General features: G+C 41.2%; 3 protein-coding genes and 3 long non-coding RNA genes across 17 annotated transcripts; 3 read left to right on the forward strand and 3 right to left on the reverse strand.

The window, feature by feature from the left end:
* Positions 1–2,384: 2,384 nt before the first annotated feature.
* LOC140637136 (uncharacterized) lies at positions 2,385–20,439 on the forward strand. Of its 2 annotated transcripts, none has more exons than XR_012034379.1 (2): positions 2,385–2,782; positions 19,034–20,439. It is a non-coding gene; the product is annotated as an uncharacterized lncRNA (long non-coding RNA). The 2 variants fall into 2 exon arrangements; XR_012034378.1 differs by having other exon boundaries at positions 19,039–20,439.
* MAPK13 (mitogen-activated protein kinase 13) lies at positions 19,389–27,832 on the reverse strand. Its single transcript, XM_072833276.1, has 12 exons — positions 27,631–27,832; positions 26,835–26,964; positions 25,583–25,641; positions 22,523–22,631; positions 22,312–22,341; positions 21,882–21,929; positions 21,652–21,766; positions 21,448–21,519; positions 20,581–20,660; positions 20,237–20,315; positions 19,967–20,143; positions 19,389–19,728 (listed from the first exon to the last, which is right to left on the reverse strand). The coding sequence occupies exons 1-12, from the start codon at positions 27,747–27,749 to the stop codon at positions 19,646–19,648; spliced, it is 1,101 nt and encodes a 366-aa protein (XP_072689377.1). The 5' UTR covers positions 27,750–27,832; the 3' UTR covers positions 19,389–19,645.
* Positions 27,833–27,874: 42 nt separating this feature from the next.
* Positions 27,875–40,354, forward strand: LOC140637137 (uncharacterized). 4 transcript variants are annotated; one of them, XR_012034382.1, is made up of 3 exons: positions 27,875–27,967; positions 39,257–39,341; positions 39,757–40,354. It is a non-coding gene; the product is annotated as an uncharacterized lncRNA (long non-coding RNA). The 4 variants fall into 4 exon arrangements; XR_012034383.1 differs by lacking the exon at positions 27,875–27,967 and adding an exon at positions 27,999–28,768; XR_012034380.1 differs by having other exon boundaries at positions 39,257–40,354.
* A 5,330-nt stretch (positions 40,355–45,684) lies between these two features.
* MAPK14 (mitogen-activated protein kinase 14) lies at positions 45,685–121,743 on the reverse strand. Of its 2 annotated transcripts, none has more exons than XM_072833285.1 (12): positions 121,501–121,743; positions 96,336–96,465; positions 88,845–88,903; positions 74,555–74,666; positions 73,820–73,849; positions 73,435–73,482; positions 72,212–72,326; positions 71,579–71,650; positions 55,444–55,523; positions 53,028–53,106; positions 49,550–49,723; positions 45,685–48,530 (listed from the first exon to the last, which is right to left on the reverse strand). In XM_072833285.1, the coding sequence occupies exons 1-12, from the start codon at positions 121,614–121,616 to the stop codon at positions 48,463–48,465; spliced, it is 1,083 nt and encodes a 360-aa protein (XP_072689386.1). In that variant the 5' UTR covers positions 121,617–121,743; the 3' UTR covers positions 45,685–48,462. The 2 variants fall into 2 exon arrangements, with proteins under 2 accessions (XP_072689386.1, XP_072689385.1); XM_072833284.1 differs by lacking the exon at positions 55,444–55,523 and adding an exon at positions 59,525–59,604 and having other exon boundaries at positions 121,501–121,740.
* A 515-nt stretch (positions 121,744–122,258) lies between these two features.
* Positions 122,259–206,894, forward strand: SLC26A8 (solute carrier family 26 member 8). Of its 7 annotated transcripts, none has more exons than XM_072833277.1 (20): positions 122,264–122,487; positions 131,946–132,132; positions 138,258–138,397; positions 151,444–151,560; positions 152,997–153,178; positions 158,497–158,661; positions 159,535–159,684; positions 164,912–164,994; positions 181,160–181,307; positions 182,966–183,079; positions 188,811–188,888; positions 191,591–191,686; positions 192,836–192,942; positions 193,024–193,093; positions 193,518–193,610; positions 193,751–193,882; positions 196,657–197,025; positions 200,191–200,245; positions 200,339–200,523; positions 205,424–206,894. In XM_072833277.1, the coding sequence occupies exons 1-20, from the start codon at positions 122,433–122,435 to the stop codon at positions 205,850–205,852; spliced, it is 2,955 nt and encodes a 984-aa protein (XP_072689378.1). In that variant the 5' UTR covers positions 122,264–122,432; the 3' UTR covers positions 205,853–206,894. The 7 variants fall into 7 exon arrangements, with proteins under 7 accessions (XP_072689384.1, XP_072689381.1, XP_072689382.1 ...); XM_072833278.1 differs by lacking the exon at positions 122,264–122,487 and adding an exon at positions 124,786–124,917; XM_072833283.1 differs by lacking the exon at positions 196,657–197,025 and having other exon boundaries at positions 122,259–122,487.
* On the reverse strand, positions 128,174–148,878 carry LOC140637140 (uncharacterized). The gene is made up of 3 exons (XR_012034386.1): positions 148,687–148,878; positions 148,148–148,251; positions 128,174–132,358 (listed from the first exon to the last, which is right to left on the reverse strand). It is a non-coding gene; the product is annotated as an uncharacterized lncRNA (long non-coding RNA).
* Positions 206,895–213,516: the final 6,622 nt, after the last annotated feature.

The following is a 213,516-nucleotide window of genomic DNA, read 5'->3' on the forward strand; positions in this document are numbered from 1 at the left end:
ACTTTGTATTTGCTCATTTTATAGTTCATTTGCTAACATTCTGGCCAATTATACAGCTTCATGACACTTTCCTATAGTCTGTCCCCTCTTGCTTGACACATGATTTAATGTCATTTCTAAACTCACTTAACTTTGCACTCTTTCCCCAAGATTTATGAAAAATGATATGATTATATCTGCATTAATTCCTAGGAAACAACACTGAAACGTCTCCATTCACTCCTGCCTACTCTCTCCTCTCCTGTATTCTACACTGGCTCTCCCATAATTTGAGTCAAAGTACCTTTACATTTTAACTCTTACAGCTTGGCATTTCCTCATAAAGTTAAACATAGAACTACCATATGATCCAGAATTCTACTCCTAGTTATATACCCCAACGAATTGAAAGCAGATACTCAAAACAAATCTTTGTACGCCAATGTTCATAGCAGCACTATTCACAACAATTGAAAAGTAGAAATAATTCAGATGTCCATCAATTGATAAATGGATAAACAAATTGTAGTATATCCATATGATGGAATATTATTCAGTCATAAAAAGAAATGAAGTATTGACACATGCTACAATAATAATGAATCTTAAAAGCATTATGCTAAGTAAATGAAGCCAGACACAAAAGGTCACATATTGTAAGAGACATTTATTTATCTGAAATATTTAGAATAGGTAAAGCCTTAGAAAGCTTGGGTTTGCCAGGGGCTAGAGTTAAGAAAGAATGAGGAGTGATTGTTCAGTGGGCATGAGGTTTATTTTGGGGTGGTGATTTTGGACCTTGATAGAAGTAGTGGTAGCACAGCACTGAGTATGCTAAATGTCACTGAATTATTTACTTTAAAATGGTTAATTTTATGTTATGTGAATTTTATCTAAAAAGAACCCTTCTTTGCATAGCTTACCTCTATCTCAAAGATGTTCTCTAAAATTTCAACAAAGAATATTCTTTTTCTTTTCTTTTTTTTAAAGATTTTATTCATTTATTCATGAGAGACAGAGAGAGAGAGACAGAGACATAGGCAGAGGGAGAAGCAAGCTCCCTACAGGGTCCCAGGTGTGGGACTCAATCCCAGGACCCTAGGATCACGACCTGAGCCAAAGGCAGACGCTCAACCACTGAACCACCCAGGTGCCCCAAGAACATTCTTTTTCAAGGTAATCATAGGGAAGGTCCAAAATGGAAAGGATACAAAATATTTTGCTGAGTAATAAACAAGACCTTCATGAGAACATGGACCCCATTTCTGAGTAATTCTACTGTATCCATTAAACAACAATAAGAGAGAAAACTAAGGAGTATAAATCCTGGGAAAGAAGGAAACTTTATCATTATTCATAAATGGTATAGTTATTCAACTGGAAAGCCTAAGAATAACAATTTAAAACTACTCTCAATAATAAGAGACTTTAGTCAGGTGACTAGATACAAAATTAATATTCAGGAATCAGTAGGTTAATGGAAGAAGAGTTTTATTTACAACTGTAACCAAAAAGATAAAAATTTCAGGAGTAAGTTTAACAAGAAATGGGCAACTTACTGAGCAACAGAAAATACTTGAACAAATGAAAAGTCATGCCTATCACGTCATTTGGATTTGATTTATTCAAAAATAAAAATACACAATATTTTGGTGACAATTTAAAGTTCAAGGCATTTGGCAAAGCATACCAAGGTGTGATATGATATATACTTTCCTATGTTTGGATTAGCAGTATGAGTCAGTGGATGAACTAACCATTTTGTGTAACAAAGGGGAGAGTAAGCATTGGGGAGGATTGCATTGGGAAACAGGAAATCTTCACAATAAAATGATAAGTAAGGAATGGATGAAAAAAAAATCTCTACTAGAGCTGATAAGTAAATTTGAAAAATCTGTCAATTCAAGAGATGATATTTTATTGATATTGTAGTTGCTCAATAGCATTTGACATTTAAAACCACACTCACTGTAATCCCCAACCCTGTAAGAGTTGAGACACCACAAGACCAGAGGGTTTCGGCCTCAGCTTGTCGATCACACTCAGAAGTCACAATATGCTCATGCAGGCTGAAGGTGACTAGCTTTAGGACAAGACACAGAGCAAAGAAGGCAGCACCATGCACACCATGCCTTCACAGACACTGGTGACACCAGAGGGGGATCCTAATGGCTCCGGTTGCTGCACGGCATGTGTCATAGTCATAAGGAATGACAAGAAAAAAAAAAAAAGGAATGACAAAAGCTATATGCATATGGGTCACAGTTGATCAGGGAAGCCATGGTTCTATAGTCCCTGAGCATATAGAGCCTTCTGGTCACCTAGCACCTGGAAGGAGTGTATGCAGTTCCCATTCCTTAGTGTACTGCAGCTGCTGTATTCAATTAACAGTGTGATATGAACCAACAACCAAAGACTGTGTGTCACTGGGGCGTCCTTGGATTAGCAGTCCGTACATAGCAACCCCAGCTAAACTATTGTTTCTCTTTCCTGGGTAATCACTTTGCTTGCAAATGTAAGAAGTTCCTCTCGAGGTCAAATTCATCCCTCAGCTGGAGGAAAAGATTCGCAGTCTGGCTCACCCTTTCCCTCCAGATAATTCTCAACAGACTCTGAGTTCTTTCTCCCTTGGACTCAGGTATCATGAGTGGCATGATAACACAGCCAATGCTATTTGAGACTTGAGCCTATGGTTGAAGGAAATGCCAGTCTACAAGACAGAGATGAGAAATGTCTACCAGACTCTTGAGCAATCCATCATGAAGCAAACCAAAAACAAGGAAAAAATGAAACAAAAATTAAGGTATGGTGGTTATGTTGCCTTTTATAACTTGGCTTGAGACCTAGTCTCTTGTGTCCTACTCATGTTGAGGTGTGATTGGTTTGGATTTAGCTTTTACTGCCTTACTCCCTCTGTTTTCCTTGTTATTCTTTTCAGGACTGAAGTCAAACATATTTAGATCCTGTTTCTCTTAGGAGGTTTAGAATAGACATCTTTTCCTGGACTAGCCCTTCTTCTAAACTGTAACCACACCCCTACCTACCCATTGTTCTCCTGAGGCAGGTTTTTGTCTTGTGTGTTCTTTCTCTTTAGGGTAACGTGTCTCCTCCAAAATTGATGTTTATAGCCTAGGCCTACAGCATGAACTCTGGTGTGGATTAAATTGTGTTCTTCAGAATGATATGCTGGCATCTAATCCCTGATACCCATAACTGTGGCTTTATGTGGGAAAAGTTATTTGTAGATGTAATTAGTAAGATGAGGTTATGTTGGAATAGGGTAGGCCCTAAATCTGATGACTGGTATCCTCACAAGGAGGATTTGGGGAGACACACAGGGGTAAGATGGTCATGTGAGGACAGAGGCAGAAGCCAAAGTGATGCGCCTGTAAGCCAAGGAGTGATGTGGATTCCCAGCAACCCCTAGAAGCTAGGAAGAGGCCAAGAAGGATTCTTCTTCCCCCAGAGTCTTCAGAGGGAGGATGACCCTGCTAACATCTTGATTTCAGACTTCTGGTCTCCAGAAGTGTGAGAAAACAAATTTTGATTGTTTAAACTCACTCGGTTTGTGGAAACTTGTCACAACAGCCCTTGAAAACTAACACAAACTCTTTGTCTCAGTTTGGTTAAATTAAACATGTAAGACAGGCATCCTGGGAATGGTTCGTGGGTTAACTATGTAAGAAGCATGCCTAATCAGAATGGGCAGTCATTTATAAAATCACTTACCTAACAAGTCCCTCGAACACATTTCTTCTTACTGTTTCTAAATAAAATAAAGGTATGATCATTAGAACCTTTAGGAACTTAGGTTATTCAATCATGAAGGAAAAAGGCAAATAAGAAACGAGTTAGTTTTTCCTTTCTGATATAACAGATATTATCAGTGTAAATTCTGTCACTGAAACCTTTTCTTCTAGGAGTTTTCTTGCTAAAGCTGTAAGGAAAATCAATAAAGAAGGCTGTTAATTAACAAGTGAGCACTGCATATAAATTTAGATCAAACAGGCTGGAATTACAAAGTTTGGGAAGTGTTTTCTTTTTTATCTCCTGAGGCTGGTTCTGGAAAGGAGTAAATGCTACCTCTTTATCATTTGCTTCCCCCTTCTCCCCCTTTTTTTTGACCTTGGTGGCAATGTTTTGAGGATTAAAGAGTGGAGTGATCACTCTCCAGAAGTGAAAGAACACAACTTTGTGACCAGAGACACTGGAAAACTGAAAAAATAGTGAACCTTTATTGACCCAGGGAAGAAAACTGGTCTCTGAGAAATGAGGGATTCAGCAACGGGATTGCTAAAACAGAAACAGCTAGAATGAAGGGCTCAGAGACTTCTGAATCAAAGGCAAAAGAGAATTATACCATGAAGAAGAATGAAAAGCCAAACATTTCAGATCAGACAAGCATATAACATAGGAGAAAATCTAGGTGGCCTTGGGTTTGGCAATGAAGTTTTGGCATTTTATTTATTGTTTGTTTGACATTTTATTTATTTATTTATTTGAGAGAGAGAAAGAAAGCAGGAGGGAGAGGGAGAGAGACTCCAAACTGAGCACAGAGCCCAATGTCAGGCTCCATCTCACAACCACAGGATCATGACCTGAGCCAAAACCAAGAGTCAGGTGCTCAACTGACTGAGCCACCCTAGTGCCCTGGCAATGAATTTTTAATACAGCAAAACAACACCCAAAGCATAATCCACGAAAGAAAGAACTAGTCAGTTGGGCTTCATTAATATTAAAAACTTGTGCTCTGCAAGAGATACTATTAGGGGGACGCCTGGGTGGCTCAGCAGTTAAAGTGCCTGCCTTTGGCCCAGAGTGTGATCCTGGAGTCCAGGGATCGAGTCCCACATCGGGCTCCCTGCATGGAGTCTGCTTCTCCCTCTGCCTGTGTCTCTGCCTCTCTCTCTCTGTGTCTCTCATGAATAAAGAAATAAAATCTTAAAAAAAAGAGAGAGATACTATTAGGAGAATGAAAGGGAAGTCACAGAAGAGGAGAAAATATTTGCAAAACACATATCTGACAAAAGACACACATCTATAATATACAAAGAGCTTTTAAAACTCATAGAATAATAAAACAAACAACCCAGTTGTGTGTGTGTGTGGTTTTTTTGTTTGTTTGTTTGTTTTTTTAGGATTTTATTTATTTATTCATGAGAGACACAAAGAGAGAGGCAGAGACACAGGCAGAGGGAGAAGCAAGCTCCCTTCAGAGAGCCTGATACAGGACCTGATCCCCAGACCCTAGGATCATGCCCTGAGCTGAAGGCAGATGCCCAACTGCTGAGCCACCCAGGTGTCCTGCAACCCAGTTTTTTAAATGGACAAAAATCTGAACAGACATCTCACCAAAAAAGATACCTCGTGGAAAATAAGCATATGAAAAGATGATCAACATAATGAGTCATTAGGGAATTACAAATGAAAACAACAAGATATCATTACACAACTATTGGATTGGCTAAAATCCAAAATACAAACAACACCAAATGCTGGTGAGGATGTGGAGCAACAAGAACTCTCATTTATTGCTGGTAGGAACGCAAAATGATGCAGCCACTTTGGAGAACAGTTTGGTAATTTCTTTTGAGGTTAAATAGAGGCTTACCCTACAATCCAGCAATCGTGCTTCTGAATATTTAAAGATCTGAGTTAAAAACTCATGCCCATACAAAAGCTCAGATGGATTTTTAGCAGATTGATTCTAATTGCCCCAAGCAGGAAGTAAGAAGATGTCCTTCAGTAGGTAAACAGATAAACACACTGGTGCATCCAGACAATGGAATATTATTCAGTGCCCAAAAGAATGACCTATCGAGCCACAAAAAGACATGGAGGAACTTTAAATGCATATTGCTACATGAAAAAACTAGTGTGAAAAGGCGACCAACTGTATGACTCCAACTATACAACATTCTGGAAAGGGCAAGACTACAGAAGCAGTAAAAAGATCAGTGATTACCAGAGGTGCAGCAGGAGGGCAAGAGGAATGAATAGATGGAGCACAGAGGGCAGTGCAACTCTTCTGTATAATCCTGTAATGGGGGATTATATATGGCATTAGGCATTTATCAAAATGCACAGAACTGAACAGCATGAACAACGAATCCTAATGTAAACTATGTACTTTAGTTAATAAGAGAATATCAATATTGGCTCATTGAATGTAACAAATGTGCTACAAGATGTCAATAATAATATAGAAGGGCACCTGGGTGGCTCCGACAGTTGAGCAAGGGACTCTTGATTTCGGCACCAGTTGTGATCTCAGGGTCATGAGATGGAGCCTCACATTGGGCTCCGTGCTCAGCAGAGATTCTGCTGGAGATTCTCTGTCTCCTTCTCCCTATGCCCCTCCCCTGACTCACACACTCTAAATAAATGAAATCTTTAAAAAATATCAATAGAGGAAACCGTTGAGAGGGAGAGAGCAAGTGTATGGAAGTCTCTGTACTTGAGGTTCAACTACACTATAACCCACAACTCTCTAAAATGTAGACTCTATTTTAAGGAATCATTAGCACCCATATCATGTTCTTTCACAATTGAGTTAGAAATGCATAACAAAAAGATACTTTTTAAATCTCAGAGGTTGGGGATGTAAAAACTTATTATAAATAACTTACTGACCCAAGAAGAGATCATAATGAAGATTTGAAAAAAATGTTTAAAACTAAATAGTAATTAAGTTAAGATAATTAACATGTCGAATCTTATGGGAGGCAGCTGAGAAGTAAATTATGGCCTTAAATGTATGTATTAGAAAAGGAGAAAAATTGAAAACTAATGAGCTGATCATCCAACTTAACAAGTTAGAAAAAAGAACAGTAAGATAAACCTGAAAAAAGAATGAAAGCCAAGAGCAGAAATGAATTTGTTTAAAAGAAAATACAAAATAAATATATAAATAGATCAACGAAACCAAAAGTTTCAAAAAACTAATAAATTAAAAAAGTTCTGGCAAAACTGAGAGACAGAGAATGCCAAGTGCAATATTAAGAAAGAAAAGAGAGACATAACACAAATCTGAAAATCCTTCGAGAATACTATGACAATCTTTGTACTGATATATTAAAATCTTAGATGATACATATAACTTCTTATGAAATACATAGTATAATTTCCTACAAAATTGTACTTTACCAAAACAAATTGACAAACACTATCCTTTGTTCCCTCTTCAACAACCATATTTACAGATACAGACATGCACGTGCATATGCGTGCGCACAGAACTCCAATTTAATTAAATAGCAGGTAAAGAATCTTTGATCTCAGAAAAGATCAGTCCCAACTCTGACTGCTGTCCCAAATGAAAAGCCAAAGTTTCCCAGCTTGTCCCTGTTTGGATCCACATGGTGCCCAAAGATGCTGTAGCCAACTGGAGAACATGAAGTGATAAGCTAGCAGCTAAAGATAAGGGAGTGAGGACATTGAAGGAGCCTGTGTCCTTGAATATCTTCTCCAGCCTTGGAACACCTCCTCTTCTCTCTGGTTGTGTGAAACAGGAGGATGAGAGGACTTGTTACTTAGGCCACTGTTACATTTTTGGTCACTTTCTGCCAAAAGTACCCTAATGCTTTGACACAATGTGAAACAGAAAATTTGAAGAATGGGACACCTGGGGGGCTCAGTGGTTGAGCATCTGCCTTTGGCTCAGGTCATGATCCCGGGGTCCTGGGATTGAGTCCTGCATGGACTCAATAAAATCTTTAAAAAAAAATTTTTTTTTAATAGACCTACAACCAATAAAATCAAATCAGTTATTAAATACTTATACACACACAACCAGTAGGCACAAAGGGTTTAAATGTTTCGAACATTTAAGGAACATATCATTTCATTCTAATACAAATATAGAAACTCTTCTAGGGAAGAGAGAGAGAGAGAATTCCCAAAATCATTTCATAGATTAAAATAAACTTATCATTAATCAAAGGAAACTAGTGGGAGAGAGAAAAATTGCACACCAACCTCACTGATAAACATAGCACCTGTGTGTGTGTGTATGTGTTACGACCAAGAAGGATCTACCGTGGGACTCTAAAGATAGTTTAACCTTGGAAAACCTGCTAATATATACAGCATATTAACAAATTTAAAGAGGAAATATATATATATATTTCCTCTTTAAATTTATATATATATAATAATATATATACATATTAGATTTTATTTATTTACTCATGAGAGACACAGAGAAAGGCAGAGACATAGAGGGAGAAGCAGGCTCCCCTCCCGCGGGGATCCCGGGGTCCTGGCATCCAGGCCTGCTAGGGCTCCCTGCTCATGGAGAGTCGGCTTCCCCCTCTCCCTCTTGCCTGCCACTCCCCTGGCTTGTGCTCTCTGTCAAATAAATAAAACCCGAGGGCAGCCCGTGGGGGGGCTCAGTGGTTTAGCGCTGCCTTCAGCCAAGGGTGTGATCCTGGAGACCCAGATAGAGTCCCACGGGCTCCCTGCATGGAGCCTGCTTCTGTCTCCGCTTGTGTCTCTGTCTCTCTCGCTCTCTGTGCCTCTCATGAATAAATAAATAAAAGTCTTTAAAAAAAATTTTTTTTAGATCCTTAAAAATAAATAAATAAATAAATAAATAAATAAATAAATAAATAAATAAATAAATAGCAAGCCTCTATGAATCCTTCCTTTCTTGGATTTCTCTTCCTTCCCATTCTCTAACTTGTCAAACCAGTAAGACTAGTAGATTTACACTTGAATTATGGCCATCACATGCTACATATTCTACATAATGCCTTCAGGCAAAATTTTTATAATCACAAATTTTACGCACTGCACTGCCCTTCTACCAATGATTGACTGCCCTCCACTTTCTGCCTGCTTTTCTCTCTAGTCTCTTTAAAGTATGTGTATGTGTGTGTGTGTGTTTAAAGATTTTATTTATTCATCTGAGAGAGAGAACGAAAGCACAAGCAAGGGAAGAGGCAGCAGGAGAGGGAGAAGCAGACTCCCCACTGACCCAGGAGCCTAATGTGGGATCATGACCTGAGTCAGAGGCAGATGCTTAACCAACTGAGACACCCAGGTGCCCAAAATTGTGTGTTTTTAAAATTTTTGTCCAGAGTCCAACCAGTACTGAAAAAAAAAAAAAAAACCTCCCATTTTTGTTTTAAGACACATAAGTGAAGATGTTGCCTTGTCTGAAATTCTCAGGGAAGATCAAAGATCACAGGGAAGGATCCCTGGGTGGCTCAGCCGTTTAGCGCCTGCCTTTGGCCCAGGGCGCGGTCCTGGGGTCCAGGGATCGGTCCAGCGCCCGGCTCCCGGCATGGAGCCTGCTTCTCCCTCCTCCTGTGTCTCTGCCTCCCTCTCTCTCTCTTTCTCTCTGTGTCTATCACAGATAAATAAATAAATCTTTAAAAAGAAAAGATCACAGGGAAGATCATAGCAATATGCATGTGGTATTCATTGTTGTCTTGGTGATAGTTAAAGCCATGAGAAGAGATGAGACCACTAAGAGATGAAGATAAACAGAAGAGGACCCAAGAACAGAAAGAGAGAGGTTTTTTTTATTAAGTTAACATAATCCTGTTGAAATTAACAGTAATTATAGATGCCACTTATTGAACCTGGTTCCATGGATCTCCCTGAATTCATCCAACAGGATCACAAGACAACTGAGGCCCAGAGCAAGTGGTTTGCTCGTGGTCACAGGGAAGTGAATGAAGAGAGGAACTTTAGGAAGAGATGGGAAGAGGTGAATGCTCAGGGTGGTTGAGATGAGAGAAACTAGTGGAGGAAACTACTGAAAAGGAGCACGGTTTGCACGTAGAGGAAAACCTTGAGGAGATTTTTTTCAATTCTCAGACACTCAGTTTCCACTTCTGTAAGATAGGAATAATAATTGCTTTATCATTAGTGTGAAGATTAGAGATAATGTATTTATAGTACCCAAAATAGTGCACCTAGAAAACTAGCAATAGAAGGAAAGCTATAATGCCTGTGAATGTTATTTATTGTACTTAGTCCTCTTCTCTCTCTCTCTCTCTTTTTTTTGAACATTTTATTTATTTATTTATTTATTTATTTATTTATTTATCCATGAGAGACACAGAGAGAGAGGTAGAGACACAGACAGAGGGAGAAGCAGGCTCCCTGTGGGGACCCCAGGATCACGATCTGAGCTGAAGGCAGATGCTCAACCACTGAGCCACCTAGGCCCCCCAGAATTTAGCCCTATTTTGTCATGCAAATAAAATGAAAGTCCCCTCCCTCCTCCAAATCCTTACTAGGCATAGGTGGACACAGGGATGGAAAAGATTAGGAGGAGCAATGAGAGTGAAGATGTATAAGAGAGGAAGTGCCTGCAGGATGTCCGCCATCCAAGGTGGACTTTATGGGTGACCAGTGAAAGGAAGAAGCGAAAAATGTTTTCCTTGATCCCTAGGACCTCACATGTTTGCACGCTTGCTGAGTGGGCTCTCCTCCTGGCTGCAGGCAGTATCTCCAGATCCTTTTAAGGATATGGGCTCAATCCCCATGGAAGGAAGAAAACCCATAATGAAGTCAAAAGTAAAGCTTTTGTTATCTATTCTTAATTATTTTTATTTTATTATTTATTATGTGAAGTATAAAAATATAGCAACGAGTCCACGCTGATGTAAATAAATGGAACACGTCTCTCATACAGAAGAACTCCAAATCATTTTTTTAGGTATTCTCTCGTCAAGGAAGTGAAGCATAACTGCCCCTTCTTAAGTGTGGGGTGTTCTTAGTGATTTGCTGCCAAAAGGAATATGAAAACGGGGTAAATGTAGTTTTACAGTGAAGAAATCTGGCAAACACAACTTCAGCTAGGCTCTCAAGGTTGACATCGACAGAGATAAATCATGTTGATAGTATGTATGTTGATACAACACAATAAGAATGGCATTTTGCCCCTGTGGCCTTCACCCCCAAACACATGATCCCATTAGAAGAACAGCAGACAAATCCCAACCAACAGACATTTTGCAAACCACCAGTATTCTTCCAAACTGCTCAAGTCACTGGAAACAAGAAAAATTTGAGAAATTGTCACAGCCAAAAGGAGCCTCAGGAGACATGTGGACATCCCAAATGGGATCCTGGGACAGCAAAGAACATTATGTAAAAACGAAGGAAACCTGTATGAAGTATAGACTTTAGTTAAGAATAATCTATCAATATTAGGAGTGCCTGGCTGGCTCAGTTAGAAGAGCATGTGACTGTCGATCTCGGGGTTGTAACTTTGAGCCCCATGTTGAGTGTAGAGGTTACTTAAAACATAAAAATCTTTCACAAAAAAACAAAACAAAACAAAACAAAACAAGAACAATATATCAATATTAGTTGATGAGTTTTAACAAATGCACCATACTCATGTAGGATAATAACAGGAAAACTGGATTCCAGGTATATGGGAGTTCTCTGTATTCTCTCAGCAGCTTTTTTCTGTAAATCTGAAACTATTCTGTAAGTAAAAGTTTATTTTATAATTATGTGTATACATATTTTTACAGGTAAAATACATGTATAGAGAGACAAAGCACACACACACACACACACACACACACATATGTATGGATGTATATATGTATATATCCCCCCGCCCAGCTACAGCTTGATACTGGAAATAGAGAATGTTTTTTGGAATCCTTTTATTCCTGAGTCTGAGGGAGGTGGCTGAAGTCATGTTTTCACTGTAAAAGAGCGCAGGAAACAGTGGAGGACCGGCATGGACAAAGGCACGCGGGTTCCTGGACAAGCAGAGGAGGGTGCCAGTTAGTGGGAACAAGGGAGAGGTGTCAGAGAGAGGCAGAGAGACCCATGTCTCATCTCACCTACTTTTAAAAACTCATGCCTAGCCTGAACATACTAGAAGTAGTGCAACAGTGGGCAGCACTTGCTTAAAAAAATGAAGGAAGGGAGGGAGATAGGGGGAGAACAATCGAGAAAAAGGAGTGAGGGAGAGAGAGAGAGAGAGAGAGAAAGAATTTCCTTTTTAAAAATAACTCTCACTTAAGACAACTTTCTGGAATGTTAGCAGTATTTCACAATGCAGACATCTCAGTTGGCAGCTTGATTGATTTCCTGATTTCCAGGAAAACTGAGCTGTCATCTGGTTCCGACTAGGCTATGTAGCCTCATGAATATGCAGTTCTTACGAAATGTGAGCTGGTTGCTGAAGAAAAGAAATTGAATGCTTCTTGACGTATTGCTTCAAGCCCTCCACGGTCTCAAAGATGAAGAAAACTGGTGGAAAACTTTCCTCCTTTCCACATAAACAAGAGAGCAAAGAAGTCCTGAAGATCCATTTCTGGGGGAGTTTTCACATCACAGAAGGTTCTGGACCCACCTGCTGGGTGAGGAGTCAGATGGGCACAGCGCACCTCTGTGGTTTTGTATGATACCTATGCAACCTACCTACCAATATATCTACTGCGGCTTGTAGTTCCTGGGGTCCCCAAGAGTATTGCCATCATCAACATGCATTTTTGAGCCCAGGTCAAATAGTGAAGAAGACTAACAGTTACTGTGCACCCTGTGTGCACTTAGCCCTCACGGGTCCTACACGTTAGGCTCACTCTCTTATTTTTTTAAAGATTTTTTAAAAGCTTATTTATTCATGAGAGACACAGAGAGAGAAAGGCAGAGACATAGGCAGAGGGAAAGCAGGCTCCCTGTGGGGAGCCTGATGTGGGACTCGATCCCAGGACCCCAGGATCATGACCTGAGCCAAAGGCAGATGCTCAATCACTGAACCACCCAGGTGTCCCTAGGCTCTTCTCTCATTCCACTTTAGACAAAGGAAAATGAAGCTCAGAGAAGTAAGATACCCTGCCCCCGACACCCTGTATGATGGCTAATTTTGTCTTTCAACTTGGCCAACGTATATGCTCAGTTGTTTGGTTAAATACTAGTCTAGATGATGCTCTGAAGAATTTGTAATTTTTTAAATTACATTTTCTCTTATTTACTTATTAGTTTTCTAAGTAGCCTTTACACCCAATGTGGGACTCGAACTCATGACCCCAAGGTCAAGTCTCATGCTCTCCGACTAAGCCAGCCGGGTGGCTTTGCCCCTGCTTTGAAGACTTTTTAGATGTGGTTAACATTTATTATCAGTTGGCTTGAAGTAAAGCAGATTTCCCTCTGCAATGTAGGTGGGCCTCATCCAATCAGTTGAAGGTCTTAAGAGCCAAAACGAGTTTTTTTATTCCAGACTTGCCGACACTACTCCCTCCCCATCAAGTGAACCAATCCCTGAAATGCTCCTTTCTCTTAACCCCAGGGTTTTTTGTGTGCAAAGAAAGCCCCTGTTCTCACTTCCACGCTCTGTGCCTTCCAGACCCCAGAGTCATATTAAAGCCAGGTGTCACTGGGGCCTGGTCTCTTGAGGACCTACTGAGGGACGATCTGATGTGGGGGAGACCAGGTGAGCCAAGAAAAGTGCTGTTGAGGAGGAAGGGAAGATGTCAGGAAGATAGAGTCAGCAAGGAAGAAGGAAGACGTGGTAGGAAAATATACTAAAAATAATGCTTAATGCTCCACGAGGGCCTCCTATGTGTCAGGCACTGTTCTGAGTGCTTTACTTATATTAACCTCGTTTCACAGGGGAGGAAACTGAGGCCCAAGGTCACCTGGCTGGTTCGTGGCAGAGCAGCAGGCAGTGTTGCCTCCAGCGCCCAGTGCTTAGCTCCTGTTGCGCACAGGGAAAGGACAGCGTTCGAAAGAGGTGCCGCTCCTCTGATGGAGGATAAGAAGGAGGGGCTGGACGGAGCTGGGGCTTCTAAAGCCAAGGCCCTAATCCTACTGGGCTGGAGGAAATCCAACTGTAGTCTTTATTGGGCTCCTCCTTAGAATTACACAGAAGTTCTAGGATCTTATGGATCCCAAGACACAAGGAAAACACCTCTGCTCATCAGTCCATACTGAAAACCACTGAGATGTTGCATTAGGTAAAAATGTGCAACCTATACATAGGAGAGTGTCTGAGTGATAGTGCCCTGGGCCATTTCATGTTTCATATAAGAAGAAGCCTGGAGGTGGGCAGTCCCTGGAGTGGTTTCACAGCCTCCTGATGTCTCCAAGAAATCTGGATCTTGTTATTTTTATATTTTATCATCCCCAGTGTGTGGACTTTTTACCCTTAAGTTTGTTTCCTCATAGTCACAGAATGGCTGCCAGAGCTCACAAAACCATCTTCAGGACAGAGTAAGTACAGGCCACCTGGATCTCCTTCCCAGACCTCCCCTAGGTCCTCTTGGTCGGAACTGAGTCCTAAACCAGTAAGTAGCAAAGAGAACATCAGCTCACTTGGTGCAGAACAATCATGGGTCACCCCCTGGGCTGGAGAAGAGGACCACTTTCTGGGGCAAGTTGCAGTCTGAATAAAATATGGGTTCTTCAAGGAAGAAGGGAGTGTGGCTGATGGGTAGGAAACCAACTGTGTCTGTAACAGAAGAACTCTGTCCCAGTTCACTGGGCTCTTTCAGGTCCATGATTCTGATGCCACAGGACACACTCGGGACACAGCCAAGATGAGGAGCCCTGTGTCTAGGGTCCAGGCACCCTGAGCACACTCAGCAGCCTCCTCCTGAGCTCAAGCAGGGTGTTGATAGGGAGCTGGTCATAGTCTCCAAAGAATATGGGGACTAACAGGCCTCTACCTCTTTCTGTTCAGGAGAAGCCACACCACTTCGCAGGTGTACTGCCCTCCCAACATTTTCTCTTCCCAGAATCCTAGCAAACTGTTCTCAAAGATGAGTCCTTTGGGGGAAAAAAGAGAAAAACAAACATTTTTCTGGTAGCTTCTTCTCTTGACCAATGAACACAAACCTGCCTCTAGTCCAAGCTGTCTTTATGCCTGTGGTGGCTGGGTGGACAGGGATGGTTAATACAGACGTCTGCAAATCATCATGCCTCTTTCGCAGTGGTGGGTAGGAGGCCTGGGCCCCGATCTCTCCTCTGGGCCCCAATGTCTTCATCAGTAAAATGGTTTAGAGCAAATGCTGTGGAGTGAGGTTGTGTAAATTCCATGTAGTCCGAGAGGTATATAGAGAGGCCTCTGCAAATCCCCTAGCAGAATGCCCCGGGGAGACCCATTCCTACCCGGACGCTGCAGTTGGGAGACACAGGGAAATGGGGTGGGGGGATATGTATTGTAGGCTATCAGGTGAGGATGTGGGTGTTTTAGACCTGGCTCTGTGACTATGCAAGAGGGAGGATGGGGTGCCGGGGAGCGGGCAGGGGAGGGCTGGGGGTTGGTTAAGGGATAACAGAAGGCACCCAAAGTCACATTTTCATATCGAGAACAAGGGTTCTTCCCTGGGGTGCACCCACCACAGACTGTGCCCGGTCATTCAAAGCCAAAGAAGTTGGGCTGAAAAAATATTACCACTTTCCTTCCAGTTGCAGCCTCCCCGGTTCTGAGCCAAGGCCGCAGACGATGGCTGTAGCAGCAGCGCCAACAGGGAGCATGGAGCTTTTCCACTTCCCTTTACGGTCGCTGTAGTTATCTTGAAACATCGTTTTTGCTCATTTCTACTTCAGATCTGTAGTTTCTCAGGCTCCAAGCCTGATCCTGGTATTTGACGCGTTCATGCAGAACCCCGTGAATCGCAACATCACACACTTCAGTGTTTTCACAACGGTATTTCAACATCACTAGCTTCCTTTGTAATCCTGTGCGTTTCATTATATGCCCAGGAAAATATTGTTCTGAGACATGATCCGAGGCACAGAAAATGGTGAGGAGCCACCTGCCCAGAGGATCCTCATTGACACTGGCCCAGAGCAAGAGCAGACAGTCAGCTCCTGCAGGAGGGAGCAGATGAGAATCCCACCAGGCACTGCCCCTGCTCCGAGAAAGCTCACGAGGACCTCTCACTGAGATCTTCAATTTGATTGAAAGGTGTTGGGCCTCTGCTGCCCAGAGTGGAAAAGGAGGAAGTCCCTTGCTTCTTACCTTAAATCACAGGAGGATTTGGGAGGATGAGGACAGAGCCCCAAGCTCACTGTGGCATCAAGGGAGGGGGAGCATCCCAGCCTTGGTTCTTAGGGAGTCATTTCAACTGGATTTAAGGACACAAAAGCCAAGAGTGGGAAGAAGAGGCGGGAAGAGAATCCTCCCTCCTCCGTAGCCGGTTTTCCCACACCCTGGTGGAGAACAAGCGGTAGGTCACTGTGCCAGGCAAAAGTTGAGCCATTCCCCCTTTCAAAGAAGCCTCCAGGCTCGCAGGCAGTGGGGCAACTGTGCCCACCAGACTCTTCCTTGCAAGGACAGTTCCTCTGTCTCTGCTTCCCATGAGCTGCCACCCCTAAGGCACCAGGCAAGCCCCGCTCTGGGTGACATGGGTGGCCAGGCCCCAGTGTAGACCCCAGTGGTCTCGGGAGAAGAGCTGCACCATTGTACAAGGACATCGTTTATTTCACAAAGGAGGAAATCCAGGACACAGATGCTGTTACTCAACTGTCCCCAGGCCCAGTTTAGCTTCCTCGTCTCTGTGAAGACCTTCCAAGCTTCCCCACCTGTTGCAGGACCAATCCCACCCTTGTTCACCAACGGGAAGGTGGGACACAGGACTCACTTGTCAGAGGTCCCCCAGGCCGACTCAGAGAGTAGCCAAGCCCAGATCCCCCAGGCAGCCTATAATTGGACTCAGTTCCTGTCACTCTGGACGTGTGCCCATCGGGTGAGGCCAGAATGCACAGACTCCCTCCCACTGCTTGGCAGCTTCACCTCCCTATGCAGAAACTTCCCGGGTTTGAGAGAATTATAGGGAAAGGGCTGTAATGACACATGGAAGTTTAATTCTGGGATGGGAGATGGGCTAGAGGACACTGAGGGGTGTTGGGGGAAAGGCCTGGGAGTCTGAAACCCTAGACATTTTCATGGGAGCCACTCAAAGATACAGGCCCGGGCCACCCGCCTTCTGCTTCCTGCTGGGTTCCCCCCGCCCTCAATACCATGCAGTCTGGTCAGGGCGGAGACATGATCACCAGGACCCCAGGACATCATCCATTCATGCACTCATTCTTCCATTCACAGAGATTTCTTCCAAGCAGGGGCTCACAGCGTGCAGTGGGGGAGGGGAGCAGAACTACACACCCTGTAAATGCTGTCCACAGGGGGCTTGGGGCAGAGGGAGGGAAATACCCATTCTCAGGAGGAGGATTGTGGAGAACTGCTTCCTCCATGGAGGCCTGAGGCAAAGTCTTGAGGAATGAGGAGGCTTTTCCTAAGTGAGGAGGGGGATGAAGGGCCTCCTTAGACCTGGAGGGCTCTGAAAAGAAGCTCCAGGCCCACCTGGAGAGTCCTGGGACTTGTGCTCTGGGCTGCACTGGGCAAAGAGAGCTCTGTGTGTGATGGCTCTCAGGAGGAAATGGGGTCCCGTGGATAGGTACACTTGGGAAGTTCTGCATTAAACAATGTCGAACAACAACAACAAAAAAACAATGTCGAACAGACCTCTTTATGGCAGGACTTGTCAGAATCTTTAACTTATTCATGTGCAGAGTAAGCCTTGTGGTGTATCCCAGGACCAGCATTCTGGTAGACTATGCTGGGATCAGGAACATGGAGGTAGTGGGGGTGTATGACATTAGATCAGAGGCAAGGGGCTTTGAGTGCCAGGCCAGCGAGACTGGACTTTTTTCATGGAACCAGTGAGGAATCTCAGAAGGCTGAAGGATTTCACTGAGGGATTTGGACTCGGCTTGGGCAAATTGGTAACCAGCAAGGACAGGGCTATGGTAGGACATGGCTGGCCCCTCCCTCCTTGACAACAGGGTCACTTGGTGGGAGAGGAAGCAGGATCCATGGACATAGGCAGCAAAGGAGCTCAGTGAGGCAGGATAGAAGGCACGGAAGGCTGGGCCACCGCTGAATCCAAGTTGGTCAAGGCTGCTAGGTTCAAATCTGGCTTCTACCACTTTCTAACTGTGGGTATCTGACCCCATCTTCCTGGGGCCTCCTTAAGCTTTTCTAAAAAATAGACATTCTTTTTTAGAGCAATTTCAGGTTTGTGCCAAAGGACAGAAGGTTCCATATGCTCCCTCCCCAACACAGCTCCCACCCCCAGCCTCATAGTTCCCCCCATTGACATGTTACAAGTGCTGAACCGATACTGATACATTATTATTAACTAAAGCCTGTGGTTAACTAGCACATAATGTCATGTAGCCACCATTAAGGTGTCATACAGCATAGTTTCACTGCCCTCAGAGTGCCCCATGTGAGCCTCAGTTCTAACATCTGTAAAACGTGTGAAGCCCATGTGGGCCCCTCAGACTTCCGTTGTCAGCTGCTGATTTTGGCCTCCTGGCAAATAGGACTGACATCAGCCAAATGTTTTTCTAAATATGGTCCGATATCCATCAGAGTCCCTGGGCTTGGGTGAGCGGGTCTTCATTCAAATGTTCTCAGGCCTCGCCCGCATATCCTGCTAAATCAGAATCTCTGGGGTAGTGCCCAGGAACCTGCATTTTTGAGCCAGGCCCCCAGTGCCCAGGGCTGGAACAACGGCCGGGGGAGAGTCGGGGGCAGGTTCCTGGCTCCTTCCCTGTACCTGGGAATTGGTTCTACTGAAGCTTTTTGAATGCAAACAGACAAATCCTAGCCCTTGTCAGGTTAAAGCCCAGGAGAGACATGCCATTCCTGAGAGGAGGGAGGAGTAGAGCCATTTTTCCGTAAAGCCTGGAAAAAGCCCATTTTTGCCTTCCGCAGCTCCCAGCCCACAAGCCTGCTATTGTTTCGTATCCTGATTGCTTATCACTCACCCAAAATACCCTGCGTGTAACGTCTCACCAGCTGCAGCTCTCTCTGCAATTCCCTTAATTTAGCAGCCAAACACGTTTGGTTCTGCAACAGAGCCCAGGGCCCCGGAAGGGGCCCCTCCCTCGTGGCCATCTGTAGGGGGTTAAATGGTGTCCTCCCCAAATTTGTGTCTGCCCAGAACCTCAGAATGTGACCTCATTTGAAAATAGGGTCTTTGCGGATGTAATGAGTAAGGACTGAGATGAGGTCATACAGGATGCGACGAGCCCTAAATTCAATCTCTGGTGTTCCTATAAGGACAGGCGAGGACGGACAGAGCTGCACGGAGGCCAGAGGGCCATGGGGAGCCAGTGACCAGCCCAGGCACACCAAAGGGGCCAGGGGCCACCAGAAGCTACACAGAAGCCAGGAAGGATTCTGCTCTAGAACCTTCAGAGGGAACACGGATGGCCCTGCCGACGCCTTGATTTCGGACATCTGACTTTCGGGACTGTGGGAGAACACAGTTCTGTTGTTTCAAGTCATCTGGTTTGTGGTGATTTGTCGCAGCAGCCTTAACAAACCAATCTGCCATCAGTGCACAGACCCCTGGCCCGGCTCGGCCCACCCCTCAGCCCCGCTATGGCCCCAAAGGAAGGACCCCACACGTGGGCAAGTCTCCAGATGTTTTAATGTGGCTCGTTGCGATCAGTTACTTTCTCCCAACCAACATCTCTGAATTCTGCAGCTACGAGGCCTGTTTCCTGCCCCAGGACAAAGCCCCTCTCTCCTCCGCCTGAAAGGCTATAATCCCAGAAGGACTGGGCCTGTCGTCGTCGTGACAAGCAGATCTCATCCTGGGGACAGTGTATCTGGCAGGGGGTGCCTCGAGGGGGTCCCTGGGCTCAGCCAGGGGTCTGGCTAGATAGATCACTGCAGCTTCATGCCGCTCCGGCGCCGTGAGTCCTTCCGGGCAATGGGGCTGAAGTTCACGATCTCCTTGTAGATGTGCTCTGCAAAACACAGGCTGGCTCGAGGCGGGTAGGGGCTGCGGAGCGCGGAGCGGAGCGCGGAAGACGCCTCCCTCCCCCATGGAAAGCGGAGCAGAAGTCGGCGCAGGGAGAGAGAAATGCACGCAGGAGACAGTGTCTGCTCCAAGAGGAGCTCCGGGAGGGCGGCGGGCAGGCTGAGGGCGGGCTCAGGAGCAGGGGGAGCAAAGGAGGGAGGCCCACCCAGGCCTCCAGCTCTTACGCTTCCATTCATCCACCGTGAGTTTCTCATGTTCTAAGGAATCATTAAAGGGCTGCGAGGCCTCTGTCTCCTCCTCAGGGTCTCGGAAGGGTTCAAAGAAAGGGTGGGCGAGGGCCTGCGAGGCCGTCAGGCGCTTGTCCACGTCCAGCTCCAGCATCTTCTCCAGCAGGTCTGTAGCTGCAGCGACAGAGAGCACCTCACATCCCAGGCCTGGGAGAGCCGCCCACGGGGACGAGGGCAGGTGCCCGGAGGGGCAGCCCCAGGACTCACCCTGGGGGCTGGCGCACGGGAAGAGCTGAGAAAAATCCTTCTTGGGGCTCTGTGGCAGGGCCTGGATATAGGATTTGGCCTGGAAGACAGAAGAGTTGTGAGTGATCCCCAACTGTCAGCCCCTCAGGCCTCAGGCTTCGGGGTATAGGGCAGGGACTCCAGAAAAGCCCCAGAGCTGGGCTGATGGCTCCGGTCAAAGTCCAAAATGGGATGAAGGCCAGAGCACCTGCCAGGGCAAAAAGGAGAGGATAAGTAAACCCTCCCTCCCAAAGGCCCAGAGCCCGCGTGACCCCTGGTTAGCCAAGTGCACAGCCGAGGCTGGTCTAGACCCATCTGCCACTCACTGCTTTGTCGTTCAACTTCTGCACAAATTCTGCACCCGGGACCCCGGTCACTTTGAGGATCTGGGACAGCTGGTCCAGGTCTTGGCAGCAGGTTAAGGCTCGGCCTCATTCTCTGCTGGTGGATCGGGGCTGCCCTTCGTGGCGCCCTTCCATCACTCCCACCCAGGCACTGGGGCAACCATCCAGGCACCAGACGTGCTCCCAGGAGGGGGTGCAGGTCTCTGGGAGGCTTCCCACCTGCCAGGCTGGGTTAGGGTCCTTCCCCACAGATGCTCCCAGACAGGCCGCCTTCCCAGCTCCCATCCCAGCTGGCCTCCATCTCTTTGTCACCTCCCCCCCCCCGCCCAGGCCAAGGTGGGCAGCGCAGATCCCACATATTCCCCTCAAAGCCCACACAGCACACACGGCCGCTCAATTAGTCCATGTGGTGCCAAAATGTGAAGTATTTTCTACATGGTGGTAGAATGGCAGGTGACTGCTTTCCAGCAGTTCCCTTATCTGCATTTTCAAATTGTTCTACAGTGAGGGGCACCTGGGCGGCTCAGTCATTTGACTGTCTGACTCTTGGTCTCAGCTCAGGTCTCATCCCGGGGTCGTAAGTTCAAGCCTCACATTGGGCTCCATGCTGGGCGTGGAGCCTACTTAAAAAAAAAAAAAAAAGTAATCAAATCAAATAAATAAATAAAATTGTTCTACAGCGAGCGTGTATCACTGTATCATTACAGTGTATGTACAGTGTCTGTAATGTATGTATGTAAAGTGTATCACTTTCCCATTAACAAAGAAAACAAAAGAGCGAGATTTAATAAGGTGTCCGTTGAAGGAGTGAATCCCCAGATAGAGTCTGGCTTTTCCAGCAAAGGATACAATCTTTCCCCTTGAACAGAGTTTTCCCTGTCAGCATCTCTGCCATGATGCAGCCCACAGACCAGATGTCCACTGCAGAGGGAGGGGAGGAAGCATCACCTGGACCAGCTGACCCCGCAGGCAGTCAGCCCAGAGGAACCACAATGGCCTTTGAGGGGCTGTCAGGGAAGGCCCCTGGCCCTCCCTGGGTGGCTGGCCACTGACCAGTCTGGTTGTAGTGCATCCAGCTGAGGATCACCTCGGGGGCCCGGTACCAGCGGGTCACCACATAGCCGGTCATTTCAGCATCCGCATGCCGGGCCAGCCCAAAATCCAAGATCTGTGACTCAGGGGACACAGGGAGAGAGTTGCTGCGGACAGGAGCAGCTTCTGGGGGCTTCCAGGGGACGGGGGCCCACCCTGTGCCCAGGCTGACCCTGCCCGCGCCCACTCACCTTCAGCTCGCAGTCCTCGTTCACGGCCAGGTTGCCCGGCTTCAGGTCCTAGATGAGGGAGAGAGTGAGCACTGGGCTGAGAGGCTGAGATGGGAGCTTGTCCCCCTCCTCTCTCTGGGTGTCAGTCTCCTCGTGTGTAAAATGAGGGCTGGACCGGGTGTCCTGTTGGGCCTGTCCAGCTCTAAAATATCCTTGATTCTTGGAGCTGAAACACCTAGCTCAAGGCTCGCTTTGTTTGTAGCATCCAGAAAGTTCCCCAGAACACAGCATTCTTCTGAGCAGGGCCTTTCTGGGCCAAGGCTGGGTCTGAAAAATCCATATTCCAGGCTCCAGAGGATTTTTGCCTCCTACTCCTTTCCTCCTTCCTGACTGTGGAGAATCCCTTCAGGGTGGAGGAGCCTCGGAGGACCACAGCAGACAAAGCACTCACCCTGTGGACGACCCCAGCTGAGTGGATGTACTGAGAGAGAGAGAGAGAGAGAGAGAGAGATGAGTCCAGCGGCCAGCTTTGATCCCGAGTGCTTCAGGCTGGCTCCAGACTCCTCCACCCTGTCCCACTGTGCTCTCCCAGCCCCCACGGCCTCAGTTCTCCACACCAAGGCACCACCCACCCCCCAGCCACCTTCCCGGCCCCCATGCACCTTGAGACCCTTGAGCATCTGATACACCAGGTACTGGATCTTGTCTTCACTGAACTCCATCCCCATGATCTTCTGCAGGTCTGTCTGCATGAAGGGCATCACCAGGTAGCTGCAAAGCACAGGAGCTTCATGACAGTCCCCAGGCCCACCCAGCCCCGGTCTGAGCTCGGAGGAGGCACAGGGGCTGGGGCAGAACAGACAGGCCTCAGGGGCAGCCTCTGCCTGCAGTCACCAGCCCCTCCAGGGCCACGGCCAGCCAGACCCCCACACAGGCCCCCTGGCTTCTGGCTTCCAGCCTGGCTACGCTGGCTGCCCCATTGGCAGCACTCTGGGCAAGCATTTCAGCTGGAGCGTGCCCAGGAAAACCAAATGGAGCTGTGCTCCCTCTCTTCAAAGGTGCCCTCTCTTCGCCCTCCTCCGTGCCCCATAGAAAGCTGGAGCTGTGACTTAGAAACACCTGCCAGCATTTCCTTCTGCTTCCATCCAAACGTTTTCTCCCCCAGAGGGTCATGCCCAGGCTGGGAGAGCTCCGCAAACAGCCAAGACCGTCTGCCCTTCCGAGAAGGCGGTAATCAAACAACTTCCAGGAGGGCAGGAGGAAGGAGTAGCTGAGCCACTGCACTCTCCGAAGGGATTGCAAAACAGGTCAAGGTCAGCAAAATATAGCTGTTCCCCAAAGTAGTAATAGCAAAGTCCAGAACAAAAGACGATAGACTTAGAAAGGACTATTTACCAAAAAAGAAAAAAGAAAGGATATGGTGGAGGCCGTCTATATGAGGCTGTGATTTCCTTTTTTTTTAAGATTTTATTTATTTACTTGAGAGAGAGAGAGAGACAGAGAACACGCTGGAGAGAGAGCACTAGGGAGAGGGAAAAGCAGCCTCCCCGCTGAGCAGAGAGCAAGACTGACATTGTAGTGACTCAACCCCAGGCAGGACCAGGGATCATGACCTGAGCGAAGGCAGACGCTTAACCGACTGAGCCACCTGGGCGCCCCACACCTGTGATTTTCTGAAGCTTTCTTCTCTCTGATCATCCCCTCTCCCCCATGGGGACCCTGCTCCATGCACAGCCCTCCCCAGTGTCGTCCTTGTCCTCCACATGGACCCTGGTTCCTTCTTCTCTGCTGACAAATTTGCTGAAGTCTTGCTGTGCTTGAACGGCCTTGCCTTGACTTGTTTGTTTGAATAACCACCCCTTTTACCTCTTTCCCTCCCCAACCGAACTTCTGGAGTAGTCCATACCTCCCAACGCACTGCCTTAACTTCCAATCCCCTGACAACCTGATGCCTGCTCCCACCCCTTCAAACTGCTCGAATCAAGGTCACTGAGGGCTGCCCAATATACACACCCGTGCCTCCCTTGCTTCCTATGGGACCTCTAGCAAAATCGGACACTCCCTCAAGATTCTCTGTTGACCTCTTAGCAGCAGCACATCATGTTCCACCTGAGCTCAGATCCCCGGAGCTCCACATTTATTTGCAACTGCTGATTAAACACCTCAACATTGATAAGCTCCTCAAAAGTTGTGTCCCAAATGGAATTTGTTATGTGCCTCTCAAGATCTGTTCTTCCTCTACCTTGTATTCCAGGCCCGAGCCTGGCTTCCTGACCTACGCCCCCTCTCCTGGCCACTGCATCTCCCAACAGATACGACCTTTAGATGGTCCTATCTCCTGATGGGCCTCAAGTCTGCTCTCGGCCTCCCATCACCCCTGCCTTAGTTAGCTCAAGGTCTGGGTCTGGGACACCACTCACCAGGCTTTCTCTGCTCCTAGAGCTGCTCCCTGCTTTTTCCCTCCTGCCAAATCCCCCAAATCTGATCTGTCCACATCACCCCAATGTTCGAAACCACCATGGACTCGAGGCTGCCTGTGGATTAAGTCTGGACTCTTCCAATGACCAAACCAGCCGCTGGTCTTCACTAGCCACATTGAACCCACCAATATTCCCCTAACAGTCCAGGCTCATGCACCGTGGCCTTTCCTTTGTCCACACAATTCCTTCTACCTAAGATGCTTCCCGCACCTTTACCTCCAGCAAACCCCTCCTCATCCTTTGGGGGCTGAGCCCCCCGAGGCAGCAGGCAGTCCCAGCACCAACCACACTACTGTGACTATGCATTTAGAAGCTGTACCCCCACCCTGCCTGGGGCTGGGTGGGGGGGCTGGTCCACTTTAAATTCCCAATGCTGGGGCTCCCTGGGTGGCTGAGCGGTTTAGCACCTCCCTTCCACCCAGGGAGTGGGTGATCCTGGAGTCCTGGGATCGAGTCCCACGTCGGGCTCCCTGCATGGAGCCTGCTTCTCCCTCTGCCTGTGTCTCTTCCTCTCTCCCTCTCTGTGTCTCTCATGAACAAATAAATAACATCTTTAAAAAAAATAAAAATAAATTAATTCCCAATGCTAAGCCCCATAGCTGGCTTTAGAGGGGAAAAAAAAAACCTTCCTTCAAAATCACCCCATTAAATTTAAAACAAAAGCAGGGACCTTCAGCTGCATCTGAAATAGGGATGGGGGAACAAAAGGAAAACGAATCTACCTTCCCAAAGGTTTCCTACGTTTTAAGACCAGGCACTTGGGGAGCAAAGCCATGCATTTAACAACTATAATCAACTATTGATTTCTGGTTCTGTGTGACTCAGTCAAATACCCCACCAGCCAGAGGTGGCCGGGACTTCCTGATCCTTGCTTCCTGCCAGGAAGAGCCCCAAGGTCCAGACCCACACCGGGGACCCTGCAGAGTTGGCGAGGTAAGTTGGTGCAGACGCTGTGAGGACTGCCAGTGAGGTCCTGGCTGGGATGACAGAGGGCAGTTAAGTGCAGCAGCTGAACAGACAGTTCTGGTCAGGCAAGCACCCCACAAAGCCCCCCTTGCCTGCCTGCCTTTCTCTCCATCCCCAGCTGAAAGAATCTCCAGAGAGCATCACTCATGGGGGGCGGGTACAGCCGGAACAGGAGGCCCTGCCCAGAGACACAGTCTGGGCTCGCCCTGCTGGCTCCCAGGCAGAGCAGCGAGTGAGGCCTGAGAACGCCCTGGAACCCAGTGCAGCCCGACTCACAAGTCATGGAAGCTGCGCAGGGAGGAGGCTGGGGTGAAGACATCCAGGAGCCCGATGACCTGGGAGAGAAGGTTGCCAGTGAGGCTGGGCAGCGCCACAGCCCTCTCCCCCTGTCCCTTGCAGCCCCAGCTGCACCCACCACCACCCACCCTCTCTGAATAACCATCCCGGCAGGAGGTAGGTTCCCAGCCTTCTGGGGAGCAGAGAAAAGGGCAGAGGCAGAAGAGGAATCCCCTTAACTGGGAGGGAGCTCGCAGGGCACAGTGATGGAATGTCAGGCTGGGGAGAAGCGGAGGGGGCCATCCCTGTGTCTACCAGCCCCAAGTCTGGGGTTCAAGGCAGGCCTGCAAATTCACCCTCCACTCAAGCAGGAAACCACAAGTGGTGAAGGGAATCAAGGAGGGAACAAGGCCTGGTTCGGAGCCAGGGGCAATGTCACCCTGGTGGGGGGTGGGGGGCTATGGGGAGGGGTTTGCTGAAGAGGGACAGGGCTTCCTACTTGCCTACCGTATTTTGGAATCATTATTTTACCAATCTACGTATCCTGGAGCAAAGCCCAGTTGTTAGGCCCAGCGCTGGGTCGCTAGACTTCCCAGGGGTTTCTAACAGACAGGATCTCCAGTGGTTATGCACTAAGGCCTGGTGCCAGGCTGCCTAGGTTCACATCTCAGCTCTGACACTGACTAACCATATAACCCATTAGTCTTTCTGTGCCTCAGTTTCCCCTCCTGTACATGGAAGTAATAGTACTCCACTCCCGTGATATTGTGAGGATTCACAAGTTAGTCTACGCAAAGCTCCGAGGACAGCACTTGGCACATAGAGGGCTCAAGGAACCCTGGTTGTCGTTGGCAGAGCCACGTGTGGAAGCCACAGTAACCAGGATGCTGGGCACCCTAGCTCTGAGAGCTAGAACGAACTACGAGGTTCCTCCGTGTGCATTTCCTCGTAATGTGAAACAGTAAGTTTGCACCTCACAAAGTTCATTTTGCTCCACTGCCAAAAACACACTTTGCACCCTTCCTGGAAGTAGGCAGGGCAGGTCCTGGCACCTCATTTTAATGAAGTGAGGAACAGTGGTGGGAGGGGCAGGGAGGAGATTCCCCTTCCCCTGTTCCCCTCCTGAGCCATCTGTACTCTCACGGCCTTCTTGCCATCTCCCCTACACTCAAAAGTGGGGGAGGAAGGGTGCACCTAGTCAGGATGCTTGGGGGCCCCGCCCCCACCCGCCGGTCCCCCAGGCCCAGCCTACGTTTTCATGCTGCATGTGCTTCAGCAGCTGCAGCTCTCGGTAGGCACGTTTGGCAAAGATCTCAGACTGGAAGGGCCGGCTCAGCTTCTTGATGGCCACCTTCTCCCCTGACCGCTTGTCGATGGCACAGCTGCAGGGCACGGGCAGAGGTCCGGGGGGCTGTGGCTTTCTTTCCACGCCAGCAGCCCCCACACCACAACCCGGATGGCATCCCCCAGGCCACTGCGGGGAGCCCAGGCCATCCTCACCGAAACCCCTCCCGGGCAGCAGGCTGGGCTGCGCAGAAGGCAGCCCACGAGCCGCAAGGTGAGGGAGCAGCCCCCAGTGCCCTCAGGGGCGGCAGTGACCGAGGGGTGCATGAACCGGATCCAGAGCCCGGAGGGGGGCTCACTCTTTGCACCTTGGCAAGTCGCACTTCTCCCTCTTTGGGTCTCGGTGTACCCACCTGTAACCCGGATGAACTCTGGGGTCCCTTGTGGGATTCAAGCGCTGGGGACCCAGACCCCCAGTCCTAATTGAGCCCCCAGAGACCCCACAAAGCCGGTGGGAACAGTGAGGTGGCGCCCGGTCTGCCCCAGCCTGAGGCCTGCGGCCTCCTCCCAGCTCCAAGCGCCGCAGGACCAGCCCCGCAGGACCCTGGGCCGCCCCCCCCCCCCCGGAGGTGGCGCGCGCGGCCCCGAGCGCCCAGCAGGGGCGGGGGGCGCCCCGAGGCGGGTCGGGGAAGGGGGGCGCCGGCCCGGCTGGTCGGGAGGCTCCGCCCGCCCCGCGCCCCGCGCCCCGCGCCCCGGGGTCTCACCACACGGCGCCGTAGGCCCCGCTGCCCACGTGCGTCGGCGACACGTAGGTCTTGGGCAGCTCCCAGGCGGTCTTGTTGACGTCCTGCCTGTAGAAGCCCTTTTTCCGGGTGAAGCTCATCCCGGGCGCCCGACGTCGGCGGCCCCAGCGCGGCGCCTGCGATCGCCGCCCGCCGGCTCCCTGCACCGGGGCCGCCCGCCGCCCGCTCCTCCCCCGCGCGAGGGCGGGGCCCGGGCTCGGCGCGTCCCACCTGCCGGCTCGCCCAGGTGCGCGGGGCGCGGCCACGCCGGACCTGCCCACGGCCCCCGCGCGGGGCCCCGCCGCAGCCCGGCCGGCAGGTGAGCAGGCGGCGGGAGCGGGTGCTGGGGAGGCCCGGGGGGCTCCCGGGGGCGGAGGCGGGGGGACAGGGCTCCCGGGGCCCCCGGCCCGAGACTGGGGAGGGGGGATCTTGCGCGGGGTTGGTGGTGGAGCTGGTGGAGACGATTCTGGAGAAACAAAACCCCACAACTTTTGATTACGGCAAGTTTCGAAAAGGTACGAAAGTAGACAGACGAGACCGGTGAGTCCCACGTTTGAACGTGCCCTGAATCCCCTGGGACTTGTGTTTGCTTAGAAAGACTGGGGGGATCCCTGGGTGGCTGCGGGATCCCGGATCCAGTCCCACGTCGGGCTCCCTGCATGGAGCCTGCTTCTGCCTCTGCCTGTGTCTGCCTCTCTTTGTGTCTCTCTTGAATAAATAAGTAAAATCTTAAAAAAAAAAAAAAAAAAGAATGCACACTCTGGCCCAGTTGATCTGGGGCGGAGCCAAGATTGTGCATTTCGAACCCGCTCCGCTCAGAGACTCTCGGGACCTCACTTTCTGGCGATCGTGACCCCAGCCCCGCAGCTTCAACAGTTATATCAACCCTTAGCTGATGTTTTGTTTTGTTTTAATTTATTTCTTTCTTCATGAGAGACACACAGAGAGAGGCAGAGACAGGCAGAGGGAGAAGCAGGCTCCCTGCAGGGAGCCCGACGCGGGACTCCATCTCGGACCTCGGGATCACATCCCAAGCCTAAGGCAGACGCTCACCCGCTGAGCCACCCAGGCGTCCCTACTCTCAGCCAGTTTTGTTTCCATCATTTTGAAGCAACACCAGGTATCATATAATTTCATCCATAAATATTTTTTGTGTCTCTAAAGGCTAAGGACTGCTTTTAAGACATAACCACAATGTCATTTTTACATCTAAAATTACCAACAGTGATTCTATAGCACCAACTTTCCAGTCCAGGCCCAAATTTCCAATTTTGAACGTTTTTTTTTGCTGGCATCCTAATGCCCCATGAGGGCAATGACGGGCCAGGGCCTTCTGCCACCTGTGTCTGGTGGCTGATTCTGTGCTCATACAGGGAAGGGGTCGTGGAAGGGGTGGGGACCACTCGCTTCACTTAATCAAAGGGAGAGAAGAGATCTTGAAGAAGGCAAGGAACTTGCTTGTGGCCCAAGCCCTGGGCCGTGGTCACTCCCAGCGTCGTTCAGCATCAGGCACAGTCTGGAGACCACTGCAGGACGGGGACGGTGCGGGGATCCCACAGAAATGCCCAGCAGGCATCACATTCCAGGACCCTGCCTTATTCATATCTGGCACACAGTAGGATGTCAAAAACTGTATTGAGAATGAATGGAGGAGTCGGCCCATTCAAAGTGGCGAACTATTTACTGAACACTTGTGTTTGCCGTGTGCCAGTCATTATTCCAAGTGTTTTACATATACAACTCCCTTACTCCTGGTGAGAGATCTATGAGTCAGTACTATTATTATCCTCATTTTAGAAATGAGGAACCTGAGGTAGGGAGAGGTTAAGTAACTTGCTGCAAGTTGCACGGCTGCTAAAGGGCAGAGCTGGGTTAAAGATGGGAGCATAGCCTGGCTCTAGAGGCTGTGTTCTCAGCTGCAAGCCTATGCGATGTCTCTGGATTGAAAGGTCTTAATTCTTAAAGGAAATGGTCTGTATTTCAAACCAGCCCCCCTACTCGCATCATGAGGACATGTCTACTGATCAAACCATGTCTCCCTCTGCACATCCTACACTAGGGCATCTGGCATCTTCCCTGCCCCATCCTCTACTCTGATCCTAGGACCTGTGGGAGGAAAAGGGAAGGGGCTATGTGCCTGCAAGGGCTGCAGGAGATTTGGACCTTTGGGGTTGGTGGTGCCAGGGGAAGGCATCCTGATTCTGAAGCTGGGGTGAGGTCCTGGGAGCCGGAGTTCAGGACCAGGTGCAAGGCAAGATAGAATGGTCCAGAGACCTCGGGTTGAATATCCAGTTCCCCAAGGCAGGGACAGGGCTTCTGCATCTTTGTTGTATGTCTCAATAACCTGAGCATGGGCAGAGGTGAGCCCAGAAAGCTGAGGAATACCAGGGAAGTGCACCTGCCCGAGTCCTGTGAGGGCATGAGCTGGCCACTCAGGCTGTGGCACTGGATGCCTCTTAAGCAATGGTCAGGAAGTGACTCAGGCCTCAGTCCGATGACACTGACCCCCACCTTCTCGGGCCTCAGCTGGGCCTGTGTTTACTCAGAAGGCACACATCCTCAGAGAAGAATCCCTTGGAGGATCCAGTCGGGGAAGTCACGGTTGGGAGAGGAAGCATAGGGGGTCCCTGAGGACGTCCTGGGTGTGCCCCTCTTGTAGCCCCAGGCTTCTCTTTCAACTCCAAGACCCTCTGCTCTTCTCCTCCCAGATGTTGGCCCAACGTTGTCATGTTGGCTTCTGCCCTGGAGGCAAGGTGGAGGCAAGAGGGTTAGGAAGCCAACTTTGGAAGGGGGCCCGAGTTGCCACCCTAACTCTGCACCACTGGCTGTGTGGCCCTGAACAAAGCTACTGCCCTTCTCTGCAGAAGTCTCAGTGACACCTTTGTAAAGTGGAAGTGATAGGAAAGCAGGGCAGATGTAACTAAAGAGTCCTGGGAATGTGTCATCCCTAGGGCAGTACAGCAACAACCCCACGAGGTAGGGCCTGTCAGTGCCTCCAGCCAAAGGTGACGTGAAGCACACCTGTGAGTGAACAAGCAGGGTTCATTGTTCCTTGCAGCCAGGAATGTGCATGAGGGGGATCCACGGGCGTCTTGGTAACAGGGTGCTAGAAAGGACTTGCTCTAATGTCTGCATTTGTGTTAGGTGATCGGCGAAGGGTTTAAGGAAGCAAGACTTTGATCTGGATTAGATGCTGTCAGGAAGTAGAGGCGAGGCCGGGCTGGGTATCTTAAATCTTACCTAGAAGGAGGGCCAGCCGGAGAAGGGAGAAGCCGTAATTGGTTGAGAAGCAGCCTTTACTCAGATTAGCTCTGCAGGGGATGATTGGTCATTTTTGTGGTCTGGACAAGATTCATGTTTTGTCTGTTTTCAGACGTGATTATGGAATGGTCTTGTTTTTATCTTGACCTATCACGGTCACAGATGGCCTTATCTGTGTGCAACAGGAGCACACCAAGGGGGAGCTGTGCCAGGCCAGCTCTGAGCAACACCAAGGCCTGGCTGAGAGGGCCAGGCAGCTCCGGGATGTCAGAGCTGCTTTGTTTTGTCCGGAGGCTATTGTTCCCCTAGGACAGATGGAGAGACCGTAGCCCAGAGGTGTTAGGTGATTTGCCCAAAGTCACACGAGACCAAGAAGTTGGTGGATGTGATTTTCCAGCCTGTTGTCCTGCTCCAGAATCTGCACTTTTAACCACCAAGTAGGCAGCCCAGCACCCAGCAACCTCTGGGAGGTGACTATTGTGTTGTCTTGCTAGTGATATCAGAGGGCAAGGGCATGGGTTTTGAGGGTACTGATGACTGGTTTCTTAGGACAGAGACAAAAGCCTCACAAAACAACGAGGCTGGCTGCCCGTGCCCTCCACCCTGGCCACCCAGACTCCAACCTGCCTCGGGAATCTGACCACTTTTCAAACACTACAGCTCTCCCTGTCCTAAGCGCAGGGCCAGCCACTCACATCCTCCCCACAATTGGCCAGGAGGCTGCTACAAAGTGAGAAAGCATGATGTGCCTGGGGTCTCGTCAGGACAAAATGGAAAGAGAGCTCTGGTTCCAGCTCTGAGAGACTCCCCTGCTCCTTAAGGGCTTTCAAAACTCCACAAAACAGTCAAAATTGAGAGGAGGTAGGGAAGTGCAGAGGGAAGACCGCGCCGCGTGTGGTGGCTGCCCTGTGCCTTGTTAACTAGGGGGGAGACCACGCTCCCTGCAAGGAGCTTGATGCAGGACCCTGGGATCATGACCTGAGCCGAAGGCAGACGCTCAATCACTGAGCCACCCAGGCGCCGCGCTTTTAAAACATTTTTTAAGTTTTCATTTAAATTCCTGTTAACATAGAGTGCAGTATTAGTTGCAGGTGTACAATAGAGTGATTCATCACCCACACATCACCTGGTGCTCATCACGGCCAGCCAGCGCCCTCCTTAATCCCCATCGCCTGTTTCCCCCATCCCGCCACCTCCCCTCTGGTCACCATCAGTGTGTTCTCTGGAGTGAAGAGTCTGTTTCTTAGTTTCCACCCCGCCCCCCCCAACCTTTAACCCAGCATTGCGCCCATCCACTCACTGTTTATTGAGGGTCTACTGCACGCCAGGGACTGGCCCAGGTGCTGGGGATGTAACTGAAATGTGGCAGATAAAGACCCCACCCCCCCACCCCCCATCCCTTCATGGAGCTGACCTTCCTGCTGCGGAGGCAGCTGGAGAACCACTGAACAAATCGGTGGCATTAGGTTGAGCCACATGAAATTGCTGATTTCAGATGATTCAAGCAAATGTCAGTCAGGCAGGGCTAAGCACTGTGAAGAAAATACTGCCAGGCAAGGCGACGAAGGACTAGGAGTGCTTGTGCGCGGAGACAGATCTGTGAGCAGCACCTCACTGCGCAGGGGTGGGAGCCGTGCAGGTGTGCCCGGCGCGGGGGTGGGGGGAGCAGTGTCTGCCTTCCCAACTTTTCCACTGGGTTCCCCCATCTGGGCCTACCTCTCCCCCCACCCCACCCCCCTCATTCTTCACTCCAGCCGGCTCTGCTCAGCCCCACAGAAGAGCAGCTCACCAGCCTCTGGGTACTGGGCCCTGTTCCCCAGCACCTCTTCCCCTTCTAGGGGGGCTGGGGCCAGTCAACAGACTCGGCCTGAGCAGAACATCCATCCCAAGAACAGAATATCGGGCTCCCCCTTCTCACAGGTGCCCCTCAACTGCATGAGCTTTCTCTCTCCTTTCCTCGTTCTGCCCAGGTCCTCTCCCTGCCCTCAGCTGGGGCACCCTCTGGTGGAGGACGGGGTTGGGGACAGCTCTGGCGGAGTGGTCGCTCCCAGCTGGCTTCGGGGCCCCAGAGGTAAACTTCCCCTCCTCACACCATACAAGTTCTGTTCCTTGCTCTGCCCTCCATCCACCCCAACACCCACCTCTCTTTGCCGGGCCTGCAGAGACGGGCCCCTTGGCCCAGTCCTGTGAAAATGTGGCCTGAGGTGAGTCTGGTGAGCTACTCCAGGGATGGCGCGGACGCTGCTCCATTTGATCTGCTTTGTCCTCTGTGGCATTTCCTCAGAATCCTAATTAATCTGCACTGTCCTCCATGAAATGTCTGCCTCCACCACTGGACAGATGACTCAGTGAGGGTGAGGGCAGCATCTCGGTCACTGCTGAGGCCCCCCACCCCTGGCACTGTGCGTGGTCCACAGTAAGTGCTCAACAAATACTTAGTGAATGAATGAACCAAAGATTTTTGTCTGTTGTTGGTTCAAGAGGCAATGAGAGGTATGGGATTTGAAGAGCCAAATGGTTGAGCTGAGGAAGCAGCGGTGGGGGGTGGGGGGCACGTGTGGTCTCTGGTTGGACACAGTCTATCCTGGAGGCTGTTTGGTCTTGTACTGTTCCATTGCTCTCTGAGGCAGGGCCTATGGGCGTCATGCTCCTCTGTGTGATGGTAAAAGGCTTTTGATTAAGAACCGGGCACACGACCTGAATTTGAGGACCTCTTCTCTCACTGAGAATTTGCACTGAACTTCCATCGTAAAGCGGGTGCCTCCCTGCCTACGGCCTTCACTGTTCCCACTGACCCTGTGGATAAGCCAGACCCTCCACCTTTAGAATTGCCCTTCCTTCCGGATCTTGAAGATTCAGCTCTTAACCCACCTCTTCAAGGAGGTGTTCCAGAGTGAACTCCAGACCTGCTCACCTCAGTCGCCCAGGATATACCCTCCCAGCCCCGTGACCCTGGCTGCCCCCACCCAACACACACACCCAGGCTTTGTGATGACCCCAGTGTCCTTGGGCTACTCTGGGGAGTAACAAGGACTGGGAGGCAGAGCTGGGTTTGAATCTCGTGCCAACACTTATGGGCCGTGTGACCTCGAGCAGGTGAATGCATGCCTCTGAGCTTCCTCATCAGTAGATGAGGGAGCAGGAGGGTTTCATGAAACTATGGACGCACGGTTGCTCACTCACATCCTTCAGGACTGCTCATATATCACCTCCTCTGAGTGTCCTTCCTGACCCCATCGCCAGCCATGCCCCACCTGCTTCTCCCGGCCCCCTCTTCCTTTAAGACCCTCAGTTTACTTGTTTGTCATCTGTCTCTCCTGGAACATCGGGTCTACAGGAAGAGGGGCTTTGACTACTTTGTTCATTGCTGAATCTCAAGTGCCTAGAACAGTGCCTGCATGTGGTGACTGACCGAGCTGCCGGTACGTAGAGGGGGCACTCAACAAAAGCATCTCTGTCTTCTTTGTTTGCAACTCATAGGTTGGCCAACTCCCTTCGGGCCCGGGGCCATCCCAGCTCAATGACCTGCCAAAGTGCAGTAATAGGTCAGTGTCCTGCCTGGGATCCTGGGTGCCCCAGTCCAGGCCGAGGAGGCTGTGCACCCCAGAGGGCATCTCAACAACCTGCCCTTCCAGGGCAGAGGCCACTGCCTGTTCCACCCTTTCTACGTAAACATCCAACACCAGGACACATGAATCATCATCCCCAGGAGCCCCACAATCTTTATGCGGGCCAAAGAAAGCCAGATAAGACTAGTGGGACCATCTGCCATGGCAGACGTTTGGGCTCTGATGCCAGCTCTGCTGCTCATTTTCTGTGTGACCTTAGGTAAGTCACACTGCCTCTCTGGGTACTTCTGTTTTCTCTTTTGTGTATTTCACAAATATTGATAAAGCCCTGATTTCTTGCCAAAAATTGTTCTAAGGGCTTTATGTCCATCTAAGTCATTTCATCCTCTTAAGGACCCTATGAGATGCGTTAATAATACACTCCATTTTTCATATGACAAACATGAGGCACAGAGAGGCAAAGTGACTTGCCCAAGGTCACACAGCTAGTGCGGAGCAGAGCCAGGATTCAAGCCCGTGCAGTCTCAGGTGCACTCAGTGCTGGCGACCACTACGCTCAGCTGCATGGACCGCGCCCCTGGAGGCCCAGCCTTTGCCTTCCGGAATCAGAGTTCACTTCTCCGGATGGTGCCTCCATTATTTGGCCACACGCTTATCTTCCTAAAGTTTCCATCTGGCTTCCCTAAACAAGAATCTCCCTTCCATCTTTCCCCAAATCTAATCGCAGAATCCATTTCTAGAAGGAAATAGCCATTGGTGCGTTGGAAAACTGGCGCTGGGGGACAGAGAGCCCCCATGTGTAGTGCGTAGCGATTTCCATGGTGCAAATACTTCCACCGGGACCAAGTTCAAGCTTCCAGCTTGTTGTCACTGAACATGCAGTTGAGGAGAGAGGCACAAAGTCAGCTGTCAAGAGTCACCGCGAGTGGGCTCCGGCGCTGTCAGCCCACGCCTGGATGTGGCAACAGGGATCAGCAGGTTACTTGGTGCCAGGTGCCAGCGGGTCCTCTGGGCCCCGGGGACTGTGCCTCTCCCCGCCTCACAGGCCCCCCGGCTCTCTCCTGTCCCTCCCGGGGGCCACCCTTCCTCACCCAGGGCTGGATCTAGCTTTGGGTGCCTGCAGAGGGGGGCCCGGCGGGGCGGCTGGCCAGCGAGCCCAGTGCAGGTGCACCTGCCCGGCGGCCCAGCTGTGACAGATCTGCCCGGTTAGAGCGGCCTTTCTTCCTCTACCTCCCCATCCCTGTTAGCTCCCTTGTGCCTCCAGGAAAAAGCTCAAACGTCTTAGCCTGTTGGATAAGGCTTGCCCCCGACCAGGCACCACTTTCCGTGCTAATCAGATCCTCCTCAGGCGTCTGTGCACCAATGGCCTCCGTCCTGTCTCACAAACATGCCTTACTCATCCCTGGCACCACCCCTTTGCTTGAGCTGTTGCCCTTCTGGAATGCCATTCCTCTGCTTCTCCAAGGATGGGGAGGCCCCTCGTGCCTCAAGACCTGGCTCAGTAGCACTTCCTAGACCACTCCTACCCCTGCGGCCTCTCTCTTCTCAGATGCCCGTAGGACACAGCAGACCCTCACACTGGAATTGTCGGTGACACACAAACGAAACTACTCTGGGAGTTTCTTGAGGATATGGGTGGCAATCTGTCCTCTGACCCGATTTCGCAATGTAAACCAAAGCCTTAGTCCTTTTGACCAGATTGTAGGTTGAAGCACCAATCAAGACATGGAAGACACACAGACAAGGGTCGCCAGCCCTGTCCTCGAGAGGCTCATACCCGAGTGAAGGAGGCAGAGCAAAAAAGGAAATGACAACTGTCACCTGCAGGTGGGAATGGAAATTGGCACAAGCTTTTAGGAGAACCGTTTTAACAATATGTTATCTCAACGGTGAAAATGCGCACCTCGTTTATCCTGAGAATTGCATAGCTATCAATTTAGTCGACATAAAACAGACAAGGGGGCACACACCTGTCACTACTATTTATCCTCTATGTCAATAAAGAGACCTTTCCGGCATCATGAGAAAAAAATAAAAGAAAAAAAAAACAGGTCTGGATGGATCGTTCCAGATTTGCAGAGTGGGTGTGCATTATTCCCATATGTGATTTTTGTGCTATATATGTATCTGTAAAAATATCAAACTGGATCATTCTGCAACTTCCTTTTTTCACTCAAGATTGCTGGTGGGATCTGCCCCTGTCAATTCAGGCTCACTCGAGATTTCTCAACCTCAGCACCGAGACACTCGGGGCCTGATAATTCTTGGGGTTGGAAGGCTGTCCTGTGTATCATAGCAGCAGCCCTGGCCTCTACCCACCAGATGCCAGCACCTCAGCCCTCACCCTCCGAGTTGTGACAACGAAAAATGCCTCTAGACACCGCTCCTTGTCTCTGGGACACAGACTGAACCTGGAGGGGAGGGGAGTCCTTCCAGATCGTGTGTCCTCACTGCTGTGTCGGATTTTGTAGTCGCAATGCACTACAGCTATCTTCCTATCCTCCTATTGATGGACTTGGAGGTGTGCCTCAGTTTTTCTTCTCTTTTCAAATTTTTTTATTTTTAAGTGACCTCTCTCCCCAGCGTGGGGCTCAAACTCAGAACCTGAGATCAAGGGTTTGATGGACACTTTACCAATGGAGCCAGCCGGGTGCCCCTCAGGTTTTTTCTGCTCTTACAAGTAATGCTGAGTGAAAAGTCCCCGGCATTTATTCCCTTGAGCCCAGTGGGAAAGTTTCTGGAGAACGTGGAGTCGTGAGGTGCATGCAGCTTCCCCCCTCGCTAAATCCTGCCAAACTGCTTCTAATGTACGAAGTTTTACGGTCTCTATGTAGTCCAATTAATTAGCCTTTTCCTTTATGGTTTCTGGATTTTGTGACATACTTCGGAAGCCCTTCTCCTTTTAAGTCTTTGCTTTATCTGGAAATGATTGTGCCTAAGGAGGAAAGTAACTGTCCAGCTGTCTCAGTGCCATTTATTGACACAGACGGCAGGATAATGCACCTTCGTTTCAATGGAAGTTACGTATTTTTGCAGATTTCGAAAATCTAGGGGTTGAGCCACCCGGTCAACAGCTATTATTTCTAGGGAGTGGGTTAATGGAAGTTACCTTGCTACGCCGAAATTTTTTTCAACAATAAACATGTTTTGTGCTGTGGAGGAGTAATAGTAGTTAGAAAAAGCAACCCGGTCGGTGCTTTGACGCTGGAAAGCCTGGTGCAAGTTACAGAAACACCTGCAGTGGGGGCCACCTGGGTGGCTCAGTCGGTTAAGCACCTGCCTTTGGCTCGGGTCATGATCTTGAGATCCCGGGATCGAGCCCCACATCAGGCTCCCTGCTCAGTGGGGGGCTCTGCTTCTCCCTCTCCTTCTGCCCTTCCCCTGCTCGTGCTCTCTCTCAAATAAAATCCTAAAAACAAAACACACACCTGCAGTGGGCAGGTGAAAACTGGGAGAAGCTCGGTGCGGTGGCTGTGGTGTTTCCCAGCTGGGGAACGGGTGGGGTTTGTTAGTGGCAGGACAGCCTCCAGATGGGCACACGCCCCACCACAAGCATTTGTCAGCACCCATCATCAGATAGTCACTGCCTCTGTCACCGGACAGAGCCGTGGGTGTGAGGTTTTGCTACAGGGCCCCGACCATCAGCTGTGTCATACCTGAGCAATGGTCCAGGGGAAATGGATCTTTGTGTAATGGCAGCAGGTGACGACTTTACACCTCAGAACCAGAAACAGGTGACTACATTGGCAGCCCTGCAAGTGGAGCCAGCTGATCAGGTCAAGGACACGAGGGCCTAGGACTCCTATGACAAAATCCCAGTCTGGAAGCTGAGTGCCAGGGAGGTGGATCCAAGGTACCCTTGGCCCTGAAATGGCCCCCAACAATGAGCACTCAGAGCTTCTGTTCTAGGGGTGCCAGGGAAATGGTACATTGTTTGCTACTATCTTCCCCATTAAGAATGTTAACTCGGAGAGGGCAGAAATCTTCTTTTCCCCCCATGTTCCCGGTGCCTGACACATACAAGTTACCCAACAGGTGTTTGTGCAATGGTTGAATGAGGGAGCAAAGATATCATAATGACTTCCAATTTCCCCTTCTTTTTCCCTGGGATTTTCATTTTCAAGTGGCAGATGGATGGGGAAACAGTAGGCATTACCTGGATCGTGGCCATCAGCCACCTTCAATAATCTTTTGATTCTTGTTCCAAGTCATTAAATTGCTGTGCATCCAACTCAAATTACACAGCAAGATGTAGCCAAGAGAATCAGAATCCAATTGTCCTAACGCTTGTCTCAAACTGGCGACTTCTGCACAGCACCAATTCTTTGGGCAGATAATCTGTACATATTTGGTTTCTTTCTTTAGAGGGCCTTTGCTTTTAAAGATCGTTGATTATAAAAACAGGAAGCAGAGGACAAGATGGTCTGCAAGTGATTAAAAGATGATAGTCATTCACTGACTCAGTCAACAAAGGTTGGCTGCCTACTGTGTGCCAGGTCCCATGCTGGGTGTTGGGACACAGTCGTGAATAAGACAGTCTGTGCCCTCAAGGACGTACAGCCCTGAACTGACATTTATTGAGTATTTAATGTATGCCACTGGCTTTACCTGCCTTGACGCATATAATCCCCACAACAACCCTATGAGGTAGATCCAGAAAGACGAAGTAATTTGCTCAGGATTGTACCACTTGGAGCTAGAGGGGTTAGGACTTGGACCCAGGCACACTGTTTCCGGGGCCCGCATCCTTAACCTTTGTATGTTTTTCTCTTGAGCAGGTGATACAAACACCAGGCAATGACAAAACAGTAATGACAAAGTGCTGAGAGCGCCACCACCGATGGATGCAGACAAGTACAAGAGGTACACAGAAGGGACCCTGAATCCCAGCTTGGGGATGGCCAGGGAAGGTTTACAGAGGGGGACAGAGCTGGTTAGCCTTGAGGAGTGAGGAAGAAGGCAGGGGCTTCTGCACAGAGGGAATGCCCCGCACAAAGACCAGAAGAGAGAAGGCTAGAACACATGGTGGCATTCTGCACGTAGAGCCTGCCAGAGGGCGCGAGCTGTGAAGAGAAGCATTGGAGGAGGACATGGGTAGCTGCTTCTCTCCTGAGGACTGGGGGGTGCATCTCCATCCCTGGTGAGCAAGGAGGCAAGAGAGAGGGGCTGGGACCTGGGTGTGGCCCTGCACCTAGTTAGGGCTAGAAACAGCCAGCAAGGCCTTAGGGAAACTATGCAGAATAAATACATTTTTCTTGATTTTCTTTCAAAAACCAAGAAAGGCGTGTCTAACATCAATGCTGTAAAACTCCATGGAACAAGAAGTCCTTCAGTGTCGATTCCAGGATGGCCTGTCGATTCCAGTCTTGGTAATGTGACTCTGGACGAGAACTTGAGCCATGACTTGTAGAGCATACGTAGGGGTTCAATAAAATAATTACTTTTTAGTAGGGAAGGAGGGAAAAGGAGGAAGGGGTAGGGGGAAGAGGAAATCACATCTGTCCTTCAGTTTGGAGGCTTCAGTCCACAGCCCCCGGGCCATTTCTGTCTACGTCAGCAGTTCTCCAAGGGTGAACTTGGGAAGTCACGGGGTCATTTATGGTTGTCGCCATGACCAGGGTTTTCTGATATTTTGCATGCAAGGGGCATCGTGCAGAGTGAGATTCTCAACAAGAATTGCTTCATTTAACAAAATACGTCCTGCTGGACATACACGTAGGTGGAAAAACCTATTTATCGTTATCCGAGCCTAGACTATAACTTGATTTGATGTATAAAACACAGGTTGGTATTTTTGTTGTTGTTGTGTATATACTTAAAATTTCCAGGATCACAACTGAGTAAATAAAAAAAAGATGATACTGTTTCATTTGAAATGTATTGTGCTATCTGAGCTGCCAAGACAACATGATGCTGTGGTCACATTCAAGACAATTCTGTTTAGGTGCAAGCATCTAACTCCTTCATTATGTCTTTTGTATATTTATGCTTGAGTATTTACATATTGAAATGTATCTTTTTTTTTTTTAATCTTTATTTATTTATGATAGTCACACAGAGAGAGAGAGAGCAGAGACACAGGCAGAGGGAGAAGCAGGCTCCATGCACCGGGAGCCTGATGTGGGATTCGATCCCGGGTCTCCAGGATCGCGCCCTGGGCCAAAGGCAGGCGCCAAACCGCTGCGCCACCCAGGGATCCCGTATCTTTTTTCTTTATCCATCATTTATATTAGATCATTTATCTCCTTTGGAATCCTGTGAGTCCGTGTATGCTATCTATGAATTTCACTTCAGGATCCTAAAGTGGATGTTTTGAAATATTAGTTACACAAAAGCATGTTGGATCTGATAGATTTGAGAACTCTATCAGAGTTCTCTGTCAAGGGGATAGGCTATATATATATATATATATATATATATATATATATATATATATATTTTTTTTTTTTTTTTTTGTCCTCCTTCTCCAAAGGTCGTGGTATATATAGATTTTCTTCATTCCAAAACTGGATTTAAGGTTACTTCCTCACTTGGCTTCTTAGTGACTTCTAGATAAAGTACATTCTCTAAACTGAATGAATCAAGCTTTGCAGTAAGGGCGCCTGGGTGGCTCAGTCTGTTAAGCATCTGCCTTTAGCTCAGATCATCTCAGGGTCCTGGGATCAAGCCCCACATTGAGCCCCACATCGGGCTTCCTGTTCAGCTTCTCTCTCTCTACCCTTCCCCCTGCTTGTGCTCTCTTTCTCAAGTAAATAAAATCTTTAAAAAGTCCCTCTGGCTGTGCATACTCAGACCACAGACTCTGGCCTTGATAATGGAAGTTGTCCAGAAACTGCACTGGAGCTCGGTCCTGGACTATCTTGTCCTGGGAGCTCTCCTTCCACATGGTTTTAGAGGCTCACACTGGAGGGAGGACACTCCACACTCACCCTGATAGCAAAGCCTCAACGCCCAGGGTCAGCCCCAGTGAGATACAAACTAACCAGTGCCTCGGGTACCACAACATACGAGGCACACAGAGGTTTATTTCATTTAATCTTTATAATCACTTGGAAACCAAAAAAACTATCCCAGTGTCACATGCCTGACAAAAGCTTGAGTCAGGATTTGAACCCGGGATTTATTATGACTTCAAAACCCAGTATTCTTTCCACAGTTACCCATCACCTGCCTAAGAAAATCTTCCAGTCATACCCCGGTTTAATTACTAAATGTTCTGGCTGTGGCAATGGCCCATACGCTTCTGAACAAAGAATAATTTTATTCATTTGACACCCACTTCCTTTTTCTTTTTTTGAGAAATGGAATAGCCTCAATCCAGTATCAAGCATACTTTTTTTCTGAACTAACATCTTCCTTTTCTCCAAAGAAGATATAGTCCCACCTTTAAAAAGGCCTTTCCTATTTCTTTAAGTGAGAACAGGTCAGTAGGTGTTAGTCTTCAATTATTTCTTCAATTCTTTGCTATTCTGCAAGACTACAAGTGTCTCCGCTTTGTTATTTAAAAAAAAAAAAGAAAACAAAACCTCTTTAAAAAGAAGCTCTATGCCCGACGTGGGGCTTGAATTCATGACTCCAAGATCAAAGAGTCACACTTTCTACTGTTGGAGCCAGTAGGGCCCCCTGAGGGGTCTCAGCTTTAGACCAGTGATTCTCACTCAACTAGGGACAGTTTTGCAGCAGGGCACATTTGGCAATGTCTGGAGACATTTTTGGCAACCAGAACTGGGAGAAGGGAGTATGTATGCCACTCATCTTGTGAGTAGAAGTCGGGGTGCTGCGTAACAACCCCATGCGGGTCAGCCTCCACATGTAACCACCCAGCCCAAGATGTCAAGAGTGCCAAAAGTTGAAAAATCCAGCTTCAGATCCCTCAAATACACTCTTCTACTGGGGAAGAAACTACCAAGCCCTCCCAGCTGGGGGGAGAATCCTGCTACAAAGGAGTGATGGTGTTCTGCTTTTCAGAGGCCCAATAGCTAGGTGCAACAACCCCTTTCCAGCATGTGTTCTCCCGTCTTGGAAAGTTGCACTCTAACACTAACAAAACTGAAATTGGGGAATGGTTCCCCCAACTTCATTTGGACAAAATAATCTTATTAAACTTTTTTTAAAGCTTTCAGATTACAAAAGAAATTATTCAGTGTTTTTTGTTGTTGTTTTACAAAACACAACAAATCACACAAATTAGAGCCTTCTATAATTCTACCTCTCAGATACAGTTGCTGAGTTTGGTGTGGGTTCTTCTAGGACCTTCCTGGCCATATCTTTCTATCAGTAAAAAGGGAGGACGGCATATGATACTTTGCCACTCACTTTCTCTCCCTCCTATCTTGCACATGTATCCATGCCTAGATATATGGTAGTCCACTGTAAGACGACCATGGTATTTAATCAAGTTCTCATTGACAGATATGTGGGTTACTTCCAATATTTTGCTATTATAAAGAACAAGACCTTGGGGTACCTGGGTGGCTCAGATAGTTAAGTGACCGACTCTTGATTTCAGCTCAGGTCATGATCTCAGGGTTTTGAGATCACCCCATCAGGCTCTGTGTTCAGCCATGAGTCCGCTGGAGATTCTCTCTCCCTCTACCCCTCCCCTCACCCACACTCATGCACGCTCTCTCAAAAAACAAATTAAAAACAAAATAATAAAAAGGGGCATCTGCATGACTCAGTCAGTTAAGTGTCCGACTCGATGTTGGCTCAGATAATAATCTCAGGGTGGTGGGACTGAGCCCCACGTTAGGCTCTGCACTCAGCACAATCTGCTTGTCCCTCTCCCTGTTCATGCTTGTTCTGTCTCTCCCAAAAATAAATAAAATCTTAAAGAACAAGACCCTGAATAATGCTTTTACTTTTCCATTCATGTACTTGTGAGGTCTCTAAGTCCTGAAAAATGTAAATGCTAAGTTCAAAGTATATGTGTATTAAAACATATCTGTATTGGGATGCCTGCATGGCTCAGCTGTTGAGCATCTGCCTTTGGGTCAGGGTATGATCCCAGGTCTGGGGATTGAGTCCCGCAGGAAGCCTGCTTCTCCCTCTGCCTGTGTCTCTGCCTCTCTCTCTCTCTGTGTCTCTCATGAATAAATAATATCTTAAAAAAGAAAAATCTGTATATAAATTAAAAAGGTCTTCATTTGCATATTTGTTGGCCAAGTCCTCGTAGCTATTAGATCATGCAGAAAAGTGAAAGTTGTCACACAAAAACATTCACTAATGAATGGACTTTAGTCCCTCCTAGCTTCATTAGTATCTGAACCCAGAGCATCTATCCTACACATTCTAGTCCTCTGTTGGTCTCTGACTGTATTATAGGCATAGGACCAATGACACAAATATAGTGCAGATTAACTGCAATAATTGCAAATCTTGCAAAAGATGGCCAATTTGGTGAACTTGATAAATAATGCTAGAAAACTACTTAGCTCTCAAAAATGTGGATCTGGCAGGCTCAGACCAGACACCAAAAGGGAAAGGTTGATAAAGTGATCACCAAGATAACTTGTAAAAAAGAACAATGGAATTATCAAAAGATTGAGGAAAACGCAGGAAGACCTCAAATATTTTTGCAAAGATTTCCTCTATGATGATGCTACAAAAATCAAAACGGGAAGGATATTGCAGCCTATGAGACATGGTGTCACTTGAGAAACACAGCATTTGCTCTTTCTTCATTACAAAAGTGGATCTGAAATTATGAATATGCTTTTATCATTTTTTTCAGTTTTCACAGTAGTCCCAGACTTCCTCTAACCTCCAACCCCCACCACATACTATTCAATTCTGGTCCCCATTTTTTAGTGGATTCACTTGAGGTGAGCTTTTTTCTGGTGTCAATTCTCCTTGAGCTAGTAAACAGGGCCTCCACTCAGAAGCCCTGAAGGTTGTGTCACAGCACTCATGCCTGGTATGTGAAAGCAAAATATTTCCTACAACACTGATCCTTACAGGGGCTGATAGATCATGTGTGACAACTGGGTCCCTTTTCTTTTACTCTCTGAGGATAATGAGGACAGGATGAAGAAAAGAGTCTGTGCTTAGTTTGCCTTCTGCCATTATTCCCAGCTGCCAGCCTGGGACCAGACACCACAGGACAAAACACCCAGCTGCACACTCTCCGTATCCTCACAGGCTGGGCCTCACAATCCACCTGGGACACCTGTTAGCATTCTGAGGCCACTGAGAAAGGAAGCACACCAACATAGGCCCTGAAAACAGCCATGAGACCTTGTGGCCCTTTAATCCTGTGGTGTAATTCAGTAGTTTTGAAGAATATTGTTGGGCAGCCCTAGTGGCCTAGTGGTTTAGCGCCGCCTTCGGCCCAGGGCGTGATCCTGGAGACCCGGGATCAGGTCCCGCGTCGGGCTCCCTGCGTGGAGCCTGTTTCTCCCTCTGCCTGTGTCTCTGCCTCTCTCTCTGTGTGTCTCTCATGAATAAATAAATAAAATATTTTTTTTAAAAAAAGAATATTGTCAAGGGCAGTAAGATAAAAGAGTAATGAAACACATTTGCTTAAAGGTCTACAAACAATGTACATATGTATGCATACAACCTTCTCTCTGGCAATTTTCAAATAAAAATATACTTTCTACAGATAGCTTAAGATGTCAAAGCTGAAAAGAATCCAAACAACTATTTAAACAAACTTTATCTTAGGGGTGCCTGTGTGGCTCGGTCGGATAAGTGTCTACCTTTGGCTCAGGTCATGATCTCAGGGTCCTGGGATCAAGCCCTGTGTTGGGTTCCCTACTCGGTAGGGAGTCTGCTTCTCCCTCTCCCTCTGCATCTCCCCACCGTTCATGGTCTCTGTCAAATACATAAAATCTTTAGGGATGCCTGGGTGGCTCAGTGGTTGAGCCTTTGGCTCAGGGTGTGATCCCGGAGTCTAGGGATCGAGTCCCACATTGGGTTCCCCAAAGGGAGCCTGCTGCTCCCTCTGTCTGTGTCTCTGCCCCTCTCTTTGTGTCTCTCATAAACAAATAAAATCTTTAAAATAAGTAAATAAAATCTTAAAAAACAAAACTTCATTTTACACAAGGAAACTGAAGTCCCGGGCCAGGAGTCGGCAAACTTTTCCTGTAAAAGGCCAGAGAGTGCAATAGATTAGATTTTGTAAGCCACATGGTCTCTGCTGCAACTATTTAACTTTGTCACTAGCACAAAAGCAGCCATAGACAATACATAAACAAACGTGTGGTTGTGTTCCCATAAAACTTTATTTATAGACATTGAAATCTGAATTTTACATTATTTTTCACATGCTACAAAAATACTGTTCTTTTGATTTCAACCATTTAAAAATGTAAAAACCATTTTTAGCAGGCTATACAAAAACAGATGGTAGACGGGATCTGGCTCGTGGGCCATAGTTTGCTGACCCCTGCCCCAGGCCACTCTGACATCCAAGTGTCGTGATACTTTGCAAGCTATGTTTATGCCTTACTTGCTATTTACTCTACCCATCTACATCAAAGACTCAGATCTGCTTCACCATAAAGTGTACAATTAAAGAGCTCTGTTAAAAGTGTTTTCTAAATTTCAGGAGCAATATTAAGGTCTACCAGAAAACATATGCCAGGCCACAATTGAAAAAATGCCATATTGTGCACTAAGTAAAAAACAACCAACATAAAAATATAATAAATTTGAGAAACTCACTAAATTTGAAAAATAGGCTTTATTTTAACCAGTGGTATTGTATGACATCCTATATGGCATAACTGATTACAGCCAAGTTCATGAATACAAATAAAATAGCAATTTCCCTCATTCTCTCTTTTGCTAGTTCTGTTCAGAGAAATCAGGAGATGGGAGCACAATGCTCAGAAACCAAGGAGCTCTTCCATGGGCTCCAGCTGAGTCCAGGCTCCAAGAGCATTCAGCCTCCTAACGCATATACAATCACATGTGCAAAGACCTTTATGAAAAAATATTCAGAGCAGTATTTCTGTAGGAAATCATACTAGCATTTACAACCAAACATGGCTGATGAAATTCATCTTGCTGTGGATGGTGAGGATTTGAACTGCATATAAAGGAGATGAAGCTTTTACGTTCATTTTCCTTTAAAGAGGGGTAGGATCCCGGGTGAGGTGCAATCACCATCAGCCTGCCTCCTCCCTTCTTGCTCCAGCTGGCTCAGGGGTCCCACCCTGTCCCTCCAGAATTCAGGTACCACTGAGCTGTGATAGAGAAATGGATACGCCTTGTCCCAAATACAAGATTCTATCACACAGCCAATAGTAGAAGCGGCTTCACACTTGCTTATTTCACAGGGGGTTTAACACATGGGCCCTTTTGTAGCACAAGACACCTGAAATTCAGAAAATTATGAAAACAATTCTTCTTCACCCCTGAGGATATTTCATCTTTATAAAGTTGAGAATACAAAATATCAGAATAATTTGCCCTTTCTCCCCATCAAAAGGAATCACATTCTCAAAGGACTCCTGCAATATACAAAATTCTGAAACAAAATTTATTTCTCCCTGAACCAAGACCAAGAAGTCAATGTTAAGCTGCCAAGAAGACCCTCTTCCAAAGAAGAGTGGAAAAGACACCTCATTACTTTTTTTAATAACCATGTTTAGACAAAGATAGCAAAAGGAGTTTCTGGCCTCATGAGCAATTTTTATTGTTCACTTTGATTTTAAGCATTTCTTAGCATTAGCTACTGGGAGTGAAGAGAACAATTGTTTTCCAAAGTCTGAAATATTCCCGAGAAAAGCCCTGATCTTTCCCATGATGGCTCCCCAAAAATAGTTTGTCGAAAACCAGATGGCAAGAATGAAAATGCTATACACTCATCTGTTCCATTTCTTCATAGTTTTCACATCAAAAGCACCTAGAGTATCAATTGTGTTCAACACAAAATAGCACTGGGGCTGGAGAGAGGATGAGGTCACCTTCCCGTGGCATCAGCCGAGGTGACATGGGCTCTGAACTACCCAAGAAGTCTTCACTGGCAAACCTGCCTGGCACCAGGGCCTCCCAAAGAGAACAGACAAGCAGCTGTGCATGCTCAAATAGCAAGACATGCAAAACACATCGTCACTCTGCTGGGAATAAAGAGCACACAGAAAGTACAATGACAGCAAGAACCGGCTTCTGCCTGCTGGGGCTAATACACAAGAAACCTCTGCACTGTAGGTGGGGGGCGAGCAGAGAAATAGCAACCCCTGGGGTGTGGGGGGGGTGAAGAGAAGCACACACATGCATGCGCACACATGCACACACAATGCCTCCAGGGCTCCCTGGTTACTTCAGGTTCATGAGCAGCCTTCCAACAACCTGACTACTTGCCTGGCTCGGCACTTGGTCTGCTGTGCTGTCTCACCTATCTACATTTTCTTCTCTCCTCTTAAGGCACAAGCATATTTACAGTTTCGGACACACCTGCAGAGTTCTGAGAATCGTACTAAACAAGTCAGTCACAGACTAGTGCACAGAAGCCAGTTGGTCCTTCTTGGCTGCGAGCGATGCTGAGGGACAGCTTCTGAAACAGCCAGAAAGTGTGAGCCATCTCTGTGCTGCTACAGGATGTAGGCGACTCTCCCCCCTCCCACCCCAAGCCAGGGCCATGGGAGAGGCCAAAAGGGCAAAAGCATGACTGGGATCTGGGCCATTTAATATTTTTTACTTTGCATTTAACAAACCCTAACAAGATGGCAGCTCTTGCCTGCCTGAGCTGACTCTCACAAAGAGCAAACAGAGGCTGCCACAGGGCTTCTGTAATTCCATGTAAAGTCACTGTGATCAGAGTTTGCTCATATTCTCTTACCCTCCCACACAGACAGACACATGCACAGGAGCGCGCGCACACACACACACACACACACACACACACACACACAAACCCCTTCCACCATGGAGGAAATCTTTGCAACAAGAGGCACTTGAATGATATTTGGAGAGTTCCCATGAAAAGGCCTTCCCCTCACAGTGAAGTGGGATCAACAAAACAGAAACCAGGTGCTCAGGACTCCATCTCTTCTTGGTCAAGGGGTGGCGGCACAAAGCTGACGACTTCATCGTAGGTCAGGCCTAAAAATCAGGAGAGAGAAAAGTCGGATGTGAGAGTTGAGACTATTCTTGTAGGTGGACATTCTTAACTTTGAAGCTCAAGATCCTTCCCTCCTGTCCAGGCCAGTGATTGGATGGACGACTTCAAATAACCACTTCATTGCTTACATGTTATAACCTAAAGGAACATGTGATTACATAGAAGTTCAAGGATACACAAAAAGAACTATTTTTACTTATTTGTTTCATTCCACCGTGCCTCCTCTTTTAAGCTCTCTGGAGAAGATGCTCAAGAATAGCAGAGCACTTCTACAAGCTACGGAATAGATAATTTTGCCTTTGGGATCTACCTGGAGTTCTGAATGTGTTTTTATGGAAAGAATTTGAAGTTGGGATATAGAGGAGACATAGGTTTCATTTCTGGCTGTGTCCCTAAGTAGGTCCAAGGTAACAGATAAGATGCAGACTATCGATTATAAAACTATAGGGGCACCTGGACGGCTCAGTGGTTGAGCGTCTGCCTTTGGCTCAGGTTGTGATCCCGGGGTCCTGGGATCAAGTCCCACCTTGGGCTCCCTGCAGGGAGCCTGCTTCTCCCTCTGCCTTTGTCTCTGCCTTTCTGTGTCTCTCATGAATAAATAAATAAAATCTTCTTAAAAATTATAAAACTATAATTCTAGAGTTTTATCAATCGTAAAACTACAAAAATACCTTATTCCCTACTTCTCTCAGACAGATGTTGTAAACGCAGATTCTGAGAACCTTGAAGCTCTATACAGATGTAAGGGGGGGGGGGGGTTGCACAAAATCAGACCAGACACAAGCACCTCAAAGGTCCAGAGAGTGTCATCATCTACAACAGACAGTTTCCATCAGAAGAACATATCCATCCTGCATCAGACACACTAGTTACAAGTTTTAACAAATTGATTATAACCAGAAATTTTATTTTCCCACAGCTTTTGGTTAGTGGCTCACCTAAGAAACATTTTAAAATCTAAGTTCCCACACTTGATGTTAATCCTGCTCTTATGACTTACTTTTCCATTCATCTATAAGGAGGTCCCTGCTTTCAAAGGACTGATCGTAAGGATCAGCCACTGGTTCATCATCTGGATCATGGTACTGAGCAAAGTAGGCATGTGCGAGGGCTTGGGCTGCTGTAATTCTCTTGTCTGAGTCCAATACAAGCATCTTCTCCAGCAAGTCGACAGCTATCAGCCCCACAGATTAGAAGGAAAAAAAAAAGTTTTTAACACGTCACCAAAAAAATCAGGCCTTATTAAGCAAATACACAGTATTGAGTCTTCATATGGAACAAAGAATTCTCCCCCCATGTGTCTGCTCTAAGAAACATGATCTCTTTTCTTCTTTATGTGTATGTATGTCTAGGGATGTGTTTTGTATTAAGAATACGTTACTAAAGAACAAGTTTTAAAAATAACCGAAACTCTGTATGAACAAACTTTTGTAGAATGTCAGTGTCAAACAGCTAAGACTGTACTCAAACTGTGTCAAAAGGAAAACTTATAACCAAACTAATCTAGAAAAGGTAAGCAGGGATTTTTTGATTTTTCACTTTTTTGTCTCCCTGTGCTGTTTATTTACTAACATAAGGCAATGAATATTCATCAAACAGATCTTCCAACAATGAACAAACTGAGGGTTTTACATGGGTGTGTGGGTGAGACACGGTATTTGGATAAAAGAAATATAAAATTTTCACTATGACAAATTTCAATATACAAAACAATAGTATAGTGATTACTCATACGCCTACCACCCATATCCAACAATTAACATTATTTCTTTTTTTACCTATTTGGAGCTTTTGCTGGACCATTTTAAAATAAAATGATAGACATGACACTTTACCTCTAAATATTTCAGCATAAATACATCTTTCTATATAATCACAAAACCATTATATATGACAAATAATTCTGAAATATCATCTAAAAATCCAGTTTATGTTAAAACTTCTCCAGTTATCCCAAAGTTGTCTTTTACACCTGGTTTGTTCAAACTGGGATCCAATTAAGAACCACACATTACATCTGACTGAGGTTCCTAGGGTGAAAAGAACCATGTCCTGATAACCAATACCTTGATGAGGAATAAGGTCAGGGGTAAGGAAAAGGTTCCTCTAAGATCTTGACAGATACAAACACACACTATATCAAAGGTCAATTCAACTTTTAATTCGTGTTTTGAGAATAATAGTCGAACATGAAGTCAGTGACTGACAAAATGCAGCTGTCATTATTTACATCATCGGTGTGTTCCTGCTCAGTTAATATGCTGGGCACAAGTTCGTGGTCAGTAACACCATGTTCTGTCTGCAAGAAGAGACTCTTTGTATGACGTCACTATTTGGCAATGAGCTATCAGGCATGTTTAGATTCTGAGAACTGCCGTGCTGAGCACCAGATGGCCCAAAGCCTCCATTCAACTCATTGGCAGTCTGTATTGCTAAGTGGTATCCAGTTCTTTTGAATGTTTAAATGTCATGATTCCAGAGAAGGATGGATGTGACCTAAATAAGCTGTGGGGACACACACATACTCCCCGCCCCCTTATCTCCCTTCTCTAGAAAAATGAGTTAACAAATCTCTTGGAGTTGGCTAATAGGAAGTCAAACAGTGAGCACTGCCAGGTCTGAAACATGAACTGATAGGATGAAAATACATTCAAAACAGAATGACAGACAAGAAAACTACCAGCATCCAGCATAATTTCCCAACATCCTAGAGTATTTATGACTTGAATAGAGCTTCTCACAGATCCTTGAACTTGATAATATAACTCAAATAAATCCTACAGAGCCAAGGGGAGCAGATCGGGGCAGATGCAAATCTGAACCAATGGCATAGAATTCTGTGTATAGCCCTGACGAGTTTGTGGGCTCATTTTTGGATGGGAGAGTAGCCCTGCTGAGAACTCACATACTTACAATCTCCAAGGCTGACACAGACTCACCCAGAACTGCCCAACATTTCGAAGAATGTAAGCATCTCTGCTATTGTAAAAATTATCACAGGAACACTGAAATCACTCTCAACGAGCACTGTGGACAAAGTACTTAAAAAGGGGAAACCACTTAGCCTTCATTACAACTTCTGAAAAGGGTGTCATGACTATCAGCTCTCAAAGGGCAAAACAACCTGAAGTACAGCTGCTGGGACCAAGCAGAGGGATGATTTTTTTAACATGCCAACATAACACAATCTTCAGGAAAGTGAGAAGGTTGCTTATACTATTATCATGGCATGGCTCCCTTCCCTGTCACAGGAAGGCCTGGTCTGATTTTTCCCTGTCTGCTGTTAAATGGCACTGTCCACTGCACAATCCTTGATTCAGGGAGGTAGGGTCTCAGGCAGTGCCACTTTTAGGAGCCAACCAAAGCACATAATAACGCCAACTTCAAGGAAGAAATCAACTTTCATTTTAGCCAAGGCAGTACATATCCTGCAGCTACCACTGTTACTTCCCTCTGCAAAGGATCCTGGAAGTGATGGTGGCAGGAAGGAATGTGGAGCCATTCCTTAAAGTCTGAGGTGGCAAATTATCTCCACAAAGAAGACAGAATGGGGGTGGGGGAGGCGGGGGGGGGGCAGGGAGGGGCATATAGAAGAAGAGAAGAAAGGAAAAGTGCACAAGGATAGCAGGACCTGTAGTACTGGGAAGCTACAGGCAGTGCAGGGCAGTCTGCAGGGAGCTCCTGGGGGTCCTCTAAACACCTATCTGTGCTTCAGCTGTTTTCACCCTTGGTTTGGGACACCACACAATGGGGATCCCTGGGTGGCGCAGCGGTTTAGCGCCTGCCTTTGGCCCAGGGCGCGATCCTGGAGACCCGGGATCGAATCCCACGTCGGGCTCCCGGTGCATGGAGCCTGCTTCTCCCTCTGCCTGTGTCTCTGCCTCTCTCTCTCTCTCTGTGACTATCATAAATAAATAAAAATTTAAAAAAAAAAAAAAAAAGGGACACCACACAATGGCAGCAGTTGCGAAGTCATAGGCTTTCCTCTGTACCTCCTTCTTCCTGCACCTCTCATCTCTCCTCTCAACATCCCCACTATTTGCTGTCCTGTCTTCACCGTACAAGCCCATTCCTCCTACCACATTCTACATCATATAAACATATAAGCATATCATGTGATTAAAAAACCTAACAACACAAACATGGATAACAAATGGCCTGGGTGCCTGGGTGGCTTAGTTTGTTAGGTGTCTGGTCTTCGGCTCAGGTCATGATCCTGGGGTCCTGGGATTGAGCCCTGCATCAGGGCTCCCTCCTCAGTGAGGAGCCTCCTTCTCTCTCTGCCCCTCCCCCCACTTGTGTTCTCTCTGTAAAATAAAATTCCCTCCCCAAAAAACCCAAACAGCATTACTTACCACCTTTCAGGATTTAATTAATGGTACCCTGTTTAATCAAAAGGGGGAAAAACTCTCCTTTAAATCCTTAATTTATGTCATTAACAATTCAATATTCATGAGGTAAGGATATGATCAACTTACCCAAGGGATTGGCACCAATAAATACATTTGCAAAGTTCATTTTCGGCATCTGGGTCAAAGACTGAATGTAGTTTCTTGCCTGTAAAAATAAGAGGTTTTCAAAATGGCTTTGTTCAGTAATGTTACTGCTCCCAGAGAGTCTCGATCCTGCCAAAGAACAAGTGTTAACTGACAAAGTGTGCTAGCTTCAATGTTTACGACTGTCTTTGATAGTCAGTTAAAGATTTCTCTTACTGCCATCCCAACGCCCTTATATATGTGATCAGCACCTTTGTTTATTCCAGTTATCTCTCACAGTTCCATTTCCAGTGAAGGAGAATGCTAAGCAACTAAGTCCCCTTTTATTAGCTTTCTAATCAAAGGATCACAAGTAAAATAAAAAAGGAGGCCAAGATATCTAAAAAGCTCTCCTTTCTGAGATAGCCTTTCTAGAAACCTATAATTAGCATAGGGATATGTACTCCTAAAGTTGAGGACCAGTAGTCCTCTGATGGTGCTGATCTCAGTACGTACTCCTAGTTCATAAAAAGGGCATCAGTGTTAAACCTTGCTAACAAAGTAATGTTGGTAACAAGGAAGTAAACATAAGCTTACTGTATTATTCTAAAAGTCCTGAACACATTTTAAAAATACTAAAGCAACTTAGAGAAATGAAGAAGAGTGGATTATAAGTTACATGGCCTACACAGAAATCTTTCCCCTACCACTTAGATGCTACATCTTCTTTCATAAGTCTCAACTGACATATCGGTGACCTCTTCTGCAAAATATTAGTATTAGATATTAGTATTTGGCTTGCCTTTATCATACAGTTATTGTGATATTCAAATTAGATAAAACTCATGAAAGAGCTTTAAACTAAAATTCTGACACAAACAACATTTATATTACCAATATAGTTTTAGAAGTTTGGTCCCTATGGTGGAACGGGCTTGAATCTTGACTTTATCACTTTGGGCAAGTTACTTATTCTCTTTAAGGCTTGAGTTCCTTTTCTATAAAAAGAGATTAACAATGTCTACCACACAAGGATTGGAGATAACAAACCAGTACTTCCTTAGCACAGTACTTGGTGCAGAGTGAGAGCTCAACAAACATTAGCTGTTCTCCCTGTTGCCTTTAGAAAGTTTGCTCTCATTCTCTAAGGGTGTTTCAACTTCACAATTTCCAAACTCCACTGGAAGGAACTCTCGGTGCCAGATACTTTTAAGGACTGATAGCTCTATGAAGGCAAACCAAAAACTGATCTTGAGATTAATCATGTAAATACAAATGTAACTCATAAATGTGTGCTTTAGATATTAGGTATTAAGCTGTGTCTGTGACTTTCCCAGTTTCAAAAAAATAAATCCCACTCTCAGTCCATCTGAGAAGATGAGATAAAATTTCCTTAAAATTGCTATTTTAATACAGCTCAACAGTAAAGGTGTGTGTGTGTGTGTGTGTGTGTGTGTGTGTGTGTCTGTGTATTTCCACACACAAGCTTAGAAAAAGTTCTGGTTACTAGGGCAACTTCACCTTCTTAGTCATTGTACGTGGACCAAGTAGAAGAGGTCCACTTTGCAAAGCTGTTGGGAATCTTTCCAATTTGAAAAGAGAGTTCCAGGAATTGAATATCCATATGTCTGTAATCCCTTCCTACTTGAGGATGAAGGGAAGACAGAGGTAAGAGAGACCTGTCTTATGCAGAGAACAGTCATCCCTCTAATAAGATACATAAAGGTAAATTTTAAAACTACCTGCATATAACTGAAATAGAAACACTGCTGCTGCAAAGGGCCTCTGTGATGCCAACCTGGCTCCCAAAAACATTAAAGACATCTTAGAAAGAAGTGCCTCAACCATCTCTGATAATAAAACTAACATTAAAGATTAAGTAGTAAGAATGGTAAAGAAGACACCTAACCCTATAGAAGTGTTCATATTTATTCCATGTTATTTGTATATTTCCTTTTAAATATAGTACTTATCAGTGTTGGATATTTTATAGATTTGGTTTTTAACTTAAGGGAAGAATCTTCTTTTGGTCATTATAAAAAACTAATGAATAGGAAAGCATCCTAATGGCCCTCAGTTAAATACACTTCCAGGCTACAGTCATCAGATGCTAACATACCCTAACTAGGAAAACATAATGGCTTCTCGAGCACTAAATTTATAAAACCCAAATATAAAAGTAACATCATTTTCTATTTACAAGCCTATAAATTATATTCTCAACCCATAGGATTGGATGACATTTTATCCCAAATGTCAGCATCCTGCCATAGCACATACGCACTCATCACCTTAGTAGCCCCTCAAGGCACATGCAAGCACTCAGTGATATTAAAAACTGTGTTGGTTATACAGTGGCAATAAAATGAGAATGTGGCCTTCTGAATTGGCTATTCCTATACAGTCTGTTTGTTCTCACCTCATGGCTTGGCATCCTGTTAATGAGATAAGCAGGGGGGGTCCCCGTCAGACGCATAATCTGCTGAAGCTGGTTAATATCTTAGATGCCTAGTCAAGGGCATTGTTAAACATACAGTGCAAAAAAATAACTTTCAACTCAAGTTCTCAAGAAGGCCAAAAAAGCCACCCCAAATGAACAAAAAATCAATTTCCCACCCGTCCCATCCATCCCAGGCCAGAGCCCAAGGCTGCATGTGAACGCACGCTTCTATGGAATGGCATGAGAATTATTAGGCATGCAGCCAGGAACTGGCCATGCAGATAAGAAAAATTACTTCTCTTTTATTTTAGCATCATCTTTAACATGAAATATTTTAGGCTCCCTGGAAAGGGACTGCCCCTTGATCCAGGATGCCAGCCGGAGAATGGTTTTCAAATATTGATGGCCAAAACCTGTTTGCTTTGGGGAGGGGGAGGGGGTAAATGGAGATGATTCAGAAAATTTTGATTCAGCTTTGGACAAAACAAAATTTTCAATATATCCATTCAAGGAAGTGGTTAAATTTTCGTGGCACAGGTTCTGGTAACTCTCCAAGGCACCACCCCTCCAAATGTAAAACATTGGTGGGTGTGCGAGCTGATAAGCAATGCCAAGTTTCAAAGACATTAGTAGTGGTACATTTATAAAACATGCCAAACACACAATGGTGATGAAGAAAGAGGACACACAGGGCAAAGTTAGAAGCTAATGGCAAAGACAAAATAGAAGTCACAGGCTGCTGATGGTATTGTAGCATGCCACAGTGATTTCTTCCACAAGTTTCTAACAGGTGAATAGGCTGACTTCACTTAGTAAACAGCTGGGAAGAAGTCTGCAAAATGCTCTGCAATGATCTGACAAGGACGAAACTAGTAGGTCTTCCATATGCACAAGCACACATGGAAGTGGCATGTCAAACTTCTCTTTTCTTGCTGCCCCATCAACTTTAACACAAGTCCCCCTCCTCCAAAATGTTACATGAACTGTTAGTTTATCACATGTTCCTATTAAAGGAGTAGTGATGGGATTTTTAAAAATCAATTGCAATTCAATAAAAATCTATATTTTAAAAATCTCTATTCTTTCTTTGTAAACTATTAATTCCCCCATCCCCACCCCTGGTTATAGCAGCATCTTCAATGAGCACCCTGGTCAAGCAATTACACTTCTTTGTGGCTTCCTTCACTAATTTTTCACATTACCTCATCCTCAGAACTCAAATTCCCTAGTGGTCAGGGGACTGCAAATATATAAGGAGAGAGCTGGAATATGTGCTGCATCCTGCCTTTCATACTCCTTATGCCCAAGGACAGAGGCCAGCAAATTTAAAAGGTGGCATGAAGCCCTTTTAACATTCTCTCAACAAAGTTTAGATTTGCCTTTAAACAAATGACATACCAACAGTACTTTGCATGTGAAGAAATACAATAAAAATGGCTCATTAAGTAAACTAGGAATAGAATACCAATTGGGTTTTAAAATCTTTGAATCTTGCCACCTCTTCTTTCTTATGAACAATACTTGGCCTGTGCAATTTCTACTTTTGTCTCCTTTAGTCAAATGCATTATTATATCCCCTTCCTGTCAGGAGGTTAGCAAGAATATATTTCTAGGGAAAAATGGGAGTCAGTGAAAGGGCTTTTGGTTTCTTTATATGACTTTTTGTTCTTTCACTGATTACTATAGGTACTGGGTCACTAAGCAAAACACTCCTCTCTCCTTAGCTGCCATGGGCCATTTATCCCCTTTCTTACAGCACATCCCAACTTGTTCTCAATCAGCCCATCCATTATTGCATTATCTTACAATGTCCTAATACCTGTTGACTGGATTTCTACATAAATGATGGCATCTGTATGTTAACTAACTAATTTAAATAAAGACTTGAAAAAATTATGGCATCACCATCTTACTACTTTGCAGGAGTAATGAAAATAGCTATTGGCTTTCTTTTATTACATTCCTTCACTAATGAATTTTTCCTTCAATTTTTAAAATTCTTAAAACAATTTTACTCACCTGGCTTTGTTATTTACACACCATGCGTCCCACACACATCATGTGCTTTTAAGATAAACTGATACTTGGGGCATTATTACTAATGTCAAATTAATCTTGTCTACCCCTTTGAATGTTTAAAACCTTTTAATCCATTCATCATAACCATGTAGGGGGAAAAAAAAGCCTCTCTTATTCCCATACTCAACACACTATTATTGGAGTACATTCTGCATTCTGGTAGATAATTTTATTATGCCCAACTCTAGAGCTGTTTAAATGTATGATGTGCCCTATTTCACATAAGATAAAGACATCTCATTATTAGGTTGGGCACTTGATTTTGTTTCTTTCTTAACAATAAATGATGGATTAATAATAGGTAAATATGATATTACCCATGCTTTTTCTTTTAAAAATCTTGTGACTAGCTACACATATCTATAGGGCAGATTAGGGACTGAGAAAGAGCTGCTAGTGACCATTCCCAGACAGAGAATGAATTTACTATCTTAGTCTCATTAGTACTATTGGTAAATAAACTGAACTTTCTCCCACCCCCACTCCCTTGCCCCCATGTCTTCTCTATTACCAGTCTTTCTAAGTACATGCATTTAAAACAAGAAAGCACCATTTCTTATCTTCTTTGATTCACTCTATCCAGCTTCCCCACTCCTTTGTGTTGGCACAGTGGTCAGTCACTTTGACAAATGACTTTCAAAATAGTGTGCAATTGCATGAGATTAAAGTTTAAAGATGAGGTTATCAAAAAATAAAAAATAAAAAAATAAAGATGATGTTATCAGAACATCTGAGATCTATGCTCAGCTCTGCCAAGTGACTCAGTGCATGACTCAGGCAAGTCACAGCTTTTCTGTGCTTTTCCTTCTTCATCTTAAATAAATAAATGAAACAAAATAATAGAGCCAGCACAGTATCTTACATCTCTCAGAGTGGAAATACATAAATACACTGGACTTTGTGGTCTGTTAGTAGAATGTACCAGAAACATACCAGATGACAATATTCTTTATTTTGTAAGAGAGATGATGCACCATTCAAACTCACCTGCTCAAGCCTGCCTCAAGCCACCCAGCATTCCTTCCAGTTGGGCAAAGGGACCCCTTTAGTCAGAATGCTGGGAGGAGAATTCAGGAAGGCACACTTGGAGCTTGGCTCCACAGTTCTTTTTCCCTTTTAGTCAACTGCCTGGCAGCAGACAGAGGAGAAAAGGGAGAAAGGCTGAGCTTTCATGATTTCTCTCTTGCCTCTGGCCCCAGAAAATGACCAACAGCAGGAAATTGAAGCCAAAGTAAGCCAGAGTCACATTCCCATGGCTTCTCTCTAAATCCCTGCTTAGAGGCAGGAAAGCATTAGCGCCAAAGCTTTTTCTCAGGTTATTGACTTGTAATTACAAAGGGAGGCTGTGGGAGGAAGGATTTACAAGTCTACTCCAGAGGATGTGAGTTACCAGGACTGGTCTGGAAACAGGGTGGAGAGGTGCCCTTGTTGGGAACAGACAACTTATACAAGATATGCGAGTTGTCTATTCTAAAGCAGTAAAAGGCAGTAACTTCTGGAAAAGGGCAGTAGTGTGAACACAATGCACACTTCATTCTTATAGTGAAGCTACACTAATATGTGGTAAAGCTCACGCTCTGAGAACAAACACTAACCAAAACATAAAAAGAGCTTAAATGCATGTAAACTTCTGAGAAAGATGATGTCAGGGCTTGATAACGTAGACAAATTTTCTTTAATTTCATGGAATGAGTTACAATCTCAAATCATGGATACTACTGCCCAATACAAGCTCTCATGATCTAAGTACATACTCCAACAGAGAATAAAACACACTCATGCATGGGGGCAGATGAGTGCATGTACACACAGACATACAGACAGACACACACACACACACACACACACCCCTCATCCTGAAAGTCAGCACAAAAGGGCACACATGCTTACAAACATACTCAGGGCAAAGTACAGACTGATGGAAGGCAAGTGGCAGAGGCTCCCAAAAGGGCAGATAATTACAATCAAAGCATCAACTCACAGACTCTGAGGAGATTTTCTTCAAAAGATCAGCCCCTGGGGTTCCAACGAGTCTTAAAATGAGCTTCAACTGATCAATATCTAATGGTGGACTATAAAGGAAAATGTTGGGACAAAATAAAAATAAAAAACAAACAACAACAAACAAAACAAAACAAACAAAATACCCCAATAACAAAAATTAAAAACCCCAAACCAAGCCAGAATGGTGAATTCATCTGGATCAAGGCTTCTGCACGACGGTCACTTCAAGTAGAACATGCTCCTCCTGTACAAAGACTCAGAACACTGCCACACACATCACCGATTTATATTCATTTTGTGTATCTGTCAACGTCACTTATCAGTAAAGCAAAGTGACATTAGCTGGGTACTTAGCTGCTAAAGACAGCCCGTGAAAACACAAAAGCTTCACTCTGTCCACACCCACCTCTTCACCTTCCACCAAAGCATGAGTAGCCAGTTAAGCGAAGAGCACTGGTAAGCAGAGTGCTACAGACACAAAAAAAGCAGCAAAGCATAGGAGCTAGAGCTAGCTGTGACCACCTGTGAATATTCCCGAAGGCTTAACCCAAGGGACTTGTAATACGACAGGGGCCTTCAAGCCTCTGCCTGGATGCAGGCTGTGGCAGGCGCACAAGAGTGATGAGTGACAGTCGACCAGCAGAGGGCCCCACTCCCTCACCGCATCCACATGTTCTTCAGGAGCGCCATAGTGTAGCAGAATGCCAGAGGTTACCATTTCACAAAAGCAATGACAAACCTCACACACCCCAGAGGCTCTGAACAATAGGCTACAATGTCCAAACCTTAATTCTGGTAGCCAACTCTTCCATGCACACTCAGAATGTATGCGCATGTGTTAACCAGAAGACAAAAACTTTTCAGTTGTTCTTACTGCCTCTAGCCTTGCTTTAAAAAAGGAAGTTAAAAGGGGAGAGGAAAAAAAATCATATAAAATAGCTTTTAATATTCTCTACGAAAGTGTGAATAGTTTATCTGTGTCTACACTGACATTGGGGGGATGAAGGAGGGGAGGATGACCGTCTTCTGATGCTAATACGTGAAAAACCTGACAAATCCCGTCAGGTTTTTCACATATTAGGTCCTTCTCAACTTCAGGTCTCAGCTTAAACTCACTTCCTCAGAGAGGCTGCCCCCAACATAAAGAAGCCCCCTCTTCCCTGTATTCTCTACCTCAGCACAATGCTTGCAAACATTAAAGTGCTTATCACAATCTAGAATTATTTTGTTTGCTTCCCGTCTGTCACCTCTGCTGACCTGTGGCTCTATGAGAGCAGGAGCCACCCTGACTGTGCCACCTATTCCCAGCACCTAGCCTGCCATCTGCTCCATGGTGGGCTCTCAGAATATTTGAGGGGTAGGGAGAGCAGGATGGAAAGGAGGACAGAAGAAAATATTTCTGCCTATGATTACACATATGAAGGTAATATGGTGTAACTTAAAAATAATGGCCTCTGCAAACCATAGTTGCCCAAGTTACAGGAATTACTTATGCAATAACACTGGCATCTTGCCCTGTTCTTTTTTTTTTTTTTTTTTTCTCCTCCAGATATGAAATTGGCTTAAATGAAGAAAATTCTAGATAGGAGTCAGCAAAGACCAGCCTGCTGCCTGTTTTGAAAATAAAGGTTTGCTGGAACACAGCCATGCCTGTTAGTTTATGTACAGCTTTCGTTTTATGTACAGCAGAACTGAGTGAGTACTTACAACAGAAACCATACGATCCCCAAACCCTAGAATATTTGTTATCTGGCTCTTTAAGTAAAGGTTTGCTCAACCCCATTCCAGACCTAAACAACTTGTGTTCCATAGAAAACAAGGATAAATTACAAACAAGTCCACTCATACAAATTGCTTCTAAATTAAGAATTAGTAGAAAATTTTGTCATCTGCAAATGGCAAAAATCAATGTATTCTGGAAATTAAAATTTCAATACTGATTCTCAGTTCAAAATGCTGACAAGAAAAAAATCTAAAGTATGCATTAATGGGGACAGAGTGGGGAGGGCGGATGATTACTGTCTTGCTCTAAAATTAACTATACAACAGTAGAATTTGTAGAGCATCCCCCTTTGCTCATGTAAAATGATTCAGTTTACAAGTGTTACTTCCCCTCACACTCTTCCAGAACAAATTCAAGTGGGTAGCTACCCCACCTCACAAAGCATATCATATATGGAAACCAACTAAACTACTTCAACTCTCAAGCAGGTAGTTTTACAATATATGTATCAAAACTACTCTCTATAAATAAAGCTGTTGAGATTGGTACTGTCCTTTAAGAGACTTCTGACTACAAAAAGGAGTCAAGTTGTATAGTCTCTCCACGGACGGCAGCAGACTCTGGGCTGAGTTGCTTAACTGCCCTAACTTCACTTTAACATACCTGAAGACTGTGCCACCCCCACTGGCCACAGTGGCTCACTACAGCCATGAGTGGGGGATCCCGTGTGCCTCTCTCCTGCTTTTGCAGGTACGAATCAATCACAGGCCTGATGTATAAAGCCCCAACTCCTCAGCCCCTCATGGCCCTCTCTGGTTTGGCATCAAGCTTCTTTCCTGACTCTGCCTCAAACTATTACTCCTTAATGTACTCAATGCTTCAATGCATGCCAAATCTTTTAGGCACTGTAAAGCTTCTAGCTTTTCATTTATCCAAGTCAAACAGAAATGCCCTCTACTCTCCCCTCCTACCAAGCTTGTTCTTTTTTTTTTTTTTTTTTTTTTTCAGAGTCCTACTCAAACCATGAATCTTAGGCTCAAATTAATCTCTACTTCTTCTCAATAACTTAGTTATACCTGTTATAGCGTTATTATCACTGTCTTATTCTATAATCAGAGAGTAGACATTTGTTCCAGTAACTCCTGTAACTTACTTTCCACTGATTATGATCATTCTGTTTTTGGCGATAGCTGCTCCTATCTCTAGCACCTTCCACGGAGTAGTCTGATAAATGTTGGTTGGCTTAAAAAGACTTGCTGTAATATGCTTTTAAACTCAGCTCTATCCCCTCTGCCTTGCTCTCAAAACCAAAATGAACATACTCTATGGGAAGTCTCAATACAAAAAAGTTAAGAAAAGTCGTTTCATTTAATATCAGGCCTAACAAAGTTCTCAAACACTCCATCTGAAGCATTTACACCATAGAGAGTATAAAAATATAGTGCCAAGAGTGTGTAAGGGCCATGGACAAAGAGAGTTGGTACAGCACAGTAGCCAATACTTAGGAGATTAGTAAACACACAATGCAAAATAAAAACCTACTTAGTAGCTAAAAGCACTTGCATAAAAGAAGTCAAAGCATGCAGACCTCAGAAGAAATCACCATAGGTTCTCCAACAACTGGCAAATCCATAGAAATACAGGTCAGTCTTCCAATAGTACCAGCTACTAGAATTTGTCCAGGCAGTTAAGGCCAGAGGGCGCTTCAAGTAGCTACATAAGCAGAGCAAAGCAAAATTTACCACATTATGACAATTAGTTATTTCCACAACAAGCCATCCTTCATAACTGGTTTAACCCCTTTTTCCCCCTAGATAGAAGAAATTTTTACTATTAGGTAAAAACATATTTTAACTGTCATGATCAAATCGTCAAAATTTAAATCATAGATCTCCTGGTCCTTTCTAAAACAACCACTGAGGGCTAAGATTACTCTTTAGGTTCTCTGTAACATAAGTAAAAGGTAGAATGAACAGATAAAGAAATCAATCTAAGGATACTGGATCATAGGGAAATGAAGAGAGGAATATTCTATTCATTTCTAAGTGTTTAGGCAACTCCTAGAAAGTGTCCACAGGCCAGAGAATTGAAGATGAGGAAGGGAACAGGTGCAGGATATCCCTGCAACTAACTGCTGCACGTGACCCACAGTTTTCAATGAAACAAAATCCAGAATATTAATGTTTGGAGGGTAGGAAAGGATGACAGGATGGACTATGAGAAGACCTACCCTACTTTCTTCTCTTCTTGGTTGTCAGAACAGTCATTTTCACTGTCACACACACACAAATTCTTAAGGTATTCTAGGTTTGTGGATACAGATGAAAATTCCAATCTTTTCTGGGAGAAAAAAAATCTGTATTTTCAAGTTGGAGAAGAAAAGGCAAATAGTCTAGTGAAATATTCTTCTTCTTCAACATTTTTTAGGAAAACTGCTTTTTAAAAAAATAAGAGAGAACAGGGGTACCTGGGTGGCTCAGTTGGTTGAGTGCCTAACTCTTGGTTTTGGCTCAGGTCATGATCTCAGGTCATGATCTCAGGGTTGTGAGATTGAGCCCCGCGTCAGGCTCTGTGCTCGGCAGGGAGTCTACTTGAGATTCTCTCTCCCTTTGCCCCACACCATTCTCCCTCCTAAGCAAATAAATAAATTCTAAAATGAGAGAGAACAAGGGTGCCTGGCTTGCTCAGCTGGTGGAGCATGCAACTCTGGTCTCAGGGTTGTGAGTTTGAGCCCCCTGCTGGGAGTAGAGCTTACTTTTAAAAAAAATTTTTAAATTCAGGACAGCCCGGGTGGCTCAACAGTTTAGCACCACCTTCAGCCCAGGGCCTGATCCTAGGGTCCTGGGATCGAGTCCCACGTCAGACTCCCTGCATGGAGCCTGCTTCTCCCTCTGCCTTGTGTCTCTGCCTCTCTCTCTCTCTCTGTCTCTCATGAATAAATAAATAAAATCTAAAAATATATTTTTTTAATTCAAAAAATAGAATAAGAGAATATTTGAAACTAGTGACTACAAGTGAGGGGTAAATGTGACAGAAGGGGTACACCAAAAATTTTTAGCTCTATTGTCATGTTTTATCTCATAACCTGAGAGCTATAAACATAGGTGTTCATTACATTATTCTTTGCCTTTTTGTAGTATTTCATAAAATGTTTGAAAAAAATAAAAAGAAAAAATGAATAAAGAAGAATTAAGGAGCAAATTTAATACACTAAGGAAATTCATACAGAGTAAGGCAGCAGCTAATGGCAAGTGGGTTATAACTCAACAGCTCCATTATCCTCTAGTTAATATCTTAAGAGTACCACTTCTATTAAAATAAAAGAAGGAAAAAAAGTTGTACACATTTAGGAAATTCATTTGATTACTTAGGAAAAGAAAACCACAGCAAGCAAATGCTGTGACCTCTGGAAGAGAACACAGTATTTGGCGTGTACAGGGCTGGGAAACTTACCTCCTCTCTTCCTTAGGCTACCGACTATTAAGTGTTAATAAAACCATTTTCTAACTGGTCACTTCCCAAAACGATTGGCATTTGAAATAAGTTAGCACTAGACCTAAAGAGACATTCTATATCCTCACTCTCTCCGAAATATGAAGTTCCACCAGCCATGTCCACTTGATATACCTAGTCAACTGGACTTGGAAGGCAGTGCTTCATTCCTTAAAAAAATAATACTGCTTTTGACCTACCTGGAAGAGGGGTTCTACATAGTCATAAATGAAAATGAAAAGCTAATAATGTATAATTACCTTTAAGAAAAATTAGTATTTCCTACACCTTTAGGGAAACTCCAAGGATTATTAACAACCAGTACTAAAAGAATCTTTCAAGGAGACTAATGACAAAAAAAAAAAAAAAAGAGAGAGAGAGAAAAAAGCAGAATAGGAACAAGAATTGTAGAGATCTAAAACTTCCCAATGCAATACCAGTAATCACATGTGATTAAATTTATATGTAATCTATATAAAATCTAATACATTTTGAAATTCAGATTTAAAACACTCATAAAACTGAATACAAAGGAATTTCTGACATGATGTTTCATTGACATGATAAAGAGCATTTATGAAAAACACAAAGCTAAAATCATAGTCAATGAAGACTGAAAACTTTCCCTCTGATAACGAAACAAGGATGCCCACTTCACCACTGTCATTCATCACTGTACTGGAAGTTCTAGCCAGAACAACTGGAAAGGGAGAAGTAAAACCATCTCTATTTGCAGATGAGATGATCCTATGTATAGAAAATACCAAAGAACCTACAAGAAATCTACCAGCGCTAATAAACAAATTGAGTAAAAATGCACGGTACAGGGGATCCCTGGGTGGCGCAGCGGTTTGGCGCCTGCCTTTGGCCCAGGGCACGATCCTGGAGACCCGGGATCGAATCCCACGTCGGGCTCCCGGTGCATGAAGCCTGCTTCTCCCTCTGCCTATGTCTCTGCCTCTCTCTCTCTCTCTCTTTCTCTCTGTGTATGTGACTATCATAAATAAATAAAAATTAAAAAAAAAAAAAGATGCACGGTACAAAATCAACAAAAATCAGTTGTGTTTCCACACACCAATAATAAACAACCTGAAAAGGAAATTAAGAAAGCAATTCCATTTACAATAGCATCTAAAAGAATAAAATGCCTTTTAAGCATGAAGGTGAAAGTTTTGTCCAATGAAAATTATAAAAGAAATTAAGAAATAAAAAATGGAAAGACATCTTGTGCTCATAGATAGGAAGACTTCATACTGTTAAGATGTCACTATTACCAAGGTGAACTAAAAATTCAACACAATGTCTACCAAAATTCCAATAGCCTTTTTGGCAGAAATGTAAAAGTCCATCCTCAAATCTATATGGGATTACAAAAGACCTTGAAAAGAAAAGGAAAACTACTCCTAAAAAAAACAAAAAAAACCCAAAACAAAAAACACTTGATAATGAGAACAAAGTTGAAGGACTGACTCACACTTCCTGAATTCAAAAACTTACAGGAATCAAAGTTGCCCGAATCAAAACAGTGTGGGACTGCTTTAAGGATAGATGTGCAGACCAATGGAATAGAATTACCTTTGACAGAAGTGCCAGCCCCTGGGAAAGGACAGTCTCTCCAACAATTGGTGCTGAGACAACTAGATTTCCACATGCAAAAGAATAAAGTTGGACTACTAATCTGACATCATATACAAAAATTAACTCAAAATGGATCAAAGATCTAAGAGATAAACCCTTACAATTCTTAGTAGAAAACACAGTAAATCTTCACAACCGCAAATTTGATAATATATTCTTAGATATGACAAGAGCAACAAAAGAAAAAAACCGATACATTGGAACTTCATTAAATTCAAAACCTTTTCAAAGGACATTATCAAGAAAGTGAACAGCCCACATAATGGGAGATAATATTTGCAAATCATGTATCTAATGAAGGTTTAATATCCATAATATATACAGAACTAAAAACTCAACAACAAAAAGACAATCTAATTAAAAGATGGATAATCAACTTGAACAGATATTCCTCCACTGAAGATATACAAATAGCCAATATACACAGGAAAAGATGCTTAACATTATCGGTCATTAGGGAAATACAAATTAAAACTACAAAGAGATACCACTTCATACTTACGAGGATGAATTAAAAAAAAAAAAGAAGATAATTTAAAGAAAAGAAAAAATCAGAACAAGTGTTGGTGAAGATGTGGAAAAATTACGCATACATCATTGGTGGGCAAAAACGGTGTAACTGCTGTGGAAAATAGTTTGGTGGCTCCTCAAAAAGCTAAACAAAGAATTACCACATGACTCAACAATTCCACTCCTAGACATACACCACAAAGAACTGAAAGCAGAGATTCAAACAAATAGCTGTATGCCAATATTCATTGTAGCACTAATCACAATTGCCAAAGGTGAAAATAACCCAAATGTCAATGAACAGATGAGTGCATAAACAAAATGTGGCATACACATGCAATGGAATAGTATTCAGCCATAAAAAAAGGAATGAAGTTCTGGAAACAAGGATGAACTTGGATGAACCTTGAAAACATTATGGTTAAGGAAAATAATCAAGAAACAAAAGAACTAATATTATGGGATTCCACTTACAAGAAATGTCTAGAATAAGCAAATTCAGAAAGTAGAAGAAAGGAAATCAGAGGCTATAGGAAAGAAGAATGGAGAGGTACTGTTCGATGGGCACAGAGTTTTGGTTTGGTGTGATAAAAATGTTTTGGAAATACAATAGTGGTGATGGTTGCACAATTTTGTTAATGTAATTAGTGCCCATGAACTGTATATTTTAAAAAGGTTAAAATGGGAAGTTCTGTTGGGCATATTTTACCACAATAAGAAAAAGTTAAAATGGCAAATTTTATGTTAATACATTTCACCACAGAAATATTTTTAATCAGCTCCCAAGTTTCACTAGCCATATTTTAAGTGCTCAGTAGCCACATGTGGCTGTGGCTACCAACCACCACAGTGCATAGCACAAATAGAGAACATTTGCAACACCACAGAAAATTCTATTAGATAGCACTTATCTAGAAGCTAAAACCACAAGTATCTCTAAATACAAGATAGTTAATAAATGAGAAAAATAGGGAGAAGAAGGCACTCAAATAAAGAGCATGCTCTAGAGGTTGCTGCAGCATTCAGTTGCATTTAAAAATCACAAATAAAAAAAATAAAAATAAAAATAAAAATCACAAATAAGCAGTAGCTGCATGCTTTTCTGGGCAAAGGAAGACTGTGCAGAGCCAGTACATTCTCCAAAGGTTTTAAGAAGAGTTCTAAAAAAAAAAAAAAAAAAAAAAAAGGAAGAAGAAGAGTTCTAGAAATAAGAGGAATAGGCAACAAATAAAATAATGCTAAGAAACTGTGACCTGAGTCATAAATAACAGTTCTGGATCTATCGTCTCTGGGTCTTGGTTTCCTCTCATCTATAAAAAACAGGGAGTTCAATTAGAGGTTTTCTAATATCCTCTCGACCTCTTAGGTAAATAAGTCTCAATTCTAAACTTTCTGATCTCCTTGGCATGGAAAGGAAAGAGAAGAAAGAAAGGAAAGGAAAAAGGAAAGGAAAAAGGAAAGGAAAGGAGAAAAGAAAAGAAAAGGAAAAGAAAAGAAAAGAAAGAAAAGAAAAAAGAAAAGAAAAGAAAAGAAAAGAAAAGAAAAGAAAAGAAAAGAAAAAGAAAGAAAAGAAAAGGAAAAGAAAAGGAAAGAAAGAAGAAAGAAAGAAAGAAAGAAAGAAAGAAAGAAAGAAAGAAAGAAAGAAAGATTGCCTAATTAAATGTTTTTTTAGGATCAGCCTAAAAAGTTAAAAGTAAGACTCAATTGAGTTAGACTCTAGTTGTGCTTAACACCTATTATACACTAGAATCAACTGGGTACTTAAAAAATATGCCAAAGCCTGTGCTTTCACCCCACATAAAGTGTGGGTTTGAGTCTCTGGGGTGGTGCCCCAGAGTATTTTGCTCCCCTAAGTATTTTGATGAAAAATGAGAGTTAAGAACCACTATGGTAGACTATAAGCAATTGCACACTTCAAGCAAGAAAAAAAATAATAGACAACACTTTCCTCTTTCCTTGTCAGGCCACCAAAGCTACATCTACACAGATGGCAACTGACAAGATGGGGGTTATGTATATTAAAAATACAAATCTTCTGAATTTGATTTTTATGATCCAGGAGAATATCTGTCTCAAAAAAGAGCCAAGTAGAAAAGAAATGGTGCTTTACTAAAATAAGAATTTTGTGGGTTTTTTTTAATAAAGATTTTATTTATTCACGAGAGACACAGAGAAAGAGGCAGAAAGAGAGGCAGAGACATAGGCAGAGGGAGAAGTAGGCTCCAGGCAGGGAGCCTGATGTGGGACCCGATCCCAGGACTCCAGGATCACGACCTGAGCCAAAGGAAGATGCTCAACCTCTGAGCCACCCAGATGCCCCTAAAATAAGAATTCTGAAATGAATTTTCATGTATTAAAAAAAAAGCCCATTGTAAAAAGTCTAAATCCTAGGTTTTCTATCTAAAGTTCACAAAAGGAAAAAAAGGAAGACTTCTTACAGGTTTAAAGTTAGTTTTATTTTATTTTATTTTATTTTATTTTATTTTATATTTCTCAAGAGAGAGTATGTGCATGTGCAAGAGTAAGGGAGGGCAGAGGGAGAGGAAGAAGGAGAGGGGGGAGAGAGGGAGAGGAAAAGAGAGAGGGAGGAAGGAAGGGAGGGAGAGGGAAAGAGAGGGAGAAGGGGAGGGAGAGGGAGAGGGAAAGAGAGGGAGAAGGGGAGGGAGAGGGAGAGAGAGGGGGAGAGAGAGAGAGAAAGAAAGAGAGTCTTAAGCAGGTTCCATGCCCAGCAGAGAGCCCAATGTAGGGCTCAATATCACAACCCTGAGATCATGACCTGAGCCGAAATCAAGACTCAGATGCTTCACCGACTAAGCCACCCAGGTGCTCCTGAAAGTTAGCATTCTAAAAGAGTCAAGCCATCAGGGAGTAGACAGCCATCTGTGAGATAAAACCATAATGATTCATAGGTAGACAAAAGAGTGGGAAGGTAAAGGGAATAACTGTTTCCCAAAGTCACTAATGAAGATGATGTCTAACATTTCCTGGCAGGCTAAGTACTTTCCAGATACTATCTCACTGAATTCTCACAGTCACTTTGTGAGGTATTTACCATTAGCATTTTATGTTTAAAGAAACCAGGAGACAGAAGTTAGAAAACGTACTCAAAGTCACACAGCTGGGAGTAAAAGAGGTAGGACCTATAAACCCAGGTAGTCTGATTCCAGAGTATTTGCTCTCCACGAGTATACCCTGCTGTCTGTCTGTCTCTCTCTGCACCACTCTGGTTATCTCTGGAGGCATGAGTGTCTGCTGCTGACCGAAGACAGATAAAGATAGAGAGGAGACCAAAGGAAGAGGGGAATAGAGAAATGCATCACAGTAGTGTGCTTGGGAAGACAGGCTAGAGGATGAGACTCTGAGACATGTAACTGAGGAAAAGGGGAAATAACAAATTTTCCCTCATTTTCTTAGCCTCAACTGTAATGTATATACCACATTTCTAAGACGCAGACATAAGGTGAATGAAACAAAGGACAAAGGAAAAACACTAGTTTTTTAAGAATCTGGGAATGAAGAGCAGTAAATATAGGGAGACAGAACTCTGTACCAATGCAGAAATATTCAGAGGGAAAGAAACAGCTTTGCCTCAGGGGCAGAAGTTTTTCAGTTCAGTAGGAAAGTACTTTTTCTCTAGCAGAAGATAGTTAGAACATGTGGATAGACAACATGAACATCACAGTCACCATGGAAGTATACCCCAAACTGTTAGCAGTAAATTAATTATAAACTCAATGAGAGTTTGCCTAGGTGAAGGGCTGAAACAGCTTTTAGGTCTCTAAGCATGATAGAACACATTCACAGCATAACTGCAGCATCTCTAAAGCTCAACCAAACCCACTATAGGCTAGTCAGATGAATTTTACAAAAATCTTCAAACCTAATTCTAGACACATAAGTCAACATTCTTTCCCACCTGAATGTTTTCCCCAAGTGCAAGTAATGGGACTTCCAACAAAAACCACATTTTGCTGATATTATTTCTAAACCATGAAATGGGCATGCAGCAGATAGGAAAGGACCTAAAATAAAAGGGCTGTGATAAGCCGTAAACTAGATAACAAATCTGGAAGTAAATTAAGGTTTGGCTACATTCTAGGATAAAAACAAAATTGTGCTGGAAAAAAAAAAGGCACACATCAGGATGACCTTATCACTTCTTGTTTTTATTACTTGTTAAACAACAAATATAAAGACAGTCAGCAGGTACATCATTATAGGGACCAAATATAATGTTTTAAACATGCAAACCAAACATATAAGCTAAAGATACCCCTGGTTTATAAATGGGTACCTTGTGCTCATTAAGCGTTGTACAAGCAGACTAAACCAGTCATTGAGATCTGGAGCTTCTCGGGAATATGCTCAGGTTGCAGAACTGCTGTTGGAAGATTAATATAATAAGGGACTCAGTGCAAAAGGATGACGTGAAAGATGTAAAGAGTTCTCTAGCTTATGAAGAATTTTTCCAATTCACACAAGGAAATTGAAGCCTCTCTCTTGACAAGGCAAGATACTCAGCCAGAGGGTAACAGATCTCGTAACACATATCTGAACCATATAAGCAAGTAACTGAGAGCCTTTCCTAGAGACAGATAAAAGTAATATACTTCCATGGACACTGGAATACAGATAAGAAACAAGAATCCAAAACTTTTTAAAGGATACGGTCTGTACCAGGAAACAACGTTCTTCCAGTCAACAGTTCGGCCATTATGCATCCCACTGACCAAATATCAACTGGTAAAATTAAACAGAAAAGGCATACAATGTCACTACTAACATACTTGACCTGAAAGAAGCTATAACTAGAGGTGAAAAATTATAATATATATTTGAGGTGCAACAATCACACTCTTCTTTATAGAAGTAAGCTTATTAAGACCTGTACCCCACTAAAGGGCTCCATAGGTGGGATGTCAAAACATAGCTAAGGCAAGAGAAACAAGCTGTTTATAAAGGGGCAGAGATCCTTACTGGTAGAAATGGTAGATTCTCCCAAGTATTGTTGAGAGGTTGAAATTATGAACCCACTGTCTTCAGATAGAAGTACTCACAGAATATGTTGGAAATCTAAATAAATAAAAACCCAACTGCTAAATCACAAAGTTTGAAAGCTAGGTATAAAAACACTACTTTCTCTATCTAAGCAAGTGAAATATTTCCTGTCAATTTTAAAAGGATCACTGAGGGGGGGAAAAAAGATATTTCCTCCCATTCCCACCATCTCCACTCCTAAGAATCCCAAATACACCCAACATGGTGACTAATAAGGTGCTCAAAAACCAATAAAAGCAATACCTGTCTGGTTGTAATGCATCCAGTTCAGCATTATCTCAGGAGCCCTGTACCACCTGGTAGCCACATAGCCTGTCATTTCATCATCTGTATGTCGGGCCAGTCCAAAGTCCAAGATCTAAGGAGAGAAGAAAAATCAGGCACTGGAATAGTCAAGCTCCTAAGACTTATAAAGCAGGAGGGGAAAAAACTCAGTGCCTTAGAAAAAGGCAAAACAATATAGCACTTTCATAAACATACTTTCTAGTCCATGCTAAGAATGCATGATAAACACAGCAGGAACTTTAAGAGTGAAATTACAAAAAGCACAACAAAAAATGCTATTCCTAGGCATTTACCCAAGAGCAATGGAAACATACATCCACACCAAGGCTTGCATGTGAATATTCATAGCAGCTATACATAGCCCCAAACCAGAATGGAAGCAAATGTCTATCAACATGTAGATGGATAAACAAATTGTGGCATATTCGTAAAATGAATACTACTCAGCAATAAAAAGAAACGAACTACTGATATAACACAGAGCTTAAAATATTATATTAAGCATAAGTTAGACACATACATACAGAAATACTGTATGATTCCATTAATACAAAATTCCAGAAAAAATAAATCTATTCTATAGAGTCAGTAAGCAGATCAGTGGTTGTCTGAAGCCAGGATTAGGGGTAGAGGGGTGGGGACTGGCTAGGAAGGACCACAAGCCAACTTTCTGAAGTGATAAAGTGTTCTTTATTTTTACTGTGTTTGTGCTTAAATGGATATAAAAATTTTGTCAAGAGTACACTTGAAACATTTTACTGTAATTAAGTTTAAAAGACTGAGTAAAAATGAGAAAAAGAATACTAGAGCTGCTTATTCTCTATAAACTACTTATCTCCTATTTGAATTATTTTCTCTAAGGAAACTAATTTAGTAATTATCTCTTCAGGATTGCTTATTTGATATTCAGGCTATAATTTTCCTTTATTATAACTAATAAATTAAATATCTATTTTAACTTTATTTAAAAATGGAAACAAGACACCTGATGCCACCTTCAATATCCTTTAAAACTTACATAAGTCTGTGGTTCAAGTTTCAAAATCTGATATTCCTAAGAACATGAATTTTCAGATAAAAAGTCATGGTTTTACAAATCCATCTGTTCATTAGTCTGCCTGGTTAGTCAAACATATAATTACACGTTGAAACAAACAATTACCAGTGTCTCTTCATCTCACCTTCAGCTCACAGTCTTCATTCACAGCTAGATTGCTAGGTTTTAGGTCCTAGGAAGTAAGTACAGAGGGGACATGATCAATTTCATGATGCATGGTATGTTGTTTCCCCACAGGTAATGATGAAGATCCAAATATAAAGGTAAGATTTTATCCAGTTATCAGTGATCTCCATCTATAGTCACTATCTATCCTAATTAGCTTTAAATAACTAAAAACTATGTATCTTCTTTCTTTAATCAGTTTAAACTTAGAGCAAAGTTACAATCAATCAACAGTTCAACAGCTAAAGTAAGTGTAGATTAGGATCTTGGCTGAATTCCAGTCCTCTCCACTTTAGTATCCCTCCTCCTCCCCAAATAATTTCATCAAAATCACAATACATTACCCTGTGAATTATGTCAGCTGAATGTATATACTGTGAAAGAGAAAAAAGTCAATTAAATGAAAAAGTCATCTCCAACCTCTATGGTCATATGACATAGTTGAAGTATATTTTTATGAACCAGTAAGAACTGTTAGTATTATATAGTGGGATTAAAAGTGAGAACAAGTAATTAACAGTAATCTGTACATTTATCATAACTATGATTTCTATACCATCAACTCTACTCATAGAGTTGAGCTATGAGTTAAACAGAGCTTTCAACTTGTTTTCTGATTGGTTTTGTGGAGTTCAATAAGGACTCAAAGCTGCTAAATGTCAAAGGTGTTTTAATTTTAAAACATTACTTATCTGCCCCTCCCACAAATAAATTAGGCTCCTTGAGGAGGTTTTTAAAGTTTCAACATGACACTAACCAGATATTAGATTATATCAAGAAATTATTACTACTCTTCAGATGTAAGAATGAAGAATCTTGAGCTCTTAGACATACATACTGAAATATCTATGAGTGGAACAACATTACATCTAGACTTGCTTTAAAATAATTCAGGGCTTGGGGAACACAAAGGAAAGATTGGTCCTATGTTGGAAATTGTGGTCACTGTGTAAACGTAGGGGTTCATTACACTATGATTGTATTTGTGATTCTGTGAGTGTTCGAAATTTTCCATAAGAAAGGTTTTTTCTTTTTTTTCCTCTTCCTTTTCTTAAGCTTTGGAAAGAGGAAGAATATACCTTGAGACCTCGGAGAATTTGGTAGATAAGGAACTGAACATGGTCATCCGTAAGCTTCTGACATTTCACAATGTTGTTCAGATCTGCTCCCATAAGATGGGTCACCAGATACCTAGAAATTAATGGGAGAGTTACACGATAATCCAGGGTCCCTATGAAAGCTCTTATCTTCATAAGGCTTCTAAAAGTTTTTTTTTTTTTTTTTTTTAAGATTTTATTTATTTACTCATTTGAGACAGAGAGAGAGAGAAATGCAGACACAGGCAGAGGGAGAAGCAGACTCCATGCAGGGAGCCCGATGTGGGACTCGATCCCGGGCCTCCAGGATCACGCCCTGGGCTGAAGGCAGGCGCTAAACCACTGAGCCACCCAGGCTGCCCTAAAAGTTTTAAGAAAAGGCCATCCCTAAAAGGCAACCTACTAAATAGAAGATATTTGCAAACAACATATCTGATAAAGAGTTAGTATCCAAAATATAAAAAGAACTGATACAACTCAATACCCAAAAAACAAATAATCCAATTAAGAAATGGGCAGAAGAGGGGATCCCTGGATGGCTCAGCAGTTTAGTGCCTGCCTTCAGCCCAGGGCATGGTCCTGGAGTCCCGGGATCAAGTCCCACATCAGGCTCCCTGCATGGAGCCTGCTTCTTCCTCTACCTGTGTCTCTATCTCTGTGTGTGTGTCTCTCTCATGAATAAATAAATAAAATCTTAAAAAAAAAAATGGGCAGAAGAGATGAACAGACATTTCTCCAAAGAAGACACACAAATGGCCAACAGACACATGAAAAGATGCTTAATATCACTCATCATTAGGGAAATGCAAATCAAAACTACAATGAGGTATATCACCTCACACCAGTCAGAATGGCTACAATGAAAACAACCAGTGTCGGTGAGGATGTGGAGAAAAACAGAACCTCTTGCACTAATGGTGGGAATGCAAAATGGTGCAGCCACTGTGGAAAATGGTATGGAGGTTCCTCAAAAAATTGAAAATAGAACTACTCTACAACCCAGTAACCACACTATTGGGTATTTACCCCAAAATAAAAAAAGACTAATTCAAAGGGATACATGTAGTACCCCTATGTTTTTCTGTAGCCCTAGTTACAATAGCCAAACTGTGGAAGCAGCCTAAGTGTCCATTGATAAATGAATGGATGAAGATAAAGTATATATGTATATACAATGATATATTACTCAGCCATAAAAAGAACGCAATCTTGCCATTTGCAACAACATGGATGAAGCTAGAGAGTATAATGCTAAGTGAAATAAAGGCAAATATCATATGATCGCACTCATATGTACAACTTAAAAAAGAAAAAATTGAACAAAGGGGGAAAAAAACAGAAAGAGAGAGACAAACCAAGAAACAGATTCTTAACTATGGAGAACAAGCCAAACTATACAAACCAGGTAGGAGGTCGGTGGAGTGATAGGTGAAATAGGTGATGGGGATTAAAGAGTACAGTTATGATGATACACAAAAGAAAAAAAGAAAAGGCCACCCAGTAAGTACCACAGTGATAACTAAACACCTAATAACTACTCATGAGAGGCTCATTTGCAACACCCCTATTGTAATTTTACCACCTCCCATCTATTTTTCGAAAAATTTCTATACTCGTTCCTACTTGATGTATCTTTTCCTAAATTTTCTAAAGAAAAAAAAAGTAAAGATGAAGATAAGAATGATGTATATGTTCATATCAGTTCTTTAAAAAAATTCTGTTGCGTGAGAAATACACAGTGCAACTAAAAATGCACTGCCAAAATAAAGTATCTTGGATTTTCCAATCTATCATTATATTTTCACCTTATTACAAACCAAGTTGTAGAATCTAAAATAGGAGTGTCTTTAAATTTTCAAATTATAATCTCCTTTGTCAGGTTTCACTGGTAAAAGGATATTGTTCACTGACAATATTCCTGCATTTAGTATAAAGGAAGGAGGAACATAAGTAAGTAAGATGGGGCATTCCAGAACCTCTCCTCACAGGTGTGGTGAGATTAGGAATGATTACATTCAAGTCCAACAGGTTCACCATAGATATTCTAGATGCAATGCCTTACCCACTCATTACTGTATTACACACAGTTATGGGAACATAAAAACCAGATCAGTACTAAAAAGGCTGAATTAAAAAAAGCAGGTTAGGTTTTATCTATTGTATAAGAATCACTATTCATTCCTGATGCTGAATAATAATGTATACCAGTTGAGCTATAAAGAATGCTGATTTTATTTCATTTCTATTTTTATTTTTTATAAATTTGGAGGGAAAGAAACCAGGCCAGTAAATTTAAATCTACTATTAATGTATTGTATAAATAAATATGTGTATGACCTCTCTCCACACACTCTTACACACATACACACACACACTATTATTAGTTTCTTTCCTTAAGGAGGAATTGAATTTTTTTTCTGTTTCATAATTTCCCTGTTGGGATGATAACATCAATTTCCAATTTCACAAAGATCAACAGAACTTGGCCTACATGTAAAATTAAGATTTTTAGCATTTCATGTTTTTAAAGCTTGCACAATTATACTGCCTTAAGGAAAGGACAGACTCTAAACCTAACTTAAAGAATAAATTGGATTTTTGAAATGTTTCATAAAGATAATTCTCTTTTAAGAGATGTTCCAAGCTCAATATAACATAACCAAATGCAGTCAGTGCTTATTTTGTGCCAAGCACTCTTTGTTATGCCTGTGTCTCATGTACTCTTCCTGACAAGTCTGAAACGTAAGTCCCATTAGTTTTCCCATTTCATTGATGAGGAAACAGAGGCAGAACAAGGATATGTAACCTGCTCAAGGTTAAAAGAGTGGTAAAGTCAGGGGTTGAATCAGAAAACTGTTTGCTCTCAGGACCATGCATGATCTTAATCACAGCACATATTGCCTCCAATTCTTCTAGTTGACTTCAAATTTAAGTCAAGAGAATGATCTTTTTAAAAAAGTTTCATAAGCGTCACAATAACCAGGGAAGCAGCATCTCCAGATAATTTCCATAATAATTCTCAATACTTACTATCAAAGTTAATCTTTAATGAAAGAAGAAAGCTGGCAAAAGCCTAACAATATTCCATCTTAATCACAGTCACTGAATTTTTTAATACCAACTGACACATATTCTAACAAATATGAGAATGTTGTCAGTATTTCGAAATCAGGATTTCTCCCAGAAGATCTAGTGTAATGGTTGTTATATCCATAATATCAATTACGACAAATTGCAAGGCTCAGGTTGAGGAAGAGAGAATCCAATTTCTATTTTGTCAGTTTGTTTTGCAAATAATTACATTTTATGACTTTAAAAAATAATTTTAAAGAGAAAAAGTAGAGAAAGAAAACATTATTCTAGATGATTCCACATAGAATCTATCTTAATTTGTCATGAAATAAAACCAAAAAATCATAACTACTATGTCTGTGCTAGTTCACAAAGATGTTAAGCGGTATTACCAATGCAACCATAGTAATTTCCAGTATAGCTATTGTGTTTAAATGGTTACCAGTGACTTAAGAAATCCTACACAAACAGAAGGCCACTGACTGCCCAATCTGAGAGAGAAAGAGCTTATGCTTTGAATTAGGATATTCCACTACTGTCCCCATCAGAGACCACATCCATTTTATCACTAAAATTACCAGACAGAAGGTGAAACTCAAAACATTATGTAAATATATAAGATTAATTAGTCTAAGTAGTAATAACTAACAAGCACTGATGCCAGGCTACAATTAGGTAAACTGAAAAGCATTATTTGTGGCAGAAGTGTCTTGCAGAAACTAACCTCATCACTGTGTATTGTTTCCATGAACCTCAAAGACCAATCTACAACAACCAATTGTCAAATTCCAATTCATGGTATAAAGGAAGGTTTCCAAAAATAAGTCTTCCAACAGTGGACAAAAGCAAGCATCATGCAAAGTTACTGAATGCTTATGAAAATGGTATAAACTTTTAAATAAACAAGAGAGTGAAAGGAAAATGTAGATGAGCACATTTTAAATAAGTCAATTCCAAAAGGAGCATTCATGGATAACTACATAATTTCTACAGCATTTGTCCTTGCACATTTAATTACATTTTAGTAAAGATACAACTACTATTGTCAGTGTTCCTAACACCTCAAATAAATTAATGGAGGTTTGGCTTGGGAACAGCTGGAATGCTATCTAGTTCCCCAATCTTTTTTTTCCTCCTTGTTTATTTTTAAGCTAGAAAGAAAAATCAAATGTTGAACAATTATGATGGACTTTTCATATACCACAGATTTGGGACCCAAGCCTAGTCATGATTCTAAAATACCTAGTTTCTTCAACTCTAGTTGGACAAAGAAATATATTGAGAGTTTTCTTCCAGAAAAGGAACATTTGATAATATATATATAAAAAAAAAACATTTATTTGGGGGTAAGAGAGAGATTTTTCTCAAATAACAAGATGAGTTATAGCTACCCTATTTCAATAACTTATAATTTAGCCAGTCACAAAGAATGAGGACTATAATAACCTTTTCTCTCCTTAAGTGAGAAGCTGGGACACAAGTGGTATGGAGTAGAAAAAATATGATAAATCTTAAAAATTCAAATGACGATTTCCTTTTGGCTAGAGAGTGAGAAAAGAGATACTACACAAACTCCAATTGTGCAGTCTGTAAAGACAGTGATAAAGTAACTACTTCACAGATGAAGATAGACAACGTGCTCTTGGACCAATACAAGGGAACCTCCCGCATGTAAGAGGGAAAGGAAAGAACATATTTTTAGCATAATATGTAGTTGCATTTACACCTAAAGAAAAGCTCTCAAAATGAATATTTGAGCAGTTCACCATGGTAACTTTAACAAGTCTACATTTCAGCTTTGTGTCCTCAACACCCTCTATCTACAGCTAGCACGCACACAGCGTTGCCAGCCATGTCCACAAATTCCTGATGTCCCAGCTGAGTGCAAAACGCCTCCAGCTTGACAGTGATTAACCATATCCAGAAGCCTCTGGATGAGGTCTGAAAGGCAACAGGACTGATGCTGCTGATAAGAGGCCTCTTGTTGGACTGGAGACCAGGAGCCCAAATAATGTCCAGAAGAAAAAATCCACTGGTGTGTCAGCCAAGCAGGATGCTTGGCCATTCAGCTTCATCCTTCCTCCCTGCTGAATTGTTCTGAGGGCTTCCCACCACAGCTGCAGGCCACTAGACCAGATAGATGATGTAGGACAGAATGACCAGGCTAATGATGGCAAAGAATATCAGGATGAAAATATCCAGCATAATGGGGTCCTTAGCTGAGGAGGTCTCTGGATTCTGGGCAAATGTGAGCTGTGAACACAGAGGCTGCAGCCAATGGAAACAAATGACTCCCTCTTTTCCCTGCCCTAGTTCTCTTATCTTTAAAAATATATTAAGTAGGGGCCCCTGAGTGGCACAGTCGGTTAAGTGTTGGACTCTTGGTTTCAGCTCAGGTCTTGATCTCAGAATCCTGAGGTGGAGCCCCATGTCAGGCTCTGCACTCATGAGAAAAAAAAAACTGCTTTAGATATTCTCTGCCCTTCTCCTTTTGCCCTCCATCTCAATTAATTAATTAATTAAAAATTAATTAAGTATGTAGGACTTTATTACTCTAAAACTGAAAAGACAATTACATGGCCTAATACAAATCTCGTTTTTCACTTTTCTTATGAAGACAGTCTCCTTTAAATTTAATCAAATGTAAGGAGCATAAATCATTTCTCAAAGTGATTCATAAGTAAAATCTACTGTACAAGCAAAAAAGGCACAATTCTACAATAAATGGTTTCAGTACTCTAGACAGCACTCCATCCTAGAGCTTCATTTATTAAGCACTTCTTGGACAACACCCAATTGTCAAGATTCTTTCCCTACCACCTTTCTTTTTAAAGCATTATACAGAAAAAAACCAATGTAGGAAAAAAAGTCTCTTCTATGTCTATAGATTGACATGTTTACTACTGTCACACCTATTTGATCAAGCAATGATCAAAAGACAAAAACATTTCCATATTTAAACAAAGTATTTAAAATAATCGCAGAGATTAATAGTTTGTAACCACAAGCCGCTGAAATGCATCCAATGATCCTTGGGACTTTGCTACAGTCTATTTGCAACACAGCAACAGAGTAATTCTTTAAAAATAAATAAAATTCTTTAAAGAAAATCAGATCGTGTCACTTCTCTCCTCAAAAAACTTCCCTTTTCATTTAGAATAAAGATAAAAATCCCTTCAATGGCCAATAAAGCCTTATTACATAATCCAGTACCCTGTCCCCAGTTATCTCTCTGATATCATCATCCACTTCTCTCCCTGCTCCGTTCTCATTTAGCTCCATACTGGCCTCCATGCTCCAGGCACACAGACCCCCTGCTGCAATTCCAATTCAGCAGTCTTCCACCTCAGGACTTTTGCATTCCTCGTTTCTTCTGCTTGGAATGCACTTCTGCCTAGAACGCTCTTCCCCCCCCCAGATATCTGTGGGTCTAATTCTTCTATTCCTTCAAATGTCTGCTCCAAAATTCACCTTCTCAATGAGGCCTATCCTTGGCCACCCATTTAAAACTGCATCTCACCCCCTGCTCTCACACTCCTAATTCCCCTTCCTTACTTTACCTTTTCTTTTTTCGTCCATAGCATTATTGCCTGCTAATATGCTATCTAACTTTTTAAATGCTCAATGCTTATTGTTATCTATCTGTACAATGCTCAAGGGGACAAAATTCTTTGTCCTTTAAAGGAACTAGAATGGTGTCTGGTAGATAGTAACCACTCAATTACTACTGAATGTAATCGAATGACCCAGGACAATTCAAATAGAATTACTAGTAAGACCGAGCAAGAGAATTTTATTGAAATATACCAACGCGGGATCCCTGGGTGGCTCAGCAGTTTGGTGCCTGCCTTTGGTCCAGGGCATGATGCTGGAGACCCAAGATCGAGTCCCACATCAGGCTCCTGCATGGGGCCTGCTTCTCCCTCTGCCTGTGTTTCTGCCTCTCTCTCTCTCTCGCTGTGTCTGTCATGATAAATAAATAAAATCTTAAAAAAAAAAAAAAGAAATATACCAACGATCTCATCTGGTCAGCAGACCAGACAGTTCTAATGTAAGAAGTAAAGGCACCATTTAGCACCCAGGTAGACAGATTATTTCACAACAAACTATTCTCATTTGAAACAAAGATTACTGAGAGGTGGTGCCCTCTAAATTACCTGCATTAACCAAACTAGACTCAATCTTCTACCATATGGTCTACATTACAGGATAAAAACAAAAAAGCTAGTTGAAAGAGAATGCACTGAGTGTACTACAGAAAAATTAGGTCATCAACCAGTTATAAACAAGACAGCACAAGGTCATTTCTTCAATCACTCCACCAACAAATATTAACTGTTGAGCACTGGGGATGCCATGACGAAAAAGATGAAAGGAAGGCATATACAAATAGAAAATCATAATAGAGCATGATTAGAACTATTAAAGGGAACATCAAGGTGCTAGAGAACATAGAGGAGAGGGCCCCAACCCAGACTTAGGAAGGAGTTAATGAGGGAAAGATGGCTTGAAATCACCTCATCTGACAAAAAAGAGGCATCTTACTGACATGTCAGACAAAAACTCAATGGTATTTTCTTAAAGGATTTGTAATTTATTCAGTTTTCAAGTGTAAGCCAGGGAAGGCATCTACAAGGAGCCTCACCTCCTTCATCTTTCTCCTAGACTACTTCTCTTCTATTACCTATCTTGGGCACTCAGCCTATTTTCAAAGAATAAAAGTATTTCTATAAGCCCAAACAAGACTGGGTATTTCTTTCACAGCTATGGAAGAAAGCATTATTTCCAAGTAGATAATGCTTATTTGCTAATTTAGTACACACTTTTTATCCAAATATAGAAGAAAAATCAATGATTATCTACTCCTTTAATATTCTCCATTCAACGCTAATCTCTTTTTCTGTACACTTTACACGTTTCCTTCATTTCTTCGGGATAAATTTCAACTATGTCCCATCCATAGTTATCTGTTTCTTCAAATATAGTTATTACCTTCTACAGAGGCTTTCCTCCACTAAATTTCTTTCACATTCTGATATCACTGAATACCCTATGTGTTGCCTCAACATTACAAATTTGACTTGATCGTTAGTTGTTTTAGGCAAACAATTATGCTTTCTCTCATGAAAAACAGGTACCACATTGCAACTGGAATGCCTTTCGTTTTGACAGCTTACATAGAACCGATCACAGTATTTACTCAATAAGAAGTGTTAGCAGACTTTCAAATAATAATCGTAGCCCTGGATCAAGGAAAACGTGATCAGAAATAGATTTAGCCAAAGACACAGTAACAAACATAGGATGTTAAAATATGCTAAGAACAGAGTGGAGTGAGGAGCAGACACTGACAGTGGAGGCAGATTGCAGCTATGGTGGTGAGGGGGAAAGAGCTTGTGGTAAAGAGACCTTTGAGGAGAGTCCTGAAAGAAATGGAGGAGCCAGTCAAATGGATATGGCAGGGAGTATTCAGGCCAATGTTTGAAACCGGGGCAAAGGTCCTACTGAAAATGTAGGTGTCTGTACTCAAGGAAGAACAAAGCCGCCAGAGTGGCTAGAATGTAGAGAACGAGTGGAAAGAACATAGATGAGATCAGAGAGTGCACAGGAACAAATCATGTAGGATCTTCCAGAACTGACCACCCTGTCTTTTGTTTGGTTATTTAAAATATTCTTTTCTCTCATTAGGAGTCTCACCTCTATTATTAGGGATCATGTTTACATCCCCCAGAGACTAGTCCTATGCCCAGTATAGGATGAGTATTCAAATATTGAATGAAGTCAGGTTAAATGTAAATCCAGAAACTCCCTTTACCTATTCGGTATGCTTAGCAACTTTTATACTGACAAAAAAAGGCTGCTTATTGGTTAGACGATCATTTTTATCAATTGTAACCCTAAACTAGGTGATACTCTGCCCACTGGTTTCCACTAAAACAATGGCTGCTGACCAACCATATAGTAAGGTCTTCTGCTAGATCATAGAAGAATCTAAAACCATATTTTCGTTTCCTTCTTCAAGAACTAAGGAGAGAGAAGCAACTCAGGTATGAGAAACCTGCAATATGAAATTGTTAAAAAAAAAAAAAAAAAGGAAAAAGGGGTAAATAGGGACTGCTTTCCGCTTACCATGACAATTCAGTTTTCCTGAAATTTGAGGAAATAGCTCCAAGCCCAAAAACTCTTCACTACCTAAGCTTGATCAGAGAACCACTATAACTAAGAAAAGGCAATACTGTTCCACAAAGGTGCAGCTTACAATAGAGGTTAGGTTCTAATACTGGCCATTTAAAATTTTTGGACTTCTATTGGTAACTAAATATTTACAGCATGAGTGTGCATATGTATATGCCACTTCCTGTCAATACCATCAAGAAACCAATAGGAATGTCCAAATGATTTCCAATCAATTAAAAGGTCTAGATATATCTCTATAAAATTTTGCCATCTGTGCAACCACATCATATGGCAGTCAAGAACAACTTGATATACTCATCTTTTAATTCCACATTTTCCAAAGAATATCTCTGTTAGAGTCAGTAACTGCACATTGTTCCTAATGACCAAAACTCACTATCATTCTTCTCTCAAAAGTAAGAGTCTTACAAATGAAGTATGCACAATGCTTATTAACCAAGAGGTTAAAAATTCAGTAAAAATTTTAATTGTATGATAAAAGTGCTAACTGAAACCTAAAGGCACAAATACACATAACACATGATTAAAAGCTGACTGTTAATATGAAAAGTAACTAGAGATTTTATTAATTAGCACGAAAAATTCATGTTCAAAATTATAGCCAGCTCTAGACCTGCTAACCTGTAGAACCACTCTAGCCTTCAGCATGTTGGATTTGGCCAGAATACTGGGGTTTTTGTTTGTTTGGTTGTTTTGTTTTAATGTGAATTTGATTGCTTTAAGAAAGTACGAATATTCTGTTTTACCACAGATCCTACCACTCCCAGTTGTAGAATACAGGGTTACAAGCCTCATTTATGTTATTTATCTGGCCCAAAAGTTATTTAAATTAGCAAACCTTGCAATTGTAAGTGAAGATGTTTGGTCTCTTATGCAAAGTCTGAAATGACTTTGGAAAACACTGAAATAACCACAGTCCTGGACAAGTACTATTTTTTTTTCCAGTAATACAAACATCATAGAAAAACAAACAATGAAACATTTTCTAAAGGCAAACTTAGGTTCATCATTCTATCTTCAGAGGTTCTTCAGCATTAAAATCATTTCAGAAATCTACCACCCCAATTTTCATCATTTGCCTATGAGGCTTGATTAGAGAACCACTGGAGTCCAGAGAGGCAAAGTGGCTTGTCCAAGGTCTTACACCCAATTGGTAACTCGGTTACAAAAGCGTTTTGAATTTACTTCCTTCCCCAGTAAGATTTTGATTTCATTAAGGGGAAAGAGTGGTGTTTCCCATTATCTGGAGGCTTTTTCTAACACTTTGTTCAGCAAACATTCAACAAGTGGTACTGAGATTTGCTCCCAAGAGATGAACTCAGTTCTTGTTTTGTAAATAATCAGAACCCAACTTACACAATGTTCTATGTAACTATAACTATATCAATAAAGTTGGAAATAGGGATCCCTGGGTGGTGCAGCAGTTTGGCGCCTGCCTTTGGCCCAGGGCGCCATCCTGGAGACCCAGGATCGAATCCCACATCGGGCTCCCGGTGCATGGAGCCTACTTCTCCCTCTGCCTATGTCTCTGCCTCTCTCTCTGTGTGACTATCATAAATAAAATAAAATTTAAAAAAATAAATAAATAAAATAAAGTTGGAAATTAATAAACAAATGGCCAAAACCCAGGTACAGTTAAGTAGAAAGAACAGATTCCTACTCCGTAGCAACAATATCTGCTGAGTGAATGAAGAAATAAATGCGACTTTAGTTCAGTGAGTATGCTTGTAGTCAGTGGGCCTTCAAACGGATAAAGGACCCAAAGGCACAACAATGGATAAAACTTCACCTTTCAAATAGACATTAGCCTTAAATAAGATCTTTTCACATGGAAAAAAAAACACAGGTTCATAATCCAGTTCCAGAATGCCTGATTAAACTAAAATACAGCATTTTCCCAGGTTGGCAATTCACCAACTCCTTTGTTAAATAAATCCATCCTCATGAGACCCAAAATTTTAGAGTATAGCTCAGACTTGATTTAAATGTTTTCCAGAGGTATTCACGAATACATTACTTCAGCTTCAGCTTTTCTTCCACATCTAGGGAAAATACCAAAACCCATCATTCTTAGGGCAGTGAAAATACACTGTACAATATTAAATGTTAACATGTCATTACATGTTTGTCCAAATCCATAGAATTACAGCACTAAGGTGAGCCACATGACATAACAAGAAAGAAAGAAAGAAAGAAAGAAAGAAAGAAAGAAAGAAAGAAAGAAAGAAAGAAAGAAAGAAAGAAGAAAGGAAGGAAGGAAGGAAAGAAAGAAAGAAAAAGAAAGAAAGAAAGAAAGAAAGAAAGAAAGAAAGAAAGAAAGAAAGAAAGAACGAACCATTCTGAGGAGTGATGTTGACAAGGGGGGAGTCTATGCATGTGGGGGGCAGGGGTGTATACAGGAAATCTGCATTCCCTCTAAATTCTGTTGTAAAGTTAAAGATGCTCTAAAAGAATAATTTTCTTTTTTTTTTAAAGATTTTATTTATTCATAAGAGACACAGAATGAGAGAGAGAGGCAGACACATTCATGAGAGAGAGAGGCAGAGACACAGGCAGAGAGAGAAGCAGGGTCCATGCAGGGAGCCCGATGAGGGACTCGATCCTGAGACTCCAGGATCACGCCCTGAGCCAAAGGCAGATGCTCAACCCAGGGAGGCTGCTTCTCCCTCTGCCTGTGTCTCTGCCTCTCTCTCTGTGTCTCTCATGAATAAATAAATAAAATCTTAAAAAAAGAAAGAAAGAAAAGAGAAGAAAAGAAAAGAAAAGAAAAGAAAAGAAAAGAAAAGAAAAGAAAAGGAAAAGAAAAGAAAAGAAAAAGAAAAGAAGCAGTCATGATCTGCAATTCTGTTTTGTTTTTCACAACAGTAACCCTTTCCAGGTAGGAATTCCAAAATATCAACCCAGGCATCCCTAAAAATTAATTTTAAAGGAAAAAAAAAAACATTATTCTGCAATATTCTTTTCCAAATATACCCTGCAGCAGGGCTCAACAATTTGCAACCATGTGCCCTGGCTGGGTAGCATCTGATAATCTTTGGAAGCCTCTATATTCCAGGGCCAAGCAGAGCTCTATGTTCTTGGTTATTACCTATTTTTCCCTTTACTTGTTTCTTAAACTTTCATTAGCAGGATCAAGGTTAATGTGGATAGAAATTCTCATACTTGGGCCAGATTCTTCACTTTCATCTTCTACTCTCAGCCATATTATCTTCCAACTAAGTTCACAAGATGGGGAAAAATTTTTGCTACCTTTCCTGCTTCTTTTTACATTTCACATTCTACATTTCTTTTCATCTTTTTTCTTTCACCTTTTCATTAGACAAAACACACAAGCTCAAACATATCCCCCTGCTTGTTCTCTGTGAAAAGAGCAAATGATGCTTGCACTCAGCCTGGGACAAATAAAGGTAGGAGAAACTGGACACAGGATAAGGGTAGGGAGAAGCCAGTTAAGTTCAGGACTGGGGACAATGGTGGGGAGGGGGTAGAGGTTAAGAAAGAAGCAGCTATGGGACGCCTGGGTCAGTGGTTGAGCATCTGCCTTTAGCTCAGGGCGTGATTCTGGAATCCCAGGATTAAGTCCCACAACCGGCTCCCCGAAGGAAGGCTGCTTCTCCCTCTGCCTGTGTCTCTGCCTCTCTCTCTGTGTCTCTCATGAATAAATAAATAAAATCTTAAAAAAATAAAAGAAAAAGAAAGAAAGAAGCAGTCATGATCTGCAACTCTGTTTTGATTTTCACAACAGTAACCCTTTCCAGGTAGGAATTCCAAAATGTCAATGTACTACTCTGAATTTAAGCTATTCCTTCTCTGTTATGGTATAGTATATCTGATGGGAGGGAGGTCTGCTAATTCAGATACTGGGAAAGCTACAGTGACGGCTCCTACATGCATGAGAGCATCTGCTGGAATCTATCTTGTACTCACACATCTCACACATGTGCAACCTGGACATGAGATGGCATTAATGCCCGCTGGAGCAAACCCTTGCCAGTGGGGTCAGGGTCAAGGGATAAATGCTCCCTATCTGAGGTGCATTCACACTGTTTCCTACAAGATCCTGGTAGTTTTCAGCACAGTCACCCACAATGGTTACCTACTAAATAAACATCCTCATAGCTGCTTTCTCTCCTGTTTCATTTTCCCAAACCTCCACTACTGGTTCCTAAGACTCTCAGGTTAGCACTGGGAGAACTAGCACTATGTAAGTAGCTTTCTTAATACATGAGACCTGCCCTTTGTTTCAAAACAGAAATCTATTACTTCAAGGAAGAGCATGCAGGTCTAGTACCATTTCCACACATAACTAGGACAAAAGAGAGAGATGAATTTATATGGAACCAGGGCGTGGCTATATTTCTTGATGTGAATATAATGATGTGAAGTGTGAAGGTGTCTCTTTAAAAATGGGGACAGGCGGGATCCCTGGGTGGCGCAGCGGTTTGGCGCCTGCCTTTGGCCCAGGGCGCGATCCTGGAGACCCGGGATCGAATCCCACATCGGGCTCCCGGTGCATGGAGCCTGCTTCTCCCTCTGCCTGAGTCTCTGCCTCTCTCTCTCTCTCTCTCTCTGTGACTATCATAAATAAATAAAAATTAAAAAAAAATAAAAAATAAAAAATAAAAAAATAAAAAAAATAAAAATAAAAATGGGGACAGGTAACTTGAGGACAAAAATCATAATCAACACTCCCTACGCTCCTTTCCATGGAACTCCTGCAAGGACTCACCGCTGAATCTTCACAATGTGCCTGAAATTATGAAAATACTAATACATAGTTGAGCCTTGAACAATGCAGGGGTTTGGGGGGCCACCCCTCCCTTGTGGATTTACACCACACATAATATACATCTCTGTATCCATCCCCATTCCCTAGGAGAGTTGGATGGTAGGAATAAAGAATTTTTTCAAGTCTGTATACTGCAAAATAGTGCAGGAATAAAAGTGGGCTGCTAATCTTCATTATCCAGCTGAGGAAGGCAAATACAAAAGATTCACTCACACATCATTGAATTCCTCCAGAGACCTTGCAGGTGTAAAAACATCCAAGAGACCAATCACCTGTGAGAAAATAGAAAAATCAAACAGTAAATAAATACAGAACTGTAGTACCCATCAGGTCTTAGCCGTTTTAATAGGAAATAATTTCAAATTCTACAATCTCAGTTCAATGACATCACAGCATCATACACTTAACTTATAACTTATTCTTTTATCCAAATTATGCTTTTGATTTTTACTTGTTAACATCAATTCCCATAATAACGTATTTTACTTTTAAAGACATCATCTCTTTAGAATTTGCTCACATATAGCCATTTATCAGGAAGCAGGAAGATTCAGGGCTCTTGACTTACATAATGCACCAACAGTCTAATGATTAACAAGCAAAAAAAAGTCACACTTCTACAGCTACTACTATAGTATCATTTTTCTTTCTTAAATAATATTATTACTCCATGAAAATTTTTCCATATGTAGTCTTCAAGATTAATATTTTTTTGGTCCCAAAACGTTCTCTTAGTTTATTCTTGGTGTTATTCTTATAATATTCTTTCTTTTTAAAGATTTTATTTATTTATTCATAAGAGTCACAGAAAGAGAGGTAGAGACTGAGGGAGAAGCAGGCTCCTTGTGAGGAGCCTGATGTGGAACTTGATCCCAGGACCCTGGGATCATGACCTGAGCCAAAGGCAGATGCTCAACTACTGAACCACAAGGCATCCCTTCATGTAATATTCTTAATATTCAGACACTTTTCTTAATCATCATCAGGTATTTAGATCAGACTATTTAAAAATGAAAAGATAAAGCCTATGCTTATACAAGGAGAAAGCAAAAACTATTTAATACTCGGTTATCCATGATCTTTGAGCAGTTTTTCTGATCATGGATATATACTGGATAATCCATATATACACTACCATTCCTCAACCACTGCCAGTAACTCCTAAAACCAGACTTAAAATATCTGGAAATGATGGGGTGCCTGGTGGCTCTGGATTTCAGCTCAGCTCATGATCTCGAGGTGGTGGGATCAAGCCCCGCATCTGGCTCTGTGCTCAGCATGGAGTCAGCTTCAGATTCACTCTCCCTCTCATTCACTTTCTCTTCCTCTCTTTTTCAAATAAATAAATAAAATCTTAAAAAAAAAAAAAAAAGAATATCTAGAAATGAAACAAAAGCTAAATGGCCTTCATGAACACCAATCCATGACTGGGCCTCATCAGCATGCTGCTCTAACCTAGCAAGTTAAACAAACCACCTGAAAGTAAAATATACCACTGCTCAAAACATTATCATGAAAAAGAACACTCTTAATTAGAATGTTACTCCATTTATCTATCAGACTTTTATTTATTTTTTAATAAAGATTTTATTTGTCCATTCACGAGAGACACAGAGAGAGAGAGAGAGGCAGAGCAGAGGCAGAGGGAGAAGCAGACTCCATGCAGGAAGCCTGGCGGAACTCAACCCCAGGATTCCAGGATCACGCCCTAGGCTGCAGGCAGGCACTAAACCGCTGAGCCACTCAGGGATCCCCTATCAGACTTTTAAAAGCAATTTCTTTTTTTTTTTTTTTTTTAAGCAATTTCAATTATATAGCCTGAACCCAAAAGGCAAACAAGACCCAAAAAAGGCCTTGGAAGTCAAAGAGAATAGCTTTTCAAGACTTTGCATCTTATTCCAAAAGAAAAATACAGTTACCCATAAGATTATTACCCAGACAACTGTATACAAGAAAATCAAAATTACTTATAATTGCACTACCTATTATAACTATCATTAACATTTTGAGATATTTCCTTTGATTTTTCTGATGTACATAAGTTAAAGTTGGGGTTATTCTCTGCACACAGTTTTGTATCCTGCCTTGTCACTTACTATAGAATGACTATATCTTCAAATATTTTTCATGCTCTACCACTTATATATACCCTAATTTAACCAATTTCCTATCTTTGGACATTTAAGGAACACTGCAAGTGTGTATGCATACAAGTGTGCATATGTGTATATATGTACATGTAATACATATTTTGCACATCTTGTATTTCCTTTCAGAAAATAGATTTGAAGAAATAGAACTACAGGGCACCTGGGTGGCTCAGTTGGTTAAGCATCTGCCTTTGGCTCAGGTCATGACCCCAGGATCCTGAGATCAAGTTCTGCTGGCATCAGGCTCCCTGCTGCTTCCTCTCCCTCTGCCTTCCTCTCTCCTTGCTTGTGCCCTCTCTGTCAAATAAATAAATACAATCTTTAAAAAAAAAAAAGAATTATAGCATCAAAGGACACCAATATATTTAAGGATCTTAATATTGTTAAATTGTTCTACATAAAGGTGAGGTCAACTTACATTCCTACCAACAGTGTATCCCTGACTTTGGAACAGGTCTGTACAGTGCTTTAAACTTAAGTCAAATCATTTTCTTTTACCTTCCCCAACTAAACCATAATTATTTTCACTGAGTTTGATATAATTCTGGCTTAAGACCTCTGTTCTTTTTATTACTATCCCCATCCCCACTTGTACTTTAGGTAACTGAGATCCAGAAACCAATTTTTTTCTACTGTTCCAATATTTTCTAACCATTGGTTCTTATTATGTGAGATGCTGCAACTCCCCAAATACAATAGGAGTTTAAAGCAATATACATTGTTTTATGTTATTTCAATTGTGCTGTGAAAATTCTCAGATAAAAGAGTAAATCACTAGAGATCAATTTACACAGGACTCTTCATGTAAGAGTTACCTTGAAGACAAAATAAAGTAAAACAAAGTAAGTCCAGAACATCTTCAAATAACAGCTCCAACTTCAATGTGAAAACATAAGCATTTTGGAATCAAACAGCTTTAAGTCTGAACTCTACAGTCAGTTTGTGATTTCCTGGACCCATGAACTTACATTCCAATAATCCAGCACTTGGAATATGCCTGGCATACAGTACCTCAATTATTAAGTAAATGAAAGAAACACATCTTCTTTGAGCCTCACGTCCTTATATGAAATAAAGGGAGATGCTTATTTTTATCGCATTGTGGGGAATATTGAGTAGACAATATAACTGAAGGTGCCCAGTCCAAAGGACTGACCCTCTGTTGATGACCAAAATAAGTGGTGATCACAATCCTTAGAGTTTTATAAAGAATTACAGAATACAAATCACAGAAACAAACTCTCTGAAGCAGCTACCTCCAGTAACAAAATTTGAGATACAAAGCTAAGCTAAATTATTAAGATGATTAAGAAGCATGACTGCAAGCAGCACAATAAACTAATTTGGAAAATAATAATAGAACCAGCACATTAGTAAATAGCCTATCAAATTTTAATTTCCTAAAAAAGGGGGATCCCTGGGTGGCGCAGCGGTTTGGCGCCTGCCTTTGGCCCAGGGCGCGATCCTGGAGACCCGGGATCGAATCCCACATCGGGCTCCCGGTGCATGGAGCCTGCTTCTCCCTCTGCCTGTGTCTCTGCCTCTCTCTCTCTCTCTGTGACTATCATAAATAAAAAAAAAAAAAAAAAAAAAAAAAATTTCCTAAAAAAGGACACATTGTATGAGATTAAAACTACCCATGTTACATCAAGCATCTTTAATTTTTTGTGGCCTTTTACAAATATCCCTTCTCCATCAATTGTATTTATGGAGTATTCATCAAAAGGAAAATACTGTAAAAATAAGTTTCCCACCATTAAAATAGGTCTGGGAACTTATAGGAATATTCCGTAATCTACTCATTTCTCATTTCTTAAATGGAATTTTCCTTCTAATTCAAGTTATGTGTTAACCTATTTCTTTATTTCTTTTGCTTCCATTATATGCTTTTAGACACCCCAAAGTAACCCAGGAGTCAGTTATTTAGAAAAGACATTTATAATGAAAATAATCAGCAGATGTCTCTGATGACTATCCTATAATGGTCCAAAAACCGACAGACATAAAAGTCATATGATTTTACTAATTTGGCACATATTCAAGAAAAAAACCCACTTTAGCTCAGTCACCAAAGACAAGTGCAGCAAAACATTGACTTAGTTTGGTTAGTACAGATCTCCAGGCCCTTAACTCCAGGCAATCTTTGCAGTACCTACCGAGAAAGCAAAAGGATGTAGCTGGCAAGATGCTTCCCTTTCATCTTTCCTTAGAGCAGGTGTTAATAAGATCAAGGTCACAAATCCAATCAAGAACGCACCAGCTAACTCTGTTCAGAGAATAACTCTTACAGCCACAGAGGGACATACCTTAGCTCCTATTACTCATCTGGTAAATGTGTGTCTGTCATTCATTAATACTAATGAAATAACTTAAGATGAGCCATTGATTCTGAGTCAGGCATTTTTGTGTAAAACATGACATGTGCATTTGGCACCCAGAAATCATATTTGTTTCCAGTACTTAATATTGTCAAGAGTTTTAAGCTGCTATTTTTGGAGGCCTCATGGCTAGTTAAAAATTGTACAGTGGCCCAAAAGAGTCACTCATTCATTCATTCATTTTAAAGATTTTATTTTTAAGTAATCTCTACACCCAACATGGGGCTCAAACTCACAACCCTGAGATCAAGAGTCATATACTCTACTGACTGGGCCAGCCAGGCGCCCCACCCCCCCCGCCCCGCAAAAGAGTCATTTTAAAAAAAGAGGAAGAGAAAAAGGAAGATGAAGGAGAGGAACTCCTCTTAAAATCCTCAATTAAATTTATTTGGAAGTCTTGGTTCTTCCCTAGGTAAAACTACTTTGACATGGAGAGCTCCTAAAAAATGTTTGTGGAATACGCTGACATTCAGGAATTTTCCTATATTGAGTCAAAGTCTGTTAGCCCCTAACAGAACAGAGAACTATAAAATATTCAGCCATATGCCTTCTTTTGTTCAAAACCAAATCACCAATATTTAAGTACAGATGACCCTCTACATTGATACTGCTAAAATCTAACCTTTTCATGTTAACATGAAAAGACCAACTGCTATTAATATTAAACAAGCTGCTTATGAAACAACTTATGTAAGTTAAAATCCTGTTTTCCTAATACTATCAGCCCTCTTTAAAAAAAAAAAAAAAAGACTTAACCATTCATTTGAGTGAGAGAACAGAGAGAGAACAAGTGCAATGGGATGGGGCAGGAGGAGAGGGAGAGACAGTTCCAAGCACTCCACTAAGCACAGAGCTCAATCCCATGACCCCAAGATTATGACCTGAACCAAAACCAAGAGTCGGATACTCTACTGACTGTGCCACCCAGGCACCCCATCAGCCCGCCCTTTTTTTTTTTTTTTTTTTAAGGTTATTGTATGGGACACCTGGGTGGCTTGGTGGTTGAATGTCTCCCTTCAGCCCAGGTCGTGATCCCAGAGTTCCTGGATGGAGTCCCACATCGGGATCCCTGCATGGAGCCTGCTTCTCCCTCTGCCTGTGTCTCTGCCTCTCTCTCTCTCTCTCTGTGTCTCTCATGTATAAATAAATCTTTAAAAAATAAAGATTCTTGTAGCCCTTCCTAAATTAGAACAATTGTATCCCATCAGTGTGGCATCTTCATTTCTACAAATAGAGAGTGACCCACACATAACCAACCTAATACCACAGAAGACACATTTTGAAGTTATCTCATTACAGAAAATTAGAGCATAATAAACTAAATAAGGTTGTTTCTTATGATCACTAGAAAAGCCAAGGCATGGATTCAGATAACCCAAAATAATCTTTGCCCTAAACATTGGCTTAAATGGTCTATGAAGAAAAGCAGAACAATAAAGTATAGTGCTGGTAATCTAAACCAGATGTTTGTAAATGAGCACTGGCAACATCAGTGGGAACCCAGGGCCTCCTGAAAGTGCTTTGGGGTTCCATAAATGTTTCGCTTGCATTCCATTTTCAAAGTTTTCTTATTTAAAAAGCTATGATAATGTCTTTGTCATATTTATTAATGTGTAATGAAAAACAGCATACACACTCAACTGTGTTAAAAACCAAATGTAAACACATCAGTTAAGCTACCAGGCCACCTTGATTGTATGCAGACCTTGGAATAAAGCTTCTCCTGCTAGCTTTTTCCATATATCTCAACTTCTTGTAAACATGTCACTGATTAGGAAGGCTGCAGCTCTACTGAACTTTTTAAAAACTCAGCTTTGCACATGAATGCACATAAAAATTATACCTAGGTATAAAGGTTACCTGTGAAAAACAGAATTTGCTCAATAGTATGCAATTAAAATAAACCATGAAAATAAATAAGCTACTCCTGTGATTACAACACCATTTCTGTAATCCAATTCTAAATTCAAGTCTCAAGGGGCAGCCCGGATTGCTCAGCAGTTTGGCGCCGCCTTCAGCCTAGAGCCTGATCCTGGAGACCCAGGATCAAGTCCCACGTTGGGCTTCCTGCATGGAGCCTACTTCTCCCTCTGCCTATGTCTCTGCCTCTGTGTGTGTGTGTGTCTTTCATGAATAAATAAAATCTTTAAAAATAATAAATAAATAAATAAGTAAATAAATAAATAAATAAATTCAAGTCTCAATGCTCCCAATTTAGAAAAAATTTGTACCTTGTGAAACAACTGTATATTAATAAAGTATCATTTATCTATAATTTAAAGATATTCTTAAAAGTTTAATTATTAAAACAGAAAAGATCTGAATAGCCAAGTAATAAATTTACACATTTTGAATATTTTTTCTATACAGTAACAATCAATACGGTCAAATGACTCTAAAATCTCTATGGTCATTGTTTCTACAATGCTACAAATTTTACAGTTTCTTTCATACAGCAATCAAATAAATTCTTTTTAACTTGATTTTGAAATTTAGGAAAGTAAGTATCCTTTGTCAACTGTCTTTTCACTTTCAGCTATTATTCCAATTGCATCCCTTTATATATTGTATTAGGGTTTTTTTGCAGGATGGCATTGCTCTCAAATTTTCAAATTGACAGAAAAGAAAGGGTTATATTTAACTTAAACAATGTCTTTGTCACAGTTATTAAAATACCTGACTCTGGAAAAGCTATACTGCAAAAGATTAAAAAGGAAAATTATATCAAATCACCCATAAATTAATAGTCACCTTTGATAGGGCATTCAGTGGGCCTAAGGCAAGTTGTCTCAAACTTCTCCACTGAAATAACCCATTAAAACACAAAACAACCTTAGAGTCCCATATTTGGACACTACAATATTAAGTAAATCTGGTAAAGAATGCAAAATTATTTTTGTAGTATTTTCTCTTAAAAATGCTTTTATTTTTGTTGGCTAATGCTTTCCCTCTAAAACTGTCTTAGTAAAACTCAAACTCCAGGAAGATGTACCCATGAACTCCCAAGGCTTTGGATGGCTACCTGGCATAACACAGTGGCCACAAACACCCTGGTACCAGAAGAATGGTCCAAAGTTCGATGCATTCTCATGTATTCTCATTTCAGTAATCAGAACACATTTTTCCCCCAGTCTATTCAAGAGCAGCATTTATTCTTCCTTGTATGAATAACTTACATTTTCATGTTTCATATGTTTCAGTAACCGCAGTTCTCTGTAGGTCCTTTTGGCATGAATAATGGACTGAAATGGTCTGGAGAGCTTCTTGACTGCCACACGTAACCCAGTTTTTGTGTCAAAAGCAGCACTAAGGAAAAAAAAGCACATATAAAGAATTCATCAAGGAATGTGCTCTAAATACCTCAAAATTAGTATTTATAAGGAAGGCTATTTTGTTTCCAAGTGAAATTGGTATACAATAAAATACAAAGTATAAAGATTAAAAACTAAAATGACCTATAATCCTGCTATCCAAAGTAACCATCTGTTGTTTTGGGGGGTGTTTCCTTCTCATTTTCTTTTCTAGGTACCTAAATCAGGGGTCAGAAAATTTTTTCCACAAAGGACCAGAGAGTAAAATATTTCAGACTTTGTGAGGCATAGGGTCTTCAGCACAACCACTCAACTCTGTGGTTATAGCCAGAAAGCAGCCAGACAATAAATTTTAAAAATGGATGTAGCTGTGTCCCAGCAAACACAAAAACAAGCGGCCACTTGATTTACAGGAGCCAACAGACCAATATACAAAGACCTGGATTCTGTCTGCCTCAGGCCTATCACCTTGCCACCAAATGTTGATCAGAATGGAGGGCTTGGAATGGTTTCAGGACAATGAGGTGGCACAAAAACTTCTTGAGTGCCTACAAAGTATCTGCCACTCTTCAGAAGCTAAAAATCTAATAAGGAACAAGTCAACAAATCCCTCAGGGGATGGGGGAGAGGGAATGAGCTGAATAATACAATAATTTCAAATAGTGATGAACGCTATCATGAAATAAAACAGAATAATGGGACAAATGAGAGAAAGCCAGTGGGGTTTTGCTTCTTTAGCTAGGATGTCTGAGCAAATAGGTTCAAGCTGACAACTGAATGATGAGAACATAGCAACCATGTAGAGGTATAGGGAAAAAGAGCTTCAAACAGAAGGAAAAAATTGTATTAACATTTATTGAGTCTTTATTGCATACCAGAAGCTGTTCCAGGCCTAACTGTTAATTTTTTTAATTAAAATAAATTTTAATCCCCAACACCCCTATGAAGTAAATGCTATCATTCCCCCACTCAGAAATGAGGAAACCAAAGCACAGACAAGTTAAATAACTTGCCCATAATCACAAGACTTGAAAGTGTCAGGAGGAGGGAATCTGGATCCACAGCTCATGCTATTAACCATTTTGCCATGCCGCCTCTCAGAAGAGCAAGTACAAACAAAGGAAAGAAGAGGGATCCCTGGGTGGTGCAGTGGTTTGGCGCCTGCCTTTGGCCCGGGGCGTGATCCTGGAGACCCGGGATCGAATCCCACGTCGGGCTCCCGGTGCATGGAGCCTGCTTCTCCCTCTGCCTGTGTCTCTGCCTCTCTCTCTCTCTCTCTCTCTCTGTGACTATCATGAATAAATAAATAAAATCTTTAAAAAAAAAAAAAAAAAAAAAAAAACAAACAAACAAAGGAAAGAAGAAACAGGTAGAAAAAATATGGCATGCTGGGGGGTGTAAAGATGGCCTGTGTAGGTGGAACACTGGGAGCACAGGGAGAGTAGAAAAGAATGAGGTCAGAGGTATGGGCAGAGGCTAGATCCTGTAGGACAACTGCAGCAAGAAACTTGATGTGTATTTTAATTATTTTTAGAGACTGGGCTAATCTGATCATGCCTCATCCTCCTGTTTATCTCAGTCTCGAATGGGCATCCAAGACTTCTGGATCATCTATCATGACCAAACTCTTTTCCCATGTGACTCTGTACTTCCAGAAGTTCCCCTCCTTTCCCTCCCAAATCCTTAGACTAAGTCCTTGCTCTTCAAATTCCAATTTGTTACAAATTCCTATAAATCTCCAACCCCCTTTCTGAGCCTCACCTCCACCTCTTTAATTGAATCTAGGCTCTACCTGGAAGACACTACTTCTCTTACAGCCCTGCCCTTACAGGGGATTCTCTCTATTCTAGGTACCTCGTGGCTAGCAGGTGGGGCAAATGTCCTCCTCGCCAACCATTCCTACTTCCAGACTATAATTCTTCATTTGTTTTACAAAAGCCCCTGCTCACAGCTATCACTACCTCTCTGCTGCTGTAACCCACTGACCTGGAATTTTCCATTATTCACTGAAAAGTTAGTTCCTATCTCAAAGTCTCTCTCCACTCCCAATTTCTGTCATCATTCTTGGCAAGTTCAACACCCAGGTGGAGGACACATCCAACATCCTGGCCTCTCAATTTCCTGACCTCTCCAGGAAACTCCACCTTACCCAGCCACCTCCATGGTCACACCCTGGACCTCTATCACCATCAAAAGCTGCCCCACCTACACAGTTTTGAATGCCAGCACCCATTTTCCATCACAAACCTTCTGTGCCTTTTAGTTTACTTCTAGTTTACTTCCAAGTATGTATGACTACAACGATTTGTGGACCTCATCATCATTGGCTAATTCTATCCATCCTTCATGCCCTCTCCCATCTTCATTTATTTCCCTTCTTGCCTGGCTCAGATTATATGCTCCCTTGCGTCTCTGTCTTTGCCTCTGCCTCCTACACCCACCTAGATAAAGTCTAACTTTGGGTGATCACAACTATTTAATTCTCCTTGTCTGAATCCAAGAACTAATTCAGGTTGAAGAAAAACTAATGTACAACCATACAGACTGGTTTCACTCTCAATTCCTGACCTTAACCTCAAATACAGCTCTTAAGACTACCGCTTTTTTCTAGGAAGCTCATTTTCTTACTCAAAGTCATCATTTGACATGGTCTTTCTCCTCAAACCTCCAATTCACCCTCTTCTTTCCAAAGCTGCCCTTGCCTTCATTGAGAAAATAGAAACCAGCAAAAGGAAGCTCCATTTATCTACCAGTAAATGTACAAACCCATCTGCACTTGATTCTATCTTTTCTGCTTCCTCTCTTGCTTTAACTAAGGACACATGCCCTTTCTTACAAAAATCAAGACCTTGGGCAGCCCGGGTGGCTCAGCGGTTTAGCGCTGCCTTCAGCAGGGTGTGATCCTGGAGTCCTGGGATTGAGTCCCGCATCAGGCTCCCTGCATGGAACCTGCTTCTGCCTCTGCCTGTGTCTCTGCATCTCTCTCTTTCCCTCTCTCTCTCTCTCTCTCTCTCTGTCTCTCATGAATAAATGAATAAAATCTTTAAAAAAAAAAAATCAAGACCTCAATACATGCTCTGGAGCCACCTCCCTCATCCTCTCAAGGACTTCTCTCTTTCATTCTCTTTCTCTCTACCTTCTGAGTTTCTCCATATCTTCTGGATCGATCATTCTCATCAACATAAATAAGCTAGAGTTAGTTATTTCCCAACCTCAACAAACAAACAAATCTCCCCTGAAAGCTCCCCACTACAGTTAAAATTCTCCAATGGTCCTCAAAGTATGGTTCCTAGACCAGCAGCATTGGTGTTACCTGGGAACTTGTAAGAAATGCAAATTCTCAGGTGCCACCCCAGACCTACTGAATTGAAAACTGAAGTGCGTCCAGTAATCTGTATTTTATCAAGCCTGCCACATAATTCTAACACATGGTGAAGTCTAAAAACCTCTCTTCTACCTGTTACTCCATGGACCAGCAGCACTGGCATTATCGGAAGCTCCTGAGAAATGCAGAATCTCAGGCCTTAAAGTAGAACCTACATTTTGACCAGACCTCCAGGTAATTCATATGTATCTTAAAGTGTGACTCATTTCCTCAGCTCCAATTCGTTCCTCAATCCATTATACTGAAACTGCTCTTCTCAGGTCATTAATGACCTGTTACTAAATCCAGTGGCCACTTTTCTGAATTACCAACTGACATGGTTAACATTTCCCCTTTCTCTAAACACCCTCCATTCTGGAGTCCATATCACACATTCTACTGCTTTTCTGTGACCTCTAGGGAAGCTCCCTCTCTGACCCCACTGTATGTGGTTCCTCTGCTGGAACAGTTCCTCAGGGCATGACACTGGGTGGGCCCTCTTCTCTCCCACATTTTCCAGATCATCTCATCTATAACCAAGACTTTAAATTAAATGTCATCTTATATGGAAAACTTGTAAATATGTATCTCTCACTGATATCTCTTCTCTGAGCCTGACTGCCCACCTAACAATCTCCATATGAAAACCACATAAGCACCTTAAAACTTAGCAAGCTCAAAACACCTAGAACTATTCCTCTCCCTGTCTCTTGTATCTCAGGAGACAGACTTTCCATCCGATTGCTCAAGCCAGGCATTTGGGTATCATCCTTGATTTTTCCCTTTCCTCCAGTCTCCTGGCCCCCATCTAAATCTATCAGCAAGTCTATAATTTCCATCTCCAAAATACATCTCTAATTCAACTTCTCTTCATTTTGCTACTACCATACTAGTCCAAACCATCCTCATCATCAGCCTGCCTTCTTAGACTGGTCTCCCTGCCTCTTGTTTTGTTCCCTTCTCATATACTCTCCACAAGCATCCAATTCAATCTTTTAAAAATATGTTAGGGGCAGCCTGGGTGGCTCAGCGGTTTAATGCCGCTTTCGGCCCAGGGCGTGATCTTGGAGACTCGGGATCGAGTCCCGCTTCGGGCTCCCTGCATGGAGCCTGCTTCTCCCTCTGCCTGTGTCTCTGCCTCTCTCTCTCTCTCTCTGTCTCTCATGAATAAACAAAATCTTTAAAAATAATAATAAATAAATAATAAAAATGTTAGATGACAAAACCCACTGCCTCAAATCCTTCAAGGAAATTTCCTTAGCATATAAAATAAGATGCAAATTTCCTATCACAGTCTACAAGGCTCAGGTGATCTGATCACCAATGACCGCTCACCCTGCTCTTGTGTCCTTTCTTCCTTTCCTGCAGCCACTACGTTTTGAACATGCTGGCTCCTTTTAGCTCTTCAGCAGGCTGTTTCTGATTCCTCAGCTGCTCTTCTTTTTCATCTCCACTCCATGCCAAGCTGAATCCTCATCCTTAACGCACTGGCTTAAATAACCATCCCTCTCAGAGATTATCAGCAGGTCTCAGTAATTGTCACAACATCCTTGTTTCCTTCCTTATCCTACATAAAGGGAGGAGGAGGTGTTCTCTTCCCTCCCACTGCTGTTCCCACAAACCCATAAAATAATAACCTCTTCCCTCCTGGAAGTACCCAGTAAATGTATATTCTTCTCTAAACCCCTCTATGGTTCTAGTGAGACAGAAAATGGCCATTGCCCTGTGACCCATCCTCCTCAACTCTCCACTTCAGTTTGCTCTGCCCACCTGCATGCAGGCTAAGCATGTTCTCCTTTCCTCCACCAGTAAGCCCTTTGCGATCTCCTGGAGCAAGGAATGCCATCAGGTTTCTAGCTGACCTGCCCGTGACTGAATGTGCAAGTTCATTTCAGTGGGGAAGAAATAAGAAGTCCGCTTGAGATGCCTGTCCATGCCATTCTCCATGCCAGCTTTACAGTAATAAAGTAGTTATTTTATCTCTGACTCCTATTAGCAAAAGGTAGGCTAGGATTAATCAGTACCCTACCTCAATAATCACAATTTATTACTCTGTTTATTTTCCACCCAGCAAAGTGGTTAAATGAAGGCTGGGGCTTTGGTATTAGTCTATCTGGATTTTAATTTCAGTTCTGCCACTTAGTAGCTGTATAATCTTAAGAAAGTTAATTAAATTCTCTCAGCCTTATATATAAAATGAGGATAAAGTATGTATCTAATAAGGAGAATGTTAGAAATAAATGTGATAACTTTTGTGGTAGTTTTAGCAAAAGGGCTCAGCCCATAGTAAAGCTTAATTATTAGACATTAATAATGTCTGTCTTTCCCACTCATCATAAGCACCTTGAGGACAGTTAGTGTTTTCTGTTTTATTCACTACTATATTCCACAGGACTTAGCATAATGCCTGGCACGTGCACATTCTCAAAAAATGCTAAACGAGTATTTTGTGATGTGGTTATCTGAAACATGAAAGAAAAAACAATTTTATTATTTGGCTCTCAATTTTTATAAATTCAAGGGCATGCAGGGGTGCCCAGCTGGTCAGTGGAGCATCCAGCTCCTGATCCTGGGGTTGTAAGTTGAAGCCTCATATTGGGTATAGATGTTATTTAAAAATAAAATCTTTTAGGGATGCCTGGGTGGCTTAGTGGTTGAGCACCTGCCTTCAGCTCAGGGCGTGATCCTGGAGTCCAGGGATCGAGTCCCACATCGGGCTCCCTGCATGGAGCCTGCTTCTCCCTCTGCCTATGTCTCTGCCTCTCTCTCTGTGTCTCTCATAAATAAATAAAAGTCTAAAAAATAATTAATAAATAAAAATAAAAAATAAAATATTTTAGGAAGGCTTGGGTGGCTCAGCAATTGAGTGTCTGCCTTTGGCTCAGGGCCTGATCCCGGATTCCCGGGATCGAATCCTGCATCAGGCTCCTTGCAGGGAGCCTGCTTCTCCTCCCTCTGCCTGTGTCTTTGCCTCTCTTTGTGTCTGTTATGAATAAATAAAATCTTAAAAAAATAAAATAAAGTAAAAAATAAAATCTTTTTAAAAACAAATTCAACAGCATCCAAGAAGAAACTAACATTAATGTCAAAAACTATAATCATTGAGTGCTTACTATTATAAGGCACTGTTTTTTAGATCTTTTCATGAATGAGCATCTTTATCACAACTTTATAAAAAGACATTATGATTTCCATTTTACAGATGAGAAAACTGAAGCACAAAGAAGTAATGTGCCCATGATATAGAAAGAAAATCACAAAACGGAGATTCAGATTCAACTGGTGTGTTTTCAAGCATTGACTTTTAATGGATGCCATTAAATGTATCCTCAATAGATCTCTAAATAGAACTCTTAATGGATAATCAAGTACAACTTTACAAAAAGTTCTGCCCATTTTAAATATATTCTAAATGTATGAACTCTGGTTTTCTAAAAGGCTTCTCACTATAATTAATTGCATTTCATATGGGAAAAGTTTTTCTTGTAATTTTATATTGAACTCAGGATAGTATTAATGAAAAGTATTTCATAAGAAATAACTTTCACTCTATATGCATTACTTTATTTAGGGGAAGTTTTTCTTTTCTTTTTTTTTTTTAAGATTTTATTTATTCATTTACAAGAGAGACAGAGAGAGGAGAGACATGGGCAGAGGGAGAAGCAGGCTCCCTGTGGGGCCTGATGCAGGACTCGATCCCAGGACCCCGGCGTCCCCGGCCTGAGCCAAAAGCAGATGCTCAACTACTGAGCCACTCAGGCGCCCCAAGGGGAAGTTTTTCAATCCCTAAAGTTCTACTACTCTCTGTGAATCTAGAACACTGGAGGAGGCAATGATGTGATGATCTTACAAAGACCAAAATACCATTTCTGAGTATTTACTGAAATAATCTCCTTTATAACATCCTTTGTGAATATAAAAGAAACATTAAACATTGCACCTGATGTCCTAGAGCCTACCATCTAACTGAGATGATGAAAATACACATGAAAGCAAAGAATGCCTAATAATATAGTGCAACTATATACAATTGACTACTTTTTAAAAAGCTAAGTTCAAAAATATGTAAATTGTGTTTTAAAATTTACATATAAAATATGTAACTTGGGTTCAAATATAATCTACATATATATATGTATATATATATATATGTTTATTGCAGTCTGTTCATAAGAACAAAATCAGAAATGACCTTAATGTCCAAGGGGAGAATTTAGATTATGGTACATTCCCCCATATATATTGAAGCCATTAACAAGAACCTCCATATAGTACTAATACGAGAACAAGTTTCAGAAATAATGATCCTATCTGTGTGGAAAAATGTATATTCATACATGTATATATAAACATACACAGAAAATACTTAATATATTAAGAATTTTAACATTTTTATTTTATATTTTTCTATCCTCTGATTTTTCAAAAAATGAGCTTGTATCTTTTAATAAGGTTATTAGTAAAATAGAAGCATAAATCATCTATATTGTTACGTTTAAACAAAAAATAGGTACTAACTTTAATAAAACTACAATTAACATATTTTCTTCAAATAATACTTACATAGCTTTACTCATAGTACATAATTTGTATCCTCTATCCTTAAGCCATAAGCATTTTCCATTTTATTAAGCATTTACAGTAATTTCATTAAATATCTGCATCAATCTACTCAACTATTCTCTTTATTGATGGACATTATAGCCATTCCATTTATTCATACAAATACAATAAATACTAATACAATGGACATCTTAATTCACACTGCTTCTCCAATAATTGCACAACTTCCTGAGAACAAATAATTTTTACATCAAAGGATATGCACTTTAACTTTTTAAAACATATTTTGGGGGCGCCTGGGTGGCTCAGTTGGTTAAGCATCTACCTTTCGCTCAGCTCATGATCCCAGGGATGGAGTTCTGCATGGGACTCCCTGCTCAGCGGGGAGCCTGCTTCTCCCTCTTCCTCTGCCACTCTCCCTGCTTATACTCTCTCATTGTCTGTCAAATAAAATCTTTTTAAAAAACAACAACATATTTTGCTTACAAAAGGGAGCTAGCAGGAATTGTTCAGAGAAACTGTTTTCTGCTTATCAGTTAATGATCCCTCTAGCAAAGCTGCTGAAGCAAGGAATATAGGATCCATCCCCAACACTATCTTTTTAAGCATTTAACTGCTCTGACCTGGCCTCCTGTTACTATCATTAATCAAAGCAGTTTTTGGAGAGAGGAGAAACTATGCATTTCATCCTAAATTGGACATTGTGATTACCAAAAGCAGAAGTTAATAATAATTTTTAAAATCACCTGATAAAACCAATTAAATATTCAGAGGAGAAGAAATTCAAATTTACTGAATACCTGATAATGCCACATATCATTTGGGAAATGTTTAATGTAATCTTTAAAATAACTTTTTGAGATAGTTATATTGACTTTCCAAGATAAGAAACAAATGGTCAGAAACATTAACAACTCATTCAAGGTCATATAACTCCTATGCAGTGGGATTCAAAAACACAGATTGGTCTAAATTTCAATGTTCACTCTTTTTCCAGAATGCCAAGCTGCCCAGGATAAGGGCAACACTAGGAGCAGCTATTGACTTTGACTTTATTATAATGATTCACTTACTAGTATTACCAGTTGGGCTTCTTAATCACATTTTTAAAATTATAGCTACAAATAAAACCTTGTTTTCATGAACAGCATCATAAAATGGAATTATCTCTACAATGATTAAGTTCTCCAAACTGAAATTCAGGATACATTAATAAGGTTTTCTTCCAATTGTAAACTCACATGAAGTTTCCCAAAGTTGTAAAATTAACTCACATTTTATAAAATCACTGATATGGCAAAGAAAAAAATTAAAGGAAAAATATAAAATTCATTAAAAGTAGTGATTATAATATAGGATGTTGCAGTCACTCATCTACTGCTATGAATCCAGTGCCTAGGAGACAAGAGTCACTAAATAAAACTGAATGTTTTGTTACACAAACTTGCCCCTTCTTTCCCTCCAAAAAAATTGGCTTATTAGATTCTTAATATATCCTAATATAATTCTGCTTAACTTCTAAAATTTATCCCACTTTATTCCACAATAGATTTAAAGCAGTCTGGAACTATATATAACTTGAAGTAACAGTGATTATGGGAAAATAAGAAATTCCATATGGGTGAGGTTAATGTACAAAGGATTATGATGAGGTCCTTTCTAAATACCCATTAGAGGTGGGCCTCAAATTTGGCTCTGAGCACTAAAGCCATCACGTGACAGGAGAACACAACCAGTTAAGACATAAGTCACAAGAACCATATAATAAAAACAAACTAGGCACTCAGGAGAACTGAAGAGAGGCATAATTATTCCTGTAATAAAACAAGAGTTCCTCCTGTGTATGTTTATGAAGGAGACACTGTATAACATGGTAAAAATGTCCTAATCAACATTCTTACACAAGCATAATTGTGGGTTTCAGTTGATTCTTTTCTTCAGAGTATCCATCAGCGGAGACTGTTTCATAAAACCAAAATACAGATCATTATTAGCAAAGGTGAGGAGGAGAGTACATAATAGCATAGCAAGCTGCTGCTCTCTGACAGACAATCTAAGAGGAAATCTTAAGTGTGTTGAGAAAAAAAGATAAGTTCCATGTTCCTCACATTATCCTCCAAAGACAGATTTCTATCAACTGAGCTTTTGATAAGTATCAAGACACAGAGGCTTTGTATTTCTGCTCCATGGCTGGCACCTGGCTTGCAGATTTTCTGTGCAGCAAGATAGAGACAGATCGATACACTGTAACAGTCAGGTGAGTTGCCAGGTAGAGGAAAAGAGACAACCTCTTAAGAAAGGTGAGGTGCTGCCTACCCAGGACAAGTGCTCACAACCACAGAGCATGGGAGGACAAATGATTGCACCAGGTTTTTCCTCAAAAAAGAATGTGGGTTTTCCCCAACAGAATGAAGAATGAGCAATCACCTGACAAGTCTCTGAGTAATTTGTGGGGATCAGAGACGGTTTTACAATTTCTTTCAATGGTCATAGACGACTTCTCTAATCCCCAAATGATGTTAATGAGAAAAAAAATGAACCCTCAATAATGGTTAAAACAATAAACATAATTTATTTTGGAAATTAATGGAAAATTTTAACTATATTAAAATTTGTAGTTACACTGAATTAACAAATTCTCATTAATACATCAAATTAATTAAAATACCTAAGGCAAAGAAAAGATTTGCAAAAACAGGACATCTCTTCTCCAGATCATACAATTTGAGGCTTTTTTCCAACTGAGTTCAGGTTAACTGATAAGAGCCTTTAAAATGTACCTTCTAAATAAGTAATTTATACTACTAACTTGGAACTTTCTCTTTACCTGTAATACCTGATACAAATTTCAATAAATATCATACTAAAAACATTTTTCAGCACATATCTCCCTCTACTACAGAAACCCACTTTTTCTTCCTTCTAAATCCAGACAAATGTGTAACCATAACTGTAGTTTTTAAATTTATTTTTATGGTCTACCCCTCCATTTTGGAAATAATGTCATGAAAATAAGGCAAACTTATGCAAAAACTAGAACTCGAGTTTTGATTTTAGAAACTTCAAAAAATAGTCTTCAGAGCAGCAAGGGACTTAAAACTGACTTTAAAAACTCATCATGGGCAGCCCCGGTGGCTCAGCGGTTTAGCACCGCCTTCAGCCTAGGGTGTGATCCTGGAGTTCCAGGATCGGGTCCATGTCAGGCTCCCTGCATGGAGGCTGCTTCTCCCTCTGCCTGTGTCTCTGCCTCTTTCTCTCTCTTTCTCTCTCTCTGTCTCGAATGAATGAATGAATGAATGAATGAATAAATAAAACTCATTTGAAACATTGTTAGTTTTCTTTTAATATCTTCACTAACTCTCAAATACTTTGTTTCAATGTTTACATAACACTTTTAAAGAATCACAAAATGATTTGACTACTGCAACTATATATAGTATTTTTTAAATATGTATTTATTTATGAGAGTGAGTGGGAACATGAGTGGGTGGGTGGGGAGAGGAAAAAGCTGGCTACTCCTGAGCAGGGAGCCAGTCAGGAGGCTTGATCTCAAAAAAAAACAAAAAAAAACAAAAAAAAAACAAAAACGGAGGCTTGATCTCAGGGCTCTGAGACCACCACCCGAGTCTAAGGCAGATGCCCAACCAACTGAGCCACCCAGGTGCCCCTATATAGTATTTTTATGTGGACTTTCGTTTCATACTTATGGGAAGAACATTAGATGTCATTAACATAACTGTTACAAGTGTGTACAATACAACCGATCCTCAACTTTTCAGTTTTTAAATATTCCTTTCAAAAAGGCTCAAAACACAAATGCATATAAAAAGCTCTAACAATAGATTAGTAGAATGGAAAAGAGAGTCATTTAATTGACTGCATATTTTGTCTTAACACAACTTAATAGTTCAATAACTTTTATGTAAATTGAATATTTTCAAGAAAATCTCAGATAGGAAAATGTATTTGTGACAGGATTAATTAGGGACTCTAGCTATATGGCTGGAATTCAAGGCACACCAACATATATGCTAGATATTTGCCATTCCGATTGATCCAATTCCTGCTGCAAAACGTCTAAGCTACTGGAGAAAAATGTTTTTCACAATTGCTTTAATTTTTATTAGCCTGATGAAAACTAAAATTCACACAATGTAGAAATTCATTTAGACATGCAATCTAAAAATCCAAACTAATTCACAATTAAAATGTGAAATGCAATTAATCTTCAATTGCTGTAAGCTCTATTTGAAAATAGAATGATTTTATATTTCTTCACTGAAGCTTTAAAAGCCAGTGGTGTCAGTTAACATATTTCTTTGATTGCAAATGCAGTTGATACATCTGTGTCAAGAGCAATAGTTATCTCCTATTGATTACAAAAACATTACATGTGGGTTATTTTACTACATGGAATTATTTTCCCAATCTTCATTAGAATGTTGTCACCATGGGTTTATCTTCTCTACTTTTGTGTTTGAAAATTTCAATAACAAATGTTTTTGGAGTTACCATTTACTAATTTTTAACTCTTTTCAAGCAAATATGAAATAAACTAATCTTATATTCTATTGTAACTATTTATTATTACCATCAATCAACTTTGCCTTGCTGCTACAATTAAAAGGCTTATACAGTAACAGTGTTTATAGGCTTCATATCCAGAAAAACACCCTACAAATATATGCTATGAACATGATGATAGATGCGTATAACAGGCATGAGTGTGTCTTCACAGTTTTTGGTTTGCTCAATCTGTGACTCCATCTTATATGACATACACATATATTTTACAGTACATTTAGTGTATTATATATAATAAATTACCTCCAAGTTTGGTGGCTTAAACAAGGTTTATCATCTCACAGTTTTTGTGAGTCAGGAATTGGGGGATAGTTGAGTGGTCTGGCTTACGGGATCTCATGAGGGTGCAGTCCAGATAATGGCCTTCGCCTACAGTCACCTGAAGGCTTGAGTGAGGCTGGAAGACCCACTTCTAGGGTGGCTGCCTCACATGGCTTTGGCAGGTCTCAATTCTTCGTAATGTGGGCTTCTCTGTAAGGCTGCTTTGGAATCTTCTCAACGTAGCTATTGGCTGTCCCTAAAGCAGTGATTCTCAACAGAGGGCAATTTTCCACCCAGTGGGTATCTGACAATGTCTGAGTCATTTTTGGCTGTTACACCCGGGGTGTGTGTTGGGAATGGTGGCAGTAGGGGCATCTAGTGGGTAGTGGGCCAGGGTTACTGCTACACATCCTTCACAACAAAGAATTATCTGGCCCAAAATGTCAATGGTGCTGAGTTTTAAAAACTTGCTCTAGAGCAAGTGATTTCAGAGAAACATTCAGAGAAAGAACAAGACAGGAGCCACATATCTTTTATGACCTATCCTCAGAAATCACACTCCATCATTACTACCAGATTCCGTATGTTAGAGAAGTGAGTCATTAGGTACAGCCTTCACTGAAGGTGAGGAATATTAGCTACACCTCTTTAAAGGAGAAGTATCAAAAAAACTTACGGCCATATTTTTAAATCATTACACTTAGCAATGGTTTTTTTCTTAACAAAATGCTAGAATTTTCAAGATATCTCACATTTGGGAGTATTATTTAAGAATCTTTTTTCTAAAAAAAAAAAAAAAGAATCTTTTTTTCTGCTCTAGAAAAATCACTGGAATTCCATTTAACAAAACTACTTTTGCTTCCCAGTGAATGGTCTCTGCAGTATTTTGATGACTTAATCTCAAAAAATTCCACTAAGCATAAACATATGCAGTCTGATACAGAGAAAAATAAACTAGTAGTAGTCAAAAGATTTGAGTTCTAGTTTTGGTTCCGGCACTTCCCTGTAGGTGATCTGGGGCAAAGCTTCTATAAGCCTGTTTCCAAATAAATACAATGAGGATGTCACCAGCTCTGCTTATCTCAATAATGCTGTTTTGAATCTCAAATAAGATAATAATGTGATAGCACTTTAAGAACTATAAAAGGCAGGTCGTTTTAAATGTTCTAAGTTGAAATAACATGCTATTATAAAATAGTTTCAAGATCAGCTTCTAGCATGGGGTTTATCACATAGGAGATTCTCACTACATATTTTTAGATCTCTTATTCTCAAATTGGAGGTTGAGTAAACCTCTGAAATAACAGTAAAATAGAGAAATTAAAATATAAATGAAGGACAAAATCCTTCATCATTTGTTATCATGCTATGGATAACTAAAATATAATTTCCAAAAGTTAAAATGTACATTATTCAGCAATTATTAGATAGGATCTAAGACTATAATCAGCAACATAATGTAGCCAAGACTTCAGATATTGAACTAGAAAAAAAAAATCCCTTTATTATTTGTTTCCAAATTCAAACTTTGAGGGAGAGTAGAAGCTCTAAGTGATCTGCGTATCCTCAGAATCTAGCCCAGTGTTTGGAATATAACACAAGATTAATTAATACATACCAAAACAGATAGTTCTTAACCTCAAGGAGTGGAGAAATCTAGTTGGAGAGTCAGAATAAACAGACAGTCACATAAACAAATCACTAAAGACTTTTAAAAGCAACACATTTGTTTCCTCTAATCCATTCTATACACTCCAGTCAGATCAGTTTTAAAATACTTTTGCGGGGGATCCCTGGGTGGCGCAGCGGTTTAGCGCCTGCCTTTGACCCAGGGCGCGATCCTGGAGACCCTGGATTGAGTCCCACGTCGGGCTTTCTGTATGATGCCTGCTTCTCCCTCTGCCTCTCTCTCTCTCTCTCTCTGTCTCTATGAATAAATAAATAAAATCTTTAAAAAAATAATAAATAAAATAAAATACTTTTCCTCAATACTTTACAACCTCAAGAAACAGCTTTCCATGGCCTAGAAAAATGCAATGCCTTAGCCCTACTCCAGACCTAGTCCTTCCTTTCTGGGTGTATTTAAAAACACCACAACTGATTCTGAAGAACAACCAGAATGAGAACCACAACTGGGTTCATGCTACCTGAGATATTCTTGCTGTCAGGCCAATCCACCTCACAACTAATTCTCTTGGTTGTGTTTTCTCCTGTTACCTAAAAATGTTTCCTTCTCTCCAATTATTCTTTCAAAATAGACTTCTAATCCTTTTTCTTCCATGATACCATTTTAACTACTATAGCCCACAATGCCTCCACATGTCTATACACATCAATACCTTTTTATATAAACAGTTCACTTATTTTTTCTTTTTCTTTTTTTCTTTTTCTCTCTTTCTCTCTTTCTTTCATTAGTAGGCTCCATGGAGCCCAATGTAGGGCTTGAACTCATGACCCTGAGATTAAGACCTGAGCTGAAAAAAAAAAAAAAAAAAAAAAGACCTGAGCTGAAATCAAAAGCTGGACGCTTAACCAAATGGGCCACCCAAGTGCCCCTTATGTCTATTTCTTTTAATACTGATGGCATTTAACAATGACAGATAACCAACAGATTTTCTTCACTACAGTATATTTCAAACATAAGCAAATAGATATACACATACATTTCAAACTTTCAAAATCACGTTGCCTTAATACCTAAAGAAATCTTCAGGTAATTCACTCATCCCAAAAAAAAAAAAAAAAAAAATTCACTCATCCCCTGATTGTAATTTTCATGACCACTGTCATTCATCAGTGCTAATGAAAGCTTTCTTTAAATATCACACCACTACATCTCTAAGGCTGAATCATACAAGTTTATAAGATCAATCTATTTCTAGAGTAGTTAGTGCTACATCTGAGATCATCCTCAAACAATTGAGGAAAAGTATGAAATGTTACATTTCAATAGACTTGAAATCCAAAGGGCTAGATATTCTTGAGATAAGGTTTGGAAGGACAAATTTGGAAACACAATGTATGAATGAAGCCACTGTTAAGACTATATCATATGATGAACTGAAAAAGAATATGCACACAGACAGGGCACATGGGTGGCACGGTTGGTTAAGTGTCTAACTCATGGTTTCAGCTCAGGTAATGATCTCAGGGTCCTGGGATCGAGCCCTGCATCAGGCGCTGTACTCAGCATGGAGTCTGCCTGAGATTCTCTCTCTCCCTCTGCCCCTGCTGTCTCTCTCTCGAAAATATATAAAATCAACAAAGAAAAGAAGAAGAAGAAGAACAACAACAACAACAACAACCACCACAGAAAGTATAGATTTTCTATCTTTTTGGCGGTGGAAGGTTCAAGTTATCCTATCTAGTTTTTCCTCAGGGCCAATCAATCCAAATATATATAAGACTATATAAGTAGTTCTCAACAAGGGTGATTTTGTCCCCAGGGGCATATGGCAACGTCTAGAAACATTTTTGGTTGTCACAACTGGGGTTTCTACTGGCATCTTGCAAGTAGGGTACAGGATACTGCTAAATATCCTACAATGCACAAGACAGCAAGCTCCCCACAACAACAACAACAAAAAAAATCATCCCACCCAAAATGTCAATAGGTTGAGTAACCCTAGGTTATATTTGAAAATGTAAACACAGCTTGATAGATATTCATAATACGGTTTTCTTAATTTGCTGTTTTCCCATTTTGCCCCCTTTAGCATTTACATCATTTAACTTACTCAGATTGCTAATTTCAAAGCAGATCATTCAAAGCATAGGGCACTTAGCACACTAAACTAGGAACAGAAAACGAAGCAAGACAAACTTATAATATCCAAATGAGAAAATTATTAGAAATTTATCAATATAAGATGCTAACATCAATACTTCAATTTAATATGAAAATCATTACGGAGCTGAGTTTTATTATACCAAATGAGGAAGATAACTAAGATTTTCCCAGCATTTGGTAGCCTGGAGAAGAAAATGTAAATAGAAACTTATTATGCAAAAGTCTAAATTCAAGAAAGCACAAGCTACCTAAAGCCCTAGATGGATTTGACAGAAGAGGGGGGAAAAAAAGAAATATCTCTTGGGGATATTGAGAATAAAGCAATTATTTCTGGGAATAAAGTTATATCTACTACAAGGATGAGGAAATAACAAGAATTCAGTAACACTTGCATAAACCAGACACTTCAAGCCAAGTGTCACAGGACACACATGATTAAGGGCACTTAATGTGTAAGTGAAGACTATCACAGCAGAGACACCACCCCAAGTGGAAGACAGGGCTGGATTAGGGACCCTTGCCCTCACAGCTCCCTGCTTCCCCTAACACACCAGCCTCCCTGAGCCCTGGGCAGATCAAAAGAAGAAGTTCTGACCTGTTGTGGGCACATGGTAATGTCATCACTTTCTAGATCTGAATCATCAGATGGAAAGGTTTCTCTGACACAGATTTCCAACACATATCCTTGCATAAGGTTGCCCTAGATATAAAAAGCGACCAGTATGTCGACAGAGTCAAAGGAGACAAAAAAATCTAAAAGAAAATTTCAAAGGAAGCATTAGAAACATAAAGGTAGAACTAAAATGGCAAGTTAAGTGAAAGAAGGCAGAAAAGAAAAGCTATAGAGGACCTCCCTCCAAAGCGATCTCTGAGAAATCAATGTAACATGTCCCTTCTAGACTGGTATTTTTCAAAAGCAGTCTGCTTTTTTTGTTTTTTGTTTTTTTATTTTTATAAACATAACATCTAGTACAGTGCTTAATATGGCAATACCGAATTAATGAATATAAGAAAACAAAAGGGATAAGTGGTATGTTTTTTGCTTTTTTTTGGGGGGGAGCATGGTTGTGTTGCGTGATACCCCCACTCCGGAGCATAAGCTTAGAAAAGGAACGAATGCATACCTGTGGGTAGACTGACAGTAAGATACACATATTCACATACCTTCCTTCATGTCACAGGCACAGTGACAATACCACCAAGGCCTAGAGGTTTTGAGGAAAACAAGGAAATCTGTAACAACATCATTCAAAGTAACAGGAGCCAATGTGTTCAGGGTCTGAAGTTACTCAGACAGCAGCTAGACAAAATAAACATTTGTTCTATTACCTTTTTGTTATGTTGCCATGGGAATCTGTGTTTAGGAACACTTATTTTCCCCAACTAGATGATAGAGCAGTAAAAGGGGGGAGAGCTTCCATGAAAGAGGAGAGAAGCCTGTATCTATAAAGGCAGGGAGGACAATAAACCCTATGGGTATTTATAGGGTCACATATGTGTATAATCGTTCAATCTGTAAGACTTATTCAAGTTAACAGAGAAGTCCCTGAGGCTTCACAGCCAAAACATTAGTAACAGATAACAATAATCAGACCTCTACTAAAATTATTATAAGGGGGGAAGGTAAAGGAATGTAAAGCAGATACACAGCCAAATAAAATAGAAAATAAATGAGATCTTAAATGTTGAAGGAAGGTAAAAATGTCTTTTAAAATATGATCCAATCATTAGAAAAAAACCTAGAAGCCCAAAAAAAGTTAGAAAACATTCAACCTGTCAGCAGGCTAATCTTTTGTCAGCAGAAGTCTAGAGCTAATCTCTTTGCTCCCTTCCTTTTGGCAACAGAAACCTGAAAAACTAAAGTAAGCCCATGTTATTTAAAGAGCTAGACTGGAATACCCTGATTTCTAGGGCCCTACAAAAGTACCAGCTCTGGTACTTTGAGTCTTCTGGAAGGAGAATTGTGTGCATGGGTTTGGGGCTGTGCACCAATTCATGGGACTCTCCCATTCTACCCTAAACTACAATTAGCACCTCTAATGGGTAGGGAATAGAATGAAAAAATAGAGACCCCAGAGCAGAGTGATCTGTTAAAACATAAATTAGATCATGTCTCTCCTCTGGTCAGAACCCTCCGTTGGCTTCCCCTCTCATGCAGAGTAAAAGGCACAGTTCTTATAAAGGCAAGTAAGGCCCTTCATTGACCTCTGCACATCTGCAGCCCCTCCACCCTCTTCTACTACTACTTGGCCCCTGGATCACTCAGTGCTAGCCAGACTGGTCTCCTAGCTATTCCAGCGAAAGAGGCCTTTGCCTCAGGGCCTTTGTACTTCCTGATCCCTCAGCCTGGAATGTTCGTCCCTCCCCACCCAGGTCCAATTAGTGTTCTACATCACCTCCTGCTGGTCTTTGCTCAGCTGTCACTTCATCATTGAGGCCTACCCTGACTACCCTACTTAAAAGTGCAACACAGCCATCCCAGGATTCCCTCTCCTTTCCTTGCTTCATTTTCCCCATAGCACCAATCATCTGACATACTATAAATTTTTATTTGTTATCTATTTCTACTTTTATCCCCCTTAAAATATAGTTTCTTATAGGCAGAAACTTTTGTCTCTTTGTTCATACACCATCTCCAACACCTGAAGAATGACTCATACATAGTAGGTCCTCAAAGTATCAGTATAATACACAGTCCTGTCCTCAAAGACAATAGCATGAGCCTAACATTCTCTCCCTTTGCTTCCACATTACTTACAATCCTTTATTTTTTTTTTTTAAGATTTTATTTATTTATTCATGAGAGACAGAGAGAGAAAGAGGCAGAGACACAGGCAGAGGGAGAAACAGGCTCCATGCAGGGAGCCCGACGTGGGATTTGATCCCAGGACTCCAGGATCATGCCCTGGGCCCAAGGCAGGCGCCAAACCGCTGAGCCACCCAGGGATCCCTACTTACAATACTTTAAAGTTCAGATAATGGTGTTAAAATCTAGCCATTTGGGATCCCTGGGTGGCGCAGCGGTTTGGCGCCTGCCTTTGGCCCAGGGCGCGATCCTGGAGACCTGGGATCGAATCCCACGTCGGGCTCCCGGTGCATGGAGCCTGCTTCTCTCTCTGCCTGTGTCTCTGCCTCTCTCTCTCTCTCTCTGTGACTATCATAAATAAATTAAAAAAAATAAAAATAAAAAATAAAAATAAATAAAATAAAATCTAGCCATTTGTCCCAAACCAAAACTTAGCGGTCATCCTAGATTCCTCTCTTTTGTGTACTTTCTCCCCTGACCTTCAGTCTAGGAGCCAAGATGTCAGAATATGGGACCTATTTATCAAAAGTGCAGAATTTATAGACCATGATTTTCCTCTTTCCTGGAATAAACTCTTAACAGGCTGAAATGCTGGAAAAGTGGTTCATTTTATAAATCTTTAACACACATGCACTTAATTTATGCACACCCTGTGCAAAGACAAACTTCTAAATACTGACAGCTTTATTTACATAAACATTTCAAGTTTAAAGAGTTCTTTTTTTTTTTTTTTCTTCTGTGCATTGACTTCTAAGTACATAGCGACCATGAGACAAAATCCCTAGGTTCTGAAGTCAGGGAAACCCACTTTACAATGAAGTTTTTATTAAACATTACAGTACTGATACCTCCTGGATAGGAACAAATCAATATCGAATTTCACAGTAAAGAGCAAAAATCTAATGTATTTTTCAAAGGCCTGGAGAGGCAGTTATTTTCATTAATATCCTATACTTACATAATGCAAACATGTATAGATAGTCCCAACTCTACTAAATGCAGATTAAAGAATTTCAAACCACCAGGATTCACAAATTCAGGAATTAAGTATTTGTACTTCCTAATAATTACTTGGGAAAAGAATCTGATCTGCGCAATGAGTTCATTTTTTGGTCTATCAATTCTGAGGAAGAGGTGTGACTTTAATAAGTTACGTCATTACCCCACAGATAAGCTAGGCAATGACACTAGTGGGATTGGTTCTGTACAGTCACAGCTCTATTGCAAGTGACCCAGCAACCTCTTTCTTCACAAAAAGTGGGAGAAGGAACAAACAGTACAAAAGAAGGCACTATCACACAAACTCAGCAGCCTATAGGTAGAGAAAAGATGACTTGTAAAGTGTTGAAAACCTAAAACCAAATCCAGAGTACCACTGACGAATAAGCCATTCTTTCAATGAATGAGTCCAGTTCTTCACCTATATAACTGGGTTAATAAGAGAGTCAGTGAAGACTGAATGATAATGCTTTCAATGAAAATATTTTATAGTATAAAATCCCATAAAAATGCCAATTTATACTAAACTGAGAGTGATCTAGCCCAGTGAATTCCTCTACCTTTGAATTCAAAGCCTCAAGGGCTCAGCGCCATCTGCACCATTGCCCATGAAAGGCAAAGTCAAACACACACATCATCTCTGAGGCTGAGTTAGAGAGAAATCAAAAACAGAGTACTCTTCAATATCAAGAAATTAAGTTGGCAGAACTGAAAAGCCAGAGGTTCAGGATACCCTCATTTTAAAATGGGAGCCAGAGAAAAGCATCAGAATCCATCAAAATGGGATTCAATTAGAAAAATTACTTTATAACAAATTTGACTGAATTATTTTTTTTAATTCTTTATGTTTATATATCAATAACATAAATATTTGCAATTATCTTTAAATATCTATTTGTTGTTGGTACTGGCAACATGCAGTGAACCATCTTGCTTTCGGTTACAAAGAAAAGCAAATGGGAAGAAAGTTCAGTAAGGGCCTACTATCGTCACCAGAAAAGTAAAGGGCAGGCCCCTCTTACTGATTAGGAGTCAAGAAAGTCATCTTTGCATAGTCAATAATGATGTATTTTCATTTATCTGTGCCCTGGCTCATCCTAAAAGAAAAGAATAAAAGATTTAAAACAGTGAATGGCTATTAACACTAAACCTTAGCTTTGTTTATTATATTCATGTATATACAGTCTTATTCCACAGAGCATTTAGGAAGCTGGATTTGATTTCTTAGTAAGTTTTGCCATCCTCTCACTAAAAAATCTTGCATAGGCTAAATACACTCGTGATAAATATAAACTACACAGTAAAATGCCTAGAACAGTAAGCAATCCATAAAATGTAGTTTTTTTATTCACATTAGACTTAGCTTGACGAGGGAATGGATTATCTCACTGTCTTGCTCAGCACTCTATCTCATGAAACCTAGCCCATTATCTAGTCCGTAGCTGGTATTCAGTGTTGTTGAATCAACAAAGGACTATGACTTAAGAGTATTTTTTATTTTATGGCTACCTATTTTATGGCTACCAGGGCCCCACCTCCTCTAATCAACAGCAAGGGTCTGGAAAAACCATACCCAGAGGAAAGGCATTTAAGTTCCTGTTTATATTTCCTTAAACTCACCACAAAGAGTCCCTCCTTCTGTCCCAAAACCAGAAAATCAATGCTTTGCAACAAAGTATTCTTAAACAATTTTGCTTCATTTCCCCTCACAGACAATGCAACAAAGTTCCTTAAAACTGCAAGACTTATTTAGTTCCCTTTACCTTTTAAAAAGGAAAGGTATATTATAAAACCTTATCAATTTTTTAAAAAATTGAAAAATTAAAAAAATAAAACCTTATCAATTTTCAATTTCTAGTCTGATTCCTTGATCTTGGATTCATAGCATACAGGCTGCTGCTTGCCTTTTTACTGTAGACTTAGTGAAAATTAAAATGAGAAAATAGGCTTAACATAAAAAACTTTTAATATACATCAAAGTATATCACACTTAGGAGCAATCAAATTAGGAAACTGACAGATATTTGCGTGAGGTTGCATTCCTTAAAATGCTTTCAGAGATTCTTTTTCGGAACAGACTTCAGATCCAGTTCTACAAGTCACACAAGAAATTCTGTCATTACTTTATAGTTATAACTCCTATTTGACCTAAAACAAGACCAACCTGAATGCCTAATCTTTCTCGCCAGACTTGAGTACAAATTCTCTAAATTATTTGAATTCAGCTTGATTTTCTTATTCCCTAAAATCAAATCTGTTCTTAAAGGATGATGGCAGTGAAAAATAACACAGGCTCCAGAATGCTGTAAGAGAAATTAAAAAAAAAAAAAAAAAAAAAAAAAGTTTGCTGCAACACCCAAAACACTGCTAAGAATCTGAAAGAACTGAAAGAATAACTTCAAATAATTCTGAATGAGATGCCACTTACTTATGTATATCTAAATTCTGATATTTTCAATCCAAAATCAATTACATTTGCCATAGTCAACTGACACACATAAGATGCATTCTCTTCCACCAATATACCATATGTCACACTTTAAATCCCTCAACAGAAATACTACTAAAAACAAATGAATGGGCTCTGCCTCCTTGTAAAGACACATAAGAAACTTAACAGGGGCTGTCTCAGAGGAAAGGAATAGCACAGTTGGAGAACAAGAAAGGAAAGGATACCTTTCGTTAAATATCCTTTTCGCCTTTTGAATTTTATACAATGTGTATATAATTCTATACATATTTTTTAAAATATGTTTAACAAAATCACTTCCAAGTGTCAGATATTTCTGGCTTCTGTAAGCCAAAAAAGTATAGTACTAAGGAAATGTAAAGGTCATTTTTATGATACTTCACTCTAAATCTGAATCTGCAGTTCCAGGACAGAGCTATTCATACCAACAGTAGGAAGACCTTGCAAGCAGTTGTTTTCAGGTCCACTAAACTCCCCATAGTTGAGCTATTCTGCTGTATCATTTCATTAAAGTTTAAACATCATTGGAAACAGAAACTTGGTACTACGAAAATTAATGTCAATTATGACATAACAGAATGAAAAAGAGTGGTAAAATAATAAGCTATTAAAGGAGCCATGATCCAAATATATCTCTGAAAATTTGCAAATCAATCACACATATAGATGGATACAGTAAAATGTTGCAAATTCCCTTAAAACGTAAACTGCCATATTATAAAAATGAGGAAAAGATGTCAAGCACGGGACCATCAGCAAGATGAACTCACGCAGCTTGAACTAGAAAATGCAATATGATCTGTTGCTTGACACAATTGCACAATCTCAATTACCCAGAAGATTCTAGCAAACAGGAAATTCATGATGTGACTTTAAGAAACACAAGAATTATAAAGATTAACACATCCAAAAGTCTGGAATTCGTTTCCCTCACCCCCACCCCCACCCTCCCAAAATCTTATGGAGCCCTTTTCAAATGATTCACATGAATACAGGAATTAGTTTCAGATCAGCAGCTCTCAAGTTACAGTAACTCTAAAATATGGTGTGTAATACCTAAACTAGTGAAATATTTTAGATCCAAGAATTTTATTGGATCGATTTAATTTAAAACACAGTGTGAATTAAAGCTGAGAAGTGTCTCTCCCTTCCTTTGCTATATATTCCCTATCCTTATGAAAACCATCGTGTACCTCAGGCTACAAATGTAGATCAGTTCCCTGCGAACTCTCTAAAGAAGTTTAAAAACACAATATTCACAAGATGTACTGCAATTAAGAAATACTTACAATACCTCCCCAGATTGCTCATGATTCTTTGATCTTGAGCGCGTCCAACGGATCTGAATCTCACTTGCTCCAAGTGAAAAAACTGTTTTTGCCAAACAATACTTAAATGAGCAGTGGTATGTGACTAATCAGTGAAGCCGCCAGTTTCTCAAGCTGCAGTGTTCTTGCAGGCACTACCACCCACCCCCACTCAGCGAAAAGGAAATACGCTTTCAACAGAATCGGAAACACACAACTCAAGCTGGCACTAGGCTGGCCGAGATAAAGTCGGTATTTTCGGTTCTTTGGGTCGCTGCTAATGCAAGTGCGAATTCGAAAAGAATGCCTCTCGAAATGAGATTTCGAAAGAGGTCTGCAAAAAAAAAAAAAAAAAAAAGCCAGGGCAGAAAGCCCTTGGTCGTCAGTTTTGTTCCGACGCTCGCAGTCTCCCGTAGAGCTTGGCCCTTCTGCTTCTCCCTGCAGCCCCCCCGGGCTTGTCTGCTTGGAGGGCAGGCTCCCGCGCGCCCAGAGTGGCTGCACCTCCGGAGAGGCTCCTTCGGCTCGAGGCTGGCAGGGAGACACCCCCCACCCCCGGAGAGACGCCCCGGCCTCTGTGCCAGCCCCCCTCCCCCGAGCAGCCACCCCCCCAGAAGGGCTTGCGCAGGGTGCGAGGCAGGGCCGAGCTCCAGCACCACCGCCCACCGTGGACCTGCATCCTGCACACAGCCGACCGCCTCCCTGGGGGTGCAGAGTGAGGGGTGCAAGGGGGTCCCGGGCGTGCAGCACAGGGGTCGAATGGGCAACGATGCCCTCCCCCAGAGAAAATTCCTACCGCTTGGTGCATCGCTGAGCTGTGTGGGCAGGCCTGGCTCTGGGGTGCTGAGGCCACCAAGCCCGCCGCAGACCCAAGCCCGGTGACACTCACCACACGGAGCCGTAGGCGCCGGAGCCCACCGGGGACAGGTTCTGGTAACGCTCGGGCACCTCCCAGATTGTCTTATTCAGCTCCTGCCGGTAGAACGTGGGCCTCTCCTGAGACATCTTCCAGCGGCGGCCGCGGGGCTAGGAGGTGGCCCTGAGGGGCCCCGCCTGCGCCCGCACCCGCACCCGCTCCCGCTCCCGCTCCCGGGCCCTCGTTGCCCGCCGGGCCGGGCGGGGACCCGGAGCTGGCAGTCGGCGCAGGTGCGGCAGACGCGACCCCGCCGACTCCCGCGCGCGCGGCCCCTGTCAGCCGCAGCTGCCGGGCGAGCCCGGTGAAGGGCAGGGGCAGGCTGCGGGGCTCAGGGCTGCGCCCACCACGCTCTCCCTGCACCCTCTCCCCGACCAGGCCGACCCCGGGCTGCGCCGCGGAACTGCGGCTCCAGCTGCAGCGCCCGCTCAAGTTCCAGTGATCGCCGTTCCAGAGCCAGCGAACAGGAGTCGCTAGCCGTACTCTCGCGAGACCAGCTCCCGGGACTCTCCGCGAGCCGAGATTTTACCCAATATGGAACCTGCCCACGGGAGGGGGTGGACTACCGGAGAGGATGGGAGGAGCACTTCTCGCGAGAAAAGGGCAACAGCTGGAGACCAGAGGCAGGAACTCTCGGGGACTGCTCTTAAGGGCGCGAAGGCGGACCCGGGAAAGGGAGGGACAGGCAGGCAACGTATGCCGCGTGCGCCCCACCGTGGTCGGCGGGGCAAACGCCCGGCTCCGTGGCGGGAGGCGACGGCGACTAATAGGGTGTCGGGAAAAGAGCCAAAAGATCTTTGAACTGCCGGTAGTCACCAGCAGCCGAGCATCTGCTCAGCAGAACCTCCAACTTCCAAGAAATACTTACATTTGGAAAAGGAAGGTTCCAGCCAGAAAGCCGTTATTCCATGTTCGGGGACATACGGCTTAATCTTCGGAACTGTGACGGACCCTATCCCGAAAGCAAGTATTAGCTCTACGTTAAGTCTGAGGTTTTCCACCCAAACTCTCCTAACGGTCTTTAAACGTTTATGTGCAGAAGAACACTTGGAGTGTTAAAAAAAAAAAAAAAAGCCAAGTCCCAGGACCCACAGGGAGTCTAAGTGGATAGGTCGGTGATAGGCGCCAAGAACGCGCATTTTTATAATATGCTCCAGGCAGTTCTGATTCAGGAAAGTCTCCCGCATCCCCCTTGGAGAAGGATTTTTGAAAAGAGTACTTCTGAGGGTTTGAAACTGAATCCTGCTCTGAAGCTTGATTCTTGCCTCAGGTTAAGGAGAGCAAGGCAGAGGGTGTCCTATTAGGCAAGTCTATTGACCTCTCTTAGACTCTAGTTCCAGCTTCTGCAAAAGTAATTCCTGCCTTACATCCGCGCCTAATAGGGTTACCTGTAAAGCTGAACAAGATAGTAAGTGTGAGTGAGCAAGATACTATATAACCATGCCTACAGCCACTGTAACCAACTTATTCCTTTGTTAAAGTTTGTTACAATGTCTCTTAGAAGTAACTGGGTCCAAGCCAGGACACCTCTCAACCCTTCCCGTGATTATTCTCTTTCGTGTCGTGCATCCTTTAGAATGCTCAGATTTTGCATATCTTGTCCCAGCACCTAGCACAGTGCCTAGAATATAATAGGTACCCCATAAATATTTATTGAACAAATTATGAATAATGACCATGATCTCAACTTAGGAGAGAGTGCAGGATCCTCAGTTCTCCTCAAGGAAAAACAAAAATAAAAACCAGAGTCATGGGTCATTCCTGGAAAGCTTTTCTTGGAGGATCCGATGTGGCTTAGTCTGGATTCTCTCGCCTATGAAGACATGCTGCTTGAAAATGTTCCAAGGCTACCTGCAGTTTAGGGAGCCCTCCAAGAAGTAATGAAGGTTGAAGGAAGAGGCGAGAAGCAAAAATGTGATTGGAAAGAAATGGCGGGTGGGAGTGGGCAATCAAGGTGATGAGTGGATGGATACAAGGGAGGAAACTCGGCAGTAGGAATGAACCTAAGGAATTCATGATTATCCACCAAATTGGGATAGTGAAGTGGGAGTGACTGAAAGGGTAAAAATGAACTAAACAGTACATTCAGTCACTCTTTCAACAAACATGTACCGAATGCCTACTCTGTGCCAGCCACTTCTGATTGACAAAAGGCAATTTAAAAATAGACACAGTTGGGCAGCCAGGGTGGCTCAGCGGTTTAGAGCCGCCTTCAGCCCAGGGCGTGGTCCTGGAGACGCGGGATCGAGTCCCACGTCCGGCTCCCTGCATGGAGCCTGCTTCTCCCTCTGCCTGTGTCTCTGCCTCTCTCTCTCTCTCTCTCTCTCATGAATAAATAAAACCTTTAAAAAAAATAGACACAGTTGCTGCCTACATGGAATTTACAACTGACTGAGCGCTTACTATATCTACCACATTGTTTAGGCACTGATAATACAGCCATTAGAAAAATCCCTGCCAATAAATAAATAAATAAATAAATAAATAAATAAAAAAGAAAAATCCCCGCCTTATGGGGGGCGATGGGTGACAATCTACAAAAAAGGAACGAATAGGTAAAGTGAATGTGTTAGATTTTAACCCAGTAATCGAGCAAGTGTAAAACTGCAGCTGGGCCAAGCAGGAATCCAGGGCGTAGTCACATAGTGACAGGGACTGAGTAAACTTCCAAAGGTTAAAGGGCGGGGCGCTGGGGGAGCCCAGCGAGAGACCCGGGCAGAAGACTGTCCTTCGGTGGGAGGAGCCGGGCTTGGGGGGCAGAGAGCGAGGGTTGCAGACTTGAGTGACCTTCCAGCTTCCAGGTGCTCCTGCGTCTTCCGACCTGACAAAGCCGTAGGGTGCTTTCAGTGAATCGCTGTGCGTGAAGTGCAGGGCGCGAGGCCTGGCATTAAGAAGGCCCCCCAGGGATCCCTAGGTGGCGCAGCGGTTTGGCGCCTGCCTTCGGCCTAGGGCGCGATCCTGGAGACCCGGGATCGAATCCCACATCGGGCTCCCAGTGCATGGAGCCTGCTTCTCCCTCTGCCTGTGTCTCTGCCTCTCTCTCTCTCTCTCTGTGACTATCATAAATAAATAAAAATTAAAAAATAAAAATAAATAAATAAAAAAAAAGAAGGCCCCCCAGTCAAGAGTAGTCAAACCCCAAAGCAAGTGGAGGCCTGGGTGGCACAGGTTAAGGGGCCTCCCCACCCCCACCCCGGGCCCCACCGCAGGTGCGGGTGCTCGCGTCCCCCGCCCGCCGGAACGCCCGCGGGTTCGGGCGCAACGGCTCGGGAACCGCCGGCGGCCGCGTCCACAGCGCCGCCAGCCCGGCCGGAGCAGCGTGGGACCCCGGCGCTGGGACCCCGGCGCTGGCACTCGCGCCCCCGCCGGGCCCCGGTGGAGCCGCGGCCGCAGGTTAGAGCGGGGCGTCGGTCGCCCGCCAGCCCAGGCGCTTCGAGAGCGCTCGATGTGTGTGAAATGAATGAATGACCCTAGTCCGGGGAAAGCTCATTTCTCGGGGGCATCGTCTCTACTAGTCAAAGGACTAGAGGCAATGCTTGCGGTTTGCAACCGAATCCTTTCAGACGCATTGGTCTGCATTGTACTGGGGCTGCAGCCCGAGCCTCTCCTTACCACCCTGCCGTCTCCTCCTGAAGCCCGACTGCCCAGGCCCGCCTCCTACTTCCAGACCTCACTGCTCTGTTCATTTTCTTCCCTCGGATTGAGCCTCCCACTCCCACCTGCCTTGGCTCCTATCTCTTCCTCTTGACTCCTATCAATGTATCAGTGGCCCCCTTGGAAGCCTTTCCAACATCCCTACCCCAGAAATGAGTTTATCTCCAACACACCCCACTGATAATAGTCTCACCAAGTCGCATTAAAAGTAGTTGTTTATGTGTCTGATGGTCAGCTCCTTGGGGGCTGTCAACTTATTATTCATCCCCAGCCACCAGATAGAGAGACTGAAGGATATTTGAAAGCAATGCACCTCGCTTGTGCCTTTGCTGGATTCCAAATACGTTCCCTATAAGAACATGAGGTGGTAACAGGCAAATGGCTGTTGTTTCTGATGGAATTACAAATGCTTATTTGAAATTTTGGAAGCGAATTTTACCTTACCATGATTGCAGAGGATAGAGGAAAGATGATGATATGAGGGAAAAGATGTTATTGCAACTAAACTGAGGTTCAGGATTTCATATCTATCAGGTCAATAATCAGAAAATTGGGTTCTGATTAAGTGTTTTATTCTTGGCTTTTTAAGATACTTTTAACACATTATGTAAATGAATAGAGGGATGGCTAGATAAGCATGGATAGTGTGGGGGATAGTGTGCCTGTTTTAAACAATGCCACCAAATTTAGCACAGAAAGACTGACCAAGTAAAGATAATTGGCTACATTTACAGTGGTCCTCATATTTTACTGCCAGAATCACCAGGAGGGCTTTTTAAACCAACTGCTGGCCCATCCTCAGAGTCTCTGATAAATTAGGTCTTGCTAGGTGGGGCCTGAGAATCTGAATTTCTAACATGTTCCCAGATGATGCTGATGCTATTTGCATGGGCACCAAGTGTGGACTACAAAGATTAAAATAATTTGTTAGTAGTGAAGCCTGATGCCCAAAATCACATTTGTAGAATATGAAAATGAAATCTTAAAAACTTCAGACCCACCGAAATATTTTGTAATGTCAGGAAGCATCAGAGAATTGTTTTATTTTACGTTGTGTTGTTTTATTGTAAGAGATAGAGAGTACACTCACACCGGACAGATAGGGTCAGAGGAGGAATCTCAAGCAGGCTTCATGCCCAGCAGGAGCCCAACAGGTGGAGCTGAAATCAAGAGTCAGAGTCTTAACCAACTGAGCTACCCAGGGGCCCCCAGGGAATTGTTTTCTAAGTGGACACTTACCTTCAAGATTTTAGGTAGAGCTTAGCATGTTGTTGATCATGCTATATACAGAGGCCCATCACACTGATACCTTCAGGAGTCAGTAACAGACACCCCCTCGAATTGTGTCTCAGCCAAAAGGTCATTATCCCGTCAGTGTAGTTTGATAACTTTTTCTAAAATGCACTGCCTTCTCCACACCAAACTGCATCTGCCTCCTGTAAATAGGAGTTTCCTATCATACTTTGTCACAAGTGCCCTGCTAGTAAATGAAAATGAAGCATTAGGGATTCTAGGAAATCCACAAAGACATAATGGAACTGGACAAACTCCAGAAATGACATACTCCAGACAATAACCACCACCACCACCACAACAAAAAAAAACAACCCATAAGGAAATCATGTGTTTTACCTCGCTGCCTTTAGCCAGTCATGTGATGAACCCTGTAAGACAGCTTTCCTGCTGCCCCAGCTCTGCTAACCATCCTCACTGAGGTTCCTCCTACGAGTTATAACTTGATTACTTTTGCCCTAAACTATAGTAATAGTAGTGGCCTCCAATTAGACTTTTTGCTTCAGTCTCTCCTGTCCGATAGAACTTTTCTGTGATAGTGGAAATGATTTATACCTACACTGTTCAGCATGGTAGCCTCTGCCACATGTGGCTGGTGAGCACTTCATATGTAACTAGCTCAACTGAAGAATTTTTTATTTTATTTTATTTTAATGAAATTAAATTTAAATAGCCACAGGTAGCCAGTGGCTACCATACTGGACAGTATACCTTTAGAGCATACCACTGACATAATTCATTTCCCAAAGCACTTCCCTGTGCATATTACTAGTCCTGCTCAAGCACTTTATTTTTTTTAGATCATGAGAAGTGTACTCTTTAATCCCCACCCCCTATTTCACCTATCTCCCCACTTCCCCTCCCCCCAGTAGCCCTCTCCCCCAGGCAGAGGGAGAAGCAGGTTCCCTGCGGGGAACCTGATGTGGGACTTGATTCCAAGACCCCGAGATCCTGAGCCAAAGGCAGATGCTCAACCAATGAGCCACCCAGGCGTCCCTGCTTGTATATTTTCTTTCTTAAATTCCACGTATGAGGGCAGCCTGGGTGGCTCAGCAGCTTAGCGCTGCCTTCAGCCCAGGGCATGGTCCTGGGGACCCGGGATGAAGTCCCACGTCGGGCTCCCTGCATGGAGCCTGCTTCTCCCTCTGCCTGTGTCTCTGCCTCTCTATATCTGTTTCTCGAATAAATAAATAATATCTTTTAAAAAAATTCCACGTATGAGTGAGATATATCGTCTCTCTCTGACTAACTTCTTTCACTTAGCATGATACCCTCTAGCTCCATCCATGTTGTTGCAAATGGTAAGAGTCCATTCTTTTTTATGGCTGAGTTATATTCCATTATATATATATATACCACATCTTTACCCATTCATCTATTGATGGACAATTGGGCTGCTTCCATAGTTTGGCTATTGTAAACAGTGCTGCAGTAAACATAGGGGTGCATGTATCCCTTTGAATTCTCCCTCTGCCTATGTCTCTGCCTCTCTCTCTGTGTCTCTCATGAGTAAATAAATAAAACCCTTAAAAAATTAAAAAACAAACAAAGGAAAAAAGAGAGAGACAACCAAGAAAAAGACTCTTAACTACAGAGAACAAACGAATGACTACTGGGGGAGGTAGGGAGATAGGTGAAGTAGTGGATGGGGATTAAAGGGGTGCATGTTATTCTGGCACTAAGTACCCAGTAACACAATTACTGGATTATAGCATTGTTTTATTTTTAATTTTCTGAGGAATCTCCATACTGTTTTTCACAGCAGCTGTACCAGTTTGCATTTCTATCAATAGTGCAAGAAGGCTCCTTTTTCTCCACATCCTTACCAACACTTGTTTCTTGTGTTTGTAATTGTAGCCATTCTGACAGGTGTGAGTTGATAACTCATTGTGGTTTGGGTTTGCATTTCTCTGATGATGAGTAATGTGGAGCATCTTTTCATGTGTCTGTTGGCCAACTGAATGTTTTCTTTGGAGAAATATCCATGTCTTCTCATTTTTTAATGATTTATCTTTGGGGTATTGAGTTGTATCTGTTCTTTATATATTTTGGATACTAACCTTTTATTAGATATGTTATTTGCAAATATCTTCTCCCATTCTGTAGGTTGCCTTTTAATTTTGTTGATTGTTTCGCTCACTGTCCAGAAATGTTTTATTTAGATGCAGTCCCAATAATTTACTTTTGCTTTTATTTCCCTTGCCTCAGGAGACATATCCAGAAAAAAAATATAAATGATGTAGATTGAAGGTAATAAAATGAAATCTTACTTCCTGTAAGTGAAATAGTGGGATATAATGCCTCCAAAGGGCATGACACCAGAAAATATAAATACCTTAGCCTGGAAAGAAAATTAGAGAAAGTCTTGGGGGATAAACTATAATTTGTGATGGGAGAAGATGGGGGTATTTTGTCTTTGACAGCAAGGCTCTTGGTACAGAGATCACACACTGATGGTCCACGGGCTGAATTGGACTGCAGAGGGGTTTTGTTAGATATGTTCTGTGTTTAAAAAAAAAAATGGGTAAAGTAATTGGCAACATTTCAAAGTGAGAGGACTTCAGATAAAAATCTGCAATTGTTGCTCAACTTGAAAATGATCAGACCTGGCCAGGCTAGCCCCACATGACCCATGCCAGCCATTGCTGGAGCCTAGGAACTATCCACACTGCTCCCTCTGTGCCCCGAGGTGTATATGCTGCCTGCTTCGTGCCAACCCTGCCTTGGTGCCACTTTCAGAAACAAAATGCTGAATTCCAAACCCTGGATCCAACCCAGGATGGCTGGGGTTTTTTTGTTTTTGTTTTTCTTAATAATCTCAGTATAATTGGCAGGTTGATTAGGCTCTCTCAGTTGCCAGGGAAAGATATATTCTTGGGACACCTGTGTGGCTCAGCAGTAGAGTGTCTGCCTTTTGCTCAGGGCATGATCCAGGAGTTCTGGGATCAAGTCCCACAATGGGCTTCCTGCATGAAACCTACTTCTCCTTCTGCCTCTCTCTGTGTCTTTCAAAAACAAATAAATAAAATATTTTTTTTAAAAAAAAGATATATTCTAGCAACGGAAGCTTATTGTAGGATTACATGGGGAAAGTAAGGAAGACTGGATGAATATTCCTGTGGGTGGGAGAAGAAAAGGAAAAATATTACTTGTTTTAATGTACAGTTCTGTTTTTCTGAGAAACACAGAAATTACTAATTCTCCTAAGTGATACATTGTAAAATACCTCTTTCATCCTCTTCTACATCCCCCAATCACATTCTCGCTTTATTAAATTTGTGATCTTCAGTTCATAGGTACTATACAACACACGACTACTACTCAGTGCTTTGAGGGTAAAAATACAACCTATGACTATGGCCCAGTTAACTTTTCAAAAACCTTGGTTTTATCACCTATAAAATGGGGGTAATAGCAGCACTAGGATTGTCCTGGAAATTATATGAAATAACTCATGAAAAAAACCAAGTGCAATGTTTGGTATATAGTAAGTGCTCTATAATTATTGGTGATGATGATGATGATGATGATAATGATGATACATGATCATTCTGAAGGAAAACAGAGTTGCTGATACATTAAACTTGTTTTCAGCCTCACCTATAAAAGAACTACTTGGGTAATCTACAAATTTTGAGTGTTTACCTAGGTATCTTATAGCTATATAATATATAGATATACTTTTCTGCATTTATGTGGGAGTTTAGAGCTTATGCTTTTTTTATTGTTCAGAAATATAGATGAGGGGCACCTGGATGGCTCCGTCAGTTAAGGGTCTGATTCTTGATTTTGGCTCAGGTCATGACCTCAGGGTCATGGGATCAAGCGCTGAACCAGGCTCACACTCAGCAAGTAGTATGCTTGGGATTCCTTCTCCCTGTCCTCTCTCTCTCTCTCTCTCTCTCTTAAATAAATAAATATATAAAGAAATAAAGTATTTTAAAAAAATACCCATAGGTGATCAAGAATGATTATACTGGAACACCTGGGTGGCTTAGTGGTTTAGCACCTGCCTTCCGCCCAAGGCAAGATCCTGGAGTCCCGGGATCAAGTCCCACATCGGGCTCCCTGCATGGAGCCTGCTCCCTCTGCCTGTGTCTCTGCCTCTCTCTTTCTGTAACTCTCATGAATAAATAAATAAAATCTTTAAAAAAAAAATGATTATACTTTCTCCCAGAAATGGATCTATAGCCATCTTCAGTAACTTCTCATTTTCTTAAAAGAGCAGGACAATATAGACTTTTAAAACTTAATGTGACCCTTAGAGGCCATGTGTTCATTCACGTTATTTTATGCATGAAACTGAAGGAAACTGAAACCCAGTTTCTGAGACACTTGCCTCTAATCATATAAACTAGTTAGAAAAACAGCCAGGGCTGGAACTCCGGGCTCCTGATAGCCTGTGCAAAGTTTTCTCTGCTGCGCCCTGGTGCCACTAGCTGGGTACTTGACAATCATTCAAGAAATATTCATTGAGGGATCCCTGGGTGGCGCAGCGGTTTGGCGCCTGCCTTTGGCCCAGGGCGCGATCCTGGAGACCCGGGATCGAATCCCACATCAGGCTCCCAGTGCATGGAGCCTGCTTCTCCCTCTGCCTATGTCTCTGCCTCTCTCTCTCTCTCTCTCTCTGTGACTATCATAAATAAATAAAAATTAAAAAAAAAAAGAAATATTCATTGAGGGCTTGCTATGTGTCAGACAGTATTCTGGCACCTGGGGATACAGCCACGAACAAAGCCCTGCCTCTTGGAAAACAGACAACAGACAGAAATATTGAATCAGGTCCTGACAGGTGCTATGAAGAAAAGGAAGGGATAAAAAGAAGAAGATACTATATTAACCACTTAATCTTTACTGTTTTCAGTGAAAATTGAAGGTTATACTGACTTTTACCTCTTAAATCATTTCCCCTACAACATAGCAACATAACTGAATATAAAGAAAACTAGATTTCCTAGCAAGACACTTGGGTTCTAGTCCCGACCCTAATTATTAAACAGCCAAGGAAGGCTATTTAAACTTTTGGGTTTCTCCATTTGGAAAAACGAGAATAATACACACTTTGCATTTTTTATACAATGGTTTTGAGTATAAAATTGTACAAGAGAAAGTTTTTTAAAACAGTAATGTGTTGAGATGCCTGGGTGGCTCAGTGGTTTAGCACCTGCCTTCAGCCCAGGGCCTGATCCTGGAGACTCAGGATGGAGTCCCACATCGGGCTCCCTGTGTGGAGCCTGCTTCTCCCTCTGCCTGTGTCTCTGCCTCTCTCTCTCTTTTTGTGTCTCTCATGAATAAATAAATAAAATCTTATTCAAAAAAAAGTAATGTGTTATGTAAATGTAAGATATCATTATATATGTAAATTTAATTTCCATAAAAATGTACCAAGAATCTAGAGTTTTTTAATTTGTTTTTTTGTTTAAAAAATATATAAAATAAATTGTTTTTTGTTTGATCTCTTCCCACTCAACCAGGAATGATGCAACCAGAGAGGAGTGCCCAGAGTTTTGGCTATAAATATAGGCAAAATTCTTTCACATATGATGTCAAGCGAGATGTGTACAATGAGGAGACCTTTCAACAGGAACACAGAAGGAAGAGTATTTCCTCTGGGAACTTGGACATCGACATTACCACCTTCAGACATCATGTCCAGTGCCGGTGGGTGTGTGGGGTCATTCAGCTACTTTCATGCTGGCAGCAGCAAAACCCTGCTTTACTCCTTCAGTACCTACTTCTGTCTTCCTCTTTTGAATTCCTGTCATCAGGACCCTTAGTTTCCTGTGTAATTTTTTGTCAGTTGTTTGTTTGTTTATGGTTTGTCCTGTAGCATCCTGTTGATTATAAATTTCTTGGGCATAAAGACCTCAGATGTCCCCAACAGCATCTGGGAATAACAATGAATAATACAAATGATTAACTATTGTTGACAGTCTTCCAACAGCCACAGCCTGTGACAGCCACAGTGACTGGGTAGGTCCCACAGTTCAGGGGCTCTTCACCTGTTTTTGTGCTATGAACCTTTGAGCAGTCTGATAAAGCTTATGAACATCTTTTCAGAAATTCTTTTTTTACTTAAAAAAATTGTGGTAAAATAGATATAAACGAAGATTGGCCATTTTAACCGTTTGAAATGTACAAATCTACAGCACTCAGAACATTTCATGATGTTGTGCAACCATCACCACTGCTTTCAAAACTTTTTTCATCACCTCAAACAGAAACTTTGTACCCATTAAGCAATAATTCCCCATTTTCCCCCACCCCTAGCCCCTGGTAACCTCTCCTCTAGGTTCTGTCTCTATGCCTATTGTAGATATTTTGTTTAAGTATAATCACACAATTTTTGTCTTTCATATCTTTTTTTAAGAGATTTTATTTATTTATTCATGAGAGACACACAGAGAGAGAGAAAGAGAGAGAGGCAGAGACAGGCAGAGGGAGAAGCAGGCTCCCTCTAGAGAGCCCAATGTGGGACTCAATCCCAGGACCCCAGGATCACGACCTGAGCAGAAGGCAGACATTCAACTACTGAGCCACCCAGGCATCCCTTGTCTTTCATATCTGGTTTGTTTCACTTAGCATAATGTTTTCAAAGTTCGTCTATGCTGTAGCATGGATCAGCTCCTCATTTCATCTTATGGCTGTGATACCCCATTGTATGTATATATCATATTTTGTTTATCCATTCATCTGTTGATTCATCCATGGGTTGTTTCCACTTTTTGGCTATTATGAATAATGCTGCTATTAATACTGGCAAAGAGGAGGGATCCCTGGGTGGCTCAGCGGTTTGGCACCTGCCTTCAGCCCAGGGTGTGATCCTGGAGTCCCGGGATTGAGTCCCACATTGGGCTCCCTGCATGAAGCCTGCTTCTCACTCTGCCTGGGTCTCTGCCTCTCTCTCTCTCTCTCTCTTTCTGTGTGTGTGTGTGTGTGTGTGTCATAAATAAATAAATAAAATCTTTTTTAAAATTCTGGAAAAGGAGTATCTAAGAACTTGTTTTCAACACCTTTGGGTTATATACCTGGAAGTGGAATTGTTGGATCATATGGTGATTCTATGTTTAAACTTTTTTAAGATTTTATTTATTTATTTATTCATGAGAGACAGAGACACAGGCAGAGGGAGAAGCAGGATCCTCATAGGGAGCCCAATGCGGGACTCAATCACCAGACCTGGGATCACAACCTGACACTAAAGCAGATGCTCAACTGCTCAGCCACCCAGGCGTCACTATAATTTTCTGAGGAACTAGCAAACTCTTTCATACAAGCTACAGCATTGTACATTCATACTAGCAATGTACAAGTGTTTTTGCTCCATATCGTCTTCAACTTGTGTTATTTTCCATTTTTAAAAAATTATAGCCATCCTATTAGGCATGAGGTGGTTATCTCATTGTGGGGTTTGGTTTGTTTGTTTGTTTGTTTTTTGTTTTTTTGTTGTTGTTGTTGCATTTCCCTAATAACTAAATACGTTGAGCATCCCTTCATGTGCTTTGGTCAGTTTTATGCCTTCTTGGAGGAAATGTCTATTTACTTCCTTTGCCCCTTTTAAAATTAGGTTTTTTTTTTTTTTATTGTGGAGTTGTAGTAGTTCTCCATATATCCTGGATATTAAACCCTTATCCAATATATAATTTGCAAATATTTTCTCCACTTCTGTGGACCATCTTTTCTGTGTGCTGATGGTGTCATTTGGTACACAAAAGCTTTTAATGTTCATGAGATCTGATTTATCTGTTATTTTGTTTTGTTGCCTGTGGTTTTGATGTCATCTTTAAGAAACTATCATGAAGGGCAGCCCAGGTGGCTCAGCAGTTTAGCACTGCCTTCAGCCCAGGGTGTGATCCTGGAGACCTGGGATCAAGTCCCACGTCAGGCTCCTACATGGAGCCTGCTTCTCCCACTGCCTGTGTTTCTGCCTCTCTCTCTCTCTCTCTCTGCGTGTCTCTCATGAATAAATAAATAAAATCTTTAAAAAAAAAGAAAAAAGAAACTATCATGAAATCTAAGATTATGAAGATTTTCCTGTTTTCTTTTAAGAGTTTTCTAGATTTAGGGGATCCCTGGGTGGCGCAGCGGTTTGGCGCCTGCCTTTGGCCCAGGGCGCGATCCTGGAGACCCGGGATCGAATCCCACGTCGGGCTCCCGGTGCATGGAGCCTGCTTGTGTCTCTGCCTCTCTCTCTCTCTCTCTCTGTGTGACTATCATCAATAAATAAAAATTTAAAAAAAAAGAGTTTTCTAGATTTAGCTCTTAAATTTAGATTCTTGATTGATTTTGAGTTGATTTTGTATATGGTATAAAGTAAGGGTCTGACTTGATTCTTTCCATATGGAGATCCCATTTTCCCAGCACAATTTGTTGAAGAGACAGTTCTTTCCTCATTAAGTGGTCTTGGCCAGAATATTTTTTAATGCATAAAATACAGAGGATTATAAAAGAAACCAGTTAGGTTGAAATATAGTTCTCAAAATATTTTTTTAAATATTACAATTATGTTATTTAATAATGTGAATCTAGTAGCTACCATAATTTCAAGGTAACTGAATATAAATGATATCTTAAGATCTCTGCAACAATCTTTTTTTTTTTTTTAAACAATCTTAATATAATATGAACATATTGTGATTTCTATTGGTGACAAAGTCAGGTTCTGCTGATACTTTCAGTGGTTTGTTGTAATATTCATCACTGGTGGAAATGCTAAATTTCACTTAGGGGTAGTGAAAATAAAGGTATAATTTTTCCTAAGTTCACATACCTACAAATTCTATCTACAGACCCCATGGGGGTCCATAGACCTCATTAAGGACCCTTTTGACCTACCTCATTATACAAACCCCTAATTATTCAAGTTGTCCTCACTCACACTTGAGATTTATCAATCTCTCTCATCCCTTAATTTATCACTGTGGTTGGCATGTTTTGGATGACAAGACAAGAAGGCCTCCATACCACCCTATTGTAGACCTTCTTTCTCTGACACATTCTCCTTTGTCCATATCCTGCCTTTTGTCTTGGAGACCCTCCCCAGTCCTACATCACTACTCTCATTTTCTCTACTCCAGATGGCTCAGAAGTCATATGTCAAAGAGGGGATTTGGGGGCACATTGGCTTTGTCTCTACACAAGAAGAGTCTTTTCCTGACTTTTAATTCATCATAAAAAGGTACTACCAAAGAAATTTTAGCCTAACTCCCCTCCACCTGCCCTATGCTTGGACACTTAAATCTGATCAATTCTGCTCCTATTGGGCTTTTCTAGCAGTTCTTTTTTTTTTTAAGATTTTATTTATTCATTCATGAGACACACAGAGAGGCAGAGACCCAGGCAGAGGGAGAAGCAGGCTCCATGCAGGGAGCCCAATGTGGGACTCCATCCTAGAACTCCAGGATCACACCCTGAGCTGAAGGCAGACAGTCTACAGCTGAGCCACCCAGGCATCCCTTACTCCTCATTTGTAAAACATACAGTTTTATCCACTTCTGGATTTTTAACATGAAAGGTAGCACAACTCTGTGGCTAAGAACAAGACTCAGAAGCCAGATTACTTGGTCTTGAATCCCAGTTCTGCTGCTTCCCAACTGCGTGACTTGAAGTAAGCTATCCAACCCTACCTTGCCTCAGTTTCCTCATCTGTAAAAATGGGGATGATACTAGTATCTAGTGTGAGGATTTAAGGAGTATTTGTAAGGCACCGAGCAAATAAAAAACACTATATACATGAGTGTTTTAGTTAAAAAATCTTTGAACTCCATCTCTTCTTTTTTTTTTCTTTAGATTTATTTATTTATTTGAGAGAAAGAGAGCATGTTGGGGGGAGGGGCCGAGGGAGAGAATCTTCAGGTAGACTCTGCTCTGAGCCTGACAGAGGGCTCCATCTCATGACCCATGGATCATGACCTGAGCTGAAACCAAGAGTCAGACACTCAACTGACTGAGCCACCCAGGTGCCCCCACCACCTCTTCTTTGACAGAAAATCTCATCTCTTTCCTCATTTTCTTCCTTTTCATTAGCAACTACAAATACTCCCTTTCTTATCAGAATGCCCCCTGTATTTCCACATAGACTCTTAGATTCCTTGCTGTTATGATGCTTTGGATAAAATCCAGATTCATGTCAAAATGCTTATACCGTTCCCCCACTGGATTCAATTCCTATTCCTCTAGTTCTTGCCTTAATATTCTTTTACTTCTAGGGCCTCATCATTCCATGTCCACTGTATTTTTTCCATGCTAAAGATCTTTGATGACTCTGCCTAGGGTGACTTCTGCCCAGTGGCACATGGAGAGAAAGAGAGACTGACCAGATGAAACACCAAATTGTCCCAGTGACTTGCTCTACTCTCTCCTTTGAGGGTCATAATTGGAGAGACTGTGTACTCACACTGTGTATACCTGCCTAACATTCAGGGACTCTCATAAAATAGCAATGGTCTTTTTCCTGGCTCCCAAACAGAATTTAATAGCTGTCAATATGAACTATGGTGGTAATAGAGTAAATAGAACACTGAAGTAGGCATCAGAAGACCTGGTTTGTAGCCCCAGCTCTGTCAACACTATTATGACCTTGGAAAAATGACATGCTTATTTGGCCTTAATTACCTTAGGGATCATAGTGCTCATAGTTGTGAGAGTCAAACATACGTGAAATTCTTTATGAGCACACTTTTTAGCTTTGGATACGCTAAAGTTCTATTTGTTGCTATAGTCAAATCCCAGCTATTCAATTACAGCTCATAGATGAAAAGCCTTCATATTTTTTGCTTTCAGCCCATACTAAATGTAAATAGCAAAAAGCAACTTAAAACCAAATTAGTTTTACTAGTTGATTGATTAACCAATTGACTGATTGATTAACAATGATTCTGCTGTTTTAGATGATTTGAAGGTTAATGTAGGTTTTCTAAATCTCAGCATCATTAACATTTTGGACTAGAAAATTGTTTCTTGTGGGGGCTGGCCTATGCACTATAGAATGTATAGCAACATCCCTGGCCTCCACCCACTAGATACCAGTAGCACCCTCTCCCTCAATTGTGACACCCAAAAATGTCTCCAGACGTTGCCAAATGTCCCCCAGATAACAAAAATGATTCTGATTGATGTTCACTGGGTTAAAAAATAATAAAGCTTTATTTTGTTGCTTTTTCTTTATATGGCTAACTCCTAAAGCATAGGATTCCAATATCTACATTTTCTATAAATTTCCACATACTACAGATCAAAGCCACATAAAGTTAATGTTCAGTTAAAAAAAAAAAAAAGTATATGGGGATAATGTGGATGTGTTAATTGCCCCGTCTCCCAACAATGTCACATCTCAAAACACTGTCCTTCTCAAGAGAAAGCAGTAACAGTCCGTTTTTCTACTGGAAAATTGGTAGGTTTAATTCTTTCCAAACATCCTATTTTGTATGCTAGACAATAAAGCTTAGTTCTTGTCATATATACATGAGATTTGGTTCTCAGCCAGAGGTGACTTTGTCCCCCACAGAATATTTGACAATGTTTGGAGACATTTTTGGGTTGTCACAACTAGGGGAGGGAGTGCTATTGACATCTGGTGGGTGAAGGCCAGGGATGCTGCTAAACATCTCACAATGCATAGGACAGCCCCACAACAAAGAATTATCTCATCCACTATGTCAAAATATCAATAGTGCTAACAAGAAACTCTGTTGTATGGGAAGAATTATGCACCGTGCCTTTTCTTGGTATGTGGGGTTTTTTTTCTTTGGAAAATCTAATCAAATCTCTGTTCTTCTTTCTCACAGCTGCTCATGGCACAAATTCCTGAGATGCATACTAACGATCTTTCCTTTCCTGGAGTGGGTGTGTTTGTATCGGTTCAAGGATTGGCTTATTGGAGACTTACTTGCTGGTATAAGTGTTGGCTGTGTGCAAGTTCCCCAAGGTAAGGAAGCCTTTTTTTACCCACAATCTATCAGACATTGTCTGTTTATCCAGAGTAAACAATTACCTGTGTTAGAGGAATAGAAAAAATAGGTGCATTCCAATCACATTACTACCATTTATTCCCTTATCTGCCATATTACTAACTCTTCTAGGGTGGTTCCAAAAGATTCAGTTAGCTTCAGAGCACCCCGATGGCTCAGTTGGTTAAGCATCCAATTCTAGATTTCAGCTCAGGTCATGATCTCAGGGTCCTGGGATCAATCCCATGTTGGGGCTTTGCTCTCAGTGGAGAGTCTGCTTGAGATTCTCTCTCTCTTTCTCTCCCTCTGCCCCTCCCCTGCTCTCTCTCTCTCTCTCTCTCTCTCTCCCTCCCTCTCAAATAAATAAAGTAAATTTTTAAAAAAAGACTCAGTTAGTTTACATAGAATACTTTTAAGATACTTGGATTGCCCATTCAAGCATTGGTCTTTTTTTGCTTAATTAGTCATTTAATATTCACACAACTACAATAGTCCTCACTTGGCATTGGTTATACTTAGACAGGTAAAGAATAGGAAACACAGCATGCTAGCATCTCTTCAGTAAGTTACACACACAGCAGTCCAGGGGCCACTCTTTGGTCTTCCAAGTGGCAGTTCAGATAGAAGACAACAAAATCAAACAGACAGAGGTACAGGAGCTAATTGGGCTTTAGAAGCCTCATTTCCTGAATAGGAACCAACGTCTCTTGTAATTCTCATAACTGTTGTTTTCAGAGTCCCACAAATGGCATGCCCAATTACAAGAGTTATCGTGCTCAGAAAAGCTCAAAGCCAATGATTCCCACTGGATATTTAGCCTTCATTCACAATCTTCTTGGTCCACGTACAGAATAATCAGGCATTTTTACCATAACCAATGTTGGCTGGTAACACAGCTGACATTTCACTGTTACCAGATTCCCAAAGGAAGAGCTAGAAAGTTAATCCAACACCAAATTTATCCACAGAGAAGGAGAAAAGATTTTATTAATCCTTTACTTACAGTAGTTCGCAATTCCCTACTAGTATTTAAGCACTGTTTGTCTATCCTTCTGGGGCCAGTCAGGCAGGTATGAAACCTGTGATCATATAGGTTGTATAAAGTACAAAAGAGGCCAAACAAAGGGTCAAGTGGTAGCTAACATCCAACTCTGGCACAAGGCTGTTAGTTGGAGAAAAGGGATCCCTTTTTAAGAGCTCAGTTGTCCTACAGTAAAAATTGACTTTTTTTTTTCCTTTTGGTGTTCAATTCTACAAATTTGTACACATGTATGGATTTATGTTACCACCACAAAATGAAGAAACAGAACAGTTCTGTCAGCCCCAAAACACTCTTGTGCCATTCCTTTTAGTCCCATCCTCCCCTGGCAACCACTGATCTGTTCTCTATTACCACAGTTCTGCCTTTTTGAGACTATCATCTGAATGGACTCATATAATATGTAACTGTCAAAGGCTGGCTTCCTCAATTCAGCATGATGTCTTTGAAATTAGTGGAAATTGTAATATGCTTCAATAGCTTTATTGCTGAATAGATTATCCACTGCATGGCTGTGGATGAGAAACCAGAGTTTCTGATTCACATGTTGGTAGACATTTCATGTCTAGTTTTTGTCCCAAATAAAGTTTCTATGAACATTCCAGTACAGGTTTTTATGAAAACATAGTTTTCATTTCTCTAAGGTAAATACCCAGGAGTGGTATTGCTGGTCATACGGTAGGTATGTGTTTAACTTTATAAGAAACTACCAAACTGTTTTCCAGAGTGGCTGTGCCTACCATTGTTCATTCCTACCAACAATGTATGAGGATTTTAGTTCCTCCACACCCTTCGCTTGATGTTGCCTGTATTTTTAAACTAAACTTCCTATTTTGAAATAATTATAGATTCACAAGAGGTGCCGGGTGGCACTGTCAGTTAAGTGTCTGACTCTTATTTTCAGTGCAGGGCATGATCTCAAGGTCATGAGATAGAGCCTGCATTGGGCTCCAAGCTCAGCAAGGAGTCTGCTTGAGATTACCTCTCTCCCTCTCCTTCTGCCTCCTCTTCTCCCCACTTGTACTCTCTTTCTTTTTTTTTCTTTTTAAAGATGCTGTATTCTTTTTTTTTTAAGATTTTATTTATTTATTCATGATAGTCACACAGAGAGAGACAGAGAGGCAGAGACACAAGCAGAGGGAGAAGCAGGCTCCATGCAGGGAGCCCGACGTGGGACTCAATCCCGGGTCTCCAGGATCACGTCCCGGGCCAAAGGCAGGCGCCAAACAGCTGCACCACCCAGGGATCCCTTGTATTCTCTTTCTCTTGCTCACTCTCACTCTCTCTATAAAACAAATCTCTAAACAATATATAGATTCACATGCATTTGAAAGAAACTGCAGAGAGATTCCTTGTATCCTTTCTCTACTTTCCCAAATGGCAACATCTTACAAGACTACAGTTCAATCCCACAACCAGGGTATTAACATTGATATAGTCAAGATATAGAACATTTCCACCACTACAAGGGATCCGTCATGTCGCCTTTTTATATTATCCCCACTTGCCTCTTGCTCTTATTTCCTCCTTAACCCTGGCAACCACTCATCTGTTCTTCATGTCTAGAATGTTGTCATTTCAAGAAAGTTATATAAAATAGAGTCATATAGTTTGGAACTCTTTGAGATTGCCTTTTTTTTTTTTTCACTCATCTTAATTCTCTGAAGATTCATCTAGGTTTTTGTCTGTATCAATAGTTTTTCCTTTTTATTGCTGAGTGGTATTCCATGCTATGGATACACCATAGTTTATTTAAACATAAACACCCTTAAAGTATGTCTGGATTGTTTTCAGGCTTTGGCTATTACAAATATAGCTGCTGGGATCCCTGGGTGGCTCAGCAGTTTAGTGCCTGCCTTCGGCCTAGGGCGTGATCCTGGAGTCCCAGGATCGAGTCCCATATCGGGCTCCCTGCATGGAGCCTGCTTCTCCCTCTGCCTGTGTCTCTGCCTGTGTGTGTGTGTGTGTGTGTGTGTCTGTGTGTCTGTGTCTGTGTCTCTCATGAAAAAATAAATAAAATCTTAAAACAAAACAAAACAAAAAAAACAAATATAGCTGCTATGAACATTTGTGTGTAGGTTAACAAACATAGTATTCATTTCTCTGGGATAAATGTCCAGGAGCACAACAGTGAGATTATAGAATAGTTATATCTTTAGATTTTTAAGAAACTGCCAACCTGTGTTCTAGAATGGTTGTATCATTTTATATTCCCACCAGCAATCTATGAGTGATCCAATTGCTCTGCATCCTCACTAACACTTGATGTTGTCACTACTTTTTTTCCTTTTTAGCCATTCTAATAAGGATGTCTGAGATCTCATTGCAGTTTCAGTTTGCATTTTCCTAATGCCTTATGATGTTTAAGATCTCCTATGCCAATTCCCCACTTGAATATTTTAATGAAATAGCTCTTCTTGTCTTTTGTTCATGTTCTAATTGGATTATTTACATTTTCACTATTGAGTTTCAAGAGTTATTCATGTATTCTAGATATTGGTCCTTTATCTTAGTGTTTTATAAATATTTTCTCCCAATCTGTAGCCTATCTTTTCATCCTTTTAACAGAGTATATACAGAGCAAAAGTCTTCATTTTGATGAAGGCTAGATTTTATTATCTTTTGTAGCCATTCTAAGAGTTATGTAGTGATGTCTCATTGTGGCTTTAATTTGTATTTCCCTAATGGCTAATGAGATTGAACATCTTTTCATGTTCATATTTGCTATCCTCATAACCTCTTTTTTTTAAAGATATTTACTTATTCGTTACTTGAGAGAGAGAGAGAAAGAGCATGAGCTGGAGGGGGAGAGGACAGACAGGCAGAGAGAATCTCAAGCAGACTCCACACTGAGCATGGAGCCCCACATGGGGCTCAGTCTCACTATGCTGAGATCATAACCTGAGCCAAAACCAAGAGTCAACCACTCAACTGACTATGCCACCCACGCACCCCTATACTCATCTCACATCCTTTTTAGTGAGATGCTTGTTCAACAACTTTGCCCAATTTTTTAATTGGAAAAAAATTTTTGTTTTCCTATTGTTAATTTTTGAGACTTCTTGATATATTCTGGATACAAGTCCTTTGTCAGATAGGTGGTTTGCAAATATTTTCTCTGAGTCTATAGCTTATCTTTTCACTCTCTTAATAGTGTATTTGACAGAACAAACAGTTTTAATTTTGATGAAGTCCAATTTATCCATTTTTTTTCCTTTTATGAATTGTGCTTTTCCTATTGTATATAAGAACCTTTCTAATCCCATGTCACAAAGATTTTCTTTTATGTTTTCTCCTAAAAGTCCTATAGGTTTATGTTTTACATGTAGATCTATGATCTATTTTGAGTTAATCCTTACATACAGTATGAAGTTTAGGTCAAAGTTTGTTTTTTGTTACATATTTAACATCATTTTTTTTAACATCATTTTTAAAGAAGGCTATCACTCACTGAATGTTTTTATGCTTTTCTCAAAGATCAAATAGCCATATTTTTGTGGGTTCATTTCTGGACTCTATTCTGTTCCATTGATCTAGTTGTCTATCTCTTTACAAATATCATGTCTTGATTATTGTATTTTTATAGTGAGTCTTAAAATTGGGTAGTGTGATCCCTCCAATTTTGTTCTTTTTCAAAATTGTTTTAGCTATTTTTCTATATAAATTTTATCATCAGCTTGTTTATGCCTACAAAAAAATCCTACTGAGATATGGATAGCTGTTACATTAACTCCATAGAGCACTTAGGGGATAATTGATATCTTTATGTTGAGTTTCCAACCCATGATCATGGTATATATCTTCATTTACTTTGGCCTTCTTTGATTTCCTTCATTAGCATTTGTATTTCCTTCATTAGCATACAGGTCCTGCAAATGTTTTGTTAGAATTATATCTAAGCATTTCATTTTGGAGGAGATACTGATTGTGGTAATTAAAAACAGTTTGGGTTTCCAATTATTCATTGTTTGCATATAGAAATACAATTGATCTGTGTGTTCACCTTGCATCCTGCAACTCATTTATTAGTTCTAAGAATCTTCTGTAGATTCCTTGGTATATACTACATTGATAATCATGTCACCTGCTAATAGGGACAGTTGTGCTTCTTTCTAATCTGAATGACTTTTATGACTTTATCTTGTTTATTGTGCTGGCTAAGACTTCCATTACTATGCTGAATAAGAGTCGTGAGAATAGACATTTTTACCTTGTTCCTGTTCTTAGGAGGGAAAGGATTCAATTTTTCACAGTTAAGTATGATGTTAGCTGTAGGATTTTTGTAGATGCTCTTTATTAGGTGGAGGAACTTTCCATCTATTCTAGCTTGCTGAGAATTTTTATCATGAATGGATATTGTATTTTGTCCAATGATTTTTCTATAATATTGACATGACCATGTATTTTTCTATTTAGATTGTTAATATGGTAGATTACATTAATTAATTTTTAAATATTGAACCAGCTTTGCATTCCCAAAATAAAGGAGTGCCTTTTAAAATTTCTATATGGTAGCGATAAATCAAAATGTTCTGTTTGTATGAGTACATTTACTTCCAGAAAAGTATCAGAAAGTCTCTAGAGGGCTACAATGAGGGACCTGAACTCTTGGTACTGATGCTTTAACTGTGAGTCCTCTACTGACTCCCACTTATCAAAAGTCCTTCATTTATGGTCAAAGTTGAGGACATCTCATTACTAAATTATCAAATCATCAGTATAATTTCATACCAAAAGAAGAATGGCATTAGGGTGTAAAAGTTTACCCAGCATCCAGCATACTATCTAGCACATAGTGGGTAGTCAAGTTCTTTGGTGAATAATAATGATCACATAACTACATGAATGAATGAATCTGAGCAACAGTTGTTAACTGACTAAGGGATTCTATATTATTTTAAGTATTCTATATTATTTTAAGTATTTTAATAATGAAATAATTTGTAGTATAAATAATTCAAGGGATCCCTGGGTCGCGCAGCGGTTTGGCGCCTGCCTTTGGCCCAGGGCGCGATCCTGGAGACTCGGGATCGAATCCCACATCAGGCTCCCGGTGCATGGAGCCTGCTTCTCCCTCTGCCTGTGTCTCTGCCTCTCTCTCTCCGTGACTATCATAAATAAATAAAAATTAAAAAAAATAAATATTAAATAATTCAAAAGTTTTATTTGTATTTGAATAGGTAGTACCTGACAACTTAATACTATCCTTCAAATGAAACAAAAATACTACAGGTGAAGAACTTATTTAAAAAGTGCTAGGGGATCCCTGGGTAGCGCAGCGGTTTGGCGCCTGCCTTTGGCACCAGGGTGCGATCCTGGAGACCCGGGATCGAATCCCACGTCAGGCTCCCGGTGCATGGAGCCTGCTTCTCCCTCTGCCTGTGTCTCTGCCTCTCTCTCTCTCTGTGTGACTATCATAAATAAATAAAATTTTTAAAAAAAAGTGCTAGATCTTCCTGACAGTAGAATTTCAATTTATAAACATAAAAGAAAATAGAAAATCACCATTAGGGAAACACCAGAGTAATAATTGCCATAGATAAAATCCACTAACAGATGTTAAAATTAGTAGGTGGAAGTCTGCAAACTATGTAAGGAGATTTTCATAGTTTCAGAGTTTCTTCCTCAAAATATTTGCTAACTACTTCACTACTCTATAGTAAAGAACTTGGGAAAAACAACCTGAACCAAGTGATCAATGCTATGTCATTACCAGCAGTAAGATATACAGAGACTTCTGAATCCTGTGATACGAAGGACACAACATCATATCTGTAGCATTCTCGCCAAAGACATTTAACTTTAGTATAATTGTGCAGGCACCTAAGACTAACCCCAAATGAGGGGCATTTGACAAAATAACTGATCTGTTAATACTCCTTCAAAGTGTCAAAGTCAAGAAAAACAAATATTCTAAAACAAACAAACAAACAAACAAACAAAAAACCAAGTAAAGGCTGAGGAACTATTATAGTTTGCAGGGTTCAGGAGAAATAACTAAATGGAATGTGGAATTCTGGATAGAGTCCAGGAACAGAAAAAGAAAATTAATGGGAAAACTAATGAGATTCAAATAAAGTCTTTAGTTATTTTATAAGGTTAATTTTCTGATTCTGATCATTATACTCTATGTGAAATGTTAACATTAGGAGAAGCTAAGTAAAGGATATACAAGAAGCTATTATTTTTGTAACTTTTCTATAGATCTAAAATTAGTTCAAATTAAAAATTTTTTAAAGTAGTGGAAAGTTTGGAAATTAGTTTTCCCTTTATTTTTCCAAAGCCTAATTTTAACTGAGATTAGACCACTTAGTTCTCAGGCTCTTACCAAGTAATTCTCTTACTTCTCTGTATGGGGAAGTTATTTGAAACCCTACATTTCAGAGCACTTGGGTGGCTCAATCATTTGGGCAGCCAGCTCTTGATTTCAAATCAGGTCATGGTCTCGGGATCCTGAGATAGAGCCCTGCATCAGGATCTGTACTCAGCAGGGAGTCTGCTTGAAGATTCTCTCTCCCTCTCCTTCGGCCCCTCCCCCTGCTTACTGTCTCTCAAAAATAAACAAATAAATCTTTAAAAAAAGAAACCTTACATTTCAAAATGTATGTTACATATCACAAGTAAATAAGGGTTGGGGCACCTGACTGGCTCAGTTGGTGGAACATGAAACCTGATCTCAGGGTCATGAGTTCAACCCCATGTTGAGTGGAGAGCTTACTTAAAAAATAAATAAACAAAATATATTTTTAAAAAAGAGTAAATTGGGGCTATTCAACATTATACTGGAATTCATAAGCAGTATAACAAGGTGAGAAAAAGAAATATAAGGTATAAGAATTAAAAAGGAAGAAACAAAATTTCATTATTTATAGGTGATCATTTTTTAATGAAGAAAATAATCTACCAATAAATTAATAAAATTAATAAGATTTTATCAAGTTTGCTGGATACAAGATCAATATATAAAAATCAAGTATATTCTTATGTACCTGCAGGAAACAGAAAGTGAAATTTTTTAAAAGATACCATTTACCGGGATCCCTGGGTGGCACAGCGGTTTGGCGCCTGCCTTGGCCCAGGGCGCGATCCCGGAGACCCGGGATCGAATCCCACGTCGGGCTGCTGGTGCATGGAGCCTGCTTCTCCCTCTGCTTGTGTCTCTGCCTCTCTCTCTCTCTGTGTGTGTGTGACTATCATAAATAAATAAAAAATTTAAAAAATAAAATAAAATAAAATAAAAGCATAATAAAAGCATAATAAATACCAAAGCATAATAAATATGAAATAAGTTGTAATGAAACTAAGAAAAGGTAGGTAAGGTTTCTTTAGAAAAATTATACAACTTTACTGAGTATTATTAATTAAATTAATTGAAAACTAGCAAGTTCATGAGTTAGAAGCCTCAATATTTAAAGATCTCAGTCTCTCAAAATAAACTCTATAGATAATTTTAATGTAAATCTCAACAGGATTTTTTTTTCAACAGGATTTTTTTAATGGAACATTATAAACAGATTCTAAAATGTATGTGTAAATGCAAAAAGCCAAGAATGCCATATTCTTTTGAAGCACAGCACAAGAAGGCTTACTTCTCCAATTATCAAAATTTAATATAAAGTTGTAATATTTAAGATAATGGCCAACAAAAGTAGACAGAATAAGTAAACATTCATATATGCATATATTGGAATACATGGAAGGAACATGAGCAATCTCAAGCAACTTACCACCATATGGAGGACTGTTATATACATGATATTGAGCAAAAGAAGCAGAAATAAAATTTTCATACAGTGTAACTCCATCAATATAAAATCCAAACTGAAAATTCAAACTGAACTAAACTGTATTATTTAGAAATATGTACATTACTGGTAAAACTATAAAGCAAAGCAAAGAAATTATTATCATAAAAAGTCAAAATAATGAATACCTTTGTGGAAATAGGTGGAATTATAATCAAAGACCTGGGTGGTGGTAACAAAGATGTTTGTTTTAGCTCAGCATCTATTTTTTTAAAGATTTTATTTGTTTATTTGACAGAGAGAGAGCACACAAGCATGGGGAGAAGCAGAGGGAGAGAGAGAAGCAGACTCCCTGCTGAGCAGAGAGCTCAATGTGGGCTCAGTCCCAAGACCCCAAGAATCATGACCTGAGCTGAAGGCAGACGCTTAACCAACTGAGCCACCCAGACCCCCAACATCTAGTTTTTTAACTATTTATTTTATTTTTATAAATAAAATATATCTATTTATTTATTTGAGAGAGAGAGTGTGTGCATGAGAGAGGGCATAAGTTGAGGGAGGGGCAGAGGGGGAGAATCTTATTGAGCACAAAGCCCAAACCAGGGCTTAATCCCACATCCTGAAATCATGACCTGAGCCGAAACCAAGAGTCAGTCAGTCAACCAATTGAGCCAGCTAGGCACCCCATCAAGATCTATTTTAATGCACTTTCTATATGTATGTTATATTTCACAATAAAAATGGGCATTTTTTGACTAACTTATCAAAACTGTTGCTAAACTAATTACTACAAAGTAGCAAGACAGTATGGTATTACAGAGATATACAATTAGACCAATGAAACAGAAAAGAGATACACAGATATATGTTGCACAGTTTATATCAGATGTGTCACTATAGAAACAAACTTTTTAATGAATGATATGAAACAACTGGATACTTACTTAAAAAAAATTTTAAGGGCACCTGGGTGGCTCAGTAAGTTGAGTGTCCAATTCTTGATCTCAGCTCAGATCTTGATCTCAAGGCTCCATGCTGGGTGTAGAACCTATTAAAAACAATAACAACAAGAAAAAACAATTTTTAGACCTCTACCTAATGCCATACACAAAAATCTATTCCTGGTAGATTAAATACCTAAATGTGAAAGGTAAAACCATAAAATTTTTTTAGAATTATGTAGGGCAATATTTTCATGATCTTGAGGTAAAAAAATGATTTCTCAAACAAGACATAAGAAGTACTAGCCTGCCTAAGAGGAAAAGACTAATAAATTAATAAAGTAAAAGTCTTGTTCATTCAAAGACACACAAAGATTGAAAAGCAAACCACAGAAAGGGAGAGATACTTGTAATACACACACTCAGCAAAGGACTTAAATCTGCAATATATATACTCCTACAAATCCGTAAGGAAACAACTCAATGAGACTGATCAAGATTATTGAAGTGAAAAGTGAAATTTGAGTTACATGCTAACTCACACACACTAAAATGGAACTTGTACAATGATGCACCAAGAGGCATGTACAAAAATATTCCTGGCAATGTTGTTCCCAGTAGCCTCGAACTGGAAACAAAAACAGGAGCCTGTGCAAGCCTAAAGACCAAGAAAATAGGGAGATTGCTGCCTTGGATCCTGATGGTTTTTTAGTTACGGTTCCAGTCTCTGATGAGGCCTAACTGCCTTTTATACTCTTTTAGTAAATTTCCTGTTTTGCTTAAGCTAATTTAAGCAATTTCTCTGTGTGTGTGTTTTCTTGGTTTTTTGCTTTTGCAATCATTAGAGCTTTGCTTTGAAAAGAAATGCAGAAGGAGAAACTATAAATTATAAAGATTTAAGAGACCCATCAACTGATATGAAAGCTTCATTTAGGTCCTGATATGAACACAAAGATTGTAAAAAATAGTACAACATATAATAGCAAATAATATTTTTTAAAGATCACTCCAAAACCCACCATATCTTTGGCTGAAGGTTTCTCATGTGGTTGTAGTCAAGCTGTCAGTCATCTCAAGGCTCTACTGAGGCTGGAGATCAGCCTTTAGGCTCACTCATGCATTTGCTGCCAGGCCTGGGTTTCTCACCTTGTGGGCCTCTCCAACAGTGCTTGAGTGTCCTCCTAATATGGTAGCTGGGAACAGCTACATGCAGACTTCCTACTTTAAAAACTATTCAGAATTTCAAGATGGTCAGAGTAGAGCATTAAGGCAAGTGTGGAACCTTCTAAGCCCTGTTTAATTGCATAGGTCACACACTCTTGAAGCCAGGTCTTGCAGCTGGTGAGAGATAGAGAGAGAGCAACCAGGACAGAAGCATCGTACAACCTACTCTCAAAAGTGACATCCTATCATTTTTGTTGTACTCTCACTTTTTAGATACGAGTTACTAGGTCCATCCCCTACTAAAGGGGTAGGGATCACACAGAGGCATGAATACCAATTAGCCATTGCAGATCATCTTAGAGGCCCTCTAAGGCCACAACAACCATCTATGAGATAAGCAGGGAAATTTGAGCATTGACTGAATATTTGATAAAAAACCATTATTAATTTCTTAAATATAATGATGGTATTGTAGTTAAATTAAAAAGAGGGTCTCCTTCTGGGGCACCTGGTTGGCTTAGTCAATAGAGCATGAGACTTTGATCTCAGGGTTGTGAGTTTGAGCCCCACATTGGGCACACAGATTACTTAAAAAAAAAGAGGGTCTTTTTTTAAATATCTACAGATGAAATAATTTCATTTTTTTAATTTGCTTAAAAATAATATGAATTGAAAAAAAAAATAATATGAATTGGGAGAGGAGTGAGCATTGAATAGATGAGATAAGATTGGTCATGAGTTGACTACTGTTAAAGCAGGTTATAAATACATGGGAGGTCATTATACTCTAGTTTTGTATGTGTTTGAACCTCAAACACACACACACACACACACAAAGCCTTGTTTATCTAAGACACTAACTTGGCTCACTGAACTTATAACTGAATTCAGATGAGCACACGTTATGATGTAAGTTGAAGATAGGTCCTCAGGAGTGCCTGGGTGGCTCAGTCAGTGGATCATTGGGCTCTTGATTTTGGTTCAGGTCATGACCTCAGAATCATGAGATTGAGCCATTTATAGGGCTCCATGCTGGCTGTAGAGCCTGCTCAAGATTCTCTCTTTCCTCTCCTTCTCCCATCCCCCCATCACCCCTGTGCATGTGCACACATGCACTCTCTTTCTCTCAAAAAAAAAAAAAAAAAAAAAAAGGATAGGCTGTCAGGGCAGGAGCTGCAGGTTTGAGACATCAAAGGATGATACCATGCATGTTAATCTATTTGCTTCAAAATTTACAAATTCTCATGGTATTCTTGGAAAAGAAAGTAAGTATTGAAGGAGTTGTTGAAGAAAGAGGCTGAAATGATTGGCATATGGAAGAGAGACAACACATACCAATGTGGAAATCAAGCCAGCAAAGTACGGTTCTTGCCTTGTTCTCCAGCTTTATTTCCAGTACTGGAGGATTCCCAGGGCCTTCTGCTACTAGACTAGGGGTGAAATGGGACTACCTCTGGGCTGTTGGAATCAGAAGTTTTATTGTGATGTCTGTTTTCCATGATTAGCAGGAAGAACTTGAAGTGAAAAGTGTTTAAGCCTGTGATTTATAACTGAGGTGTAAAAGCATGTGGTAAAGTAGGAGAAGCTACATACTAAAGGAGGTAATAAAAGGGACTAATGGAGGGCTATGTGTCAAGAGCTGCTATTACCATGCTCAGTCAGTTACACACAGGGATCATTATTTTAAATATTCTTTACAGTATTTTTGAAAGTGACTTTTAAAAGTTAGCCTACTGGGGGGTGGGGGATGGGGTAACTGGGTGATGGGCACTAAGGACGGCATGTGATGTAATGAGCGCTGGGTGTTATAAGACTGATGAGGGCAGCTCCGGTGGCTCAGCGGTTTAGTGCTGTCTTCAGCCCAGTGTGTGATCCTGGAGACCCGGGATTGAGTCCCACGTCAGGCTCCCTGCATGGAGCCTGCTTCTCCCTCTGCCTGTGTCTCTGCCTCTCTCTCTCTCTCTCTCTTTCTCCCTCTCTGCATCTCTCATGAATAAATAAATAAAAATCTTAAAAAAAAAGACTGATGAATCACTGAGCTCTACCTCTGAAACTAATAATATATTAATTAATTGAATTTAAATTTTTTAAAAAGCCAGCCTACCTCTTCTTACTTAAATTATCTTGTTTTTCAGTCCTGACATTTAGTTTGCTGACCAGGCAACTGATTCCTCCTCTCAATGTCTGTTATGCAGCTTTCTGTTCTTCATTAATTTATGTCATTTTTGGATCATGTCATCAAATGTCCATTGGTGAGTCCAGCACTGGAACCCCAGGAGGTGGATGGAGTCTCTGCCTCAATCATTTCCTTATTGCTAAGAACCCAAACTGAAGCTATACTTAAGGTAGAAAAAAAGGAAGCAGAAAATGGACATTCCATCCATAGGGTGAGGGTTCAGATTTGAGAGACTGTGCCATTATTAAGGTCACTGCCAGACAACTCGGCCAGCCACCTGGTTTCCAAAAGAATTAAACAGCATTGGTACTTTTCTTGGTGAAATTACCACTGGTTGAAATCTGCCCTCAATCCAGAAGATCCAGAGGCAATTTTGCCAATATTCCTAGAGTGGATCCATCTTTCAGCTGGACCTGCAGTAACCCAAGACCATGGGCCTACTTTATAATCATCATGCCAGCTTATTAATCTACAATGAGAAAATGTTGTCATGGTAACAAAGCACTCAAATCCATAGGATAAGCACTTTCCTTACCTGAGTCAAAAGTCCACCTACTAATTTATAATCAGAAATAACTGTTACAGGGATCAAACTAGTTGAAGGTCATATAAGCAGCACATTTTCTTCACATAGGTAAACTGGCATAGAAATCAAACCACAAAAATACTCAGTAATCTTGGCATTGCCAACATCTACTTAGTAAAGTACCTTTTTCTGGGCTTCCCTACTGAACAACTGACCACCCAAACAACACTGATCATTTTGACTGACACATGCTTTCTCCAGATATGTTTGTGCATTCAATCTGGTTACCCTCTCATTATTCTAGAGGCAGAGTGATATCCTGCCTTTTTTAAGGACAATATCACATGTCTCTACTAAAACCCATTATATGTTGATATTACATTCAGACACTGAGAGAACAATTATATTTGCATATTTCCAAGTTCCAGGGCACATCATAATCATTTCCAAATACTGATAATAAGGTTACTAGAGTTTTGTTTCTGTTAGGTAATTTAAAAGTAGGGTTTGCCTTTGCTCCCATATGTGACTATGTGGATAGGAGGACTGAATGAAATCATGTTTGAAACAGGTTTAGCTCAGTGTCATTTTGCACCTAGTTAATCCTTCATAAATGATAAGTGTTGTCTTATTATTATTATTGATTAGCTTTGTTTTCTTATCCCCTCCCCCATCATCTCATTCACCATCTCTAAGAGCAGGTAAGTGGCTGAGCCTGTTATGCACTTCCAGCCAATTTCTCTTTGAGCCCCACTCCATACACCCATACCTGGACCACAAAGATCTAAATTCTGGGAATTGGTCATGACATGTGGAACCCAGAGTTCTTTTCTTCACTCATTCTTAACTTCTCCAAGGACCACTTTCAAAAAAGAAAAGTTATTCAGATCAAAGACAAAACAACATCAGACCATGCCTTGCTTTTGTCAAATATGTCGGGTTCCCTGGTTTTAAAACCTCACTTTCCGCCTCAACATCTTTCATAGGTTCCTTCTTCCTTGTGAGTGCTCTGATGATCAATGTCCTGAGATTGTACCCATTCAACAGTGGCCACCTGGTTCTGGGAACTTTCATCAAGGAAGACTTTTCTGCACCCTCCTTCCTTGTGGATTATAACAGATCCTTGAGTGTGGTGGCATCCACAACTTTTCTGACTGGGATTATTCAGGTAGGATCTGAGTCTCTGAACCCCTGAAGAAGAAGTAAATAAATAAAGGAGCTACAAAGGGACCCTTTCCTTTTGTTACTCCTGTTACCCATGGTAATATATCTGAAACTTCAATGATTTATTTTTGGAAAACTTACAGGATGTGTGGATAGGCTCTCCTCAGTGATAAAACTTTTTCCTCCTCAGAAATCATTCACCATTGATTTGGGATTAGATATGGAACATTCTCATCAGTCTCTTCTCTAAAACTAAAGAAGGGCCCTAGGGACTATGGTCTAGAGTTCTTTTTTTAAAATTTTTATTATTATTATTATTTTATTTATTTATGGTAGTCAGAGAGAGAGAGAGAGAGAGAGAGAGAGGCAGAGCACAGGCAGAGGGAGAAGCAGGCTCCATGTACTGGGAGCCCGACGTGGGATTTGATCCCGGGTCTCCAGGATCGCACCCTGGGCCAAAGGCAGGCGTTAAACTGCTGCGCCACCCAGGGATCCCTGATCTAGAGTTCTATTCATGATTTCACGTGTTGTTTTTTTTTAAAACTCTTTATATTCTTTCAACAAGAATAGCACTCATAGGTTCACATACTATATTTTGAGTTAAGTAAGCATTAGAGTCAGACCTGGAACCCTTTTTCTAGAATTTCAGGAGCATAGCTAAAGGACAATAATATCAATGACTTGTTAAAATATCAAAACTTATTTTTGGTGTGTCTTTGATTTTCTCTGAGAGTCTACCATCTGAAGCTTCATCGTTGAACTAAAGTCACATATGCTAGCTTTCTCTTTTTCCACAATTAATCTACTCTTTAGCTAATTTTTGCTGATCTCTCCTGGGACCATCTTTTATTAGGTATAGATTTATTGGAAGCCTGCAAAGTCAGGTTATCCTAGTGAGCAGGCTCCAGCCCTGATACCAGCTATATGACCTACTTAAATCACTTTACCTTTATGGGCCTCAGTTTCCTTGTGTGTAAAATGGGAATAATAATGTTTGTTTTGCAGGGTTCTCATGACTAAGTGAGAAAATACATGTAAAGCATTCAACCCAGAGTCTGTCACATAGTAAGCATCAATATGTTATAACTATGGTACAGAAAATATGAATTTGGTACTTTGACAGAGACCAAAAATTAAAAAAAGAAGATGTAATTCCTGTGGTTAAAAAATCCAGTCTTTTAGAAAAAGACAAAATAACAGGCAATGTAAGTTAGCAACCTATGAATTATCTACAAGGTCCTGGGCATGTTCTCTTGCCTCCTTTGAGCCTTGGGGTTTTATTTGTTTGTTTGTTTGTTTGTTTGTCTAATAAAGGAGGAGACATTCCATTTCCAGGAAGATAAAATAGATTCTTTTCCCTGTTCCTCCTGCTAAATACAATTAAAAACCTTAGAATGTTATTTATAAAACAAACATAAGAAAATGCTGAAAAGTGGAGAGAAGAAAGCAAACTAGCTCAGAATCTCAGGCCCCAAGGAACAACACACTGGTGAGTTTCCAGGGTTTTCTTTTTGCCTCTTCTATTTCAAACTTGATGCTGAAGAAGCCAGAAACCCACAACTCTAATGCCTGTGCACATGTACACACACATGTACAACCCTAACAGAAGTCTGTTCTTTATAGCCACAGCACCAAAAAAGGCTAGTGAGGCTGAAAACTTTTACATAATAACTACTATGCTCCAGACAAACATCAAGGGAAAACAAAACAAAACTGTGGTATCAAACCCCCTCATGCCAACCAAGGCCAATCAAGGAGCCAGACTTTCACCCGTACCCACCTGTAATGAGATGCCCACCCACCCCAAAACTGGAATGTTGTCAGAGAAGGCCAAACAGGGAGTCAAGACTTTCATTTCTACTGTGCAGTAATGAGATCCCCCTTCCTACTCCTCAATTGGGTGATGTCAGACATGGTCTAGTGAAGAGGACAGCCCCCTCTGTTGGGTCAATGGAGGCCAAAAGGGAAGAAGTAAGTTAATAGCAGCAGAGGACTACTGGAGAGCCAGAACTCCCACCCCTGCTCAGCAATAATGAAAAATCCTTACTGCCTCAACTGTTGGTGGAAGCTTAGGGAAGAACTGGGCTTCTACAACTATAGGTAGCAATGAGATGGCACCTGGCCCCTCTCCTGCCATCACTTTGTCAAAATAAGCTAGCTAAAACAGAAGGGTTAAATAAGATCCAATGTCTCATAGCATAGTGCCCAAAATGTTTGTAATTGAACTGAAAATTACTTGTCATAGTAAGAGCCAGAAAAATCTCAACTTGAATGAGAAAAGACAATAAAAAGATGACAACATTGAGATGACAGAGATGTTAGGATTATCTGGCAAAGATTTTAAAGCAGCCATCCTAAACATACTTCAGCAAGCAATAATGAACATGTTTGAAACAAGTGAGAAAATAGAAAGTCTCAGCAAGTAAACAGAAAATATGAAGAAGCAAATGGAAATTTTAGAACCAAAAAGTACAATAAAAATAAAATTAAATTAAAAATTCAAAGGATGAGCTCAATAGCAGAATAGAGGAGACAGGGAAGAATGAATGAACTCAAAGAACAATAGAAATTGCTTAATCTTAACAATAGAGAGGAAACAGACTGGAAAAAAATAAAGCCCCAGGGACAAGTAGGGTGATAACAAAATATCTAATATTTGTATCATAAGAGTCCCAGAAAGAGAGGAGAAAAAAGATGGGGCTGAATTACTTGAAGTAATAGCTGAAAACTCCCCAAATTTGGCAAAAGATATAATCCTATGGATTCAAGAAGCTGAGAAAATTTCAAACAAGATAAATCCATAGAAATCCACCCTAAGACAAATTATAGCCAATCATCTGAAAACTAAAGACAAAAAGATCTTGAAAACAGTGAAACACTTTTTCTATGGTGTGAGAGGGGTGAGCAACTCAAATGACAGCAGATTTCTTATCAAAAATTATAGAGTCCAGCATAAGTTGCACAATATTTTGTTTGCTAACAGCAAAGAACTGTCAATCCAAAATAATATACCCAGTGAAAATATCCTTCAAGAATAAAAGGAAAAAAAAAGAATAAAAGGAAAATCAAGACCTTCTGAGATGAGGGAAAAGTAAAACAATTTGCTACCAGCAGACCTTACCCTAATAGAATGGTGAATGGAAGTTCTCTAAACAGAAAGGAAGTAATAAAAGAAAGGATCTTGGAACATCAGGAAGAAAGAACAATGGAAATAGTAAAAATATAGATAAATATGATAGATTTTTCTTGTCTTCTTGTGCCTTCTAAATTATGTTTGATGGTTGAAATGAAATGATAACATTGTGATGTGGTTCAAAATGTATGTAGAAGAAATATTTGAAACAATTATTATGGGCCCCTGAACAACCCCCTTAAAAATCTGAACATTTATATGCAGATTTTTAAAAATACAATTCAGTATTGTAAATGTATTTTCTCTTCCTTACTATTGTCTTGATAACATTTTCCTTTCTCTATCCTACTTCATTATAATAACATAGTATGTAATATATATACCAAATATATTTCAATCATCTGGTTTGTATTGGTAAGGCTTCCAGCCAACATTAGGCTAATAGGAATTAAGTTTTTGAGGAATCAGAAGTTATATATGGGGGGTGCCTGGGTGGCTCAAGTAAGTTAAGCATCTGCCTTCAGTTCAGGGTCATAATCTCACAGTCCTGGGATCAAGCCCAGCATTGGACTTCCTGCTCAGGAGGGAGCCTGCTTCTCCTTCTGCCTGTGTCTCTACCTCTCTCTCTCTGTGTCTCTCATGAATAAATAAATAAAATATTTTCAAAAATAAAAATATATATAATATATGTCTATAATTTTTATATTATATATGCATGTGTACATACAAAATACTATTTTGTACCATTATATTTAATGTATAATTTATAATATATGTAATTATATATAAATATAGAATTGTTCTATGTAATTATATATAAATATATAATTGGAAAAATTATATTAAGTACACAAATAACTAATTATATATATTCATGAATTTATACATTTATACATAAATATATAAATACATTGATTTATGTAACATATAAATATATGTAAACATAACTATATATTTATACAAATATATAAATTATATATTTAATGTAATATAGTATTTTATGTGTAATTATGTGTACATTGATAGTATTTTACATGCACATATGTATATATAATATACAAATTATATTTATTATATATGCTGAATATATGGAAACATAATTTATGTCTTATATGTTATATAATATATACATATTATTATATATAACCCTGAAGAAATAAATTTAGGTTAATCATTCTTAGTAAAGATATTAGTCAAAAGCTGAGAAGTTTGAGCTGGAATCCGGGTTTTTAACTTTCTTTTTTTTTAAGATTTTATTTATTCACGAGAGACATAGAGAGACAGAGAGAGGGGCAGAGGAAGAAGCAGGCTCCATGCCGAGCACCTGGCGGGACTCGATCCCGGGACTGCAGGATCGCGCCCTGGACCAAAGACAGGTGCCAAACCGCTGAGCCACCCAGGGATCCCTCCTCAGGGTTTTTTTTAATTTATCTTTTCCTTTGTGAACTTCTCGTTCCTCGCAGGGATATTAACATCTGAAAAGGGTTGTCAAAGCTTCTAACAAAAGGGCCCTCAGAAAGGCAAAAGTTTGTCCTGATTACACTGGGTCACTGTTAACCTCACATTAATAAGGTCAGTAGAGAGGGACGCCTGGGTGGCTCAGTGGTTGAGCGTCTGCCTTCGGCTCAGATGGAAATTCCAGGCTGGGATCCAGTGCCACATGGGGCTCCCCGTGGGGAGCCTGTTTTTCCCTCTGCCTATGTTTCTGTGTCTCTCATAAATAAATAAGATCTTTAAAAAGGAGTAATACCATCAGTAGATCCTAGAGCAAGAACTTACGCTCAAGTGCTCCTGAAGCGAGAAGCGTGGTCTAGTGCCTATCGGGAGCTTCTGAATCAACGCCAAGGATTTAGATCGTCAATTTCAGTTGCTGAGAAAAAGAAGAGTTATCAAAGGGGCCTAACAACTTTTTGCTGGATAGCGCCTAATCGACGCCTCTGTGGGTTTGATGACATTCTTTTCTTTTCTTTTCTTTTAATTTTATTTATTCACAAGAGACAGAAAGAGGCAGACACAGGCAGAGGGAGAAGCAGGCTCCGTGCAGGGAGCCCGACGTGGAACCCGGTCCCAGGACTCCGGGGTCACGCCCTGGGCTGCAGGCGGCGCTAAACCGCTGAGCTACCCAGGCGTCCCGGGTTTGACGACGTTCTGTTTCACTCTGATTTTCTTTATGCCTGAACCTCCTGCAGCTATCGATGGGCTTGTTGGGTTTTGGCTTCCTTGCTACGTACCTTCCGGAGGCTGCAATCAGCGCTTACCTGGCTGCCGTGGCGCTACACGTTATTCTGTCCCAGCTGACTTGCATCTTTGGCATTATGATCGGTTTCCACTCTGGTCCCATCTCCTTCTTCTACGTAAGTAATTTCTACCCTCACCCAGAGATACAAGTGCCCCTCCCCTCACCTACAAAAGGAAGTGGACCCTCCTGGAGAGACTGCTGCCTAGGCGGCTGGGTCAAGAGAGTCTTAGAAATAATTGCATCTGTTCTAGATTTACGATCTTAATTGCAGATGCCAGTAGGATCATGTCCTCAGTTGCATTAACTATTTGGCCCAGGCTTTTTAAACAAACATAAATTTAGGCTTTTAAAATACAGGAATCTATCATAATTCTTCCCATTACATGCCTCATAGCAGACTTGTATCCTAAAACATTAAAGAATATAAAATGCCACATAGTCCCTTAATGCAAGAATGGCATAGAAGCCATGCTAAAGAACATCAATGTTTAAGAAAATTAGTAAAGGAGCAGGCTGGTAAACAGAACTCCTGGGTTCTTTTTTTTTTTATTTTTTTTTATTCATGAGAGATACAGAGAGAGGGAGAGGCAGAGACACAGGCAGAGGGAGAAGCAGGCTCTATGCAGGGAGCCCAATATGGGACTCGATCCCAGGTCTCCAGGATCACACCTCAGGATGCAGGCGGCGCTAAGCCGCTGCACCACTGGGGCCGCCCAGAACTCCTGGGTTCTTTCCATTGCACTGAAACATGTGTATTCTCTCCTACTGGGCATTATTATCTTTTGATATCTCTTTATCAACTTAGATATATATGGATATATATCCTCCCCTTTGCCTTCACTGTGCTAGTAATGCTCATAAAGACATTTGTGCCCAGAGACACTGCTTAGGGATTTCTTTTTGAACTAATGTAGAGAGAGTGTCATTTTCTAGCCATAGGCAATTATCAAACCCCTTTCTAAGCCTCTGTAATTTTGTTTTCTTTCAGAACATAGTTAACTACTGTGCAACTCTCCCAAAAGCTAATTCTACCAGCATCCTGCTATTTCTAACTGCTGTTGTTGCGCTGAGAATCAACAAATGTATCAGAATTTCTTTCAATCGGTACCCAATTGAGTTTCCCATGGAAGTTTTACTGGTAGGTGTTTTAATGCCCCAAATTCATGCTTTAGATAATTTAAAATGCCTACTTTTTAAAAATAAAAATAAAAACAAGAAAGCAAGCAACCTAGGAAGGAAAAGGATTAGAGGAGACTATAAAAATAATAATTTTTAAATGTATGTTAAATTGTGACAAAGTGGAATACATTTAATTTTTTTTTGGAACTGAACACCAATAAAAAAAAAATTTTTTTTTGGAATACATTTAATTTTTAAATAATAGCTTATGTTTGTAAAACATGCTTATTTTTAAAGTATTTTCTCTATTTCCTCTTTCATACTATTTCAGAAATAAGTCCCACTCCCCCTTATGAAAGTAATCCAGGCTCATTCTAGCAAAAATTTTTTTTTTGAGAGAGAGAGAGAGAAAGAGAGAGTGGGCAGGTGCAGAGAGAGAGGGAGAAGCAAACTTCCCAGTGAGCAGGGAGCCTGCTGTGGGGCTTGATCCCAGGACTCTGGGATCATGACCTGAGCTAAAGGCATATGCTTAACCAGCTGAGCCACCCAGGTGCCTCTCATTCTAACAACTTTGAAAAACATAAGGAAAAAATGGAAGAAAAAAAATTTCTGCACCTGTAATATCAATTACAATTGATAATTTTGGATTTTCAGCTATTACTGTTTTCTTCCTTCAAATATATTTGACAGGCCTATGCTCAGTGTTGGTGAATTTCCATCTTCTTCTGTATAGAACGTTGATCCTACCTTTTTTTTTTTTTTAAGATTTTATTTTTTAAGTAATCTCTACCCCAATGTGGAGCTTGAACTCACAAGATCGAGTCGCATGCTCTACCAAACAAGCCAGTCTGGTGTCCCTGTTTCTATTTTAATAGTGTTGTAATCATACTGTTATTCAGCCTCCTTTCATTCTCACTATGCTGCAGTAGAGAAATTGAAGGAGATGAGATGTTAAATGGATTGCCTAATCTATGTCATTTGTAAGTGGCAGAGCTGGGCTCACCACTATCTAACAATAACATTTCTTCTTTCTTAAAAAAAAAAATCTACCAATAAAACTTATCTTTTGGAGTTAAAATTAACATTTTTACAGTGACAAAGACATTCTCATAAATAAAGCTCAGGTTTTTATTTTTATTTTTTTAAAAAGATTTTATTTACTTATTCATGAGAGACACAGAAAGAGAGCGAGAGAGGCAGAGACACAGGCAGAGGGAGAAGCAGGCTCCATGCAGGGAGCCTGACATGGGACTGATCCCAGGTCTTCAGGATCAGGCCCTGGGCCGAAGGCGGTGCTAAACCGCTGAGCCACCCAGGTTGTCCTAAAGTCAGCATTTTTTATATAGGATCACTGAATGCTTGGATGTCCATGAGAATTAATTTCCCCTTAAGAAGTGTTCTGTTAGGGTTGGAGGCAAAAAAAAAAAAGTGTTCTGTTGTTGGAGAGATGCTTCAACTTCACCAAATGTCCATGTGTTGCCCTGTATTTCCCAGCTTCCCTGTAGTTAGGCAGAACCATGTGACTTTGGGGCCAAAGCATAGGAGAAAGCATGTGAGTCTCCACGTTCTTTCTCTCCCTGCTGTGGTAATCATAGGGCTGTATGGTGAAATAACTGGGTCCCCACGTGGAATTAGCCTGGATCCCTGAGGCACTATTTGCAAAGAAGTTGCCTCAAAGAGACACTGACCCACAATAGACTCTGTGTGGGCAAAAAAAAATAACACTAAGGTCTCATTATTTGTATGTTGCCACAGTATAACCTATTCTATACTAAATAATATAGGTCTATACTTTGCACGATTAAAAGAGTATACGAATTGCTTTGGAAGTTGAGACCAAGCTCTGTCTTATAACTGTTGTCTACTTCTTATGGAGATGGATATTCTTTTTTCCTTGGAGTAGTTGAAAAGCTATTAATTCATAAAGGGCAGAAACTGAAAGACTAATTTTATCAAAGACTTCCCAAATCACTGTACATAAGTAATGGTGCCCTAGAACCCAGGGGACCAGGTACAGATGGAGTTTGGGGAGTGGAGTCAGGGCTAACCTCTCCTTTTCATGGAACCCAGCTCAGCTCTGACATCTTGGGAAGCTGAAGCTTTGGAGTCACCAGCAGATGGCATCGGTGACACAGATATTCTCTCTCTTTCTCTCTCTCTCTCTCTCTCTCTCTCTCTCATTTCAGCTTTATTGAGGTGTAATTGACATAAAAGGTATACATCATGATGATTTCATATGCAAATACATCGAAAAAGAATTCACCCATCGAGGTAATTAACACTTCCATCACCTCACATATTTATCTTTTGTGTATGTACGAGTATGAGAGAACATTTAAGTTTTACTCTTAGCAAATTTCAATTATACAATGCAATGGTATCAGCTATAGTCACCATGAGTAGCATTAGATCCTCAGAACTTATTCATCTTAAATGTGAATGTTTGTACATTTTGATCAACCTTCCCTGTTTCCTTCAACTTCCAGCTCCTGGCAACCACTTTTCTACTCTCTGTTGCCCTAAGTTTGACTGTTTTGTATTTGTTTTTGCTTTTAGATTCCACATGCCAGTAATACCATACAGTATTTGTCTTTCTCTGGCTTTTTTCACTTAGCATATTGCCCTCAAAATCCAGCCACGTTGTGGCAAATCAGCCCTCTCTTAAGAGACAGCAACAGGAATCATAGGGATATTCCTTTAAGCAAACTCAAAGGCAATGAACATTAACCAGGGTTATTAGGAAAGGTGAGAAGTAAAAGTATAGAGGATGCTGTGGTTGACTATGGTTCACAGATTGGTTTGTGAGCTACAGTTAAGACATTCCTTTGGGGGGCAGCCCTGGTGGCTCAGCAGTTAAGCGCCCCCTTCAGCCCAGGGCCTGATTCTGGAGACCCAGGATCAAGTCCCATGTCAGGATTCCTGCATGGAGCCTGCTTCTCCCTCTGCCTGTATCTCTCTGTCTCTCTGTCTCTCTCTCTGCCTCTCATGAATAAATAAATAAAATCTTTAAAAAAAAAAAAAAGACATTCCTTTGGGGAGTGCTATAAATAGGGTGTACCGTGGAGCAAAGTGGAGGAGGAAACCCAGATCCAGCAACAAAAGTCAGTGGAGACTTTGAATTATTGCAGTTTAGGAATTAAACTTTTTTGTCCCCTAATTTATACTCAAAGGTTATCAAAGCCTGCAATACATTACTTAAATACATGTCAAGTCAAGTGATTGGGATCACTGTCCGCCATGTAACAAGGATTAGAGATGTTTAGAACTGGGAAAAGACTTGCATGTTTCCCCTGGCAGTGAGGGAAATGGGAGAGGGAGGATGAGAGCTGCTATGCCCTAGGGTGTAAAAAGCTTCTCACAGCACTCACCAAGACAGTACTGTGTACACATGCTGCAGGAAACTACACACACCCACCAATCTGTCCTTAACACTCTAGTGTCAAATAGTAAGGGGAAGTTTCAAGGCAATATCTGGGATCCAGATAGAATATACAGGCAAATAATTCAAGAATCCTATAGCTCTGGGGCACCTGGGTGGCTCAGTGGTTGAGCGTCTGCTGTTGGCACAGGTCCTGATCCCAGGGTCGTGGGATCGAGTCCTACATTGGACTCCCCGTGGGGAACCTGCTTCTCCCTCTGCCTATGCTGCCTTTCTCTCTGTGTCTCTCATGAATAAATAAATTAAGTATTTTTATTTTTATTTTTTTAAGATTTACTTATTTATTTATTCATGAGAGACAGAGAGAGAAAGAGAGAGGCAGAAGGAGAAGCAGGCTCCATGCAGGGAGCCCGACGCGGGACTCAATCCCGGGACCCCAGGATCACACCCCGGGCCGAAGGCAGGGGCTAAACCACTGAGCCACCCAGGGATCCCCTAAATATTTTTAAAAACAAAAAAGAATCCTATAGCTCTAAGAAATTATACATATTATATATTCATAATTTATATATATGTATATGAATGTGTATTTGTGTATGTGTTTATTTAAGTTGTATATCAAACACCAAACAAGCATCAAAATAATTGTCTTTTGGTGATTTCCTTCTGCTTTTTAATTTTTCATATTTTCACTATGTTCCTTTGTGAGCAAGCATTACCTTCATATTGGAAATAAAAAGGGTTCCTTGGCTAGTTTCCATACTTCTTGTCCTTTAACTATAAAAAGAACCAAACTTTTCTCTGACTCAAGCTATGATCCAGATTTTTCTGGCCTGTAAGGTTCCCAGCTGTCTTCATCAGATCACAGCATCCTAGGTAAACCAATTGCTATCCTGCTCAGTATCTGAACTCTCAGCGGAGACTGGGAAAAGATTTATATGTTAGTAGGGAGAATGGGGTAAAGCAGCTACATAATAATTATTTTAATACCTGGGCATCCAGTTCTTTTGTCTCTAGCTTAATTTGCTTGGTGTCAGGTCTCTATAAGGTGTAACAATTGGCTAGGTTGTCTATTTTCCCACTAGTTGAAATGGAAAGGAGACTTGTTATTTTAGGAGTAAATAAAAGGTAGATAAAAAAGCAAGTCATTGCTTTGCTGAGGACTTTTTCTTTGTGCTATCGAATGCTGCTCCATATTTACTATTGAGGGTTAGTCAGTAATAGGATTCTCAGTATATCTCAACAATCCCCAAAGGCTTATTTATATTAGTACAGTATACCTAGATCTAAAAACTTTTACAACTGAGGCTTTTATGTAGCCATAACCTGAAAACATCTTTATATTTGGTCCAGATGTTTCAAGTTGGGGAGGATATCCATTTGTTCCCATTGTTATGTCAGAGGCTGAGAATGAAGTTGCTTTTCATTCTGGCTACAATGCTAAAAAGAGCTCAGTGGGGGCACCTGGGTGGCTCAGTCCATCAAGCTTCCAACTTTTGGTTTTGCTCAGGTAAAAGTCTCCCTGAGATTGAGTCCTCAGCTGGGCTCTGCACTTGGGGCGGGGAGGGGGAGTCTGCTTGAGATGCTCTCTCTCCCTCTCCCTCTGTCCCTCCCCATCATGTTCCCTCTCTCAAACTAAATCTTAAAAAAAATTAAACAAATAAAAAGAGCTTAGGGAATCAAGAGTCAGAGGGGATTTCTGCTTTCTTGCTCCACTGAATAGGCCCTGCCTCTCTCTCCAACTTTCATGCATAGGGACTGCCACATATTTCAATCCCTGTCTTGCTAAGGCTATAAGCGCCTCTGCTCCTGGAAGCAATCTATAATTTTTAGATGATCATATACCTTTTTTTTTTAACCCCTACAGATTCTTGGCTTCGCTGCTTTTGCAAACAAGATAACCATGGCAACGGAAACCAGCAAGATGCTCATTGATATGATTCCTTATAGGTCAGTAACCACTTTTCAGGATTACTCTTCCCATTCTGTTACCCTCACTTAGCCTCTGACCACATAGCCTGACTGCTATTCTGTACCAGCAGTCTGGCCACAGACAAATTTGGGAAGTGGGCTTAAATTCATTTTAGAATATAGAGGTTCCCAAAAGAAGAGAGGCTAGGACAACCCTTTGTTTCTTCATTGGTCAGCCTCTTAATCTCTTCCCATAGTTGAGTCAGTCCTCTCACACAAATAAACTGGGTACCGGAGAGATTCACACAGTTTTTTCATGGTACATCATGGGTCTTCTCAACTTCCATACCTATCTGACTAACTCCCAAGTGTGGAACAAGAGATGCCTCTGTTTTCCTGGCCTCTCTCCTAGAGCTCAGTGCTCAGGAAATGAGTGTTCCTCTGTCTTCACCCAGTTAGACTGAATCAGTGTCCTCAAGAAACATTATTTCATCACTCTGAGTAGAAAGCTATCTTCAAACAGTCTGGCATGTGGAGCTCTTAAATTCTATCAATTAATTTACAATTTACATTATAATTCCTAACCAGTGACTTTGGGTCACTCTTGCTTCTGTTAGGAAATTTGAGTTCCTATAACCTTGATCAGATGAATCACTTTAGATAAGAAAGGCAATATATTGCAGTTTCTTGACTCACAGGAAGGCTTTTGAAGAGCATCATTCATTTCCTTATACTGTTCATACTGCAGAGTCAGTGATACTGGCCACCTCCCAGATAATACAACATAGGCTACTTTGATGATAGCAGATCAGATTAGTCTCATGTCCTACAAGTTTTCCATGAAATCTAATGATGACTAAATCATTTAAAATTCTGTTCAATTAAAAAAAAAATGTAAGCAGACCACCTAGGAACCAGGGAATGCAGTGGTAAATAAGACTGACTCTTTGCTCTCAGGAAAAAATAACAACAATGAGATCGGTGATAATTATTTTATTTCATTTGCACCTCACTCCTTCTTAAGGCTGAAGAAACTGAGGTTTACCAAATTTAAATTACTTGCCCATGATCACACAGTTGGTTAGGGGCAGAGCTCCTTTTGAACCTATTTCTATTTAATTCCAAAATCTATAATTATAATCACTATATTATATTTACTCAATATGATTCTGTTATTGATGAATGAAAAACCATACAGTCAACTTTTGCTTATGTTTTATCATAAGATTCAGGGTTTAGATAGGTAAACATTTCAAAAATCTAATTTTAGGTATTGGTTTGAACTACCTGTTTTGTTATGTGTTTATTCAAGGTTGCTAAAGATTAGAAAAATAGAACAATTTAAGTTAGTTCTTTCTGTATCCATGTCTCCTTGTAACCAAAACTGCTAACAAAGAATTAAATGTTAAAGAACAGCAGAAAGGAAAAACAGTGGTTTATGTTACCATATTAAATACTTAAGGTTTACTAATGTAGATTTGGGCAGTAAATTCCATTGATTGTAACCTCTTTGCGATAGCCACATTCTTCTCTAACTTCTTGAAAATACATAAAAGGGAAATTTAACAAAAGGCTTAATATCTGCCTTTAAGTATTCAGTTATATTTCTATGCAGCTCACTACCTGGAAAACACAAAGATTGCTTGTAAGTTTAAGTATACTATAAATAGAGAACTAAAACAGACATAGTTAGATGGTGAAAGAAAAGATATTCAAAAATAGGAATTTAGATTTCTGCATAATAATGATGAGAAATAGGAAGACAGGAGGAGATAGTACTTTGTGGTGCTAAAAGGGATAGTTCCTATTCTAAAGAAAATAAAATTGAAAATGCATAAACTAATAACATTTAATTAGATAAGGGATCAAAAATAAACACATCACAACATTTATTTTTAAAAAATTCTTCCAGGGCACCTGGGTGGCTCAGCGGTTTAGCGCCGCCTTCAGCCCAGAGTATTCCCGGGTCTCCAGGAATCCAGTCCCACATGGGGTTCCCTGCATGGAGCCTGCTTCTCCCTCTGCCTGTGTCTCTGCCTCTCTTTCTGTGTGTGTGTGTGTGTCTCATGAATAAATAAATAAAATCTTTAAAAAAAAAAAAAATAAATCCTTCCAAGTGATATTTAATACATTGTTCATTTTACCGAATTTGGATTTTCACAAAATTTTGGAAGTTAGTTATTTTTTTTAAAGATTTTATTTATTTATTCATGAGAATACACAGAGAGGAGAGAGAGAGAGGCAGAGACACAGGCAAAGGGAGAAGCAGGCTCCATGCAGGGAGCCCGACGTGGGGCACGATCTGGAGACTCGAAGATCATGCCCTGAGCCAAAGGCAGATGCTTAACCACTGAGCCACCCAGGCATCCCATTAGGGGAAGGTTCTTAACTACAAATTCAATTTTTAATAGCCCTCACTCTATAAACACTCTCTATAAGTCACGTTATCTATCTTCTTGAGAGTACTCTGTTAGTTTGGTGATTCAAAGAATTTTCCCATTTAATCTAAGTTGTCAAGTATATTGGCAAAATGTTATTTATAATATTCTCTTACTATCTTGTTTTACTAACAGCTTTATTAATATATAATTCCTATACCATAAAATTCACCATTTTAAAGTGTACACTTCAGGGACGCCTGGGTAGCTTAGCAGTTAAGCTCCTGCCTTCGGCCCAGTGCATGACCCTGAAGTCCCAAGATCGAGTCCTAGGATGGAGTCCCACATTGGGCTCCCTGCATGGAGCCTGCTTCTCTCTCTGCCTGTGTCTCTGCCTCTGTCTCTGTGTCTCTCATGAATAAATAAATAAAATATTTTTTTTAAAAAAAGTGTACATTTCACTCACTTTTAGTATATTCTCAAAGTTGTACAGCCATCATTGCTATTTAATTTTAAAATATTTTATCACCCTCAAAAAAGAAGCCTTATCCCATTTGTCCCCTTCCACAGCCCTTGGCTACCACTTAACGTACTTTTTTTTTTAAGATTTTATTTATTTTTTTGACAGACACAAAATCAGAGCGCAAGCAGAAGGAATAGCAGGCAGAGAGAGAGGGAGAAGCAGGCTCCCCACAGAGCAGGGACCCCAATGCAGGACTCGATCCCAGGACCCTGGGATCACGACCCAAGATGAAAGCAGATGTTTGACTAACTGAGCCACCCAGGCGCCCTAATGTTTTAGTTTAAGTAAACTTTACACCACACATGAGACTTGAACTCATAGCCCCAAGATCAGGAGTCACATGTTCTACTTTCTAACTCTAGAGATGTGCATATTCTGCAATAGAATCATAAAATGTGTGGTCTTTTGACTCCAGTTTCTTTCACTTAGCATAATGTTTTCAAGATTCATCCATATTATACCATGGATCATTCCTGTTTATGGCTGAATAATATTCCATTATATGGATATACCACCTTTTGTTAATCCATTCATCAGTTGAAAGACATTTCAGTTATTTCCAACTTTTGGTCATAGTGCTACTATGAACATTCATGTGCAAGGTTTTCTTTTGAGTACCTGTTATCATTCCTTTGGTGTTTATACTTAGGAGTAGATTTGCTGAGTCATATGGTAATTCTATGTTGAACTTATTAAGGAGCTGCCAGAAATTTTCTACAGCAGCTGCACCATTTTGCATTCCCACCAGTAACACACAAAGTTCCAACTTCTTCATACACTCACCAACATTTGTTATTTTTTGTTATTATTGTTGTTATTACCCTCTTAGTGAGTATGAAGTGATATATCACTCTGGCTTTGATTTGCATTTGAGGGCGAAGGATGTTGAGCATCTTGACCCAGGCACTTCTAAAATGAGAGTGCTTCCTGGTCATTTGTATATCTTTTTAGAGAAATAAATATTTAAGTCCCAAGACTACTTTTAGTTGGGTTATTTGTCCTTTTGTTGTTGACTTGTAGGAATTCTGGATACTAGACCTTCTCAGATATAATTTTCTCCTATGCTATAAGTTATCTTTAAAAAAAAAAAGATTTTATTTATTTATCCATGAGAGACACAGAGAGAGAGGCAGAGACACAGGCAGAAGAAGAAACAGGCTCCACACAGGGAGCCAAACGCAGGACTCGATCCTGGGTCTCCAGGATCATGCCCTGGGCCAAAGGCGGTGCTAAACCGCTGAGCCACCCGGGCTGCCTTATAAGTTATCTTTTTACTTTCTCAACAGATCCTTGAAAGCACAAAGATTTTTTATTTCAATGAAATCCAATTTATTTTTTCCTTTATTATTTGAGCTTTTGGTATTACATTTAAGAAACTATTGCCTAATTCAATGTCATAAAGATTTACCCCTATGTTTTCTTTTAAGAATGTTATAGTTTCAGGTCTTACATTTTAGGCCTTCAATTCATTTTGAGTTCATTGCTGTATATGTTGTAAGATAAGGCTCTGATTTCATCTTTTTGCATGTGAATACCCAGTTGTCTCCATACTGTTTGGTGATGAGACTGTTCGATACCAATTGAATGGTCTTGGCACTCTTGTCTGAAATCAATTGACCATAAATGTTTGAATTTATTTCTGGACTCTCAATTCTATTCTATTGATCTGTATACCAGTCTTTTTTTTTTTTAAGATTTTATTTATTTATGAGAAACACAGAAACAGAAACAGAGACACAGGCAGAGGGAGAAGCAGGCTCCATGCAGGGAGCCGGACGCGAGACTCGATCCCGGGTCTCCAGGATCAGGCCCTGGGCGGAAGGCGGCGCTAAACCACCAAGCCCCCCGGGCGGCCCTATATACCAGTCTTAATTACTATAGCTTTGTACTAAGTTTTGAAATGGATAACCCTGTGCCCTCCAACTTTATTCATCTTTTTCAGGATTGGTTTTGGCTATTAGGGGTCCTTTGCAATTCCATTTAAATTTTAGGATCAGCTTTTCAATTTCTGCAAAAAGGGTCATTGATATTTTGATAGGGATTGCATTGAATCTATATATCACTTTGAGACTTTTTTTGGCCAAACACATAAAATATGTTTAAATCTGTGAATGTAAACCTTCTAAAAGAGCAAATTCATTTTTTCACCCCTCTAAGATGCTATAGAACCAACGTGTTATTTTGAACATTGTTAAATAAAAAGAACAAAGTATTTATCATGCCTTTCCTTTTTTTAAATTTTTTTTTTATTATTTATTTATGATAGACACACAGTGAGAGAGAGAGAGAGGCAGAGACACAGGCAGAGGGTGAAGCAGGCCCCACGCACCGGGAGCCCGACGTGGGGTTCGATCCCGGGTCTCCAGGATCGCGCCCTGGGCCAAAGGCAGGCGCTAAACCGCTGCGCCACCCAGGGATCCCCTATCATGCCTTTCCTATAAAAACTGCTCTTTAGGGTATCCAAATAGTTAATAACAAGACATTTCACTTTATAAAAGTATTATAGCCGTTTAAGGGAGAAGGAATTCTAGAATTAGGACATCACCATTAAGGGATATTAGTGTATCATCTGTTAACATCACAAAAAGACATAATAACAAACTATTAGAAAAAGAAATTAAGAAAACAATCCCATTTACAATTGCACGAAAAAAATTGCATAAATTTAACCAAGGAGGTAAAAGATATGTACCCTGAAAACTATAAGACATTGATGAAAAATTTAAAAAAGACACAAATGGAAAAATATTCCATTCTCATGGATTGGAAGAATTAATATTAATATTGTTAAAGTGTTCATACTACTCAGGGCAATCTACAGATTCAATGCAATTCTATCAAAATCCCAATAGTATTTTTCACAGAAATAGAACAATCTTTTATTTTAGATTTGTTTATTTATTCTAGAGAGAGAGCACAAGCACAAGTAGGGGTAGAGACAGAGGGAAAGAACCCTAAGTAGACTGCACAAAGTGCAGAGCCCAACATAGGGCTCAATCCCAACCCTGAGATCATGACCTGAGCAGAAGGCAGATGCTTAACCAACTGAGCCACCCAGGCACTCTCTAAAATGAGAGTCATTATAGTTTTTTAAAAAGACAATTAGACATTGTGTACCTCCTGACAGAAGTATACACCACCACCTGTGAACTATTTTTGCCCAAAAAACCTATCCTGGGCAGCCCGGGTGGCTCAGTGATTTAGTGCTGACTTCCACCCAGGGCGATCCTGGAGACCCCAGATCAAGTCCCGCGTGGGGCTCCCTGAATGGAGCCTGTTTCTCCCTCTGCCCGTTTCTCTGCCTCTCTCTCTGTGTTTCTCATGAATAAATAAATACAATCTTTAAAAACAATAACGACAGCTTTTGTTGCAGGGTAGAAAAATAAGAATATGGAACAAGAACCTACAACTTGAAAGAGATTTAAAAGACCTAGCAACCAATTGTAACATATAGGCCTTATTTGGATTCTAATTTGAACAAACTGTAAAACATATGTTTATGAGACATTTGGGAAATTTTGAACATTAATTGTATATTTGATAATATTGATAAACTGGTAATAATCTTTTGGTGTATATCTTTTGGATGGGTACACTAAATGCTTACAATTAAAAATACATAATGCCTTGTATTCACTTCAAAATAATCTTGAAATAGACAGTGGGTAGGAGTACAAATGAAATAAGATTGATTATAAATTAAGTGTTGAAAGTGAATGATGGGTACCTAAGAACTCTATACCATCCTTTCTTCTTTTGTAAGTATTTGGAAATTTCCCATTTTAAAAATAAATTGCCAAATATTTATGAGTGGTATTCAATGATGCGTCCATATGAAGGGAACCAAAAACATAGTCTCTGACTCCTAAGAAGTCAGCCTAAAACTGACCATACAAGAAGCTGACTTCTGTACTCTGGACAACAGAGTGAAATTCCTAAACCCATACACAAACAAACATCCATTCCTACAAGAATCAGGATAATCTTTAATTCTCTGAGCACCAATCTGATAATAATACTGACAAAAAAGAAAGTATATTGTCTTAATGAGAGTTTCTTAGTTAACAATATGGTGGGAGATATACCTGGGAAGAAGTTCTAGTCATGGTTATGAGATTGGCAGTGTTTTATATGGTGTTATCTTAGTAGAAATTGTATGTATTGACTTAATAGAATTAGATGGCCATGACTACCAGAAAGATGGACAAGTCTCAACATTCTGGTGACCTCATAACAACAGGAGGTTAGAGAGGATTTGAGGAGATGGTGGAATAGGAAGCATGAGGAATCTCTCTCCCTACCTAGACAAAAATTGCACCTGCAGAATGTGTCTGATATAACTATTTTGTAACTCTGTAGCCTATTGAATCAGGCCGGTAACTTCCAGGGGAAGGCATAGATGATAATTGTAATTAATTTCAGTAAATTTCAACTTGTAGCACAATGCAGCTACCATCCCCAAACCCAGCCTTATGGCAGGCAACTGTGCAGATATTTCCTGGAGCAACTTGCACACTGCTCGCAGGAGCAAACATGGGCAAAGAAGACCCTGTCCTCCAAATTTTGGGGATCTTTGCTCTCGTTGCTGATTGCTGCTTCTGATCACAGGGATGCAGACAAAAAAGTAAACAGCCATTGTCGTTGCACCTCACTCCCATAGTTGCAAGTCCCTCCCCCTCTGGCAAAAGTGAATTCCAAGGGATTTACAGGTCTAGCACCTCTTTTTTTTCTTCTTTGTTTCTCTCCCCCCCACCCCACTTTGGAAGTCATACACTAAAGATCAGGACATTAAAAAATAATTGCATATATAGGAAAATTAGAAAGTAACCACACATGCAGAGAAAGGCATAGGCTCAGAAAAGCCCTGAGAAAAACTTAAGTTTATACATCAGGCTTATCCTTGGCACAAAAACAACCTACAATAACAACAACAATAGGGCAGCCCTGGTGGCGCAGCGGTTTGGCACCGCCTGCAGCCTGGGGTATGATTCTGGAGACCCGGGATCGAGTCCCACATCGGGCTCCCTGCATGGAACCTGCTTCTCCCTCTGCCTGTGTCTCTGCCTCTCTCTCTCTGTGTGTCTATGAATAAATAAATAAAATCTTAAAAAAATAAAATAAAATAAACCTTAAAAAACAACAACAATAAAACAATTACCAAAAAAAAAAGCAAACCCTGGGAATGAGAAGAATCTGATTTCCAGAGTTACCACATTATTAGATTCAAATACACAACATTCAACAAAAATCTGAAGGCATATAAAGGAACAGGAAGTATGGCTCATTCAAAAGAAAAAAGAAACAGCAGCAGCAACAATTGCCCTGAAAAAAGACCTGATGGCCAACCTACTAGACCAAGACTTTAAAACACTTGTATTTAAAATACTTAAAGACCTAAAGGAAAATGTGGAAAAAATCAAGAAAACGATGTATGACCAAAATGGAAATACTGAAATAGAGATAGAAAACTGAAAAAGAAACTAAAAAGAAGTTATGGAGCTAAGAAGTACAATAACTGAAAGAAAAATTTACTAGAGGAATTCAAAACCAGATTTGAGCACTCAGAAGAAAGAAACAGTGAACTTGAAGATAAGATCATGGAAATTACTGAGTCTGAGGAACGGGAGGAAAAAAGATTAGAGAAACGTGAACAGAGTCTTAAGGACCTATGGGACGCCATCAAACAGAGCAACATAAATTTCATGTGAGTCTCAGAAGAAGAGAAAAAGAAAAGGATGGGAACAAATGTGAGAAAAAATGGCTGAAAAGTTCCCAAATCTGATGAAAGACATGTATGTAAATGTCTAAGTCCAACAAATTCCTTGTGAGAGAAACTCAAAGAGACCCATACCTAGATACATAACCAAATTTCAAAAACAAAGAGAATCTTGAAAGCCAAAACAGAGGTGACTCATCATACACAAGGGCTTATTGATAAAGTAACAAACAGATTTCTCATCAGAAACTTTGAGGCCAGAATGCAATAGACCAACATATTCAAAGTGCTAAAAGAGGGGCTCCTGGGTGACTCAGCAGTTAAGCGTCTTCCTCCAGCTCAGAGCATGATCCTGGGGTCCCAGGATCAAGCCCCATATCAGGCTCCCCCTGGGGAGCCTGCTTCTCCCTATGCCTATGTCTCTGCCTCTGTTTCTGTTTCTCATGAATAAATAAATAAAATCTTAAAAACAGGGCAGCCCAGGTGGCTCAGCAGTTTAGCGCCGCCTTCAGCCCAGGGCCTGATCTTGGAGACCGGGGATCGAGTCCCATGTCGGGCTCCCTGCGTGGAGCCTGCTTCTCACTCTGCCTGTGTCTCTGCCTCTCTTTCTCTCTGTGTCTCTCATGAATAAATAAATAAATAAAACAAAATATTTAAAAAACAAACAAAAAAAACAAAGTGCTAAAGGAAAAAACACTGTCAACCAAGCATCCTATATCCAGCAAAATTTTCCTTCAAAAGTGAAGGAGAAATTAAAGCATTCCCAGATAAACAAAACTTGAGGGAGCTTATTACCACTGGATATGCCCTGCAAGACATGCTCAAGGGAGTTTTGCAGCATGAAATAAAAGGACATGAGAGAGTAGCTTAAAGCTGTATGAAGAAATAAATACCTCAATAAAGGTAAATACTGGTAAATTTATTCTTTTTAAAGATTTTTATTTATTTATTCATGATAGACACAGAGAGAGAGAGAGAGAGAGGCAGAAACACAGGTAGAGGGAGAAGCAGGATCCATGCAGGGAGCACAACATGGGACTCAATCCCGAGTCTCCAGGATCATGGCCTGGGCTGAAGGCAGTGCTAAACCACTGAGCCACCCGGGCTGCCCAATACTGGTAAGTTTAAAAAGCTAGTATTGTTAACAATGGTTTTTAATTCCATATTTTATTTTTTACATAATTTAAGAGACCAATGCATTTTTTTAAATTACTAGTTTGGGGGCACCTGAGTGGTTCAGTTGATTAAGTGTCTGCCTTCAGCTCAGGTCATGATCCTAGGGTCCTGGGATTGAGCTCTCTGTTTGGTTGGGAGTATGTCTTTCCCTCTCCCTCTTCTCCTCTTGCTTTTAGTCTCTCTCTTGCTCTCTCTCTCTCTCTCTCAAATAAATAAATAAAATCTTTTTTTAAAAAAATTACTAGATTTTGTTTTGAGGTACACAGTGTATTAAGGATATAATTTTGTGATATCAACAACCAAAAGGAGTGGGGATAGAGCTGTAAAGGAGCAGAGATTTTGTATCTTATTGAAGTTAAGCTAGTATAAATTCAAACTAGTGTTATAACTCTAGGATATTAAATGCAATACCCATGGTAACCACAAAGAAAATAACTATAGAATATATACAAAAGGAAATTAGAAAGGAATTTAAACATTTCACTATTAAAAAAATCAACTAAACACAAAAGGAGATTGTAATGGGAAATGAAGGTAATATAAAACTATAAGGCTTATAGAACACAAAGAGCAAAATAATAAAAGTAAGTTCCTCTGATTGGTAATTACGTTAAATGTAAATAGATTAAGCTATCCAATCAAAATACAGAGATTGGCAAATTGGATAAAACACATGATCCAACTATATGTTGTCTGTAAGAGACACACTTTAGATCCAAAGACACAAGTAGGCTGAGTGAAGTAAGTCAGTCGGAGAAGGACAAGCATTATATGTTCTCATTCATTTGGGGAATATAAATAATAGTGAAAGGGAATATAAGGGAAGGGAGAAGAAATGTGTGGGAAATATCAGAAAGGGAGACAGAACGTAAAGACTGCTAACTCTGGGAAACGAACTAGGGGTGGTAGAAGGGGAGGAGGGCGGGTGGTGGGAGTGAATGGGTGACGGGCACTGGGGGTTATTCTGTATGTTGGTAAATTGAACACCAATAAAAAACAAATAAAAAAAAAGGAAACAAACTGAGGGTGGCTAGAGGGGAGATGGGTGGGGAGATGGAGTAACTGGGTGATGGGCATTAAGGAGGGTATGTGATGTAAGGAGCACTGGGTGTTATATGCAATGGATGAATCACTGAACTCTATCTCTATATGCACTATATATACTACATGTTAATTAATTGAATTTAAATAAAATAAAAAAGTTAAAAAAAAAAAACAAAGACACAAGTAGGTTAAAAGTGAAAGAATGGGAAAAGATATTCCATGCAAATAGTAACCAAAAGAAAGCAGGACTGGTTATTCCAATATACCAATATTAGACAAAATCAATTTTAAATTTAAAAAGTTTACAAGAGACAAAGAAGGACATTGTATGTTATAAAAGGTCCAATACACCAAGAAGTTAAAACAATTATGAGCATTTACACATCTAATGACAAACCATAAAAATAAATGAAGCAAAAAAGGACAGAATCAAAGATAGAAATAGAAAGTTCTACCAGAATGGCTGATGACTTTAATATCACACTTTTGTAATGGATAGAACAACCAGGCAGAAGATAAGAAAGGAGACAGAGGACTTAACCATTATGATAAGACCAACTAGATCTAACACACATATACAGAACACTCTACTCAACAACAATAACATACACATTCTTCTCAAGGGCACATTTTCTAGGATAGACCACATGTTAGGTGACGAATTAAGTCTCAAAAGATTATAAAATATAGATATCATGCAAAGTATCTTCTCTCACCACAATGAGATGAAGTCAGATCAATAATAAAAGTAAAATAAAAATTCACAAGTTTCTGGAAATTAACACACTCTTAAACAACAAATGGATCAAAGAAGTTACAGGAAAAATTAGAATGAAACAAAAACACAATATACCACAACATATGGTACACAGAAAAAGCAGTGCCAAAGGGGAAATTTATAGCCAAAAACACTTATATTAAAAAAACAACAACAACAACAGGCAGCCCAAGTGGCTCAGCAGTTTAGCGCCGCCTTCAGCCCAGGGCCTGATCCTGGAGACCCGGGATCGAGTCCCACATTGGGCTCCCTGCATGGAGCCTGCTTCTCCGTCTGCCTGTGTCTCTGCCTCTGTGTATGTGTGTGTGTCTCTCATGAATAAATAAAATCTTTTTTTAAAAAATTAAAAAATAACAACAAGGAAGACCTCAAATCTACAACCTAACTTTACAACTTAAGGAAGTAGAAACAGGAGAACAAACTAAACTCACAGCTAGCAGAGGGAGGAAATAAAGATTAGAGCAAAGATATATGAAATAGAGAATAGAAAAACAATAGAGGAAATCAGTGAAACCAAAAGTTGGTTCATTAAAAAGATCAACAAAACTGACAAATATTTAGCTAGATGTACTAAGACAAAAAGGGAGACATATTAGAAATTAAAATGAGGATATCACTACCAATCCTACAGAAATAAAGAGTACTATAACAGAGTACTATGAACAACTATGGGCCAACAAATTTGATAACATAGATGAAATGGAAAATTTCTAGAAATACAAAGTCTACCAAGACAAAATCATGAAGAAACAAAATCCAAATAGACCTATAACTAGTAAGGAGATTGAATCAGTAATCAAAAATATCAGGTGCCTTGGTGGCTTAATTGGTTAAGTGTCTGCCTTTGGCTCAGGTCATGGTCCTAGGGTCCTGGGATAGAGTCCCACATTTGGGCTCCCTGCTCATCAGGGAGATGATCAGGGAGTCTGCTTCTCTCTCTCTCTGCCCTTCCCCCTGCTTGTTCTCTCTCTCTCTCTCTCTCTATCTCTCCCCTCTCATTTTCTCTCAAATAAATCTTTCTTAAATAGTAATAAAAAATATCCTCACAAAGAAAAGCCTTAAACATGATGGCTTCATAGGTGAATTAGGTGAATTCTACAGGCATCTAAAGAACTAATACCAATCCTTTTCAAAATTTTCCAAAATATTGAAGAGTAGGAAACGCCTCACAACTCATTCTATAAGGCCAGCATTACCCAGATACCAAAGCCAGACAAAGACACTACAAGAAAAGAAAACTTATGAACATTGATTAACAGTGATTACTAAAATCCTCAAAAAATAGCTAGCAAACCAAACTTAGCAGCATATTAAAAGGATTATACACCATGAACAAGTGAAATTTATTTCTAGAATGCAAGATGGTTCAACATACAAAACTAGATCAATATAATACACAACATTAACAGAATGAAAGAATTAAAAGACATAATTATGTCCATTTAGCAAAATTCCAACACTCTTTCAAAATAAAAGCATGCAACAAACTAGGAATAGAAGGAAACTGATACAACATAACAAAAGCCATATGAAAAATCCACAGCGAACATCATATTCAATGGTAAAAGACTGAAAGCTTTTCCGCCAAGATCAGGACTAAGGCAAGGATGCCCATTATTGCCACAACAATTCAATATAGGAGCAGCAATTCTAGCCAGAGCAATTAATCATGAAAAAGAAATAAGACATCCAAAATAGAAAGGTGGAAGTAAAATTATCTGTTTGCAGACAATATGATTTTATATGTAGAAACTCCTAAGATTCCCCACAAAAAAAACTATTAGAACTATAATTAGAATTACAAATTCCAGGGATCCCTGGGTGGCGCAGCGGTTTAGTGCCTGCCTTTGGCCCAGGGCGCGATCCTGGAGACCCGGGATCGAATCCCACATCGGGCTCCCAGTGCATGGAGCCTGCTTCTCCCTCTGCCTGTGTCTCTGCCTCTCTCTCTCTCTCTCTCTCTCTGTGTGACTATCATGAATAAATAAAAATTTAAAAAAAAATCTAAAAAAAAAAAAAAAGAATTACAAATTCCATAAAGTAGGAGGATACAAAGTCAAAACACTAAAGTCAGTAGCTATTCCATACACAGATAGTGAACAATCTGAGAAAAAAAAATATGAAAACAGTTCCATTTACAATAGCATCAAATAATGAAAATACTTAGGAATTAACCAAGTAGATAAAAATTTTGTACAATGACAACTACAAAACACTGATGAAAGGAATTAAAGAGGACATAAATAAATGGAAATATACCCCATCTTCACATATTGGAAGACTTAATATTGTTAAGGTATCAATAATACCAAAAGCAGAATACTGACTCAATTCAATCCTTATCAGAATCCCAGTGATGTTCTTCACAGAAATAAATTAAACCCATCCTAAAATTCACACAGACTTTCAAGCAACCTTGAATAGCCAACGAAATCCTGAAAAAGAAGAACAAGCTGGAGGATGCACATTTCCTAATTTCAAAACTTACTACAAAGCTATGGTGATCAAAACAGTGTGGTACCAACATAAAGACAGACATATAGATCAATGGAATGGAATGGAGAGCCCAGAAATGAACCCTTGTATATATACTCAAATGGCAAGTCTACCAAGACCATTCAATGGGGAAATGACAATCCTTCAAATGATGCTGGGAAAACTGGATATCCACACACAAAAAAATTAAGTGGGATTCCTACCTGATCCTGTATGCAAAAATCAATTCAAAATATATCAAAGACCGGGCAGCCCGGGTGGCTCAGCAGTTTAGCGCCACCGTTAGCCAAGGGTGTGTGACCCTGTCCCATGTCGGGCTCCCTGCATGGAGCCTGCTTCTCCCTCTGCCTGTGTCTCTGCCTCTTTCTCTGTGTCTCTCATGAATAAATAAATAAAATCTTTAAAAATATATATCTATCAAAAACCCAAATGTAAAACCTAAAACTATAAAACTTTTAGAAGAAAACATAGAGCAAAAGCTTCATAACATTGGATTTGGCAATGATTTCTTAGATATGACATCAAAAGCACAGGAAATAAAAGAAAAAAATAGACAAAAGAAAAACAGACAAAAATTCAAAATATGAATTGGATTTCATAAAAATTAAAAACTTGTATGCATCAAAGACACTACTGATAGAGTAAAAACACAAGCCACAGAATACGAGAAAATATTTGTAAATCATATGTCTGATAAAAGATTAATATCCAAAGTATATAGAGAACTTCTAAAACCCAACAACAATGTGCTCACTTCGGCAGCACATATACTAAAACCCAACAACAAAAAAGCAAACAACCTGTCTCAAAACATGGGGATAGGACATGAATAGACATTTTCCCAAAGATATACAAATGGCCTATAAGCACATGATAAGATGTTCAATATCATGAATCATATGAGAAATGCAAATCAAAACTATAATGAGATACCACCTCATACCCATTTTGATGGCTACATATGCATATATATATACACATATATATACGTATGTATATATATATATACATATTTACAAAAGACAGAAAATAATCAGTGTTGATGAGGCAATAGATTTCTTTGTACGCTATTAGTATAAATGTGAAATGGTACAGCCACTATGGAAAGCAGTATGGTGTTTCCTCAAAAAATTAAAAATAGAATTACAATTCTATTTCTGGATATATGCCCTCTTAATTTGAAAGCAGGGTCTTGAGTAGATATTTATGCACCCATGCTCATAATGCTCATAGCAGCATTATTCACAATAGCTAATATGTGGAAGAAACCATAAGTGTCCATGAATGGATGTCCTCAAGGACATTATGCTAAGTGGACTAAGACAGTCACAAAAAAACAGTGTATGATTCCACTTATATGCCTAGAGTACCAAATCATGGAGACAGAAAGGAGAATGGTTGTTGCCAAGGTCAGGGAAAGGGGAGACAGAGAGTTATTGGTTAATTGGATTAATAGAGTTTCAGTTTTAAAGAGTGAAAGATTGATGGGCGTGGATGATAGAGATGGTTGCACATTTATGAATGTACTTACCATCACTGAATGGCACACTTAAAAATAATTAAGATGATAGATTCCATGTTATGCATATTTACCACAGTACAAAGAAATTGGGGGGTGAGAAGCTACAGGAGGGAAGGTATGGGTAGAATTGGAAGTAATTTGTACAAAGGACAGCGACTAAAATTATACCCTGAAGGATTTGAGTGTGACAAGAATGGAGTTCATTGAGCTTTTTAGCTCTAAACCATCTCAGACATGCTATCTGCCCATTGTTTATCCACTGGTACAGTCTCTGACAGCGTAAATGAGCCATTTTCTATCAATCTCTATGGCTTGCCTGTCCTGTTTGTTGCTATTGCTACATGGCAAAAATTGACCTGGAAAATAGCAGAAATATTCTCACAATAGCTTTTGTAACCTGGTTGGGTTTGCTTGCAGTTTTGGCAGGCTGCTGCCTCAGTTGCCCTTCTTATCTCTTATTGTTATTTTTGAAAAAGGATAGGGCCGCCCACCCCACATGATAAGGCTGGAGTGGGGGAGGGGCCAACCAGCTGTTCTGCTATCTAGGAATGATTCCACCATTTTATTCCAGCTTCCTGTTTCCTGTGACGCCAGATTTGAACATTCTTCCTGAACTTATTTTAGAAGCCTTCTCCTTAGCTCTAGTGAGCTCCTCTCTGCTCATATTTTTGGGCAAGAAGATTGCCAGTTACCATAACTACCATGTGAATTCCAACCAGGTGAGATGACAGGCCTTCCTATTATTTCCTCTGACCCTTAAGGGTTTGTTCCCTGATCTGAGCCTCCTAACATGAAGACTGCATTCTTTGTAATCAGAGAGTCAGTGGGACCATAATCTGAATTATAATTGCCAAAGGATTTTTGAGGAGTGTGGCATGCTTAACTTTGAAGTCACTTAAATTAACATGAGTGTTATTCCCCCAAAACAGCTATGATGTAGGGAAGCAAGACGATAACATATGGTATCGTGTCGTTAAGCTAGCAGAACTCTTCTCCTCTTAATTTTATCTTTCTTTCCAAGTCCTCAGGAGTCAACCACATACTGAGGCGCAATAAGAAATGTTAGAGAAAGTAAAAATCAGGCTACTAACATAATTACATTGCTCTCCCAGAAACAGTCCTACTTTGTTTGTTTAATCTCCCCACTATTCTAAGTAAGGCCCTTTTCCTAGTACTCCAAAGAGAGTACGGAAGCCAGAGGTGTCCCACTTTGATTTTGAGATAGTATAGAAGGGAGGGAGAAAAAATAGTACTGTTTCCCTCTGCTGTTCTAAGTTCTGTAATCATGTGAAAGGGAATAATACGACAAAAAGTGATGAAGTTTTGGAATACAGGTGAGGTCCGGAGCCGACGACCAAGAAAGAATTGTTGAGAGATCTTTGGTGCAAAATGATGGTTTTATTAAAGCAGGGAGACAGGGGGCATCCCGGGTGGCTCAGTAGTTTAGCGCCACCTTCAGCCCAGGGTGTGATCCTGGAGACCTGGGATAGAGTCCCAGGTCGAGCTCCCTGCATGGAGCCTGCTTCTCCCTCTGCCTGGGTCTCTGTCTCTGTCTCTGTCTCTGTCTCTCTCTCTGTGTCTCTCATGAATAAATAAATAAAATCTTAAAATATATATATTAAAAAGCAGGGGAAAGGACTGGTGGACAGGAAGAGCTGCTGCCCCAGGCCTGTGACGAGTGGCTAATTATATACGTGGGAGTTGGGAGGTGGTTAGGGATAGGGTAAGTGTCTAAGGGATTTTGGAAGCAAGATTTCCAGGACCTTGAGGGGCCCAGCTGTTGTTGGGAAAAGGTCACTTATTACTGTCTAATAAATTCTGAGTCATGAGACCCTTCAGATGTGTATGAGTGGGCCATGTGCTTGGGGGATGGTTGCCAACATGTATCCTGAGGGTTTAGAGATAAAGGAAATTTCTAAAGGAATTTTTATATGTTAAAGTAGGCTTACAGGATCCTGGGGGTCAGGCTAAGGTTGCCTTTTGCCCTTAGCAAAGTACGAACATTGAGGCTGTTGGTTCCATAGAGGAATGTCCCTTTCCCTGTTTCAGGGACTTGTCAATGTGCTTTGTCCTCAGCTAATCCTCTGTTGCCTCATCAAAAAGTTCATTCCTTACTTTGAAAAAGTACTTTTCTTATGATGGCTAGCTAAAATGAAGATTCAAGTTAATCGAGGAATCAGATTTACTCTCCCCTTTGTTCTTTCTAAGAATATTTCAGTGTGGTCTGAAGTGATGGAAACAATTTTATCATCATACATAAAGAAATAGACAGTATACCTTGAGTTCCAACTCAAACCTGCACTCTTGAACAACCAGTGTGCCAAATGTGTTCACCACTTCTTTTTTTTTTTTTTTTTTGTTCACCACTTCTTTACAGGATTTAATAGCCATCGGCCTTTGCAATGTCGTCAGCTCATTTTTCAGATCTTGTGTGTTTACTGGTGCTATTGTCAGGACTATTATCCAAGATAAGTCTGGAGGAAGACAACAGGTATGTTAGAATAGAATTTTCTCTCTAATATAAAAACATATCTATTCATAACCTTCTATCTATAATACCCTACACAAGGGCAGCCCCGGTGGCTCAGCAGTTTAGCGTCACCTTCAGTCCAGGGCGTGATCCTGGAGATTCGGGATCGAGTCCTGTGTCGGGCTCCCTGCATGGAGCCTGTTTCTCCCTCTGCCTGTGTCTCTGCCTCTCTCGCTCTCTCTGTCTCTATGAATAAATATATAATACCCTTCACAGAAGAGTATTTTATTAATTTGATCCAGTTGCTGCTTTATTTTTTTTTTTAAGATTTATTTATTTGAGAGAGAGAATGAGAGAGAGCATGAGCAGAGGGGAGGGTCAAAGGGAGAGGGAGAAGTCAATTCCTTGCTGAGCAAGGAGCCCAACCAAGGGTGGGGGTGGAGGCGAGGGCTCAATTCCAGGATCCTGAGATCATGACCTGAGCCAAAGGCAGACACTGCACTGACTGAGCCACCCAGGCACCCCATGTTGCTGCTTTAATGTTATGTTTGTTAGGGAAGATCTCTTGGAAGAACTTGGATTTCACACTTGCCTAAATTTTTGCTTAGACTTTTGTCTTAAAAGCCATTTGTCAATGTAGGACTTGAAAGTCATTTTCTATAGAAATATTATTCTACATGAAAAGTGTCTATGTATTAGCCTATAAAAAAACATTTCTGTGTAACATCCTGCAAATAATATTTCAGGTAAACTAACCATCACCTCTTAACATTGTTTTCTGTGGAAGGATATATACCCAGTTCTTGTCTGGGAAAGTCATAATACAACTGTCTCCATCCTTGCTGCAGAACTAGGAAATTTCCTAGCTGCCTCAAGGGGCATGGCAAGAGGCTTTCATGATGGAGAGTAAGTCCTTTTGTCTAGATGAACCTAGGGAATTTATGACCATTCTTCCTGTGAATGTAAGCAAATTATCTAGGTCAGATTCTCTTCAGGTATGCTGAATTAATAAACTAAATGTGTGGGTCAGAGGGGAGAGAGAATTGGAGGATGATGACAGAGAAGGCTCTGAAGGCCAACTGTCTGTCTAATTGCAAGCATGAGATTTTTCTAAGTCCAGTGTCCACAGGTTCTGAACTGACTGGATACAAATTCCAGCTCTACCACATGGGAGGTGCCCCAGCTCAGCTACGCAGCATGATGAAATGTCAGAGATCTGTCAGAATCAAAACTGGAGTGAGCCCAGAGGATGGGTCAGGATTCAGAGGGCAAAGAAACATTGATGGAAGTCAACAACGAGCCTAGGCCACAGATACGTGGTAGAAATTGAAGTGTCAGACGAATAGTCACTACACTTTAATGGCAGAAGAGAAATTGTCTCCGTCTTTGGGTAAATGGAGGTAAAATGTAAGGTGAAAGCCAATAAAAGTCAGAAGGGATAAAAGCATGGGTCTAGAGTAAGACCCTGTCATGTCACTTCACGTGGACCGTTTTGTCATAGAGCTTCAGCCAGACACGCTGGCCTGTAAGGTGTAGCAGTCCTCTTTTCCACCACCATTTGACAGAAAGAAAGAAGATGGGCTATGTTAAAAAGAAAGATGTTCTCTGTACATGTACACAAATGTTGAAGTCAAAACAAGAGGATTTCATGATAAGAAGTAGAAATGGACAGGGCACCTGGGTGGCTCAGTTGGTTAGGCATCTGCTTTTGGGTCAGTCATGATCTCAGGGTCTTAGGATGGAGCCCTCCATCAGGGTCCCTGCTCAGCAAGGAGCCTGCTTCTCCTTCTCCTTCTGCCCCTCCCCCCTGCTAATGTTTTCTCTCTCTCTCAAATAAAATAATTAAATCTTTTTTCAAAAATTTATTTATTTATTTTTAAAGATTTTATTTATTTTTTTGTTTAAGATTTTATTTATTCATTAGAGACAGAGAGAGAGAGAGAGAGAGAGATGGCAGAGACACAGGCAGAGGGAGAAGCAGGCTCCACACAGGGAGCCCGATGTGGGACTCAATCCCAGGACTGCAGGATCACGCCCTGGGCTGAAGGCAGGCACTAAACTGCTGAGCCACCCAGGGATGCCCCTGTTTTCAAAAATTTAAAAAAAGAAGGGGAAATGGCCATCCCAGACACTAGTCCCCACTAACTTTTAACAACATGCTTTGTTTATTCAGTAGGTAAGTGTAACATAAATTTAGGAAGAAATGGTGAACACAGTTGGAAAAAAACTAATCACAGGGCAAGTAACATTAAGTGCAGAATAAGTCTTACAATTTCAAGTGCCGGGATCCCTGGGTGGCACAGCGGTTTGGCGCCTGCCTTTGGCCCAGGGCGCGATCCTGGAGACCCGGGATTGAATCCCACGTCGGGCTCCCGGTGCATGGAGCCTGCTTCTCCCTCTGCCTGTGTCTCTGCCTCTCTCTCTCTCTGTATGACTATCATAAATAAATAAAAAATAAAAAAATAAAAAAAAACAATTTCAAGTGCCATAAATACTACAAAAAGGAGAAGGATGGAGGAAGTGGACTTCTGTGGATCATTGAAAGAAGGTTAGGATATGTATAGATGGCAGGAAGGAAGAAGGGCTTTAGGTCAGCCTGAGTTGTGTTTAGCCTGTCAAAGTGCCCGCTTCAAAGACAGCCTGTGGCTCTCATTCTATTTTCTGCTCCTACATTGTTCTCCTGGGGTAGCAGATTCCCCTAACCAATGACTCTCCCTGGGGGGCCATGACACTTCACGGAGGGGCGGGGTGTTCTCCTGGGGATGCTGGTCAACCCTTCCCTGAAACCCTGATAAATCGCTGATCGGAGCAGAGAATGCTGCTGGCCCCTGGCCCTGGAGGCAGGCACTGGAGCTCACCAGCCTCCACTCTGAGTTTCTGATCTGGACAACCAAAGGCCTCTGAGACTCACTTGGCCTTCTTCATCCCACAGCAGTGGGGTACTCTCTCTATCCCTTCTCTTTGGAGACTTTTGAATCACTCTGCCTGAGAACACTCTCAGTTCTCTGAAGTTCCTCAGGACTATAGGAAAGAGAAGCTAGGAGCTGGCTCTGTACCTCTCAGACCTGACTTGCCACCAAAGACTCCTTTACTTTTTTAATCTGGCATTTATACAAACTGTGTATATGTATCTGTTTGCTTGTCTAGAACCCTCTTGTCTTCACTGGTTGCAGCAAAACCTATTGGCTCTTCCAGCCATGGTCTGGGCCTATAGTGTTGGTAGGCCATGGCAGAGGGGATATGAAGAGCCCTAGACCTGTGGCCAGGTCTGTCCCCCACTCCATCTTCCAGCTCATCTCGTTCTGACCACTGGGTTTCCCTGTTCTGCATGATTCTGTTCCTTTTGTTCCCTGCTTTCCGAGGACTGGCCTTCTTGCCATGTCCCCAGGTTCTCAAAACTGCTTTAAAGATTATTATAAAAGAAAGAGATTATAAAAGAAAGAAGTGTGCCTATCTTTTTAGAGGAAGCAAATGGGGCAGTTGGAGAAAGCCTAAATCTTGGAACCAGCCAGTCAGTCAGGTAGATTGAAACCTGACTCAGTGGTTCCTAGATGTGTGGCCTTGGGCAAGTTACTTTGGTTTTTGAGGCTCTAGTCCTCATCTATACAATGGGGATAAAGATATCTTTTCAGTTATGAGAATTAAATTAGGTGATAATAATGCCTATCGCAGTGCCTGTCACTTAAGAGGTTCAAAAATCATAGCTTCTACCCCAGGTCTCTAGGGTCCTGGCCAGTGCTTGGCAATCTGCTTTTTGACTTCATAGAACCTACTCTGTATGGAGTAATTGGTGTCTGAGGGTCTGCGTGTCAATCGTGGCTGTGGCTTGTGGGAATTCACAGTACCTTGAATTCCCAAGGAGAAGGCAGGGTCAGTTTTGGTCAAGAAAACCTGGGAAAAAGAAAAAAAAAAAAAAAAGAAAACCTGGGAAAATGATGGAAAATGAGAGCAGAATAGCAAAATATACATGAGATGTAAAGTTCTACATGCTTGCTGTCTTTAGATCTTGTTCAGACACTGAGTATGAGATTCTGAGAGCCATCAAGCATCCTCCTAAAGGCCCAATGCCACCAGGATGGCCCTCTGATCCCAAAGCCCACTCCTTTGCGTGCACAGCCAAGGAAGACATAGTTAATTGGCAGGCCTCCCAACCCTCTCTCGGGAGCAAATTTTATGGGATTCAGTGTCTGATTTGTATTCATTTAAATCTAGGTTTTATGCAGCTTTTTTTTTTCTTTTTTTAGCATTTGCATATCTTTGTTTCCTTCAATCAGAAGAACTTGGAGAAAAGAGGTGTTAGGTAGGTCAAGCCTAGCGAGGGACACCAAAAAAAAACAAAAAACTAAACCAGACAAAAACAAAACAAATAACAACAAAAAAGAAGTGGTAGAAGGGAAAAGTCCTGATGTATTTTCCTATGCTAATTAAAGTAGTTTTTCTATAGTGCCAACAAAGACCATCCAAAGGGAGACACACTAGATCCAGCCACAGGCTGATGTGTACATTGGCTGGAGGAGCTTATGGTCTCAATTACCTGTTTCAGTTCTACAGGGTATAAAATGTTTGTCCTTAGAACTTCCTGAGTTTCCATTGTAGTGGTCCGTTTTCCCAAATCCTTTCAACACTACCATCACACGGTGTCATTTACAAAGCAGCCAGGATGAGAAGGAAGGAAGTAGGAAATTGCTTTCCTTGCTATCACTCTCAGTGATTCATTTGTATGCAGACAGCAGTGAGCTGCAAGAGGGAATCCAGTAGGAAGTTTTTTGTTTCTTTTTTTCATGCCTAAGAAATGAAGAGAAAAATCAGAGAATCGTTGCTAAATCATTAATGCTTTAGTTTGAGGGACTCCCATAGTTCTTGCTTATATATGCCATCGTTCCAATATGTGGTTTGTTTTATTCTCCCCCACATTTATCCCTCAACGCAATGGGACATTATACTGTGTTGTATCAGTATATGTTCTAAGGGGCTTAAATGATGGAAATTTATCCATAGAGGACATAGTAAATTCAAGACTATATCCAGAGAGCCTTGAGACTTTACAGGGAACTATGTCACGCAGCTTGCCATCTGTAGTTGCCAATCAGAACCACTCTTTACCAAGCACCCCTGAGCCCAGTCATCCACCCAGCTAGAATAGGACCCAGAATTGCATTCTGCAGCTCCGACTCACATTCGTAGATTTTTTTTTTATGGCAATGAAGCAGAGAAAAACTGAAGTAGGAACATCAGAAATGATTATCATTGCATTTTTAAGGTGAAACGCTACTGACGCTTTAAGGAAGCTATCCAAGCTCCAACAAGAAAGTGAGGGGTGAGGTATTTACTGATAGGGGAAGTGGGACAGTTTGGATTTGGAGGCTGACAGTGTTGAGTCTACTGAGGTTTTTCTAGAGTGTTCCAGGAGGAGTTAAAAGTTGGGAAGGAATGCAAGCCTGACCTTAGGAGACTCCAGATTCACAGCGCAAAGCGAGGGCAATAAAGATTCAAATACCCAAGACAATTTTGCACTTTTCGGAAAACCTTCATGCATTCATTCAACCAGCATTTCTTGAGTACCTAGTGTATGTTTAGCACTTTGACAATACCTGAAAATGTCAGTTCAACAAAAATGCACTTAGGCTGGATGGTTACATGCAACTCCTTTTAAGACAAAAATAACATGCTTCTCACCAAGCAGAGGCCTCAGTTGCAGACAGGGACCAATACGTTCCTGATGGTCTCTCTCCAACTGGCTCTGTCTCCTCAGTTTGCATCTCTGGTAGGCGCAGGTGTGATGCTGCTCCTCATGGTGAAGGTGGGACGCTTTTTCAATGAACTGCCAAATGTAAGTAGAATTAATAAATAACTGAGTGAAGAAAGATCCGATCTCCAGATTGCATCCTGGTGGGGCATTCACCTTGTCCCCAGTGGTCACCCTGTCCTCCCATTCCTTTCCTTTAAAATAATAGCATCTAAAAAATAAATAAATAAAATAATAGCATCTACTTCACAGGATTGGGAGTTAAATAAGGTAACGTTTATGGTATAGAGAGAATAGTGTTGCACTAATCATCAGTGCTCAAAAAATATTAGGTATTATAGTTACTATTCTCATTCTCATTAATCTTCTTTTTATTGCATAAGCTATAAAGTAAGTTTTATAAGTAGGGATTCAGTTAAAGATGACCAAAATAGACTTCAGATGCCAGAACGCCCCTCACCGACTCAGGCTTGGAAACTCATTCTGTATTCATGCCATCTGTTTTCCTAAGATGTTTCCAGAAGGCCTTGTTCTGCATTCATATGAACTCAATCCCCTATTACTGCCTCTCTATGATCAGTTTACATTAGAAAGCAGGCTCTAAAAGTTGAGTTTTAACTCTGTTCAGCTGGGACACCTCTATAGACTTATGTGCCATTCCTTCCCTTTGTGAGAGGCTGATCGCCTTGCATTTAGAGATGCCAGGTATGTTGATTATCGGCTGTAATCAATTTGTTCTTTGTTACAATACAGATCAAAGCTCAGTGGCTATAATTTCCTTTTAAATTTCTTTAATGTTCCTGTTAGCCATTTTTAGATAGTACGAAGGGAGGTGGGAGGAGGTCTCATGACTGGTGGAACAGCTTGGTTACACACTGAGGTGGCAATCCCTGAAGCTGGAGTGTTTGCCAATGTTATCCCCATCCTTTTGAACACCTCTCCCACCTGGTGAATATCAGGTTTCAGAAGAGCAGGACCACCTCAAGGCTCCTGCTGCCTTCAGCTCTTGTGATTCAGAGCTCTTGGAACTCTGCCCCAGAATCTATGCATAGAAGGTGGGATTAAGCTTGTATGTATCACACAAGCTGTCCTCTGATTCCCAGCAGAAGTCATCTCCAGAATTTAGCTTATTTAGCACCTTTGGTGCTATAATTCTTAGTGTCTATTTTAGGAGGGCCACTCACTAGTTTACTTCGAACAGTGATATTTTTTCTTTAGAAGAATCAGAATTTTTTAAAATTGCAAACAAAAATCTGTCAGAATTCACTAAGGGCACTCCTTTATTTTATATATATATATATTTTTTTTTTACACTCCTTTATTATAAATATGTTGGGGACAGAACAACCCTTGCTTTTGGCTCACCATATTATGTCACATTATTTTTATAGCATCTAGTTAGGATGTTTCTGGGTGAGAAGATGTGAACACCATCTGATCAATGGAATATCTGAATTGCTATAATAATGGGACTCTATGAATATTAAACTATGAATGATCCTTTCCTTCCTTGAGAGATTATGGATAGCTTGTGATAAAATTCTTATTGGAGAAATCAGTGGAGCATCCTGGCTAGGATCTCAACTGGTTAGAAAGGGCACGAACACATTTAAAAACAAAACAAAATGAAACATGATACACAATAGTACCTTCACTATTGTTTCAATTTTGTGTGAAAAAAATATATAGCAAGGGGATCCCTGGGTGGCGCAGCGGTTTGGCGCCTGCCTTTGGCCCAGGGCGCGATCCTGGAGACCTGGGATCGAATCCCACGTCGGGCTCCCGGTGCATGGAGCCTGCTTCTCCCTCTGCCTGTGTCTCTGCCTCTCTCTCTCTCACTGTGTGCCTATCATAAATAAATAAAAAAAAAAAAATTAAAAAAAAAATATATATAGCAGGAACCAAAATGTTAACAATAGTTATCTCTTGGATGATAGAAATGATATATAAGTTAAAAAATTTTTTAAAGATTTATTTATGATAGACATAGAGAGAGAGAGAGAGAGAGAGAGGCAGAGACACAGGAGAAGGGAGAAGCAGGCTCCATGCCGGGAGCCCGACATGGGACTCAATCCTGGAGTCCACGGATGGCGCCCTGGGCCAAAGGCAGGCGCTAAACCGCTGAGCCACCCAGGGATCCCCCTATATATAAGTTTACTTCTTTCTTTATACATGGGCATATTTTACCTTAATGTTCAGAAAGGTAAAATTTTTATTACATATTGTTTTATGAAAAGATTTGTTTCCTCTTCATATTCCCTGTTCAAGCCAAAGATCTTGCAAAATCTCTATGAGATTGAGTTTTTTTTCCTTCCCACCACATCTCCCTGCAAATTGCAGAACACTTAGAGATTCTTGACTGAGAAGAAGATGAAGATGGGAAAGAAGTGATTTCTGCTGACTTCATCTTTGCCCTTCCCTTCTCTGCTAACCTACTGAGTCCACTGGTCACTGAGTAACCTCAGAAAACCAGAGTAAGCTTGGACCCAACCATCCCTGGTAATAGGATCAGTTCTAATTCCCAGTCAGAGCATACAGAAGAGAGATGGCTAGGAAAAGGCTAAGAAATGTTAAGCTAGTGCAGGGACTTCATGAAAACAAGAAAGTGTTTCTTCAAGTAGGTTAGATTTTGCTTTGAGGTCCTGATGATTTTTACATTTCTGAGTGGCATGGCTGACGCGTGTGTGTGTGTGTGTGTGTGTGTGTGTGTGTGTGATTCCTTTGTGAAGATTTGGGAGTTTTATCCCCGAAGGGAAAATGAAGTAGGGTTTACCTTTATCCCATAGGCTGTGCTGGCTGGTATTATTCTGAGCAACATCCTACCGTACCTTGAAATCATTTACAACCTACCCAGTCTGTGGAGGCAGAACCAATATGATTGTGTAAGTATAGATGCCCTTGCTGAGATAGGGGAAGACAGAAAGGAAAGTTGGAAAGAAGGAATGAGAACAAACAAAAGAGATCAGGGTAAAGATCACTAGCAATTCTTTGATAACTAGTACTCTTTTAAAAAAAAAAGAAAAGAAAAGAAAAAGGTAGTCAAGGTTGTTGGTGCATGGAGATACTGAGACCTCATCCCAGAGGAATGAAAAAATTAAATAAAAAGGAGTTAGGTGGCTAGAGTTAGATGCAAATCTACTAAAAAGGGTTTGTCATACATGACATAGTTGAGTGACTTTTATTCCAGTTAGTGTGAACATATTCCAGGATAGGAGGCACAAATCGTACTAAAAGAAGGCAGTATCTTGCCAGGCAGAATAACCAGTGGAGCACCCTTTCCCTCCAGAGTATATAACTGGGGACATAGAGGGGAAAGAGCAAAAAGATGAGGAACATAATATAATGAGAGGAGATGGACCCAGTAGAGGCAAAGAGACATGAAAGGGGATAGTTTTCGGATCCAGGTCCCTAAGGAGCTAAGAGAAGATGTGGTACAGTACACCAGTGCCACTTCTAGTCCCAGTAGGAGGGGTAGCATTTCCAACAGGATCAGATTGAAGGGGGGAAAGTTAATGCGGATACTAACAAGTAGCAGGTGAAGGGGTAAGTGAATATTTAAGCGAGTTTCAGCCTATCTGCTCTGTGAAGATGAGTCAGGTCACCTGCTGAGACTGAGGGAGAAGGTAATGGGGTAAGGGCCTGGAAAGGTTGCTAAAGGTTCACCATAAGCATGCTAGGCCTCAAAATAGCAACTACCCTTCATTGGGTGAGTGTTCTGGGTCGCTTTAGGATGAGTATTTTTAATCTTAACAGAGCCTATAAAGTAGATATTGTCATCCTTAATTTGCACTTGAGGTTTCAAGAGAGAATTGAAGAGAGAAATGACCAAGGATGCCTACAAGAATTGCTAGACAGACTTGGAACCCAATTATTTATGATGGTGTCAGTCCATATGGGCATAGAATTTGTAAATTCTAGGCATTGGGAGGGACGGCGAGGGGGAAGGTGAGCTGAGAGATAGAACTGGTGATTTTCTCAATTCTGCTTGTTGTCATGGTCTCCCCCTGCCTTTCTTCCTCTTTTTCCATAAGATCATTTGGTTGGTGACATTCACATCTGCCATTTTCCTGGGACTGGATGTTGGACTACTTGTTTCAATAGCTTTTGCCTTCTTCATCATCACTGTTCGGTCACACAGGTACTTTGTCTCAGGTAATAGGAGGTTGGCCACGGTGAGATAAGGCAACTATGACCTAAAAGCAAATACCTTTCCTTTCAGAACTAAGATTCTCCTCCTGGGTCAGATCCCTAACACTAACATTTATAGAAGCTTCAATGACTATCGGGAGGTAAGATTCCAAATAAGTCCATTCCTTTGCTCAGAGGATGAGCAGGCCCAGGCTCGCTGCTTAGTTTTTCTATAAAATCCCTTTGCTATTGTTTGGCTGCACTATAGATACACATCTGCAAAACCAGGGAAAATGAGGCAGGAAAGCAGAGGTGGGTGACTTAAGTAGGTTGATCCGTAGAGTACAGTAGCCAGTTAAGGATCATATCCTTTAGGGGGAGGGAGGCTAAGAAAAAGAAAAGAACAAATAGAGGGGGAAGAAGAAAGCAGGAAAAGCAGGGGGTGAAAATGAGAGCAAAGAACTTGCTAATTCTGGCCTTTTATAAGAAGGAATACAGATTCTCCTGGGATTCTAGAGATTTTTTTTTTTCTCACTCCATAAAAGAGCTGAGAAATTGCCCTTCCCTTTACATTTTGTCTTGCAGGTTACAAACCTTCCTGGGCTGAAAATCTTCCAGTGCTGCAACTCCATCACATTTGTCAATGTTGATCACCTAAAGCACAAGCTGTTGAAAGAGGTAATGGCTTCCTTCCCTGCCTCTCTCCACCTGCTCCCCTCCATGCTGCCCTGCCCCCCGCCCCCACCCTACCCCCCCGCCCAGGTGCCCCTCTCTCTTCCCACTCACCATCTGTGTGAGACCTCTCTTATATTTCTCAGGTCGAAATGGTAAGGGTGCCTCTTAAAGAAGAAGAAATGTTCCGCCTATTTAATCAAAGTGAAGAAGGCTCACAGGAAGAAAGAATTTGTCAGTGTTTCTGCAACTGTGACGAGCTAGAGCCACCACCCAGGGTTAGAGATGTCTTTTTCATTCTGCATAACTTTCTCCACATTTTATAAGGAAGTACACTAGTCATTTAAAAAGAAGAAGTGAAGAAAGAAAATCAAAACTCCCTTAGGGACTTTGACTCTTTAAGTGGGCTCTGAGTAATTGAAAGTCAAAGATTTCTACCCGAGATTTAGATCTTGACCCCCTTCTAAGTAGGTAGGAGGAGATGTTTGAGTCCCTACTCCATGGCCAATGACTCATCCTAGCACAAAGAGTACACTTTCCCTATTGAGATCGACAGTAATAGCCTAGTTATACCTATTTCCCTGACTTTTACATGCCTGGCTTTAGATTTCTGAAAATAAGTGACTTAAAGATTATTTTCTAGGAGTACTTGGTTGGTTCAGTTCAGTACTTTTGGTTCAGTTAGTTAAGCATCCCACTCTTGATTCCAGCTCAGGTCATGATCTCAGCATTGTGGGATCGAGCCCTGTGTCAAGCTCTAAGCTGGGTGTGGAGCCTGCTTGGGATTCTCTCCCTCTCTCTCTGCTCCTCACACCCCCCACCACCACCACCACCCCACCTCCCACCCCCCCCCCCCCCCCCCGCCAAAAAAAGATTGCTTCTAATTCCAACCAGGACAGCAGAGTCAAGGTGGCTGGGGTTCTTAAGGATGTGCCAGGGTCTCCTAATGTCTGCCTGTGACCAAAGAAATGATGATGGGAGTGGAGGGTAGATAAGCATAGATGTAAATTTTATACCATTTGAAGGGTATTTTAGGATGAATTACAAAGTGTTCATTATTTTCTAATTGGATTTGATCTAAATTAATTCCCTTCATCTAATAGTTATTTCTTTTCCACACAGCTCATTTCTAGCATTGGAGACTTTCACTCAGTCTATACCTATACCCTGGAGGAGCACTTCTATTTACACACACACACACACACACACACATTTATTCCCCCAACACAAAATCCTCCTGTCCCCCTTCTCATGCAGGCACTTGCAAACACCAAGCACCCACTCTCACTCCCATATATCCTAATGGAGCATACATTCTACTGAACTCCCTAAGAACACCAACTTCCCTGCCAAGAGGACAGAATTAACACTCTAACTTTTGTTTTGTATCCACACTGCACTGAGCATCATAGAAGGTGTTTACAGGACATCAGCAAAAACACTTTAGAGTAGAATAGGATCACCTAGTATTTTTTTTAGAGATTTTATTTATTTATTCATGAGAGACAGAGAGAGAGAGAGAGAGAGAGAGAGAAAGAGAGTGAGACAGACAGAGGGAGAAGCAGACTCCATGCTGGGACCCTGACATGGGACTTGATCCCGGGGCCTCCAGGATCAGGCCCTGGGTTGAAGGTGGCACTAAACCACTGAGCCACCCAGGCTGCCCCACTGAGCTTCTACTCTGCACCCAGAACTGAAAAAGGAAAACGAATTTTAATGATCTCTGTCCTCAGGTAGTTCTTTTTCCTTTTCTTTTTTTCTCTCTTTTTTATTGTGGTAAAAAACATATAACATAAAATTTAACATCTCAACTGTTTTTAAGTGTACAGTTCAGTAGTTAAATATATTCACATTTTTGTGCAACCATCACTCTGCAGATTTTCTTCATCTTGCAAAACTGGAGCTCTGTCCCCACTAAACAACAGCTCCCCATTTCCTTTTCATCCCTGACCCTGGCTACTACCATTCTCCCTTCTGTCTCTATGAATTTGCCTATTCCAGATCCCTCATTAAGTAGAATCCTATACTATTTATCTTTTTTGACTGGCTTACTTCGCTTAGCATAATGTCCTCAAGGTTCTTCCAGGTTGTTCTTTTTTAAAAATGTTTTTTTCGTGGAAATTTTGAAGATAAGCAAAAGTAGAGACAAGTATATTGAGTCTCTATATACCCACCATCTACTTCAAGATTTATCAACTCATGATCAATTTTTTTTTTATAACTCATGGTCAATTTTGTTTCATCTCTATGCCTACCCGTGTGTAGCCCCTCAAAATCACAGAATTATTTTGAAGCAATTCATAGAATTTTATTTTATTTTAAAGATTTTATTTTTAAGTTATCTCTACACCCAACATGGGGCTTGAACTCATAACCCTGAGATCAAGAGTCACATGCTCCATCAACTGAGCCAGTCAGGGGCACCAATTCATGGAATTTTAAATCAAACTAGGGAGATTCTGGGACTCCAGGATCATGCCCTGAGCCGAAGGCAGATGCGCTTAACTGCTGAGCCACCCAGGCATCCCTGAGCATTCACATCTTGCATGCCATTGTATTCCTGGCACTGGGTGCTGTCCTTATGCTATGGCAGGCACCCTAGGTCTATTAGGATGAAAGAAGCAAAAGGTAAAAACTGCCTTGCTCCAGTAATTTCTGTCTTCTTAAAGAAGTCTGATGAAGGATGGAGGGGTTGAGAAAGGGACCGGTGGAAGAAACACTTCAAACACCATATTAGGAGGTGCTGGAGACAAATTAGAACCCAGTGATGAGGGGAAAGAATAAGTCAAAGGTGATTTTAAGTCTGGCTCACAGGACAATGAAAACATCACTGGTACATGGAGGGAAGTTGGAATGAAGATGCTAGTGAATGTGGCTTCAGTCATGACCTCAAAGGGACAGTGAGTTATCCAAGCAACATCCAAGCACTAGTCCATGGGAGCTTTCCTGCAAGGGAGGAAGATGAATCCGTAGACAGAAATGGCATAGTTGCAAGTACCTGTAGCCCTCCTCTGAGCCTCCTCATGGTCCTCCCCTTACTTTTTTGTCCCAGATTGTCTACACGGACAGATTTGAAAGTAGACGGGACCATGACTCTTCCTCCATTAACCTGATCCGCTGCTCACGTTTTGAGAGCATGAACATGAGCCAGTCCATTTCCGATGACCAAGGACCATACACCATATCTTCAATGCCTCACAGAAATCACGGTCAAAACTACGAGGACATGGACAAAGCTTGGCTTTCTAATAACCCCTCTAGAAACAACTCGATGCCACTGCCTGGCACTGCTGAAAACCAGGAGAGGAGGAGATCATTCCTTCCCCACTCAGACAGCTCTCTACCCAGCATCCACACCATTATCCTGGATTTCTCCATGGTACATTTTGTGGATTCACGGGCTTCGGTGTCGTTAAGACAAGTAAGTACCGAGGAGGCTTTCACAAGGGCTCTGATGCCCTCCTACCTGTGCCCCCGCCTGCCCCGATCCTGATTGAGTCCTGTCAGCCACTAATCAGCTGCTGTGTGACTCTGGGGCCACCAGAAATTTGGCTACTAAAGACAGTTTAAGGTCAACCAGAGTGAAAAGGAAACAAACCACCCTGATTTATTGAACTGGGGTTAGTTCTCTAAGCATGGCAGATTATTTCTCAGAAACTCGAAAGCGGGACATTTTAATACCATGGAGGCAGCAATCTGTGCCACACACCCAGCAACTCCCAGTATATCCTAGGAGTTTGCTGCAGATCTTTTCAAGGAACAGGTCTGAATACTACAGAAAAAAACATGCCAAGAAACCTCCACTATGCAGCTGCTCTGAGGTAGACATTGCAAAATGCACTGAGAGGTGAGGACATGTGGTAAGATGACACTGCAAGCCTGGGGCTTCCTAGTCCAGGCCCTGTAGGATCTCCCCAGATCCCTCCTCACTGCCTGCATCTTTGGATAAAAAGGGCAGGGACAACTGTTCCTTTCATAGCTGTGTCCCTAAGGCCTGGCTTCTCTCCTACTCTCTGGTTTCTCAGTTTTAATTCCTCTCATTCTTACACAGTGTGGACAGACAGTTTAGATGCACAACTAACCATATTGGCTTTATTGTTAATGCCTTGTAACTACAATATCCACTTTTCAGCCAGCTTATCTCCCTTTACAGCTCTCTGTCTCACTCTTGTTCCTGTTGATGATGGCTCAGGTTTATTTTATTTTATTTTTTATTTTTTTTATTTATGATAGTCACAGAGAGAGAGAGAGAGAGGCAGACACACAGGCAGAGGGAGAAGCAGGCTCCATGTACCGGGAGCCGGACGTAGGATTCGATCCTGGGTCTCCAGGATCGCGCCCTGGGCCAAAGGCAGGCACCAAACCGCTGCGCCACCCAGGGATCCCTGGCTCAGGTTTAAATAGCCTGAACACTCACTCCCCAGATCTGGATGCATCCATCTTTTTTTTTTTTTTTTTTTTGAGATCTACTCTTTTGCTTGATTTTCCTTCTTTTATCCTCTGATCCTATCTTATCAAACCTTACTCCTAAAGAAATATGATTCTCTTTTAAGTGAGTCCAGCTCCTGTTTGGTCTGAGGCAACAGGAAACTTCTCATAGCAGAAAGAACTCTGCTTGGCAGTCTGTGGATGTGTGCACTGTCCTGGCTTTGCTACTGTTGGCCATCCATCTGACCCAAGATGGTTTTGTAAATTGTACTGGGTCTTCATTTCCTCATCTAAAAATTAAGAGGTTTGAAAGAGGTTAATGTTAAAGGCTCTTCAACCTACGACATCTTTTTTCTCTATCCCATTTTGAGATTCCATTATACTTGATTATGTCTTAATTTGGGGGCTTTTCCATCAGTTTGCACTGCTGGGCTGTGTTCTCTTCTCCCACTCTTGTACACTAGTTACCACTTTAGATTTCATTAAACTTACATTATCAAATGCCTGCTACATGCCAGACCGTGTTGGACACATTCATATACACTCTCTCATTTAATTCTCCCAATATCCTGAGAGGCAAGCCATATTTCATCTGAAGAGTTCTAGGCTCACAGCTAATAAGTGGCCTGTCCAGCATGGGAACTCAAAGCGTTCGGCTTTATACCACTCTTCTCTCTGCTCTGAAGTACACTAGTGCCATCCTGTCCTCTCCTCTCTCTTCCCTCTTCCCTGCCTTTTTTGCGGAGGCACCGTATGTTCTAGTCCTTGGCATAACCGATCTACACCTGGCCTACATTGATGACTTTCAGCTCCAGCCCCAACATGAAGGCAATGTAGACACTTTACTTGACAGCCTTTGGAAATTCATGGTATACTTTCTCACCTTAAAGATACAGGTTTCTTCATTCCTTCTATAATCATTCTTTACTGCCTTATAGGAGGAAATCATTATTTTTTGTTTACTTCATCATTGAAAATTTAAATTTGCCAAGAAAAATCCCAGAAGTCATTCTTTAAAAAAAAAAAAGATGTATTTATTTATTTGAAAGAGAGAGAGCAAGAGGGAGAAGCAGAGGCAGAGGGAGAGAAAGAATCTCAAGCAGACTCCCTGCTGAGCTTGGAGCCCAATGCAGGGCACAAGATCGAAACTGAGATCATGACCTGAGCTGAAATCAAGAGTCGGATACTTAACTGACTGAGCCCCCCAGATGCCCACCAGCAGTCATTCTTATGAGAGACAATCACTCAATTTAAGCTTCTCCCTAATTCATAGAATGTCAATCATGTTGTTTGTCATTTAGAGTATGTCCACAGTGTCTCTTTATGAAATGACTTTATGATTTACTGTATGATCAAGAATGGTTTTCTTGTTTCTTCTTGGTAGAGAAAGAAGTAGAGTCTGTTTTTGTGTGTCTTTTGATATTTTAACAGTGCTCAGGGTTGGAGTCCAATCAATACAAGAGTATTAAGGTTAATATGAACTTTAAGAGTTATTGCTCTAGAGCACATATATTGGCTGAAGTAAACTTGAAATCAGTATCTGATATTTAGTAACCTGATACTAATAAATACCTGATGTTTCACTAAAGTCAAATGCAATTTTGCAGAGCAGTTCTGCAATTTTGCAGAGCAGAGACTCAAATGAGTCTCAGGATTCCTGGATTCCATCCTCTACTATGTCATTTGACCTTCTCTGGGCCATGTTCTGTTTTGTTTTGTTTTTCCTCCTCTGTTCAGTGAACTCCAGAGAGAAGGAGGTCATATGCATACACTAAGCAATAATACCATGATATGGCTGTTCTTGAGGGCTACCCAGTGTGTTCCCATCACATCTGTACCTGTCTCTCTCTGAGTGCTATCTTCAGGAGCATTATCTCTTTACATGAACTGTTTCCCACCTGAGACCATGGGCAACACTCCATATCACTCCCCACCCTCCATGAGAACATCTGATTCTTTTTTGTATTCCCAGCACTTGAGATATTTCCTGGCATATGGAAATCCACTCATCAAAAGTTTATAGAGCTAAATTGGAATACAGAGGTACATATACTCCAGACAAGTAAATGACCAAAGGGGTATTAAAACTTAGATAATTAGAAGGATCTTTCCTAGTGAGTGTGAAGATCACTAATACTGGTTTACTCTCTCCTCACAGATGTGCAATGCTTTCCAAAATGCCAACATTTTGGTACTCATTTCAGGGTGTCATTGTGAGTATCCTTTACCCTATGAGAGTGCTGTTTGCACCCTGTGTGCTCTCCCCAGTTGTCTGACCCTGTGTATGTTCTGGGTTTGGTTTGTAGCTTCTGTGGTCAGGGCATTTGAGAGGAATGATTTCTTTGACGCTGGCATCACCAAGGCCCAGCTGTTCCTCACCCTCCACGACGCTGTGCTGTTTGCCTTGTCAAGGAAGTTTCCAGAGTCATCCGAGTTAAGCATGGACGAATCTGAGACAGTGATACAGGAAACCTTCTCAGAAACAGACAAGGTTGGATGATGTGAAGCATCATGGTGGGGGGTGAGCAGGGGGAGATATCTGATTAACTAGAGATGAGAATGTCCAGAAAAGGTTTTTGAGTATGTCTGTGCCAGACTTTGGGATGTTGGAGTGCTCCCTTAGCAGAGGGTAAATAGCAGTAGAACTGAGTCCCATGTTCCCCATACTGTCATGGTATCTGGACCCCATTCAGGACCCTTTCCCAACTGAAGAGAGTGTTACCCAACCCAGCAGAGGTCTCAAGGATCCTTTTACAGCAAGCTTGGTTGGCGCCAGTGCCATCCCAATTACTGAATATTTTAAATATCTCCCCTAGCTATACCTTTAGAATCCATCCCTACACCACCCTTGGCATGAATAATAGAACTGATGAACTAGCAGAGGTAAAGACTTGCCAATCTAACACTCTGTCTCTTATCTCCATCGGGAGTAATATAAGATTTACTCAACCTGACCAAAGCCAGAACTTTCAACCATTTATTAACACTAAATAAAGACTTTGGGCCTACTTCAGTGTCTTTTTTTTTTAAGATTTTATTTATTTATTCATGAGAGACACAGAGACAGAGAGAGAGGCAGAGACACAGGCAGAGGGAGAAGCAGGCTCCATCCGTGCAGGGAGCCTGATGTGGGACTTGATTCTGGGTCTCCAGGATCACGCCCTGGGCTGAAGGTGGCACCAAACCACTGAGCCACCTGGGCTGCCCTATTTCAATGTTTTTAAATCAGTGTCTAGGGGATCCCTGGGTGACTCGGTGGTTTAGCGCCTGCCTTTGGCCCAGGGCACAATCCTGGAGTCCCAGGATTGAGTCCCGTGTTGGGTTCCCAGCATAGCATGGAGCCTGCTTCTCTCTCTCTCTATCATGAATAAATAAAATCTTTAAAAAAAAAAATCAGTGTCTATAAAGGTTAAAGATATCCCCTTGTTTTATCACAAAGCAAAGGAAATTAAAATACAGATGGACACCAAATATTATCTAATGACTAGAAAATGTTTCTATTAAACCCCTGACACTTTGACTTAATTCATTTTAATAATGTTTGAATTTTCTATGACAAGAGAAGTATTACCAGAGTAATAAGTCTTTCTGAACACTTTAAAAAGTAAAAGCTATCCAAGCTTGTAAAACATGGCCTTTTTCTTTCTTGTTCTTTTAAGTAAACTCTATGCCAATGTGGGATTTAAACTCACAACCTTAATATCAAGAGTCACATCCTCCACAGAGTGTGTCAGCCAGGCACCCCCACTTTCTTTTTCTTTTTAAAGTAATGGATTTCCCTGGTTTACTGAGAATTCTCACAGGTTATGTGCCTCTTTTTATCCAGAACTTTTTCCTGAATGGACATATTCTTTCTATTTTGCTCTATACTCCACTCCTCTCTGTAAGATCATAGAAACACAAAACCTTTCAGTTGGATGAATCCTCAGTTTCTCAGGTTCATCCCTACCTAGAGCAATAATTCTCTTAACAACTTTTCTGACCAGAGGTCCTCCTGCTTATGCTTGGTGATTTCCTGTCGTTCTCAAACTTTAGTACGCATCAGAATCACCAAAATATGCTTTTAAAACAGACTACTGGGCCCCTCTGTGCCCCATATCTCCTGAATTTCTGATTCAGTAGGGTTGGAGTAGGGCCTGAGAATTTGCATGGCTAGCAAGTACTGAGTAATGCTGATACTACTGCTGTAGAACCCACACTTTGAGAACTACTATCTTAGAGATTCAATGTCCATCTTTCACTATCAAAGTCTAACATGCCTGGTAATCTTTGGGTGTGTGCCAGACATTGTATTTAGAAAATGTTTATAAAAATAATTTGAAGCCCAGGATGATATTTTTCTTCTGGAAAAAAATTTATTGTTTTGTCAAGTACCTAGAGGCACTAGGAATCCAAAAATAACTGACCTGATTTTATGACTTGAGGTGTTCTAGGCCATCCAGATGACCCACAGTCCAGCCACAGTCTGTGGGAAGGCATGCCACAGGCTCCCCCTTGGCAGGCCCTGGAATGCAATTTTGGCAACCCTTAAGGTCTAAAAGCTGTCAAAAGCACTGTTCTGCATATATGTGTCACTTCAAGATCATCAAATACCTTCACAAAAGTGGTCCCAAATGCCAGACTCACCTCTATAGATTTTCACCTTTTCCAAATCTTGGCCTGGTAGATCTTCATGATCTTGTTAGCTTTATAGTGTGTTCAAGCAGAAGTCTTAAAATATTTTACCCAGCTCTTGTGGCTGTACTCAGTAGGAGGTCTGAATTATGTAGTCTGCCTTTACTATAAGTGGAATTTTCTCTATTTTATTTATAATGATGATATACTTGGCAGATTTGCTTTACATATTACATTGTCTTTCCTATATTAGCCTTTTCTTATTTTCCATTTGCCTTTTGTTTAGAATGTCATTCTCAGGAAGTAAATTAATCATTTATATTTTCTTCTAGATTTTTATGTTTTTAAGTGTTTATATATTATACTCTTTAGTTAGAATGTATTTCAGTATATGGTGTTAAAGAGTAATCTTTATTTTTCATCTGTACAGCTAACCATTCTGAGCTAACTCATTTATTTTTTTTTTTAAGATTTTATTTATTTGGGATCCCTGGGTGGCGCAGCGGTTTGGCGCCTGCCTTTGGCCCAGGGCGCGATCCTGGAGACCCAGGATCGAATCCCACGTCGGGCTCCTGGTGCGTGGAGCCTGCTTCTCCCTCTGCCTGTGTCTCTGCCTCTCTCTCTCTCTCTGTGACTATCATAAAAAAAAAAAAAAAAAAAAAAAAGATTTTATTTATTTATTCATGAGAGACAGAGAGAGAGGCAGAGACACAGGCAGAGGGAGAGGCACGCCCCATGCAGGGAGCCCGATATGGGACTCAATCCTGGGACTCCAGGATCAGGCCTTGGGCTGAAGGCAGGCACTAAACTGCTGAGCCACCCAGGGATCATCCTCTTCCAAACTTTTAAATCTTTTGTCAGGACCCCACCTCCCCCAAAAAAGAATCCCATTGGAATTCTCATTAGAGCTGCATTAAAAATATAAAATAATTTGACAATCGATATCCTTACAATATTTGTTCTTCCTATATGGGAACATGGGCTGTCTTTACATTTATTTAGTCTGTTTAAATGTTGCATTCATAGTAAGGTTTTGTGGTTTTATTTATATAGACAAATCCTAAATACTTCATACTTTGTTTTATACTTTTATTGCTTTTTAAGATGAACATTCTTTTTCATTATATTTTCTACCTGGCAATTGCTAGCCCATAGGAAACCTATTGATGTGTATTATTTGGCCAACTTTGTGAGTCCTTTTATTAGATCTAAGAGGTTTCATTGTTAATTCTCTTGTGTTTTCTAACTAGAAAACTATTTTCTAGAAATAATATAAATACCTTATTTTCCAGTTGTCAAAATTCTTATTTCAGTATCATATATTATGGCATTAGCTAGATCTCCCAGAACAATTTCAGTTATTGTGCGCTGTCTTGTCTTACTCCCGAATTTCATGAGAAAAACTTCTTGTGTATCTCTATTAAGGATAATGGTTAACAGTTGGGTTAAGATAGACATTATATTTACTCTGTTTTTAAAAAGTACTTTTCTGGTTTACTAACATTCTTATTAGGACTTATATTAAGACTGGATATTGAATATGTCAAAAAACTTTTCTGGCATTTAAGCTAGGGGACTGAAGAGAGGAAAAAGTTCTACTTTGGATGTATTAAATTCAAGATGCCTGTTAAACATCCAAGTGGAGATGTCAGAATGAAAATGGGTATATGTGCGAGCAGATAAGGGGAAGGATTATAGCCAAAAAAATCACTGGCACATAGATGATGATGAAAATTATGAGACTAAATAAAATTGCCTATGGAAGGAGTATAGGTGCAGAAGAGAAGTTCCCAGAATTGAGGCCTGGGTCTTGCCAACATTTAGAAGTCCAAAAGAAGTAGAGGAGACAACAAATAGACCAGAAAGAAGCAACCAGAAAGGAAGGAGGGAAAGCAAAAGAATGTCGTATGGTGGAAGAGAAAAACTTGTTTCAGGAGAGGTGAAAGTTGTGAATTCTGTGGAATGCTGCTGTAAAGCTGATTCACCAAGCTTTACTGTGGGGCTTGCTATGGGGGGCATCTGCTATGTGGTGCATCTGCTATGTGACATACTCAATGTCTGGTACTGGGGATATCTAAAGGCAGGCACTACCTCAAGGAGCTTAAGACTAATAGGGGAAATAAGTGTGTAAATAAATGAGGTAATATATTGTTGGCACTATGATAGAGGTGTGAGTGAGGTATAGTTGGAACACAAAGGAAGCTATGATCCTGGTTGGTCATCTTTGATCTGAATTTGGAATATGAATAAGTGTATATGGACAAGATGGAGAAGGACAAGCCAGGGACAGGGAGCAGCATGAGCAAAGGTAAGCAAAGTCTGACATCTTTGGTTAACTTTAAGGCTGGAGCAAAGGGTGGGGACTACAGATGTGGATAAAGCTAAAGAAGATGGCAACAGGCTAGGTCACAAAGGGCTTTCTGTGTCCTACCAAAATTACACTGGGGGTTGGGAAGACAAGTAAGATCAAGAAGACAGGTTGTTTCAGGATGCTGCCAAGACCACTGCAGTTTTAATGATTGACCATAAAATCCAGGCTAGCTAGAAAAGCCAAAGAAATCACAAGTTATGGATTGATAGAGCCTGAGGAATAGTGAGTAAACAAGGAACAGGAGGGTACAAAGATGAAAAGCAGATATAAGCCAGAAATAGTTTCAACTTTACCAGGAACATATGATTTCTTATATCTTAAGTCCTATTGTATTCTGAGAGTCCTTGACTGTTCAAAAGTTAAATTTAATTGGAAATTTTAACCCATCTAATTGTGTGTATTTTAGAATGAAGAGTCAAAACATAAAATGAGCAGCGGTCTTCTAGAAGTCTCCAAAAACATAAATCCAGATTACACCATGATGCAGAGACCAATAACAGAGGAGGACTTGGAGCTAGACCTGGAGCTGGAGCCCACACTGGAGTCAGAACAAGAAACTGGGCTAGATCTAGAGCTAGACCTGGATCATGAGATGGAGCCTGAGTCAGAGCTAGAGCTAGAGCCTGAACCAGAGCTAGGGCCTAGATTGGAGATGGAGCCTGAGTCTGAGTCCATGCCCAGACCAAGGGCTCAGACTTTTCCTCGGCAGCAGTACTGGCCTCTGTATCAGTCTATGCCTCCTGGCTCCCCAAGTCAGGCTCGGCCTAGGACACAGTCATTGGAGAGGAGGCATCAGGGTCTGAATTCATATTCACCCAAGGGCAATAACACTTAGGAAATGAACTGGGAATAAGGAGTAAGATTCCCTTGGCAAATCCTCCTTCCCTTCCCAATGGCTTCACTTGGTCAGAAGACCTAGACTAGTTACATACTAGCAATCCTTGTTTTGGGACTCCTCTACCTGCTGGGTTCAGCACTGGGATCTTACTCCCAGATCACAACGCTAAATACTAAGAATTATCTCTGAATTCCCTACCTAGGCTTACCTTATTTCACCTTCAGCAGATATTCTAGTGAAAGATTTTCTTCTTTGCACTCCCCATACTTCTGAGGATATTGTCCAACCATCTCTAACTTACTCCTCTCATCTCTGTTTCCCTTTCTCCAAAGAGATGAGGTTCAAATAAAATATATAACTCTTGTTATATTTGGACCCCTCCTGCATCTTTTCCCTTCTCTGTATTCTGTATTCCTAAGGAAATGTTGGGTGGGAGAAATTCCAGAAGTGGGTGGACATGGTGAAGAAGAGATGAGCAAGAAAAGGAAAACCCAGATAGCATTTGTATTTTATATGCAAGGTATCTTCACTGTGCTGATGGTAGAAATAGGGGAAAAAAGTAGGTTAAGCTAGACCAGCCTATGAGGCTTGTAGTAAAAGGAATTGTTAGGCTGAAAACACTTTTGCCATCACTCCAAGGTCAGGATCTTACCCTACCACTGTTTCAGAAGACCAGTCAGCTGTACCAATTGATGAGAATGTTAGCTCTATACAGCTCTCTTTGGTATTCATATTCACATTCACCACTGCTGCTTTCTTACAAGTTTTTAACATGCAAGCAGTCTAGAATCTTTATTCTTAGTGGACCAAACTTAATGTCTGTGACAGACATAACCTCTTAGAAACTGAAAAAGTCCGTCATTACTAGTTTGGTCCAAATCCATAGAAAAAAAATCCCACTTTCCTATTTAAAAATTCTAGTATTAAGCTGTAAGCAAAAGAGAAATATGAGCCCCTGGGCAAAGATACATGTAATCCTGAATTTTATTTTCCACTCAATAAACAAGATTCCTAAAAATAAATAAATAAATAAATACGATTCCTCTTGTTTGGGTACTAAATTTCTCTCATATGTTGGTGAAATTCTTGTTAAAATATAGGTGTCTCGGGCAGCCCCGGTGGCGCAGCGGTTTGGCGCCGCCTGCAGCCTGGGGTGTGATCCTGGAGACCCGGGATCGAGTCCCACATCGGGCTCCCTGTGTGGAGCCTGCTTCTCCCTCTGCCTGTGTCTCTGCCTCTCTCTCTCTGTGTCTATGACTAAATAAATAAAATCTTAAAAAAAATATATATATATAGGTGTCTCCTATCACAGAGATGACATGTGCAATCACTCATTCTACATACATCTACTAAGCATCTGCTCCATGTACACCTCAAACTGGGGGGTAGATAGAACAATATTAGCCCTACTTTAAATGCATACACTGCAATTCAGATAAGTTTTGTAACTAGCTCAAGGTCATAAACAACTGTACCCTAGGGACACCTGGGTGGCACAGGTTGTGATACTGGGATCCAGGATTGAGTCCTTCATTAGGCCCCTTCAGGGAACCTGCTTCTCCCTCTGCCTGTGTCTCTGCCTGTCTCTCTCTGTGTCTCTCATGGATGAATAAATACAATCTTTAAAAAAAAAACATAACTGTACCCTAAAAGAGGTGGGAACCCACATCACAAGCTTCATCTGTTCATGTTTGCTCAATACATTATTGAACTATTACCATACGCCAGGTACTGTCCCAGGTGCTGAAGATACAAAATGAACAGAATAGATGACAGAATTATAAATTGTGATAAGTACCTTGAAGGTAAAATACAGGAAAATCTGAGGGCATACATCAGGAAGGTCTGAACCTATCCTGGGTGTCAAGGAAGTCCTCCTTATGGCAATGACCTATGACCTGGCACCTGAAGAATGAGTAGGAGTTAAACTAAACCAAGCTCCAATGACTACTAGGAGGGCAGAGCCAAATGGGGGACCAAGGGTGGTGACCATGGGTAAATACAAAAGCTAGGCATTCAGGAACACAGCCTGATGAAGCCTAATGGTAATTGCTATGGCACCAAAGACTTAACCAGAAACTGGGTCAAACTCAGAATGAATTGTCAAGGCAGTGACAGGCCAGAAATTTGTCAAGACCAAGAAAATATTTCACACAAAACAGGAGACTAGAAAATACATGGAGAGCCTAGTTTCTGTGGGCTGCTGAACTCTCACACCAGCTGCCTTGTATTGTCACATTTCCATCAGAGGAAGGTCTTTAAACATGAAATCAATGGCTTCTGGCACTTGGGCAGCAAGTGGTAGAGTTAGACTCTCTTTCTGCTGCAACTGCAACATAGCCAAATCTTGGCTTTGGTGCATGACCTCAGAAAGACCTAACTAGGTGCTTGGATTACCATCTATCTTTAACATCCAGCCTTTCCCAAAGTAGTAAGATAAAAATGGTTAATTGATTATAAATAGTGCAGCATTAAAGAAAATGTAAACTCAACAATTCAAAGGTTGAGTCTTTTTCCAAAATGCAAATCACCTGAAATTCTAAGACATTTCAAACCTTATAAATTACTATGGTTTGTTTTCTTAGCTTGCTTTTCCTAGCCTGGTCATCATTGCAGCTTTTATCTTCAGTGAGAGACTAGAGAAAAAGGCTAAAGACTGAAAAGCTAGTGCAGACTGGATCTGAAAGTGTGCCTTAGCACAAATTTTTCTCCATTACTGAAAAAAAAATACCTCAAAACAGTTACATTAAATATGGAGTGGGATCGGGCTCCCGGTGCATGGAGCCTGCTTCTCCCTCTGCCTGTGTCTCTGCCTCTCTCTCTCTCTCTCTGTGACTATCATAAATAAATAAAAATTAAAAAAAAATATGGAGTGGGGTATGATTTTTATTTTTTTAAACAGACTACCTATTGAGGAGGGAGCCTGACATGGAACTCAATCCCAGGAACCCAAGATCATGACCTGAACTGAAGGTTGACACTAACTGGGCCACTCAGGTGCGCCCTCACCCTTTTTTTAAGCAGACTGCCTGCTGAGCAGGGAGCCCCAACACAAATGGGATTCAATTTTTTTTAAGCATGAGGTGTGATTTTTAAATGTGAAAAACTAACTGGAATCACTAGACCTACAGAAAGGTAAGTCTGGGGTAGCCCGGGTGGCTCAACAATTTAGCGCGGCCTTCAGCCCAGGGCGTGATCCCAGAGAGCCGGGATGGAGTCCCACATCAGGCTCCCTGCATGGAGCCTGCTTCTCCCTCTGCCTGTGTCTCTGCCTCTCTCTCTCTCTCTCTGTCTATCATGAATAAATAAAATCTAAAAAAAAAAAAAAAAAAATTAAAAATAAAACCTTAAAAAAAAGAAGAAAGGTAAATCTGGAAAAGAAACCGGTCAAAAGAAACTAGATAGCTGTGTCTAGTTAAATATCACAAAGCCCGGGATCCCTGGGTGGCGCAGAGGTTTAGCGCCTGCCTTTCGCCCAGGGCGCAATCCTGGAGACCCGGGATCGAATCCCACGTCAGGCTCCCGGTGCATGGAGCCTGCTTCTCCCTCTGCCTATGTCTCTGCCTCTCTCTCTCTCTCTGTGTGACTATCATAAATAAATGAAAAAAAATTAAAAAAAAAAAGACTTAAAAAAAAATAAATATCACAAAGCCCAATGAATTGTACAGGAAGTCTCACCCATATCTGACTTAGATGATATTTAGATGAGACTTTGGACTTAGACCTTTGAGTTGATGACATGAGAAGGACATGAATTTTGGGGGCGGAAGCAGAATGTTATGGTCTGAATGTATCCTCCAAAATCATATGTTTAAATCTTTTTTTTTTTAAAGATTTCATTTATTTATTCATGAGAGACAGGCAGAGACATAAGCAGAGGAAGAACCAGGCTCCCCTCCGGGAGCCCAGTGGGGGACTTGATCCCAGGACCACGCCCTGAGCAGAAGGCAGACGCCCAACCACTGAGCCACCCAGGCATTCCCATACGTTTAAATCTTAACCCCCAAGGTAGTGGTAGTAGAGGGTGGGGCCATTGGGAGGTGATTAGATCACCCTAATAATTGTTAATAGGATTAGTGTCCTTATAAAAAGAGGCCTCAGGGGATCCCTGGGTGGCTCAGCGGTTTAGCGCCTGCCTTTGGCCCAGGGCGCGATCCTGGAGTCCTGGGATCGAGTCCCACATTGGGCTCCTTGCATGGAGCCTGCTTCTCCCTCCTCCTGTGTCTCTGCCTCTCTCTCTCTCTCTCTTTTTTTTTTTTTTTTAAACAAATCTTTTTTTTTTTTTTTAAAGATTTTATTTATTTATTCATGATAGTCACAGAGAGAGAGAGAGGCAGAGACATAGGCAGAGGGAGAAGCAGGCTCCATGCAGGGAGCCCGATGTGGGATTCGATCCGGGGTCTCCAGGATCGTGCCCTGGGCCAAAGGCAGGCGCCAAACCGCTGTGCCACCCAGGGATCCCTCTCTCTCTCTCTCTATGTCTATCATAAATAAATAATTCTTTAAAGAAAAATTAAAAATAAATAAATAAATAAATAAATAAATAAATAAATAAATAAAAAGAGGCCTCAGAGAGATTCCCTCTTACTTTCCACCACCATCTCCCTTCCACAACAAGAAGAGGGCCATCTATGAATCAGGAAGTGGGTTCTCACCAGACACCAAATCTGCCAGCACTCTGATCTTGGACCTCCCAGCCTCCAGAACTAGAAGAAAAATTTATGTTGTTTATAAGCTGGCAGTTTGTGGTACTTTGTTATAACTACCCAAATAGATGAAACACCATGGCATGAGGATAAAAGAATGAATAAAGTATGATTTCTGCCTCAAGGAGCTCCCAAACTACAAACAGTCATTGTGGGAGGGAGTGTCATGAACTCCTAAATGAAAAGATGATGATGAGAGGTAAAGTAGTATGGAAATAGAGATGACAGGAGGGGTTAAAAAGAATACAGATCAGGGATCCCTGGGTGGCGCAGCGGTTTGGCGCCTGCCTTTGGCCGGGGGCGCGATCCTGGAGACTCGGGATCGAATCCCACATCAGGCTCCCGGTGCATGGAGCCTGCTTGTGTCTCTGCCTGTGTCTCTCTCTCTCTGTGACTATCATAAATAAATTTAAAAAAAAAAAAAAAAAGAAAAAAGAATACAGATCAAATAAAACTATTGAGAAGAGATGACATTTGAGCTGGGCATTAAGAATATGTAGGAACTGGCAACTATACTTCAATTAAAATTTTTCTTTGAGGGCCACGTGGGTGGCTCAGTCAGCTAGGCCTCTGACTCTTGGTTTTGGCTCAGGTCATAATCTCATGGGTTGTGGGACTGCGCCCCGAGATGGGCTCAATACACAGCACGGAGTCTGCTTGTCCCCCCTCTTTCTACCCCTCCCCCTTCATAAATAAATATATATATTTTTAAAATAAGGGTTTTTTTTGAAAAAAGAATATATAAGAACTATGTGATAAAAGAAGTACACAGTATAACCTATGAAATAATCTTGCCAAAAATATTAAACCTGAATCTTATCAATACTGCAGATCTAACTACCAGATTATAGGAAATATAGGGGGCAGAGGAATATGTTAAATGATACAAAGTAGAGTCAATCAGTGGAATCCAAAAAACTCAACAGGGCAATTGAGCCAGTTTTTTCAACAAATAAATTGAAAAACAAAAAGAAGAATGGAAAATATATAATTTCAGAGTCTTAAGGATGGAATATGTGGACCTTGTTCAAACCTCAATTTGAACTAATTGGAAAAGAACTTGAGACAAAGTCTACTAAAGGAAGGCGACTTTAATAAGCATACAAAAGATCTTGCCCTTGAGACATTTGAAGTCAGAGGTGGGCTGAGTCTAAGTAAAGCCACAACACAGCTCAGTTTCTGATACAATTAGGATGATCAGTCTCTCACTTTTTTGCCTAATAAGTATGTATCGTATGTGGGAAGAAATAACATTGACTTCAGTCTTTTTTTTACACAACTTCCAGCATATAGTTTTTAAAAACCACAAGGAATTTGAAGAAGTAGGGAAAATGTCTGACAATTAAGGGGAAAAAAGTATAGAGATACCTAAGTAACTCAGTCAGTTAAGTATCTGACTATTGATCTCAGCTCAGGTCTTGATCTCAGGCTTATAAGTTCAAGCCCTGCATTAGGCTCTATGCTGGGCATAGAACATACTAGAAAGAAAGAGAAAGAAAGAAGAAAGAAAGAAAGAAAGAAAGAAAGAAAGAAAGAAAGAAAGAAAGAAGAAAGAGAGAGAGAGAGGGAGGGAGGGAGGAAGGAAGGAAGAAAGAAGAAAGAAAGAAAGAAAGAAAGAAAGAAAGAAAGAAAGAAAGAAAGAAAGAAAGTATACAATAGAAGCAATCCCACAGATGACCCAGGTGTCATAGTTAGCAGTAAAAGACTTCAAAATAACTATTATATTTAAGAAAATGGTGTAAAATATGGACAAAATGAATGAAAAAATGAGTAATTTCAAAAGAGAATTATAATTGACAGAAAAAGAATCAAATGGACATTCTAAGACTGGAAAATGAACATTCGTTGGACATGCTTAACAACAGACTGGACACAGCACAAGATAGGACTATATCACTCAAAGACAATGAACATAAGATATTCAGGATGAAGTACATAAAGAAAAACGAGGTAAAAACAAGAGAGAGCATTCAAGACATGTAACACATAATCAAATGACCTAATGTATGTGTTTTTGGAGTCCAAGAAAGAAGAGAATGGGGGAAATAATATTTGAAGATATAATGACTGAGAATTTGCCAAAACATGAAAGATAGCAAACTCAAAGATTCAAGAAGTTTATCAAACCCTAAGCAAAATAAAAAGAAAACCAAGCACAGGTATATCATAGTCAAATTGCTGAAAACCAAAGATAAAGTCTTAAAAGCAGTTAGAAAAAAAGGCACATACTTGCAGAAGAACAATAACAACACTTACTGATGACTTTATTTTTTTAAAGATTTTAATTATTTACTCATGAGAAACAGAGAGAGAGGCAGAGACACAGGCAGAGGGAGAAGCAGGCTCCATGCAGGGAGCCCGACGCGATCCCTGATGCCAGGCTCGATCCCAGGAATCCAGGATCACACCCTGGGCTGAAGGTGGCGCTAAACAGCTGAGCCACCCAGGGATCCCCTACTGCTGACTTTTTAACAAAACCTATGGGGAGCCAGAAGACCAAAGAGTAACATCTTTTAAGTTCTGAAAGAAATGAAAAATCTGCAGACCTAAAATTCTGTACCCAGTGAAAATATCCTCTGAAAATGAAGATGAAATAAAGATTTTATTAGACAAAGAAACTGACAGAATTCATTACCTACAGGTTCACTCTACAAGAAGTCTTAGAGAAAGTTCTTCAGGCTGGGGCACCTGACTGGCTCAGTTGGTAGAGCTTGCAACTCTTGATCTCAGGGTCACGAGTTCTAAACCCACTGTTGCGTGTAGAGATTACTTAAAAATCAGATCTTAAAAGAGAGAGAGAGAGAATGTGCTTTAGGATGAATGAAAATTACTGCAGGGGGAAGCTCAGAACTATAAAAAAGGAATGAAGAGCATTGGAAGGACTAAATATATGGATACGTATAAAAGAATATAGCTTGTAATTGTTTAAAGCAATAATAATAACTATCATGTGCA

The sequence above is a fragment of the Canis lupus genome, chromosome 7 (genome assembly GCF_048164855.1).
Source record: "Canis lupus baileyi chromosome 7, mCanLup2.hap1, whole genome shotgun sequence".
In the NCBI taxonomy this organism is placed as follows: Eukaryota; Metazoa; Chordata; class Mammalia; order Carnivora; family Canidae; genus Canis; species Canis lupus.

Bases quoted from the DNA above. Each gene is read 5' to 3' on its own strand.
- MAPK13 (XM_072833276.1), bottom strand. From the start codon at position 27,749: ATGAGCTTCACCCGGAAAAAGGGCTTCTACAGGCAGGACGTCAACAAG. The intron at 22,632-25,582 runs GTGAGTCGGGCT...TGTGCTTTGCAG, and splicing joins CTGCGCAGCTTCCATGACTT to CTACCTGGTGATGCCCTTCA. The intron at 22,342-22,522 runs GTGCATGGGGGC...TCTCTCTCTCAG, and splicing joins AGATGCTCAAGGGTCTCAAG to TACATCCACTCAGCTGGGGT.
- MAPK14 (XM_072833285.1), bottom strand. From the start codon at position 121,616: ATGTCTCAGGAGAGGCCCACGTTCTACCGGCAGGAGCTGAATAAGACA. The intron at 96,466-121,500 runs GTGAGTGTCACC...TTTTTTCCTTAG, and splicing joins GGCGCCTACGGCTCCGTGTG to TGCTGCTTTTGACACAAAAA. The intron at 73,483-73,819 runs GTAATGTATTGT...CTTACTTCCTAG, and splicing joins CAGCTGACATAATTCACAGG to GACCTAAAACCTAGCAATCT.
- SLC26A8 (XM_072833277.1), top strand. From the start codon at position 122,433: ATGTTCGGGGACATACGGCTTAATCTTCGGAACTGTGACGGACCCTAT. The intron at 164,995-181,159 runs GTCAGTAACCAC...ATTTTATTCCAG, and splicing joins ATTGATATGATTCCTTATAG to CTTCCTGTTTCCTGTGACGC. The intron at 193,883-196,656 runs GTTAGAGATGTC...TTTTTGTCCCAG, and splicing joins AGCTAGAGCCACCACCCAGG to ATTGTCTACACGGACAGATT.